The sequence below is a fragment of the Hyperoodon ampullatus genome, assembly GCF_949752795.1.
Source record: "Hyperoodon ampullatus genome assembly, chromosome: 12".
NCBI lineage: Eukaryota > Metazoa > Chordata > Mammalia > Artiodactyla > Ziphiidae > Hyperoodon > Hyperoodon ampullatus.
Genome location: NC_136925.1, coordinates 18295012 through 18583369, shown reverse-complemented (window position 1 = coordinate 18583369; position 288358 = coordinate 18295012). Strand labels below are relative to the sequence as shown.

At 41.6% G+C, this 288358-nt stretch overlaps 2 protein-coding genes across 2 annotated transcripts; one reads left to right on the top strand and one right to left on the bottom strand.

The window, feature by feature from the left end:
* Positions 1-5305: 5305 nt before the first annotated feature.
* Positions 5306-44014, bottom strand: LOC307061522 (cytochrome b5 reductase 4-like; the record flags this gene model as incomplete). The annotated part of the gene is given in 16 exon segments (XM_079716712.1): positions 5306-5360; positions 7799-7963; positions 17216-17302; positions 17608-17758; positions 21201-21270; positions 21494-21576; positions 23409-23549; positions 29938-30016; positions 30018-30061; positions 32022-32054; positions 34188-34281; positions 36072-36129; positions 37528-37588; positions 39766-39795; positions 42044-42110; positions 43961-44014. Coding segments are annotated over 16 exon segments (1272 nt in total).
* Positions 44015-116808: 72794 nt separating this feature from the next.
* On the top strand, positions 116809-267927 carry LOC307061521 (PRKC apoptosis WT1 regulator protein-like; the record flags this gene model as incomplete). The annotated part of the gene is made up of 2 exons (XM_079716711.1): positions 116809-117672; positions 267827-267927. The coding sequence occupies exons 1-2, from the start codon at positions 116961-116963 to the stop codon at positions 267925-267927; spliced, it is 813 nt and encodes a 270-aa protein (XP_079572837.1). The 5' UTR covers positions 116809-116960.
* Between the last annotated feature and the right edge of the window lie 20431 nt (positions 267928-288358).

The following is a 288358-nucleotide window of genomic DNA, read 5'->3' as shown; positions in this document are numbered from 1 at the left end:
TTAAAAATGGGCAAAAGATTAAAACCCTACAAAAGACAATATACCAGTGGCCAATAAGCACATGATAACAAGTTCAACATCAACAGACATCAGACAAATGCAAATTAAAATCACAATAAGATACCACTACACACTAACTTTTAAAAGATTAATAATTCAAGGTTGTGGAGGATGTGGAAGGATTGAAATTCTGATACAGTGCTTGCTGGGAGGAGTGTAAAATGGTACAACCAATTTGGCAATAAAAAAAACCACCTGGCATTTTCTTAAAAGTTTGAAACTGTACATTCAAAAGCATGATTATCTAACTAGTATATGTCTCAGCACTAGATCTAGAAATATACACAGAATAAAATAGGGTTTAAAAAAAAGTTAAATGTACAGTTACCACATGACTCAGCAATTTCACTTGTAGGTATCCATCCAAGAGAAATGAAAAAGTACGTCCACAGAAAGACTTGGGCGTGAATGTTCTGGGGATAATAGAAGCTTCTCTCGGGGTGACACCCTTCCTAAGAACTGAGCACTTGCTGGAGGGCTGGGGGCAGTGGCCTGAGGTCCCCTCAGCTTGCTCTCCGGGTGTGGAACCAGTGCCTCATTACCAGGGCCCTGAGCTCAGTGTGCTGCCCCCCAAGATGGAGCCTCCATTCCATGAGTGGGGACCAGGCAGCAGAAGAGAACTTTAACCAGGAAAGAAAATGTGTTTCTTTGTATTTCAGATAGGTGACTTTGGCATTCTGGCAGACAGAACAGACTTGGGATTGCCAAGGGGGAGGGAGGGTGTGGGAGGGAAGGATTGGGAGTTTGGGATTAGCAGACGCAAACTAGTATATATAGAATGGATAAGCAACAAAGTCCTACTGTAGAGCACAGGGAACTATATTCAATATCCTGGGATAAACCATAATGGAAAAGAATATGAAAAAGAATGTATATATAACTGAATCACTCTGCTGTACACCAGAAATTAACACAACACTGTAAATCAACTATACTTCAATTAAAAACACAAAAAAAAAAAACCCAAAAAAACCAAAACAGAAAGACACCAAGAGACTGGGGCTGGCTGAGGTTTCACTTTTCCTTTTTAACCAATTAGCCGCCATTCTAAATATCGTAGACGAAACAGAGACTGGGTCATCTGCTCAAAGGTGCGAGTCTGCAGCTATCAACAGACAGAGCCCCAAACTAGTTGAGGACAAGTTTATGTGGCAGAGAAGGTAGACCACAGAGGAAGCTGTAGCCAAGCCTTCGCCAGCATAATGGAGTTAAGTATTCTGGAGTGGAAAGCGTCTCTCACTCCTCCATCACATTAAGGTGAAAACTGAGGGCCCATAGCGAGCTCTAGACAAAATACAATTATCTTACCTTGGACAAGTTTCTCTGTTCTCTTCATAGACTGTGGTAGGCAGAATGGTCCCCCAGAGACGTCGACACCTAATGCCTGCAGACTTTGAATATGCTATATTAAATGGCAAAAGGGACTGCAGCTGTAACGCTACAGGTTTTAAGATCAGGAGATTATCCAGGTAGTCCTGGGCGGGCCCGTCTAACTGCATGAGCCCCTAAAAGCAGTGAACTCTCTCCAGCAGGGGGAAGAAAGACTGTAGCAGAAGGGAAATGCAGAGAGATCTAAAGCATGAGACGCGCTGGATCTACCAGTGCTGGGGGGAGCCACGTAGATAGCATGAGAAGGGACATGGGCAGCTATACAAGCAAAGACTGGCCCCCAGCTGACTGCTAGCAAGGAAATGGGGAACTCCAACCTCAAGGAACTGAATTCTACGAACAACCTGAAGCAGCCTGGAAGCTAAAAATTCTCCAGCACCTCCCGAGAAGAGTCCAGCCCAGCTGACAACCCGATTTCAGCCTTACGAGGTCTTCAGCAGAGGACCCAGCTGTGCCCCATTGGGCCCAGACCTCTGTGCCATGGAATAAATGGGTGTTGTTTTAAGCCTCGAAGTTCACAGTAATTTGTCCTTGCAGAAATAGAAAACCGATAGAAAACTGACACATAAACACATTTTTAAAAAGAAAGTAAGTGGGCTTCCTTGGTGGCACAGTAGTTGAGAGTCTGCCTGCCGATGCAGGGGACACGGGTTCGTGCCCTGGTCCGGGAGGATCCCACAGCCATGGAGCGGCTGGGACCGTGAGCCATGGCCGCTGAGCCTGCGTGTCCGGAGCCTGTGCTCCGCAACGGGAGAGGCCACAACAGTGAGAGGCCCGCGTACCGCAAAAAAAAAAAAAAAAAAAAAAAAAAAAGGAAGCAAGCAAGCAGAATTCTCAAGGAAAAGTGACTTTGAGTATAATTCCCTTTTCTTACTGCAAATACAGGACATAGGAGCCTTGGAGCTCTTTGATCAAGAATAATAGTTACAATCCATACTCCCTTCTGCGCTCCTCAGTATACGGCTGTATTAAATGGGAGACTGAGGCTCTATTTAGGGGAGTTTCTAAGGCCCTCTAGCAACACTGGAATGAAGAATGGATTTCAGTGAGGTCAAGACTGCAATAGCAATAATAAAAAAAAAAACCTGCAATAGGAAGACCAGTTGTCAGGCTATTGTACTGAGGTGATTGAGGGACCACAGGGCAGGGCTAGCTGGTATGGAGGAATCAGATTGGAGAGGGAGACACTGATCCTGAATAGTTCTAAAAGGGCTGGATAGGTGGAAAGTAGCACCAGTAAATCAGAGAATTCAAGAGGAGGAACAGACCTGGGAGAGACTGAAACCATGGGTTTGCTTAAATCCACTTCAGCTGCCTTCACTGATCAAGGTGGATTTGCATGTCCTCCAAGCGGCATGTAGCCTAAACAATAAGGTATCCATCTGCCCGAGTTATTTTCCAGGAACTTGGAATCAGCTGTGTCTAGTTGGAGCTCAGCTGGTTAACACTGGATAGGACCACTGACCCTCCAAATGGGCACACATGAGTGGCCACGCACGGACCTTCTGACGCCAGTGTCGAAAACTCCACCCTCAGCTCAGGCTAAGCGCCTCCACTCTTGAACGTGCAGAAACCTGTAGCCTCGTTACGCCTGCGCAGAACAACAATCACCCCCACCTTTCCCCGGTCACCTTTCCCCACGCTCCCCACGCCTCAGAGGGCCCTGCTTCTTCGTTCATTATCCCATAATTCCCCTGAGCCCCTTGCGGATCTGAGACTTGTTTTCCCATCTTCTCACCTGGCTGCCTTTTAAATAAACCCTCTCTTTGCTGCAATCCTTGGCGTCTCAGCGTTTCGGCTTGCTGAGCATCAGCCAAACATTAACCTGGTTTGGTTACAAGATGGTCACGGCAAAAGCTTAGTTTGGGATCTTTTGAATTTGAGGGGGTGGTGGAACATCCAGGTGGTACCTGGATATTGAAAACTAAAGCTCGGCTGATTCTCAAAGATGCCAATTTGGGAATTATTAACATACACGTTCAGAAGATGCTCATGGGTTTTCTTTTGCTTTAAAATACAGTAAGAAGCCTGAGGAAGAGATACAAACAGGGAGTAAGTTGGAGGTAATTAGAAATGGGTTTGGAGGAGAGAGGAAAAAGGAGGGTAGAAAAGATGAGAGAGCTGGCTAAGGCAGAGTTAGCTGATATATTACTAATAAACTAGAAAAAAAGGTGTGCCTGGAAAGTTCATGATCTTAGGGGAGAAAAAAAGAGGTGGTCGGAGGGCAGAGGTAGAAAATGTTCCTGTTAGCCACAGGGAGCACTGCCACCTCAGGCCTGGGTGAATGACGATGCATGGAAGAGGGAGACGCAGGGAAAGAAGACAGTGTTGATCCAGCCACTTGCACCTGGGGAGCTTCCTGGGCTGGGGATCTGTAATTTGAGGAATGTTAATATTGTGTTCCTCCTGAGCACACCATTCATTCAGTAAAGACTTAGCTATTTACAAAATCGTTTCAGGGGAGTTGGAGACTCCCCACACCCCGATTTCTGTAAAAGCAATGCTGCTGTCCTGAATACGACTGTAAAACCTAAGTTAGCTTACGCATAGCCACCTATGCACCCAACACAGTTTCCTCATAAAAAGCTCACAATGGCTTTTCTTTTTTTTTTAACATCTTTATTGGAGTATAATTGCTTTACAGTGTTGTGTTAGTTTCTGCTGTATAACAAAGTGAATCAGTTATACATATACATATGTCCCTGTATCTCTTCCCTCTTGAGTCTCCCTCCCTCCCTCCCACCCTCCCTATCCCACCCCTCTAGGTGGTCACAAATCACTGGAGCTGATCTTCCTGTGCTATGAGGCTGCTTCCCACTAGCTATCTATTTTACATTTGGTAGTATATACAATGGCTTTTCTTGATACCCTTTGCAGAATCCCAATCTGTGAAAGCTTTTGAAGGCTGCACACAGCAGCAGGGAGAGAGAATAAGATGCCCACACAGCAGAGCTTAGGAGGGCTCCCTGCTGAACCGCCAGCTGTGGAGCAAGCAGCCAGCCAGGGAATGTACCATTTAGGATGGAGTGTTCCTCATTTTCCCAGCTGGTCTAGATGGGCTCAAAAAGAATTTAAATTTAACCTATTCCAAAGCACCAAATGATTATTTTAGGCCATGAGACCAGATGCTATACTTTCATTATCTTTCCTGATGCCTCTAGTTTTGGCTAAGAATCAAAATAATTGTCAAGGTTATCTTAAACTTTCTAAACACATATAATCCAAAGCAGCCTGTGTGAAGTGTCTCCAGGACCTTTTATTGCTGTTTTTAAAATTCCCCGTAGACACTAACCCATACTGTTGCACTCAAACACATTTCTACCACAAAGATTAAAACGTACTTAAGAATATTTTTTATTCTACTCTGTATCAAGGCCATAGACACACAAAATGTTTGCATCACTTAATAAATTATTCCATGTTTTCATAGTAAGAACAAGGACATAAATGATCATTTCCTGAGTTTACAGTGCAATGTAAAATTTAATCTGTATAGTTAATCAGACATCTTACAGCATAGAAATGTGATCAAAATGATCATTTGCTTTATCATGTCATAAAACACAAGAGCTTATTGTAGAACAGTGATACAGTTTAAATGGTAAGGAACTTTGTGATTCATAACAAAGAATCCTGTGTATACTTGTTGCCACAATTGATCTTCCAGGACAAATATCAGTAGTAAAATAAGTTATGGTACAAAATAAAGTCAACAAGATATCTATAGTGAAGAAACATTTGATTTCATTTAAGAAACTAAAACCTGGATTCTAGTTAACCTATATACAAAAATGTTCTTTTGAAAAACCCTAAGTAATCACAAATTTAGCTCAAACAGTTGAATGACAGCTCTTCATTATGCTGTAAAACTATGGATCTCATCTTTGGAAAAGTTCAAATCATGCAGCAACCTGAAAAACAAATAAAAAGCACATGTTTCTTAGGGAAGATGTTTAAAAATAAAGAAGTAAGATCAAAGTTTACCATTGTAACCATAGTATTTTTTTCATTTTCCCCATTTAGCATGTGTTTTCTAAAAAACTCCACAATTATCACTTCTAAAAAATTAACAATAATTCCTTAACATCATCTAATAGCTAGTAAGTGTTCACATTTTCAATTGTCTCATAAATGCCATAATTTTTTAAAGTTCGTTTGAATCAAGATCCAGTTAAAGGGCTTCCCTGGTGGTGCAGTGGTTGAGAGTCCGCCTGCCAATGCAGAGGACACGGGTTCGTGCCCCGGTCCGGGAAGATCCCACATGCCACAGAGTGGCTAGGCCCGTGAGCCATGGCTGCTGAGCCTGAGCGTCCGGAGCCTGTGCTCCGTAATGGGAGAGGCCACAATAGTGAGAGGCCCGCGTACTGCAAAAAAAAAAAAAAAAAAAAAAAAAAATCCAGTTAAAGTCTACTCACTGTGATTGGTTTATATGTCTTTTGGGTATTTTTTGATCTATAATATTCCCTCTATCTCTCTCTCTCCCTCTCTCTCTCTCTCTGTCCTGCAATTTATTTGTTGACAAAATCAGATTTTTAAGTGTTGAGTCTCCCATGGTTCTCCTTTTGCTGCATCCCTGTGGTTTACTTTAATAATATGTTCCTTTTTTCTTTTATCTCCCAAAATTTAATAATTGGATTGAGAGGCTTAATCAGATACAGGCTCAATTCTTTTTGACAAGACTACTTCATAATGCTCTTTCATCAAGAGGCACATAATACCGGGTTGCCTCTCTTTTTGGATGCTAACCACCACTGGTGATCTACGTACAGATCTACTGGTTTCATTAGGGACCGAAGTTGGTGATATTCTACTCCTATCACTCTTTATTCATTTATCAGCCGAGGAATTCTATAAAGAATAACTTCTGCTCATCTATTATGTGGTTATTCAGTAGTATAACTATACAGAAAAGGGAGAATAAATGCTGGTTTTCTTCCTCTTCATTCACCAGTTTTTGAAGTAAGGAGTTGATCCCCTAGCATTCTATCTTAATTTTCCCCACTGAACAGGAGAAGCAGAAATACTGCTTAAGTATAATTCAACTTGGAAGATACTGTAATGGAGACTGAAATCTTAAAAGTAGCTCTGTTTAAAATACTGCTGAAGGGAACTTCCCTGGTGGTCCAGTGGTTAGGACTCCACGTTTCCACTGCAGGGAGCATGGGTTCGACCCCTGGTTGGGGAACTAAGATCCTGCAAGCCATGTGGCATGGCCAAAAAAAAAGGAAGTAAAAAATAAAAAAATAAAATACTGCTGAAAATAATAAACATTTACTTCGTACTCACTCTTTGTAGTCACTGTGCTAAGCATTTCACATGCATAAATATTATCATTTATTCCCTCGGATAGGTGAGTGCACCAAAGCTTAGAAGGTTTTGGCCCTAGGGCACTTAGCTGATGATTGTAGGACGACTCTAAGTGGTGGAGCTGGGATTCCAACCCAAAGTGGCAGCTTCCGGAGCTGACACACACACATTCAGACAAAGGGACAGGTCGGCATAGGAGTTACAAGGGCCAACGTGGTGGGGCAGACAAGCCTCTCACTATCTGAACCCAACCTACCTTTCCGGCCATACCGCCTGTCTTTTTCATAATTAAAATTAAAAATAAAATAGCAAGAGAGAAAATTACCTAGCAAATGTTAGATTCAGTCATATACCAAACAAGGAAATGCAGGGCATTTAAGGCAGTCATATTTTAAAGTCATCTAGAAACCCAACAGTGGTTATATCTAACCCAATATTTTAAAGTGTCATTTTAGAGTTAAATAAGATCAAGGTGATTTTTAAATAAGACGATCACTACCACTGGTTGTTCTTTGTGCGGAGTTCAACTCTTAGTCTTGGCTTATTTATGTTCTAGTCTCTGGTTTTTGTCTTGCTGTTTGGCTTTCTCTTACTGTGTTATCGATTAATGCTCACCCAGTTGCAGAGAATGATGGAAGATCAAAAGCTACAATGAGATGAACACTGCTTATTATGATACATTTTTAAAAATTATTATATATTTTGAAGCTTTGGTGGAAGAGGAGGTTGAATCTAGTGTCCCCAAAACTATCTGGCACCAATCTTGTGAAAGCATCCACACTACCAGCCACTACCAGAGGCCGTCAAGAGCTGGCTGTGTCTGACTTTTGTGTTCACGTCTAACTCTGTGTATAATCTGGGCCTCCAATGCTTCACCTGCATGCAGATTGAACACTTTGTTATTATTTTCTTACTCTGTAACATACTACTGAAGTGCAGGTTCATATGAATAGGAAGAAATGAGAGCCACGTCAACTGCTGTTTATAGGAGGTCATCATTTCACGGTGCTGGGATTCTCTCTCCTACCACGTTGCTACTCACTTCATTCCTTGTTCTGTAAATGGCATTGGTCCACAAATGCAGATGAGGACTTTGGACGTGTCTAAACTTCTTTTCAAAAATTCAGAAAGCAGAGCTGGTGAAATGTATCCCCGTTTGTCATTCCATTCAGAAGTAGGTGCTGAGAGAATAAATTCAAGGTCAAATCTGGAGAAAAGAAACATTTTTTTAAGTCTATTACATTAAATATATTATGAACTGTTTCCAGTTCAATAACACATCTTTTTCTCCCCTGGAGAACAAATGAATATATGAAGGTTGACACACTTGCTAGAAAAGCACTAGAACAGAATGTAAACAAACATTTTGCAAAAACATACAGGTAAACCCACATTTACTAAAGATAAACTTTTGCTACAGATAAGACAATAATTTGACATTTTCTATTGAACTCATTAGAAAGAGAGCTCTAAAGGATCTCAGAGAACTCCACATTTTTATTAATAATTCGCTTGTATAAAGCACAATAAAGAGCAGCAACCAGTGACATGTGCATTTTCATCTGCCTCAAACCCTTCCAATGAGTCCTTGACCCCGATAGCCAACGGCCTATCTGACTTCTTACTGTTACTGTCTTCATGACTTCAACCTTGACTTACAGTATCCCTGTGCCACACCCGATGTCACTGCTGTGAATGGCACCACAGTCCGTTTGGCTGCACAAACCCGAAACCCGGGACTGATCTGCCTCACCCTCCACGTCCAAATTCTCCCCAATCCTGGCTCCTAACTCTGTGCCCTGCTTCTCTCAGCCTTCACTGCCACACCCTGCCTGTTCTCTTTCTCCTTCTGTAATGTTTCTACCACACCCCACTGTTCAGTTTCTTAGCTCAAGCATCATTTCCAGGGAAGCACTGCAGCCCCACCAGTCTGGAGTCCTACCGTAATTACATCTGTTGTAGAAATGTTTCCCTTTTCCTCTTCTTTATAGCCTTTCTATCAGGCTGTAAATATGTGGCCACCAAGGTGATTAATCTAGTAATGTCTACCTTCCCCATTAGACCAGAAAAAACCATGAGAGCAGGGACCACGTTTGCTTGGGTCATCACTGCACCCCTAGTGGCCATCACACAGGAGGCACTCAAACACTATGGAGTGAAACACTTCAAAGAAAAGAAAGGGTACAGAATTACAATCAGAAAGAAGCACATCAAACCAAGCCTCACAAGGGAACCACAGACCATTTCTTCCCACAGTTCTGTAACCTGTTAAGTGAACTGCTGATGAACAGCCATAGCAAATTTAAAATTCTAAGCTCTACCTGCTTCCTTTGCTCCATTTCTGCAAACACAATTAGTTCTTATCATTTTCAGTAGCATCAGATTGAATGTGTTTCTACATTTTCCACTTGAGTAATATGTTAATCTTAATCTTAAGAAAACGCTGAAGTGAATAATTTCTCTTGTGAGGTGGCCCTGGGAGCCAAACATCAGAACAGAAGCAAGATATGGCTGGAGCTGTGGTCCTCGCCTGGCTGGGCTGCAGCTGGGTGAACGCTCCCAAGAGCGGACGGGCCAGCACAAGCATACAGACCATCTCAGGGCGCCAGCCGGGGCTACAGAACCCGTCCCAGCTCTCACCAGCCCCAGCCTCTAGGGCTTATAGGTCCATCTGTGGAGCAAGGTGGGAAAACTATATGCTCTCTTACAATTCTAATATTCTGATTTTATATTTAAAAACCCAACAGAGATGTGCTTTATTTCTTGCCTTCAAGGTTCCCATTTCACTTTAGCAGCAATAGGAATCCACCCTATACAAAACAGTACCCCAAATACTCTCTTTCACTAGCATTTTTTCCTTCCCAGCACTTATCATTAAGATAGCATTCCGTAATTCTGGAATGTGATGTTTGTTTGCTGCTCCGTGAGGCCAGAGTCCTGGCCTGTCTTGTTCATACTGTATCCAGGCCTGGCTTGAGACAAGTGTGCAAAAAATACTTGATGAATGAATAAAGGAATTTATTTAACAAGAAGTCATATTGGTTAAAAATAAACACTATACTCAGAAGAACAAAGCCATACGCTGGCATCAATGAAATTACATATAAAAATGTATGTGAATTTGTAAGGACATTTTTCTGGGAAGAAGTTCTATAACCTTTCATCAGATGATCAAAGTGGACCCAAAAGCAGCTGTGGAACCACTATCTTAAGACATTTCTAATTATGCATAGAAAATGCAATAAAATATAACAACTGCCTTGTTAAATTACAAATAAAAGATAGTCTTCTTCTCTGCCTCTATTTCCAATCAGCCTGCCACTGGAATAAAACTGCTAAGATATATAAATCAATACTGGCGTCCTTTGTCATCTGAATAAAAATCTTAATTTTCCTTTAGTGAGATGCTTTAAAAAGAAAAAAGAAAAAAAATGCGTAATCAGTGGCATGCTTTCTGCAGGCATCTACTAAGGGGTGAAAAATAACTGTGATCCTTACATAAATGGTATAAATTCCTCATGTATTTTGTATTTATTCACATATTGGTCCCCTGGGGATAACTTTGGGCCTCTCAATGGAAAAAGTGACCAGGTGGCATGGATGCAATTTTCAGGGGATTGTAAGGAGGATGCTCTCCTGTTTCTCTTCTCCTTCACAGCCCTGGAAAAGAGCTTTCACTGGAGCGGGAGCAATCCCAAGGTAAGACTCAAGAATACATGAATGAAGGACTTCTTATACCATATCAGGATACAGATGGTTACTGTGGATGGTTGCTTCTGAATTTTTCTGAAGGGCAACTTATTGTCTGAAGCATTTATAGCCTTGAGGCATGAGGGGATGCACTGGCAAATGTCCTGAAACTCCTTTCTGCCCTATGATTTCAGAAGTGCCAGAAAGGACTGGGACTCTTGAAAAGGTTACCTGAAAATAAATTTTGAGAATCCATAAAGTGCAAAGCAACATGAAAGAGAGAGAGAGAGAGAGAGACGGAGAGAGAGACAGAGAGAGAGACAGAGAGGCCTGCTTCTGATAAATGTCTATGAGGTCTAAATGTCAATGGAAGTAAACAAGCTTGTCCAAAAAAAATTACTTTAAAGTAGGCTGATAAATGACCTGAGATAAAAAAAAATCTTGAAATATAAACGTATGCATTCAGTCTAAACCATACAGAGAGCCTGAAGTCATTCAACAATGTATTCCCTCCTCCTCCAGGCAATCAGCTTCCCAGACCCACTCCCTCCTATTTCTTACACATACATATCCCTGCCTTCCCATTTTTACTGCCACAACTCCAGGTCTGGCCCTTCTATCTCTTGTCTAAGAGGCTGCTCTAATAAGCTTACCCTCATCTATCTGGCATATCCTTGTTATACTAGTTTTCCTAAAAACCCAGATCCAATCTCACAACTTCTTTGCTAAAGCTTCAGTGGCTTGTCACTGCCCACAAAGTAGTATTTCAGAGCATTTGGGGTCCCAGCTTTTCCTGGTTTCTCTAGCTAAAGAAAAATACTAGAATCTGCAGAAAAACTTGCTATTTGCTCATGGGAAAAACAGCTCACAAAATAAACAGCTAGGGGTTAAAAATATTTCTCAAAACGAATCTGATTAAACACTTGTGCTCCTCCAAATGTTAGCGGTTGTCCATGAAAGCAAAAGGCTAACCTGTCAAATAAGTTTGGGACTACTGGGTTAAAAGAAGTTAAATAGATTTGTTTAGAATTTCTGAAAGCCTTGAATATGCTAAGTTCATATTAAACTTCAAGAAAATAACAGAATATACATTATTTCTCAAACTTATTTAATCACAGAGCCCTTTAGGGGGAACACATGAATATTTCAAGGAACACATTCCAAGAAACACACCCCTGGAACTTCCCTGATGGTGCAGTGGTTAAGAATCTGCCTGCCAATGCAAGGGACATGGGTTCGATCCCTGGACCGGGAAGATCCCACATGCCACGGAGCAACTAAGCCCATGCACCACAACTACTGAGCTTGCGCTGTAGAGCCTGCGAGCCACAAGTGCTGAAGCCCCCATGCCCTAGGGCCTGTGTGCTGCAACTACTGAGCCTGCGCGCTGCAACTACCGAAGCCCACGCGCCTACAACCCATGCTCCGCAACAAGAGAAGCCACCGCAATGAGAAGCCCACGCACCACAATGAAGAGTAGCCTCCGCTCGCCACAACTAGAGAAAGGTCACACACAGCAACGAAGACCCAAGGCAGCCAAAACATAAATAAATTTTTAAAAAAACCCAAAAACATTGGGAACTGTATTCAATACCTTGTAATAACCTATAATGGAAAATAATCTAAAAAATATATATCTGAATCAATTTGCTGTTCATCTGTAACTAACACAGTATTGTAAATCAACTATACTTCAATTAAAAAACCCCCAAAAACACCACCCCTGGAGGAACATCTGGGAGGAACAGAGAGTGGTATAGGGTCCAGATTAGGGGCCTACATATCTGATTGCCTCACAGGCTGGGGCAAAAGAAAGGCGTTCAAGCATCTTGTTTAACTTACTTGTGCTTCTGGAATCACTGGATTTTGCAGTCTTAAATGGGGCTTACACATTGCTGGTCCCCAAACTGACATCAGAATATAGAAAAACTTTACCTTTCGAGAGGCTATTGTCAAAATGGATCAATAGGCCTTGGTACACTTTGACTAGTGATTCTTCTGGTGAATCTTTATCCTGCACAGTTAGAGAAGTACAGAAAAAAAAATTTTTTTTTTCTGTGTTCTAAGAAATCTTTGCCCACCCCTTAACTATAGAGATACTCTGTTTTCTTCTAGAAGTTTTATAATTTTACCTTTTTTTTTAGGTCTTAATCTATCTGGAATTAATTAGTTTTGTTTTGTTTTTGTTTTTACTGTCAACTTTATTTTTTTCATGATACAAATTTTTATTATTTTTATTTTTAAAAAAAATTTTATTGGAGTATAGTTGATCCACAATGCCCTGTTAGTTTCAGGCGTACAGCAAAAATTTGTACCCACCATGTCAAACAGTAGAGTGTTGGTTAAACAAATTATGGTATGAACTCAATGACCAAATACAGTGCAGCTATTAAAAATCATGGTGTAGTGTGAGTTTTCCCAACTAGCACTACTGGCAGTTTGGGCAGGATAATTCTTTGCTGTCCTGTGCTGTCTTGTGCACTGGAGGCTCTTAACAGCATTCTTGTAGGCTCTTAACAGTCTCTACCCACGAGGTGCCAGGGGAACCCCTTCCATCAGTTGTTACGATCAAAAACGTATCGAGACATAAATGTCCCCTAGGGTGTCAGGGTGTTGGGCGGGGAGAAACAGAATCACTCCAGGTCGAGAGCCACAGGTTGAAAGTATTCTATACATAGAATACACAAAATTCACTAAAAATGTAGTTATAAAAAGTATAGTCAGTATGGCCACATTATTTAAAAATACAAAACAAAAATGTGTGCATTTAAGTGTATAAGTGCATGTGTGCATGTATGTATGTGTGTGTCTGTGAGAGAGACAGGGAGAGAAAGAGAGAGAAAGAGAATGGAAAGATACAAACCATAATGTTGCTCCTTGGATGGTAAGATTATGGGTGATCTTTTCCCTTATATATTTTTCTATACAAATATGCATTAATTTTATAAACAGGGGGAAAATCAGCAAATCATCAAATTCTACTATTTATAGAAAAGAATATGCTACTAACTTTACTAAAATAAGTTTATTATCTTCAAACATGACTGCTTTGACAGGGAAGGAAAATACTTATTATATTTATATATTACAAAATGCCATCCAGAAGTCAATCTCACTGTCAAACTGTCCTGCACTTCAAAAAGAATTCTGCAAAAGCAGAGAACTCAGAGCGGGTGCATTCTACTGGGGGAGAGGGAAGTACCAGAGTGTAAGACTGAGTCAACCAGGCCTCATAACACTGCTCAGTAGTCGAGACAGAGATAAGTGAAATTTAATTTGGATTTCAGTTTACATAGTAATTAGCTACACCTGCTGCTGTACATATTTACCTTCTACTGGAGCTAACAGTCAAGTGTAATAAAATATTTGGATAAAATTCAGGCAAGCTAACTTTTATTTTCCATTGAAATTTTATGCTTAATGACATGAAAAGTGTATTGAAACAGAAACATCCTAAAAGAGTACAAATGGTCTACCTATTTTCGGCAATTCTGTTAAGTTTAGCAACATGGGAAAATGAAGAGATCCATTCCCTGGATTGCATGAGAAGATAAGCCAACACAATATCCTGTTCCCTGTTATACCCCCATACAGGCACCTGGGAGACACTCACAGGAAATTCATGAGTAAATGAATGTTACAAATATGCTAATTCTGGACGAGGCACCCACATCTGCTATCTCATGGCCCCCACTTCCAAACAACCCTATGATGGAGATATTGATGTCCCTGTTCTACAGATGGAAAAATTGAAGCTCCGTCAGATCAAGTGACTTGCCCCAGGTCACAGGTTAATAAGTTTCCATCATACAATGTTTCAAAGAATTTCCTTTGCTAACTGTATTATTTGGATAAACTCTGAAGACAAGCACAGCATGCTTGCTGAAAATGAAAATATTAGATAATACATCAGTCTCAGTATACATTTTTCCTATCCCCCCTTGTTTCCCAAAGGAATGAATGGAAAGCTGTGTCCTAATCCTACAGAGCGTAAGGTATTTCATTTGTTTTAACTATAGAACTTATTGTTTTTAATAGTCACAATCCAATAATAATTTAACCAAGGAGATGTGTTCAAGTTTCACATTCTGCCATCAGAAACTTTAGTACTAAAATGAGTAGTGACATAGGAGAGTCAAGATGTAGGAAAGGGTGGTTTAAAAGATAAAAAAAAGTAAGCCTTACATGTTAACTAAATGACAGATGTGACAAATTAAAACTACCTTATATTAAATTTGAACTTTCACTTTCCTTCTATGTATGGGACTCAACAATTATCCTCTGAATGAACAGTACTACACAGCCATCAGTAAACCTTTAAGGCTAGGTTTCTCCTCTATCTGCATAAAACCTGAGAATATGGAAGGTTCCTGACAAATGTTCCAAAGCCACCTACATACACAAGGCCTCTGTGTTTCCCACTTGGGGTCTGACCCCAAGGCCTTTGTGTTTTCCAGTGAGAGTCTGACCCCGAGTCTCCAGGGGGGCACAGATTATCCAAAGCTGGAAGTCAGTGCCAGTAGAGAGCCCCCAGCAAGGAGAGTGTACCTCCAGAAAGTGGAAGGAAAGGGAGGGAACAGAGAGTGCACAGTAGTGGGAGCAGGCGGGTGAGAGCCGGGAGAGAGCAAGCAGAAGAGAGAGGATAAAGGCAGGCCAGAGGCAAAACACTCACTTCTCCCAGCAAACTGGAGGTCTCACTCACTTAGAGCCAGTCATCCAGAAGTGAAAAAAAAAGGGACCTTTCCTCATCCTCAAGCCTGCAGCCTATGCAATTCCATCAACCCAAATTATGTGGACCAAGCAAGACAAAACAAAACACACAGGGGACGTTGCTAAAGGGCACTTCATGTTCAGAAGCTGTCAACACATGCCTTTTTACCAATTCTTTCTTTTTTTAAAAATTTTTTTAAAACTTTTTATTTTATATTGGAGTATAGTTGATTAACAACATTGTGTTAGTTTCAGGTGTAAAACAAAGTGATTCAGTTATACATATACACGTTACTTCTTATGTCGAGTTTAACATCAATGGATAGACTAAGAGCACAATGTCTGTTAGCTGAAATAATAGTAAATGAATTTTTCTCGTACAAGCAAACTATCTTGAAGAATACCATGTCCCCAAACTGCCAGAAATACTTTTTTTTTTAAAAACCTAGCTAAAAAAGTGTAGCTATGTTTGCTTAAAGTCTTTTAAATGCTTGTTTAGGAAACAGGCGCTCAAACAGTCAATACAAGAACACATGTATACAGAGGTCGTTCATAACAGCAGCCCAAATATCTGAGTCAGGGCTTCACAGTTTCCAAGCATTTACACTATCTTCTCTAGTCCTCACAACAGGCTTATGAAGTAAATAGGAAAGATGTCATTATTCTATTTTGAAAATAAAGGGACAGGCCCACAGAGCTACGTAATTTTTGAATACAGTTTCAAGCTAGTAAAGGGTAGACTGAAAACCAGAATTTAGGTCTTTAGGCTTTTTGATAAATGCTGCTTCCGGTTTTCCACTTTGAAAATTAGTGAAAAAGACGCTTGAAAAACCCGGGAATTTCTATTTCTTTAAATTATGCTCTAAATTGATGTGCAACTACTTAAGTATAGTACATATTCTTAGGTTTATGTTTTAAGTATGTAAGAAAACACTTGGATAATTAAATTCAGGTCGTCCTTCATTTGTGCAAATTATTTACTAAAAGAGAAGGGGGGAGGATGGGAGACAACAGAGAGGAAAAGACTAGAAGGAACCACGGCATAACCTTAGTGAGGGTGTTCAGAAAATATTCAGAAGAACCTGGAGCCCCTGGGACAGCTGGATTTCTGAGGTCTTTAACTTTTAAAATGTCTAGAACTTTATCTCCACCATATTGTCATAAACATAAATACTTATGTCAGATATTTTGTATGACTTACGAAGTTCTGCAATTCTTAGAAATAGTTTTTAATGATTACAAAAATGCTTCAGAAATATGACAGCTTGTCCAATTCATTCTTCTTCTGAAAATTTTGTCTTGAATTTCCAACTGCTTTCATATCTCTTTAGGGGAGATGGGGCATATGCGTGGTTAAATTATCTCACTTCCTTGCACTGTCCTAGGGCTCTTTTTTCAGTGAAACAAATTGCCACCTTGCTGTCCTTGTTGCCTCGTTTTACCACTGAATTCAGCCTGACTCAGACTTTTTTCTATTATCTATACCAGCATTTCCCAAACTGTGTACTGAGGACCACTAGTGATATTTAATATGTGTTAATGTAAATGAACAAAAATGAAGAGAATCTTGCTAAACAATGCAGAAGGAATCCCCTTCTTGGAAAGTCACAGTGGACATTGGCATAGTAAAGGCTCTAAGAAATCCTGCAGTAAAAAAAAATGTTTATTTTTGCTTAACCTATCTCACCAGATTTATTTGATCTGTCCCCATTATAACAAGAAAATCTTGAATTACCAAATTGGCTACACTGGATCATTTTCAATGAAACCTAACTCAGTATAAACAACATAACATAAACATAAAGCCCAGTATATATTTTATTGATACATATTTGATGTCACATTGACCTTATGAAACTATTTCTTTGGGGGAGGTATACTAACATTACTTAACATTACTTACATTTAGTTTTTTGTTTTTTTTTTTAAAGAGAATTAGTGATTATTTTTGTTTGAAGGAGTTTCCTGGTCAGTTAAAAACTCCAACCAAAGGAGGCAGGGTAGCAACTGACTAAACCTGTATGAATATTTAAAAACAGAGCTAATACCACTTTTATACCTTTTATCCTTAAATGTTAATTTCTCCAATTGGCTTCTCCAAATTATGTCATCCTCTGTTTTATTGAAGAACATCAGCTTCACTTTCCTTAAAAGAAAAAACAACAACTAAAAAAGTACTATTTCAATTATAGAATTAAAAATATGCATGAATGGAAAGTCTAAAAGTGAACTAGCATGAATGTTTTTTTAGTGCCAACTAGGTAACCAAAAATATCAAAAATAAAGGAATCAAGTAAATAAAACAGATTGGAATGGAGGAAGAAGAGTGAGAAATGACGACTGAGGGATAACATGTCTGTTGAGGTCCACTAAGTATTTAATCGATTTAGAATACCTTCTACTAATCTAGCAGTCTTACAAGGGGTAGTAATTAAAGACAAAATGACATACATGAGACTGGGTATATTAGTCAAAGCATAACTCAGTACTTTAACCATTGGTGTGAAGCCTGTTCCTGCTGCCAATAAAAAGAGATCTTCCAATTCTTGGAATTGGGATATTTTAAAATTGCCCTCGGGATTGCTTACAGAAACATGATCTCCTAAACAATGAAATATACATAAAATCAGGAAAAAGAAAACTGAGACCGTTAACCTAGCTGAATTAAGAACACTAGGAGAAACAGGTTGCATAATTATCAGACTACATCTCAGTTTTTAAGGAATGTAAGGGGTTTTGAGAATACTCATTAGGCTCCCAAGTATGTCATTATACTCAAATTATCATTATAATCAAATTAATAATGAGATTTCATTATACTCGTTTCCCAGTATTATTTTCCCAAATCAACTGGAGTCTCTAACATACAAACTACTGCCAAATATTTAACTACAAATTATCAATAAAGGCTTGATTGCTAAACTAAAACTAGGCACTTCAAAAGCAGAGTCCGAGTATACCTGTCTTGCACAGGTGGAAAATAGGGTGGAAAATACATATTCACTACTTACATACTGATTTTTTTTTTTTTATGGTACGCGGGCCTTTCACTGTTGTGGCCTCTTCCGTTGCAGAGCCCAGGCTCCAGATGCGCAAGCTCAGCAGCCATGGCTCATGGGCCCAGCCGCTCCGCGGCATGTGAGATCTTCCCGGACCGGGACATGAACCCGTGTCCCCTGCATCGGCAGGTGGACTCTCAACCACTGCGCCACCAGGGAAGCCCTACATACTGATTCTTAACCACAGTAATAAGCGTAGTAGGAGAGAAAATTGAAATAGAAATGTATTCTAATATCTTATGTTGTTAGTAAATGTGCTAACTTTGCCTCCATAAAATCTCTGAAAATACCTATCAATTAAAACAAAAGCTGTTCTGCATTTAATTCCCATAAAGACAAAGCAAGATCAGAAACCGTACTTGGGGCATGCTACTTCCAAATTTTCAGTCAAAACAGTTGAATAAACCCATTTCTGCTATGCAGTTGATATAATCGCTATGTACCACTCATATAAGAGAACTGTCCTTAGGACATTTCAAAAATTTTCAATGTAACTTTAAAAATACAGAATAAAGCTGACCATATTTAAAAAACAATTTCAAATGCTCTGGCTTATTTTTAAACGTTTGGATGCTCATATTCTTTCCCTTTTTTGTCCATGGCAGGATAGTAAGAATGTTGTAGTAATTGGTGAGTTAAACATTAGAAAGTAACAGAAGCTCCTTGTTATAGTTTGAAAGGGACCATAAGATCAGAACATCCTCAGGAAGAAGTCAGCTGGTTGTTTACTAAAGCAGCCTCACAGAATGATATTAACTTGATAACTTTTGTCCACAGTCCAGTCCTTCCAATGTCATAAAATTGATTAGACTCAGGCAAAAACTTGATTGCTAATCAAGTTCACAAGAGATTAAAGCACACATGCCAGAATGGCAATGGATTTTCAGCCTGACTACCTGCATCTAGTGACCTGAGCATTACATGCCCCATCCAAGGCATTTCATTCCCAGTATTGGAAGACCAAATATTTGGAACATTTGGAAGGGCAAAATAATCGTTTAAAAGTTACTTGATGGGGCTTCCCTGGTGGCGCAGTGGTTAAGAGTCCACCTGCCGATGCAGGGGACGTGGGTTCGTGCCCTGGTCCGGGAAGATCTCACATGCCGCGGAGCGGCTGGGCCCTTGGGCCATGGCCGCTGAGCCTGTGCGTCCAGAGCCTGTGCTCCGCAGTGGGAGAGGCCACACCAGTGAGGGGCCCGTGTATGGCAAAAAAAAAAAAAAAAAAAAAAAGTTACTTGATGAACATGGAATTGAAACAAAGAAGTGGATAATTTTATAGGGTATCACACATAGGCCATAATGAGGCTTCATGAGTTATCACTGCTCTCATGAAGGCATCTCATTCCCAGTATTGGAAGGGCATCTTCAGGGCATCTCATTCCCAGTACTGGAAGACCAAACATTTGGAAGGGCAAAATAATCATTTAAAAGTTGCTTGATGAACTTGGAATTGAAACAAAGAAGTGGATAATTTTATAAGGTAGCTCACATAGGCCATCATGAGACTTCATGTGTTACCACTGCCATGCCAGTGTACAACCCTCTAAGTGGCACCAGTATCTGTGCCATGACTAGTTCCCCTAGATGAAGATGAAAAAACACTGATCTTGCTATTCTGGCTTTCCTTTCCATGCTCTGTGCTGACTCTCCACCCTGCTCTCTGCTACACAATCTCTATGGATAGGTTATAATACCATCAGTTAAGTTTCCAGCTGCTATATTACAATCATGTTGTCAGTCCTTCACAAGGTGATATCACCTTCACTGGATCTGTAGGTATTCCAAAATTCTTTAGGTTCACATTTATGTTTAATATTTTGATTTATGTAACCAAAGATGACTCATCACATCTGTTATATGTAGACTGCTGAGCTTAACTTTCAGACAGCAGCAAATTTCCTCTATTTCCAAATTTTAGTGATCTACTTCACTCAATATTACTGCTAATACTGTCTTAAAAGAGAAAGACCTCTTTTATTGTTAGGCAAAAGGCAGTGAAAAGTTGAAGACACAGAAAAAGGAGTAGAAACAGGAAGGGGGGCGGTCTCTAAATATTAGTAGATTTCATTATAGTCCCTTTATTAATTCTTTCAAAGTACTTTTATTGAGAGCCTGTTAGATGTTAACTGCCCTGCTGGGTATGGAAAATACAAAGATAAGACATATCTATCCTTAAACTCAAAGTCCTGTAAAGAAGGAATATTATTTATTCTTATCCTACATCAATGAACAAAGTGTTAGTTACCAAGGGGTTCAGAAGAGGAGGGAGGCTTCATAAAGTAAGTGATATTTAAAAAAAATATTTTTAAAAAGGTACTTGACAGGTAGAGAGAGGCATTCTAAAAAACTCAAGCACCTAAGAATGAGGATGACAAACTTCTGGACTAGCTGATTCAGTCCTCTTCATGGCCTGCAAAGACTTGGATGCTTTTTCCAGCTTCCCCTCTCACTGTACAAAATACTTGTGCTACTCAGGTTATGGAGACACATCCAAGGCGTCAAAGCTGCAGAGCAACATGATTAAATCTATCATCAAGGCAGTATGGAAAAAGAACTGGAAAATGCAGATTAATAGAAAGATACCAGTTAGAAGCAACTGAGAGAGACCAATTACAGATTAAGAGAGAAATGATGAAAGCCTGATCTAAGAAGGTGGCAGAAGGGATAGAAAAGAAAGATTAAAAAGTCACTGAGAGGTAGACTCAATAAAACTTAGTGACTGACTGGATTGGGAGGGAGAAAGTGGGAAGATGCAGGGATGACTCGAGTCTCCAGATTGGGTCGAGGATGAACAGTGATGCTGCAAATAACAGATGAGGAATATGGAAGCAAGGATAGGTTGGTGGGACTAAGAGAACATGACTTTGGTTGCAGACATGATGAGTTTAAGATATTTGACAGACTCCCACAGGGAAATAACTAAAAGAAAGTGTAACATGTGATCCAATCCAGAACACAATCTAGGTTAAAAAAATGTATACTAACCAATTTGAAGATGATCAAGCTCTAGTGTGAAGAGTCCAGCAGGGTAGATTTTGATCAAAAAGTAGATGTATGGGCTTCCCTGGTGGCGCAGTGGCTGAGAGTCTGCTTGCCGATGCAGGGGACGTGGGTTCGTGCCCCGGTCTGGGAGGATCCCACATGTTGTGGAGAGGCTGGGCCCGTGAGCCATGGCCGCTGAGCCTGCGCATCCGGAGCCTGTGCTCAGCAACGGGAGAGGCCACAACAGTGAGAGGCCTGCGTACCACAAAAAAAAAAAAAAAAAAAGAGTAGATGTATTTATTATTGGGAAGAACTGGTTCCTTGAACTCTGAGAATAAGGAATCAGATACAGGTGTATATGGGTTCACAATTTCAGTACCTGGAAAAAGTCACAACAAAGAAATTCAAATCTAAAAATCTAAATGAAGATGAAGCATACAAATTTTATGATGCTATCAGTATATATTTAAAACTGTAGGGCTTCCCTGGTGGCGCAGTGGTTGAGAGTCCGCCTGCCGATGCAGGGGACACGGGTTCGTGCCCCGGTCCGGGAAGATCCCACATGCCGCGGAGCAGCTAGGCCCGTGAGCCATGATCGCTGAGCCTGCGCGTCCAGAGCCTGTGCTCAGCAATGGGAGAGGCCACAGCAGTGAGAGGCCCGTGTACCACAAAAAACAAAACAAAACAAACAAACAAAAACACTGTACACTTAATGTGAACTTAATTCTATGTTCTATACGTATGTAGTACATGTATATATACCCTAAACCTATGTGTGCTGAGATAATTTTACCAAATCAGTAATCTACCTGTAATATAATCTGTTTTTATTAAGCATGGCATAAGGTGATGGGGTTTTATGTTAATAAACTTAGACAACCATCTACACTATCAGCATGTAAGCTTTGTAATAGGCCACAACAAAAATGTCATTAAAAGTTTACACAGAGATGCAAGAAGGTACTTACATAATAATTTTAATTATACACCAAATTTTAAAAATATTTTATTTTATTTTATTTATTTATTTTTGGCCTCACCACATGGCATGCGGGATCTTAGTTCTCCGATCAGGGATCAAACCCATGCCCCCTGAAGTGGAAGCACGCAGCCTTAACCACTGGACCACCGGGGAAGTCCCCATACACCAAATTTTTAACAATGGATTCCGACGGCCAGTGGGATCATTTGAGTTCCAGGAAGAGAAGAATTTCACTTTTTACTTTCTATATTTTGAATTGTTTTAACAATTTAATATTTTATATATTACTTTGGTAACTGAAAAGAATGTTAATCCAACTACTTCTAAGGCTATAGTAATAAAAACAGGGTAAAAATAATAAGAAGTCATATTTTAGTTAGCCAAATTCCAAAGAAAGAGGAGTCACCACATATTTGAAAGACCAAAATTTTATACATGGTTCCATCACATATACAAAAATTAATCTATGTGTAAATTATAATACATTGACAATAACCACACTGGGGAAGATACCAGCTATTGAATGATAACTTGGTATTAGTGATGATGAAGAGAAAAACTGAACAGCGCCATCATAATAAACCATAGTCACCAAATCCTGGCTGGTAGTCTGTGAGGCTGATTGCTGGAAAGGCTAGGAGTGTTATCTTCTGCAGTTTCAAAAGACTAAGAAGATGTCAGATATCGGTAAGAAAGGTATTTAAAACAAGTAAATGAGGTAATTTCAGGACGAAAATGAGGGAAAAAGAATTTACACAGTAAGGAGTATGTTTACACAGCTTCTTATGTTAGTGGCACATGCAAGGAAATCATTTATAATCATCCACTCGTTTTCAGTTTTATAAATTCAACTTCATAAATGACAGACCTGAAAGTGGCTAAATAAGAGACGTTAGTGTGTGTTTCTGGCACTTGTCTTCACAGAAGACCATCTGTGTGCTCCCTTAACTCTTTCCTTTAAGACTTTGTTAGTAATAAATTACAATGCTGGTGGCACTATCTCTGTGACTAGTGATAATTTCTTTGTTCATACAGTGATGCAGCACAGCTATAGTTCCCACATGTAGGATCACTGCATCCACAAACCTAGAATCTGGCTATCACTAAGTCTAGCTGCCCAGAAACATTTTATTTATAACCCAAATGGGCACTTCCTCGAGAGATTAGTACTGGTTCCGAACTGCTTATAAAAGAAGAAAATGTTTCCGCAAAGCCTCTGCTTGTCTTACCTGTAATAGTTAGCTTGAAGTAAACATGTTGCCCAGTTGGCACCTGAAGATGTGTGCTTGGTGGCAGCATCAAGCAGAAAAGCTTCGTACCATGAGTCACATCTTCCTTGGAAATTAACTGGCACTTTCTGTAGTACAAACCTAGAAAGTGATTCATTTTCTCTTAGTGATGAATAAATTAAATAAGAAATACTCTCAGACCTACCACGCAAAAACACAGGCTCAGCTTTTGCTCTTCAGTGAGCTTGAGTTTCACTAACAGGCCTATGACATTTTAAAAATTCATCAGTATTTTGAAAATCTTATAGTGTTAGTTTTTTCCATTTTGTTTCCTGTGATATCCATTTTCTAAAACATGTAGGTACTTCTGTAATTTGAAAAATAAGCTCTATAAAATGAGTATTATTTTCTCATGTCTGTTGCTATAGCATGTTAAAACCATTATAGTCTAAGAAATTAAAGTCTAGTTTATTTCTTCTTAAATTTACTTGTTAAAATAATTCCATCCTTTAAGCCTACAACAGCTATATAATTAAATTGTAGATGTGAAAGATATTTGATAATCAACAAAGCTCATTCTAAATTCTTTTCTTACAGAATGGAAAAGTCCTGAAACTCAAATATTTAAGGTTTAACAATACCAGCACTATTCAATAACTTAGAAATATCTCTTTGATAAAGGCAGGAAAAATATACATCCTTGTGTCTCTGTATATGTATATTACATATAAACAAACAAAATTCATATGTATATGAATTATAGAACATTTCAATGGTCAAAAAATGATTAAAACAAAAAATAAACTTAGGTTTAAGGGCGTAAGTTCTGATTATCTGGAAAATTAATTTAAGTGAAAAACTGAAGATGCCAAGCTTGTGGTGCTAAAATACAAATAAACAAAAGGAATCAAGTATTTCTATAAATATGGGAAATATTTGAAATTAATACCCTAAGCTCGGGAAATATTATTTGTATACAGAGCAAAATAATACCACTTGGATTGGAAGATCTTGTTATAGAAGTTCTGAAAGCATGAATATTTTCACTTGTAAATTTTCTTTCAGATGTAAACAGCATGCCAGAGTAGACTTTGTTTCATAATTTCCTCCCTTTTATAAAACAGCATTTACAGAGATGTCAGGAATTAATCTTAATAAAGCATCTTATTATCCTAATTATGCTCTTTTTTTTAACCTAAAAATATTTAAGTAGGTGAAGAAAGATTTACTCCAGACCTCAGGATGTGAAGGTCCTACATCGAATAATGAATGGTTAGTGGAAAACTAAAATTCACATAGAATCCTAAGAAATCATTTTGGCCACAGTTTCATCCAGTTCTCTTCTTCCCTTGTCCCTTTTGCTCCCAAAGACCCTGGTCACTAAATCTTTCCATCTGTCACCATGGTAGCTCGGTATGCACATAAACTTAAGAGTGCATCGTTGCCAGGGCAAAGCTTAGACCAGATTACAGCTAAGGGTACCGCCCCAGAGTTATCCCAGAAGGCCTAATCCAGTACTGGACCGACGGAGGATCAAAGGACCTAGGCTCACCCCCAAGAAGAAATGAAGGTTCAAATGATCTCCTTATCCCTTCCTCTAGACCTTCCTGGGACCCAGAGTGGTAATACAATATGAGACCCCCATCTATATGTCTGAATACATGAAAGTTATAAATCAGACAAATAACAACTGCTAAATAAAATATGTTCTATGCTGTACCTTGAAATATACTTTCATAATGTCCTAGAAGGCTAGGTTTGAATTCAGGATTCTTGAACTCCTCAGAGTTCCATGCAGGAAGATGGCGGAGGGATGAGAGCCGCACTCCCTTGACTGCCTATGGCCTGACCCCCCTCTTCTCAGCCCCACTGTCTGACCCTGAGTGGAGCCTTGTGCAGGTGTGGGTGTACCAGCCCATATGTTAAGGCTCATCTACCTGCTCTCTCCATAAACAGCCTTGACCACTTCCTGGATAGAAGTGGATTTGGGGCCATTTGGGCAGGGAATTCTGGGGCTCCAGATACCTGGAGGACAGTGGTAAAGGAAAGAGCCTGAACTCCAGGGGGATAATTCTTCACCTTGCTCACTCCTCATCCCGTGGGAGCAGTGCGGCTGGAGGAGAGCCCTTGTGTTTTCCTCCAAACACAGAGTCCAGGGCAGGTGCCCCTCCTGACAATTTCACCTCTAGCCTTTACCAGAAAGGATTTGCTAGAGTAAGTATGCACCTCTTTTTTTTTTTTTTTTACATCTTTATTGGAGTATAATTGCTTCACAATGGTGTGTTAGTTTCTGCTTTATAACAAAGTAAATCACTTATACATATACATATGTTCCCATATCTCCTCCCTCTTGCATCTCCCTCCCTCCCACCCTCCCTATCCCACCCCTGTAGCTGGTCACAAAGCACCGAGCTGATCTCCCTGTGCTGTGCAGCTGCTTCCCACTAGCTATCTATTTTACGTTTGGTAGATATGTCCATGTCACTCTCTCACCTTGTCACAGCTTACCCTTCCCTCTCCCCATATCCTCAAGTCCATTCTCTAGTAGGTCTGTGTCTTTATTCCTGTCTTACCCCTAGGTTCTTCATGACATTTTTTTTTCTTAGATTCCATGCACCTCTTTGACTATACTTAAAACACAAGGAAACTTTGGGTTCCAGTGATTGACTGGCTTTCCTTGATAGAGAATTAACACAGTATTCCTGCTATTTAACACCACTGAGATAATTTCAACATCTTACCGATAAAATAATAAAACGGCCATAATTTCACAAGGACGTGCTAACAATAGGTTCTAAAATTCTTAAGAAAAATTTAAGAATGTTTTCGTCTTTCAGTTGCACTGAGGAGAGAAGTTTCACAGGCATGGACCTGAAAAATGGGGGAAAAGGAGTATAAAGCAGATGCACTGATGACTTCAGTCTGGATAATGCCTATATTGAAGTGTCAGGTTTTTGGTTTTATAAGCATAATTATACAAGAAAATGAGAAACTGAAAATAAATATGAGATGGTGAAACAAAAACATAAGACAGAAAACTCTCTGCCCAGAAACCTCACTTTTTTAAAAATCTTTATTTTTTTATTGAAGTATAGTTGATCTTCAATGTTTCAGGTATACAGCAAAGTGATTCAGTTATATATATATATATATATATATATATATATATATATATATATATATATATATATATATATATATATATACATACACACACACACACACACAAACACACATTCTTTTTCAGGTTCTTTTCCATTATAGGTTATTACAAGATATTGAATATATTTCCCTATGTTATGTAGTAGAGGTCCTTGTTGTTTACCTATTTTATATACAGTGGTGTGTATCTGTTAATCTCACATTAACTTCTTTTAATAACATACATATAACATTGAGACATTCAGCGTAACACTGAAATGCTGAGGATAATATGATAATTTGGGTATCCTTTTTTCTTCTTGTTGAAAAGAAACTATAGCTTTCCTTCTAAAGAGTAGACTTCCACAGGCTAAAATAAAGACAAAGCTCAGTGGGAGAGAGACGTGAAAGAGAGCACTGGACTGGGAGTCCATACTGCCTTCAACCTGTCCTTCAGCTCCTTCCTGCTCCTAGTACACTTTTTGTTTCTCTGGCCATGCTACGTGGCATGCGGGACCTCAGTTCCCACACCAGGGATGGAACCTGTGCCTGCTGCAGTGGAAGTGCAGAGTCCTAACAACTGGAATTCCCCCGGTACACTTTCTTTCTTTCTTTCTTTTTTTTTTTGTGGTACGCGGGCCTCTCACCGCCGCGGCCTCCCCCGCTGCGGAGCACAGGCTCCGGACGCGCAGGCCCAGCGGCCACGGCTCAAGGGCCCAGCCGCTCCGCGGCATGCGGGATCCTCCCAGACCGGGGCACGAACCCGTGTCCCCCGCATCGGCAGGCGGACCCCCCAACAACTGCGCCACCAGGGAAGCCCCCCCGGTACACTTTTAAAGCACGTATCCACTCTCATTTTCCGCTGGAAGCAGGGGCTTACAGAAGTTAAACGGCTTGCCCAAGATCACAGAGTTGCTTGAGAAGATGTGGGATGAGGCAACAAGTTATGAGAGTTTCTCACCCCAACTCATAGGCCTTGTTCAGAAAGTTTGAGAATCATCGTTCTAGAACAGTACATCGTTCTTTAGCGTCTTCCTCCTTATTTTAACCATATCAGTTCAAGCATAAATGTTTATAGATTATCCCTCCACCCTTTACAACTCCCTACTAACTATTTAATGTCCAAATTAAGGAACCAGTTCAGCAAGTCACCATCCATCCCAGGTACATTTCTTCTTCAACATCCCCAATTCCTACCATTCTGATCAACCACAGGTTTTCTTAGCGCTGTTTACTACTTTCAATTATCTAAATACAGGTGTCCCCCGCTTTTCGAAATTTCCCTTTACGCCACTTACCTTTTATGAAAAATCTACATTAGTACCTGTTTTTCCTAACTGAAAGAAATCCAAAGAGGATTTTCACTTTTATGAAAAACGGTGAAAAGGGAAAATAGCATTCAGCATTTGTTTTGCAGTGAGCTGTTACAGAGGCAGCGTGCACCCCGAGCAGAGAGAGTAGCACCCCAAGCTCCTTCCCCAGGAACTACACTCAGCATTTCAGCATCAAGCCGCCATAACTTTGAACTGTGCCTGTGAGCATCTGCGCTTTGTCTCAGTTTACCTTATGCATCCATGAGCTAGATGTGTCCTAGGGTAACTGCTTCTTCCCTTTACACTATTTCCACTTATGAAAGATTCCATAGGAAGGCTCTACTTTTGGATAGTGGGGAAACCTGTATGATTTACTTACCTCCTAATTTGCAATCTACCTTTACTCATGTCTTCCTCTAAGATCTTCCTGAACCAACATAGGGCAACCAGTTAGTGGAACTACACACTTAAAAAATGCTCCAGTGGAAAATAAATAACCCCAAACATCAATACTAACATCTACAATATTTAAAAATATATGGATATACATACCTAGATATGTCCACGCAGAAAAATCCACAACCTACAGCCATTCAATTCAATAGACGTTCCATTTAGAATCTGGGTTATGTAAGGAGGGAAATCCAATTTTCCATTAATACCTTGGAAGAGGCTCAGAGCAAGACATGATATTGTCTCTTAGCTCAATTTTATCAGATGCCTGAAAGGGTGAAGCCATATGTTGCTGAGACCACTCTGGTTTCTGGAACCTATTAAGGTTGAATAGAAAGCCTGCACACTTGAGGGGCCCTGCCCTGGGAGACATTTTTCATATGATGTGCTGATGGACTGGAGAGCTATTAATGACTGAATGAGATTCTAGTAAAGCGCCGGTTTCTTCTTAGCTGTGTATCATTTGATATAAATGGTTCACGGCCAGAGACCAGGGGCTAGGCTGTGAGATAAGAGAAAATCTACATATTGGCCTCTGCCCCCGGTTCCTGGCACAGAGGTCCTAAAACTCTTATAATATCCTATGTGATAAGAACAGAAGGAGCATCTCTTGTCCTTTACACAGTAGTTCCCCCTTATCCATGGGGGATACATTCCAAGGCCCCCAGTGGATGCCTGAAACTTCTGGGGTTTCCTATATATATGTACATATTATACAGTTGTAATTTATAACTTAGGCACAGTAAGAGATTAACAACAATAACTGATAATAAAATAGAACAATTATAACAATATACCATAATAAAAGTTATGTGCATGTGGTCTGTCTCCCTCAAAATATCTTACTGTACAAACTTAATGCCGTTTTCACCTTAACTAAGTACTTATCATGAACTGTGGCAGTAACTTTTGCAGTTTAAAGTACAACAGCAAAACTAACATGGATTCCTTTCTTCTTCTTCATAATTTCACAGAGAAGATTTGTTCTCATGGTAGATCTTAGCAACCTCATAATTTGATTTTTTTTTTCCTTTCCTTGTTAAGACAAGAACTTTCACCCTTTCACTTAAAGGAAGCAATTTATGGCTTCTCTTTGGCATACTGGAATTGCCAGCATCACTTCCCTTGTGCTTTGGGGCCATGACTAAGTAAAATAAAGGTGACCTGAACACAAGCACTGTGTGATCCCGCGAGAGTTGATCTGATAACCCGGAAGGCTACCAAGTGACTAACGGGTGGGATGCGCTGGACAAAGGGATGATTCACATCCCCAGCGGGACGCCTTGAGATTTCATCACACTACTCAGAACGGTGCACAATTTAAAACTTATGAATTGTTTATTTCTGGAATTTTTCATTTAATATCTCTGGACCACGATTGACTGCGGTAAGTGAAACCTCAGAAAGCAACACCACAAATAAAGGGGGAACCACTGTATTTGTCTTTGACCCTCACCTCTAACACAGGATTCCTAATACTCTTGTAAATTCCTAAGTAATAAGAGAACCAGGGACATTTTTGTTCTCATGAGGTGACTCTGGGTGGGCTCCTGGATGATACAACTGAGCCACTGACACAACATTTTCATTAACCCAGGACTCAAAATAATAGCACAGCCTACCTCTATCTTTCTTTGGAATAAGTGGATTATGATTCTCCAGGGGATGACCAAGGCATTTCCAAGAAGTATTCTCTTTTTTTCTTCAGGACAATCTCTATTTTTCCCACATTCTCAACAACTCGCACTGAAAAGAAGATAAATTCCATTTGTATTCATTGATACTAAATATAAGGTTTTACTTTTAAACCAATCTTTCTCAAACAACCCACACGTCCCAATCAGATATGAATGATACTGAGCATTTGTGAGATAAGTAAAATTTTGTGTACATGTTCAATTTTGTTCATAAACAAAATTGTTTATGCCTTATATGGTGTTAAATCCAGTTTATGTTAGATTCAGATTATCTTGTTTCAAATTAATTTATCAAGGGCCGAAATAATACATAACGCTAGTTTTCATACAAGCTCAAATAGAGCCATGGCAACTAATTAACACATAGCTTAAAAAAAACTTAAATATACAAATTAGCCATTGAATGAATCCACAAAAGCAAATTTAATTTATACTCTTTTGACATTTCTTGGGATCTGAGGGGTTCTAATGAGTGAATTCAGTAAACCAATATTGAGCCTAATAAACATAGAAAAAGCTTCAGGAGAATGAATCCCAGTAAATTGCATGTCAATATTTGATAATTAAAAATCTTTTAGATTCTCTTTTTATTTTTGAATGTTTAAAATAGTTTAGAATACATGAGTACAATAATAAAATACACTTTTAAAATTGATTAAATTTTATGAATTGAATGTGCTTTTAAAGATCTAAACTATATTTCTTTTCGTCTTTAGAAACAATCTATCCTTCCTCACTGTAAACACATAATTCAGTAGCAATTTAACAACTTTTAAACACAGATTAATCAAATAAATTCAATTCAATGAGCACTGATTTGAAGCTTAACAAACATAAGAAGTCCTTGACTTTAAAGAGCTTAATTTATACAATTTACAGAACTTACTATGGTATAAAGAAAAGGGAAGGTATAGAACCGGTGTAAGGTACCCTGACAGTACTTTAAAACAAGAAACCACGTCTATATATGAATATAGAATGGAATATTATTCAGCCTTAAAAAAGGAAGGAAATCCTGCCACTTGCACCAACGTATGATAAATCTAGAGGGCATTATATTAAGTGAAATAAATAAGACAGAGAAGACAAATAGTGCATGGTATCACTTATATGTGGAATTAAAAAAAAAAGTCACACTCATAGAAACAGAGAGTAGCAAAATAGTGCCAGGAGTTGGGGCAGGGGGAGGGGGGAATAGAGAGGGCTTGATAAAAGGGTACAAACTTTTAGCTACAAGATGATTAAGGTCTGAGGATCTAATGTATAACATGGTGACAACAGTTGATGACACTGTCTTGTATAACTGAAATTTGCTAAGACAACAGAACTTGTGTGCATATGCATACACACACACACACACAAAGGTAAATATGTGAGGTGATAGATGTGTTAATTAATTTGATTGTGTGAATCTTTTCACAGCATATACCTTTATCAAATCATAACATTGTACACTTTAAATCTTTAAATATATTGTAATTTTGTCAATTATATTTCAATAAAGCTAAAGAAAAACACAAAAAACAAGAAACCACCATTCTTTGATGAGTCTTCTATTGCTAAACAGCTGTGTAAAATCCACTTTGTGTATTTACATGCAGAAATAGTCATAATTTAATGTGCTCTGTCAATAGAAAATATTTGAATATATACACCTAAGAAAAATTTGTCTGGTCTGGTCAAGTATATTTCTACAAGCTGCATGTCAGGAGTAGGGCCGGAAGGAAGAATGGGGACAGGAAGTTTTTTCTAAGGAGAGGAAAAGGAAAGGGCAAAGAGATGAGATGAAAATGGGAAAGAAAAAAGGCATGGGAGGAACTGAAACCAGAGGGAAAAGAGTACATTTAAAAATTAATGTATTTGCTTGTATAGAAAACATCATGTCCTTGTCTGCAACATGAAAATATACAAATGAATAATAAGACAAATGCTGTCCACCCTCCCATGTGTGTGTGTATGTATATGTGTGTGTGTATATGTACATAGATATACTATTTTTGGTAGCTTACCAGAAAAATCTTCCTGAATCTCATGACTTAGAGCTGGAGAAAAAAAAAAATTCAGTTAAGATCCAACTTCAGTTCCTATGATCTACCAACACCATATAAGATGATTTAAATGGTTCTTTCATGCACCATTTCAAATCTCTCAAACATATCCTGAGAAATCAAAAGAATGAAACTGAACACAACCAAAATACTATATACAATATTTTGAGACAAATTACTTAAATATGTATCTTCAATTTTTCCATTTCTCTCCCTATTAATTAAGGAGTAAATACTCAATTGCCCACAGGTGGATAACCCACACTGGCGCAAGGATAGTCCCAGATGACAATGCTACAATCCAAGAAGGGAGCAAGGCAGGGAGAGATAGCACATGAAACACACATACTCCAGAGTGTGCATGTGCGTGTGTGAATACAGGCCGGGACTGGGTCTAGGTCAGCGTTTCCTTTCTTACTGTTCTCTAAGTTGAATATTCATTCAGTTATTGAAAAAGAAAATTATTGGGCATCTATGCGTGTTATGCACTTTCCAGGTGTTACAGTTATCACAGTGAGTAAAAGAGAAAAATCCCTGCTATTATGGAACCTCATTCCAGAAGGGGGAGATGCAAGAAGTGTTTTTACAAACATCTGCTCTAAAGTTCACTGTGTTAATATAGTTACGTGGAACTTAAGATTCTGCATTATTTTAGTCCTTCTGATCTAATATTAGCAACCAGGGGTTTCACATTTTTGACTGGGGAATTTTTGTTTTTTGTATGTGCGCAAGATACAGTTAGCTACAGTGTGAACAGAACTAGCCATAAAGTATTTGAAACATAGTCAATGCTGACACAGAGGTCTTCCTTAAAGAAAAATCATGACAGAGCTAATGAATAATGTATACTTTTCTAGACATCTGAGTTTTTGATTAAAACTCTCCCAAAGAGACAATATATATTAGATATTATGCTAGCAAAAAATAGGGTAGGATGTATTTCTAGAAGAAATGTTTAAGATTTGAGGTTGATTAGTGAATGGGGGAAATAAGAAAGAAAAAAACATTTATCAACTCCAATCAAATTCAGGACTAAAGGTCCTTCATTAATATGGTAAAGCCATGAGCTGAATCGCGAGTCATCTGAGGCCTGGAGAATTTCAGTCTCTGTTTTGCAAAAGTAAATGAAACGTTCTTTACATAAGAATGTGTGCTTAAAATACAGTTTTCTTCTTGCTGTTTTGGTTTGTTTCATTTCTACTTTCTAACTAGAATAACATTACCTTCTTTAAAGGAGAAAAGAATGAACTCCTAGAGTCATTACGGGTGAGAAATAGATTAAGAATCTGCTACCTTGATTCTAGAGTTTAGTGCTGATTTCTTTCTGATAGATCTGTAACCTCTCAAAACAGACAGAAGTGAACTGTATGGTAGGTCTTTGCCCATGAAGGGACAGGCAGCCGAGGGGTACAGTATAACCTTGTGGCTGGCAAGAGACAGGCCGACAGAACAGCGCCTGGTGATGTCTGCTCAGAGGGAGCACATGACAGGCAGGCCTCCGGAGATTTACTTGTAGGTATTAAGTTACAGAGTCTTACAAAGCTGGGCCAACAAGTATTTCATATGATTATTGATTTTGATCGCACCTAATTTTTTAAACTTGGGAAAAGTGAGGTTGTACTGCCATTTGCTAGTGCTTTCCTTAGTATAAAGAAATAACAGGAAAAAAATCAAAAAATGACAAACCAAAATGACAATGGCACATAAAATATTATAGCTCTGTGCTTTGTGACCGCCTGGAGGGGTAGGATGGGGAGGGTGGGAGGGAGGGAGACGCAAGAGGGAAGGGATAAGGGAACAGATGTATAAAAAAAAAAAGAGTTTACATTTTTCATTTTTATATTTTTACATTAATTGGATTAGGGTAAGAGAATATGGCTATAAAAGCTCTACTTTTCAAAAAAGTTTAAGGCTTACCTTGGGACCACATACATAATCATAACTAAGTTTATTTGAAAGCTATGAATTTATATATGGGTGTGTATCTATGTACTCAACATTTTTTATTGTATTATTAAATTCTGCTATGTCAAAAAAAATATTTTAGGTACCGAGACTCTACACCAGTAACTACTATAGCTAAAGGAAACAAAAGTTGTTTCCACTAATACAGAATAAGGTACTTACCAATATGTATAAGATATGAATAATCCTTGATAACTGTTTCTGCTCTAAAGGAATCATCCCGGTGATCAGCTACTACTGAGTCTAAATTGATATCCTTAAATGGAAATCGAAAAGAGAAGATTAAAAAGTAAATTTTCACCAAACTCCTATTACTCTACTTTTAAGCTGATCAGTGGAAGTTCACATGGTACTTATTTACAGAACCCACAAGCTAAATACACATTATTCCTGTTTTCTGCTCTCTCATACAACCCAGTTCTTCTCCTTCAAAGCATATATCACAATTTTAACTATGCATTTGTCTATGCTTAATGTCTACCTTACACGCTCGTCTTTAAGCTCTAAGTGTAAGGGGCAGGATATTGTCTTCAGAATATTGCTCAGCACCAAGTAGGTGCTCAAATATTTGTTGGATAAATAATTTGGAAAAAAAATTAGAATCAGACAAGAAGCCAAGATAGGTGGGAGGGAGGGAGACGCAAGAGGGAAGAGATATGGGAACAGATGTGTATGTATAACTGATTCACTTTGTTATAAAGCAGAAACTAACACACCATTGTAAAACAATTATACTCCAATAAAGATGTAATTAAAAAAATAATAATAACTCCTCTTCCAAAAAAAAAAAGAAGCCAAGATATTTGTGTTCATTTTTATCTTTCTACTATTATGTGACACTGCGCAAATAACACCTCAAGCTCAGCTTATCAAAATAATAATAATAATAATAAATTCACTAACAAATTTTTAGATGTCTCTAATTTCTATGTAACTTTGGTTCAAGTTATTTTGGTGTCTATCGTTTACACCATACACTGAATACATTATTCCACGTAGAAACCTTCAGCCTTCCCTTAATCATCCATCCTCTGCGCTTCACTGATATCACCAATGAGAGCACACAGAGCCCAACCTCGCCAGGCCCTGTCCTCTTGGTTCAGGACTGCTTGGTTAGGAGACAATACCGGGAGGGAGTGGAAGGCGGGACAAGCAGTGCCTCTCTGGGCCTCTTGGCTCTTTCAGGCAGAGGCTGGTCACTCCTGTGGAGCCATCAAATCCTGCTGCAGGAGTAGGAGGCACTCACCAGCTCAGATGTGGTTCTGCTACTACAGAAGTAGCATGAGTTCTCAGAAATTCCTAGCTGCCAGAGCTTGTCTTTAAATCTCCACAGTTCCTCAAGTGTGGGAACCTTGCCAGTTGCTGGAGGATGTGTCTGGAGATGTTGTAAGTTGCCTGCTTATTTATCTGATTTCCCAGCTGGACTGTAAGCCTGGTGAGAGTTCAGTCTCTATGAGTCTGGCCCATCATTAGATCCCTGAATTCTACAACGGTGTTGAAAATGAAGCAGAGATTCAATAAATACTTAGTGAATGAATTAACTCCTTAATTTTAGTTTTCAGAGGGCATTAACTGAACCCCATTAGTGGCTTAAGCATACAAGCTCCAGCAGTACAGTCTCTCCTGTCTCTTGAATTCCAATTTAAGTGCAGGAAATTAGTTCGTATGGTGAAGTTAAACTTGGACTCTCACTGCTCTTATCCATGCTTAAACACAAACAAAAAAAAAAATCACAGAAGAGCACATAAAATATGCTTCTTGCTAGTCTATTTTTTCCCTAAGATGCTATGGCATGGTTGTTAAGAGCATATACTATGGAGCCAGCCTGCCTGGGTTCAAAACGCTAGATCTGCCACTTACCGTGTGACTTCGGATAAATTACTTAATTTCTGTTTCCTCATCTGTAAAATAGTGGTAACAAAAGGATCTACCTCACAGAGTTGCTGTAAGTTAATACAAGAAGAGCTCTTAGAAAAGTACACCTGTGCATAGCTAACATTTATTATTTACTTTTTTGTTTTTTTCTGATCTTAAAAATGTGTTTACCTTCTGTTTAGTATATATGACAATGGTGGCTAAAGCGTCTGTTTGGAACCAGTCGTAGCTGTAAAATATTTTTAAAAGAATAAATAATCATGTGCAGTAACATGTTAAATCATTAAATATATAATTTTAAAATATATACAATTTAAAAATATAAAATATGACACAATAAAAAATGATTTAAAACATATAGTTCAAAATCTACAGTGAGAAATATATTTCTCTAGGTAAAATTTTTTTTTCTAAATAATCAGTGGTGTTACCATGAAATAAATAATAAAGCAGTTATTTCTCAATTTAAAATACTTATACTTCCATATATTCCAACTTGGATAAAAACAAACAACATCCTTGACAAGGCACTTTTTATAAAGGTTACACATCTGAAATTCCTTTTATCAGAGCAGTAACACAACATGTTTTCTGAAGGAGCATGACAAAATATACATGCTTATTACCTTCACTCCTCCCTGTCACAAATATATTATTACCCTCAAGAAATTAACTCACCAAAGATGCTTAATGGTCAACAGTAAAAACTTAAGGAAAAACTAAGTCTTCGGTTTTTTAATAGCTATTGATCAAATTGATTCTCTTTTTGCACTTACTACCTGTATACAGGCCCCCAATGTGAATGCTAGGAGGTATCCTGAGGCCCTTAACTTAAAATTGAATATGAAATAATTTAACAGGTATAACAAGTAGAGCCGGAAGCTGCTGTTATAGACTCACAATAGGGGGAAAGGTGGTAAGAGAAAGACTACAAATAACACACATAACCCTAAGGGCATCTGAAATATCATTAACAAAAATATACATGGATTGCTTAATTTACTAAGACAGGGTACAATACATTTTGAAGGATTTCCATTAAAAACTGATAAAACAAACTAGACACACAAAAAATAGAATAGTTGAATACATTATGGATATTCTATGATCAATTTCCATCATATGATAGAATACAAACAAAAAATGCTTTTGCAGAATCTTTCATGACATAGGAAATTGATCACAGAATATACTGCAACACGGTATTATCAAAATAGAATAGTATGGAAATAGGTATGACATGAATAAACTGTGTGGAATAAACCAAATATTAAGAGTCTATATCCAGGGTTGATGGGATTACAACTGATTTTATCACTTTCTTTTGTATTTCTCTGTATTTTCTAAGTTTTCTACCATGAATGTATATTTTATAATCAGAAAAAAATAGTTCTTTTTTAAAGTTGTGGTGTTTAAAATGGGTTAAACTTCAGTTATGTTAAAGATTCATATTTATGGAACAGTTCATTCTCCAGCAATGCCTGATAAATGAGGCACTACAGTTCTTGTGTCAAAGAAGCATAATTAATATAATAAGCAATAAATCAAACGTAGAGCCATTTTTTTAACGTGTATATTTTGGTGTAGAACTGATTACGCTTTAAAAAAGTAAAACAAGAATGCATACCTTGGAGAACTCGGCCCTTCTTTGGCAAGTGGATCTGTCGCTTGGCTCTTGGGAAGCGTGCCTTCACAAAGAAAAACAAACAAAATAGCCACAGTTCATCCAAGTAGCATTTTTCTTTTTTTCCCCCCACCTTTTCAGTAAACTTCTTATTGAAATATTATAAAAGGACCCAAGTCATAAATGTGCTACTCAATGGATTTTCATAAGTAAAACATACTCTTGTAGCCAACACATCCCTGTGCCCCCTTCCACTCAGCGCTCCTCCCCCAAGGGTAACCACTATTCTTTTAACATCATGATTAGTTTTTGCCTGCATTTGGCCTTTATAAAAAATGGAATCATAAAATATGTTCTCTTTTGGTCTGGCTTTTTTGGTCCAGCTCTACAGATGTTTCAGTTAATGTCAAATCAGCATGATTAATAGTAAACAATAAATGAGGTCTGGAGCTTTCTGAGATTTTATCCAGGATGCTGAATGCATCAGTAGTTTGTTCCTTTTTATTACTGAGTATTACTACACTGTACAAACATACCATATATCGGAATCTATTCATTCTCCTGTTGATGGACATTTGGGCAGTTTTTAGCTATTACGTATAGTGCTGTTATAAATGTTTTTGTACATGTACATATACATTCTTAAAGAACATCCATCTACATTCTGGTAGGTATATAGGACATGTATATGTTTAGCTTTAGTAAATACTGCTAAACAGTTTTCCAAAGTGGTCATACCAATTTACACTTTCTACCAGAAGTGTATGGGAGCCCTGTTGCTCCACCACCTTGCTGACACGTGGTATTCTGTCTTTTTTCATTTTAGACATTCTTGTGGATGTGTCCCAGCATCAAATTTTATTTTTTTATTTTAATTTTTTTAAAGATTTAATTTTTAATTTATTTTTGGCTGCATTGGGTCTTTGTTGCTACACGAGGGCTTTCTCTAGTTGTGGCGAGTGGGAGTTACTCTTCATTGTGGTGCACGGGGTTCTCATTGCGGTGACTTCTCTTGTTGCGGAGCACGGGCTCTAGGCACACAGGCTTCGGTAGCTGTAGTTCATGAGCTCTAGAGCACAGGCTCAGTAGCTGTGGCTCACAGGCTTAGTTGCTCCGCAGCATGTGGGATTTTCCCGGACCAGGGCTCGAACCAGTGTTCCCTGCATTGGCAGGCAGATTCTTAACCACTGCGCCACCAGGGAAGTCCTCAACATCGCATTTTCAAGGCTCTGGTTTTCTCATTGTTTTCGAAAACTCTGAGAACACGGAAGACCTCCAAAGATACTATCAGTGATACTATCAGACAAACAACTTCAGGTGTTACATCACAAATTGCATAAAGTAGTCTACAATAAGACAATCTTTTCTAGTTAAAAAAGAAAGGGTAATTCATCTGGCAATCCAGCTTATTAGCTGAATTTCTATAGCTTTCTTGTGCAAACAGGGAGAAAAAAACACCCAATTTTTAAACATACATTAGTAATATGGTTCAGTCAGAGTAGCCCCGTGCATTTCATAAGTGTCATACCAAACTTTTTTGGGGGCTTAGAGACAGTGTCAGTCATAATTCCAAGTCATACTGAACGGCTGAGGAAACCAGAGCCGCCGAGCCCAGAGGAGGGGAGATTAATAGACTGGCTGCTCAGCAACTGTGTAGACACTGGAAGAGTTTCAGTGTACAAGTGTCCTGAGGGAGGGACACTTTCAGCCTGGCCTCTGAGGGTGGAACTCCTAGTCACCATGAGTATTCAAGCTGAGGGAGATGAACACATGTTCAGGGATGTTATAGAAGGGATTATGGTAAGACTCAGGGCTGTTCGATGTTTTGTGACCCCCTAGAGGGGTGGGAAAAGGAGGGTGGGAGGGAGGCTCAAGAGGGAGGGCATATGGGGAGATATATGTATGCATATGGCTGATTCACTTTGTTGTACAGCGGAAACTAACAACATTGTAAAGCAATTATACTCCGATAAAGATCATATATAAAAAGAATGTAAACAGTAATTACACTCCTGAAAAAAATCTATCCTATAAAATAAAAACATTAATATTTAAAAATAAAAAAAAGGAGGGCTGCAATAAGGGATCTACAAAGTTCTCTGCCAAATCCTCTAAGCTTAGGCAAGTAAACACATCCTTTGTATAAAAAATATCTAAATACCCCAAATAATTCTGTGAGGCAATATTGTACTCAGTCATGTGAATATGATTCATTTTTTACTATAAATGTATATTACTTACCGTTTAAGAGTTTGTTTTCCTCATGATAGTCTGTACAGTGGTTTAGAAAAAAAGTTAGGTAAGAATATTGTAACATCAGAGAGAAGATCGGTAATATTATTGAGTTAAAGGTAACAGCCCTCTTCTTGAAGGGCTTTCTTCCGAGGCCTGAGGAGAGAAATAAGGCTGATAAACAGATGGCCTATACTTTAAGTAAGAAATTTCATCTCTGAAGACTGCAGGCCATTTCTGCAGGCATTTTTCTCCCATTTCACTGGGCTTTTTCCTCCTTCTTTGGACATTTTTGTTCTAATATCTTGGTTAATTTCTTTAGAAAGCACATAAAGACCCAAGTTTTGTCCTGGTCGTCATATTCTAAATTAGTCAAAACTATCCAAAGTTTATTAGATTACACTTTATATATGAAACATACATATTAACCCAAAGAAAAACACCTTATTATCTTTCCTATCTAGGTGAGCAGTTAAAATGATTATTATTACTCCAAATTTAAATGGCAAAAATGCTGAAAATATGTTAAGACTTTCACTTGTATATCAGTGCAATCAATCATTAGGGGTACAAGCCAGAAAAAAATTTAATGGGTGTTTTCTTTCAGGATGGCAGCCAGCTCACAAATCTATATTATATTTTGATCACCACAAGTTTTATAAACATATGTAAAAATAAAACCCTCAGCAAGTTGCCAGAGTTTAAAAAAAAAAAGAATGCCAGGCTAACACAAAATATTCAAGTAGTAAACTAAATTGATAGACATTACTTGTTAAGGTGACATCATCTTGTTTTGTAGAAAAAGAAACCAAAGTACATATATCAAAACTTTCAAATTTTTTTATGTTCTGATTTTCAATCAACGAGAGATCCCATAATTACTACCACTTCACTCACATACTATAAAATACCCATGATTAAGGAGGTCAGATAACCATTCTTTTTATTTTCCCCTTTTTACCGAAATAAGTTCATAGCTGAAAGGGATCTCAACAACATACACCAAATTATCATCCGCTCCCCTCATTTAAGGCTGAAAATCAGAGGTCAGGACTTGAATGAACCCCACAGTTCTTTAGCAGCAAAGCCAAGATTAAACTTCATCTCCCCTGAAACTAAGCGCCATTTTTCTTAACGTGCCATTGTGAGAGATAATACTTTCTGAAAAAACACAAGACCTGAAAACCATTTAAATTATGCCTCAAAATGAGCTTTGTTTTTCAACTGCCAGATGAAAATCTAGTCATTAGTTTTCAAGGGATCACTGATGTCCCTGCTTGCTGACTTACTTTCATACAATTTCATCTGTCTTTGCTACTTCAGTTGTGATCATTTGTTTTATTGATATCTTAGAACAAATAGCAAACTCACAGTAACATAAGTAAATTAAACCTAGTTTCAGTGTACAACATAGTTGGCAGTTTGATGTATCTCATTTATCATGTAAAACAACTTGTTTTTATCTAAGAGGCTCACAGATTTTGAAAACTTGTCCCCAGGGAAAAAATATGTCATCTCATATGATTACTTCCTGTCTGATGTGAATTGATTTAAACCTGTCAGAACTATATGGATCCTGCTAAGTTATTCATTTTTTCTGAGTCTTTTTTTCTTTAATACAAGAAGTATCAGTAGGAAGAGAACATCTACCTAAATGATCTAAAATATCTTTAAAACTCCACTAGTGTACTTTTGCAACTCTTTTTGAAAACTGAGTCACAGAAATAAGAGAGGCTATTTTTTTTTACTGTTAAGCACATTTACATCAGAGTTACTCTAGGCACATGAGATACTTTCCTCTCTAACAAGAAATCTAACATTCTGTCTTGATAACTAATTCCATCATTTGGTTGGCTCCATGGCCAAGAAGATTTGCATCTTCTTATAATATTGGTTAGACTGCATTACTCTGATCAGAGCCTCTGCTTTCTGGAAAGGTCAGAGTCCTTTAGAAGGCTGGAGCTGTGATCTATCAGCACTCAACTCTTCTTTGGTAAGAGGGCTGGCGACAATTTTTAATTGTGACCCCAATCTAGTTTACCTCTTCTAAGTGGAGCCACAGAAGGATCCCCTGGGATGGGGAAAGTTAAAAAACAAGCAAACAAACAAACCCTGTCTTACTAGTATACTCATTCATTTAACCAGTACCTGTTGACCATCATCTTAATAGGGATAGTGACACAATATGAAATCCTTTGGATAAAAAGTTAGGAAAATACAACTATATGTTCAGTTTGCTTATACATGCATAAAGATGATTTGAAAGGATACACAATAACACGGTTACCTGCATCTGTGCACAGGAGGGAAAAGGGTAGGTGGGAGACAAAGGTATGACCATGGCACTTCTCATTCTGGAATCATGTGAATGTATTACTGAAAAAATTAAATAAACTAAATTGAAAACTTCAATATGGTCTTTTCAATATGATATGATAAATGTTTTAAAAGAGATATATAGAAGGTGGTATGGAAGCACAGGGATGAGGGAGGGAATTGTTACTCGGAATATGAAAGGACTTCATTGAGGAAATAGTATTTTAGCTACATTTTGAAAATATGTATGCGTTTGTCAGGAGGCCCTGAACAAAAACATTCTAGGAAGACAAACGCTGCAGTTTTATATCTGAATGTCATATTTATCCATAGCTACATACCCCAACTTCCTTTCTCACTCCAAAAGGCCAATGTCACGTAACCATCAGATAGGAGCTCCGTCTTATTACCAGGGATCTTAGTCACAAAATCCAAAGTGTACCATTCCATGTTCCCTTTACTGCTTTGCCTGGCCAGAAGACGCCCTGGTTCTCTACAATGTGTTTAATAACCATTTTTTCTCTAGAAATTCTTCCTCATCTCTAAAGAGAACTAACTCTTCATTACACAACTGAGGCCTAATTCTTGGTTTTGTTTCCGAAGTCATAAACTCATTTCTCAAATTCTATAAAATTTAATAATTTATGTATTTCTAAACTATCCTTCTCTTTTACTCTCCTTAATTTATCTTTGTAAGTATCTTCTGAATCATCTTCAAATTTTGTACATCTCTCAAACGTCAAGGCCCAGAAGTTTACTCCTTATCCTAGAAGTAGTCTACTAGCAGAATTAAAATAAAGGTTTAATAGTTCAAACACATACTCTGAAAAATTCCAGGATTAAAAAGTTCTAAAAGTACCAGAGTATATAGTTACTTATTCCTGGTCAGTTTTTCTCTCCACAATTCATTTAACTAATCACAGCAAATACTGCATTTTTAGAAGTTTGCATTTTCTGTTTTCAAGGCTATACTTGTCATTTTTTATTCAATTCTCCAATTTATTAGTTATTTTCTACTCTTGTCCTATCCTCAGAGGGATTAACCACTCCTTCCTTATTTGGTATTACCTATACACAAATATACACATGTTCAAAAATCATTTTTCAGGACTTCCCTGGTGGTCCAGTGGCTAAGATTCCACGCTCCCAGTGCAGGAGGCCCGGGTTCGATCCCACATGCCGCAACTAAAGATCCCGCGTGCTGCAACTAAGACCCGACACGGCCAAATAAATAAATAATTTAAAAAAACACTTTAAAAACAATCATTTCTCTCTGAAAACAAAGTAAATACTAACTTAAACCAAACACTGGCCAGTCACAATCATACAGCAAGACCCAATTCCTTCTCAGGCCTGCATCTGCCCCCTGACCAGGGACTTCTCACCCCCCATTTTTAATTACCTGTCCCTTATATCTTTCTGGCAGGAATCACTCAGACAGTGGGACCTATAGCACAAAAGCAAATGAAGGCAGCCTGGCTGAGAAAGCAAATCTGCTCAGCCAGTAAAGTCCACTTCATCATGACACCTGCCCCTTTCTCTCCACTAGTAACTGTCTTGCTTCTCCCATACTGAGCCTCTGAGCTTGTGTTCTGTCCTCCCACTTGAGCCCTGAACTGTCCCCATTTTATCAATGAGGAAACGGTAGCTCTTAGAAGAGGGAACTTTGACTGACTATACAGAAGCTGACCTCCCAGCTGGCAGCCAGGCCACCCAATTAGTGATGCCACTAATACCATCATTTTTAAGAATAAAAAACTAATTCATATATGAGGGTTTCTCCATGTCAGCACTAGGAACATTTGGGGCTGGATGATTCTTCATCGTGGGAGTGTATCCTGTGCCTTATAGGGTATTTAGCAGCACCCTTGACCTCTCCTCTACCCACGGCAATGCCAGTAGCATCTAGTTCAGCTGTGACAACCAAATCATCTCCAGACATTGCCAAATGTCCACTGGGGAGCAAAGTCAACCCAGGTTAAAAACCACTGGCATATACCAAAGAGAAATAAATTATTTGAAAGAGGATAACTTTAATGAGGTGATTTTCTGCCTTACAAAAGGAAGCACCCAGGATTTCTCTCAATGGTGGGCTTGTCCTATGAAATAACTGTAGCCTTTAAGGAAGGTACATATACCTACAAGCCTCAGGATCTTCCCTTTTAAACTGAGGGTGTTAAAACAGCTCTAAATCCCTCTTCCACCTCAAAAGTATTCTACTGATCTATGGTTCTAAGTGCTTTAGAGTCAGCAAGTGCTTGTGAAAACTAAAAACATAAAGTATTAGAAACCATGATAAAACAATGAGAAATTAAGAAGAAACATTCCTGACACTGGGCTATGCCATTAGAAAATGTGACTATTTTACAGAATGGCCATCATTAAAAACTGCAAATAACGAATGCTGGAGAGGAGAGGATGTGGAGAAAAGGGAACCCTCCTACACTGTGGGCAGGAATGTAAACTGGTGCAGCCACTATGGAAAACAGTATGGAGGTTCCTCAGAAAACTAACAGTACAGCTACCATATGATCCAGCAATCCCACTCCTGGGCATATATCTGGATATCATCTCACACCGGTCAGAATGGCCATCATCAAAAAATCTAGAAACAATAAATGCTGGAGAGGGTGTGGAGAAAAGGGAACACTCTTGCACTGCTGGTGGGAATGTAAATTGATACAGCCACTATGAAAAACAGTATGGAGGTTCTTTAAAAAACTACAAATAGAACTACCATACGACCCAGCAATCCCACTACTGGGCATATACCCTGAGAAAACCATAATTCAAAAAGAGTCATGTACCAAAATGTTCATTGCAGCTCTATTTACAATAGCCAGGAGATGGAAGCAACCTAAGTGTCCATCATCGGATGAATGGATAAAGATGTGGCACATATATACAATGGAATATTACTCAGTCATAAAAAGAAATGAAATTGAGTTATTTGTAGTGAGGTGGATGGAGCTAGAGTCTGTCATACAGAGTGAAGTAAGTCAGAAAGAGAAAAACAAATACCGTATGCTAACACATATATATGGAATCTAAGGGAAAAAAATGTCATGAAGAACCTAGGGGTAAGACGGGAATAAAGACACAGACCCACTAGAGAATGGACTTGAAGATATGGGGAGGGGGAAGGGTAAGCTGTGACAAAGTGAGAGAGTGGCATGGACATATATACACTACCAAATGTAAAATAGTTATCTAGTGGGAAGCAGCTGCATGGCACAGGGAGATCAGCTCGGTGCTTTGTGACCACCTAGAGAGGTGGGATAAGGAGGGTAGGAGGGAGGGAGGATGCAAGAGGGAAGAAATATGGGAACATATGTATATGTATAACTGATTCACTTTGTTATAAAGCAGAAACTAACACACCATTGTAAAGCAATTATACTCCAATAAAGATGTTAAAAAAAAGATATATGCACCCCTATGTTCACAGCAGCACTATTCACAGTAGCCAAGACATGGAAACAACCTAAATATCCATCGAGAGATGAGTGGATAAAGAAGATGTGGTACATATATACAATGGAATATTACTCAGCCATAAAAAAGAATGAAATAATGCCATTTGCAGCAACATGGATGGACCTAGAGATTATCATACTAAGTGAAGTAAGCCAGAACAAGAAAGACAAATACCATATGATATCACTTACATGTGGAATCTAAAATATGACACAAATGAACCTATCTATGAAACACAAAAAGACTCATAGAGAACAGACTGTTGGTTGCCAAGGGGTAGGGGGTGGGAGAGGGATTGAGTGGGAAGTTGGGTTTAGCAGATGGAAGCTTTTATATATAGAACTGGATAAACCACAAGGTCCTACTGTATAGCACAGAGAACTATATTCAATATCCTATGATAAATCATAATGGAAAAGAATATGTGTGTGTGTGTGTGTGTGTGTGTATATAACTAAATCACTTTTCTGTACAGCAGAAATTAACACAATATTGTAAATCAACTATATTTCAATAAAAAATATATATAAAGAAAATGTGACTATTTAAAAAATATAATATATTAAAATTTTAAGAGTACATTTATGATCTGGAACAGTGCTGTCCAGAAGAAATATAATGTAAGCCACAAATATAATTAAAATTTTCTAATAACCACATTAACAATGTACAAAGAAACAGGTCAAATTAATTTTAATAATATATTTTTATTTAATGCAAAATATCCAGAATCTTGTCATTTCAACATATAATCAATGTAAAGTTACGAGATATTTTACATTATTTTTTCCATCCTAAGTCTTGAAATGCAGTATTTTACACTTGTAGCACATCTCAATTTGGAGAGTATTTCCATACTCAATAGCAGCCACATGTGACCAGTGGCTATAATAATGAAAGCAAAGGACTCAAAAAAGGACAAAAGGAACATTTATCATCTTTGCCAGAGAATGAAGTGTTCCACATAAATAATCAATATCTGAAGCTCACCTTTTCAAGCAAAGTTTCTCCCTTTATTCATTATTGATATCTTTCTAAAGCACAATACAAACCACAATACTTTTTAAACAAAGGATTATAAAAAACCCACTGATTCTTCTCTTGATAAGGACCCACTAGCATTATGTATTTTATATTCTGACACTGTTAGCTCTCTGTCTTCTTCCCAGATACCACTCCTACCCTAGAAGCCAGTAGATAAATGGAAAACTGTCCTCCCAGGACTGCTCAGCTGTGGGGAAGCCTACAAAATACTACTTCTGGCTCCTCCCTGCACTGGGGTCTGGCAGGTCACCCCACCTAAAAGATGGTGTCAAGGATCTCGTATTGAAAGAAGCCCATATATAACATTTCTCTTCAGTATATCCATCACCCCCCCAACCCCCTATAAATCCTCATGTCAGCAAGTCTCCACCTACTGTTTCCACTTCGTTTCTGTTTTCATCCTCTATTCCTGCTTAATCTGTTTTCATCCTCTATTCCCACTTCATCTCTGTTTACACCTCTGTTCCCATTTCATCTAGAAGCTCTAGTTGTGTAGTGAACATAGTCTCTAGTTTGCTACAGTTAACAGTTTACTGCCTGCCCCCTGTTATCTCAGTGTAACTACTAATAGAGGCTCCATTCATTCTCCAATCTGCCCCAGTTTGGACAATTACATGGTCACCCCATCTAATAGTCTCTGTCCTTAAGTCTCAAGCCAGCAGACTTCAAGGATCAATCTCTGCCTGTAGACGAAAGGCATAGGAGGTACTGTTAAAACAACATTCACTCTAATTATCATGAACATTCTTGACACATTAAACCTTTCTCTTTAGTTACTTTGTCCCTTCTATATGATCTACTAGTTCTGGTTAGCTTGGAGTTCAGACTGTATCTTGCTGGATCTTAAGTCTCTACTGTTCCAAAAACCCGATCCATTTACTTGCAGTCAACAACTTTCCTGATTTGTAAAATTCTTGTCTTTGCTTCCTAATGCCTTGCAAGTTCTCTCACATCACTACCTGCTACTGGCCTCATCCTAGCAAAACACTTATAATCCAAAAAGGCTTTATAGTGAAACAGAGATTCATAAACATGTTCCCACATGCCCTGTCAATAATAATGATAATACTTAATTTTTCCCAGGAGCAGAGCCATGGTAAGACACATGCTGATGATTATAGGGATGCAAAGGAATAGAAAACGTAAGCAGCCTCAATATTGTAGGGGCAGAAGAGCAAAAGTAGCCACCACAGCAATAACCACTTCTACTGTCCCCACCTCCTGTTGCTTCTAATGCATCAGGTGATTAGCAAACATCATTTAATCCTCACAATGACTTTGGGAAGTTTCATTCTTAGACCCCATTTCACTGCTGAGCAAAACCACTCAGATCTGTTAACTGATGCTGAAGATCAAGAGCTCATGAGTGTAATTTGAGGCGGAGAAGAGATCTGAAGCCATGTTAGTTTCTATGAAACTTGTGCTCTTTCTACGGATTATGCAGCCTCAGGAACCAATCCCATGGCCAGAGACAGTGTGAAAAAGGAAACTTTTAATTTATGAATACACAGTATCTAAGAGTCCATTTCTCATCTGGATAAGACATATGTTTGCACTTCCCTGAACCAGGTGGTGAGAAGGAGGAGGAATATTCATTATGGTTTAGTTCTTCACCATTAGAATTTAGTCAGAAGCCCCAGTTTCCTCAACCCTTCTGATTTTGGTTTCATAAATCTGTTTGGTTTTGTTAGTCTTAACTACTTTTATTTCATCCTTGTTACTGAATGACTTTAGGCTGTCAGTTGTTTTCCCTCAGAACTTCCAAGATACTGCTCTCTTTGTCTCCTATTGATGTTCTAGTAAATCAGCAGTAACAGCTAGTAAATTACACTAGTAAATTAGCTGTCAATTTACTAATCACTGGTTTGTTAGTAAACCTATCTTTCTCTGGCTGTTGTCTTTGGTGTTCTGCAGTTTTACCATGAATAGTCTATGTGTGGATTTCTTTTTATTTATCTTGATTGGGGATTTGCTGAACTTGCTAAATCTGAAATTTGTGATTTACCAATTTTGGAAAAGTCTCAGCCATTCAGATGTTACCTCTTCCTCATTCTCACTACGACTTCCTTCTGGAAATCTGATGACAAGTGTTAGATCTTATTGCTCTATCCTCCGCGTCTCTTGCATATTTTTCTATCATTTTGTTTCTATGCACCACGTTCTGTTCAACATCTGCTGCTCAGTCTGGCAGTTCACTCAACTCTTCTACTATGTCTAAACTCTAACTATTCATGCTATGCACTTTTTAATCTCACCAGCTCCATTTTTCATTTCTAGGAGTTCTATTTTTTTTTCAATTTTACATGATTATTTTAGCAGTCTCTTGCTTTACTCATGTTACCAATTCATTCTTATTTTCCTAATCACTTTAAACATAATTATTTTTATTCATAATTATTTTTATAATTACTTGTTTACAAATAATAAAGTCCAAGGGGTGAAATTCTGCTTTTGTTTCTGCTGACTTGCTTCCTCAAGTGTTGTTTAATTTTTCTATTGTACACTAATAACTGGTGATGTGTCCCTGTGGGAATTTTAAGGGTTTTAGGTTGAAAGTTTGTTCCACCATTAAAAATGTGTACATAAATCTGCCAAGCAGGCGGGGAAACCAGTAATGGGAGACCATTTTATTTCTCGGTTTGAGGTTTCTAAGACCACGTAGGTGGTATATATATATTTGAATTCCCAACTCTTATGTGGGCAAGACTGTGGTTACAAATTCTCAGAGGAGATTTCTCCTTCCTCTCCTCCATCACCTCATAAACAAGGTCAAGACAGACTATCCTGACATCTCCCTTTGTTGTTGCACAGATTTCTTTTCAAGCCTTCCCATTTCACTGATCATATAGACTTCACGAGTCAAGCCATAGGCAGGGATCTCAGCTCCAACTCCCGGCCTTTACAGACCCAAGATCCGGTCTCCCATTTCCTATGTGACCATTAAAATTCCCATGAGGCTCTACATTCCAAGTATCTGATAAGTGCTGTGGGGAAATGGAGGCATCAGAACTAGCTTATCATCCTGGACCGCCGCTTCTAGCACCCCCCCCTTTTTTTAAATTAAATATCTGGGGACTTCTTTGTGGAATCTGCTCATTTTAAAAGGTGTTTGCCGTATTTGATGAAACATTTTGAAGATTATCTGTCTTTCATTTCCAGGGAGGAAGGAAGGAAGGAAACCGGAAAAGTTCTTTTATTAATTTCATGTCTCCTATGACACAGAAGCCTAAGGAGCTGGCACACTTTCTGACCACACTGAACGATATTACAGAGAAGCACATGACCTTTAGTACCGGACTGATGAACAAGATATGTAATGTTCAGGATGATGTAAAATTAGTGAGTTAGAAGTTTTCGTTAAGAACATGGCCCCTGCTGGCAGTGAATAGGTGAACTCAGGAACAATTAAAAGAAGAAAGGAATTTGTTTACAAAAGTAAACTGGTTTGGAAGAACTGCCAGACACTAAAGTTCAAACTAGTTTGCTTTTGGTATACACGCAGACCTCATTTTATTTTGTTTTGCTTTACTGCACTTCACGGATACTGTGTTTTTAAAAATTGAAGGTTTGGGGCAACCCTGCATTGAGCAAGTCTATTGGTGCCCTTTTTCCAACCACATTTGCTCGCTTCATGATTCTAGGGCACGTTTTGGTAATTCTGGTAATATTTCAAAGTTTTTCATCATTATTGTATTTGTTATGGTGATCTGTGAGCAGTGATCTGATGTTACTTACCATTGTAATTATTTTGAGACACCACAAACTGCACCCACATAAGACTGCAAATTTAATCTATAAATACGTGCGATCTGACTCCTCCATCGACTGGCCATTTCTCCATCTCTCTTCCTCTCCTTGGGTCTCCCTATTCCCTGAGACACAACAATCTGAAATTAGGCCCATTAATATAACCCTACAATGGCCTCTAAGTGTTCAATGAATGGAAGAGTCCCACGACTCTCTCTTTAAATAAAAAACTAGAAATGATTAGGCTTAGTGAGGAAGGCATATCAAAAGCCAAGACAGTCTGAAAGCTAAGCCTCTTATACTAAACAGTCGGCCAAAGTGTGAATGCAAAGGGAAAGATCTTGAAGGAAATCAAAAGTGCTACTCTAGGAAAGCAAAACAGTCTTATTGCTGACATGGGGAAAGTTTTAGTGATCTGGATAGAAGATTAAACCAGCCATGACATTTCCTTCAGCCAAAGCCTAATGCAGAGCAAGACCCTAATGTCTTCAATTCTATGAAGGTCGAGAGAGGAGAGGAAGGTACAGAAGAAAAGTATGAAGCTAGCAGAGGTTGGTTTATGAAGTTTAAGGAGAGAAGCCATCTCTATAACATAAAAGTTCAGAGTGAAGCAGCAAGAGCTGATGTAGAAGCTGTAGCATGTTATCCAGAAGATCTAGGAAGATAATTAATGAAGGTGGCTACACTAAACAACAGATTTTCAATGTAGATGAAACAGCCTTCTACTGGAAGAAGATGCAATCTAGGACCTTCATAGCTAGAGAGGAGAAGTCAATGCCTGGCTTCAATGCTTCAAAGGACAGGTTGACTCTCTTGTTAGGGGTTGATGCAGCTGGTGACTTGAAGTTGAAGCCAGGGCTCACTTAACCATTCTGAAATCTTAGGGCCCTTAAGAACTATGCTAAATCTACTCTGCCTGTGCTCTATAAATGGAATAATAAAGCACATCTGTTTGTAATATGGCTTACTGAATATTTGAACCCCACTGTTGAAAACTACTGCTCATAAAAGAAAGATTCCTTTCAAAATATTACTCCTCACTGACAATGCACTTGGTCACCCAGGCTGTCTGATGGAGAAGTTCAATGAAATTCATGTCGTTTTCACACCTGCTGACACAACATCCATTCTGCGGCCTGTGGATCAAGGAGTCATTTGATTTTCAAGTCTTATTATTTAAAAAATACATTTTGTAAGGCTATAGCTGCCACACACAGTGACTTCTCTGATGGATCTGAGCAAAGTCAATTGAAAACCTTCTGGAAAAGAGTGACTATTCTAGATGCCATCAAGAACATTCCTGATTCATGGGAACACGTCAAAATATCAACATTAACAGGAGATTGGAAGAAGTTGATTCTAACCCACCTGGATGACTTTGAGGGGTTCAAGACATCAGTGGAGGAAGTAATTGCAGTCATGGTAGAAACAGCACGAGAACTGGAATTAGAGGTGGAGCCTGAAGATGTGACTGACTTGCTACAATTTCATGATAAAATTTGAACAGATGAGGAGTTGCTTCTTATGGATGAGCAAAGAAAGTGGTTCCTGAGATGGAATCTACTCCTGGTGCAGATGCTGTTAAGATTGTTGAAAGGACAACAAAGAATTTAGAATAGTACAGAAACTTAGCTGATAAAGCAGCAGCAGCGTTTGAGAGGACTGACTGACTTTGAAAGAAGTTCTACTGTGGGCAAAATGCTACCAAACAGGTCTGCATTCTACAGAAAAAATCGTCATGAAAGGAAGAATCAATCAACGTGGCATACTTCACTGCTGTCTCATCTTAAGAAGTTGCCACGGCTACCCCAATTTCAGCAGCCACCACCCTGCTCAGTCAGCAGCCATCAGCATCAAGACAAGACCCTCCACCAGCAAAAAGATTATGACTGAAGGCTCAGATGATGGTTACCTTTTCTCAGTAACAAAGTGTCTTTAAATTAAGGTATGTACATTGTTTTTTCAGACATACTGCTATTGCACATTTAATAGACTGGAGTAGAGTGTAAACATAACTTTTATGTGCACTGGGAAACCAAAAAATTCATGTGACTTGCTTTATTGCAATATTTGCTTTATAGCACTGGTCTGGAACTGAACCTGCAATACTTCCGAAGTATGCCTGTATGCATGTACTGCTTATTTGTTTTATAGCAATAGAAAGAAAAAATCCTTTTTGAGCCTCTGTTACATTCATGCTAATTTACTCACATTAATTCTTAGCCCTATGAATCTGTGTACAGACGAAAAAACTTGAGGCTCAGAGACAGAAACTGCCATCGTTATGGCACAGCCAATAGGTCACAGAGCTAGGGTTCAAATCTAGGTACGCCTGTGCTATTTCTATACAGCTGACACAGGCCTCTAACGATAAGGCCTTGAAATACAAAACTCACTGAACTAAATAAATAGTAGTAGAGTCAGGTCAAGCAAGCCAATGTATTCCTAATTTGGATGTCAAAATCAGGAGTTGTTCAAAAGAAACGACTCCGTTCCATCCACAGTAAAGGATTTAAGCAAAGTACTCCTGCTACTCCAATTGCCTGTCTAAATTTTTCAAAGGGTGCTCTTCCAAAAGAAGTTTAGGAGGAAAGAGATGATCTCCAACACCATGCCAATTGTAGAGTGGCAGTTTGGAAGGTAAGGGAAATAAATTGGTTTTTTTGTATTGTTTTGTTTTTTAACATTTATTTATTTATTTGGCTGCACCAGGTCTTAGTTGCAGCATGTGGGATCTTCGTTCCGGTGTATGGGACCTTTAGTTGCGTCATGCAGGATCTCAGTTGTGGCACGCATGCAGGATCTAGTTCCATGACCAGGGATCGAACCCAGGGCCCCTGCATTGCGGGGGCACAGAGTCTTAACTGCTGGAGCTAGTGTATCATTGGTTCTCCCTCTTCCCGTTCATCCTCCGGGCAAATTGCAAATGTACGAAACAGGAGGTTAAAGGCGCTGATTCTCCAAGTGAGGAGATTGTTAGTAAAGTGGCTTGAATGGCTAACCCGAGCACCAGGAGATGAAAAATGAGGTGGGTTTTAGGAACCTTTCCCGGTCACACGGTGCACCATCTTCTGAGTTTCCCATGCATGTTTTAGCTCTAGGAAGATTCCCTTGAACCTGGAGATTTGGGAACCATGGAATGGGTACCACGCAGTACTATTTTAAAGGGTCTGCATTTGCTCACCCAACCTCACCAATCCTCTCAGCCCCAAGAGTGTCCAGCCTTATGTCTCATCCAGCTGTGGGTCTAGATGTGGTCAATCCAGGTTGCATCACAGCCTCTGAATGAATTTTGTAAGAATTTCTCTCTCTTTCACTGTCTTTTTTTTTTGTAATTTATTTTTATAATGGGGTTTAGCTGATTTTCACGGCTGTGTTTATGCCACTTTACACCCACTTGATTCACTTACAGAAAGATATCAATAAATAGTTTTTAAGATTCTTTCTAGTCAGATATATTCTTCTGCATTGAATAGGGTGTGTTGAGTCCAGTTCATTGAGCCAGGAACTGGGCTCAATTACATATTGAGTTTATGGAACGGTATCTGTGCTAATTTCAAACTCCTGTTTTATGCCTCACCCCACCTCACCTTTCCCCTTAAGCAGGCATAAGTGTGTTTTCTAAATGTGAGACTGTGCTCTTTGGTAATTCAGTTCATGTGTAGCCATGTTTACATTCCCTTTATAAGTGATATCTTATGATAAGTTTCTTTTTCTGTGTGACTTGTTTCACTTAGAATCATCGTACCTGAATCCACTCATTATGCTGCTACTGGCCTTATGACATTGATTTCATGGCTGAGTGATTTTCCATTGTACATAAGTACCACAACTTCTTTATCCATTTCTCTATTTCCTCGGATATTTAAGGTGTACCCAAGTCGAGGTTCTTGTAAACAGAGCAGCACTAAACTTTGGGCTGCATGTGTACTGTCGATTTTTGGTTTTCCCAAGATATACTCCCATGAGCAGAAGTGCTGTTTGCTCTGTAGCTCTGTTTTTTAGATGTTTTAGGAAACACCATACACTTCTTCAGAGTGGCCTTTGGCAGTTTACATCCCCCCCCATCAACGTAACAAGGCTCCATTTTCTCCATGGCCTGTCCTGCATTTCTGGCTTTTACACTTCTCCAGGATGGCCCTTTTGATGGATGTGAAGTGAGATTCCTTTGTAGTGCTGATTTGCATTGCCCACTTGTTTGGTTGGCCAAAAAGGGCGTATGCGTTTTTCCTGAACATGTTCAGGAAAAACGCATACGCCCTTTTTGGCCAGCTGCATCACTGGAGAAGTTCTGTCATTTTTCATGTGCTTTAAACGCGAGTCCAATCTACCTCTTGAAAACTGTTTCCTTCAATTCTACCTTGTTTTCAAAGACTTTTCATTGCCTTACCTCAATATATTTTTGGAAGATAGTTATCATTTATAACCGTGAAGGTTTGTGAATTGCAGTGACCCTGAGCTCCATTTTTCAACTTGCTTTTTTGGGAACTGCCCGCAAAACCTCAGGATTGCTTCAGGCCCTATTCTGGTTCCTGGGGCAGGCTGAAACTTTGTTTAATTCTTCTTCCTGATTGGAAATTAGAGTGACATGTGCCCGTCCAAACACTTAGAGCTAGTCTCTCATTGGTTCCCCATCTTCCCGTTCATCCTCCAGACAAATTGCGAACTGTACGAAACAGGATGTTAAAGGTGCTGATTCTCCAAGTGGGGAGATTGTTAGTAAAGCAGTTGGAGTAGCAAACCTGAGCACCAGGAGATGAATAGATGAGGTGCCTTTTAGAAACCTTTCCCGATCAGATGGTGTACCATCTTCTGGGCTTCCCGTGCATGTTTTAGCTGTAGGAAGATTCCCCTGAACCTGGAGTTTTGGGACCCATGGAATGGGTACCACACAGTATTACTTTAAAGGGTCTGCATTTGCTCACTCAACATCACCAATCCTCTCAGCCTGAACAGTGTCCAGCCTTAAGTCTCATCCAGCTGTGGGTCTAGGTTTGTTCAATCCTGTTGCATCATAGACCCTGAGCAAAAGTTGTAAGAATTTCTCTCTCACTGTCTTTTTTTTTTAGTTTATTATTATATTGGTTACAGCTGATTTTCAATGCTCTGTTTCTTGCTGTTGTACATCCACTTGATTCACTTACAGAGAGACATCAATAAATTCTTTTTCAAATTCTTACCAGTCGTATATATTCTTTTCCGGTGACTAGAGTGTGCTGAGTGCAGTTCTTTGAGGTATAGTGTAGGCCTTGTTGATTATCTATTTGGTATCTGGAATGGTATCTTTGCTAATTTTAACCTCCTGGATAATGCCTCACCCCTCCCCACCTTTCCCCTTTAGCAACCTTAAGTGTGTTTTCTACATACTTGACTATGTTTCTGTTTTGTGATTTAGTTCATGTGTAGCCATTTTTGATTCCACCTGTAAGTGATATCTTATGATATGTGTCTTTTTCTTTCTGACTTATGTCACTTAGAATGATCGTATGTAACTCCTCCAGAGTTGTTGCAACTGGCCTTATTTCATTGATTTCCTGGCTGAGTAATATTCCACTCTACATAAGTACCACATCTCTTTTATCCATTTTATCCTTCCAGGGACATTTAGGTTGTATCCATGTCGAGGCTCTTTTAAACAGAGAGGTGGTAAACGTTGGGGTGCCTGTGTCCTGTCGATTTTTGTTTTTCCCAAGATATACGCCCATGAGTGCAAGTGCCCTATGCTCTGTAGCTCATTTTTAAAGATATTTTAGTAAACACAATACACTTTTCCAGAGTGGCCGTTGGCAATTTACATTTCCACTATCAGCCTCACAGGGCTCCCTTTTCTCCTGGCACTATCCTGCATTTCTCATTTTTACACATTATGAGGATGGCCCTTCCGACTGATGCGAAGTGATACCTCTTTGTAGTGTAGATTTGCAATGCCCACCTGTTTTGTTGGCTAAAAAGGGCGTGTGCCCTTTTCTTGAATATATTCAGCAAAAATGCATACGCCCTCTTTGGCCAGCTGCATCGTTGGCGATATTCAGCCCCTTTTCATGTGCTTTAATGGCAAGTCCTTTCTACCTCTTCAAATCCCTTTCCTGCCATTCTCCCTTGCTTACAAGTCCTTTTTGGTGACTTACCCCAAGACATTTTTCGATGATAGATATCATTTTCAACTCTGCAGTTTAGTGAATTTTAGTGCCCCTGTGTTCCATTTTTCAGCTTGTGTTTTAGGGAACTGGCCACAAATCAGCGGGATTTCCTCAAGCCCGTGTTTCCGTGGGCCATTCTTAGCCTTTGGTTAATTCTTCTTCCTGATTGGAAATTACTGTTATGTGCCTCTCTGAACACCTAGGGCTTGTCTCTCATTGTTTCTCCTCCTTCCGCTTCATCCTCTGGATAAATTCCAAACTGTGCGCAACAGGATGTTGAAGGTGCTGACATCCCCAAGTGGGGAGATTGTTAGGAAAGACGCTGGAGGGGTGAACCCGAGCACCAGGAGATGAGATGCCTTTTCCAAACTCTTCCGAACCAAATGGTGTACCATCCTCTGGCTGTCACAGGCATGTTTTAGCTGTAGGAAGGGTCCCCTGCATGTAAGGGAAACACCAGGAATTTTTCCAAATCAGTGTCTCCCCGAACCCCAAACTGGGAAATTTTTAAGCTACGGGTACATGTATGCTCATTAAGGGCCTTGGGCAGTAGGCAGAGTCCGAACTTTAGATGACTGAAGTCTTCAAGGTCAGAAGCGGTCACCATCGGCCTCCCTTAGGTTACATTTTATCTGTCGTTGATAGATGATGTAGATATAGATATGTATTCTTTTTCAGATTATTTCCCCTTATAGGTTATTACAAAATATTGAGTGTAGTTCCCTGTGCTATACAGTAGTTCCTTGTTGAGGATCTATTTTTTTTTTTTTTTTTGTGGTATGTGGGCCTCTCACTGTTGTGGCCTTTCCCGTTGCGGAGCACAGGCTCCGGACGCGCAGGCTCAGCGGCCATAGCTCACGGGCCCAGCCGCTCCGCGGCACGTGGGATCCTCCCAGACCGGGGCACGAACCCGCGTCCCCTACATCGGCAGGCGGACTCTCAACCTCTGCGCCACCAGGGAAGCCCGAGGATCTATTTTATACATAGCAGTGTGTATGTATTAATCCCAAACTGTTAATTTATCCCTCCTCCCACCTTTCCCCTTTGGTAATAGTAAATTATAAGATTTTATACTTCTCAGAAATGGGGGAGCTGAAAGAGAGGTATCATTTTCAATGGAAAAGCATTCAAAACAAGATTGAAGCTTCAGCCAAGAGTATTAGATGTACATCCTTGGAAAGAAATCACTTCATTTCTCTAATGTTGAACTGACAAATAAGACAAACGTCTTCACTGAACTTGCTTATAATCAAGTGACGGAAATATCAAATGGCAGTGTTAGAAACATCTTATTTTACCCGAACCTTATACACTGCTCTATGTTAATTACAGTTTTGGCTCACACATCTGTTCACTGAAGTTACAATGTTCTCAATTTCTGCTACTGATCCTCCAGAATGGACCCCAACAAGTGTCCCCCTGCCCAGTGTCATTGGGGCCAACAGAACGAGACTGAGTTTGGTTCAGAAGCAAAGGAAAACTTTATATTTTGATCAGAGAATGGACAGGTGAGAGCGTGCACTCTCCTGTGGGCTGTGGGCGGGGCTGCTGTGTAGGGATCCCGTCAGCGTCAGTGGGAGGGAGGGGGCGGAGCTCTCGAGGGCCGGGTTGGCTACAGCTGAGGCTCTATGTCGAGGAGTCTGCAGGGCGCCCGCGAGCTGAGGTGTCGGCCCAGCCATTCTGCACTAGGAAATCGGATCTGAAGTGCCGAGTGTGAGGCCCCTGCATGCGGAACCCTAGGAGCAAGTGAAATTAGACAAAGCACAAAGGAAAAAAAGGTTAGACTTTATTTTATTGCCCAGATTCTATTCTATTTTATAGCCCAGATTTTTTATCTCCCAGGAATTTTTAATGGACTTTGCCGGTGACAAAGCCCTCCTCTGCCTTTTGTCTCATTCCTCATTCTTGGGGGCCTGAGGGTGCAGACCCCTCTTCTGTAACTGCTTCGTGCTGAGTTGGGAGTCCTCATACCCGGGGGGAGGGGCATAACTTCTCCCCAGCAGCCTCCAGGTGAGGTTGGTTGTCCCCAGGCCTCCTGACTCACTGCTCGTCCGCCTGAGCACCAGCATTGGAAGTGTTATAGATTCTAATGACCTTTAAGGGTCCAGGAAAGAGATGCGCAGAGATGCTGGGGTGGCAGGTTTTACCCCACCCCACATTTGTTCGGCAACCTTAGGCTGACGGTTTCTGCCAGCCTAGATGCTCTGACCAGTAGTCTGCACTTTCTTCAGTTAGGCCCCTGAATTAACGTACAAATAGCACCAGGTGTCAGAGCCCTGCATGCTCAACTCCCAGACAGTCCAGGGCCGGTGGTGATCCAGGACCATGACGGCCACTGAGTCAATGGCCTTTTGAAGTAGCCAGGAGTCCAGCCGGTCTCATTGTCCGCCGTCACAGCGGTGTCTGTAGGCTTTTCTATGGTGACAGCATGATATATGGGTCCCCTGTCAAGCTTATTAGCTCCCCTCTGGGTGCAGTAAGTCCTGCAAGCAGTAGTCTGTTCTTTTGGGGGTACACTCTTGTTGTTTTCTGAGAGAAACTCCAGGTCAAGCGATGCTCACACGAGTCGTCATGGGAGCCCATTGCCCCCAGTTGTCTCTCTGGAGGTTGGAGTTGCAGGGCCTTCTCACTCGAGGTCTGTGTGCCCACGGAGTGATCCCTGCAACTTCAGGGCATGGTGGGTGGTTAGAATCACCACGTGGGGTCCTTTTCCCTTAGGAGGAGCTGCCCTTGTGGGCTGCTGATTTCCAGGTTTTTAGATACCCCCAGTACCCTGGCCGGATGGGGTGGCGGGCCAAGCCCTTGGTGACCGTAGTTTCTCCTACCTGGAGGGCATTCTTGCGTTGTTCCATTTCAAGTGGTCCCAGTTTTTGCACTAATACTCCAAGGGTGATTCACCTTCCACTGGGAATGTAAAGGTCGAAGAGTTTAGCTAAATAGGGGAGGTCCAGGGCAAGGGACTGAATTAACTGCTCTTTCCATTCTTGGAAGGCCGCTTCTGGATTCTATTCAAAAGGATCATCATCTTTTCCTTTCAGTGTTTCATATAGAGGCCCAGCTATTAGACTGTAGTTAGGGATCCAGATGCAGCAAACCCTAGCCTCCCCAGGAACCCTTAAACTGTCTTCTTATTTTAGGAAGGTATGGCTGCAAGTGGCTTCTTGCCTTTCCTGGAATGGGCTTCTCCGACATTCTGTGAGAATGAAGCCCAGGCAAGTCACCTTAGTCTGTGATATTTGAGCCTTTTTCTTGGACACCTTCATCATTTATTGGCTGGGTATTTCAGAGACCTCCTTAGTAGAGCTGCCGATCAGAATGTCATCTGCTTATTGAAGGAGGGTTCCCTTCTCCAGAGGTAGGTATTTTAGGTCCTTGGCTAAAGTTTCCCCAAAGATGGTGGGGGAATTTTTGAACCCTTGTGGTAGGACGGACCAGCAGTATTCTTTTTGTTGTATGTTGAGTCCTGCCAGCCAAAGGCTAAAGTTTCTTGTGACTCTGGGACTAATGGAATACAGAAGAAGGCATCTTTTTAAGTCTAATACAGAATAGCATGTCCTGGTGGATGGTAGAATGACCAGCAGGGTGTAGGAATTAGGAACTATTGGATGTATATCCTCGGTGGCTTCACTGACTGTCCTGACGTCCTTTACAAGGTCCCCAGCAGCCCATGCAGCTCTCGTGGTCAGGGCCCTCCCAGGATATGGAGCTCACCTGGGCAGGTACCCGGCAGGGCTGGGCACAGAGGAACTGTGCACATAGCCCTCATTGCAGAGCACCCCCAGCTCACCTGTCACTCAGAGCTGACACAGAGCACCTCAGAGCAGGACCTGAACTAACAAACAGCAGCTCCGACAGTTCTGTGACCCTGGGCTTCACTGTGCAGCCTCCCTCCGCCTGGTCTTCCAGAGGCTTCCACTGCAGCCAGGGCACCAGGCCTCTGTCTCCAGCCACCACTCCTCCTCTCCCTGACCCCTGGGTTCCTCTTATTAAGAGAGGGTCTTCTTGAAGTTGTCTCCCACTCATGGGCCAGATAAAATGATTAGAAAACAAGCCAGAGCTGCAGCCCCTCATGTATCCTGACTCTCAGGGCCCTACACTTGTTCCTTGGACCTGGCTGGGGCAGCAAGGCCCATTTTCTGCAACTATGAGCCCCTGAGGGGCGAGGATTGGCTGACTTGGGCAGCCTGACCTGGCGGGCCAGCCCTCCCCAGGTGTGCCTGGGCTGAGGTCAATATAAACACCCCTCCAGGCAGCAATAGCCCCTGCAGCTGTGCCTGACGCCATATTCTCTGCCCCGTCAGCAGTCTCGGGGCTGTGCTGGTGGGAGGGAGTGAGGGGCCACAGCTCTGTGGGTGGCCCGGTGTGAGTGGGGCTCTGCTGGACTTTCTGCAGGAGTTGCCAGGCTGCCACCTGCTAAAGAAGAGGATGTGTCACCAGTACCTGCCATTGGAATTTCTCCCCGGGCAGAGGTGAGGAAGGAAAAAAGCAGTGGGGGCCGGGACAGGAGGGGTATCTCAGGCAGGGAAGTGGAAAGCTTCCAGAAGAGCGCCCGGGGCCAGGACCATCCTGGCTGGCGTGCAGGCACAAAGTCAGCCTGCGTGCTGTTGCTGGTGGGGCTCCATGGCCCTTCCTCTAGACTTTAAGTCCTTGCACACATTCAGGTGTTTTACCTGGGAAGGATGGGAAAAGTTCAGCAGCAGCTGGCCTGGGGCTCAGCTCACATTTACTCACAGACGCCTCGGCACAGTCCCCCAGCTTTGCAATGAGGACGCTCTTGCGTGGGGTCGGGGGGGCTGCTGGCTGCATGGGAGATGATTCCCCACCTCTGACCAACTTCAGAATTGTTTACCACTGGAGCAAGTGCCCTGATAGCGTTTTCCTCTGTATGACTGGTGGGTTCTTTTTTTTTTTTCTTCTTTGGTTCAAGGTAGGTTTTATTCCTCTTTTTGTATTTATAGATATAAGCATGGAAATAATTCATTCATATGAATACATCTATGGGAAGGGAAGAACTTTTTTTCTGTTTTATTTTTTTTAATATTTATTTTTTTAATTTTTTAGTTTTATTTATTTTTTATACAGCAGGTTCTTATTGGTTATTTATTTTATACATATAAGTGTATATATGTCAATTCCAATCTCTCAATTCATCCCAGCACCACCAACCCCCGCCACTTTCCCCCCTTGGTGTCCATACATTTGTTCTCTACATTTGTGTCTCTATTTCTTCCCTGCAAACCGGTTCATCTGTACCATTTTTCTAGGTTCCACATATATGCATTAGTATACGATATTTGTTTTTCTCTTTCTGACTTCACTCTGTATGACAGTCTCTAGATCCAACCACGTCTCTACAAATGACCCAATTTCATTCCCTTTTATGGCTGAGTTATATTCCATTTTATATATGTACCACATCTTTATCCATTTGTCTGTGTATGGGCATTTAGGTTGCTTTCATGACCTGACTATTGTAAATAGTATTGCAGTGAACATTGTGGTGAATGTATCTTTTTCAATTATGGTTTTCTCTGGGTATATGCCCAGTAGTGGGATTCCTGGGTCATATGGTAATTCTATTTTTAGTTTTCTAAGGAACCTCCATACTGTTCTCCATAGTGGCGGTATCAATTTACATTCCCCCAAATAGTGCAAGAGGGTTCCATTTTCTCCACACCCTCTCCAGCATTTGTTGTTTGTAGATTTTCTGATGATGCCCATCCTAACAGGTGTGAGGTGATACCTCATTGTAGTTTTGATTTGCATTTCTCTAATAATTGGTGATGCTGAGCAGCTTTTCATATGCTTCTTGGCCATCTGTATGTCTTCTTGGGACAAATGTCTATTTAGGTCATCTGCCCATTTTTGGATTGGGTTTTTTGTTTTTTTTACTATTGAGCTGCATGAGCTGTTTATATATTTTGGAGATTAATCCTTGTCCATTGATTCGTTTGCAAATATTTTCTCCCATTCTGAGAGTTGTCCTTTCATCTTGTTTGTAGTTTCCTTTGCTTTGCAAAATCTTTTAAGTTTCATTAGGTCCCATTTGTTTATTTTTGTTTTTTATTCCATTACTCTAGGAGGTGGATCAGAAAAGATCTTGCTGTGATTTATGTCAAAGAGTCTTCTTCCTATGTTTTCCTCTAAGAGTTTTATAGTGTCCGGTCTTACATTAAGGTCTCTAATCCATTTTGAGTTTATTTCTGTTTATGGTGTTAGGGAGTGTTCTAATTTCATTCTTTTACATGTAGCTGTCCATTTTCCCCAGCACCACTGATTGAAGAGACTCTCTTTTCTCCATTGTATATCCTTGCCTCCTTTGTCATAGATTAGTAAACCATAGGTGTGTAGGTTTATCTCTGGGCTTTCTTTTTTTCTTTTTTTTCTTTTACATCTTTATTGGAGTATAATTGCTTTACAATTGTGTGTTAGTTGCTGCTGTATAAAAAAGTGAATCAGCTGTACATATACATATATCCCCATATCCCCTCTCGCTTGCATCTCTCTCTCATCCTCCCTATCCCACCCTTTTAGGTGGTCACAAAGGACCGACCTGATCTCCCTGTGCTATGTGGCTGCTTCCCAGTAGCTATCAATTTTACATTTGGTAGTGTATATATGTCCATGCCACTCTCTCACTTTGTCCCATCTTACCCTTTCTCCTCCCCATGTCCTCAAGTCCTTTCTCCACGTCTGTGCCCTTAATCTTTTCCTGCCCCTAGGTTCTTCATAAACATTGTTTTTAGATTCCATATATATGTGTTAGCATATGGTATTTGTTTTTCTCTTTCTGACTTACTTCACTCTGTAGGACAGACTCTAGATCCATGCACCTCACTGCAAAAACTCAATTTCCTTTCTTTTTATGGCTGAGTAATATTCCATTGTATATATGTTCCACATCTTCTTTATCCATTCATCTGTCGACGGACACTTAGGTTGCTTCCATGTCCTGCCTATTGTAAATAGTGCTGCAATGAACATTGTGGTGCATGACTCTTTTTGAATTATGGTTTTCTCTGGGTAAATGCCCAGGAGTGGGATTGCTGGGTCATATGGTAGTTCTATTTTTAGTTTTTAAGGAAGCTCCATACTGTTCTCCATAGTGGCTATATCAATTTACATTCCCACCAACAGTGTAAGAGGGTTCCCTTTTCTCCAATAAATGCCTCTCTAGCATTTATTGTTTGTAGATTTTTTTTTTTTTTTTTTTTTTGCCATATGCGGGCCTCTCACTCTTGTGGCCTCTCCCGTTGCAGAGCACAGACTCTGGACGTGCAGGCTCAGCAGCCATGGCTCACGGGCCTCGCCGCTCCGCGGCATGTGGGATCTTCCCGGACCAGGGCACAAACCCGTGTCCCCTGCATTGGCAGCCAGACTCGCAACCACTGCGCCACCAGTGAAGCCTGTTTGTAGATTTTTTGATGATGGCCTTTCTGACTGGTGTGAGGTGATACCTCACTGTAGTTTTGATTTGCATTTCTCTAATGATTAGTGATGTTCAGCATCCTTTCATGTGTTTGTTGGCAACCTGTATATCTTCTTTGGAGAAATGTCTATTTAGGTCTGCCCATTTTTGGATTGGGTTGTTCGTTTTTGTGATATTGAGCTATGGGAGCTGCTTGTAAATTTTGGAGATTAATCCTTTGTCATTTGCTTCATTTGAAAATATTTTCTCCCATTCTGAGCATTGTCTTTTTGTCTTGTTTATGTTTTCCTTTGCTGTGCAAAAGATTTTAAGTTTAATTAAGTCCCATTTTTTAATTTTTGTTTTTATTTCCATTTCTCTAGGAGGTGGGTCAAAAAGGATCTTTCTGTGATTGATGTCATAGAGTGTTCTGCCTATGTTTTCCTCTAAGAGTTTTATATTGTCTGGTCTTACATTTAGGTCTCTAATCCATTTTGAGTTTATTTTTGTGTATGGTGTTAGGGAGTGTTCTAATTTCATTCTTTTACATGTAGCTGTCCAGTTTTCCCAGCACCACTTACTGAAGACATTGTCTTTTCTCCATTGTATATCCTTGCCTCCTTTGTCATAGATTAGTTAACCATAGGTACGTGGGTTTATCTCTAGGCTTTCTATCCTGTTCTATTGATCTATATATCTGTTTTTGTGCCAGTACCATATTTTCTTGATTACTGTAGCTTTGTAGTATAGTCTGAAGTCAGGAAGTCTGATTCCTCCACCTCTTTTTTTTTCCCCCTCAAGACTGCTTTGTCTATCCAGGGTCTTTTGTGTCTCCCTACAAATTTTAAGATTTTTTGTTCTAGTTCTGTAGAAAATGCCACTGGTAATTTGATAGGGATTGAACTGAATCTGTAGATTGCTTTGGGTAGTATAGTCATTTTCACAATATTGATTCCTCTAATCCAAGAACAGAGTATATCCCCCCATCTGTTTATATCATCTTTGATTTCTTTCATCAGTGTCTTATAGTTTTCTGAGTACAGGTCTTTTACTTCCTTAGGTAGGTTTATTCCTAGGTATTTTATTCTTTTTGTTGCAATGGTAATGTTATTGTTTCCTTAGTTTCTCTTCTGATCTTTCATTGTTAGTGTATAGGAATGCAAGAGATTTCTGTGCATTAATTTTATATCCTGAAACTTTACCAAATTCATTGATAAGCTCTAGTAGTTTTCTGGTGGCATCTTTAGGATTCACTATGTATACTGTCAAATCATTTGCAAACAGTGACAATTTTACTTCTTCTTTTCCAATTTGTATTCCTTTTATTTCTTTTTCTTCTCTGATAGCTGCAGCTAGGACTTCCAAAACTATGTTGAATAATAGTGGTGAGAGTGGACATCCTCGTCTTGTTCCTGATCTTAGAGGAAATGCTTTCAGATTTTCACCATTGAGAATGATGTTTGCTGTGGGTTTGTCATATATGACCTTTATTATGTTGAGGTAGTTTCCCTCTATGCCCACTTTCTGGAGTGTTTTCATCATAAACCGGTGTTGAATTTTCTCAAAAGCTTTTCCTGCATATATTGAGATGATCATATGGTTTTTATTCTACAATTTGTTAATATGGTGTATCATATTGATTGACTTGTGTATATTGAAGAATCCTTGCATCCCTGGGATAAACCCCACTTGATCATGGTGTATGATCCTTTTAATGTGTTGTTGAATTCTGTTTGCTAGTATTTTGTTGAGGATTTTTACATCTATATTCATCAGTGGTATTGGTCTATAATTTTCTTTCCTTGTATTATCTTTGTCTGGTTTTGGTATCAGGGTGATGGTGGCCTCATAGAATGAGTTTGGGAGTGTTCCTTCCCTTGCAATTTTTTGAAGAGTTTGAGAAGGTTGGGTGTTAGCTCTTCTCTAAATGTTTGATAGAATTCACCTGCAATGCCATCTGGTTCTGGGCTTTTGTTTGTTGGAAGATTTTTAATCACAGTTTCAATTTCATTACTTGTGATTGGTCTGTTCATATTTTGTATTTCTTCCTGGTTCAGTCTTGGAAGGTTATCCCTTTCTAAGACTGTCCATTTCTTTCAGGTTGTCCATTTTATTGGCATAGAGTTGCTTGCAGTAGTCTCTTAGGATGCTTTCTTTTCTGTGGTGTCTGTTGTAACTTCTCTGTTTTCATTTCTAATTTTATTGATTTCAGTACTCTCCCACTTTTTCTTGAATCTGGCTAAAGGTTTATCATTTTTGTTTATCTTCTCAAAGAACCAGCTTTTAGTTTCATTGATCTTTGCTATTGCTTTCTTTGTTTCTATTTCATTTATTTCTGCTCTGATCTTTATGATCTCTTTCCTTCTACTAACTTTGGGTTTTGTTTGTTCTTCTTTCTCTAGTTCCTCTAGGTGTAAGGTTAGATTGTTTATTTGAGATTTTTCTTGTTTCTTGAGGTAGGCTTGTATTGCTATAAACTTCCCTCTTAGAACTGCTTTTGCTGTATCCCATAGGTTTTGGATCATCATGTTTTTGTTGTCATATGTCTCTAGGTAGTTTTTGATTTCCTCTTTTATTTCTTCAGTGATCTCTTGGATATTTAGTAATGTATTGTTTATCCTCCATGTGTTTTTGTTTTTTACATTTTTCCCCCTGTAATTGATTTCTAATCTCATAGCATTGTGGTCAGAACAGTTGCTTGATATGATTTCAGTTTTCTTAAATTTACTGAGTCTTTATTTGTGACCCAAGATGTGATCTATCCCAGAGAATGTTCCATGTGCAGTTGAGAAGAACATGTAATCTGCTGTTTTGTGATGGAATGTCCTATAAATGTCAATTAAATCTATCTGATCTATTGTGTCCTTTAAAGCTTGTGTTTCCTTATTAATTTTCTGTCTGGATGATCTCCATTGGTGTAAGTGAGGTGTTAAAGTCCTCCGCTATTATTGTGTTACTGTCGATTTTCTCTTTTATAGCTGTTAGCAGTTGCCTTATATATTGAGGTTCCTATGTTGGGTACATATATATTTATAATTGTTATATCTTCTTCTTGGATTGATCCCTTGATCATTCTGTAGTGTCCTTTCTTGTCTCTTGTAACATTCTTTATTTTAAAGTCCATTTTATCTGATATGAGTATTGCTACTCCCTCTTTCTTTTGATTTTCATTTGCATTGAATATGTTTTTCTATCCTCTCACTCTCAGTCTGTATGTGTCCCTAGGTCTGAAATGGGTCTCCTGTAGACAGCATATATATGGATCTTGTTTTTGTATCCATTCAGTGAGCCTGTGTCTTTTGGTTGGAGCATTTAATCTATTCACATTTAAGGTAATTATCGATATGTATGTTCCTACTACTATTTTCTTAATTGTTATGGGTTTGTTTTGGTGGGTCCTTTTCTTCTCTTGTGTTTCCCATTAAGAGAAGTTCCTTTAGCATTTGTTGTAGAGATGGTTTCGTGGTGCTGAATTCTCTTAGCTTTTGCTTGTCTGTAAAGCTTTTGATTTCTCCATCGAATCTGAATGAGATCCTTGCTGGGTGGAGTACTCTTGGTTGTAGGTTCTTCCCTTTCATCGCTTTAAATTTATCATGCCACTCCTTTCTGGCTTGTAGAGTTTCTGCTGAGAAATCAGCTGTTAACCTTATGGGAGTTCCGTTGTATGTTATTTGCCATTTTTCCCTTGTTGCTTTCAATAATTTTTCTTTGTCTCTAATTTTTGTCAGTTTGATTACTATGTGTCTCGGCATTTTTCTCCTTTGGTTTATCCTGCCTGGGACTCTGTGCTTCCTGGACTTGGGTGGCTATTTCCTTTCCCATGCTAGGGAAGTTTTCCACTATAATCTCTTCAAATATTTCCTTGGGCCCTTTCTCTCTCTCTTCTCCTTCTGGGAAACCTATAATGAGAATGTTTTTGCATTTAATGTTGTCCCAGAGGTCTCTTAGGCTGTCTTCATTTATTTTCATTCTTTTTTCTTTATTCTGCTCCATGGCTATGATTTCCACCATTCTGTCTTCCAGGTCACTTATCCATTCTTCTGCCTTAGTTATTCTGCTATTGATTCCTTCTAGTGTATTTTTCATTTCAGTTATTGTATTGCTCATCTCTGTTTGTTTGTTCTTTAATTCTTCTAGCTGTTTGTTCTTTAATTCTTCTAGGTGTTTGTTAAGCATTTCTTGCATCTTCTCGATCTTTGCCTCCATTCTTTTTCCAAGGTCTTGGATCATCTTCACTATCATTATTCCAAATACTTTTTCTAGAAGGTTGCCTATCTCCACCTCATTTCATTGCTTTTCTGGGGTTTTATATTGTTCCTTGATCTGGTACAAAGTCCTCTGCCTTTTCATTTTGTCTGTCTTTTCTGTGAATGTGGTTTTCCTTGCACAGGCTGCAGAATTGTAGTTCTTCTTGCTTCTGCTCTCTGCCCTCCAGTGGATGAGTCTATCTTAGAGGTTTGTGCAAGCTTCCTGATGGGAGGGACTGGTGGTGGGTAGAGCTGGGTGTTGCTCTGGTGGGCAGCACTCAATAAAACTTTAATCCAATTGTCTGCTGAGGCATGGGGCTGGGTTCCCTCCCTGTTGGTTGTTTAGCCTGATGTGACCTAGCACTGGAGCCTACCTTGCTCTTGGTGAGGCTAATGGCGTACTCTGGGAGGGCTCACGCCAAGGAATATTTCCCAGAACTTCTGCTGCCAGTGTCATTGTCCCCACGGTGAGCCACAGCCACCCCCACCTCTGCAGGAGACCCTCTAAAACTAACAGGTAGGTCTGGTCAGTCTCTTACGGGGTCACTGCTCCTTCCCCTGGGTCCTGATGTGCACACTACTTTGTGTGTGCCCTCCAAGAGTGGAGGCTCTGTTGAGACTCCGAGTCTCTGAGTCGAGTTGCACAGACTCTGGGTCCTGTGAAGCTTCAATGTTTCGTGGATCTGCAACTCCTATAGGAGACGGTCCACAACAGGTGAAGCTAATGCTGTCAGTAGAGGTGGTGAAGCCAATGATCTGCAGTTCCGACTAGAGGTGCCGATGTACATAGAGGACAAAACCATCTCGTGTGAATGTAGTTCAGGCACGTTTAACATGAATGCAGTCATGTTAATGCCTAACATCTTCTATCTTTTGTGTCCCATCAGGGACACCCTCCTCAGTTCCTGAGGCTCCTGTAACTCATGTACAGGGGAATGGAGAGTGAGCTCTGTCCAGTCTGAGCCCTGAGTTACCCTGTGTGTATCTTAGGATACTTTGTATTTTTGTGGTGTCTGTTGTAACATCACGTCTTTCATTTCTGATTTATTTGGGCCCTCTCTTTTTAAAAAACCATACTAGTGTTGTCTTTTATTCTTAAAGAAGCTTAATAAGTATTTGATCTGCTACCCTTACTCTATGTATACTTCTTGCAGTGAGATTTTTACTTTTGTTTGTTTTCTTGTTACTATCAATAATTAGTGAGACTTCTATTAAGCTACCTTCAACATTGCTTATAAGGCTGCTTTATTACTGATGACAGAGCCTTAATGGAAGTCGTGTTCTGGTGGTAAATTAGAATGCAATGTGCCAGGAAAAAGCCCCTTAAGTTTATGTCTCATTACTTCTTGATCTTTTTTTAATTTAATTTTTATTTTTTATCAGAGCAAATTTGATTACAATGTTTTGTTTCTTCTAAGTGTGCAAGATGTGGTTCTTTTACACATATACATATATCTATACTTCTTCAGATCCTTTTCCCATGTAGGTTATGACACAATGTTGAGTAGGCTTCTCTTGGTATTCCATAGGTCTTTGGTGATTATATATTTAACATGTGTTTCTATATCTATGTTAACCCCAATATCCTAATGTATCCAATCCTCACACATTTCCATTTGGTGAACCATAAGTTTGTTTAATGAATCTGTGATTGCCTTTCTCTGTGGAAATATCTTCATTGGTATCAATTTTTTGCTAACACCTATAAGTGATACTATAGGATATGTGTCTTTTGCTTTCTGACTTAGTACAATTTGCGTGATTACCTTTAGACGCATCTATGGTGCTGCAAATGGCATTGTTTTATTTTTGTCTCTAGCTAATATCCCATCTGCACATGTAGCAGTTCTTCTTTGTCCACTCACCTCTTGATGGACTTTTTGGTTGCTTCCATGTCTTGGTTATTGTAATGCTGCTGCAATGCACATTTGCCTGCCTGTGTCTTTCCAATTCTGTCTTATGTTATAGCCCAGGAGTGGGCCTGCTGCATCATATGGTACCTCAGTGTTTACCTTTTAAGGCGCCACCATGCTGTTCTCATTAGTGGTTTTTACCAGGTTATGTCCCACTTCAAATTGAGGGTATGCATTTCACCACAAAACCTTCAGCATTTATTGTTTGTACTATTTTTGCTGATGGTTATTCTGACTGTTGTGAGCTGATACCTCTTTGTGGTTGTATTTGCATGCTTCTCATAATTCCTTGAAATTGAGCTTTAAGCCATGTCCTTTTCTTTCCAAACTGTGAGTAGAGCTTACCTCTTCAAATTGTTTTCTTGAAGTATTTGCCACATTTTGAAATTTCTTGGCCATTACGTCACTCAAGACTTTTTGAGGGCAGGTTTCATATTCAGCCCTGCAGTGCTTGTGCATATGAAGTGACCATTAGCACATATTTTAAAGCTGCTGTTGAAGGTAACGGCCAGAGAGCAGCAGCATTTCTACGTTCCCCACTCTGGTAACTAGGGAAACAGACCTTCCTGCCAGTGGTTTTCCTCAGTTATAAATTGGAGTGGAATGTGCCCGGATAAACCCCCAAAAGCTGATGTTTCCTTACTTATGTTTGTTTTTTAAATTTAATTTATATTTTTTAGTAGAGTAATATTCCACTGTGTACATGGACCACTTCTTCTTTGTGCATTCCTCTGTTGATGGACATTTTCATTGCTTCCAAGTATTGGCTATGGTAAATATTGCTGGAGGGCAGGATTGCCAGCCTATGTCTTTTTGATTCTCATCTTCTCAGGTGAGAAGCCCAGCAGTGTGTATCCTTGAATGAATGATAGCCCAATGTTTACCTTTCCAAGGCACCTCCATTCTGTTTTCATTAGTGGCTCTTACCACGTCCCACTTAGAGCCAAGCATACGCCTTTCTCCACAACACCTTCAGCATTTATTGTTTGCAGAACTTTTGCTGATGGCCATTCTGACTGCTGTGAGCTAATAAATTTTTGTAATTTGGATTTGCTGGTCTTTAATAATTCCTAATATTCAGCATTTTCCACACCTTTTTCTTTTCTTTAAAAAGAAAAAAATGTGTGAGTACAATATACCTCTTGAAATTGTCTTCTTGGAATGTTGTCCTCTTTTGAATTTCCTCGTCAATTTTCGACCCAAGAATTTTTTTTTCGGAGCAGGTGTCATTTACAGGCTTGCAATGATTGTGAATATTTAATGCCCATTAGCACTTGGTTGAAAGCTGCTATTGTGGGAATCGGCCACAAGGCAGCAGCATTTCTCCATTCCGAAATCTGGTTAGTAGGGCAGCAGACGCTTTCTGGAAGTCGTGTTCCTAGGTTGTAAATTAGAATGGAATGTGCCAGGAAAAAGCCCCTGAAGTTTATGTCTCATTATTTCTTCTTTGTTGTTTTAATTGTTTCAATCAGAGTAATGATTAGAATATAGTTTGTCCTAGGTGTACAGAGTCTGGTTCATTTGTACATTATATATATCTATTCATGTACAGATGCTTTTCCCATGTAAAAGATTACAGAGTGTTCCATACCTCCCTTGCTATATGCTTGGTCTTTTTGACATATGTACTTAATCTGTATTTGTATACGTATGATAAACCTAATCTTAATTTATCCATTGCCACCACGTTCCTTTTAGATACAAATAGTTTGTTTTTTAAGTCTGTGAGTGTCTTTCCCTGTGGAAATATGTCCATTTTTGTCAGTTGTTAGGTAACACCTATAAGTGATATCATAGGATATACGTCTTTTGCTTTCCAACTTACCTCATGTTCTGTGATTGTCTCTAGGCTCATCTCTGGAGCATCAAAGAACAGTGTTTCATTGTTTTCCATGGCTAATACTCCATTGTGTGGACCATTTCTTCTTTATCCGTTCATCTGTTGATGGACATTTTGGTTGCTTCCATGTCTTGTCTAGTGTGAATAAGGCTGCAGTGAAGCTTTTGCAGCCTGTGTCTTCTCGATTTTGCTCTTCTCAGGTGAGAGGCCCAGCGGTGGGCCTCCTGCATCAAATGGTAGCTCAATTTTTACTTTTAAATGCAGCTCCCTTCTGTTCTCATTATTGGCTATTACCACTTTACATGTCACCAGTGGCTAGAGGGTACACAGTTCTCTAAAACCCCTTCAGAATTTATAGTTTGTAGACTTTTTGCTGATGGTCAGTGACTGGTGTGAGTTGCAGCCATTTTGTAGATTAGATTTGCATGAGTCTAATAATTTCCGATGTTGAGCTTTTATCCATTTTCCTTTTTTAAAAAAAAGAGTGAGTAAAACTTACTTCTTCATATTATCTCCTTGAAAAATTTGCCAGTTTTGAATTTTTTTGGCCATTCCCTACCTCAGCACAATTTTTGAGGGCAGGTGTCCTTTACAGACCTGAGTCCTTGTGAATATTAAGTGACCATTTGCTGTGGGCTAAAAGCCCCTCTTGCTTGAAACGACCACCAGGAGGCAGCATTTCTACATTTCCAACTCTGGGTTTTTGGGCAAAAGAGCCTTCCTGGAAATGGTGTTAGTAGGCTGCAAATGAGAGTGGAATGTGCCAGGGCAAATCCCCAAGAGCTTATGTCTCCTTACTTCATATTTGTTTTTTTAATTTAATTTTTATTTATTATCAGAAGAAATTTGATAGAAATGTGCTTGTTCCAGGTGTACTGAATCCGGTTTACTATATCTATGTATCTATCTATTCATCTTTGGATCCTTTCCTGTGTAGGTTATTACAGAGTGTTGAGTAGACTTCCCTTGGTATTCCATAGGTATTTTGTGATTATATATTTCATATATATTATTACAAGTCTGTTAACCCCTGTATCCTAATTTATCCATTCCTTAAACATTTCCATTTGGTTAAACATAATTTTGTTTTCTTAATCCATGCGTGTCCTTCTCTTGGAAATAAGTTCATGTGTATCAATTTTTAGGTAACACCTAGAAGTGATATCATTGGATATCTGTCTTTTGGTTTCTTTCTTACTTCAGGATGGGTGATGATCTTTAGGTCCTACTATGGTGGTGCAAACGGCACTGATTCATTCTTTTCCATGGTTAATATTCCATTGTGTACATGGACCACTTGTTCTTTGTGCGTTGTTGTGTTGATGGAAATTTTGGTTTCTTCCAAGTCTTGGCTATGGTAAATTTTGCTGCTGTGCAGTATTGCCATCTGTGTCTTTTTGATTCTGCTCTGCTCACCTGATAGGCCCATCCAAGGGCCTACCAGATCACATGGTACATAAATTTTTACGTGTAAATGCACCTCCATTCTATTCTCACTACTGGCTGTTACCAGTTTACATCCCCCCAGCAGTTAGAGGGTACGTGGTTCTCTAAGACTCCTTCAGCATTTATTCTTTGTAAACTTTCTCCTGATGATCATTCTGATGGCTGTGAGGTGAAAGTTTCTGTAGATTGGATTTTCATGGGTTTATTAATTCCTGATGTTGAGCATTTCTCCATGCCTTTTTTTAAACTACAAAAAAGAGAAAGAAAAGACAAAGTGTGCATAAAATATGCCTGTTGAAATTGTCTTCTTGAAATGCTGCCGTCTTTTGAATTTTCTTGTCGAGTTACGACTCCAGGATTTTTTTTGAGGGCAGGTGTCATGTACAGACCTGCAATTATTTTGAATATTGACAATTAGTGCTGGGTTTAAAGCTGCTGTTGTGTGAATCAGCCACATGGCGGCAGCATTTCTCCTTTACCAAATCTGGTTACTAGGGCAACAGAGCCTTAGTGGAAGTCGAGTTCTAGGTTGTAAAATAGAATGGAATGACAGAGGAAAAAGCCCCTTAAGTTTATGTCTCATTATTTCTTCCTCATTTTTTAAATTTAATTTTTAGTTTTTATCACAGGAAAATTGATTACAATGCTTTGTTTGTTCCTAGTGTGCAACATGTGGTTCTTTTATACAAATACATATATATATTCTTCTACAGATCCTTTTCCCATGTAGGTTATGACACAATGTTGAGTTGTGATCTCTTCATATTCCGTAGATCTTTGGTGACTCTATATTTCACATGTGTTTGTATATCTCTGTTAAGTGCAATATCCTAATGTATCCAATCCTCACACCTTTCCATTTGGTGAACCAGAAGTTTGTTTAATGAATCTGTGATTGCCTTCTCTGTGGAAATATCTTCATTGGTATCAATTTTTAGGTAACACCTATAACTGATATAGGATACGTGTCTTTCACTATCTGACTTATTACCAGTTGCGTGATTACCTGTAGACTCATCTATGGTGCTGCGAATGGCACTGTTTCATTTTCTGCCTTGGCTAATATTCCATCTCTGCATGTACTAGTTCTTCTTTGTCAACTCCTCTGTTCATGGACTTTTTGGTTACTTCCATGTCTTGGCTATTGTAATAGTGCTGCAGTGCAGATTTACTTGCCTGTGTCTTTCCAATTCTGTCCTCCTAGGTTATAGGGCAGCAGTGAGCTGGCTGGATAATATGGTAGCTCAATGTTTACCTTTTAAAGGCACCTCCATTCTGTTCCCATTAGTGGCTCTTACCAGGTTACCTCCCACTTGAAATTGAGGTTATGCATTTCTCTACAACGCCTTCAGCATTGATTGTTTGCAGTTTTTTTTGCTGATGGATATTCTGAGTGGTGTGAGCTGACACCTATTTGTGGTTGGATTTGCATATGTCTCATAATCCCTTGAAACTGGGCTTTCAGGCATGTCCTTTTATTTTTCTAACTCTGAATACAGCTTGCTTCTTCACATTGTTTTATTGAAGAATGTGCCACATTTTAAAAATTTTTGGCCTTTACCTGCGTCAAGATATTTTGAGGGCAGCTTTCATTTACAGCCCTGCAGTACTTGTGCATATGAAGTGACCAATAGCACAGATTTTAAAGCTGCTTTTGCAGGTAACGGTCAGAGGGCAGCAGCATTTCTACGTTCCCCACTCTGGTACCTAGGGAAACAGACCTTCCTGCCAGTGGTGTTCCTCAGTTATAAATTAGAGTGAAAGTTGCCCGAATAAACCCCCAAAAGCTTATGTCTCCTTACCTATGTTTGTTTTTTAAATGTAATTGATATTTTTTAGTGGAGTAATATTCCATTGTGTACATGGACCACTTCTTCTTTCTGCATTCCTTGTTGTTGGACAATTTCGTTGCTTCCAAGTGTTGCTATGGTAAATATTGCTGGAGGGCAGGATTGCCAACCTGTGACATTTGATTCTCATTTTCTCAGGTGATAGGCCCAGCAGTGGGTATGCTTGATTGACTGGTAGCTCGGTGTTTAACTTTTCAAATCACCTCCATTGTGTTTTCATTAGTGGCTCTTACCACGACCCACTTAGCACCGAGGGTTCGCAGTTCTCCACAACCCCTTCAGCATTTATGGTTTGCAGAATTTTTGCTGATGGCCATTCTGACTGGTATTAGCTGACAGGTTTATGTAATTTGGATTTGCATGTCTTTAATTATTCCTAATATTCAGCATTTTTTCATGCCTTTTTCTTTTTTGTTAAAAAAATTTTTTTGTGAGTACAATATACCTTCTGAAATTGTCTTCCTGGAAGGTTGCCCTCTTTTGAATTTTTTCGTCGATTTTCAACCCCAGGATATTTTTGAGGGCCAGTGACACTTATAGGCCTGCAATGATTGTGAATATTTAGTGACCATTAGCACTGGGTTTAAAGCTGCTGTTTGGGAAACGGCCACAAGGCAGCAGCATTTCTCCATTCCCAAATCTGGTTGCTAGGGCAGCATAGCCTTTCTGGAAGGCATGTTCCTATGTTGAAAATTAGAATGGAATGTGCCAGGAAAAAGCCCCTTAAGTTTACATCTCATTACTTCTTGTTCATTACTTTAATTTAATTTTTAATTTGTATCACAGCAAATTTGATTACAATGTTTTGTTTGTTCTAGCTGTGAAAGATGTGGGTTTTTTTTATGCATATACATATGTCTATTCTTCGCATCCTTTTCCCATGTAGGTTATGACACTTTGTCGAGTAGTCTTCTCTTGGTATGCCTTAGTTCTTTGGTGATTCTATATTTTACATGTGTTTGTATATCTCTGTTAACCCCAATATCATAATATAATTAATCCTCACACCTTTCCATTTGGTGAACCATAAGTTTGTTTAATGAATCTGCAATTGCCTTTCTCTGTGGAAATATCTTCATTGGTATCAATTTTTAGGTAACACCTATAAGTGATATCATAGGATATGTGTCTTTCCTTCCTAACTTACTACCAGATGCAGATTACCTCTAGGCTCAAATATGGTGCTGCAAATGGCATTGTTTCATTTTTTTTCCTTTGCTAATATTCCTACTGTAAATGTACCAGTTCTTCTTTGTCCAGTCATCTGTTGATGGACTTTTTGGTTGCTTCCATGTCTTGGCTATTGTAATACTGCTGAAGTGCAGATTTACCTGTCTATGTCTTTCCAATTCTGTCTTCTTAGGTTATAGGCCCAGGCTTGGCCCTGATGGATCATATAGTAGCTCAATGTTTACCTTTTAAAGGCACCACCATTCTGTTCCCATTAGTGACACTTACCAGGTTATGGCCCACTTCAAATTGAGGGTATGCATTTCTCCACAACACCTTCATCATAGATTGTTTATAGTTTTTTTGTTGATGGTTATTCTGAGTGGTGTGAGCTGACACCTTTTAGTGGTTGGATTTGCATCTGTCTCATTATTGCCTGTATTTGAGATTTCAGGCATGTCCTTTTGTTTTCAAACTCTGTATTCAGCTTACTTCTTCAATTTGTTTTCTTAAAGTATGTGCCACATGTTGAACATTTTTGGCCTTTACCTGCGTGAAGACATTTTGACGGCAGTTTTCATTTACAGCCCTGCAGTACTTGTGCATATGAAGTGACCAATAGCACAGATTTTAAACCTGCTGTTGCATGTAGCGGCCAGAGGGTGGAAGCATTTCTCCGTTCCCTGCTCTGGTACCTAGGGAAACAGACATTCCTGCCAGTGGTGTTCCTCAGTTATAAATTAAAATGGAATGTGCCCGGATATACCCCGAAAAGCTTATGTCTCCTTACCTATGTTTGTTTTTTAAATGTAATTGATATTTTTTAGTGGAGTAATTTTGCATTGTGTACATGGGACATTTCTGCTTTGTGCATTCCTTGTTGATGGACACTTTCGTTGCTTCCAAGTGTTAGCTGAGGTATATATTGGTGGAGTGCAGGATTGCCAGCCTGTAACTTTTGATTCTCATTTTCTCAGGTGATAGGCCCAGTAGTGGGTATGCTTGATTGACTGGTAGCTCAATGTTTACCTTTCCAAAGCACCTCCATTGTGTTTTGTTTAGTGGCTCTTACCACGTCCCAATTAGCACCGAGTGTTCCCATATCTCCACAACCACTTCAGCGTTTAGTGTTTGCAGAAATTTTGCTGATGGCCATTCTGACTGGTATGAGTTGACAGGTTTATGTAATTTGGATTTGCATGTCTTTAATTATTCCTAAAGTTCAGTGGTTTGTCACGCCTTTTTCTTTAGGTTAAAAAAAAAGAAATAATGTGTGAGTACAATATACCTCCTGAAATTGTCTTCTTGGAAGGTTGCCCTCTTTAGAGTTTTTTCTTCGATTTTCGACCCCAGGATTTTTTTGAGGGCAGGAGCCATTTACAGGCCTGCAATGATTGTGAATATTTAGTGACCATTAGCACTGGGTTTAAAGCTGCTGTTGTGGGAAACGGCCCCAAGGGGGCAGCATTTCTCCATTCCCAAATCTGGTTGCTATTGCAGCACAGACTTTCAGGCAGTCATGTTCCTAGGTTGAAATTTAGGATGGAATGAGCCAGGAAAAATCCCCTTCAGTTTATATCTCACTACTTCTTTTTCATTTTCTTAATTTAATTTTTATTTTTTATCACAGCAAATTTGATTACAATGTTTTGTTTGTTCTAGATGTGCAAGATGTGGTGCTTTTATGCATATACATATATCTATTCTTCTTCGGATCCTTTTCCCATGTAGCTTATGACACAATGTCGAGTAGTCTTCACTTGGTATGCCGTAGTTCTTTGGCGATTCTATATTTCACATGTGTTTGTATATCTCTGTTAACCCCAATATGATAATATATCCAATACTCACACCTTTCCATTTGGTGAACCATAAATTTGTTTAATGAATCTGTGATTGCCTTTCTCTGTGGAAATATCTTCATTGGTATCAATTTTTAGGTAACACCTATAAGTGATATCACAGGATATGTGTCTTTCACTTCCTAACTTATTAACAGTTGCGTGATTACCTCTAAGCTCATTTATGGTGCTTCAAATGGCATTGTTTCATTTTCTTCCTTGACTAGTATTCCATCTGTACATGTACCAGTTCTTGTATGTCCACTCATATGTTGATGGACTTTCTGGTTGCTTCCATGTCTTGGCTATTGTCATACTGCTTCAGTGTAGATTTTGCTGCCTGTGTCTTTCCAATTCTGTCTTCTTATGTTATAGGCCCATGCGTGACCCTGCTGGATCACATAGTACGTCAATGGTTATCTTTTAAAGGCACCTCCATTCTGTTCCCATTAGTGGCACTTACCAGGTTATGGCCCACTTCAAATTGAGGGTATGCATTTTTCCACAACACCTTCAACATTGATTGTTTGTAGTTTTTTTGCTGTTGGTTATTCTGAGTGGTGTGAGCTGATACCTCTTTGTGGTTGGATTTGCATGCGTCTCATAGTCCCTTCAAGTTGAGCTTTCAGGCATGTCCTTTTATTTTTCAAACTCTGAGTACAGCTTACTTCTTCAAGATGTTTTCTTGAAGTATGTGCCACATTTTGAAAATTTTTGTCCTTTACTGTGTCAAGACATTTTGAGGGCAGTTTACATGTACAGCCGTGCATTACTTGTGCATATGAGGTGACCAGTAGCACAGATTTTAAAGCTGCTGTTGCAGGTAATGGCCAAAGGGCAGCAGCATTTCTACGTTCCCCACTCTGGTACCTAGGGAAACAGACTTTCCTGCCAGTGGTGTTCCTCAGTTAAAAATTAGAGTGGAATGTGGCAAATAAACCCCCAAAAGCTTGTCTCCTTACTTATGCTTGTTTTTTAAATTTAAATTATAATTTTTAGTGGAGTAATATCCCATTGTGTACATGGACCACTTCTTTTTGCATTCCTCTGTTGATGGACATTTTCGTTGCTTCTAAAGGTTGGCTAAGGTAAATATTGCTGTAGTGCAGGATTGCCAGCCTGTGACTTTTGATTCTCATTTCCTCAGGTGATAGGACCAGCAGTGGGTGTGCTTGATTGGCTGGTAGCTCAATACTTACCTTTTCCAAGCACCTCCATTCTGTTTTCATTAGTGGCTCTTACCACGTCCCACTGAACACAATGAGTACCCATTTCTCCACAACCCCTTCAGCATTTATGGTTTGCAGAATTTTTGCTGATGGCCATTCTGACTGGTATGAGCTGATAGGCTTATGTAATTTGGATTTGCCTGTTTTTAATTATTCCTAATGTTCATCATTTTTCCACACCTTTTAATTTTATGTTAAAAAAATGAAAAGAAAAAATGTGTGAGTACAATATATCTCCTGAAATTGTCTTCTTGGAAGGTTGCCCTCTTTTGAAGTTTTTCGTGGATTTTCAATCCCAGGATTTTTTTTGAGGGCAGGCGACATTTACAGGCCTGCAATGATTGTGAATATTTAGTGACCATTAGCACTGGGTTTAAAGCTGCTGTTGTGGGAAACGGCCACAAGGAGGAAGCATTTCTCCATTCCAAAATCTGGTTGCTAAGGCACCAGAGGCTTTCTGGAAGTCATGTTCCTAGGTTTAAAATTAGAATGGAATGTGCCAGGAAAAAGCCCTTAAGTTTAGATCTCATTACCTCTTGTTCATTTTTTAAACTTAATTTTTAATTTTTCTCATAGCAAATTTGATGACAATGTTTTGTTTGTCCTAGGTGTGCAAGATGTGGTTCTTTTATGCATATACATATATCTATTCTTCTTCAGATCCTTTTCCCATGTAGGTTAGGACACAATGTCGAGTGGTCTTCTCTTGGTATGCCGTAGTTCTTTTGTGATTCTATATTTCACATGTGTTTGTATATGTCTGTTTACCGCTATATCGTAATGTATCCAATCCTCACACCTTTCCATTTGGTGAACCATAAGTTTGTTTAATGAATCTGTGATTGCCTTTCTCTGTGGAAATATCTTCATTGGTATCAATTTTTAGGTAACACCTATAAGTGATATCATAGGATATGTGTCTTTGGCTCTCTCACTTACTACCAGTTGCACGATTACATCTAAGCTCATCTATGGTGCTGCAAATGGCAGTGCTTCATTTTCTTCCTTGGCTAATGTTCCATCTGTACATGTCCCACTTCTACTTTGTGCACTCATCTGTTGATGGACATTTTGGTTGCTTCCATGTCTTGGATCTTGTAATACGGCTGCGTGCAGATTTACCTGCCTTTGTCTTTCCTATTGTGTCTTCTTAGGTTATAAGGCCTGGCGAGGGCCTGCTGGATCATGTAGTAGCTCAATGTTTACCTTTTAATGGCACCTCCATTCTGTTCCCATTAGTGGCTCTTACCAGGTTACGTCTCACTTCCAATTAAGGGTATGCATTTCTCCACAACACTTTCAGCATTGATTGTTTGTAGTTTTTTTGCTGATGGTAGTTCTGAGTGGTGTGTGCTTAACTTCTTTTTGGTTAGATTTGCATGTGTCTCATAATCCCTTGAAACTGAGCTTTCAGGCATGTCCTTTTATTTTGCAAACGCTGTATACAGCTTACCTCTTCAAATTGTTTTCTTGAAGTATGTGCCACATTTTGAAAAATTTTGGCCTTCCATGCGTCAAGACAGTTGGAGGGCAGTTTTTATTTAGAGCCCTGCAGTACGTGTGCATATGAGGTGATCAGTAGCACCGATTTTAAAGCTGCTTTTGAAGCTAACGGCCACAGGGCGGCAGCATTTCTCCATTCCCCACTCTAGGGAAAGAGACCTTCCTGCCAGCGGTGTTCCTCAGTTATAAATTAGAGTGGAATGTGCCTGGATAAATGCCCAGTTTATGTCTCCTTACTTATGTTTGTTTTTAAAATGTAATTGATATTTTTTAGTGGAGTAATACTGCATTGTGTACATGGACCACTTCCTCTTTATGCATTCATTGTTAATGGACATTTTCGTTGCTTCCAAGTGTTGGCTATCATAAATATTGCTGGCGTGAGGGAGTGCCAGCCTGTGACCTTTGATTCTCATTTTCTCTGCTGAGAGGCCCAGCAGTAGCCATGCTTGACTGACTGGTACCTCGATGCTTACATTTTCAAAGCACCTGCATTGTGTTTTCATTAGTGGCTCTTACCATGTTACATTTAGCACTGAGGGTACTCATTTCTCCACAACACCTTCAACATTTATTGTTTGGATTTCCATGTCTTTAATAATTGCTAATATTCAGCATTTTTTCACACTTTTTTCTTTTCTATTAAAAAAAGAAAAAATGTGTGAATACACTATTCCTCCTGAAACTGTTTTCGTGGAAGGTTGCCCTCTGTTGAATTTTTTTCATCGATTTTCCATCCCAGGATATTTTTTCAGAGCTGGTGACATTTACAGCCCTGCAATGATTGTGAATATTTAGTGACCATTAGCACTGGGTTTAAAGCTGCTGTTGTGGGAAACGGCTACTAGGTGGCAGCGTGTCTCCATTCCCAAATCTGGTTGCTAGGGCAGAAGGGCCTTTCTGGCAGTCATGTTCCTAGGTTGAAAATTAGAATGGAATGTGCCAGGAAAAAGCCCCTTAAGTTTATGTCTCATTACTTCTTGGTTATTTTTCTAATTTAATTTTTATTTTTTGTCACAGCAAATTTGATTGCAATGTTTTGTTTTTCCTAGGTGTGCAAGATGTGGTTCTTTCATGCATATACATATATCTATTCTTCTTCAGATCCTTTTCCCATGTAGGTTAGGACACAATGTCGAGTGGTCTTCTCTTGGTATGCCGTAGTTCTTTTGTGATTCTATATTTCACATGTGTTTGTATATGTCTGTTTACCGCTATATCGTAATGTATCCAATCCTCACACCTTTCCATTTGGTGAACCATAAGTTTGTTTAATGAATCTGTGATTGCCTTTCTCTGTGGAAATATCTTCATTGGTATCAATTTTTAGGTAACACCTATAAGTGATATCATAGGATATGTGTCTTTGGCTCTCTCACTTACTACCAGTTGCACGATTACATCTAAGCTCATCTATGGTGCTGCAAATGGCAGTGCTTCATTTTCTTCCTTGGCTAATGTTCCATCTGTACATGTCCCACTTCTACTTTGTGCACTCATCTGTTGATGGACATTTTGGTTGCTTCCATATCTTGGATCTTGTAATACGGCTGCATGCAGATTTACCTGCCTTTGTCTTTCCTATTGTGTCTTCTTAGGTTATAAGGCCTGGCGAGGGCCTGCTGGATCATGTAGTAGCGCAATGTTTACCTTTTAAAGGCACATCCATTCTGTTCCCATTAGTGGCTCTTACCAGGTTACATCTCTCTTCCAATTAAAGGTATGCATTTCTCCACAACACTTTCAGCATTGATTGTTTGTAGTTTTTTTGCTGATGGTAGTTCTGAGTGGTGTGTGCTTAACCTCTTTTTGGTTGGATTTGCATGTGTCTCATAATCCCTTGAAACTGAGCTTTCAGGCACGTCCTTTTATTTCTCAATATCTACGTACAGCTTACTTCTTCAATTTGTGTTCTTGAAATATGTGCCAAATTTTGAAAACTTTTGGCCTTTACCTGCGTCAAGATATTTTGAGGGCAGTTTTCACTTACAGCTCTGCAGTACTTGTTCATCTGAAGTGACTAGTATTACAGATTTTAAATCTGCTGTTTCAGGTAATGGCCAGAGGGTGGCAGCATTTCTCCATTCCCCACTCTGGTACTTAAGGAAACGGACCTTCCTGCCAGCGGTGTTCCTCAGTTATAAATTAGAGGGGAAGGTGCCTGGATAAACGCCCAAAAGCTTATGTCTCCTTACCTATGATTGTTTTTTAAAATTTAACTTATATATTTTAGTGGAGTATTATTCCACTATGTATCAGGACTACTTCTTCTTTTGGCATTCATATGTTAATGGACATTTTCATTGCTTTCAAGTGCTGGCTATGCTAAATATTGCTGGAGTGCAAGATTGCCTGCCTGTCACTTTTGATTCTCATTTTCTCAGGTGATAGGCCCAGCAGTGTGTATGCTTGATTGTCTGGTAGCTCGATATTTACCTGATTAAAGCACCTGCATTGTGTTTTCATTAATGGCTCTTACACGTCCAAATTAGCACTGAGCATTCGCATTTTTCCATAACTCCTTCAGCATTTATTGTTTGCAGAATTTTTGCTGATGGCCATTCTGACTGGTATGAGCTGACAGGTTTATGTCATTTGGATTTGCATGTCTTTAATAATTCCTAATGTTCAGCAGTTTTTAATGCCTTTTTCTTTTCTGTTAAAAAAAAGAAAAAATGTGTGAGTACAATACACCTCCTGAAATTGTCTTCGTGGAAGATTGCTCACTTTTTATTTTTTTCATCAATTATTGACCCAGGATTTTTTTGGAGGGCAGGTGATATTTACAGGCCTGCAATGATTGTGCATAATTAGTGACCTTTAACACTGGCTTTAAAGCTGCTGTTGTGGTAAAGGGCCACAAGGCGGCAGCATTTCTCCATTCCCAAATATTGTTGGTAGTGCACCAGAGCCTTTCTGGCAGTCATGTTCCTAGGTTGAAAATTAGAATGGAATGTGCCAGGAAAAAGCACCTTAAGTTTATGTCTCATTACTTCTTGTTCATTTGTTTAATTTAATTTTTATTCTTGATCACAGCAAATTTGATGACAATGTTTTGTTTGTTCTAGTTGTGCAAGATGTGTTTCTTTTATGCATATGGTTATATCTATCCTTCTTCGGTTCCTTTTCCCATGTAGGTTATGACACAATGTCGAGTAGTCTTCTTTGGTGTGCCATAGTTCTTTGGTGATTCTATATTTCACATGTGTTTGTATATCTTTGTTAACCCCAATATCGTAATGTATACAGTCTCACACCTTTCCATTTGGTGACTCATAAGTTTGTTTAATGAATCTGTGACTGCCTTTCTCTGTGGAAATATCATTGGTATCAATTTTAAGGTAACACCTATAAGTGATATCATAGGATAGGTGTCTTTCGCTTCCTGACTTACTAGCAATTGTGGATTACTTCTAGGCTCACATATGTTGCTGCAAATTGCTTTGTTTCATTTTATTCCTTGGCTAGTATTCCATCTGTACATGTACCAGTCTTCTTTGTCCACTCATCTGTTGATGGACTGTTTGGTTGTTTCCATGTCTTGGCTATTGTGACTGCTGAAGTGCAGATTTACCTGCCTGTGTCTTTCCAATTCTGCCTTCTTAGGTTATAGGCCCAGGCGGGGGCATGCTGGATCATATAGTAGCTCGATGTTTACCTCTTAAAGGCACCTCCAATCTGTTCCCTTTAGTGGCTCTTACATCGTTATGTCCCACTTCAAATTGAGGGTATGTATTTCTCCACAACCCCTTTAGCAATGATTGTTCGTAGTTCTTTTGCTGATGGTTATTCTGAGTGATGTGAGCTGATACAACTTTTTGGTTGGATTTGCATGTGTCTCATAATCGCTTGAAATTGTGCTTTCAGGAATGTCCTTTTATTTTTCAAATTCTGTGTACAGCTTACTTCTTCAGTTTTTTTCCTTGAAATATGTGCCACATTTTGAAAAATTTTGGCCTCTACATTCGTCAAGACATTTGGAGGGCAGTTTTCATTTACAACCCTGCAGTACTTGTGCATATGAAGTGACCCTTAGCACAGGTTTTAAAGCTGCTGTTGCAGGTAACGGCCAGAAGGCAGCAGCATTTCTCCATTCCCAACTCTGGTACCTAGAGAAACACTCCTTTCTGCCAGTGGTGTTCCTCAGTTATAAATTAGAGAGAAAGGTGCTCGGATAAACCCCGAAAGCTTATGTCTCCTTACCTATGATTGTTTTTTAAATTTAACTTAAATTTTTTAGTGTAGTAATATTCCATTGTGTACATGGACCAGTTCTTCTTTTTGCATTCTTCTGTTGATGGACATTTTCGTTGCTTTCAAGTGTTGGCTACGGTAAATATTGCTGGAGTGCAAGATTGCCAGCCTGTGACTTTTGATTCTCATTTTCTCAGGTGATAGGCCCAGCAGTGTGTATGCTTGATTGACTGGTAGCTCAATGTTTATCTGTTCAAAGCACCTGCATTGTGTTTTCATTAGTGGCTCTTACCAGGTCCCACTTATCACCGAGGGTTCGCACTTCTCCACAACCCCTTCAGCATTTATTGTTTGCAGAATGTTTGCTGATGGCCTTTCTGACTGGTATGAGCTGACACGTTTATGTAATTTGGATTTGCATGTCTTTAATAATTCCTACAGTTCAGCAGTTTCACGCCTTCTTCTTTTCTGTTAAAAAAATAAAAGAAAAAATATGTGAGTACAATATACCTTCTGAAATTTTCTTTGTGTGAGGTTGCCCTCTTCTGAATTTTTTCGTCGATTTTTGACCCTAGGATTTTTTTTTTGAGGGCTGGTGACATTTACAGGCCTGCAATTATTGTGAATATTTAGTGACCATTAGCACTGGGTTTAAAGCTGCTGTTGTGGGAAACGGCCACAAGGCGGCAGCATTTCTGTATTCCGAAATCTGGTTTCTAGGGGAGCAGAGCCTTTCTGGCAGTCATGTTCCTCGGTTGAAAATTAGAATGGAATGTGCCAGGCAAAAGCCCCTTCAGTTTATGTCTCATGACTTCTTGTTCATTTTTTAATTTAATTTTTATTTTTTATGACAGCAAATTTGATTACAAAGATTTGTTTGTTTTAGGTGTGCAAAATGTGGTTCTTTTACGCACATACATATATCTATTCTTCTTCGGATCCTTTTCCCATGTAGGTTATGACACAATGTCGAGTAATCTTCTCTTGGTATGCCATAGTTCTTTGGTGATTCTATATTTCACATGTGTGTGTATATCTCTCTTAACCCCAACATCGTAAGGTATCCAATCTCACACCTTTCCATTTGGTGAACCATAAATTTGTTTTATGTATCTGAAATTGCCTTTTTCTGTGGAAATGTTATTTGTATCAATTTTTAGGTAACACTTATAAGTGATATCATACTATATGTGACTTTTGCTCTCTCACTTACTACCAGTTGGGTGATTACATCTAGACTCATCTATGGTGCTGCGAATGGCATTGTTTCATTTTTTTCCTTGGCTAATATTCCATCTGTACATGTACCAGTTATTCTTTGTCCACTCATCTCTTGATGGACTTTTGGGTATGCTTCCATGTCTTGGCTATTGTAATACTGCTGCAATGCAGATTTACCTGCCTGTGTCTTTCCAATTCTGTCTTCTTAGTTTATAGGGCAAGACGTGTGCATGCTTGATCATATAGTAGCTCAATGTTTACCTATTAAAGGCACCTCCTTTCTGTTCCCATTAGTGGCTCTTACCAGGTTACGTCCCACTTCAAATTGAGGGTATGCATTTCTCCACAACACCTTCATCATAGATTGTTTGTAGTTTTTTTGCTGATGGTTATTCTGAGTGGTGTGAGCTGATATCTCTTTTTGGTTGGATTTGCAGGTGTCTCATAATCACTTGAAATTGAGCTTTCAGGTGTGTCCTTTTATTTCTCAAATTCTCTGTACAGCTTACTACTTCAATGTGTGTTCTTGAAGTATGTGCCACATTTTGAAAAATTTTGGCCTCTACATTCGTCAAGACATTTTGAGTGCAGTTTTCATTTACAGCCCTGCAATACTTCTTAATATAAAGTGAGCAGTAGCACATATTTTAAAGCTGCTGTTGCAGGTAACGACCAGAGGGCTGCAGCATTTCTCCGTTTCCCACTCTGGGGGAAACAGACATTCCTGCCAGTGGTGTTCCTCAGTTATAAATTAGAGTGGAAAGTTCCCGGATAAACAACCAAAAGCTTATGTCTCCTTAACTATGTTTTTTTAAAATTTAACTTATATTTTTTAGTGTAGTAATGTTCCATTGTATACATGGACCAGTTTTTCTTTTTGCATTCCTCTGTTGATGTGCATTTTCGTTGCTTCCAACTGTTGGCTCTGGTAAATATTGCTGGAATGCAGAATTGTTAGCCTGTGACTTTTGATTCTCAGGTGAAAGGCCCAGCAGTGAGTATGCTTGAATGACTGGTACCTCAATGTTTACGTTTTCAAAGCACGTGCATTGTGTTTTCTTTAGTGGCTCTTACCACGTCACACCTAGCACTGAGGATTCACATTTCTCCACAACCTCTTCAGCATTTATTGTTTGCAGAATTTTTGCTGATGGCCATTCTGACTGGTATGAGCTGACAGGTTTATGTAATCGGAATTTGCATGTCTTTCATAATTCCTAATGTTCAGCAGTTATACACACCATTTTCTTTTCTGTTAAAAAAAAAAAGAAAAAAATGTGGGAGTACAATATATCTCCTGACATTGTCTTTGTGGATGGTTGCACTCTTTTGAATTTTTTCATCGATTTTTGACCCCAGGATATTTTTAGAGGGCAGGTGACATTTACAGGCCTGCACTATTGCAATTGTTTAGTGATCATTAGCACTGGGTTTAAACCTGCTGTTGTTGGAAACGGTCACAACGTGGCAGCATTTATCCATTTGCAAATCTGGTTGCTAGGGCAGCAGAGCCTTTCTGGCAGTCATGTTCCTAGGTTGAATTAGAATGGAATGTGCCAGGAAAGAGCTGCTAAGTTTACATCTCATTGCTTCTTGTTCATTTTTTAAATTTCATTTTTATTTTTTATCAGAGCCAATTTGATTACCATGATTTGTTTGTGCTAGATGTGCAAGATGTAGGTTCTTTTATGCATATATATATATATATATTCTTCGGATGCTTTTCCCATGTAGGTTATGACACAATGTCGAGTAGTATTTTCTTGGTATGCCATAGTTTTTGGTGATTCTATATTTCACACGTGTGTGTATATCTCTGTTAACCACAATATCGTAAGGTATCCAATATCACACTTTTCCATTTGGTGAAACATAAGTTTATTTAATGAATCTGTGATTACCTTTCTCTGGGGAAATGTCATTGGTATCAATTTTTAGGTAACACCTATAAGTGATATCATAGGATATGTGTCTTTCGCTCTCTCACTTACTACCAGTTGCGTGATTATATCTAGGCTCATTTATGGTGCTGCGAATGGTATTGTTTCATGTTTTTCCTTGGCTAATATTCCATCTGTACATGTACCAGTTCTTCCTTGTCCACTCATCTGTTGATGGACTTTTTGGTTGCTTCCATGTCTTGGCTACTGTAATACTGCTGCAGTATAGATTTACCTGCCTGTATCTTTCCAATTCTGTCTTCTTAGGTTATAGGCCCAGTTGTGGGCATGCTGGATCATAAAGTAGCTCAATGTTTACCTTTTAAAGGCACCTCCATTCTGTTCCCATTAGTGGCTCTTACCAAGTTATGTCCCACTTCAAATTGAGGGTATGCATTTCTCCACAACCCCTGCAGCATTGATTGTTTGTAGTTTTATTACTGATGGTTATTCTGATTGGTATGAGCTGATACTTCTTTTTGGATGAATTTACATGTGTCTCATAATCGCTTGAAATTGTGCTTTCAGTAATGTCCTTTTATTTCTCAAATTCTGTGTACAGCTTACTTCTTCAATTTGTGTCCTTGAAGTATGTGCCACATTCTGAAAATGTTTGGCCTCTACCTTCGTCAAGAAATTTTGGGGGCAGTTTTCATTTACAACCCTGCAGTATTTGTGCATATGAAGTTACCGGTAGCACAGATTTGAAAGCAGCTGTTACAGGTAATGGCCAGAGGGCCACAGCATTTCTCCATTTCCTATTCTGGGGGAAACAGACGTTCCTGCCAGTGGTGTTCCTCAGTTATAAATTAGAGTGGAAAGTGCCCTGATAAACACTGAAAACCTTATGTCTCCTTACCTATGATTGTTTTTTAAATTTAACTTATATTTTTTACTTGAATAATATTCCATTGTGTACATGGACCTCTTCTTCTTTTTGCATTCATCTGTTGATGGACATTTTCCTTGCTTTCAAGTGTTGGCTATGGTAAATATTCCTGGAGTGCAAGATTGTCAGCCTCTTAGTTTTGATTCACATTTTCTCAGGTGATAGGCCCAGCAGTGTGTATGCTTGATTGACTGGTAGCTCAATGTTTACTTGTTCAAAGCCTCTGCATTGTGTTTTCATTAGTGGCTCTTACCACGTCCCACTTAGCACCGAGTGTTTGCATTTTTCCACAAATCCTTCAGCCTTTATTGTTTGCAGAATTTTGCTGATGGCCTTTGTGACTGGTATGAGCTGACAGGTTTATGTAATTTGGATTTTCATATCTTTAATAATTCCTAATATTCAGCAGTTTTTCATGCCTTTTTCTTTTCTGTTAAAAAAATGAATAAAATGTGTGAGTACAATATACGTCCTGAAATTGTCTTCGTGGAAGTTTGCCCTCTTTTGAATATTTTCGGTGATTTTTAATCCCAGAATTTTTTTTGAGGGCAGGTGACATTTACCGGCCTGCAATGATTGTGCATATTTAGTGACCATTAGCACTGGGGTGGGAAAAAAAAAAGCTGCTGTTGTGGAAAACGGCCACAAGGGGGCAGAATTTCTCCTTTCCCAAAGCTTATGGCTATTGCACCAGAGCCTTTCTGGCAGTCATGTTCCTAGATTGAAAATTAGAATGGAATGTGCCAGGAAAAAGCCCCTTAAGTTTATGTCTCATGACTTCTTGTTCATTTGTTTAATTTCATTTTTATTATTTATCACAGCAAATTTGATTACCATGTTTTATTTGTTCTAGTTGTGCAATATGTGTTTCTTTTACGCATATACATGTATCTATCCTTCTTCGGATCCTTTTCCCATATAGGTTATGATAAAATGTCGAGTAGTCTTCTCTTGGTATGCCATAGTTCTTTGGTGATTGTATATTTCACATGTGTTTGTATATCTCTGTTAACCCCAACATTGTAATGTATCCAATTGCACATCTTTCCATTTGGTGAATCTTAAGTTTGTTTAATGAATCTGTGATTGCCTTTCTCTGTGGAAATATCATTGGTATAAATTTTTAGGTAACACCTATAAGTGATATCACAGGATATGTGTCTTTCGCTCTTTCACTTACTACGAGTTGCATGATTACATCTAGACTCATCTATGTTGCTGTGAATGGCATTGTTTCATTTTCTTCCTTTGCTAACATTCCACCTATACATTTACCAGTTCTTCTTTGTCCACTCATCTGTTGATGGACTTTTTGGTTGCTTCCATGTCGTGGCTATTGTAATACTGCTGCAGTGCGGATTCCCTGCGTGTGTCTTTCCTATTGTGTCTTCTTACGTTATAATTCCAGACGAGGGACTGCTGGATCATATAGTAGCTCAATGTACCTTATGAAGGTACCTGCATTGTGTTCCAATTAGTGGCTCTTAGCAGGTTACGTCTCACTTCAAATTAAGTGTATGCATTTCTCCACAACCCCTTCAGCATTGATTGTTTGTACTTATTTTCCCGGTGGTTAATCTGAGAGGTGTGAGCTTAACCTCTTTGTGGTTGGATTTGCATGTGTCTCATAATCGCTTGAAATTGAACTTTCAGGCATGTCCTTTTATTTTGCAAATTTTGTATACAGATTACCTCTTCAAATTGTTTTCTTGAAGTATGTACCACATTTTGAGAATTTTTGGCCTTACATGCGTCAAGACACTTTGAGGGCAGTTTTCATTTAGAGCCCTGCAGTACGTGCCCATATGAAGTGAACAATAGCACAGATTTTAAAGTTGCTTTTGCAGTTAACGGCCAGAGGGTGGCAGCATTTCTCCGATCCCCACTCTGGTCCCTACAGAAACAACCCTTCCTGCCAGTGGTGTTCCTCAGTTATAAATTAGAGTGGAAGGCTCCTGGGTAAACACGCAAAAGCTTATGTCTCCTTACCTAGGTTTGTTTTTTAAATTTAACATATTTTTTAGTAGAGAAGTATCCTATTGTGTACATGGACCGGTTTTTCTTTTTGCATTCCTCTGTTCATGGACATTTTTGTTGCTTCCAAGTGTTGGCTATGGTAATTATTCCTGGAGTGCAGGGTTGCCAGCCTGTGACATTTGATTCACACTTTCTCAGGTGATAGGCCCAGCAGTGGGTATGCATGAATGACTGGTAGCTCAATATTTACAATTTCAAAGCACCTCCATTGTGTTTTCTTTAGTGGCTCTTACCATGTCCCACTTGGTAGCGAGGGTTCCCATTTCTCCACAACCCCTTCAGCATTTATTGTTTGCAGAATTTTTGCTGTTGACCATTCTGACCGGTATGAGCTGACAGGTTTATGTAATTTGGAATTGCATGTCTTTAATAATTCCTAATATTCAGCAGTTTATCACGCCTTTTTCTTTTTTGTTAAAAAATGTGTGAGTACAATTTACCTCCTGAAATTGTCTTCATGGAAGATTGCCCTCTTTTGATATTTTTTGTTGATTTTTGACTCCAGGATTTTTTTAGAGGGCAGGTGACATTTACAGGCCTGCAATGATTGTGAATATTTAGTGACCATTAGCACTGGGTTTAAAGCCGCTGTTGTGGGTACCGGCCACAAGGCGGCAGCATTTCTCCATTACCAAATCTGGTTTCTACGGCACCAGAGCCTTTCTCGCAGTAATGTTCCTAGTTTGAAAATTAGAATGGAATGTGCCAGGAAAAAGCCCCTTAAGTTTATGTCTCATGACTTGTTTATTTGTTTAATTTAATTTTTATTCTTTATCACAGCAAATTTGATTACAATGTTTGTTTGTTCTAGTTGTACAATATGTGTTTCTATACGTATATACATGTATCTATCCTTCTTCGTATCCTTTTCCCATGTAAGTTATTATAAAATGTCGAGTAGTCATCTCTTGGTATGCCATAGTTCTTTGGTGATTGTATACTTCACATGTGTTTGTATATCTCTGTTAACCCCAATATTGTAATGTATCCAATCTCACACCTTTCCTTTTGGTGAATCTTAAGTTTGTTTAATGAATCTGTGATTGCCTTTCTCTGTGGAAATATCATTGGTATCAATTTTTAGGTAACACCTATAAGTGATATCACAGGATATGTGTCTTTCGCTCTGTCACTTACTACGAGTTGTGTGATTACATCTAGACGCATCTGTGGTGCTGCAAAAGGCATTGTTTCATTTTTTTCCTTGGCTACTATTCCATCTGTTAAAGTACCAGTCCTTCTTTGTTCACTCGTCTGTTGATGGGCTTTTTGGCTGCTTCCATGTCGTGGCTATTGTAATACAGCTGCAATGCAGATTTCCCTGCGTGTGTCTTTCCTATTGTGTCTTCTTACGTTATAATTCCAGGCGAGGGACTGCTGGATCATACAGTAGCTCAATGTTTAACTTTTAAAGGCACCTCCATTGTGTTCCCATTAGTGGCTCTTACCAGGTTAAGTCTCAATTCAAATTAATTGTATGCATTTCTCCACAACCACTTCAGCATTGATTGTTTGTAGTTTTTTTCCTGATGGGTAATCTGAGTGGTGTGAAGTTAATCTCTTTGTGGCTGGATTTCCATGTGTCTCATAATCGCTTGAAATTTAGCTTTCAGGCATGTCCTTTTATTTTGCAAATTCTGTATACAGCTTACCTCTTCAAATTGTTTTTTTGAAGTATGTGCCACATTTTGAAAAATTTTGACCTTTACCTGCGTTAAGATCTTTTGAGGGCAGTTTTCATTTACGGCCCTGAAGTACTTGTGCATATGAAGTGACCAGTAGCATCGATTTTAAAGCTGCTGTTGCAGGTAACGGCCAGAGAGTGGCAGCATTTCTCCGTACCCGACCTTGGTACCTAGCAAAACAGACCTTCCTGCCAGTGGTGTTCCTCAGTTATAAATTAGAGTGGAAGGTGCCCAGATAAACACCCAAAAGATTATGTCTCCTTACCTATGTTTGTTTTTTAAATGTAACTTATATTTTTTAGTGGAGTAATATTCCATTGTGTACATGAACCAGTTCTTCTTTTTGCATTCCCCGGTTGATGGATATTTTCGTTTTGTTCAAGTGTTGGCTATGGTAAATATTGCTGCAGTGCAGGATTGCCAGAATGTGACTTTTGATTTGCATTTTCTCAGGTGATAGGCCCAGCAGTGCGTATGCTGGAATGACTGGTAGCTCTAACTTTACCTTTTCAAAACATCTCCATCGTATATTCTTTAGTGGCTCTTACCATGTCCCACCTAGCACCGAGAGTTAGCATTTCTCCACAACCTCTTCAGAATTCATTGTTTGCAGAATTTTTGCTGATGACCATTCTGACTGGTATGAGCTGACAGGTTAATGTCATTTGGATTTGCATGTCTTTAATAATTCCTAATGTTCAGCAGTTTTTTATGCCTTTTTCTTTTCTGTTAAAAAAATGAAAAATATGTGTGAGTAAAATATACATCCTGAAATTGTCTTCGTGGAAGGTTGCCCTCTTTTGAATTTTTTCGTCGATTTTTAACCCCAGAATTTTTTTGAGGGCAGGTGCCATTTACAGGCCTGCAATGATGATTGTGAATATTTAGTGACCATTAGCACTGGGTTTAACGTTGCTGTTGTGGGAAACGGCCACCAGGGGCGGCATTTCTCCAATCCCAAATCCTGTGGCGACTGCAGCAGAGCCTTTCTGGCAGTCATGTTCCTAGTTTGAAAATTAGAATGGAATGTGCCAGGAAAAAGCCCCTTAAGTTTATGTCTCATGACTTCTTGTTCATTTGTTTAATTTAATTTTTATTATTTATCACAGCAAATTTGATTACAATGTTCTGTTTGTTCTAGTTGTGCTATATGTGTTTCTTTCACACATATACATATATCTATCCTTCTTCGGATCCTTTTCCCATGCAGGTTATGATAAAATGTCGAGTAGTCTTCTCTTGGTATGCCATAGTTCTTTGGTGATTTTATATTTCACATGTGTTTGTATATCTCTGTTAGCCCAAATATCATAATGTATCCAATCTCACACCTTTCCATTTGGTGAATCTTAAGTTTGTTTAATGAATCTGTGATTGCCTTTCTCTGTGGAAATATCATTGGTATAAATTTTTAGGTAACACCTATAAGTGATATCACAGGATATGTGTCTTTCGCTCTCTCACTACGAATTGCATGATTACATCTAGGCTCATCTATTGTGCTGCAAATGGCATTGTTTCATTTTTTCCCTTGGCTAATATTCCATCTGTACATGTACTACTTCCTCTTGCCCACTCATCTGTTGATGGAATTTTTGGTTGCTTCTATGTCTTGGCTATTGTAATACCGCTGCAGTGCAGATTTGCCTGTGTGTTTCTTTCCAATTCTGTCTTCTTAGTTTACAGGCTCAGGCATGGGCATGCTGCATCATATAGTAGTGCAATGTTTACCTTTTAAAGGCACCTCCATTCTGTTCCCATTAGTGGCTGTTACCAGGTTACGTTCCACTTCAAATTGAGGTTATGCGTTTCTCCACAACCCCTGCAACATTGATTGTTTGTAGTTTTATTGCTGATGATTATTCTGATTGTTGTGTGCTGATACTTCTTTTTGGATGGATTTGCATGTGTCTCATAATTGCTTGAAATTGTGCTTTCAGGAATGTCCTTTTATTTCTCAAATTCTGTGTACAGCTTACTTCTTCAATTTGTGTTCTTGAAGTATGTGCCACATTCTGAAAATTTTGGCCTCTACCTTCATCAAGACATTTTGAGGGAAGTTTCCATTTACAACCCTGCAGTACATGTGCGTATGACGTGACCAGTAGCACAGATTTTAAAGCTGCTGTTGCAGGTAATGGCCAGAGTGCCGCAGCATTTCTCCATTTCCTACTCTGGGGGAAACAGAGATTCCTGCCAGTGGTGTTCCTCAGTTATAAATTAGCGTGGAAAGTGCCCTGAATAACAACCAAAAGCTTATGTCTCCTTACCTATGGTTCTTTTTTAAATTTAACTTAGATTTTTTACTGGAATAATATACCATTTTGTACATGGATCACTTTTTCTTTTTCCATTTGTCTGTTGATGGACATTTTCATTGCTTTCAAGTGTTGGCTCTGGTAAATATTGCTGGAGTGCAGGAATTCCAGTCTGTGACTTTTGATTCTCAGGTGATAGGCCCATCAGTGTGTATGCTTGATTGACTGGTAGCTCAATGTTTACTTGTTCAAATCACCTGCATTTTGTTTTCATTAGTGGCTCTTACCACGTCCCACTTAGCACCGAGTGTTCACATTTTCTGACAAATCCTTCAGCATTTATTGTTTGCAGAATTTTTGCTGATGGCCTTTCTGACCAGTATGAGTTGACAGGCTTATGTAATTTGGATTTGCATGTCTTTAATAATTCCTAATGTTCAGCAGTTTTTCATGCATTTTTCTTTTCTGTTAAAAAAAAAGAATAAAATGTGTTAGTACAATATACCTCCTGGAATTGTCTTCGTGGATGGTTGCCCTCTTTTGAATTTTGTCGTCGATTTTTAACCCCAGAAATTTTTTTGAGGGCAGGTGACATTTACAGGCCTGCAATGATTGTGCATATTTAGTGACCATTAGCACTGGGTTTAAAGCTGCTGTTGTGGGAAACAGCCAGAAGGAGGTAGCATTTCTCCATACCCAAATCTTATGGCTATTGCACCAGAGCCTTTCTGGCAGTCATGTTCCTAGGTTGAAAATTAGAATGGAATGTTCCAGGAAAAAGCTCCTGAAGTTTATGTGTCATGACTACTTGTTCATTTGTTTAATTTAATTTTTATTATTTATCACAGCAAATTTGATTACAATGTTTTATTTGTTCTAGTTGGGCAAGATGTGTTTCTTTTACACATATACATGTATCTATCCTTCTTCGGATCCTTTTCCATGTAGGTTATGACACAATGCCGAGTAGTCTTCTCTTGGTATGCCATAGCTCTTTGGTGATTTTATATTTCATATGTGTTTGTATATCTCTGTTAACCAAAATGTCATAATGTATCCAATCTCACACCTTTCCATTTGGTGAATCTTAAGTTTGTTTAATGAATCTGTGATTGCCTTTTTCTGTGGAAATATCATTGGTATAAATTTTTAGGTAACACCTATAAGCGATTTCATAGGATATGTGTCTTTCACTCTCTCACTTACTAAGAGTTGCGTGATTACATCTAGACTGATCTATCGTGCTGCGTATGGCATTGTTTCATTTTATTCCTTGGCTAATATTCCATCTGTAAATGTACCAGTTCTTCTTTGTACACTCATCTGTTGATGGACTTTTTGGTTGTTTCCATGTCTTGGCTATTGTATTACAGCTGCATTGCAGATTTCCCTGCGTGTGTCTTTCCTATTGTGTGTTCTTTGGTTATAATTCCAGGCGAGGGACTGCTGGATCATATAGTAGCTCAATGTTTACGTTTTTTAAAATTAATTAATTAATTTATTTATTTATATTTATTTTACAACTTTATTGGAGTATAAATGCTTTACAATGGTGCATTACTTTCTGCTTTATAACAAAGTGAATCAGTTATACATATACATGTGTTCCCATATCCCTTCCTTCCTGCATCTCCCTCCCTCCCACCCTCCCTATCCCACCCCTCCAGGTGGTCACAAAGCACCAAGCTCATCTCCCTGTGCTATGTGGCTGCTTCCCACTAGTTATATACCTTACGTTTGGTAGTGTCTATATGTCCAGGCGTCTCGCTTTGTCACAGCTTACCCTTCCCCGTCCCCATGTCCTCAAGTCCATTCTCAAGTAGGTCTGTGTCTTTATTCCTGTTTTACCCCTAGGTACTTCATGACATTTTTTTCTTAAATTCCATATATATGTGTTAGCATATGGCATTTATATTTCTCTTTCTGACTTACTTCACTCTGTATGACAGACTCTAGGTCTATCTACCTCATTACACATAGCTCAATTTCGTTTCTTTTTATGGCTGAGTAATATTCCTTTATATATATGTGCCACATCTTCTTTATCCATTCATCCGATGATGGACACTTAGGTTGTTTCCATCTCTGGGCTATTGTAAATAGAGCTGCAATGAACATTTTGGTATATGACTCTTTTTGAATTATGGTTTTCTCAGGGTATATGCCCAGCAGTGGGATTGCTGGGTCATATGGTAGTTCTATTTGTAGATTTTTAAGGAACCTCCATACTGTACTACATAGTGGCTGTACCAATTCACATTCCCACCAGCACTGCAAGAGTGTTCCCTTTTCTCCACACTCTCTCCAGCATTTATTGTTTCTAGATATTTTCATTATGGCCATTCTGACTGGTGTGAGATGATATCTCATCGTGGTTTTGATTTGCATTTCTCTAATGATTAATGATGTTGAGCTTTCTTTCTTGTGTTTGTAGACAGTCTATATATCTTCTGTGGAGAAATGTCTATTTAGGTCTTCTGTCCATTGTTGGATTGGGTTGTTTGTTTTTTTGCTACTGAGCTGCATGAGCTGCTTATAAATTCAATGTTAACCTTTAAAAGGCACCTCCATTGTGTTCCCATTAGTGGCTCTTACCAGGTTACGTCTCACTTCAAATTAAGTGTATGCATTTCTCCACAAACCCTTCAGCATTGATTGTTTGTAGTTTTTTTCTGATAGGTAATCTGAGTGGTGTGAGCTTAACCTCTAGGTGGCTGGATTTGCATGTGTCTCATAATCGCTTGGAATTGAGCTTTCAGGCATGTCCTTTTATTTCTCAACTTCTGTGTACAGCTTACTTCTTCAATTTGTGTTCTTGAAGTATGTGACACATTTTGAAAATTATTGGCAGTCAAGATATTTTGTGGGAAGATTTCATTTACAGCCTTGCAGTACTTGTGCATATGAAGTGACCAGTGCACGGATTTTGAAGCTGCTATTGCAGGTATTGGCCAGAGGGTGGCAGCATTTCTCTGTTTCCCACTCTGGTACCTAGAGAAACAGACCTTCCTGCCAGTGGTGTTCCTCAGTTATAAATTAGAGTGGAAGGTGCCCGGATAAACACCCAAATGTTTATGTCTTTTTAACTATGTTTTTTTAAATTTAACTTATATTTTTTAGTGGAGTAATAATCAATTGTGTACATGGACCACTTCTTGTTTTTGCATTCCTCTGTTGATGGACATTTTCGTTGCTTCCAAATGTTGGCTATGGTAAATATTGCTGGAGTGCAGGATTGCCAGCCTGTGACTTTTGATTCACATTTTCTTAGGTGATAGGCCCAGCAGTGGGTACGCTTGAATGACTGGTATGTCAATGTTTACGTTTTCAAAGCACCTCCATTGTGTTTTCTTTAGTGGCTCTTACCACGTCCCACTTAGCACTGAGGATTAGCATTTCTCCACAACCCCTTCAGCATTCATTGTTTGCAGAATTTTTGCTGATGGCCATTCTGACTGGTATGAGCTGACATGTTTATGTAATTTGGATTTGCATGTCTTTAATAATTCCTAAAGTTCAGCAGTTTTTCACGGCTTTTTATTTTCTGTTAAAGGGAAAAAAAAAGAAAAAATATGTGAGTACAATATACCTCCTGAAATTTTCTTTGTGTAAGGTTGCACTCTTCTGAATTTTTTCGTCGAGTTTTGACCTAGGTTTTTTTTTTGTTTTTGAGGGCAGGTGACATTTACATGCCTGCAATAATTGTGAATATTGAGTGACCATTAGCACTGGAGTTAAAGCTGCTGTTGTGGGAAACGGCCACAAGGCGGCAGCATTTCTCTATTCCGAAATCTGGTTCCTAGTGCTGCAGAGCCTTTCTGGCAGTCATGTTCCTCGGTTGAAAATTAGAATGGAATGTGCCAGGCAAAAGCCCCTTAAGTTTTTTTTTTTTTTTGCGGTACGTGGGCCTCTCACTGTTGTGGCCTCTCCCGTTGCGGAGCACAGGCTCCGGACGTGCAGGCTTAGTGGCCATGGCTCACGGGCCCAGCCTCACGGGCCTAGCCGCTCCGCGGCACGTGGGATCCTCCCACACCGGGGCACGAACCCGTGTCCCCTGCATCGGCAGGTGGACTCTCAACCACTGCACCACCAGGGAAGCCCAAAAGCCCCTTAAGTTTATGTCTCATTACTTCTTGTTCATTTTTTAAATTTCATTTTTATTTTTTATCACAGCAAATTTGATTACAAAGTTTTGTTTGTTCTAGGTGTGCAAGATTTGGTTCTTTTACCCATATACATATATCTATTCTTCTTCAGATACTTTTCCCATGTAGGTTATGACACAATGTCGAGTAATCTTCTGTTGGTATGCCGTAGATCTTTGGAGATTCTATATTTCACATGTGTGTGTATGTCTCTGTTAACCCCAATATCATAAGGTATCCAATCTCACACATTTCCGTTTGGTGAACCATAAGTTTGTTTAATGAATCTGTGATTGCCTTTCTCTGGGGAAATGTCATTGGTATCAATTTTTAGGTAACACCTATAAGTGATATCATAGGTTACATGTCTTTCACTCTCTCACTTACTACCAGTTGGGTGATTACATCTACAATCATCTATGGTTATGGGAATGGCACTGTTTCATTTATTCCCTTGGCTAATATTCCATCTGTACATGTACCAGTATTTCTTTGTCCACTCAACTGTTGATGGTCTTTTTGGTTGCTTCCATGTCTTGGCTATTGTAATACTGCTGAAGTCCAGATTTACCTGTCTGTGTCTATCCAATTCTGTCTTCTTAGTTTATAGCACCAGGCGTGGGAATACTGGATCATATAGTAGCTCAATGTTTACCATTTAAAGGCACCTCCATTCTGTTCCCATTAGTGGTTCTTACCAGGTTACTTCCCACTTCTAATTGAGGGTATGCATTTCTCCACAACCCCTTCAGCATTGATTGTTTGTATTTCTTTTACTGATCGTTATTTTGAGTGGTGTGAGCTGAAACCTCTTTTTGGTAGGATTTGCATGTGTGTCATAATCACTAGAAATTGAGCTTTCATGCTTGTCCTTTTATTTCTCAAATTCTGTGTACAGCTTACTTCTTCAATCTGTGTTCTTGAAGTATTTGCCACATTTTGGAAATTTTTGGCAGTTACCTGCATCAAGACATTTTGAGGGCAGTTTTCATTTACAGCCCTGCAGTACTTGTACATATGAAGTGACCAGTAGCACAGATTTTAAAGCTGTTGTTGCAGGTAACGGCCAGATGGCCGCAGCATTTCTCCGTTCCCCCCTCTGGTACCTAGAGAAACAGACATTCCAGCCAGTGGTGTTCCTCAGATATATATTAGAGTGGAAAGTGCCCGGATAAACAACCAAAAGCTTATGTCTCCTTACCTATGTTTGTTTTTTAAATTTAACTTATATTTTTTAGTGGAGTAATATTCCATTGTGTACATGGACAAGTTCTTCTTTTTGCATTCCTCTGTTGATGGACACTTTCATTTCTTCCAAGTGTTGGCAATGGTAAATACTGCTGGAGTGCAGGGTTGCCAGCCTGTGACTTTTGATTCACATTTTCTCAGGTGATAGGCCCAGCAGTGTTATGCTTGAATGACTGGTAGCTCAATGTTTAAATTTTCAAAACACCTCCATTGTGTTTTCTTCAGTGGCTCTTACCATGTTCCACTTAGCACCGACGGTTAGCATTTCTCCACAACCCCTTCAGCATTCATTGTTTGCAGAATTTTTGCTGATGGCCATTCTGACTGGTATGAGCTGACAGGTTTATGTAATTTGGATTTGCATGTCTTTAATAATTCCTAAACTGCAGAGCCTTTCTGGCACTCATGTTCCTCGGTTGAAAATTAGAATGGAATGTGCCAGGAAAAAGCCCCTTACGTTTATGTCTCATTACTTCTTGTTCATTTTTTTAATTTAATATTTATTTTTTATCACAGCAAATTTGATTACAATGTTTTGTTTTTTCTAGGTGTGTCAGATGTGCTTCTTTTATGCATATATATATATATATCTTCTTCAGGTCATTTTTCTATGTAGTTATGACACAATGTTGATAGTCTTCTCTGGGTATGCCATAGTTCTTTGGTGATTTTATATTTCACATTTCTTTGTATATCTCTGTTAACCCGATTATCGTAATGTATCCAATCATCACACGTTTCCATTTGGTGAACCATAAGTTTGTTTTATGAATCTGTGATTGCCTTTCTCTGTGGAAATATCTTCATTGGTATCAATTGTTAGGTAACAGCTATAAGTGACATCACAGGATATGTGTCTTTCTCTTCCTAACTTACTACCAGTTGTGGATTACCTCTAGGCTCAAATATGGTGCTGCAATTTGCATTGATTCATTTTTTTCCTTTGCTAAAGTTCCATCTGTACATGTACTAGTTCTTCTTTGTCCACTCATGTGTTGATGGACTTTTTGGTTGCTTCCATGTCTTGGCTACTGTAAAACTGCTGCAGTGAAGATTTACCTGCCTGTGTCTTTCCAATTCTGTCTTCTTAGGTAATAGGCCCAAGCGTTGCCCTGCTGGATCATATAGTAGCTCAATGTTTACCTTTTAAGTACACCTCCATTCTGTTCCCATTAGTGGCTCTTACCAGGTTATGTCCCACTTCAAATTGAGGGTATGCATTTCTCCACAACCCCTTCAGCATTGATTGTTTGCAGTTTTTTTGCTTATGGTTATTCTGAGTGGTGTGAGCTGATACCTCTTTTTGGTTGGATTTGCATGTGTCTCATATTTGCCTGAAATTGAGTTTTCATGCATGTCTTTTATTTTTCAAACTCTGTATTCAGCTTACTTCTTCAATTTGCTTTCTTGAAGTATGGGCCACATTTTGAAAATTTTGGCCTTTACCTGCATCAAGACATTTTGAGGGCAGTTTTCATTTACAGCCCTGCAGTACTTTTGCATATGAAGTGACCACTCGCACAGATTTTAAAGCTGCTGTTGCAGGTAACGGCCTGAGGGCGGCAGCATTTCTCCAATCCCAACTCTGTTACCTAGGGAAACAGACCTTCCTGCCAGTGGTGTTCCTCAGTTATAAATTAGAGTGGAATGTGCCTGCATAAACCTCCAAAAGCTTATGTCCCCCCACCTATGTTTGTTTTTTAAATTTAACTTATCTTTTTTATTGGAGTAATATTCCACTGTGTACATGGACCACTTCTTCTTTTTGCCTTCCTCTGTTGATGGACATTTTTGTTGCTTCCAAGTGTTGGCTATGGTAAATATTGCTGGAGTGCAGGATTGCCTGCCTGTGACTTTTCGTTCTCATTTTCTCAGGGGATAGGACCAGGAGTGGGTATGCTTGATTGACTGGTAGCTCAATTTTTACATTTTCAAAGCCCCTCCATTGTGTTTTCATTAGTGGTTCTTACCACGTCCCTCTTAGCAGCAAGGGTACGCATTTCTCCACAACCCCTTCAGCATTTATTGTTTGCATAATTTCTGCTGATCGCCAGTCTGACTGGTATGAGCTGAAATGTTTATGTAACTTGGATTTTCATGTCTTTAATAATTCCCAATGTGCAGAATTTTTCCACGCCTTTTTAATTAAGAAAAAGAAAAATATGTGAGTACAGTATACCTCCAGAAATTGTCTTCTTGGAAGGTTGCCCTCTTTGGAATTTTTTCATTGGTTTTTGACCGCAGCATTTTTTTTGAGGACCGGTGACATTTACAGGCCTGCAATTATTGTGAATATTTAGTGACCATTAGCACAGGGTTTAAAACTGCTGTTGTGAGATACGGCCACATGGCGGCAGCATTTCTCCAGTCCAAAATCTGGTTGCTAGGGTCGCAGAGCCTTTCTGGCAGTCATGTTCCTAGCTTGAAAATTAGAATGGAATGTGCCAGGAAAAAGCCCCTTAAGTTTACATCTCATTACTTCTTATTCATTTTTTAAATTTAATTTTTATTTTTTATCACAGCAAATTTGATTACAATATTTTGTTTGTTCTTGGCGTGCAAGATGTTGTCCTTTTACACATATACACACATCTATTCTTCTTTGGATCCTTTTCCCATGTAGGTTATGACACAATGTCAAGTAGCATTCTCTTGGTATGCCGTAGTTCTTTGGTGATTCTATATTTCCCATGTGTTTGTATATCTCTGTTAACCCCAATATTGTAAGGTATCCAATCTCACTCTTTTCAATTTGGTGAAACATAAGTTTGTTTAATGAATCTTCAATTGCCTTTCTCTGTGGAAATATCATTGGTTTCAGATTTTAGGTAACACCTATAAGTGATATCACAGGAAATGTGTCTTTCACTCTCTCTCTCACTAACAGTTGTATGATTACATCTAGACTCATCTATGGTGCTGCAAATGGCATTGTTTCATTTTTTTTTCCTTGGCTAATATTCCATCTGTACATGTACCAGTTATTCTTTGTCCACTCATCCTTTGATGGACTTTTTGGTTGCTTCCATGTCTTGGCTATCGTAATACAGCTGTAGTGCCGATTTCCCTGCGTGTGTCTTTCCTATTGTGTCTTTCTACATTATAATTCCAGGCGAGGGACTGCTGGATCATATAGTAGCTCAATGTTTACCATTTATTTTTTTATTTTTTTGTTATGTGGGCCTCTTACTGTTGTGGCCTCTCCCATTGAGGAGCACAGGCTATGGACATGCAGGCTCAGCGGCCATGGCTCACGGGTCCAGCGGCTCCACAGCATGTGGGATCCTCCCGGCCCAGGGCACGAACCCATGTCCCCTTCATCGGCAGGAGGACTCTCACACATTGTGCCACCAGTGAAACCCAATGTTTACCCGTTAAAGGCACCTTCATTCTGTTCCAATTAGTGGCCCTTACCAGATTACATCCCACTTCAAATTAAGGGTATGCATTTCTCTACAACCCCTTCAGCATTGATTGTACATTTTTTGCTGATGGTTCTTCTGAGTGGTGTGAGCTGATACCTCTTTTTGGTTGGATTTGCATGTGTCCCATAATCGCTTGAAATTGAGCTTTCAGGCGTGTCCTTTCATTTTTCAAACTCTGAGTACACCTTACTTCTTCAAATTGTTTTATTGAAGTATGTGCCACATTTTGAAAACTTTTGGCCTTCACGTGCGTCAAGATATTTTGAGGGCAGTTTTTTTTTTTTCCGGTACGTGGGCCTCTCACTGTTGTGGCCTCACCCGTTGCGGAGCACAGGCTCCGGACGCGCAGGCTCAGCGGCCATGGCTCATGGGCCCAACCACTCCACGGCATGTGGGATCTTCCTGGACTGGGGCACGAACCCATATCCCCTGCATTGGCAGGCCGACTCTCAACCACTGCACCACCAGGGAAGCCCAAGGGGGCAGTTTTCATTTACGGCCCTGCAGTACGTGTGCATATGAAGTGACCAGTAGCACAGATTTTAAAGCTGCTGTTGCAGGTAATGGCCAGAGGGCAGCAGCATTTCTCCGTTTCCCACTCTGGTACCTAGCGAAACAAACCTTCCTGGCAGTGGTGTTCCTCAGTTATAAATTAGAGTGGAATGTGCTCGGGTAAGTGCCCAAATCCTATGTCTCCATACTTAAGTTTATTTTTTAAATGTAATTGATATTTTTTAGTGGAGTAATATTGCATTGTGTACATGGACCACTTCTTCTTTGTTCATTCCTCGTTGATGGACATTTTCGTTGCTTCCAAGTGTTGGCTATGGTAAATATTGCTGGAGTGCAGGATTGCCATGTTGTGACTTTTGATTCTCATTTTCTCAGGTGATAGGACCAGCAGTGGGTATGCTTGATTGACTGTTAGCTCAAGGTTTACATTTTCAAAGCACCTCCATAGTGTTTTCATGAGTGGCTCTTACTACGTCCCACTTAGCACTGAGGGTACGCATGTCTCCACAGTACCTCTGGCATTTTTTCTTTGCAGAACTTTTGCTCATGGCCATTATCACTTGTGTGAGCTGACTGGTGTTTGTAATTTCCATTTCTTTAATAATTCCTAATGTTCAGCATTTTCCACACCTTTTTCTTTGTTAAAAACAGAAAAGAAAAAATGTGTGGGTAAAATATATCTCTTCAAATTCTCTTCTTGAAATGTTGCCCTCATTTGAATTTTCTGCTGGATTTTTGAGCCCAAGATTTTTTTTTAAGGACAGGTATCATTTACACCTGCACTGATTGTGAATATTTAGTGACCATTAGCGCTGAGTTTAAGCTGCTGTTGTGGGAAACGGCCACTAGGCATCAGCATTTCTCCATTACACAATCTGCTTACTAGTGCAGCAGAGCCTTTCTTGAAGTCGTTTTCTTAGGTTGTAAATTGGAGTGGAATGTTCCAGGAAAAACTCTCATAAGTTTCTGTCTCTTTACTTCTTGTACGTTGTTTTAATTATTTTAATTGGGATAATGATTAGAATGTTGTTTGTCCAAGGTGTACACACTCTGGTTCATTTGCAAATTATATCTATTCATGTACAGATTCTATTGCCATGTAAATTATTACAGAGTGTTCCGTAGGCCACACTTGCTATATCATCAGTCTATTTGTTATATGTATAAAGTATGTATTTGTATATGTATGGTAAACCTCATCTTAATTTATCCATTCCCACCACCTTTCCTTTTGGATAAACATAGTTTGTTTTCTAAGTCTGTGAGTGTCTTTCTCTGTGGAAATATGTTAATTTTTGTCAGTTGTTATATATCACCTATAAGTGATATCATAAGATATATGTGTTTTACTTTCTGACTTATCTCATGTTCCATGAGTATCTCTAGGCTCATCAATGGTGCCGCAAAGAGCAGTGTTTCACTGGTATCCATGGCTAATAATCCATTGTGTACATGGGCCACATCTTTATCCATTTACCTGTTGATGGACATTTTGGTTGCTTCCATGTTTTCTCTATTGTGAATATGGCTGTAGTGCAGCTGTTTCAGCCTGTGTCTTCTTGCTTCTGGTTTTCTGTGGTGAGAGGCACAGCAGTGGGCCTTCTGGATCGATGGTAGCTCAATTTTTACTTTTATATGCAGCTCCTTTCTGTTTTAATTATTGGCTGTTACCACTTTATATCTCAACAATGGCTAGAGGGTACCCAGTTCTCTAAAACCCCTTCAGCATTAATTGCTTATAGACTTTTTGCCGATGGTCAGTCAACTGGTGTGAGTTGAAAGTTTTGTAGATTGGATTTGAATCAGTCTAATAATTCCTGATGTAGAGCTTTTATTCATTTTCATCTTCTTAAAAAAGAGTGAGTAAAACTTACCTCTTCATACTGTCTTCTTGAAAAATTTGCCTGTTTTGAATTTTTTTGGCCATTCCATACCTCAGCACATTTTTAGAGGGCAGGTGTCCTTTACAGCCCTGAGTCCTTGTGAATTTTAACTGACCATTAGCTGTGGGTTTCAAGCCGCTCTTGCGGGAAAAGACCACAAGGTGGCAGAATTTCTACATTTCCAACTCTGGGTTTTTGGGCAACAGAGCCTTCCTGAAAATTGTGTTAGTAGGCTGCAAATTAGAGTGAAATGTGCCAGGGCAAATCCCCAAGAGCTTATATCTCCTTACTTCTTGTTTGTTTTTTAAATTTAATTTTTATTTATTATCAAAGCAAATTTGATCATAATGTTGTGTTTGTTCTAGGTGTACAGAATCTGGTTTATGATATCCATGTATCTATCTATTCATCTTTGGATCCTTTCCAATGTACGTTATTACAGAGTGTTGAGTAGACCTCTCTTGGCATTCCTTAGGTATTTTGTGATTATATATTTCATGTGTATTAGTACGTGTCTGTTAACCACTTTATCCTAATTCTTCCATTCCTTAAACCCTTCCATTTCCTTAAACATGATTTTGTTTTCTTAATCCATGCGTGTCCTTCTCTTTGGAATGAATTCATAGGTATCAATTTTTAGGTAACACCTAGAAGTGATGTCATAGGATATCTGTCTTTTGGATTCTTTCTTCAAGTTGGGTGATGATTTTAGGTCCTTCTATGGTGGTTCAAACCACAGTTTCATTCTTATCCATGGCTAATTTTCCATTGCGTACATGGAACACTTCTTTGTGCATTATTCTGTTGATGGACATTTTCGTTTCCTCCAGGTCTTGGATATGGTAAATTTTGCTGCAGGAAGTATTGCCAGCCTGTGTCTTTGTGATTCTTCTCTGCTCTGGTGATAGGCCCATGAAAGGGTCTACCAGATCACTTGGTACCTCAGTTTTTATGTTTAAACGCACCTCCATTATGTTCTCAAAACTGGCTGTTACCAGTTTACATCCCCCCAGCAGCTAGAGAGTACACAGTTCTCTAAAACCCCTTCATCATTTATTCTTTGTAAACTTTTTCCTGATAAACATTCTGCTGGCTGTAAGGTGAACGTCTCTGCAGCTTGGATTTTCATGGCTTTATTAATTCATGATATTAAGCATTTTTCCATGCCTTTTTTTTAAACCAAAGGAAAAAAAAAGACAAAGTGTGTGTAAAATATGCCTGTTGAAACTGTCTTCTTGAAATGTTGAATTTCCTGGTTGCTTTACGACCCCAGGATTTCTTTTGAAAGCAGGTGTCATTTACAGGCCTGCAATTATTTTGAATATTAAGTGACAAGTAGCCCAGGGTTTAAAACTGCTGTTGTGTGAAATGGTCACAAGGCAGCAGCATTGCTCCTTTATCAAATCTGTTTACAAGGGCATCAGAGCCTTAGTGGAAGTCTTGTACTAGGTTGTAAATTAGAATGGAATGTGTCAGGAAAAGGCCCCTTATGGTTATGTCTTATTATCTACTGTTTGTTTTTTTAATTAATTTTTATTTTTTATCACAGCAATTGGATTACAATGTTTTGTTCTTTCCTGGTGTGCAACATGTGGTTCTCTTACACATATGCATAAATGTATTCTTCTTCAGATCCTTTTCCCATGTCAGTTATGACACAATATTGAATAGTGTTCTCTTGCTTTTCCATAGATGTTTGGTGATTATGTATTTCACATGATTGTATATCTCTGTTAAATGCAATATCCTAATGCATCCAAGGCTCATACCTTTCCATTTTGTGAACCAGAAGTTTGTTTTTCAATATGTGATTGCCTTTCTCTATGGTAATATCTTCATTGGTACCAATTTTTAGGTAACACCTATAAATGATTTTATAGGATATGTGTCTTTTGCTTTCTGACTTCTTACAAGGTGCGTGGTTACCTATAGACTCACTATGGTGCTACAAATGTCATTCTTTTATTTTTTTCCTAGGCTAATATTCCATCTGTACATGTACCAGTTCTCCTTTGTCCACTCATCTGTTGATGGACATTTGGTTGCTTCCATGTCTTGGCAATTGTAATACTGCTGCAGTGAACATATTTCCACAGAGCAAGGGACAAGTACTGAAGGGCTGTAAAACAAAGCTCCCATCAAAATGTCTTGAGGGAGGAAATGGCCAAAATATTGCAAAATGTGACACATACTTTAAGAAAACAATTTGAAGAATTAAGCTGTAATCACAGTTTGAAAAAAAGAAGAGCATGCTTTAAAACTCAATTTCAACGGATTATGAGACAAATGCAAATTTAACCACAAAGTGCTATCAGCACACAACAGTCACAATAACCACCAGCAAGAAAACTACAAATAATAAATACTGAAGGTGTTGTGGAGAAATGCATACCTGCAACTTTAAGTGGGATGATACCTGGAGAGAGCCACTAATGAGAACACAATGGAGGTGTCTTTAAAAGGTAAACATTGAGCTACCATATGATCCAGGAGGCCCATTCTCAGATATATAACCTAAGAAGAGAGAATTGGGAAGTCACAGGCAGGCAAATCTGCATTGCACAGTATTACAATAGCCATGATATGGAAGTAACCAAAAATCCACCAACAGATGGGTAGACAAAGAAGTGCTGCTACAGGTAGAGATGGAATATTAGCTTGGGAAAAAATGAAACAGTGCCATTTGCAGGACCATAGATAAGGCTAGAAGTAATCATGCAACATGTAGTAAATGAGAAAGCGAAGATAAATATCCTAAAATATCACTTATAGGTGTTACCTAAAAATTAATAACAACGAAGTTATTTCCACAGAGATAGGCAATCACAGATTCATTAAGAAAAAACATATGGTTAACCAAATGGAAAGGTGTGAGGAATGGGTACATTATGATATTGGGGGTAACAGATATACAAACACATGTGAAATAGATAATCACTAAAGACCTATGGAATACCAAGAAAAGACTACTCAATATGGTGTCATAACCTACATGGGAAAAGGATCCGAGGAAGAATAGATATATGTATATGTGTGAAAGAACCACATCTTGCACACCTGGAACAAACAAAACATTGTAATTAAATTTGCTGTGATAAAAAATAAACATTAAATTAAAAATATGAACAAGAAGTAATGAGATATAAACACAAAGGGCTTTTTCCTGTCACATTCCATTACAATTTATAACCTAGAGCATGACTTCCATTAAGGCTCTGCTGCCCTAGTAACCAGATTGGGTAAAGGAGAAATGCTGCCGCCTTGTGGCCGTTTCAAACAACAGCAGGTTTAAACGCAGCGCTAATGGTCACTTAATATTCAAAATGTTTGCAGGGCTGTAAAGGACACTGGGCCTCTCAAAATACGCTCAGGTCGTTAATCGACCAGAAAATTCAAGAGATGTCAACATTTCAAAAAGACAATATCAAGAGGCATATTTTAGTCACATTTTGCCTTTTCTTTCTTTTTATTTTTGATTTAAAAATGCATGGAAAAATGCTCAACATCAGGAACTAATAAAACCACGCAAATCCAATCTAAAAAATCGTTCATATCACAGCCATCAGAATGATGATCAGGAAAATAGTCTACAAAGAATGAATGCTGAGAGGGCTTTAGAGAACTGTGGACCCTCTAGTTGCTTGTGGGACGTAAACTGGGAACAGCCAGTAATGAGAAGAGAAAGGCGGTGCGTTTAAAGTGAAAAATTGAGCTACCATATGATCTGGCAGCCCCACTGCTGGGCCTATCACCTGAGAACACCAGAGTGAAAAAGACACAGGCTGGCAATCCTGCACTACAGCAATATTGACTGTAGCCAAGACTTGGAAGCAACCACAATGTCCATCAACAGCTGAATGCACAAAGAAGAAGTGGTTCATGTACACAATGGAATATTAGCCATGGAAAGGATGAAACACTGCCATTTGTACCACCATCAAAGGACCTAGATATAAGCACCCAACTTGAAGTAAGAAAGAAACTGAAAGACAGATATCCTATGACATCACTTATAGGTGTTACCTAAAAATTGATACCCACGAACTTAATTCCAAGAGAAGGACACAAAATTATTTTCAAGAAATTAAGAAAACAAAATTATTTTTAACCAAGTGGAAAGGTGTAAGGAATGGATGAATTAGGATAAGGGGGTTAACAGACATGTACGAACACATATGAAATATATAATCACAAAATACCTACGGAATACCAAGAGAGATCTACTCATCACTCTGTAATAACCTACACCGGAAAGGAAACAGAGATGAATAGATAGATACATAGATATAAAGAACCAGATTCTGTACACTTCGCACAAACAAAACCTTTTTATCAAGTTTGCTCTGATAATAAATAAAAATTAAATTTAAAAACAAACAAGAGGTAAGGAGATATAAACTCTTGGGGTGTGCCCTGGAACATTCCACTCTCATTTGCAGCCTAGAAACACGATTTCCGGAAGGCTGTGTTGCCCAAAAACCCAGAGCTGGAAATGTAGAAATGCTGCCGCCCGGTGGGCGTTTCCCATAAGAGCGCCTTTAAACCCACAGCGAATGGTCACTTAACATTCACAAGGACTCAGGGTTGTAAAAGACACCTGCCCTCAAAAAATGTCCTGAGCTAGGGAATGGCCCAGAAATTTCACAACAGGCAAAAATTTCAAGAAGATAGTATGAAGAGGTAAGCTTTACTCACTCTCTTTAAAAGAAAAAAATGAAAATGGATAAAAGCTCAACCTCAGGATTTATTAGACTCATGCAAATCTAATCTACAAAAAGGTTTCAACTAACACCAATTGACCGACCATTAGCAAAAAGTCTACAAACAATAAATGCTGAAGGGGTTTTAGAGAACTGTGTACCCTCTAGCTGCTGGTGAGATGTAAAGTGGTAACAGCCAATAATGAGAACAGAAAGGAGCTGTGTTTAAAAGGAAAAATTGAGCCACCATTCGATGGAGCAGGCTCACCGCTTGGTCTCTCTCCTGAGAAGACCAGAATCGAGAAGACACAGGCTGCAAAAACTGCACTGCAGCCGTATTCGCAATAGCCAAGACATGGAAGCAACCAAAATGTCCATCCACACGTGAATGGATAAAGAAGAAGTGGTCCATGGACACAGTGGAATATTAGCCATGGAAAACAATGAAATCCTGCTCTTTGAGGCACCATAGATGTGCCTAGATATACTCACAGAAGAACATGAGGTAAGTTGGAAAGCAAAAGACATATATCCTGTGATATCACTTATAGGTGTTACCTAACAACTGAACAAAATAGACATTATTCCCCAGAGAAAGACACTCACAGACTTAAAAAACAAACTATGTGTATCTAAAAGGAAAGGCGGTGGCCATGGACACATTAAAATTAGGTTTAACATACGTATACAAATACAGATTAAGTACATATAATAAAAACACCAAGGATATAGAAAGGGAGGTCTAGAGAACACTCTGTAATCGTTTACATGGGAAATGAATCTGTACATGAATTGATATACATAAGGTACAAATGAAACGGATTGTGTATACCTAGAATAAACTATATTCTACTCATTACCCCGATTAAAACAACAAATAAGACATAATGAAACATGAACTTTAGGGGCTATGTCCTGGCACATTGCATTCTAATTTATAACCTAGGAACAGGACTTCCAGAAAGGCTGTGCTGCCCTTGTAACCAATTTGGGAACGGAGAAATGATGTCCCCTTGTGGCTGATTCACACAACAGCAGCTTTAAACCCAATGTTATTGTCACTAAATATTCACCATCATTGCAGCCCTATAAATGACACCTGCTCTCAAAATAAATCCTGGGGTCTAAAATCGACCAAAATATTCAAAAGAGGGCACCCTTCCAAGAAGACTATGTCAAGATGCATATTTTACTCACAATTTTTTCCTTGTTTTTTTTAAAGAAAAGAAAAAGGCGTGGAAAATGCTGAACATTATTAATTATTAACCACCAGCAAATCCAAATTACAAAAAAAATCAGCTCACAACAGTCAGAATGGCCATCAGCAAAAGTTCTACATACAATAAATGTTGAAGGGTTCGTGGTGAAAGGCGTACCCTCGGTTCTAAGTGGGACATGGGAAGAGCCACTAATGAAAACAGAATGAAGGTGCCTTGAAAAGGTAAACATTGAGCTACCACTCAATCAAGCATACACACTGCTGGGCTTATCACCTGAGAATATGAGAATCAAAAAGACACAGGCTGGCAATCCTGCCATCTTGTGATATTTCCCATAACCAACACTTGGAAGCAATGAAAATGTCCATCAACAGAGGAATGCATAAAGAAGAAGTGATCCATATACACAATGGAATATTACTCCAAGAAAAAATATACATTAAGTTTGAAAAACCAACATAAGTAAGGAGCCATCAGCTTTTGTGGGTTTATCCGGGCACATTCTACTCAATTTTTAACCGAGGAATACCACTGGCAGGCATGTCTCTTTCCCTGGTCCCAGCGTTCTGAACATAGAAGCCTGCCGCCCTCTGGCTGTTACCTGCAAAAGCAGGTTTAAAACCTGTGCAAATGGTCACTTCACATGAACAGGTACGGCAGGGCTATAAAGGAAACCTGTCCACAAAATATCTTGAGGGATGTAATGGCCAAAATATTTCAAAATGTGACACATACTTTAAGAAAACAATTCGAAGAACTAAGCTGTAATCCCAGTTTGAAATAAGAAGAGCATGCCTTAAAGCTCAATTTCAGCGGATTATGAGACACATGCAAATTCAACCGCAAAGTGATATCAGCAATCAGCAGTCACAATAACCATCAGCAAGAAAACTATGAAATATAAAGGCTGAAGGTGTTGTGGAGAAATGCATACACTCAACTTTAATTGGGACGTAACCTGGAAAGAGCCACTAATGAGAACAGAATGGAGGTTTCTTAAAAAGGTAAACATTGAGCTACCATATGATCCACAGGCCCATCTCTGGACTTATAACATACGAAGACAGAATTGGAAAGACACAGGCAGGCAAATCTGCATTGCACAGTATTACAATAGCCAAGATATGGAAGTAACCAAAAATCCACCATCAGATGGTTGGACAAAGAAGAACTGCTACATGTAGAGATGGAATACTAGCTTGGGAGAAATGAAACAGTGTCATTTGCAGCACCATAGATGAGTCTAGAAGTAATCACACAACTTGTAGTAAGTGAGAAAGCAAAAGACACATATCCTAAAATATCACTTACAGGTGTTACCTAAAAATTGATACCAAGGGAGATAATTCCACAGAGAAAGGCAATCACAGATTCTTTAAGAAAAAAGCTTATGGTTCACAAAATGGAAAGGTGTGAGGATTGGGTACATTACGATATTGGGGGTAACAGAGATATACAAACACATGTGAAATAGATAATCACCAAAGACCTATGGAATACCAACAGAAGGCTACTCAACATGGTGTCATAACCTACATGGGAAAAGGAGCCGAGGAAGAATAGATATATGCATATGTGTGAAAGAACCACATCTTGCACACCTGGAACAAACAAAACATTGTAATCAATTTTGCTGTGATACAAAATAAACATTAAATTAAAAATACTAACAAGAAGTAATGAGACATAAACATCAAGGGCTTTTTCCTGGCACATTCCATTCTAATTTACAACCTAGAACATGACTTCAATTAAGGCTCTGCTGCCCTAGTAACCAGATTGGGTAAAGGAGAAATGCTGCCGCCTTGTGGCCGTTTCACGCAACAGCAACTTTAAACCCAGCGCTAATGGTCACTTAATATTCAAAATGTTTGCAGGACTGTAAAGGACACTGGGCCTCTCAAAATACGCTCGGGTCGTTAATCGACCAGAAAATTCAAGAGACGTCAACATTTCAAAAAGACAATATCAAGAGCCATATTTTACTCACATTTTGCCTTTTCTTTCTTTTTATTTTTGATTAAAAAATGCATGGAAAAATGCTCAACATCAGGAACTAATAAAGCCACGCAAATCCAATCTAAAAAATCGTTCATATCACAGCCATCAGAATGATGATCAGGAAAATAGTCTACAAAGAATGAATGCTGAGAGGGCTTTAGAGAACTGTGGACCCTCTAGTTGCTTGTGGGATGTAAACTGGGAACAGCCAGTAGTGAGAAGAGAATGGCAGTGCGTTTAAAGTGAAAATTTGAGCTACCATATGATCTGGTAGACCTACTGCTGGGCCTATCACCTGAGAACACCAGAGTGAAAAAGACACAGGCTGGCAATCCTGCACTACAGCAATATTGACCTTAGCCAAGACTTGGAAGCAGCCACAGTGTCCATCAACAGCTGAATGCACAAAGAAGAAGTGGTTCATGTACACAATGGAATATTAGCCATGGAAAGAATGAAACAGTGCCATTTGTACCACCATCAAAGGACCTAGATATAAGCACCCAACTTGAAGTAAGAAAGAAACTGAAAGACAGATATCCTATGACATCACTTATAGGTGTTACCTAAAAATTGATACCCACGAACTTAATTCCAAGAGAAGGACACAAAATTATTTTCAAGAAATTAAGAAAACAAAATTATTTTTAACCAAGTGGAAAGGTGTAAGGAATGGATGAATTAGGATAAGGGGGTTAACAGACATGTACGAACACATATGAAATATATAATCACAAAATACCTACGGAATACCAAGAGAGATCTACTCATCACTCTGTAATAACCTACACGGGAAAGGAAACAGAGATGAATAGATTGACACATAGATATAAAGAACCAGATTCTGTACACTTGGCACAAACAAAACCTTTTTATCAAGTTTGCTCTGATAATAAATAAAAATTAAATTTAAAAACAAACAAGAGGTAAGGAGATATAAACTCTTGGGGTGTGCCCTGGAACATTCCACTCTCATTTGCAGCCTACAAAGGCGATTTCCAGGAAGGCTGTGTTGCCCAAAAACCCAGAGCTGGAAATGTAGAAATGCTGCCGCCCGGTGGGCGTTTCCCATAAGAGCGCCTTTAAACCCACAGCGAATGGTCACTTAACATTCACAAGGACTCAGGGTTGTAAAAGACACCTGCCCTCAAAAAATGTCCTGAGCTAGGGAATGGCCCAGAAATTTCACAACAGGCAAAAATTTCAAGAAGATAGTATGAAGAGGTAAGCTTTACTCACTCTCTTTAAAAGAAAAAAATGAAAATGGATAAAAGCTCAACCTCAGGATTTATTAGACTCATGCAAATCTAATCTACAAAAAGGTTTCAACTAACACCAATTGACCGACCATTAGCAAAAAGTCTACAAACAATAAATGCTGAAGGGGTTTTAGAGAACTGTGTACCCTCTAGCTGCTGGTGAGATGTAAAGTGGTAACAGCCAATAATGAGAACAGAAAGGAGCTGTGTTTAAAAGGAAAAATTGAGCCACCATTCGATGGAGCAGGCTCACCGCTTGGTCTCTCTCCTGAGAAGACCAGAATCGAGAAGACACAGGCTGCAAAAACTGCACTGCAGCCGTATTCGCAATAGCCAAGACATGGAAGCAACCAAAATGTCCATCCACACGTGAATGGATAAAGAAGAAGTGGTCCATGGACACAGTGGAATATTAGCCATGGAAAACAATGAAATCCTGCTCTTTGAGGCACCATAGATGTGCCTAGATATACTCACAGAAGAACATGAGGTAAGTTGGAAAGCAAAAGACATATATCCTGTGATATCACTTATAGGTGTTACCTAACAACTGAACAAAATAGACATTATTCCCCAGAGAAAGACACTCACAGACTTAAAAAACAAACTATGTGTATCTAAAAGGAAAGGCGGTGGCCATGGACACATTAAAATTAGGTTTAACATACGTATACAAATACAGATTAAGTACATATAATAAAAACACCAAGGATATAGAAAGGGAGGTCTAGGGAACACTCTGTAATCGTTTACATGGGAAAAGGATCTGTACATGAATTGATATATATAAGGTACAAATGAAACAGATTGTGTACCCATAGAACAAACTATATTCTACTCATTAACTCGATGAAAACAATGAACAAGATGTAATGAAACATGAACTCCAGGGGCTATGTTCTAGCATAATCCATTCCAATTTACAACCTAGGAACAGAACTTCCAGAAAGGCTATGCTGCCCATGTAACCAGATTTGGGAATGGAGAACTGATGTAGCCTTGTGGCTGATTCCCACAATAGCAGCTTTAAACCCCGTGCTTATGGTCACTAAATATTCACAATCATTGCAGGCCTTAAATGACACCTGCGCTCAAAAAAAAAAATCCTGGGGTCGAAAATCGACCAAAAAATTCAAAAGAGGCTCCCAGCCCGGGAGCGCCGCGGGCTCAGGACGGAGAGTTGGCCGCGGGTCCTTCCGCGCGGCTGCTTCGGCTCACCTGGGCGCCAGCTCCCAGTCCCGCTCCTCGTCCCCCCAACTCCTCCCAGACCAGCCGGTCCCTCGGGGAGCCGCGGCCGCCCCCGCGCCCGGGGGTCGTTCCCTTGCCTCCTCCGGGTGGCGGGAAGGAAGAGGGGGCGGTGGCCGGAGTCGGGGCGGGCGGCCTGAGGTGAGAGCCCGGCCGGCCCCGCTGGGAATATGGCGACCGGTGGCTACCGGACCGGCGGCGGCAGCGGCGGCAGCGGCAGCACCACAGACTTCCTGGAGGAGTGGAAGGCGAAGCGCGAGAAGATGCGCGCCAAGCAGAATCCCCCGGGCCCGGCCGCCCCCGGTGGGGGCACGGGCGACGCGGCCGGGAAGCTCCCGCCGGGGCCCCTGGGTACTTCGGCCACCGCTGCGGCCAACGAGCTGAACAACAACCTCCCAGGCGGCGCCGCCGCACCTGCCGCCCCCGGCCCCGGGGGCGTGAACTGCGCCGTGGGCCCTGCGCAGCTGAGTCGCGCCGCCCCCGGCCCGCGGCGGCCGGAGGATGAGTCCCCCGCTGGCGCCGCCGCCGCCGCTTCGGGGGCAGCGCCCGCACGGGAAGGCGAGGAGGAGCGGGACGGCGCCCCGGAGAAGGGCAAGAGCTCGGGCCCCAGCGCCAGGAAAGGCAAGGGGCAGATCGAGAAGAGGAAGCTGCGGGAGAAGCGGCGCTCCACCGGCGTGGTCAACATCCCTGCCGCAGAGTGCTTAGATGAGTATGAAGATGATGAAGCTGGGCAGAAAGAGCGGAAACGAGAAGATGCAATTACACAACAGAACACGATGCAAAATGAGGCTGTAAGCTTGTTAGATCCAGGAAGTTCCTATCTGTTACAAGAGCCATCTAGAACAGTTTCAGGCAGATACAAAAGTACGCGGGCCTCTCACTGTTGTGGCTTCTCCCGTTGCGGAGCGCAGGCTCCGGACGCGCGGGCTCAGCGGCCATGGCTCGTGGGCCTGGCCGCTCCGCGACATGTGGGATCTTCTCGGACCGGGGCACGAACCCGTGTCCCCTGCATTGGCAGGTGGACTCAACCACTGCGCCACCAGGGAAGCCCTAAAATTTATATTCTTTATTTTCAGTCTTAATTTACTTATGATAAAGGAAGCTTTCCTAGATTTTTTTTTAATAAAAGATACATCTTTTCTGAATGTGACAGTAATACTAAACCAAATGATGATGATGGAAGTAATTTCAAAGAGGTACAGACCAAAAGAGTTTGTACTAGTTTTGTTGGGAAGTATCCTCCCGCCTATATTGAGTTCAATTTTTAGCCATTATTGATGGGAAGTGCTAAAACCGCAGTGGGTTATTTGCAGTGATGTACTGGCTGCTAAAACAATAAAACCATCAAAATTTAAGTGGCATTTACATGCATGACATAATTATATTCATAACCACAAATGCCTTATTTGAAAGAACTATTACAGTTAAGAAGCTGACAGAAGCAGATCTTCAGGATTTCATATGTATTCAGGATTTCATTAGTATTTTGTGAGTTTCTTTTACAGTCTGACCTCAGGTTGCTAACATTAAAAAACTACACACAAATGACAAGACAAAGATGTTTGCTGGAAGGTGTTGGTTGAATCTGTAGCAAAGAAGGTAGTTCATGTAATACTTCCCAGCAACACCCATAGCTTGGTATATTTAGGGACAGTTTAGTCATACAGAAGACCAACTCTTAGACAAATCAGGATAGCAAAGGAATTTTTGTTACAATATGATCAACACATTGATTTTGCTCACATGACAGTAATGTGAAGGAAGAATTTATTTTTCAGCTTCCTTGCTGACAAACACAGCTTGTGTGAAGTATTTAAAACTTGGAAGAGTTAACAAGTCAACAAATGTAGTTTGGTGTTTTGCTTTGCTTTGCAGGAGTATGTTCTGATTATTATATAAACAGTGACAGGGAAAAAATGTTGAAACTTGTGCCAGAATGTAAATCAATGTCCTGCTTGTTTCATTGAGAAAGTTTTGTTATGTCGGCTGAACTAAATAGTGTAATTGGTATATCAACTAAATTAACAGTTCACTAAAAGTGTGAATTACTTAAACACTAGTACATTAAATTTGAGGTTTTAAAAAAACTAAATGATAGTTTGGAAGCTGAGCCAATCAGCTGTTACCATATGCTGAGGTATACAATAATTTTTAAAGGGAAATTTTCAGGCGAAGTATTTGACCTTTGGCATGAACACTTCATGTTTTTACAAGATAAAAAATCAGGTTTTGTAAATCAACTATACTTCAATTTTTTAAAAAAAGAAACTAGTTTGGTCCCCAGCTTTTAAAATATGTGAATTAAGTTTATTTGTCTGATAGCATCATTCTTTTTTAAAAAATGATCTTAATTAGCCTTTCGTGCAAGAAAGAAATATCAAATGTTTTCAATGTTACATAAGGTCAAAGGACAATAATGAAAGTTAGAAATTTGGAGGAAAAGATTCTTCAAATTGTTATGATGGGTTCCACAATTTATCAGTAAGTAGGTGATGATTTTAGTATTGCACTGTTGCAAAATGTTATAATCATATACCTTACAAATTTGATAAGACACTTTGAATTTTATTTTCCATCAAAAGAAAACCCATGCATAGGAAATTAATAGATCAAGAATCTATTATTTTTCATCAAAAGTTATTTTAGATTTAACTATACTTTTGATGGATAAATTATTGGAACTGGCTACCAATAAAGAATTGAGGACAAATTTTGAAAAGTGTCATTTTCTGCATATTGGGTAAAAGTTAAAACCGAATATCCTGAGCTTGCTAAAATCTCTTCCCCTGTTCTGGTCAATATACAACTGTGAAACTAATTTCTCTGTTGTGAGTGCTACTAAAACAAATCATAGAGGTAGTTTAGATATACCTTACCCCTTGTGATCAGCATTGTCATCAGTCCAACCTAGATTAGGTAGATTAGCAAGAATGATGCCAGCCTCCAAAAGAGCCCCCAGGAAGCTCTACCTCCTGGTATTTTCACCTTGTGTAATCCCCTTCCACATTCAACATGGGGTTGATGTGATAGTATGTCACTTCTGAGTTTAGGTCATAAAAGAGACTGCAGTGTCTGTCTTGGTTGTTGTGTCGCTTTCTCTCTGGAAGCCAACTGCTTTGTCGTGAACAGCCCGGTAGAGAGGCCCTCATACTGAGGAATTGAGGCTTTTGACCAACAGCCAGTGAGAAACTGATGAGGCCTTTTACCATCAGCTCTGTGAGTGAGGCAAATTCTCTAGTCCAGACAAGCCTTCAGATGACTGTAGCCCTAACCAACATCTTGACTAAAACCTCATAAGAGACCCTGAATCATGAACACCCAGCTAATCTGCTTCCAGATTCCTGACCAACAGAGATTGTCAGATAATAACTGTGTTGTTTTAAGCCACTAAGTTTTGGCATATTTTTTTATGCAGTAATAGATAACTAATGCAAAAGCAAGAAGTAAGCTTATTTGTTGTATTAAAAACTTTAAATATTGACATATGCTATTAGTTCAGAATATGTGAATTGGTATTTAATATGAAGAATGGCTATTTCAGTGATAACTTTTGGTTAAATAAGAATTATGAAATGACAAAAGTTGCTAGTGTGATAGCTGTTTTCTATAATTGCCTATATGCATACTTCCAATGAAAATTATGCAGTTTTATGTAATTCTTTTCTTTTTTGTTTATCCTATTTTTGAAATATAATTTTATGGGTCTGAATCTAATAAAACATTTAGGCTTGTAAAAAAAAAATTCAAAAGAGGGCACCCTTCCAAGAAGACTGTGTCAAGATGCATATTTTACTCATAATTATTTCCTTTTTTTAAAGAAAAGAAAAAGGCGTGAAAAATGCTGAACATTTTTAATTATTAACCACCAGCAAATCCAAATTACAAAAAATTATCAGCTCACAACAGTCAGAATGGCCATCAGCAAAAGTTCTGCATACAATAAATGTTGAAGGCTTTGTGGTGAAAGGTGTACCCTCGGTTCTAAGTGGGACGTGGTAAGATCCACTAATGAAAACAGAATGAAGGTGCCTTGAAAAGGTAAACATTGAGCTACCATTCAATCAAGCATACACACTGATGGGCTTATCACCCATCAGTGAGAATATGAGAATCAAAAAGACACAGGTTGGCAATCCTGCCCTCTTGCAATATTTCCCATAGCCAAAAATTAGAAGAAATGAAAATGTCTGTCAACAGAGGAATGCACAAAGAAGAAGCGATCCATGTACACAATGGAATATTACTCCATTAAAAAATATACATTAAATTTAAGAAACAAACATAAGTAAGGAGACATCAGCATTTGTGGGTTTATCCGGGCACATTCCACTCAATTTTTAACCAAGGAACACCACTGGCAGGCAGGTCTGTTTGCCTGGTCCCAGCGTGAGGAACGTAGAAAGGCTGCCGCCCTCTGGCTGTTACCTGCAAAAGCAGGTTTAACACCTGTGCTAATGGTCATTTCATTTGAACAAGTACCAGAGAGCTGTAAGGGAAATCTGCCCACAAAATGTCTTGAGGGCAGTAATGGCCAAAATATTTCAAAATGTGACACATACTTTTGTTTTTTTGTTTTTTTTGTTTTTTTGCAGTATACGGGCCTCTCACTTTTGTGGCCTCTGCCGTTGCGGAGCACAGGCTTCAGAGTCGCAGGCTTAGCGGCCTTGGCTCATGAGCTTAGCCGCTCTGCGGCATGTGGGATCTTCCCAGACCGAGGCACAAACTCGTGTTCCCTGCATCATCAGGTGGACTCTCAACCACTGTGCCACCAGGGAAGCCTGACACATACTTTCAGAAAACAATTTGAAGAATTAAGCTGTAATCACAGTTTGAAAAAAAGAAGGACATGCCTTAAAGCTCAATTTGAATGGATTATGAGACACATGCAAATTCAACCACAAAGTGATATCAGCACACACTAGTCACAATAACCATCAGCAAGAAAACTACAAACAATAAATGCTGAAAGTGTTGTGGAGAAATGCATACACTCAATTTTAATTGGGACGTAACCTAGAAAGAGCCACTAATGAGAACAGAATGGAGGTGTCTTTAAAAGTAAACATTGAGCCACCATATGCTGAAGCAGGCCCTTTCCTGCACGTATAACCTACGAAGACAGAATTGAAAAGACACAGGCAGGCAAATCTGCATTGCACAGTATTACAATAGCCAAGATATGGAAGTAACCAAAAACCCACCAACAGATGGGTGGACAAAGAAGAACTGCTACATGTAGAGATGGAATATTAGCTTGGGAAAAAATGAAACAGTGCCATCTGCAGCACCATAGATGAGTCTAGAAGTAATCACGCAACTTGTAGTAAGTGAGAAAGTGAAAGACACATAATCTAAAATATCACTTATAGGTGTTACCTAAAAATTGATACCAACGAAGATATTTCCACAGAGATAGGCAATCACAGATTCATTAAGAAAAAGTTATGGTTCACCAAATGGAAGGGTGTGAGGATTGGGTACTTTACGATATTGGGGGTAACAGAGATATACAAACACATGTGAAATAGATAATCACCAAAGACCTACGGAATACCAACAGAAGACTACTCAACATGGTGTCATAATCTACATGGGAAAAGGATCCGAAGAAGAATAGATATATGTATATGTGTGAAAGAACCACATCTTGCACACCTGGAACAAACAAAACATTGTAATCAAATTTGCTGTGATAAAAAATAAACATTAAATTAAAAATACTAACAAGAAGTAATGAGACATAAACATCAAGGCTTTTTCCTGGCACATTCCATTCTAATTTACAACCTAGAACATGACTTCAATTAAGGCTCTGCTGCCCTAGTAACCAGATTGGGTAAAGGAGAAATGCTGCCGCCTTGTGGCCGTTTCAAACAACAGCAGGTTTAAACGCAGCGCTAATGGTCACTTAATATTCAAAATGTTTGCAGGGCTGTAAAGGACACTGGGCCTCTCAAAATACGCTCGGGTCGTTAATCGACCAGAAAATTCAAGAGATGTCAACATTTCAAAAAGACAATATCAAGAGGCATATTTTAGTCACATTTTGCCTTTTCTTTCTTTTTATTTTTGATTTAAAAATGCATGGAAAAATGCTCAACATCAGGAACTAATAAAACCACGCAAATCCAATCTAAAAAATCGTTCATATCACAGCCATCAGAATGATGATCAGGAAAATAGTCTACAAAGAATGAATGCTGAGAGGGCTTTAGAGAACTGTGGACCCTCTAGTTGCTTGTGGGACGTAAACTGGGAACAGCCAGTAATGAGAAGAGAATGGCGGTGCGTTTAAAGTGAAAAATTGAGCTACCATATGATCTGGCAGCCCCACTGCTGGGCCTATCACCTGAGAACACCAGAGTGAAAAAGACACAGGCTGGCAATCCTGCACTACAGCAATATTGACTGTAGCCAAGACTTGGAAGCAACCACAATGTCCATCAACAGCTGAATGCACAAAGAAGAAGTGGTTCATGTACACAATGGAATATTAGCCATGGAAAGGATGAAACACTGCCATTTGTACCACCATCAAAGGACCTAGATATAAGCACCCAACTTGAAGTAAGAAAGAAACTGAAAGACAGATATCCTATGACATCACTTATAGGTGTTACCTAAAAATTGATACCCACGAACTTAATTCCAAGAGAAGGACACAAAATTATTTTCAAGAAATTAAGAAAACAAAATCATTTTTAACCAAGTGGAAAGGTGTAAGGAATGGATGAATTAGGATAAGGGGGTTAACAGACATGTACGAACACATATGAAATATATAATCACAAAATACCTATGGAATACCAAGAGAGATCTACTCATCACTCTGTAATAACCTACATGGGAAAGGAAACAAAGATGAATAGATAGATACATAGATATGATGAACCAGATTCTGTACACTCGGCGCAAAGACAACGTTTTATCAAATTTGCACTGATAATAAATAAAAATTAAATTAAAAAAACAAACTAGAGGTAAAGAGTTATAAACTCTTGGGGTGTGCCCTGGCACATTCCACTCTCATTTGCAGCCTACAAACACGATTTCCAGGAAAGCTCTGTTGCCCAAAAACCCAGAGCTGGAAATGTAGAAATGCTGTCGCCCTGTGGGCATTTCCCGCAAGAGCGCCTTTAAACCCACAACGAATGGTCACTTATCATTCACAAGGACTCAGGATTGTAAAGGACACCTGCCCTCAAAAATTGTCCTGAGCTAGAGAATGGCCCAAAATTTCACAACAGGCAAAAATTTAAAGAAGATATAATGAAGAGGTAAGTTTAATTTAGTGATTTTCCAAAAAAACGTAAAATGGATAAAAGCTCAACCTCAGGAATTATTAGACTCATGCAAACCTAATCTACAAAAAGGTTTCATTTCACACAAGTCAACTACTCTCAGGAAAAAGTCTGTAAACAATAAGTGCTGAAGGAGTAGTAGAGAACTGTGTATCCTGTAGCTGCTGGTGAGATGTAAAGTGGTAAGAGAGAATAATGAGAACCGAAAGGAGCTGCGTTTATAAGTAAAAATTGAGCCATCATTCCACCCAGCAGGGCCACGGCTGAGCCTCTCACCTGAGAAGGCCAGAGTCCAGAAGATACAGCATGCAACAGCTGCACCGCAGCCATTTTGACAATAGCCAATACACAGAAGCAACCAAAATGTCCATCAAGAGATGAATGGATAAAGAAGTGGTCCATGTACACAATGGAATATTAGCCATGGAAAACAATGAAACACTGCTCTTTGAGGTACAATAGATGAGCCCAGAGATAATCACAGAACATGAGGTAAGTCGGAAAGCAAAAGATATATATCCCATGATATCAATTATAGGCGTTATCTAACAAATGATGCAAACGAACACATTTCCACAGAGAAAGACACTCACAGACTTAGAAAACAAATTATGCTTATATAAAAGGAAAGGTGGGGGGAATGGATAAATTAAGATTAGGGTTACCGTACGTGTACAAATAACTATTAAATACGTATATCAAAAATAAAGGACCATATAGCAAGGGAGGTCTATGGAACACTCTGCAATAATTTACATGGGAAGATGATCTGTACATAAATATATATATATGTATATATATATACATATATATATATATATATATATATATGTATGTAAATATAAACTTCAAATGAACCAGATTGTGTACACCTAGGACAAACTGTATTCTAAGCATTACTCCAATTAAATAAATTAAAACAATGAACAAGAAGTAATGTGACATAAACTTATGGGCGTTTTTCCTGGAACATACCATTGTAATTTACAACCATTGAACACGACTTCCAGAAAGGCTCTGCTGCCCTAGTAACCTGGTTTGTGAAGGGAAGAATGCTGCCACCTTGGGGCTGTTTCCCACAACATCAGTTTTAAACACAGTGCTAATGGTCACTAAATATTCACACTCATTGCAGGCCTGTAAATGACACCTGCCCTCAAAAGACATCCTGGGGTTGAAAATCGACGAAAAAATTCAAAAGAGGGCAACTTGCCAAGAAGACAATTTCAAGAGGTTTATTGTACTCAAAGTGTTTTTCTGGTTTTGTTCAATAGAAATTTAAAAAAGGTGTGGAAAAATGCTGAACGTTAGGAATTACTAAAGACATGCAAATCCAAATTACAAAAACCAATCAGCTCACACCAGTCGGAATGGCCATCAGCAAAAATTCTTCAGACAATAAATGCTGAAGGGAGTGTGGAGAAATGTGTAGCCTCGGTTCAAAGGGGGACATGGTAAGAGCCAGTAATGAAAACAAAAAGGAGGTGCCTTGAAAAGGTAAATATTGAGCTACCATTCAATCAAGTATACCCACTGCTGGGCCTATCAACTGTGAGGATGAGAATTAAAAAGACACAGGCGGGCAATCCTGCACTCCAGCAATATTTACCATAGCCAACACTTGGAAGCAACAAAAATGTCCATCAACAGAGGAATGCACAAAGAAGTGGTCCATGTACACAATGGAATATTACTCCAATAAATTATAAATTCAATTTAAAAAACAAACATAAGTAAGGAGACATCAGCTTTTGGGGATTTATGCGGGCACATTCCACTCTAATTTATAACCGAGGAAGACCACTGGTAGGAAGGTCTGTTTCCATAGTTACCAGAGTGGGGAAAGCACAAATGCTGCTGCCCTCTCGCCATTACCTGCAAGAGCAGTTTAAAACCTGTGCTAAGAGTCACTTCATATGTATAAGTACTGGAGGGCTGTAAATAAAACCTGTTGAGGGAGGTAATGGCCAAAACATTTCAAAATGTGGCACATACTTCAAGAAAGCAATTTCAAGAGGTAAGCTTGTACTCACAGTTTGAAGAAAAAAAGGACATGCTTGAAAGCTCAATTTCAAGGGGTTATGAGATGCATCCATATCCAACCACAAAGAGCTATCGGCTTACACCAGTCAGATGACCATCAGCAAAAATTACAAACAATAAGTGCTGAAGGGGTTGTGGAGAAGTGCATACCCTCAACTTTAAGTGGGAAGTAACCTGGTAAGAGCCACTAATGAGAACAAAATGGAGGTGCCTTTACAAGGTAATCATTTGGCTACCATATAATCCAGCAGGCCCACTCCTGGGCCTATAACCTAAGAAGACAGAATTGGATAGACACAGGCAGGCAAATGTGCATTGCAGCAGTATTACAATAGCCAAGACATCGAAGCAACCAAAAAGTCCATCAACAAATGAGTGGACAAAGAAGAAGTGGTACATGTAGAGATGGAATATTAGCCAAGGAAAAATATAGCACAATGCCATTTGCAGCACCATAACTGAATGTAGAGGCAATCACGCCACGTGTAGTAAGTCAGAAAGCGAAAGACACGTATCCTAAAATATCACTTATAGGTGTTACCTAAAAATTGATACCAATGACATTTCCACAGAGACAGACAATTGCAGATTCATTAAACAAACTTATGGTTCACCAATGGAAAAGTGTGAGGACTGTATACATTAGGATATTGGGTTTAACAGAGATATACAAACACAGGTGAAATATATAATTGCCAAAGACCTACAGAATAAGAAGAGAAGATTACTCAACATTGTGTCATAACCTACATGGGAAAAGGATCCAAAGAAGAATAGATATATGTATATGTGTATAATAACCACACCTCGCACACCTAGAACAAGCAAAAGATGGTAATCAAAGTTGTTGTGATAAAACATAAAAATTAAATTAAAAAAACGAACAATAAGTAGTGAGACATAAACTTAAGGGGCTTTTTCCTGGCACATTCCATTCTAATTTACAACCTTGAAAATTATTTCCATTGAGGCTCTGTGGCCCTAGTAACCAGATTTGGTAAAGGAGAACTCCTGCCGCCTTGTGGCCATTTCTCAAAACAGGAGCTTTAAACCCAGTGCTATTAGTAACTTGATATTCAAAATAATTGCAGGCCTGTAAATGACACCCACCCTCAAAACAAATCCTTGGGTCGTAAATGGAACAAAAAACTTAAAAGACATGCACATTTCAAAATGACAATTTCAAGAGGCATATTTTACACACACTTTGTCTTCTTTCTTTTTCTCTCTTTTTTTTTGTTAAAAAAAGGGCATGGTAAATGCTCAACATCAGGAATGAATAAAGCCATGCAAACCCAGTGTACAAAGACTTTCTCCTCACAGCCGTCAGAATGATCATCAGCAACAAAGTCTACAAAGAATAATTATAGAAGGGCTTTTACAGGACTGCATACCCTCTAGCTGCTGGTGGGATGTAACCTGGCAACACCCAGTACTGAGAACAGAATGGAGGTGCGTTTAAAGGTAAAAAGTGAGCCACCATGTGATATGGTAGGCCCACTGATGGGCATATCACCTGAGTAGACCAGAATCAGAAAGACACAGGCTGGCAATCCTGCACTGAAGCCACATGTACCATAGCCAAGACTTGGAAGAAACCAATATGTCCATCGAGAGAAAAGTGCACCAAGAATAAGTGGTCCCTGTACACAATGGAATATTAGCCATGGAAAAGAATGAAACAGTGCTTTTGGCACCACCATCGAAGGTTCTAGAGATAATCCCCCAACTTGAAGTAAGAAAGAAACCAAAAGACAGATATCCTATGACATCACTTATAGGTGATATCAAAAATTGATACCCATGAAATTATTTCCCAGAGAAGGATATGCATGCATTCAGAAAACCAAATTCCATTTAGCAAAATGGAGAGGTGTAAGGAATGTATGAATTAGGATATGGGGGTTAACAGATATGTACTAATACATATGAAATATAATCACAAAATACCTATGGAATACCAAGGGAGGTCTACTCAACACTCTGTAATAACCTACAAGGGAAACAATCCAAAGATGAATAGATCGATACATAGATATAATGAACCAGATTCTGTACAGCTAGAACACACACAACATTTTTATCAAATTTGCTCTGATAATAAATAAAAATTAAATTTAAAAAACAAACAAGGTGTAAGGAGATATAAGCTCTTGGAGGTTTGTCCTGGTACATTCCACTCTAATTTGCAGCGTACTAACACGATTTCCAGGAAGCCTCTGTTGCCCAAAAACCCAGGATTGGAAATGTAGAAATGCTGCCGCCTAGTGTCCGTTTCCCGCAAGAGTGGCTTTAAACCCACAGCTAACGGTCACTTAACATTCACAAGCACTCAGGGCTGTAAAGGACACCTGCCCTCAAAAAATGTCCTGAGCTAGGGAATGGCCAAAAAAATTCAAAACAGGCAAATGTTTCAAGGAGATAGTATAAAGAGGTAAGTTTTACTCAGTCTTTTTCCCAAAAATGTAAAATGGATAAAAGCTCAACATCAGGGATCGTTAGACTCATGCAAATCTAATCTACAAAAAGGTTTCATCTCACAGGTCAACTACCATCAGCAAAAAGTCTACAAACAATAAATGCTGAAGGGGTTTTAGAGAACTGTGTACCCTCTAGCTGCTGTTGAGATGTAAAGTGGTAACTGCCAATAATGAGAACAGAAAGGAGCTGGGTTTATAAGTAAAAATTCAGCCAGCATTCCATCCAACAGGGCCACCGCTGAGCCTCTCACCTGAGAAGACCAGAGTTGAGGAGACATAGGATACAACAGCTGCACCGCAGCCATTTCTACAATACCCAAGACAAGGAAGCAAACAAAATGTCCATCAACAGATGAATGGATAAAGAAGAAGAGGTCTATGTACACAATGGAATATTATCCATGGAAAACAATTAAACACTGCTCTTTGAGGCACCATAGATGAGCCTAGAGATATTCACAGAACATGAGGTAAGTTGGAAAGCAAAAGACATATATCCTATGATATCACTTATAGGCGTTATCTAAAAACTGACACACATGAACATATTTCCACAGAAAAAGACACTCACAGACTTAAAAAACAAACTATGCTTATCTAAAAGGAAAAGTGGGGGGAATGGATAAATTAAGATTAGGGTTACCATACGTATACAAATACATATTAAATACATATATCAAAAAGCCCGACCATATACAAGGGAGGTCTACGGAACACTCTGCAATAATTTACATGGGAAGAAGATCTGTACAAGAATATATATACATATATATATATACATATATATATGTATATATATACATATGTATATATATATATATGTAATGTACAAATGAACCAGATTGTGTAAACCTAGGACAAACAATATTCTTATCATCACCCCAATTAAAAAAAATAAAACAACGAACAAGAAATTATGTGACATAAATTTATGTGCGTTTTTCCTGGCACATTCCGTTCTAATTTACAACCTGGGAACAAGACTTTCAGAAAGCCTCCGCTGCCCTAGTAACCAGATATGGAAATGGAGAAATGCTGCCACCTTTTGGCCGTTTCCCACAACAGCAGCTTTAAACTCAGTGCTAATGGTCACTAAATATTCTCCCTCATTGCAGGCCTGTAAATGACACCTGCCCTCAAAAAACATCCTGGGGTCGAAAATCGACCAAAAAATTCAAAAGACAGCAAGCTTCCAAGAAGACAATTACAAGAAGTTTATTGTACTCACAGTTTTTTTGTTTTCGTTTAACAGAAATAAAAAAGGCGTGGAAAAATGCTGAACGTTAGGAATAATTAAAGACATGCAAATCCAAATTATTAAAACCTATCAGCTCTCACCAGTCAGAATGGCCATCAGCAAAAATTCTGCAAAGAATAAATGCTGAAGGGGCTGTGGAGAAATGTGTACCCTCGGTTCAAAGTGGGTCATCATAAGAGCCAGTAATGAAAACAAAAAGGAGGTGCCTTCAAAACGTAAATATTGATCTACCATTCAATCAAGCATACCCACTGCTGGGCCTATCAACTGTGAGGATGAGAATTAAAAAGACACAGGCGGGCAATCCTGCACTCCAGCAATATTTACCATAGCCACCACTTGGAAATAATGAAAATGTCCGTCAACAGAGGTATGCACAAAGAAGAAGTGGTCCATGTACACAATGGAATATTACTCCAATAAAGAATATAAATTCAACTTAAAAACAAACATAAGTAAGGAGACATCAGCTTTTGGGGATTTATCCGGGCACATTCCAATCTAATTTATAACCGAGGAACACCACTGGCAGGAAGCACTGTTTCCTGAGTTACCAGATTGGGAAAAGCAGAAATGTTGCTGCCCTCTGGCCGTTACCTGCAACAGCAGCTTTAAAACCTGTACTAATGGTCACCTCATGTGCACAAGTACTGGAGGGCTGTAAATGAAACCTGCCCTCAAAATGTGTTGAGGGAGGTAATGGCCAAAATATTTCAACATGTGGCACATACTTCAAGAAAACAATTTGAAGAGGTAAGCTGTAATCACAGTTTGAAGAAGAAAAGGACATGCCTGAAAGCTCAATTTCAAGGGATTATGAGATGCATCCATATCCAACCACAAAGAGCTATCAGCTCACACCAGTCAGAATGACCATCAGCAAAAAACTAAAAGCAATAAATGCTGAAGGGGTTGTGGAGAAATGCATACCCTCAACTTTAAGTGGGACGTAACCTGGTAAGAGCCACTAATGAGAACAAAATGGAGGTGCCTTTACAAGGTAAGCATTTTGCTACCATATGACCCAGCAGGCCCACTCCTGGGCCTATAACCTAAGAAGACAGAATTGGATAGACACAGGCAGGCAAATGTGCATTGCAGCAGTATTACAATAGCCAAGACATGGAAGCAACCAAAAAGTCCACCAACAGATGGGTGGACAAAGAAGAACTGGTACATATAAAGATGGAATATTAGCCAAGGAAAAAATGACACAATGCCATTTGCAGCACCATAGATGAGTCTAGAGGTAATCACGCAACTTGTAGTAAGTCAGAAAGTGAAAGACACATATTCTATATTATCACTTATAGGTGTTACCTAAAAATTGATACCAGTGAAGATATTTCCACAGAGAAAGGCAATCACAGATTCATTAAACAAACTTATGGTTCACCAATGGAAAAGTGTGAGGATTGGATACATTTGGATATTGTGGTTAACAGAGATATACAAACACAGGTGAAGTATATAAACGCCAAAGACCTACAGAATACCAAGAGAGACTAGTCAACATTGTCTCATAACCTACATGGGAAAAGGCTCCAAAGAAGCATAGATATGTGTATATGTGTAAAAGAACCACATCTCGCACACCTACAACAAGCAAAACATTGTAATCAAAGTTGCTGTGATAAAAAATGAAAATTAAATTAAAAAAAAAAAAAAACCAGAAGTAGTGAGACATAAACTTAAGGGGCTTTTTCCTGGCAAATTCCATTCTAATTTACAACCTAGAACACAACTTCCACTGAAGCTCTGTTGCCCTTGTAACCAGATTTGGTGAAATGCTGCCGCCTTGTGGCCGTTTCACACAACAGCAGTTCTAAACCCAGAGCTAATGGTTACTTGATATTCAAAGTAATTTCAGGCCTGTAATTGATACCTGACCTCAAAACAAATCCCTGGGTCGTATGTGGAGCAAAAAACTCAAAAGTCGAGCATATTTCCAAATGACAATTTCAAGGGGCATATTTTATGCACATTTTGTCTTCCCTATCTTTTTCTTTGTTTCTTTCTTTTTTCTTAAAAAAAGGGCATGGAAAAATGCTCAATATCACGAATTAATAAAGCCATGCAAATTCAGTGTACAAAAACTTTCACCTCACAACCGTCAGAATGATCATCAGCAAAATAGTCTACAAAGAATAAATGCAGAAGTGGTTTTAGAGGGCTGCATACCCTCTAGCTGCTGGTGGATGTAACCTGGCAACACCCAGTACTGAGAACAGAATGGAGGTGCATTTAAAGGTAAAAAGTGAGCCACCATGTGATCTGGTAGGCCCACTGATGGGCCTATCACCTGAGTAGACCAGAATCAAAAAGATACCGGCTGGCGATCCTGCACTGAAGCCACATGTACCATAGCCAAGACTTGGAAGAAACCAATATGTCCATCGAGAGAAAAGTGCACCAAGAATAAGTGGTCCCTGTACACAATGGAATATTAGCCATGGAAAAGAATGAAACAGTGCTTTTGGCACCACCATCGAAGGTTCTAGAGATAATCCCCCAACTTGAAGTAAGAAAGAAACCAAAAGACAGATATCCTATGACATCACTTATAGGTGATATCAAAAATTGATACCCATGAAATTATTTCCCAGAGAAGGATATGCATGCATTCAGTAAACCAAATTCCATTTAGCAAAATGGAGAGGTGTAAGGAATGTATGAACTAGGATATGGGGGTTAACAGACGTGTACTAATACATATGAAATATATAATCACAAATACCTATGGAATACCAAGAGAGGTCTACTCAACACTCTGTAATAACCTACAAGGGAAAGGATCCCAAGATGAATAGATCGATACATAGATATAATGAACCAGATTCTGTACAGCTAGAACACACACAACATTTTTATCAAATTTGCTCTGATAATAAATAAAAATTAAATTTAAAAACAAACAAGAAGTAAGGAGATATAAGCTCTTGGAGGTTTGTCCTGGTACATTCCACTCTAATTTGTAGCCTACTAACACGATTTCCAGGAAGGCTCTGTTGCCCAAAACCCAGTGTTGGAAATGTAGAAATGCTGCCGCCTAGTGTCTGTTTCCCACAAGAGTGGCTTTAAACCCACAGCTAACGGTCACTTAACATTCACAAGGACTCAGGGCTGTAAAGGACACCTGCCTTCAAAAAATGTCCTGAGCTAGGGAATGGCGAAAATAATTCAAAACTTGTAAATGCTTCAAGGAGATAGTATGAAGAGGTAAGTTTTACTCAGTCTTTTTCCAAAAAAAGTAAAATGGATAAAAGCTCAACATCAGGAATTGTTAGACTCATGCAAATCTAATCTATAAAAAGGTTTCATCTTACACAAGTCAACTACCATCAGCAAAAAGTCTACAAACAATAAATGCTGAAGGGGTATTAGAGAACTGTGTACCCTTTAGTTGCTGGTGAGATATAAAGTGGTAACAGCCAATAATGAGAACAGAAAGGAGCTGCGTTTATTAGTAAAAATTGAGCCACCATTCCATCCAGAAGGGCCACCACTGAGACTCTCACCTGAGAGGACCACAGTCGAGAAGACACAGGATGCAACAGCTGCACCACTGGTCCATGTACACATGGAATATTAGTCATGGAAAAGAATGAAACAGTGCCGTTTGCACCACCATAGAAGGACCTACATATAAACACCCAATTTGAAGTAATGAAATAACCGAAAAACAGATATCCTATGATATCACTTATAGGTGTTACCTAAAAGTTGATACCCATGAAATTATTTCCAAGAGAAGGACATGCATGGATTAAGAAAACAAAATTATGTCTAACCAAATAGAAAAGTGTACGGAATGGATGAATTAGGATATGGGGGTTAACAGACATGTACTAAGACATATGAAATATATACCACAAAATAACTATGGAATACCAAGAGAGGTGTACTCAACACTCTGTAATAGGGTGCACGGGAAAGCATCCAAAGATGATTAGTTAGATACATAGATATAATGAATCAGATTCTGTACACCTAAAACAAACAACATTTTTATCAAATTTGCTCTGATAATAAATAAAAATTAAATTTAAAAAACAAACAAGAAGTAAGGAGATATAAGCTCTTGGGGGTTTGCCCTGGCACATTCCACTCTAACTTTCAGCCTACTAACACGATTTCCAGGAAGGCTCTGTTGCCTTCAAACCCACAGTTGGATATGTAGAAATGCTGCCTCCTTGTGGCCGTTTCCCTCAAGAATGGCTTTAAACCCACAGGTAATGGTCACTTAACATTCACAAGGACTCAGGGCTGTAAAGCACACCTGCCCTCAAAAACTGTCCTGAGGTAGGGAGTGGCCAAAAATATTCACAACTGCCAAATTTTTCAAAAAGACAGTATGAAGAGGTAAATTTTACACACTCTTTTTAAAAACAGGAAAATGGATAAAACCTCAACATTAGGAATTATTAGACTCATTCAAATCTAATCTACGAAAAGATTTCAACTCACATCAGTTGAATGACCATCAGCAAAATATCTACAGAGAATAAATGCTGAAGGGGTTTTAGCGAACTGTGTACCCTCTAGCTGCTGTTGAGATGTAAATTGGTAAGATCCAGTAATGAGAACAGAACTGAGCTGTGTTTAAATTAAAAATTGAGGGGCTTCCCTAGTGGTTTAGTGGTTGAGAGCCCACCTGCCGATGCAGGGGACACGGGTTCGTGCCCCGGTCCGGGATGCTCCCACATGCCTCGGAGAGGCTGGGCCCGTGAGCCATGGCCGCTGAGCCTGCACGTCCGGAGCCTGTGCTCTGCAACAGGAGAGGCCACAACAGTGAGAGGCCCACATACTACAAAAAAAGTAAAAATTGAGATGCCATTCGATCCAGCACGACTACCACTGGGCCTATCACCTAAGAGCCGAACTGAGGAGACACAGGCTGACAAAGCTGTACTGAAGCAATATTCAAAATAGCCAAGACATGGAAGCAGCCAAAATGTCAATCAACAGATGAATGGACAAAGAAGAAGTGGTACATGTACCTAATGGAATATTAGCTTTTGAAAAAAATGAACAATGCCATCTTCATGACTGCAGGTGAGTCTAGAAATAATCATATTATGTTAAGTCAAAAGTGTACGATATATATCCTATGATATAATTTATAGAAGTTATCTTAAGATTCCTACCAATGAACATATTTCCAAAGGAAAAGACACTCAGAGACATATAAAAGAAACTAATGGTTAACCAAAATGAAAGGTTGGAGGATGGATAAATTAGGATTATGGGGTTAACATACATACACTAATGTATGTTATATGTACATAAACTTATAATATATGAAATATATAAATTATATAATCACTAATACATATAAGTTATATAATCACCAAACACCTATCAAATACCAAGGGAGGTCTACTCAACACTCTGTAATAACCTACATGGTAACAGGATCCAAAGAAGAACAAATATATGTATGAAAAATTGATCAGAATCGGTACATCCAGAGAATCACAACACTCTAATAAAATTTACTCTGATAGGGGCTTCCCTGGTAGCGGAACGGTTGAGAATCTGCCTGCCAATGCAGGGGACACGTGTTGGAGCCCTGGTCTGGGAGGATCCCACATGCTGCGGAGCAACTAGGCCCGTGAGCCACAACTACTGAGCCTGCACATCTGGAGCCTGTGCTCCGCAACAAGAGAATCCGCAATAGTGAGAGGCCCACGCACTGCGATGGAGAGTGGCCCCTGCCTGCCACAACTAGACAAAGCCCTCGCACAGAAACGAAGACCCAACACAGCCATAAATAAATAAATAAATAAATATATATATTAAAGGCAAAGAAGAAAGGGGAAACTGCAGATAGAGTAAGGATGTAGTTTAAAAAAAGTTTACTCCTATAAAAAACATAAAATAAATTAAAAAAACAAACATAAGTAGGAGACATAAGCTTTTGGGAGTTTATCCTGGAACATTCCACTACAATTTGTAACCTACAAACACAACTTCCAGGAAGGCTGTCCTGCTCTTGTAACCAAAGCTGGGAATGTAGAAATCTGCCGCCTTGTGGCCAATTCCCGCAACAGCAGCTTTAATCTCAGTGCTATTGTTCATTTAATATTCAAAAGGACTGCAGGGCTTTAAATGACACCTGCCCTCAAAAAATATCCTGTGGGTGCTTCCCTGGTGGCACAGTGGTTGAGAATACGCCTGCCGATTCAGGGGACACAGGTTCGTGCCCGGTTCCGGGAAGATCCCACGTGCCGCGAAGTGGCTGGGCCCGTGAGCCATGGCTGCTGAACCTGCACGTCCGGAGTCTGTGCTCCACAATGGGACAGACCACAACAGTGAGAGGCCTGCATACTGCAAAAAAAAAAAAAAATCCTGCAGTCAGGAATGGACATTAATATGCAAAACAGTAGAAAATCCAGAGAAGACAATGTCAAGAGGTAAATTTCCTCCCAGTGTTTTTTTTAAAGGACATAAAAAAATGTTCAACATCAAGAATTATTAGTGACATGCAAATTTACACTACAAAAAGGTATCACCTCACAATAGTCTGAATGGCCATCAGAGAAAAATGTCAGCAAACAATAAATGCTGAATGGGTTTCCAAGGATGGATACACTCCTATGCTGTTGCTGGGATGTAAACTGGTAACAGCCACTAATTAGAACAGAATGAAGGTGCCTTTAAATGGTAACAACTGAGCTACTATGTGATCCTGCCAAACCACTAATGGGCTTGTAACTTGATAACACCAGAATTCAGAAAGACACAGGTACCCAAAAGTGCTCTTCAGCGATACTTAGAATAGCCAGACATGGATGCAAGCAAAATGTCCAAGTACAGATGAATGGACAAAGAAGTGGTACATGTACACAATCGAATATTAGCCATGGAAAAGATGAAACAATGCCTTTTGCAGCACCACTGATGAACCTAGGGGTAATCATACTACATAGAGTAAGTCACAAAAAGAAAGACAAATAACCAATGATATAATTTATTAGTGTTATCTAAAAATTGATACGCATGAACATATTTCCACTGAGAAAGACCCACACAGACTTTGAGAAAGGTGAAAGGAATGGAAAAATTAGGATATTGGGGTTAACATGCATTTAATAATTCATATAAAATATATAATCAGGAAGGACATACTGGATGCCAATGGAGGTCTACTCAACTCTCTCTAATGACCAACATGGGAAAGAATCTAAACCTGATTAGATATATGTATATGTATGAATGAACCAGATTCTGTACACCTAGAACAAACACAACATTGTAATCAAATTTACTCTGATAAGAAATAAAAATTAAATTAAACAAGAAGTAATGTGACACAAGATTTTGGGTATTTGTCCTGGCATTTTACACTCCAATTTACAACCTAGGAAGAGGAATTCCACTAAGCCTCTGTTTTCCCTAGCAATCAAGTTGAGTATGGATACATTCTGCTGCCCTTTTGCCCTTTTCTGCAACTGCAACCTTAAAAACAATGCTTATGGGTACTTAATATTCACAAGGACTGTTGGGCTGTAAATGACACCCACAATCAGGAAATGTCCAGGGGTAGGTAAGCAAAATAAATTCCAAAGGAACAGACTTTCAAGATCCTATTGCAATAGGTAAATTTTACACTGTTTAAAGAAAAGCACTTGAAAAGATGCTCTAATTCCTGTATTATTAGAGTCATGGAAATCAAAACTACAATGAGGGATCACTTCACATGAGTAAGAATAGCCATCATTGAAAAGTCTACAAACAATAAATGCTTGAGAGGTTGGAGAAAAAAGGGAACCCTCCTATGCTGCTGTTGGGATCTAACGTGGTAACAGACACTATAAATAACAGTATGGAAGTGCCTTTACAATGTAAAGTTAGAGGTACCATATAATCCAGAAGTCCCACTCCCAGGCCTATAACAGGAGAAAACCAGAATTGGAAAACAGACATGCACCCATATGTGTACCGCAGCACAATTAACAATGTCAAAGACATGGAAGCAACCCAAATATACATCAGCAGATGGATGGATAAAGAAGTGGTACATGTTCACAGTGAAATATTACTCAGAAATGAAAAAGAATGAAGGAATGCCATTTGCAGCATCAAGGATAGAATTAGAGATAATCATACTAAGTGAAGTAAGTCAGAAAGAGAAAATCAAATATCATATGATACTACAGATAGCTGAAATTTAAAAACTGATACCAATGAACTAATTTACAAGAGAGAAACAGGGACTTTCCAGGTGGTCCAATGGTTAAGAATCTGAGCTTCCACTTCAGGGGGCATGGGTTCGATCCCTGGTGTTGGAAGAACTAATATCATGCATGCCTTGCAGTACAGCCAAAAAAATAAAATAAAAGACAGAGAATCAGACTCACAGACTTAGAAAACAAACTTATGGTTACTCAATGAGAAAGGTGGGCGGAAGGAATAAATCAGGAGGCTGGGAAAAATATTCACACACTAATACATATAAAATAGATTATCAACAAGGACCTACTGTATAACAAAGGGAAGTCTACTCAACACTCTCTAATAACCTATATGGGAAAAGAATGTGAAGATGAATAGACATATGAATATACATAACTGAACAAGATTCTGTAAGCCTACCTCAAACAGAATATTTTAAATCAACTTTACTCCAATAAAAAAGAAAAATTAAATTAAAACCAAAATAAGAAGTAAAAAACCAGAAGATTTTGTGTGTTTGTTCTGCCACAGCCCACACTAATTTACAATCCAGGAGCCCATCTTCCACAGTGGGTCTTGTTACCCAAGTAACCAGAGAGGGGCATGAAGGAAATCCTACCACCTGTGCCCATTTCCACAACAGCAACTTTAAAACATGTGCTTATGGGCACTTAATATTCACAAGGAATGCCAGGTTGTAAATAACACCTGCCCTTAACAAATGTCCTGTGGTAGTTATCGAACAAAAATTCAAAATAGTCAGACTTTCAAAAAGTCAATGTCAACTGTAACTTTTTCTCACAGTGTTTTAAAAAAACACATGCAAAGATGTTCAAAATCTCGAATTATTAGACACATGCAAATCAAAACTACAACAAGGTATCACCTTGCAAAGTCAGAATAGCCATCATCAAAATGTTTACAAACCATAAATGCTGGAGAGGACATGGAGAAAAGGGAACCCTCCTATGCTGTTGGTGAGATGTATGTTGGTAACAGCCACTATAAAGCACAGTATGGAGATGCCTTTAAAAAGTAAAAATAGAGCTACCATATCATCCAGCAGTCCTACTTCTGGGCATACATCTGCAGAAAGCCAGAATTCAAAATGACAAATGCACCCAAACCCAAACATGTACTGCAGCACTATTTACAATAGCCAAGACATGGAGGCAACCAAAATGTCCCTTAACAGATGAATGGATAATGAAGAAGTCATACATGGACACAATCAAGTATTACTCAGAAAGGAAAAATCATGATCATCTCTAGGTCCACTCCTGTTGCTGCAAATGACATTATTTCATTCTAAGTGAAGTAAGTCAGATAGAAAAAGACAAATATCATATGATACCACTTATAGTGGAGTCTAAAAAATGATAGAAATGAACAAATTTATAAAACAGAAACAAACCAACAGACTTCAGATATCCTTCAGGGAGAAAAATGTTTAAATCTGTTACCAATCATTAAATGTCAACCTGAAAAATGTAACCAATAAATAACATTGTAGGGCTTCCCTGGTGGTGCAGTGGTTGGGGGTCCGCCTGCCGATGCAGGGGACACAGATTCCTGCCGCGGTCTGGGAAGATACCACATGATGCGGAGTGGCTGGGACCGTGAGCCATGGCTGCTGAGCCTGCGCATCCGGAGCCTGTGCTCTGCAATGGGAGAGACCACAGCATTGAGAGACCCGCTTACCACAGAAATAAATAAATAAATAACATTGTAAAGGCATTAATTCTCCCCAAATTAACCTATACCAGGCATTAGCAAACTAAATCTGGGGATCACATCAGGCCTATCACCTTCTTTTGTAAATTAAATTTAATGAATGACCCACAAGAAAACCCATAATGAGATGTCAAGTCACACCTCTCAACATGGCTATTATTCCAAAGTCTAAAAATATGAAATGTTGTTCATGACATGGAGAAGGGAACCCTAGTACCTTGTTGGTGGAATTGTAAATTGGTACACCCACTATGAAAAGAATATGGAGGTCCTGAGAAAAGATACAAGTAGAACTATTATATGAGCCAACAATTCCACTGCTTGGTATAGGTCCAAAGAAAATGAAGACACCAATTTGACAAGATACATGCATCCCAATGTTCATAGCAGCATTATTTACAATTGCCAACATATGGAAGCAAATTAAATGTCCATCAGCAGATGAGTGGATAAAGAAGATGTGGTATGTATACACAATAAGCTATTACTCAGCCATTAAAAAGGATCAAATTCTGACATATTCAACAACGTGGATAGGCCTAGAATATTTATACCTACTTAAATAAGTTAGAGAAAGACAAATACTCTATGTTCTCACTTCTCTGTAGAATCTAAAAATGCAAGAAAGGAATGTATATAACAAAACAGAAATAGACTCACAGAGAACAAATTAGTGGCTACTGGTGGGACGAGTGAAAGGGGAGGGAAAGAGAGTAGATTGTTTATCTAAATCCAGTATCCCTATGTATGAAATAAACAAGCAAGGATATATAGTACAATACAGGGAAATATAGCCATTATTTTTTAATCACTTTAGTGGAGCATGAACTATAAAAATATTCAATCCATATGTTGTACCCCTGAGCCTAATGTAATATTGTAAATCAACTATACTTCAATTTAAATAATCCATAGGGTGGCTGAATGGAATAAAGAAAGTTCAACTATACTGTGTACAAGAGATTCATGTTAACTTCTAATCCATATATAGCATAAAATTGAATGATTGGAAAAAAATACTCCATGAAAATGATACTTGCCTGACTAGTCTATTATGAGGTAAAAAAGACTTGAAGTCAAACCTCTCAAAGGAAGGAAGGTTATCATATAATGATAAATGGATTAATTCATCAAGAAATCATGATAATTATAAATATGTATGTATCCAGCTTTGGAGCCTCTCAACATATAAAGAATATATTAACCCATGTGAAGGGGAAAATGTGCAGAAATAAAATAATGGTAAGAAACATCGATACCAAACTTTCAACACTGTATAGATCATCTGGACAGAATATCAATCAGGAAACACTGAACTTGAACACACACTTGATATCAAATGAACCCAACGTACATCTACAGTATATTCCACTCAACAGCAGCAAACTTTCCATTGTTCTTAAGTACACATAGAACATTGCCTAGGGTAGACCCTATGTTAAGCCACGAAACAAGTCTTCAAAATCCCAAGAATATTGAAATCATATCAAGCATCATTTCCAACCACAATGGTATGAAACTGAAATTCAATATTAAAAAGAATAATTGAAAATTCAAGACCACTTAGAAATTGAACAATAAGCTCCTGAATAGCCAATGCATAGAGGAATAAATCAAAAGGGAAATTTAAAAGAAATCTTAAAGCAATCAAAATTGGAAACACAAAGAACCTAAATTTATGGAATACAGGAACAAGACTGCAATTCAAAGAGTTATGTTTACAGTAATAAATGCATATATTTTCAAAGAATTCTTGAGAGGGGAATCAAGATGATAGAGTAGGAAGATACTGAGCTCCCCTCCTGCCACAGACACACCCAAATTACAACTTACACGGAAATTATCTCTGAAGACTAGCAGGGAACGTTTTCCACAACTAAAGATATAAGGAAGGAGAAACCACAAGGCAGGTAGGAGGACTGGAAATACAGTCTAATTGGAACCCACATGGGGAGCACAGTGACCCACAGCTGGAAGATATCACAATTGCATAGGTCCTCCACATGGAGGGAAGGGTCTGATCCTGGCATCAGGCTGCTCAGCCCAGGGTTCCTGCACTGGAAGAAAAGTACACAGCAGGTCTGGCTTTGAAAACCTGCAGGGCTTATTTTCAAGAAAGCTGGAGGCTAGAGAAAACTGAGAATTTGCTCTCATAGGGCACACACAAATCTCACATGTTCTCAGTCCCTGTGCAGAGCCAATAGTGTGAAAGACACGTGTGTCAGACCCACTTGCTAATCTCGGAGAGCTTCTTGGAAAGGCCAGAGGCAGCTGGGACTCTCACTAGGAACTGAGACATTGGCAAGAAACATTTTAGATTCTTCCCTGGAACTGATTAGAATCAGGGGCCTGCCCCATATACCACCATGCCCATAGCACTCCTTCACCAGAAGGCCTCACAACCAGACACACTGGGAGCCTACCCTGTCTGCCTGTGCACCTGGAGCACCACACAGCCACCCATAATGGAGGGCTGCATTGGCTATCAACACACCCACGGCAATCACATACTGCAGGGGCTCACAGCCATTTAGGCCAGGGTCCAACACCGCCTACCAGCTCATCTACAGCAGTTGGCCCTGCCGTAAGAGAAAGTTGTGTGCAGCCCACACAGGGGACACCCCTGGAGCATGTGGCTCTGCTGGCCAGAGGACAGTGTGCTGCTGGGCCCTATCAGTCATCTCCTATATAAGACCACTTCTCTGAGACCCGGGAATGTAACAACCTGAACCTAATGAACAGAAACGCACAGAGAATTAGGAAACATAAGGAAATAGTGAATATGTTACAAATGAAGTAACAAGACATGACATCAGAAAAAGAACAGAATAAAACAGCGAGAAGCATTCTACCTGACAGAAAAAAAGTGTTCACAGTAATGATTATAAAGATGCTCACCCAAGTCAGGAGAAGAATAGATGGACATAGTGAGAATTTTAACAAAGAGTAATAACATGTCAAAAAGAACCAAACAGTGAACAAAACAATAAAACAGATTAAAACACACACACACACACACACACACACACACACACGAGAGAAGCCATATTATATGATACAGAAGAACAGATCAGTGAAATGGAAAACAGAGTACTGAAAATCACCCAAACTGAATAGCACAAAGAAAAAAGAATTAGGACTATAGGTAAAGGGACCTCTGATACAACATTAAGAATATTAACATGAGCATTACAGGAGTTCCAGAACAAGGAGAAGAGAGAAACGGGCAGAGAAATTATTAGAGGATATAGTAACCGATAACTTTCCTAACCTGGGGAAGGAAACACACATCCAGGTCCAGGAAACACAGAGTCCCAAAAAAGATGAAGACAAACAGGTCCACACCAAGACATATTATAAAACACCAAAAATTTAAAAATTTAAAAAATTAAAGAGGGATCACAGAAGCAGTGAAATAAAAGGGCCTAGTTATGTTCAAGGTATTCCCATAAGACTGTCAGATGAATTCTTAGCACAATTTGCAGACTAGGAAGGAATGATAGGATATATTCAATGAGCTAAAAAGAAAAAAGTCTACAACAGGAATACTCTACCAGCAAGATTATGATTCAGATTTGAAGGAGAGTGCTTCCCTGATGGAACAGTGGTTGAGAATCTGCCTGCCAATGCAGGGGACACGGGTTTGAGCCCTGATTCAGGAAGATCCCACATGCCACAGAGCAACTAAGCCTGTGTGCCACAACTACCGAGCCTGTGTTCTAGAGCCAATGAGCCACAACTACTGAGCGTGCGAGCCACAACTACTGAAGCCTGAGCACCTCGAACCTATGTTCCGCAACAAGAAGAGCCACCACAATGAGAAGCCCGTGCACCACAACGGAGAGTAGACTCCACTTGTCACAACAAGAGAAAGCCCCATGCACTGCAATGAAGACCTAACGCAGCCAAAAATAAATAAATAAATAAATTTATGGGAAGAAAAAGAATTGAAGGAGAGATCAAGGGTTTCCCAGACTAGCAAAAGCTAAAAGAGTTCATCACTAATAAACCAGCCTTATACGCAATGTTGAAGGAATTTACTTAAGCTTAAAAAAGTCTCACTAATTATTGATAGTAAGAAGAAAACAAACGTAAAAATCTCACTGCAAAAAGTATACATAGAGTAAGGGTAGTAGATCAAACATTTATTAAGCTTCTGTAAAGAATAAAAGACAATAGTAGTATTTTTTTTTAAAAAAAGAGAGGGTCCAAATAAATCAGAAATGAAAGCAATGATGTTACAACAGACACCACGGAAATACAAAGTATCCTACGATACACACTGGGTAACTCAGGTCTCAGACTGGACAGAGCCCACTCTCCATTCCACTGCACATGAGTTACAGGAGCCTCAGGAACTGAGGAGGTGGTCCCTGAGGGGAGGCACAAGATAGAATATGTTAGGCATTAACCTGACTGTATTTATGTTAAATGTGCCCGAACGACATTCACATGAGATGGTTTTGTCCTGTATGTACATCGGCACCGTTAGTCTGAACTGCAGATCTTTGGCTTCACCACCTCCACTGACAGCATTAGCTTCACCTGCTGTGGACCGTCTCCTATAGGATTTCTAGAACCATGAAGCATCGAAGCTTCACAGGACCCAGAGTCTGTGAGACTCCACAGAGTCTCAGAGTCTTAACTCCACTCAGAGACATAGAGTCACAACAGAGACTCCACTCTTGGAGGGCACACAACAGTAGTGTGCACATCAGGACCCAAGGGAAAGAGCGGTGACCCCATAGGAGACTGACCAGACCTACCTGCTAGTTTTAGAGGGTCTCCTGAAGAGGTGGGGGGTGACTGTGACTTACCGTGGGGACAAGGACACTGGCAGCAGAAGTTCTGGGAAGTCCTCCTTGGCATGAGCCCTCCCAGAGCCCGCCATTAGCCCCACCAAAGAGCCATGTAGGCTGCAGTGCTGGGTCGCCTCAGGCCTAACAACCAACAGAGAGGGAACTCAGCCCCATGCATCAGCAGACAAGCGGATTAAAGTTTTATTGGGCTCTGCCCACTAGAGCAACACCCAGCTCTACCCACCACCAGTCCCTCACATCAGTAAGGTTGCACAAGCCTCTAAGATAGACTCATCCACCAGAGGGATGATCCACCAAAAGCAAGAAGAACTACAATTCTTCAGCCTATAGAAGGAAAACCACATTCAGAAAGATAGACAAAATGAAAAGGCAGAGGAATTTGTACCAGATGAAGGAACAAGATAAAACCCCAGAAAAACAACTAAATGAGGTGGATATAGGCAACCTTCCAGAAAAAGAATTCAGAATAATTATAGTGAAGATGATCCAAGACCTTAGAAAAAGAATGGAGGCAAAGGTCAATAAGATGCAAGAAATGCTTAACAAAGACCTAGAAGAATTAAAGAACAAACAAACAGAGATGAACAACACATTAACTGAAATGAAAAATACACTAGAAAGAATCAATAGCAGCATAACTGAGGCAGAAGAATGGATAAGTGACCTGGAACACAGAAAGGTTGAATGCACTGCTGCAGAACAGAATAAAGAAAAAAGAATGAAAAGAAATGAAGACAGCCTAAGAGACCTCTGGGATAACATTAAATGCAACAATATTCGCATTATAGGGGTCCCAGAAGGAGAAGAGAGAGAGAGAAAGGACCCGAGAAAATATTTGAAGAGATTATAGTCAAAAACTTTCTTAGCATGGGAAAGGAAATAGCCACCCAAGTCCAGGAAGCGCAGAGAGTCCCAGGCAGGATAAACCCAAGGAGAAAAATGCCAAGACACATAGTAATCAAATTGACAAAAATTAAAGACAAAGAAAAAATAATTAAAAGCAACAAGGGGAAAATGACAACATACAAGGGAACTCCTATAAGATTAACAGCTGATTTCTCAGCAGAAACTCTACAAACCAGAGGGAAGTAGCATGATATATTTAAAGTGATGAAAGGGAAGAACCTACAACCAAGAGTACTCTACCCAACAAGGATCTCATTCAGATTCGATGGAGAAATCAAAAGCTTTACAGAGAAGCAAAAGCTAAGAGAACTCGGCACCACCAAACCAGCTCTACAACAAATGCTAAAGGAACCTCTCTAAGTGGGAAACACAAGAGAAGAAAAGGATCTACAAAAACAAACCCATAACAATTAAGAAAATAGTAATAGGAACATACATATCAATATTTATCTTAAATGTGAATGGATTAAATGTTCCAACCAAAAGACACAGGCTTGCTGAATGGATACAAAAACAAGATCCATATATATGTTGTCTATAAGAGACCCATTTCAGACCTAGGGACACATAGAGACTGAAAGTGAGGGGGTGGAAAAGGATATTCAACATAGTTTTGGAAGTCCTAGACACAGCAATCAGAGGAGAAAAAGAAAAGGAATACAAATTGGAAAAGAAGAAGTAAAATTGTCACTGTTTGGAAATGACATGATACTATACATAGTGAATCCTAAAGATGACACCAGAAAACTACTAGAGCTAATCAATGAATTTGGTAAAGTTGCAGGATACAAAATTAATGCACAGAAATCTCTTACATTCCTATACACTAACAATGAAAGATCAGAAAGGGAAATTAAGGAAACAATCCCATTCACCATTGCAACAAAAAGAATAAAATACGTTGGAATGACCCTACCTAAGGAGGTAAAAGACCTGTACTAAGAAAACTATAAGACACTGATGAAAGAAATCAAAGATGATATAAACAGATGGATGTATAAACCATGTTCTTGGATTAGAAGAATAAATATTGTAAAAATGACTATAGTACACAAAGCAATCTACAGATTCAATGTAATGCCTATCAAATTACCAGTGGCATTTTCTACAGAACTAGAAGAAAAATATCTTAAAATTTGTATGGAGACAAAAAAGACCTCAAATAGCCAAAGCAGTCTTGAGGGAAATTAAAAAAGCTGGAGGAATCCGATTTCCTGACTTCAGACTACATTAAAAAGCTACAGTAACCAAGACTATATGGTACTGGCACAAAAAGAGAAATATAGATCAATGGAACAGGAAAGAAAACCCAGAGAAAAACCTATGTACCTATGGCTAACTCATCTATGTCAAAGGAGGCAAGGATATACAATGGATAAAAGACAGTCTCTTCAGTAAGTGGTGCTGGGAAAACTGGACAGCTACACATAAAAGATTGAAATTAGAACACTCTGTAGCACCATACACAAAAATCAACTCAAAATGGATAAGAGACATAAATGTAAGACCAGACACTATAAAACTCTTAGAGGAAAACATAGGCAGAACACTCTATGACATGAATCACAGCAAGATCCTTTCTGATCCACCTCCTAGAGAAATGGAAATAAAAACAAAAATAAACAAATGGGACCTAATGAAACTTCAAAGCTTTTGCACAGCAAAGGAAACCATAAACAAGACCAAAAGACAACCCACAGAATGGGAGAAAATATTTGCAAATGAAGCAACTGACAAAGGATTAATCTCCAAAATTTGTGAGCAGCTCATGCAGCTCAATAACAAAAAAACAAACAACCCAATCCAAAAATGGGCAGAAGACCTAAATAGACATTTCTCCAAAGAAGATATACAGACTGCCAACAAACACATGAAAGAATGCTCAACATCATTAATCATTAGAGAAATGCAAATCAAAACTACAATGAGATATCATCTCACACCAGTCAGAATGGCCATCATCAAAAAATCCAGAAACAATAAATGCTGGAGAGGGTGTGGAGAAAAGAGAACACTCTTGCACTGCTGGTGGGAATGTGAATTGGTACAGCCACTATGGAGAACAGTATGGAGGTTCCTTAAAAAACTACAAATAAGGGCTTCCCTGGTGGCGCAGTGTTTGAGAGTCCACCTGCCAATGCAGGGGACAAGGTTTCGTGCCCCAGTATGGGAGGATCCCACATGCCATGGAGTGGCTGGGCCCGTGAGCCATGGTCACTGAGCCTGTGCGTCCAGAGCCTGTGCTCCACAATGGGAGAGGCCACAACTGTGAGATGCCCACTTACCAAAAAAAAAAACACACTACAAATAGAACTACCATATGATCCAGCAATCCCACTACTGGGCATATACCCTGAGAAAACCATAATTCAAAAAGAGTCATGTACCAAAATATTCATTACAGCTCTATTTACAATAGCCCGGAGATGGAAACAACCTAAGTGTCCATCATTGGATGAATTGATAAAGAAGATGTGGCACATATATACAATGGAATATTACTCAGCCATAAAAGGAAATGAAATTGAGCTATGTGTAATGAGGTGGATAGACCTCGAGTCTGTCATACAGTGAAGTAAGTCAGAAAGAGAAAGACAAATACCGTATGCTAACACATATATATGGAATTTAAGGAAAAAAATGTCATGAAGTACCTAGGGGTAAGATAGGAATAAAGACACAGACCTAGTAGAGAATGGACTTGAGGATACGGGGAGCGGGAAAGGTAAGCTGTGACAAAGCGAGAGAGAGGCATGGACATATATACACTACCAAACGTAAAATAGATAGCTAGTGGGAAGCAGCTGCATAGCACAGGGAGATCAGCTCGGTGCTTTGTGACCGCCTGGAGGGGTGGGATAGGGAGGGTGGGAGGGAGGGAGACACAAGAGGGAAGAGATATGGGAACATGTGTATATGTATAAGTGATTCACTTTGTTATAAAGCAGAAACTAACACACCATTGTAAAGCAATTATACTCTAGCAAAGTTGCAAAAAAAACACACTAAAAATAGAATTACCATATGATCCAACAATCCCACTACTGGGCATATACCCAGAGAAAACAATAAATCAAAAAGACATATTCACCACAATGTTCATTGCAGCACTATTTACAATAGCCAGGTAATGGAAGCAAGCTAAATGCCCACAGACAGACAAATGGATAAAGATGTGGTACATATATAAAATGGAATATTACTCAACCATAAAATGGAAAGAAATTGGGTCATTAGTAGAGACATCGATGGATCTAGAGACTGTCATACAGAGTGAAGTAAGTCAGAAGGAGAAAAACAAATATTGTATATTAATGCATATATGTGGAACCAAGAAAAATGGTACAGATGAACCGGTTTGCAGGGCAGAAATAGAGACACAGAGGTAGAGAACAAACGTATGGACACCAAGGGGAGAAGTCGTGGGGGGGTGGGATGAACTGGGAGATTGGGATTCACATGTATACATTTATAGGTATAAAATAGATAATCAACAAGAAACTGCTATGTAAAAAAATAAATAAAATAAAATTCAAATATTAAAAAAAATAAAAGAGAAAAAAGTTCTTCCCTTCCCATAGATGTATTTATATGAATGAATTATTTCCATGCTTATATCTATAAATACAAAAAAAGAGGAATAAAACCTGCCTTGAACCAAAAAAGAAAAAAACTACAGAACCCGACAGTTATACAGAGGAAAACCCTATCAGGGCACTTACTCCAGTGGTAAACAATTATGAAGTTGGTCAGAGGTGGGGAATCTTCTCCCATGCAGCCAGCAACCCCCCTGCAAGGAGTGTCCTCATTGCAAAGCTGGGGGACCGTGCCGAGGCGTCTGTGAGTAAACGTGAGCTGAGCCCCAGGCCAGCTGCTGCTGAACTGCTACCACTCTTCCCAGGTAAAACACCTGAATGTGTGCAAGGATTTGAAAGCCTAGAGGAAGGGCCGTGGAGTCACACCAGCCACAGCACGCAGGCCCACTTGGTGCCTGCAGGCCAGCCAGGATGGTCCTGGCCCCAGATGCTCTTCTAGAAGGTTTCCATTTCCCTGCCTGAGATACCCCTCCTGTCCCGGCCCCCATTGCTTTTTCCTTCCTCACCTCTGCCCGGGGAGAAATTCCAGTGGCAGGTATGGGTGACACATCCTCTTCTTTAGCAGGTGGAAGCCCGACAACTCCTGCAGAAAGTCCAGCAGAGCCCCACTCACACTGGGCCACCCACAGAGCTGTGGCCCCTCACTCCCTCCCACCAGCCCAGCCCCGAGACTGCTGACAGGGCAGGTAATATGGCGTCAGGCACAGCTGCAGGGGCTCTTGCTGCCTGGAGCAGTGTTTATATTGACCTCAGCCCAGGCACACCTGGGGAGGGCTGGCCGGCAGGGTCAGGCTGCCCAGGTCAGCCAATCCTCGCCCCTCAGGGGCTCACAGTTGCAGAAAATGAAACTTGCTGAACCGACCAGGTCAAAGGAACAAGTGTAGGGTCCTGAGGGTCAGGATAGACAAGGGGTTGTAGCCCTGGCTTGTTTTCTAATCATTTTAACTGGCCCAAGAGTGGGAGACAACTTCAAGAAGACCCTCTCCTAATAAGAGGAACCCAGGAGTCAGGGAGAGGAGGGGTGGTGGCTGGACACAGAGGCCTGGTGCCCCGGGTGCAGTGGAAGTCTCTGGAAGACCAGGGGGAGGGAGGCCACACAGAGTGACGCCCAGGGTCACAGACCTGGCGGAGCTGCTGTTTGTTAGTTCAAGTCCTGCTCTGAGTCGCTCTGTGTCAGCTCTGACCGACAGATGGGCTGGGGTTGCTCTGCAATGAGGGTTATGTGCACGATTCCTGTGTGCCCAGGCTTGCTGGGTGCCTGCCCAGGTGAGCTCCATATCCTGGGAGGGGACTGACCACGAGAGCCCCGTGGGCTACTGGGTACCTGGTAAGGATGTCAGGACAGTCAGTGAAGCCACCAAGAATATACATCCAGTAGTTTCTAATTCCTCCACCCTTCTGGTCATTCTACCGTCCACCAGGACAAGGTATTCTGTATTAGACTTAGATGATGCCTTCTTCTGTATTCCATTAGCCCCAGAGTCACAAGAAATTTTGGCTTGTGATTGGCAGGACTCAACATACAACGAAGACAACACTGCTGGGGCTGTCCCACCCCAAGGGTTCAAGAATTCCCACACCACCTTTGGGGAAACTTAACTAAAACCTAAAAGATCTACCTCTGGAGAAGGGAAGCCGCCTTCAATATGCAGACGACATTCTGATCGCCAGCCCTACTAAGGAGGCCTCTGAACTACGTAGCCAATAAAGGATAGAAGGTGTCCAAGATAAAGGCTCAAATATCACAGACTAAGGTGACCTGCCTCGACTTCATTCTCACAGGTCAGAGAAGCACATCCCAGGAAAGACAAGAAGCCATTTGCAGCCTTACCCCTTCTAAAACTAGAAGACAGCTTAGGGGTTCCTGGGGAGGTCGGGGTTTGCTGCATCTGGATTCCTAACCACAGTCTAAAGCTGGGCCTCTATATGAAACATTTAAAGTAAAAGATGATGATCCTTTTGAATAGAATCCAGAAGCGGTCTTTCAAGAATGGAAAGAGCAGTTAATTCAGACCCTTGCCTTGGACCTCCCTAATTTAGCTGAACCCTTTGACCTTTACATTCCCCGTAGAAGGTGAATCACCCATGGAGTATTAGTGCAAAAATGGGACCACTTGAAATGGAACAATGCAAGAATGCCCTCCAGGTAGGATTAACTGAGGTCACCAAGAGCTTGGCACCCCGCCCCATCCGGCCAGGGTACTGGGGGTATCTAAAAACCTGGAAATCAGCAACCCGCAAGGCCAGCTCCCTCCTAAGGGAAAAGGACCCCACGTGGTAATCCTAATCACCCACCATGCCCTGAAGTTACAGGGGTTGCTCTGTGGGCACACAGACCTCGAATGAAGAGGCCTTCCAACTGCAACGTCCAGAGAGACAACTGGGGACAACAGGCCCCATGACGACTCATGTGAGCATCACTTGACCTGGAACTTCTCTCAGAAAACAACAAGAGTGTGCCCCCAAATAGCAGACTACTGCTTGCAGAACTTACTGCACCCAGATGGGAGATAATAAGCTTGGCGGGGGAACCGTATATCACCCTGTCACCATAGAAAAGCCTACAGACACTGTGGTGACAGTGGCCAATAAGACCGGCTGGACTCCTGGCTACTTCAAAAGGCCGTTGACTCGGTGGCCGTCATGGCCCTGGATCACCACTGACCCTGGACTTTCTGAGAGTTGAGCAGGCAGGGCTCTGACACGTGTTGCTCTTTGTACATTAATTCAGGGGCCTAATTGAAGAAAGCACAGACTACTGGTCAGAGAATCTAGGCTGGCAGAAACCGTCAGCCTAAGGTGGCCAAACAAATGTGGGGCGGGGTAAAAGATGCCCCACCCAGTGTCTCTGCACATCTCTTTCCTGGATTCTTAAAGGTCATTAGAATCTATAACACTTTCAATGCTGGTGCTCAGGCAGACGAGCAGTGAGGCAGGAGGCCTTGAGACAATCAACCTCACCTGGAGGCTGCTGGGGAGAAGTTCTGCCCCTCCCCTCTGGGTATGAAGACTCCCAACTCAGCACGAAGCATTTACAGAAGAGGGGTCTGCACCCTCAGCACCCCAAGAATGAGGAATGGGACAAAAAGCAGAGGAGGTGTTTGTCTCTGGCAAAGCCCATTAAAAATTCCTGGGAGATAAAAATAGAATCTGGGCAATAAAATAAAGTCTAACCTTTTTTTTTTCTTTGTGCTTTGTCTAATTTCACGTGCTCCTAGGGTTCCGCATGCTGTGGTCCCACACCCGGCACTTCAGAGCCGATTTCCTAGTGCAGAATGGCTGGGTCGACACCTCAGCTTGCGGGGCCCCATGCAGACTCCGCGACATAGAGCCTGAGCTGCAGCCAACCCGGCCCTCGAGAGCTCCATCCCCTCCCTCCTGCTGACGCTGCCGGGATCCCTACATAGCAGCCCCGCCCACAGCCCAAGGGGGAGCGCACACTCTCACCTGTCCATTCTCTTTTCAAAATATAAATTTTCCTTTGCTTCTGAACCAAACTCAGTCTCGTTCTGTTGGCTCCAATGACACTGGGCAGGGGGACCCTTGTTGGGGCCCACTCTGAAGGATCAGTAACAGCAATTGAGAACATTGTAATTTCAATGAGCAGATGTGTAGGCCAAACTGTAATTAACATAGAGCAGTGTATAAGGCTCGGGTAAAATAAGATGTTTCTAAGACTTCCATTTGATATTTCCATCACTTTATTATAAGCGAGTTCAGTGAAGACGTTTGTCTTATTTGTCAGTTCAACATTAGAGAAATGAAGTGATTTCTTTCCAAGGATGTACATCTAATACTCTTGGCTGAAGCTTCAATCTTGTTTTGAATGCTTTTCCATTGAAAATAATACCTCTCTTTCAGCTCCCCCATTTCTGAGAAGTATAAAATCTTATAATTTATTATTACCAAAGGGGAAAGGTGGGAGGAGGGATAAATTAACAGTTTGGGATTAACACATTAACACACTGCTATGTATAAAATAGATCCTCTACACGGAACTACTGTATAGCACAGGAAACTACACTCAATATTTTGCAATAACCTATAAGGGGAAATAATCTGAAAAAGAACAGATATTTTTTATCAACATCATCTATCAACGACAGATAAAATGTAACCTAAGGGAAGATGATGGTGAGTGCTTCTGACCCTGAAGACTTCAATCATCTAAAGTTCGGACTCTGCCTACTTCCCAAGGCCCTTAAAGAACATACGTGTAGCCGTAGCTTAAAAATTCCCCAGTTTGGGGTTCGGGGAGGCACTGATTTGGAAAAATCCCTGGTGTTCTCCTTACATGCACAGGACCCTTCCTACTGCTAAAACATGCCTGTCACACCCAGAGGATGGTACACCATTTGATCGGGAAGAGTTTGGAAAAGGTACCTCATCTCCTCATCTCCTGGTGCTCGGGTTCACCCCTCCAGCATCTTTCCTAACAATCTCCTCACTTGGGGATGTCAGTACCATCAACATCCTGTTGTCCACAGTTTGGAATTTGTCCAGAGGATGAAGCGGAAGGAGGAGAAACAATGAGAGACAAGTCCTAGATGTTCGGACAGGCACATGTCACTCTAATTTCCAATCAGGAAGACGAATTCACCAAAGGCTAGGATTGCCCACGGAAACAGAATAGAGCTTCAGGAAATCCCACTGTTTTGTGGCCAGATTCCAAAAACACTACTTGAAAAATCGAACTCAGGGGCACTAAAATTCACGAAACTGCAGAGTTGAAAATATCTATCATCGAAAAATATCTTGAGGTAAGTCACCGAAAAGGACTTGTAAGCAAGGGAGAATGGCAGGAAACGGATTTGAAGAGGTAGAAAGGACTCGCCATTAAAGCACAAGAAAAGGGGTTGAACATCGCCAACGATGTAGCTGGCCAAAGAGGGCGTATGCGTTTTTTCTGAATATATTCAAGAAAAGGGCATACCCTCTTTTTAGCCAACCAAACAAGTGGGCACTGGAAATCAATACTACAAAATGTATCACTTTGCATCAGTCAGAAGAGCCATTCTCATAAAGTGTAAACACCAGAAATGCAGGACAGGGTGAAGAGAAAAGGGAGCCCTGTGAGGCTGACAGTGGAAATGTAAATTGCCAACGGCCACTCTGGAGAAGTGTATTGTGTTTGCTAAAACATCTAAAAAACAGAACTACAGAGCCTAGGGCACTTCCACTCAGGGCCGTACATCTTGAGAAAACTAAAAATCAACAAGACACAACAACCCCAAAGTTTATGTCTGCTCTGTTTACGAGAACCTTGACTTCAGAACAACTTAAATATCCCAGGAAAGGGAAAATGGATAAAGAAATTGTGGTACTTATGTACAATGGAATATCACTCAGCCATGAAATCAATGTCATACGGTCAGTAACAGCATAATCATTGGATTTAGGTACGATGATTCTAAGTGAAATGTCACACAGAAAAAGAAACTTATCATAATATATCACTCATAGAGGGAATGCACACACGGCTACACATGAACTGAATTACAAAGCAGAACAGAGCCACACATTTAGAAAACACACTTATGCCTGCTTAAGGGGAAAGGTGAGGTAGGGTGATGCATAAAACCAGAGTTTTAAATTAGCACAGATACCGTTCCTAAACCAAATATGTAATAGACAAGACCTACTCCTGGCTCAATGAACTGGACTCAACACCCCCTATTCAGTGCAGAGGAATATAGCTCACTAGTAAGAATCTTAAAACCTATGTATTGATATGTCTCCATAAGGGAATCATGTGTGTGTAGAGCAGCATGAACACAGCAATGAAAATCAGCTAAACCCACTTATAAAAATAAATTTCAGAAACAAAACACAAAAACAGTGAAAGAGAGAGAAATTCTTACAAAATTCTTTCAGAGCCTGTGATGCAACCTGGATTGACCAAATCTACATCCACAGCTGGATGAGATATAAGACTGGACGCTTGGGGCTGACAAGATTGCTGAGGTTGGGTGAGCAAAAGCACACCATTTAAAGCAATATGGTGTGCTACCCATTCTAGTGGTCCCAACTCTCCAGGTTTAAGGGAATCTTCCTACAGTTAAAACATGCAGGGCTTCCATGGTGGCGCAGTGGTTGAGAGTCTGCCTGCCCATGCAGGGGACACGGGATCGTGCCCCGGTCTGGGAAGATCCCACATGCCGTGGAGCAGCTGGGCCTGTGAGCCATGGCCACTGAGCCTGTGCGTCCAGAGCCTGTGCTCTGCAACGGAAGAGGCCACAACAGTGAGAAGCCCGCGTGCCACAAAAAAAAAAAAAAAAAAAAAGAAAAAGAAAAGAAAACATGCATGGGAAAGCCAGAGGATGGTACACTGTGTAATCGGGAAAGTTTTCTAAAATGCACACCATGTTTCCTCTCCTGGTTCTCGGGTTCGCCATTCCAGCCACTTTACTAACAATCTCCCCGCTTGGAGAGTCAGCGCCTTTACCCTCCTGTTTTGCACAGTTTGCAAATTTTGCGGACGATGAACGAGAAGAGGGGAAACCAATTAGAGATTAGCTGTAGGTGTTTGGATGGGCACATGTCACTCTTGTTTCCCATCAGGAAGAAGAATTAACCAAAGACTCAGCCTGCCACCCCAGAACTGGAATAGGGCTTGAAGCAGTCCTGCGGTTTTGCAGCCAGCTCACAAAAAAGCGAGGTGAAAAATGGAGATCAGGGGCACAGCAATTCACAAACCTGCAGAGTTATAAAGGTCAACTATCATCCCAAAATATATTAAGGTAAGGCAATGAAGAGGATTTGAAAGCAAGGAAGAATTGCAGGAAACAGATTTCAAGAGGTAGATTGGAGTCGCATTTAAAACACATGAAAAGCAGCAGAACTTCGACAATGTTGCACTTGGCCAAAAAGGGTGCATGCGTTTTCTCCTGAATATGTTCGGGAAAAAACTCATATGCCCTTTTTGGCCAACCAAGCATTCAGGCAATACAAATCCACACTACATAGAAGTGTCACTTCCCTCCCGTCAAAAGGGCCATCAGAAAATAGTGTAAAAACCATAAATGCAGGACAGGCCATGGAGAACAGGGAGCCTTGTTACGCTGATGGTCCAGATGTAAATCACCAACAGCCACTCTGTAGACCTGTATGTTGCTTTCTAAAACAGAGCTACAGAGCATAGTGCACTTCTACTCATGGGCGTGTATTTTGGGAAAATTAAAAATCCAAAACACACAGCCACCTCAAAGTTTAGGGCCGCTCTGTTTACAAGAACCTCGACTTCGGTACACTTTAAATATCCCAGGAAAGAAAAAAATTGGATAAAGAAGTTGTGGTACTTATATACAATGGAATGTCACACAGCCATAAAATCAATGTCATAAGGCCAGTAGCAGCATAATGAGTGGCTTTAGATACGATGATTCTAAGTGAAATAAGTCACACGGAAAAAGAAACATCGTAAGATATCACTTATGGAGGGAATGTAAACATGGCTACATTTGAACTGAATTACAAAAGAGAACAGAGTTACACATTTAGAAAACACAATTATGCCTGCTTAAGGGGAAAGGGGACGTGGGGTGATGTGTAAAACCAGAGTTTTATATTAGTGCAGATACCATTCCATATACCAAATAGGTAATAAGCAAGACCTACTCCTTGCGCAATGAACTGGACACAACACCCCCTATTCACCGAAGAGGAATATATCTGAGTAGTAAGAATCTTAAAACCTATGTATTGATATGTCTCCATAAGGGAATCAATTGTATGTAGAGCAACATGAACACAGCAGTGAAAACCAGCTAAACTCAATTATAAAAATAAATTTCAAAAACAAAACACAAAGACAGCGAAAGAGTAAGAAATTTTTACAAAATTTTTTCAGGCGCTGTGATGCAACCTGGATTGACCACATCTACACCCAGAGTTGGATGAGACATAGGCTGGACACTTGGGGCTGAGAGGATTGGTGGGGTTGGGAGAGCAAAGGCAGACCCTTTAAAGCAATACTGCGTGATATCCATTCCATGGGTCCCAACTCTCCAGGTTTAAGGGAATCTTCCTACAGCTAAAACATACATGGGTAAACCAGAGGAAGGAACACCGTGTGATCGGCAAATATTTCTAAAGCGCACCTCATTTTACCAATTCTGCTGTTCGTGTTCGCCATTCCAGACACTTTACTAACAATCTTAACCCATACACTAACACTAACACATACGCTAATAAGTACCCTTACCCTAACCTATTGTCATTGCGTATCCTGTACACTAAACCGTACCTGTTCCCTAATCCTAACACTAACCCTAACCCTAACCCTAACCCTAAACCTAACCCTAACCCTAAGCCTAACCCATACCCTAATCCTAACACGTACACTAACACTAACCCGTACCCTAACATGTATCCTAAAACTAACACGTTTTCATACCCTGACCTGTACCCTAAACATTACCCGTTTGCTAACCCTAACAGTAACCCTAAACCTAACCCTAAGCCTAATCCTTACCCTAAACCATACCCTAATCCTATCCTGTACACGAACACTAAGCCATGCGCTAACACATACCCTAACAATAACACATTTTCGTACCCTCACCTGTACCCTAAAACTTACCCGTTTGCTAACCCTGACACTAACCCTAAAACTAACTCTACACCTAACCCTAAACCTTACCCTAACCCGTACTCTAATCCTAACCCATACACGAACAGTAACCTGTGCCCTAACATGTACCCTAAACCTAACACTTTTTTGTACCCTCACCTGTAACCTAAAGCTTACCCGTTCACTAACCCTAACCCTAACACTAAACCTAACCTAAGCCTAACCCGTACCCTAACCCGTACCCTAATCCTAACCTGTACACGAACACTAAGCCATGCCCTAACACGTAACCTAAACCTAAAACGTTTTCGTACCATCACCTGTACCCTAAAGCTTACCTGTTCGCTAACACTGACACTAACCCTAAACCTAAGCCTAACCCTTACCCTAACCCGCACCCTAATCCTAACCCATACTGGAACACTAACCCGTGCCCTAACACGTACCCTAAACCTAACACGTTTTCGTACACTCACCTGTACCCTAAACCTTACCCGTTCTCTAAACCTGAATCTAACCATGAACCTAACCCTAACCCAAACCCTAAGCCTTACCTTAAACCATACCCTAATCCTAACCTGTACACGAACACTAACCCGTGCCCTAACACATATCGTAACTCTAACACGATTTCATACCCTCACCATTACCCTAAACCTTACCCGTTCGCTAACCCTAAACCTATACATGAACCTAAGACTAACACTTACCCTATGACGTACCCTAATCCTAACCCGTACATGAACACTAACCCATGCCCTAACACGTACCCTAACCCTAACACCTTTTCGTACCCTCACCTGTACCCTACAACTTACCCATTCGCTAAACTTAACCCTAACCCTAAACCTAACACTAACCCTAACCTGTAACCTTACCCTAACCCGTAACTTAATCCTAACCCGTACACTAACACTACCCCATGCCCAAACACGTACCCTATCCCTAACAAGTTTTTGTACCCTCACCTGTACACTACACCTAACCCATTCACTAACACTAACTCTAAACCTAACCCTAACCCTACCCTAAGACTAAACCTAACCCTAATACTAACCTTAAACTTTCAACTAACTTGTAAACTAATCTTAACCCTTACACGAACACTAACACATGCCCTACCACGTACCCTAACCCTAACACGTTTTCATACACTCACCTGTACCCTAAACCTTATGCATTCCCTAACGCTAACTGTAACCCTAAACCTAACCTTAAGCCTAACCCTAAACCTTACCCTAACTCGTACCCTAATCCTAACCTGTACACAAACACTAATCCATGCCCTAATACGTACCCTAACCCTAACACCTTTTCGTACCCTCACCTGTACACTAAATCTTACCTGTTCACTAACTCTAAACCTAACCCTAACCCTAACCCTAACCCTTACCCAACCCATACCATAATTCAAACCCGTACACAAAAAATAAACCATGCCTAAACACATACCCTAACCGTAACAAGTTTTCATAGCATCACCAGTACCCTAAACCTTACCCATTCACTAACCCTAACCGTAATGCTAACCCTAACCCTAACCCTTACCCTAACCCGTACCATAATCCTAACCTGTACACGAACACTGACCATTGCCCTAAAACGTACCCTAACCCTAACACATTTTTGTACCCTCACCTCTACCCGAAATCTTACCCGTTCGCTAACCCTAAACCTAACCCTAAAGCTAACCCTAATCCTTACCCTAACCCGTACCCTAATCCTAACACATACACGAACCCTAACACTTGCCCTAAGATGTACCCTAAACCTAACAACTTTTTGTACACTCACCTGTACCCTACACCTTACCTGTTCGCTAACCCTAACCCTAAATGTAAACCTAACCATAAACCTAACCATAAACCTTCCCCTAGCTCGTACAGTAATCCTAACACGTACATGAACACTAACCCATGCCCTACCACATACCCTAACCCTACCACGTTTTCATACCCTCACCTGTAGCCTAAACATTACACATTCCCTAACCCTAACCCTAACCCTAATCCTAACTCTAATCCTAAACCTTACCCTAACTCGTACCCTAATCCTAACCCGTACACGAACACTAACCCATGCCCTAACACATACCCTAACCCTAACACCTTTTCATACCCTCACCTCTATGCCTAAACCTTACCTGTTTGCTAACCCTAACCCTAAGGCTAACCTTAACCCTAACCCGTACCCTAATCCTAACCCGTACATGAACACTAACACGTGCCCTATAAGGTAACCTAAATCTAACGTGTTTTCGTACCCTCACCTGTACCCTAAACCTTACCCGTTCGCTAAACATAACCCTAACCCTAACCCTAACCCTAACTCTTACCGTAACCCATACCATAATCCTAACATGTACACAAACACTAAGGCATGCCCTAACACATACCCTAACCCTAAAACATTTTTGTACCCTCACCTGTGCCCTAAAACGCACCCAATCGCTAACCCTAACCCTAAACCTAAACCTAAGCCTAACCCCAACCCTAACTGTTACCCTAACCCATACCCTAATCCTAACCCATACACGAACACTAACCCTTGCCCTAACATGTACCCTAAGCCTAACACCTTTTCGTACCCCCACCTGTACCCTAAAACTTACCCATTCACTAACCCTAACCCTAACCCTATACCTAATCTTAACACTAACCCTAACCCTTATCCTAATCCTATCCCTTAACTGAACACTAAACTGTGCCCTAACACGTATCCTAATCCTAAGAGGTTTTTGTACCCTCACCTGTACCCTAAACCTTACCTATTCGCTTACCTAAACCTAACCTTAATCCTAACCCTAACCTTTACCCTAACACCTATGCTAATCCTAACCCGTACACGAACACTAACTTGTGTCCTAACACGTACCCCAAACCTTACACGTTTTCATACCCTCATCTGTACCCTAAATCTTACCGGTTTGCAAACCCTAACCCTAACACTAAACCTAACCCTAACCCTAAACCTAACCCTTACACTAACTCTTACACTAATCCTAACCCTTACATGAACACTAACCCATGCTCTAACACATACAATAACCTAAAACGTATTTGTACACTCACCTGTACCCTAAATCTTAACCGTTTGCTAACACTAACCCTAATCCTAAACCTAACCCTAACCCTAACCCTTACCCTAATCCTAACCCATACACAAACACTATCCTGTGCCCTAACACAAATCCTAACCCTAACACGTTTTTGTACCCACCCCTGTACCCTAAACCTTACCCGTTCATGAACCCTAATCCTAAAGCTAAACCTAATCCTAACCCTAAACCTTAAACTAACTGGTACCCTAATCCTAACCCATACATGAACACTAATCCAAGCCCTACCATGTACCCTAACCCTAACACTTTTCCGTACCCTCACCTGAACTCTAAACCTTACCCGTTCACTAACCCTAAACCTAACCCTAACCCTAAACTTTACGCTAACTCGTACCCTAATCCTAACCCATACACGAACACTAACCCATGCCCTAACACATACCCTGACCCTAACATGTTTCCATACACTCACCTGTACCCTAAACCTTATCCGTTCACTAACGCTAACCCTACCACTTACCCTAACCCGTACCCTAATGATAACCTGTACAGTAACACTAACCTGTGCCTTAACACATACCCTGACCCTAACATGTTTCCGTACCCTCACCTGTACCCTAAACATTACCCGTCCACTAGCCCAAACCCTAAACCTAAACCTAAACCTATCCCTAAGCCTACCCTTACCCTAACCCTTCCATAATCCTAACCCATACACTAACACTAACCCATGCCCTAACACTTACCCTGACCCTAACAGTTTTCTGTACATGCACCTGTACCCTAAATCTTACCCGTTCACTAAACCTATCCCTAAACCAAAACTTAAACCTAACCCTAACCCTACCACTTACCATAACCCGTACCCTAATCCGAACCCATACACTAACACTAACCCATGCCCTAACACGTACCCTGGACCTAACATGTATCCATACACTCACCTGTACCCTAAAACTTAGCCATTTGCTAACCCTAACCTTAACCCTAAAATTAACCCTTACCCTAACCCTACCCCTTACCCTAACCCATACCCTAATCCTAACCCGTAAACAAACACTAACTCATGCCCTAACATGTACCCTAACCCTAAAAACATTTCGTAACCCCACCTGTACTGTAAAACTTACCCATTCACTAACCCTAACCCTAAGCCAAAATCTAACCCTAACCCTAACCCTAAAACTTTCTGTAACACATACCGTAAAGCTAACTGTACCCTGACACTAACCTGTGCCCCAAAACATACCCTGACCCTAACAAGTTTCCGTACCCTAACCTGTACCCTAAAACTTACCCGTTCGCTAACCCTAAACCTAAAACTAAACCTAAACCTAACCCTAACCCTAACACTAAACCTTACCCTAATCCTAATCTGTACACTAACACTAACCCATGCCCTAACACGTATCCTGAACCTAACACATTTCCGTACTCTAACCTGTACCCTAAACCTTACTGGTTCCCTAACCCTAACCCTAAATCTAACCTTAACTGTTCACTAACTTGTCCGTTCGCTAACCCTCACGCTAACCCTAAATCTAAACCTAAACCTAACCCTACACCTTACCCTAATCCATACCCTAATCCTAAACCTAAACCTTCTCCTAACCCGTACCCTAACCTTAACCCATACACTAACACTATTCCATGCCCTAACACGTAACCTGGCCCTAAAACATTACAGTACCCTCTCCTGTAACCTAAACCTTACCCGTTCACTAACACTAACTGTAACCCTAACCCTAGCACTAACCCTAACCCTAAACGTTACCCTAAACTGCACTTTAATCCTAACCCATACTCTAACATTAACCCGTGCCGTCACACGTACCCTAATCCTAGCACGTTTTCATACCCTCACCTGTACCCTAAACCTTACCTGTTCACTAATGCTAACCCTAACCTTAACCCTAACCCTAAAACTAAACCTAACCCTAGCCCTAACCCTAAACCTTACCCTAACCCATACCCTAATCCTAAATCGTACAGTAACATTAATCAATGCCCTAAAACGTACGCTGACACTAACACCTTTCCATACCCTAACCTGTACCCTAAACATTACTCATTCACTAACCCTAACCCTAACCCTAAACCTAACCCTAGCCCTAACACTAACACTTACCGTAACCTATTCCCTAATCCTAACCCATACACTAACACTAACCCATGCCCTAACACGTACCCTGACCCTAACATGTTACTGTACCCTCAACTGTACGCTAAAACATACCCGTTCACTAACCCAAAAGCTAACCCTAACCCTAACCCTAAGGCTTAACCGAAACCGTATGCTAATCCTAAACTGTACACTAACATTAACCCGTGCCCTAACATGTACCCTGACCCTAACACGTTTCCATACCCTCACTTGTACCCTAAACCTTAGACGTTCACTAGTCCTAACCCTAACGCTAAATCTAAACCTAACCGTAACCCTAAACCTTACCCTAAACTGTACCCTAATACTAACCCGTACATTAACACTAACCCATGCCTTAACACATACCTTGACCCTAACACTTTTCCGTACTCTCGTCTGTACCCTAAACCTTACCCGTTTGCTAACCCTAACCCTAAAGCTAAACCTAAACCTAACCCTAACCCAAACCCTTACACTAACCCATAACCTAATCCTAACCCGTACACTAAAAATAACCCATGCCCTAACATGTACCCTGAGACTAACACGTTTCCGTAACTTCACCTGTACCCTAAGCCTTACCCATTCACTAACACTAACCCTAATCCTAACCTAACCCTAAACCTAACTGTAACCTTAACCCTAACATTTACCCTAACCCATAACATAATGCTAATCATACACTAACACTAACCCGTGCCCTAACACATACCCTGACCCTAACATGTTTCCGTATAATCAGCTGTACCCTAAAGCTTACCTGTGCGCTAACCCTAACCCTAACCCAACCCTAACACTAACCCTAAAACTTACCCTAACCTGCACCCTAATCCTAACCCGTACATGAAGACTAACAAGTGCCCTAACACATACCCTAGCCCTAACATCTTTTCATACCCTCACCTGTATCAAAACCTTACCCATCCACTAGCCCTAACCCTAAAGCTAAATCTAAACTTTACCCTAAACCGTAACCTAAACCTAAGCCGTACACTAACACTAACCCGTGCCCTAATAAGTAGCCTGACCCTAAAACGTTTCTGTACCCTCACCTGTACCCTAAATCTTACACTTTCACTAACCATAACCCGAATCATAAACCTAACCCTAACCCTAACCATAACCCTACACCTTACCCTAACCCGTATCCTAACCCTAAACAATACACTAACACTATCCCATGCCCTAACATGTACCCTGACCCTATCAAGTTTCCACACCCTCACCTGTACCCTAAAACTTACCTATTTGCTAAACCAAACCCTAACCCTAAACCTAACACTAAACCTCACCCTAACACTTACTCTAACCCGTACCCTAATGCTAACGATACACTAACACTGAAACGTGCCCTAAAAGGTACCCTGACCATAACACGTTTCTGTACACTCAGCTTTACCCTAAACCATAGCCTTTCGCTAACCCTAAACCTAACCGTAAACCTAAACCTTACCCTAACCCTAAAGCTTACCCTAACACGTACCCTATTCGTAACGTGTAGACAAACACTAACACGTGCCCTAACAAATATTCTGAACATAACACTTTCCCGTACCCTCACCTGTACACAAACCTTACCCATTCGCTAACCCTAACCCTAGCCCTAAACCTAAGAGCACCGACAATGCTACACATTACCCTAACCCATAACCTAAACCTAAACCGTACACTAAAACTAACACGTGCCCTAACATGTACCCTGACCTGAACACTTTTCCATACACTCACCTGTAGCCTAAACCTTACCTGTTTGCAAACCCTAACTCTAGTCCTAAACCTAACCTCAACCCAAACCCTACCCCTTACCCTAACCCGTACCCTCATCCTAACCGTACACTGACACTAACTCGTGCCCTAGCAAATACCCTGACCCTAACACATTTCCGTACCCTCACCTGTACCCTAAACCTTACCCGTTCACTAAACCTAACACTAGCCTTAAAACTAAACCCAACCCCAACCCTACCCCTTACCCTAACCCGTACCCTCATCCTAACTGTACACTAACACTAAACCATGCCCTAACACGTACCCTGACCCTAACAATATTCTGTACCCTCACCTGCACCCTAAACCTTACCCGTTTGTTAAAATTAACCCTAGCCCTAAACCTAACCCCAACCCCAACCCTACCCCTTACCCTAACCTTTATCCTAATCCTAACCCATACACTAACACTAACCTGTGCTGTAACATGTACCATAAACCTAACACGTTTCCATACGGTCACCTGTACCCAAAAGCTTACCCATTCACTAAACCTAACCCTAGCCCTAAACCTAACCCAAACCCCAACCCTATCCCTTAACCTAACCCGTACCCTAATCCTATCCCGTACACTAACACTAACACGTGCCCTAACACGTACCCTAACGCTAACACGTTTCCGTAACCTCACTTGTACCCTAAACCTCAACCGTTCGCTAAACCTAACACTAGCCCTAAACCTAACCCCAGGGCCAACCCTACTCCTTACAGTAACTGTTACCCTAATCCTAACCTGTACACTAACACTAAAATGCCCTAAGACGTATCCTGACCCTAACACTTTTTCGTACCCTCAACTGTACCCTAAAATTTACCCATTTGCTAACTGAAACCCTAGCCCTAAACCTAATCCCAATCCCAAACCTACAATTTACCCTAACCGGTACCCTAATCCTAACCCGTACACTAACACTAACCTGTGCTCTAACACGTAACCTAACCCTAAAACTTTTCCATACACTCACCTGTATCCTAAACCTTACAAGTTCGTTAACATTAACCCTAGCCCTAAACCTAAAGCCAACCACAACCCTACCCCTAACCCTAAATGGTACGCTAATCCTAACCCATACACTAACATTAACCCGTGCCCTAACACGTACCCTGACTGTCACACATTACCATACACCAACCTGTACCCTAAACCTTACCCGTTCACTAAACCTAACCCTAGACCAAAACCAAACCCCAACCCCAACCCTACCCCTTACACTAACCCATAGCCTAATCCTAACACATACACTAACACTAACCCTTGCAGTAACATGTACCCTGACCCTAACAAGTTACCATACCCACTCCTGTACCCTAAATCATACCCTTTGGCTAATCCTAACCCTAGCCCTAAACCTAATCCCAACCCCAACCCTACCCCGTACCCTAATCCTAACCCGTACACTAACACTAACTTGTGCCCTAAGATGAACCCTGACCCTAACATGTTTCTGTACCCTCAACTGTACCCTAAAACTTACCCATGCACTAACCATAACCCTAGCCATAAACCTAATGCCAACCCCAACCCTAGCCCTTACCCTAACCCGTACCCTATCCCTAACCCATACACTAACACGAACCCATGCCCTAACACATAACCTGAACCTAACAACTTTCCGTACCCTCACTTGTATCCTAAACCTTACCCATTCGCTAACCATAAACCTAGCCCTAAACCTAACCCCAAGCCCAACCCTACCCCTTACCCTATTCCGTACCCTAATTGTAAACCGTACACTTACACTAACACATGTCCTAACACGTACACTGTCCCTAACACTTTTCCGTACCATCACATGTACTCTAAATATTACCCGTTCCCTAACCCTAACCCTAGGCCTAAACCTAACCCCAACCCCAACCCTACCCCTTACACTAACCTGTACCCTAATCTTAACCCATACATTAACACTAACCCATGCCCTAACATGTGACCTGACCTTAACACATTACCATACATCAACCTGTACCCTAAACATTACCCGTTCGCTAAACCTAATTCTAGCCCTAATCCTAACCCCAACCCCAACCCTACCCCTTACCCTATCCCGTACCATAATCCTAACATGTACACTAACACTAAACCTTGTCCTAACATGTACCCTGACCATAACACGTTAGCGTACCCTCACCTGTACACTAAAACTTACCCGTTCGCTAACCCTAACCATAACCCTAAACCTAACCCCAACCCAAACCCTATCCCTTAACCTAAGCCATACCCTAATCCTAACCCGTACACTAAAACTATCCCATGCCCTAACACATACCATGACCATAACACTTTTCCGTGCTCTCACCTGTAGCCTAAACCTTACACGTTCGTTAACCCTAATCCTGCACCTAAACCTAACCCCAACCCCAACCCTACCCCTTAACCTAACCCGTACCCTAATCCTATCACATACACTAACACTAACCCATGCCCTAACATGGACCCTGACCCTAACACGTTTCCACGCCATCACTTGTACACTAAATCTTACCCATTCTCTAACCTAACCCTTGCCCTAAACCTAATACCAATCCCAAACCTGCCCCTTACCTTAACCCGTACCCTAATACTAACCCATACACTACCACTAACACGTGCCTTAACATGTGCCCTAACACGTACCCTAACGCTAACACGTTTCCGTAGGCTCACTTGTACCCTAAACCTTACCCATTCACTAAACCTAATGCTAGCCCTAAACCTAAACCCAAGGCCAACTCTACCCATTACTGTAACCCTTACCCTAATCCTAACCAGTACACTAACAATAAATCATGCCCTAACACGTACCCTGACCCTAACACTTTTCCGTGCCCTCACCTGTACCCTAAAACTTACCCGTTTGCTAACAGAAACCCTAGCCCTAAACGTAATCCCAATCCCAAACCTACACCATACCCTAACCCATACCCTAATCCTAACCTGTACACTAACACGTGCTCTAACATATACCCTGATCCTAAAGCTTTTCCATACACTCACCAGTACCCTAAACCTTACCCGTTTGCTAACCCTAAACCTAGCCCTAAACCTAACCCCAACCCCAATCCTACTACTAACACTAACCTGTAACCTAAACTAAGCCCGTACACTCACACTAAACCATACCCTAAAATGTACCCTGACACTAACACTTTTCCGTACCCTCAACTGTACCCTAAACATTACCCGTTTGCTAAACTTAACCCTAGGCCTAAATTTTACCCCAACCGCAACCCTAACCCTTACCATAACCGTACCATAATCCTAACCCATACACTAACATTAACCCATGCCCTAACATGTACCCTGACCCTAACACGTTTCTGTACCCTCACCTGTACCCTAAATCTTACCCATTTGCTAACCCTAACCCTAGCCCGAAATCTAACCCCAACCCCAACCCTACCACTACCACTAACCTGTACCCTAACCTTAACCCGTAAACTCACACTAACACATACCCTAACATGTATCCTGACCATAACACTTTTCCATACCCTCACCTGTACCCTAAACCTTACGCGTTATATAACCCTAACCTTAGCCCTAAACCTAACCCCAACCCCAACCCTACATTTTACCCTAACCCGAACCCTAATCCTAAGCCTTACACTAACACTAACCCATGACCTAACATGTACTCTGACCCTAACACATTTCCGTTCCCTCACGTGTACCCTAAACCATACCCATTCACTAAACCTAGCACTAGCTCTAAACCTAACCCCAACCTCAAACCTACCCCTTACCCTAACCCGTACCCTAATCCTAACCTGTACACTAACACTAACACTTGCCCTAACACGTACCGACACTAACACTTTTGAGTACCCTCACCTATACCTTAAAACTTAACCATTTGCTAACCCTAATCCTAGCCATAAACCTAACGCCAACCCCAACCCTACACCTTACCCTAACCCGTACCCTAATCCTAACCCATACACTAACACAAAACCATGCCCTAACAAGTACACTGACCTAACACGTTTCCGTACCCTTACCTGTACCCAAACCTCACCCATTCGCTAACCATAACCCTAGCCCTAAACCTTACCCCAACCCCAACCCTACCCCTTACCCTAACCCGTACCCTAATCCTAACCCGTACACTAACACTAACCCATGCCCAAACATGTACCATGACCCTGACACGTTTCTGTAACCAAACCTATACCGTAAAGCATAACTGTTCTCTAAACCTAACCCTAGCCCTAAACCAAAACCCAAACCCAACCCTACACCTTACCCTAACCCATACCCTAATCCTAACCGGTGCACTCACAATAAACTGTGCCCTAACATGTACCATGACCCTAAAACTTTTTTGTACCCTCACCTGTACCCTAAGACTTATCGGCTTGCTAAACCTAACCCTAGCCCTATACATAACCCCAATCACAACCCTACCCCTTACACTAACCCGTACCCTAATCCTATCCATACACTAACACTAACCCTTGCCCTACCACGTACCCTGACCCTAACATATTTCTGTTCCCTCATTTGAACCCTAAAAGTTACCAATTCACTAAACCTAACACTAGACCTAAACATAACACCAACCCCAACAATACACCTTACCCTAACACATACACTAACACTTGCCCTAACACGTATCCAGAACCTAACACTTTTCCATACACTCACCTATACCCTAAACTTAACCGTTCACTAACCCTAATCCTAGCCATAAACCTGACGCCAACCCCAAACCTACACTTTACCCTAACGTGTACCCTAATCTTAACCCGTACACTAACACTAACCCATGCCCAAACAAGTACCATGACCCTAACACATTTGCATAACCAAACCTATACCCTAAAGCTTAACCGTTCACTAAAACTAACCCTAGACCTAAACCTAAACCCAAACCCAAACCTACACATTACCCTAACCCATACCCTAATCGTAACCCGTACACTAACACTAACCCATGCCCTGAGATATACCCTGACCCTAATACGTTTACATACCCTCACCTATACCCTAAACCTTACACGTTCGCTAACCCTAACCCAAACCCTAAACCTAAAAGTAACAACAACCCTAAACCTTACCCTAAACTTACCCGAATCCTAACCTGTACACTAACAATAAGCCATGCCCTAACACGAACCCAGACCATAACACTTTTCCGTTCCCTCACCTGTACCCTCAAACTTACCCATTCTCTAACCCTAACCCTAGCCCTAAACTTAAACCAACCCCAAACCTACCCCTAACCCAAAGCTGTACCCTAATCTTAATCCATACACTAACACTAAACCATGCCCTAACATGTACCCTGACCGCAACACATTACCGTAACCTCACCTGCACCCTAAACCTTACCCGTTCGCTAACACTAACCCTAGAACTAAACCTAACCCCAACCCCAACCCTACCACTAACACTAACCTGTACCCTAAACTTAACCCGAATACTCACACTAACCCATGCCCTAACATGTACCCTGAACCTAACACTTTTCCCTACCCTCAGCTGTAACCTAAACCTTACCCATTCGCTAACCCTAACCCTAGCCCTAAACCTAACCCAAACACCAACCCTACCCCTTTTCCTAACCCGTAACCTAATCCTAACCCGTACACTAACACTAATCTGTGCCCTAACATGTACCCTGAGCCTAAGACGTATCCGTACTCTCACCTGTACCCTAAACCTTATCCGTCCTCTAAAACTAATCCTAGCCCTAAACCTAACCACAACCACAACCCTACCCCTGAACCTAAACGTACCCTAATCCTAACCCATAAACTAGCACTAACATGTGCCCGAAGATATACCCTGATGCTAAGTCGTTTCTGTACCCTCACCTGTACCCTAAACCTTACCCGTTGACTAACCGTAAACCTAGCCATGAACCTAACCCCAACCCCATCCCTATCCCTTACCCTGATTTGTACCCTAATCCTAAACCATACACTAACACTAACAAATGCCAAAACACATACCCTGACACTCACACGGTTCCATACCCTCAGCTGTACCCTAAATCTTACCCGTTTGCTAACCCTAACGCTAGCCCGAATCCTAATCCCAACCCCAGTCCTACACCTTACTGTAATCCATTCCCTAATCCTAACCCATACACTAACACTAACCCGTGACCTAACATATATCCTGACCCTAACACATTACCGTACCCCAACCTGTACCCTAAAACTTACCCGTTCGCTAAAGCTAACCCTAGCCCAAAATGTAAACCCATCCCAAACCCTACACATAACCCTAAACCGTAACCTAATCCTAACCTGTCCACTAACAGTAACCCGTGCCCTAACACGTACCCTAACCCTAACACGTTTCTTTACCATCTCCTGTACCCTAAATCTTACCTGTTCGCTAAACCTAACCCTAAACCTAACCCCAACCCCAAGCCTACCTTCTACCCTAAACCATACCATAATCCTAACCCGTACAGTAACACTAATATGTGCCCTAACACGCACCCTGACCCAAACATTTATCTGTACCCTCACCTGTACCATAAAATTTACCCGTTCAATAACAGCAACACTAGCCCTAAACCTAATGCCAACCACAAACCTACACCTTACCCTAATGTGTACGCTAATCCAAAAGTGTGCACTAACACTAACCCATGCCCTAACACTTACCCTGACCCTAACACATTTCTGTATCCTCACCTGTACCCTAAAATTTACTGGTTCACTAACCCTAAACCTAGCGATAAAGCTAACCCCAACCCCAATCCTACACCTTACCCTAACCCGTACCCTAATCCTAATCCGTACAGTAAAAGTAACCGGTGCTTTAACACATATCCTGACCATAACACGTTTCTGTACCCTCACCTGTACCCTAAACCTTACCGTTCACTAACCCTAACCCTAGGCCTAAAGCTAAACCTAATCCCAACCCTACACTTTACCGTAACCTGAACCCTAATGCTAACCAGTACACTAACACTTACTCATACCCTAACACGTACCCTGACACTAACACTTTTCTGTACCCTCACCTGTACCTTAAACCTTACCATTCACTAACCCTAACCCTAGCTCTAAACCTAAACCTAACCCCAACCCTACACCTTACCCTAACCCGTACCCTAATCCTAAACCATACACTAACACATGCCCTAACACGTACCCTGTACCGAACAATTTTCTGTACCCTCACCTGTACCCTAACACTTACCCGACTGCTAACCCTAACCCTAGCCCTATACCTAAACAAAACCCCAAACCTACACCTTACTCTAACGCGTACCCTAATCCTAACCAATACACTAACACTAACCCATGCCCTAACACGTACCCTGACCATAACACTTTTCCGTACCCTCACCTGTAACCTAAAACTTACCCATTTGCTAACCCTAACCCTAGCCCTAAACTTAACCCAACCCCAAACCTACCCCTAACCCTAAGCTGTACCCTAATCTTAACCCATACAATAACACTAACCCATGCCCTAACATGTACCCTGACCGTAACACATTACCGTAACCTCACCTGTACGCTAATCCTTACCCGTTCGCTAACACTAACCCTAGCCCTAAACCTAATCCCAACCCCAACCCTACCACTAACACTAACCTGTACCCTAAACTTAACCTGTACACTCACACAAACCCGTGCCTTAACATGTATCCTGAACCTAACACTTTTCCCTACCCTCAGCTGTACCCTAAACCTTACCCGTTTGCTAACCCTAACCCTAGCCCTAAACCTAACCCCAACACCAACCCTACACCTTACCCTAACCCGTAACCTAATCCTAACCCATACACTAACAATAATCCGTGCCCTAACAGGTACCCTGAGCCTAACACGTTTCTGTACCCTCACCTGTACCCTAAACTTTATCCGTCCTCTAAACCTAATCCTAGCCCTAAACCTAACCACAACCGCAACCCTACCCCTTAACCTAAACGTACCCTAATCCTAACCCGTAAACTAACGCTAACCTGTGCCTGAAGACATACCCTGACACTAACACGTTTCTGTACCATCACCTGTACCATAAACCTTACCCCTTGACTAACCATAACACTAGCCATGAACCTAACCCCAAACACAACCCTGCACCTTACCCTAACACGAACCCTAATCCTATCCCGTACACTAACACTAATGTGTGCCCTAATATGTACCCTGAGGCTAACACATTTCTGTACCCTAAACCTTATCCATTCGCTAGGCCAAACCCTAGCGTTAAACCTAACACCAACCCCAACCCTAGCACTAACACTAACCTGAACCCTAACCTTAACAAGTACACTCACACTAACGCGTGCCCTAACATGTATGCTGAACCTAACACTTTTTCATACCCTCCACTATACCCTAAACCTTACCCATACACTAACAGTAAACCTAGGCCTAAACCTAACCCCAACCCCAACCCTATATCTTACACTAACCCGTACACTAATCCTAACATGTACACTAACAGTAAGCCATGACCTAACATGTACCCTGACCATAACACATCTCCATAAGCAAACCTATACCCTAAAGCTTACCCGTTCGCTAAACCTAACCCTAGCCATAAACCTAAACACAAACCCTACACTGTCCATTACCCTAACCCGTGCCCTAATCCTATCCTGTACACTAACACTAACCCGTGCCCTAACATGTACCCTGACCCTAACACGTTTCCGTACCCTCAACTGTACCCTAAACCTGACCCTTTCGCTAACCCTAACCCCTGCCCTAAACTTAACCCCAACCACAACCCTACCACTTACCCTAACAGTACCCTAATCGTAACCCATACACTAACAATAACCCGTGCCATAACATGTACCCTGACAATAACACTTTTCTGTACCCTCACTGATACCCTAAAATTTAACCGATTGCTAACCCTAATCCTAGCCATAAACCTAACGTCAACCCCACCCTACCCCTTACCCTAACCCGTACCCTAATCCTAACCCATACACTAACACTAACCCATGACCAAACACGTACCCTGACCCTAACACATTTCCATAACCAAACCTATACCCTAAAGCTTAACCATTCACTAAACCTAACCCTAGCCCTAAAGCTAAACCCAAACCCATCCCTCCACCTTACCCTAACCCGTACCCTAATCGTAACCCATACACTAACTCTAACCCATGCCCTAACATGTAGCCTGACCCTAACAAGTTTCCTTACCCTCACCTATACCCTAAACCTTATACATTCACTAACCCTAACCCTAGCCCTAAATCTAAACCCAAATGCAACCCTAACCCTTACCCTAACCATACTCTAATCCTAATCCATACACTAACATTAACCCATGCCCTAACACGTACCCTGACCCTAACACGTTTCTGTACCCTCACCTGTATCCTAAAACTTACCCATTCACTAACCCTAACTCTAGCCCAAAATCTAACCCCAACCCCAACCCTACCACTAACACAAACCTGTACCCTAACCTTAACCCCGTACACTCACACTAACACATAGCCTAACATGTATCCTGACCCTAACACTTTTCCATACCCTCACCTGTACCCTAAACCTTACACGTTTGCTAACCCTAACCCTAGCCCTAAAGCTAACCCCAACAACAACCCTACCCCTTACTCTAACCCGTACCCTAATCCTAACCCATACACTAACACTAAGCCATGCCCAAACACGTACCATGACCCTGAAAAGTTTCTGTAACCAAACCTATACCATAAAGCTTAACTGTTCTCTAAACCTAAGCCTAGCCCTAAACCTAACAACAACCCCAACAATACACCTTACCCTAACACGTACACTAACACTTGCCCTAAAACGTATCCAGACCCTAACACTTTTCCATACACTCACCTATAGCCTAAACTTAACCGTTTGCTAACCCTAATCCTAGCCATAAACCTAACGCCAACCCCAAACCTACACTTTACCCTAACGTGTACCCTAATCCTAACCCGTACACTAACACTAACCCATGCCCAAACAAGTACCATGACCCTAACACATTTGCGTAACCAAACCTACACCCTAAAGCTTAACCGTTCACTAAACCTAACCCTAGACCTAAACCTAAACCCAAACCCAACCCTACACATTACCCTAACCCATACCCTAATCGTAACTCGTACACTAACACTAACCCATGCCCTGAGATATACCCTGAACCTAACACGTTTACATACCCTCACCTATACCCTAAACCTAACACGGTCGCTAACCCTAACCCTAAAACTAAACCCAACCGCAACCCTAAACCTTACCCTAAACTTACCCTAATCCTAACCTGAACACTAACAAAAACCCATGCCCTAACACGTACCCAGACCATAACACTTTTCCGTACCCTAAACTGTACCCTAAATCTTACCCATTCGCTAAAACTAACCCTAGCCCTAAACTTAATCCAACCCCAAACCTACCACTAACCCCAAGCTGTACCCTAATCTTAACTCATACACTAACACTAACATGTGACCTAACATGTACCCTGACCGTAATACAATACCTTAACCTCACCTGTACCCTAAACCTTACTCATTCGCTAAAACTAACCCTAGCCCTAAACCTAAACTCAACCCCAAACCTACCACTATCACTAACCTGTACGCTAACCTTAACCCGTACACTCACACTAGACCATGCCCGAACATGAACCCTGAACCTAACACTTTTCCCTACCCTCAGCTGTACCCTAGCCTTACCCGTCCGCTAACCCTAACCCTAGCCCTAAACCTAAACCCAACACCAACCCTACCCCTTACCCTAACCCGTAACCTAATCCTAACCTGTACACTAACACTAATCTGTGCCCTAACATGTACCCTGAGCCTAACACGTGTCCGTACCCTCAGCTGTACCCTAAACCTTACCCGTCCTCTAAACCTAATCCTATACCTAAACCTAACCACAACTGCAACCATAACCCTTAACCTAAACGTACCCTAATCCTAACCCATAAACTAACACTAACCTGTGCCCGAAGACCTACCCTGACCCTAAGTCGTTTCTGTACCCTCACCTGTACCCTAAACCTTACCCGTTGACTAACCGTAAACCTAGCCAAGAACCTAACACCAACCCCATCCCTATCCCTTACCCTGATTTGTACCCTAATTCTAAACCATACACTTACACTAACCAATGTCCCACCATGTACCCTGACCCTCATATGGTTACAAACCCTCAGCTGTACCCTAAATCTTACCCGTTCACTAACCCTAACGCTAGCCCTAATCCTAACCCCAACCCCAACACTATACCTTACCGTAATCCATTCCCTAATCCTAACCCGTACACTAACACTAACCCATGACCTAACATGTATCCTGACCCTAACACATTACCGTACCCCAACCTGTACCCTAAACATTACCCGTTCGCTAAAGCTAACCCTAGCCCTAAACATAAACCCATCCCAAACCCTACACATAACCCTAAACCGTAACCTAATTCTAACCTGTCCAATAACAGTAACCTGTGCCCTAACATGTACCCTAACCCTAACACGTTTCTGTACCCTCTCCTGTACCCTAAACCTTACCCGTTCGCTAACCCTAACCCTAAACCTAACCCCAAACCCAACCCTACCCTGTATCCTAGACCATACCATAATCCTAACCCGTACACTAACACTAATATGTGCCCTAACACGTACCCTGACAAAAACATTTTTCCGTACTCTCACCTGTACCATAAACCTTACCCGTTCAATAACAGCAACCCTAGCCCTAAACCTAATGCCAACCACAAACCTACACCTTACCCTAACCTGTACCCTAATCCGAAAGTGTACACTAACAATAACACATGCCCAAACACTTACCCTGACACTAACACATTTCTGTATCCTCACCTGTACCCTAAAATTTACTGGTTTGCTAACCCTAATCCTAGCTCTAAAGCTAACACCAACCCCAATCCTACACCTTACCCTAACCCGTAACCTAATCCTAATCCATACAGTAAAAGTAACTGGTGCTTTAACACATATCCTGACCGTAACACGTTTCTGTACCCTCACCTGTACCCTAAACCTTACCGTTCACTAACCTTAACCCTAGCCCTGAACCTAAACCTAATCCCAACCACACACTTTATCGTAACCCATACCCTAATGCTAGCCAGTACACTAACACTTACTCATACCCTAACACGTACCCTGACACTAACACTTTTCTGTACCCTCACCTGTACCTTAAACCTTACCATTCACTAACCCTAACCCTAGCTCTAAACCTAAACCTAACCCCAAACCTACACCTTACCCGAACCCGTACACTAATCCTAAACCAAACACTAACACTAACACATGCTCCAACACGTACCCTGTACCGAACAATTTTCCGTACCCTCACCTGTACCCTAACACTTACTCGGTCGCTAACCCTAACCCTAGCCCTATACCTAAACAAAACCCCAAACCTACACCTTACCCTAATCCTAACCGATACACTAACACTAACCCATGCCCTAACACGTACCCTGACCATAACACTTTTCCATACCCTCACCTGTAACCTAAAACTTACCCATTCACTAACCCTATCCCTAGCCCTAAACCTAACCCAAACCCAAACCTACACCTAAACCTAAGCTGTACCCTATTCTTAACCCATACACTAACACTAACACATGCCCTAACACGTACCCTGACCATAACACATTACCATAACCTCACCTGTACCCTAGACCTTACCCATTTGCTAACCCTAACCCTAGCCTTAAACCTAACCCCAAACCCAACCCTACCCCGTACCCTAACCAATACCCTAATCCTAACCCGTACACTAACACTAAAACTTGCCCAAACATGTACAGTGACCCTAACACGTTTCCGTAACCAAACCTATACCTAAAGCTTAACCGTTCACTAAACCTAACCCTAGCTCTAAACCTAAACCCAAACCCAACCCTACACCTTACCCTAAACTGTACCCTAATCATAACCCATACACTAACTCTAACCCATCCCCTAAGATATACCCTGACTATAACAGGTTTCCATACCCTCAACTATACCCTAAAACTTACACATTCGCTAACCCTAACACTAAACCTAAACCTAACCACAACCCCAACACTACACCTTACCCTAACCCGTAACCTAATCCTAACCTGTACACTAACACTAATCCATGCCCTAACATGTACCCTGAGCCTAACACGTTTCCATACCCTCACCTGTACCCTAAACCTTACCCGTCCTCTAAACCTAATCCTAGCCCGAAACCTAACCACAACTGCAACCCTACCCCTTAACCTAAATGTACCCTAATCCTAACGCATAAACTAACACTAACCTGTGCCCGAAGACATACCCTGACCCTAACACGTTTCTGTACCCACACCTGTACCGTAAACCTTACCCCTTGACTAACCATAAACCTAGCCATGAACCTAACCTCAAACACAACCCTGCACCTTACCCTAACCTGTACCCTAATCCTATCCCGTACACTAACAATAACCCATTCCCTAACACGTACCCTGACCCTAACACGTTTCCGTAACCTCACTTGTACCCTAAATCTTACCCGTTTGCTAACCCTAAACCTAGCCCTAAACCTAACCGCAACACCAAACCTACACCTTACCCTAACCCATAACCTAATCCTAAACCATACACTAACACTAACACGTGCCCTAACACATACACTGAACCTAACAATTTTCCGTACCCTCACCTGTACCCTAACACTTGCCCGTTCGCTAATCCTAATCCTAGCCCTAAACCTAACCCAACCCCAAACTTACCCCTAACCCTAAGCTGTACCCAAATCCTAACCTGTACACTAACACTAACTCGTGCCCTAACACGGACCCTGACCCTGACACATTACTGTAACCTCACCTGTACCCTAAATCTTACCTGTTCACTAACCCTAAACCTAGCCCTAATCCTAACCCCAACCCCAACCCTAACACTAACACCAACCTGTACCCTAATCTTAACCAGTACACTCACACTAACACGTACCCTAACATGTAGCCTGACCCTAATTCCGTACCCTCACCTGTACCCTAAAAGTTACCCGTTCGCTAACCCTACCCCTAGCACTAAAGCTAACCCCAACCCCAACCCTACACCTTACACTAACCCATACCCTAATCCAAAGTCTTACACTAACAATAACGCATGCCCTAACACATACCATGACCCTAACACATTTCTGTTCCCTCACCTGTACCCTAAACCACACCCATTCGCTAAACCTAACACTAGCTCTAAACCTAAATCCAACCCCAAACCTACGCCTTACCCTAACACATACACTAATCCTAACCCGTACACTAACACGTGCCCTAACACGTACCCTGACCCTAACACTTTTCTGTGCCCTCACCTGTACCTTAAACCTTACCAATCACTAACCCTAACCCTAGCTCTAAACCTAAACCTAACCCCAACCCTACACCTTACCCTAACCCGTACCCTAATCCTAAACCATACACTAACACTAACATATGCCCCAACACATACCCTGTACCGAACAATATTCTGTACCCTCACCTGTACCCTAACACTTACCCGGTTGCTAACCCTAACCCTAGCCCTATACCTAAACAAAACCCCAAACCTACACCTTACCCTAACCCGTACCCTAATCCTAAACGATACACTAACACTAACCCATGCTCTAACACGTACCCTGACCATAACACTTCTCCGTACCCTAACCTGTAACCTAAAACTTACCCATTCGCTAACCCTAACCCTAGCCCTAAACTTAACCCAACCCAAACCTACCCCTAACCCTAAGCTGTACCCTAATCTTAACCCATACACTAACACTAACACATACCCTAAAATGTACCCTGACCATAACACATTACTGTAACCTCACCTGTACCCTAAACCTTACCCATTCGCTAACACTAACCCTAGCCCTAAACCTAATCCCAACTCCAACCCTACCACTATCACTAACCTGTACCCTAACCTTAACCCGTACACTCACACTAGACCATGCCCGAACATGAACCCTGAACCTAACACTTTTCCCTACCCTCAGCTGTACCCTAGCCTTACCCGTCTGCTAACCCTAACCCTAGCCCTAAACCTAACCCCAACACCAACCCTACCCCTTACCCTAACCCGTAACCTAATCCTAACCTGTACACTAACACTAATCTGTGCCCTAACATGTACCCTGAGCCTAACACGTGTCCGTACCCTCAGCTGTACCCTAAACCTTACCCATCCTCTAAACCTAATCCTATACCTAAACCTAACCACAACTGCAACCATAACCCTTAACCTAAACGTACCCTAATCCTAACCCATAAACTAACACTAACCTGTGCCCGAAGACCTACCCTGACCCTAAGTCGTTTCTGTACCCTCACCTGTACTCTAAACCTTACCCGTTGACTAACCGTAAACCTAGCCAAGAACCTAACACCAACCCCATCCTTATCCCTTACCCTGATTTGTACCCTAATTCTAAACCATACACTTACACTAACCAATGTCCCACCACGTACCCTGACCCTCATATGGTTACAAACCCTCAGCTGTACCCTAAATCTTACCCGTTCACTAACCCTAACGCTAGCCCTAATCCTAACCCCAACCCCAACACTATACCTTACCGTAATCCATTCCCTAATCCTAACCCGTACACTAACACTAACCCGTGACCTAACATGTATCCTGACCCTAACACATTACCGTACCCCAACCTGTACCCTAAACATTACCCGTTCGCTAAAGCTAACCCTAGCCCTAAACATAAACCCATCCCAAACCCTACACATAACCCTAAACCGTAACCTAATTCTAACCTGTCCAATAACAGTAACCTGTGCCCTAACATGTACCCTAACCCTAACACGTTTCTGTACCCTCTCCTGTACCCTAAACCTTACCCGTTCGCTAACCCTAACCCTAAACCTAACCCCAAACCCAACCCTACCCTGTATCCTAGACCATACCATAATCCTAACCCGTACACTAACACTAATATGTGCCCTAACACGTACCCTGACAAAAACATTTTTCCGTACTCTCACCTGTACCATAAACCTTACCCGTTCAATAACAGCAACCCTAGCCCTAAACCTAATGCCAACCACAAACCTACACCTTACCCTAACCTGTACCCTAATCCGAAAGTTTACACTAACAATAACACATGCCCAAACACTTACCCTGACACTAACACATTTCTGTATCCTCACCTGTACCCTAAAATTTACTGGTTCGCTAACCCTAATCCTAGCTCTAAAGCTAACACCAACCCCAATCCTACACCTTACCCTAACCCGTAACCTAATCCTAATCCATACAGTAAAAGTAACTGGTGCTTTAACACATATCCTGACCGTAACACGTTTCTGTACCCTCACCTGTACCCTAAACCTTACCGTTCACTAACCTTAACCCTAGCCCTGAACCTAAACCTAATCCCAACCACACACTTTATCGTAACCCATACCCTAATGCTAGCCAGTACACTAACACTTACTCATACCCTAACACGTACCCTGACACTAACACTTTTCTGTACCCTCACCTGTACCTTAAACCTTACCATTCACTAACCCTAACCCTAGCTCTAAACCTAAACCTAACCCCAAACCTACACCTTACCCGAACCCGTACCCTAATCCTAAACCAAACACTAACACTAACACATGCTCCAACACGTACCCTGTACCGAACAATTTTCCGTACCCTCACCTGTACCCTAACACTTACTCGGTCGCTAACCCTAACCCTAGCCCTATACCTAAACAAAACCCCAAACCTACACCTTACCCTAATCCTAACCGATACACTAACACTAACCCATGCCCTAACACGTACCCTGACCATAACACTTTTCCATACCCTCACCTGTAACCTAAAACTTACCCATTCACTAACCCTATCCCTAGCCCTAAACCTAACCCAAACCCAAACCTACACCTAAACCTAAGCTGTACCCTATTCTTAACCCATACACTAACACTAACACATGCCCTAACACGTACCCTGACCATAACACATTACCATAACCTCACCTGTACCCTAGACCTTACCCATTTGCTAACCCTAACCCTAGCCTTAAACCTAACCCCAAACCCAACCCTACCCCGTACCCTAACCAATACCCTAATCCTAACCCGTACACTAACACTAAAACTTGCCCAAACATGTACAGTGACCCTAACACGTTTCCGTAACCAAACCTATACCTAAAGCTTAACCGTTCACTAAACCTAACCCTAGCTCTAAACCTAAACCCAAACCCAACCCTACACCTTACCCTAAACTGTACCCTAATCATAACCCATACACTAACTCTAACCCATCCCCTAAGATATACCCTGACTATAACAGGTTTCCATACCCTCAACTATACCCTAAAACTTACACATTCGCTAACCCTAACACTAAACCTAAACCTAACCACAACCCCAACACTACACCTTACCCTAACCCGTAACCTAATCCTAACCTGTACACTAACACTAATCCATGCCCTAACATGTACCCTGAGCCTAACACGTTTCCATACCCTCACCTGTACCCTAAACCTTACCCGTCCTCTAAACCTAATCCTAGCCCGAAACCTAACCACAACTGCAACCCTACCCCTTAACCTAAATGTACCCTAATCCTAACGCATAAACTAACACTAACCTGTGCCCGAAGACATACCCTGACCCTAACACGTTTCTGTACCCACACCTGTACCGTAAACCTTACCCCTTGACTAACCATAAACCTAGCCATGAACCTAACCTCAAACACAACCCTGCACCTTACCCTAACCTGTACCCTAATCCTATCCCGTACACTAACAATAACCCATTCCCTAACACGTACCCTGACCCTAACACGTTTCCGTAACCTCACTTGTACCCTAAATCTTACCCGTTTGCTAACCCTAAACCTAGCCCTAAACCTAACCGCAACACCAAACCTACACCTTACCCTAACCCATAACCTAATCCTAAACCATACACTAACACTAACACGTGCCCTAACACATACACTGAACCTAACAATTTTCCGTACCCTCACCTGTACCCTAACACTTGCCCGTTCGCTAATCCTAATCCTAGCCCTAAACCTAACCCAACCCCAAACTTACCCCTAACCCTAAGCTGTACCCAAATCCTAACCTGTACACTAACACTAACTCGTGCCCTAACACGGACCCTGACCCTGACACATTACTGTAACCTCACCTGTACCCTAAATCTTACCTGTTCACTAACCCTAAACCTAGCCCTAATCCTAACCCCAACCCCAACCCTAACACTAACACCAACCTGTACCCTAATCTTAACCAGTACACTCACACTAACACGTACCCTAACATGTAGCCTGACCCTAACACTATTCCGTACCCTCACCTGTACCCTAAAAGTTACCCGTTCGCTAACCCTACCCCTAGCACTAAAGCTAACCCCAACCCCAACCCTACACCTTACACTAACCCATACCCTAATCCAAAGTCTTACACTAACAATAACGCGTGCCCTAACACATACCATGACCCTAACACATTTCTGTTCCCTCACCTGTACCCTAAACCACACCCATTCGCTAAACCTAACACTAGCTCTAAACCTAAATCCAACCCCAAACCTACGCCTTACCCTAACACATACACTAATCCTAACCCGTACACTAACACGTGCCCTAACACGTACCCTGACCCTAACACTTTTCTGTGCCCTCACCTGTACCTTAAACCTTACCAATCACTAACCCTAACCCTAGCTCTAAACCTAAACCTAACCCCAACCCTACACCTTACCCTAACCCGTACCCTAATCCTAAACCATACACTAACACTAACATATGCCCTAACACATACCCTGTACCGAACAATATTCTGTACCCTCACCTGTACCCTAACACTTACCCGGTTGCTAACCCTAACCCTAGCCCTATACCTAAACAAAACCCCAAACCTACACCTTACCCTAACCCGTACCCTAATCCTAAACGATACACTAACACTAACCCATGCTCTAACACGTACCCTGACCATAACACTTCTCCGTACCCTAACCTGTAACCTAAAACTTACCCATTCGCTAACCCTAACCCTAGCCCTAAACTTAACCCAACCCAAACCTACCCCTAACCCTAAGCTGTACCCTAATCTTAACCCATACACTAACACTAACACATACCCTAAAATGTACCCTGACCATAACACATTACTGTAACCTCACCTGTACCCTAAACCTTACCCATTCGCTAACACTAACCCTAGCCCTAAACCTAATCCCAACTCCAACCCTACCACTATCACTAACCTGTACCCTAACCTTAACCCGTACACTCACACTAGACCATGCCCGAACATGAACCCTGAACCTAACACTTTTCCCTACCCTCAGCTGTACCCTAGCCTTACCCGTCTGCTAACCCTAACCCTAGCCCTAAACCTAACCCCAACACCAACCCTACCCCTTACCCTAACCCGTAACCTAATCCTAACCTGTACACTAACACTAATCTGTGCCCTAACATGTACCCTGAGCCTAACACGTGTCCGTACCCTCAGCTGTACCCTAAACCTTACCCATCCTCTAAACCTAATCCTATACCTAAACCTAACCACAACTGCAACCATAACCCTTAACCTAAACGTACCCTAATCCTAACCCATAAACTAACACTAACCTGTGCCCGAAGACCTACCCTGACCCTAAGTCGTTTCTGTACCCTCACCTGTACTCTAAACCTTACCCGTTGACTAACCGTAAACCTAGCCAAGAACCTAACACCAACCCCATCCTTATCCCTTACCCTGATTTGTACCCTAATTCTAAACCATACACTTACACTAACCAATGTCCCACCACGTACCCTGACCCTCATATGGTTACAAACCCTCAGCTGTACCCTAAATCTTACCCGTTCACTAACCCTAACGCTAGCCCTAATCCTAACCCCAACCCCAACACTATACCTTACCGTAATCCATTCCCTAATCCTAACCCGTACACTAACACTAACCCGTGACCTAACATGTATCCTGACCCTAACACATTACCGTACCCCAACCTGTACCCTAAACATTACCCGTTCGCTAAAGCTAACCCTAGCCCTAAACATAAACCCATCCCAAACCCTACACATAACCCTAAACCGTAACCTAATTCTAACCTGTCCAATAACAGTAACCTGTGCCCTAACATGTACCCTAACCCTAACACGTTTCTGTACCCTCTCCTGTACCCTAAACCTTACCCGTTCGCTAACCCTAACCCTAAACCTAACCCCAAACCCAACCCTACCCTGTATCCTAGACCATACCATAATCCTAACCCGTACACTAACACTAATATGTGCCCTAACACGTACCCTGACAAAAACATTTTTCCGTACTCTCACCTGTACCATAAACCTTACCCGTTCAATAACAGCAACCCTAGCCCTAAACCTAATGCCAACCACAAACCTACACCTTACCCTAACCTGTACCCTAATCCGAAAGTTTACACTAACAATAACACATGCCCAAACACTTACCCTGACACTAACACATTTCTGTATCCTCACCTGTACCCTAAAATTTACTGGTTCGCTAACCCTAATCCTAGCTCTAAAGCTAACACCAACCCCAATCCTACACCTTACCCTAACCCGTAACCTAATCCTAATCCATACAGTAAAAGTAACTGGTGCTTTAACACATATCCTGACCGTAACACGTTTCTGTACCCTCACCTGTACCCTAAACCTTACCGTTCACTAACCTTAACCCTAGCCCTGAACCTAAACCTAATCCCAACCACACACTTTATCGTAACCCATACCCTAATGCTAGCCAGTACACTAACACTTACTCATACCCTAACACGTACCCTGACACTAACACTTTTCTGTACCCTCACCTGTACCTTAAACCTTACCATTCACTAACCCTAACCCTAGCTCTAAACCTAAACCTAACCCCAAACCTACACCTTACCCGAACCCGTACCCTAATCCTAAACCAAACACTAACACTAACACATGCTCCAACACGTACCCTGTACCGAACAATTTTCCGTACCCTCACCTGTACCCTAACACTTACTCGGTCGCTAACCCTAACCCTAGCCCTATACCTAAACAAAACCCCAAACCTACACCTTACCCTAATCCTAACCGATACACTAACACTAACCCATGCCCTAACACGTACCCTGACCATAACACTTTTCCATACCCTCACCTGTAACCTAAAACTTACCCATTCACTAACCCTATCCCTAGCCCTAAACCTAACCCAAACCCAAACCTACACCTAAACCTAAGCTGTACCCTATTCTTAACCCATACACTAACACTAACACATGCCCTAACACGTACCCTGACCATAACACATTACCATAACCTCACCTGTACCCTAGACCTTACCCATTTGCTAACCCTAACCCTAGCCTTAAACCTAACCCCAAACCCAACCCTACCCCGTACCCTAACCAATACCCTAATCCTAACCCGTACACTAACACTAAAACTTGCCCAAACATGTACAGTGACCCTAACACGTTTCCGTAACCAAACCTATACCTAAAGCTTAACCGTTCACTAAACCTAACCCTAGCTCTAAACCTAAACCCAAACCCAACCCTACACCTTACCCTAAACTGTACCCTAATCATAACCCATACACTAACTCTAACCCATCCCCTAAGATATACCCTGACTATAACAGGTTTCCATACCCTCAACTATACCCTAAAACTTACACATTCGCTAACCCTAACACTAAACCTAAACCTAACCACAACCCCAACACTACACCTTACCCTAACCCGTAACCTAATCCTAACCTGTACACTAACACTAATCCATGCCCTAACATGTACCCTGAGCCTAACACGTTTCCATACCCTCACCTGTACCCTAAACCTTACCCGTCCTCTAAACCTAATCCTAGCCCGAAACCTAACCACAACTGCAACCCTACCCCTTAACCTAAATGTACCCTAATCCTAACGCATAAACTAACACTAACCTGTGCCCGAAGACATACCCTGACCCTAACACGTTTCTGTACCCACACCTGTACCGTAAACCTTACCCCTTGACTAACCATAAACCTAGCCATGAACCTAACCTCAAACACAACCCTGCACCTTACCCTAACCTGTACCCTAATCCTATCCCGTACACTAACAATAACCCATTCCCTAACACGTACCCTGACCCTAACACGTTTCCGTAACCTCACTTGTACCCTAAATCTTACCCGTTTGCTAACCCTAAACCTAGCCCTAAACCTAACCGCAACACCAAACCTACACCTTACCCTAACCCATAACCTAATCCTAAACCATACACTAACACTAACACGTGCCCTAACACATACACTGAACCTAACAATTTTCCGTACCCTCACCTGTACCCTAACACTTGCCCGTTCGCTAATCCTAATCCTAGCCCTAAACCTAACCCAACCCCAAACTTACCCCTAACCCTAAGCTGTACCCAAATCCTAACCTGTACACTAACACTAACTCGTGCCCTAACACGGACCCTGACCCTGACACATTACTGTAACCTCACCTGTACCCTAAATCTTACCTGTTCACTAACCCTAAACCTAGCCCTAATCCTAACCCCAACCCCAACCCTAACACTAACACCAACCTGTACCCTAATCTTAACCAGTACACTCACACTAACACGTACCCTAACATGTAGCCTGACCCTAACACTATTCCGTACCCTCACCTGTACCCTAAAAGTTACCCGTTCGCTAACCCTACCCCTAGCACTAAAGCTAACCCCAACCCCAACCCTACACCTTACACTAACCCATACCCTAATCCAAAGTCTTACACTAACAATAACGCGTGCCCTAACACATACCATGACCCTAACACATTTCTGTTCCCTCACCTGTACCCTAAACCACACCCATTCGCTAAACCTAACACTAGCTCTAAACCTAAATCCAACCCCAAACCTACGCCTTACCCTAACACATACACTAATCCTAACCCGTACACTAACACGTGCCCTAACACGTACCCTGACCCTAACACTTTTCTGTGCCCTCACCTGTACCTTAAACCTTACCAATCACTAACCCTAACCCTAGCTCTAAACCTAAACCTAACCCCAACCCTACACCTTACCCTAACCCGTACCCTAATCCTAAACCATACACTAACACTAACATATGCCCTAACACATACCCTGTACCGAACAATATTCTGTACCCTCACCTGTACCCTAACACTTACCCGGTTGCTAACCCTAACCCTAGCCCTATACCTAAACAAAACCCCAAACCTACACCTTACCCTAACCCGTACCCTAATCCTAAACGATACACTAACACTAACCCATGCTCTAACACGTACCCTGACCATAACACTTCTCCGTACCCTAACCTGTAACCTAAAACTTACCCATTCGCTAACCCTAACCCTAGCCCTAAACTTAACCCAACCCAAACCTACCCCTAACCCTAAGCTGTACCCTAATCTTAACCCATACACTAACACTAACTCATACCCTAAAATGTACCCTGACCATAACACATTACTGTAACCTCACCTGTACCCTAAACCTTACCCGTTCGCTAACACTAACCCTAGCCCTAAACCTAATCCCAACCCCAACCATACCACTATCACTAACCTGTACCCTAACCTTAACCCGGACACTCACACTAACCCGTGCCTTTATATGTACCCTGAACCTAACACCTTTCCCTACCCTCAGCTGTACCCTAAACCTTACCCGTTTGCTAACCCTAACCCTAGCCCTAAACCTAACCCCAACACCAACCCTACACCTTACCTTAACCCGTAACCTAATCCTTACCCATACACTAACAATAATCCGTGCCCTAACAGGTACCCTGAGCCTAACACGTTTCCGTACCCTCACCTGTACCCTAAACCTGACCCGTCCTCTAAACCTAATCCTAGCCCTAAACCTAACCACAACCACAACCCTACCCCTTAACCTAAACGTACCCTAATATTAACCCATAAACTAACAGTAAACTGTGCCCGAAGACATACACTGACCCTAACACATTTCTGTACCCTCACCTGTACCCTAAAGCTTACCCCTTGACTAACCATAACACTAGCCATGAACCTAACCCCAAACACAACCCTGCACCTTACCCTAACCCATACCCTAAACCTATCCAGTACACTAACACTAATCCGTGCCCTAATATGTAGCCTGAGGCTAACACGTGTCGGGACCCACACCTGTACCCTAAACCTTACCCGTTTACTAAGCCTAACCATAGCCTTAAACCTAACCCGAACCCCAACCCTACCACTAACACTAACCTGAACCCAAACCTGAACCCGTACACTCACACTAATGCATGCCCTAACATGTACCCTGAACCTAACACATTACTGTAACCTCACCTGTACCCTAAATCTTACCTGTTCACTAACCCTAAACCTAGCCCTAATCCTAACCCCAACCCAAACCCTACCACTAACACCAACCTGTACCCTAATCTTAACCAGTACACTCACACTAACATGTACCCTAACATGTACCCTGACCCTAAAACTATTCCATACCCTCACCTGTACCCTAAAAGTTACCCGTTCACTAAGCCTAACCTTAGCACTAAACCTAAACCCAACCCCAACCCTACACCTTACCCTAACCCGTACCCTAATCCAAAGTCTTACACTAACAGTAACATGTGCCCTAACATGTACCCTGACCCTAACACATTTCCGTTCCCTTACCTGTACCCTAAACCATACCCATTCGCTAAACCTAACACTAGCTCTAAACCTAAACCCAACCCCAAACCTACACATTACCCTAACACATACACTAATCCTAACCCGTACACTAACACTAACACTTGCCCTAACACGTACCCTGACAATAACACTTTTCCGTACCCTCACCGATACCCTAAAATTTAACCATTCGCTAACCCTAATCCTAGCCATAAACCTAACGCCAACCCCACCCTACCCCTTCCCCTAACCCGTACCCTAATACTAGCCCATACACTAGCACTAACCCATGCCCAAACATGTACCCTGACCCTAACACGTTTCCATAACCAAACGTATACCCTAAAGCTTAACCGTTCACTAAACCTAACCCTAGCCCTAAACCTAAACCCAAACCCAACCCTACACCTTACCCTAACCCGTACCCTAATCGTAACCCATACACTAACTCTAACCCATGCCCTAACATGTAGCCTGACCCTAACACGTTTCCTTACCCTCACCTATACCCTAAACCTTACCCGTTCGCTAACCCTAACCCTAACCCTAAACCTAAACCCAAACGCAACCCTAACCCTTACCCTAACCGTACTCTAATCCTAATCCGTACACTAACAATAACCCATGACCTAACACGTACCCTGGCCTTAACACGTTTACGTACCCTCACCTGTACCCTAAAACTTACCCATTCACTAACCTTAACCCTAGCGCTAAACCTAAACGCAACCCCGTCCATAAACCTTACCCTAACACGTACCCTAATCCTAACCCGTACACTAACACTAACCTGTGCCTGAACATGTACCCTGACCATAACATGTTACCATGCCCTCACCTGTACTCTAAAACTTACCCGTTCGCTAACCCTAACCCTAGCCAGAAACATAACCGCAACCCCGACCCTACACCTTACCTTAACTCGTACCCTAATCCTAACCCATACACTAACACTAACCCATGCCCTAACACATACCCTGACCCTAACAAGTCTCTGTAAACGAACCTATACCCTAATGCTTACCATTTTGATAAACCTAACCCGAGACATAAACCTAAACCCAATCCCTACCCAGTCTGTTACCCTAACACGTGCCCTAATCCTATACCGTACACTAACACTAACCCATGACCTAACATGTAGCCTGACCCTAACAGGTTTCCGTACCCTCAACTGTACCCTAAACCTTACCCGTTTGCTAACCTTAACCCTAGGCTTAAATTTTACCCCAACCCCAACCCTAACCCTTACCTTAACCGTACCCTAATCCTAACCCATACACTAACATTAACCCATGCCCTAACACGTACCCTGACCCTAACACGTTTCTATACCCTCACCTGTACCCTAAATCTTACCCATTCGCTAACCCTAACCTTAGCCCAAAATCTAACCCCAACCCGAACCCTACCACTAACACTAACCTGTACCCTAACCTTAACCCATACACTCACACTAACACATACCCTAATATATTTTCTGACCCTAACACTTTTCTGTACCCTCACTTGTACCCTAAGCCTTACACATTCGCTAACCCTAACCCTAGCCCTAAACCTAACCCCAACCCCAACCCTACATTTTACCCTAACCCGTACCCTAATCCTAAGCCTTACCCTAACAGTAACCCATGACCTAACATGTACTCTGACCCTAACGTATTTCTGTTCCCTCATGTGTACCCCAAACAATACCCATTCCCTAAATCTAACACTAGCTCTAAACCTAACCCCAACCTCAAAACTACACCTTACCCTAACCCGTACCCTAATCCTAACCCGTACACTAACAGTAACACTTGCCCAAACACGAACCATGAACCTGACACGTTTCTGTAACCAAACCTGTACCATAAAGCTTAACTGTTCTCTAAACCTAACCCTAGACCTAAACCTAAACCCAAAACCAACCCTACACCTTACCCTGACCCGTACCCTAATCCTAACCCATACACTCACACTAACCTATGCCCTAACATGTACCATGACCCTAACACTTTTTCGTACCCTCATTTGTACCCTAAATCTTACTGGTTTGCTAAACCTAACCCTAGCCCTATACCTAACCCCAATCACAACCCTACCCCTTACCCTTACCCGTAACCTAATCCTATTCCATACACTAACACTAACCATTGCCCTAACACGTACCCTGACCCTAACACATTTCTGTTCCCTCACTTGTACCCTAAACGTTACCCATTCGCTAAACCTAACACTAGCCCTAAACCTAACACCAACAGCAACAATACACCTTACCCTAACATGTACACTAACACTTGCCCTAACACGTATCCACACCCTAACACTTCTCCATACACTCACCTACACCCTAAACTTAACCGTTCACTAACCCTAACCCTAGCCCTAAACTTAACCCCAACCGCAACCCTAACCCTTACCCTAACCTTACCCTAATCCTAACCTGTACACTAACAATAACCCATGCCCTAACACGTACCCAGACCATAACAATTTTCCGTACCCTCACCTGTACCCTAAAACTTACCCATTCCCTAACCCTAACCCTAGCCCTATACTTAACCCAACCCCAAACCTACACCTAACCCCAAGCTGTACCCTAATCTAAACCCATACACTCACACTAACCCATGCCCTAACATGTACCCTGAATTTAACACATTACCGTAACCTCACCTGTACCCTAAACCTTACCCGTTCGCTAACACTTACCCTAGCCCTAAAACTAACCAAAACCCCAACCCTACCACTAACACTAACCTGTACACTAAACTTAACGCATACACTCACACTAACACATGCCCTAAGATGTACCCTGAACCTAACATTTTTCCCTACCCTCAGCTGTACCCTAAAACTTACCCAATCGCTAACCCTAACGCTAGCTGTAATCCTAACCCCAACCCCAACCCTACATCTTACCGTAATCCATTCCCTAATCCTAACCCGTACACTAACACTAACCCGTGACCTAACATGTATCCTGACCCTAACATATTACCATACCCCAACCTGTACCCTAAACCTTACCTGTTCACTAAAGCTAACCCTAGCACTAAACCTAAACCCATCCCAAACCCTACACATAACCCTAAACTGAACCTAATCCTAACCTGTCTACTAACAGTAACCCGTGCCCTAACATGTACCCTAACCTTGACACGTTTCTATACCCTCTCTTGTACCCAAAATCTTACTCGTTTGCTAAACCTAACCCTAAACATAACCCCAACCCCAACACTACCCTGTACCCTAAACCGTACGATAATCCTAACCCGTACACTAACACTAATATGTGCCCTAACACGTACCCTGACAAAAACATTTTTCCGTACCCACACCTGTACCATAAACCTTACCCGTTCAATAACAGCAACCCTAGCCCTAAACCTAATGCCAACCCCAAACCTACAACTTACCCTAACCTGTACTCTAATCCAAAAGTGTACACTGACACTAACCCATGCCCGAACAATTACCCTGACCCTAAGACACTACTGTATCCTCACCTGTACCCTAAAACTTACCCATTCGCTAACCCTAACCCTAGCCCTAAACTTAACCCACCCCAAACCTACCCCTAACCCTAAGCTGTACCCTAATCTTAACCCATACACTAACACTAACCCATGCCCTAACATGTGCCCTGACCGTAACACATTACCGTAACCTCACCTGTACCCTAAACCTTACCCGTTCGCTAACACTAACCCCAGCCCTAAACCTAATCCCAACCCCAACCCTACCAGTAACACTAACCTGTACCCTAACCTTAACCCGTACACTCACACTAACCCGTGCCTTAACATGTACCCTGAACCTAACACTTTTCCCTACCCTCAGCTGTACCCTAAATCTTACCCATTAGCTAACCCTAACCCTAGCCCTAAACCTAACCCCAACACCAACCCTACACCTTACCCTAACGCGTAACCTAATCCTAACCCGTACACTAACACTAATGCGTGCCCTAACATGTACCCTGAGCCTAACACGTTTCTGTACCCTCACCTGTACCGTAAACCTTACCCATCCTCTAAACCTAATCCTAGCCCTAAACCTAATCACAACTGCAACCCAACCCCTTAACCTAAACGTAACCTAATCCTAACATGTAAACTAACACTAACATGTGCCCGAAGATATACCCTGACCCTAACACATTTCTGTACCCTCACCTGTACCTTAAACCTTACCCCTTGACTAACCATAACACTAGCCATGAACCTAACCCCAAACACAACCCTGCACCTTACCCTAACCCGTACCCTAATCCTATCCCATACACTAACACTAATCCGTGCCCTAATATGTACCCTGAGGATAACACGTTTCTGTACCCGCACCTGTACCCTAAACCTTACCCATTCACTAAGCCTAACCCTAGCCTTAAACCTAACCCCAACCCCAACCCTACCACTAACACTAACCTGAACCCTAACCTTAACCCGTACACTCACACTAATGCGTGCCCTAACATGCATGCTGAACCTAACACTTTTTCGTACCCTCCCCTGTACCCTAAAACTTACCCGTATGCTAACCCTAACCCTAGTCCTAAACCTATCCTCAACCCCAACCCTACCCCTTACACTAACCCGTACACTAATCCTAACCCATACACTAACACTAACCCGTGCCCTAACATGTACTCTGACCCTAACACTTCTCCGTAACCAAACCTATACACTAAAGCTTACCCGTTTACTAAACCTAACCCTAGCCATAAACCTAAACGCAACCCCTACACTGTCCGTTACCCTAACCCGTGCCCTAATCCTATCCCGTACACTAACACTAACCCATGCCCTAACATGTACGCTGACCCTAACACGTTTCCATACCCTCAACTGTACCCTAAACCTTACCCGTTCGCTAACCCTAACCCTAGCCCTAAACTTAACCCCAACCGCAACCTTAGCACTTACCCTGACCGTACCCTAATCCTAACCCGTACACTAACACTATCCCATGCCCAAACACGTACCATGACCCTAACACATTTGCATAACCAAACCTGTACCCTAAACCTTAAATGTTCACTAAATCTAACCCTAGACCTAAACCTAAACCCAAACCCAAACCTACACATTACCCTAACCCATACCCTAACCGTAACCCATACACTACCACTAACTCGTGCCCTGAGATATACTGTGACCTTAACACGTTTCCATACCCTCACCTATACCTTAAACCTTACACATTCGCTAACCCTAACCCTGAACCTAAACCTATACCCAACCGCAACCCTAACCCTTACCCTAACCTTACCCTAATCCTAACCTGTACACTAACAATAACCCATGCCCTAACACATACCCGGGCCATAACAATTTTCCGTACCCTCACCTGTACCCTAAAACTTACCCATTCGCTAACCCTAACCCTAGCCCTATACTTAACCCAATCCCAAACCTACACCTAACCCTAAGCTGTACCCTAATCTTAACCCATACACTAACACTAACCCATGCCCTAACATGTACCCTGAATGTAACACATTACCATAACCTCATCTGTACCCTAAACCTTACCCATTCGCTAACACTTACCCTAGCCCTAAACCTAACCCCAACCCCAACCCTACCACTAACACTAACCTGTACCCTAACCTTAACCCATACACTCACACTAACATGTGCCCTAACATGTACCCTGAACCTAACACTTTTCCCTATCCTCAGCTGTACCCTAAACCTTACCCGTTCGCTAACCCTAACCCTAGCCCTAAACCTAACCCCAACCCCAACCCTACCGCTTACCCTAACCCGTAACCTAATCCTAACCCATACACTAACACTAATCTGTGCCCTAACATGTACCCTGAGCCTAACACGTTTCTGTAACCTCACCTGTACCCTAAACCTTACCCGTCCTCTAAACCTAATCCTAGCTCTAAACCTAACCACAAACGCAACCCTACCCCTTAACCTAAACGTACCCTAATCCTAACCTGTAAACTAACACTAACCTGTGCCCGAAGACATACCCTGACCCTAAGTAGTTTCTGTACCCTCACCTGTACCATAAACCTTACCCATTGACTAACCGTAAACCTAGCCATGAACCTAACCTCAACCCCATCTCTATCCCTTACCCTGATTTGTACCCTAATCCTAAACCATACATTAACACTAAGCAATGCCCCAACACGTACCCTGACCCTCACACGGTTCCATACCCTCAGCTGTACCCTAAATCTTACCCGTTCGCTAACCCTAATGTTAGCCGTAATCCTAACCCCAACCCCAACCCTACACCTTACCGTAATCCATTCCCTAATCCTAACCCATACACTAACACTAACCCGTGACCTAATATGTATCCTGAGCCTAACATATTACCGTACCCCAAACTGTACCCTAAACTTTATCTGTTCGCTAAAGCTAACCCTAGCCCTAAACCTAAACCCATCCCAAAGCCTACACATAACCCTAAACCGTAACCTAATCCTAACCTGTCCACTAACAGTAACCCGTGCCCTAACATGTACACTAACCTTAACACGTTTCTATACCCTCTCCTGTACCCTAAATCTTACCCGTTTGCTAAACCTAACCCTAAACCTAACCCCAAACCAACCCTGTACCCTAAACCGTACCATAATCCTAACCCGTATACTAAGACTAATATGTGCCCTAACCCTTACCCTGACCCAAACATTTTTCCATACCCTCACCTGTACCATAAACCTTACCCGTTCAATAACAGCAACCCTAGCCCTAAACCTAATGCCAACCCCAAACCTACAACTTACCCTAACCTGAACCCTAATCCAAAAGTGTACACTAACACTAACCCATGCCCTAACACTTACCCTGACCCTAACACATTTCTGTATCCTCACCTGTACCCTAAAACTTACCCATTTGCTAACCCTAACCCTAGCCCTAAACTTAAACCACCCCAAAACTACCCCTAACCCTAAGCTGTACCCTAATCTTAACCCATACACTAACACTAACCCGTGCCCTAACATGTACCCTGACCGTAACACATTACTGTAACCTCACCTGTACCCTAAACCTTACCCGTTCACTAACACTAGCCATAGCCCTAAACCTAATCTCAACCCCAAACCTACCACTAACACTAACCTGTACCCTAACCTTAACCCGTACACTCACACTAACCCATGCCCTAACATGTATCCTGAACCTAACACTTTTCCCTACCTTCAGCTGTACCCTAAATATTACCCGCTCACTAACCCTAACCCTAGCCCTAAACCTATCACCAACCCCAACCCTACCCCTTACACTAACCCGTACACTAATCCTAACACGTACACTAACACTAACCCGTGCAGTAACATGTACCCTGAGCCTAACACGTTTCTGTGCCCTCACCTGTACCGTAAACCTTACCCGTCCTCTAAACCTAATCCTAGCCCTAAACCTAACCACAACTGCAACACTACCTCTTACCCTAAACGTACCCTAATCCTAACCCATAAACTAACACTAATGTGTGCCCGAAGACATACCCTGACCCTAACACATTTCTGTACCCTCACCTGTACCTTAAACCTTACCCCTTGACTAACCATAACACTAGCCATGAACCTAACCCCAAACACAACCCTGCACCTTACCCTAACCCGTACCCTAATCCTATCCCATACACAAACACTAATCCATGCCCTAATATGTACCGAGGCTAAAATGTTTCTGTACCCACACCTGTACCCTAAACCTTACCTGTTCACTAAGCCTAAGGCTAGCCTTAAACCTAACCCCAACCCCAACCCTACCACTAACACCAACCTGTACCCTAATCTTAACCAGTACACTCACACTAACATGTACCCTAACATGTACCCTGACCCTAAAACTATTCCATACCCTCACCTGTACCCTAAAAGTTACCCGTTCACTAAGCCTAACCTTAGCCCTAAACCTAACCCAACCCCAAACCTACCCCTAACCCTAAGCTGTACCCTAATCCTATCCCATACACTAACAATAACTCGTGCCATAACAAGTACCCTGATCCTAACACATTACCGTAACCTCAACTGTACCCTATATATTACCTGTTTGCTAACCCTAAACCTAGCCCTAATCCTAACCCCAATCCCAACCCTATCACTAACACCAACCTGTACCCTAATCTTAACCCGTACACTCACACTAACACGTGCCCTAACATGTACCCTGACCCTAACATTATTCCGTATCCTCACCTGTACCCTAAAACTTACCCGTTCGCTTACCCAAACCCTAGCCTTAACCCTAACCCCAACACCAACCCTGCACCTTACCCTAAACCGTACCCTAATCCAAAGCCTTACACTAACAGTAACACATACCCTAACATGTACCCTGACCCTACCACATTTCCATTCCCTCACCTGTTCCCGAAACCATACCTGTTCGCTAAACCTAACACTAGCTCTAAACCTAAATGCATCCCCAAACCTACGCCTTACCCTCACGCGTACACTATTCCTAAACCGTACCCTAACACTAACTCTTGCCCTAACATGTACCCTGACAATAACACTTTTCCGTACCCTCACCTATACCCTAAAATTTAACTGCTCACTAACCCTAATCCTAGCCATAAACCTAACGCCAACCCCACCCTACCGCATACCCTAATACGTACCCTAATCCTAACCCATACACTAACACTAACCCATGCCCAAACACGGACCGTGACCCTAACACATTTCTGTATCCTCACCTGTACCCTAAAATTCACTGGTTCGCTAACCCTAACCCTAGCGCTAAAGCTAACCCCAACCCCAATCCTACACCTTACAATAACCTGTAACCTAATCCTAATCCATACAGTAAAAGTAACCGGTGCTTTAACAGATGTCCTGACCATAACACGTTTCCGTACCCTCACCTGTACCCTAAACCTTACCGTTCACTAACCGTAACTCTAGCCCTAAACCTAAACCTAAACTCAACCCTACACTTTACCGTAACCTGTACCCTAATGCTAACCAGTACACTAACACTTACTCATACTCTAACACGTACCCTGACCTTAAAACTTTTCCGTACCCTCACCTGTACCCTAAACCTTACCATTCACTAACCCTAACCCTAGCTCTAAACCTAAACCTAACCCCAACCCTACACCATACCCTAACCCTTACCTTAATCCTAAACCATACACTAACACTAACACATGCCCTAACACGTACCCTGTACTGAACAATTTTCCGTACCCTCACCTGTACCCTAACACTTACACGTTCTCTAACCCTAACCCTAGCTATATACCTAAACAAAACCCCAAACCGACACCTTACCCTAACCCGTACCCTAATCCTAACCAATACACTAACACTAACACATGCCCTAACACGTACCCTGACCATAACACTTTTCTGTACCCTCACCTGTAACCTAAAACTTACCCATTTGCTAACCCTATCCCTAGCCCTAAACCTAACCCAAACCCAAACCTACACCTAACCCTAAGCTGTACCCTAATCTTAACACATACTCTAACACGTGCCCTAACACGTACCCTGACCATAACACATTACCGTAACCTCACCTGTACCCTTGACCTTACCCATTTGCTAACCCTAACCCTAGCCTTAAACCTAACCCCAACTCCAACCCTACCCCGTACCCTAACCCGTACCCTAATCCTAACCCGTACACTAACACTAACACTTGCCCAAACATGTATCCTGACCCTAACATGTTTCCGTAACCAAACCTATACCCTAAAGCTTAACCGTTCACTAAATCTAACCCTAGCCCTAAACCTAAACCCAAACCCAACCCTACACCTTACCTTAACCTATACCCTAATCGTAACCCATACACTAACACTAACTCGTGCCCTAAGATATACCCTGACCCTAACACGTATCCATACCCTCACCTATACCCTAGACCTTACACGATTGCTAACCTTAACCCTAACACTAACCCTAAACCCAACCACAACCCTAACCCTTACCCTAACCTTACCCTAATCCTAACCCGTACACTAACAATAACCCATGCCCTAACACGTACCCAGACCATAACAATTTTCCGTACCCTCACCTGTACGCTAAAGCTTACCCATTCGCTAACCCTAACCCTAGCCCTAAACTTAACCCAACCCCAAACCTACCGCTATCCCTAAGCTGTACCCTAAACTTAACCCATACATTAACACTAACCTGTGCCCTAACATGTACCCTGAACATAACACATTACTGTAACCTCACCTGTACCCTAAACCTTACCCGTTCGCTAACACTAACCCTAGCCCTAAACCTAATCCCAACCCCAACCCTACACCTTACCCTAACCTGTACCCTAATCGTAACCCCTACACATACCATTAACACATACACATACCATTAACACTAACCTGTACCCTAACCTTACCCTAACCTTAACCCGTACACTCACACTAACCCGTGCCTTAACATGTACCCTGAACCTAACACTTTTCCCTATCCTCAGCTGTACCCTAAACCTTACCCGTTCACTAACCCTAACCCTAGCCCTAAACCTAACCCCAACACCAACCCTACACCTTACCCTAATCCGTAACCTAATCCTAACCCATACACAAACACTAATCCGTGCCCTAACATGTACCCTGAGCCTAACACGTTTTCGTACCCTCACCTGTACCCTAAACCTTACCCGTCCTCTAAACCTAATCCTAGCCCTAAACCTAACAACTGCAACCCTACCCCTTAACCTAAATGTACCCTAATCCTAACCCATAAACTAACACTAACCTGTGCCCGAAGACATATACTGACCCTTACACATTTCTGTACCCTCACCTGTACCTTAAACCTTACCCCTTGACTAAACATAACCCTAGCCATGAACCTAACCCCAAACACAACCCTGCACCTTACCCTAACCTGTACCCTAATCCTATCCCATACACTAACACTAATCTGTGCCCTAATATGTACCTTGAGGCTAACACGTTTCTGTACCTGCACCTGTACCCTAAACCTTACCCGTTCACTAAGCCTAACCCTAGCCTTAAACCTAACCCCAACCCCAACCCTAGCACTAACACTAACATGAAACCTAACCTTAACCGTACACTCACACTAATGCGTGCCCTAACATGTACGCTGAACCTAACACTTTTTCGTACCCTCCCCTGTACCCTAAACCTTACCCGTATGCTAACCCTAACCCTAGCCCTAAACCTATCACCAACCCCAACCCTACCCCTTACACTAACCCGTACACTAATCCTAACACATACACTAACACTAACCCGTGCCCTAACACGTACCCTGACCCTAACATTTCTCCGTAACCAAACCTATACCCTAAAGCTTACCCGTTCACTAAACCTAACCCTAGCCATAAACCTAAACGCAAACCCTACACTGTCCATTACCCTAACCCGTGCCCTAATCCTATCCCGTACACTAACACTAACCTGTGCCCTAACATGTACCCTGACCGTAACACGTTTCTATACCCTCAACTGTACTCTAAACCTTACCCATTCACTAACTCTAACCCTAGCCCTAAACTTAACCCCAACCGCAACCCTAGCACTTACCCTAACCGTACCCTAATCCTAACCCATACACTAACAATAACACGTGCCCTAACACGTACCCTGACCCTAAAACGTGTCCGTACCCTCACCTGTACCCTAAATCTTACCCGTTTGCTAACCCTAAACCTAGCCCTAAACCTAACCCCAACACCAAACCTGCATCTTACCCTAAACCGTACCTAGTCCTAAACCATACACTAACACTAACACGTGCCCTAAAACGTACACTGACCCTAACACATTACCGTAACCTCAACTGTACCCTATATTTTACCCATTCGCTTACCCAAACCCTAGCCTTAACCCTAACCCCAACCCCAACCCTACACCTTACCCTAAGCCGTACCCTAATCCAAAGCCTTACACTAACAGTAACACATACCCTAACATGTACCCTGACCCTACCACATTTCCATTCCCTCACCTGTGCCCTAAACCATACCCGTTCGCTAAACCTAACACTGGCTCTAAACCTAAACGCATCCCCAAACCTACGCCTTACCCTCACGCGTACACTAATCCTAAACCGTACACTAACACTAACTCTTGCCCTAACATGTACCCTGACAATAACACTTTTCCGTACCCTCACCTATACCCTAAAATTTAACCGTTCGCTAACCCTAATCCTAACCCTAAACCTAATGCCAACCCCACCCTACCCCTTACCCTAATCCGTACCCTAATCCTAACCCATACACTAACACTAACCCATGCCCAAACACGGACCTTGACCCTAACACATTTCTGTATCCTCACTTGTACACTAAAATTCACTGGTTCGCTAACCCTAACCCTAGCACTAAAGCTAACCCCAACCCCAATCCTACACCTTACCCTAACCTGTAACCTAATCCTAGTCCGTACAGTAAAAGTAACCAGTGCTTTAACACATATCCTGAGCGTAACACGTTTCCGTACCCTCACCTGTACCCTAAACCTTACCGTTCACTAACCGTAACCCTAGCCCTAAACCTAAACCCAACCCTACACTTTACTGTAACCCGTACCCTAATGCTAACCATTACACTAACACTTACTCATACCCTAACACGTACCCTGACCTTAACACTTTTCTGTACCCTCACCTGTACCCTAAACCTAACCATTCACTAACCCTAACCCTAGCTCTAAACCTAAACCTAACCCCAACCCTACACCTTACCCAAACCCTTACCCTAATCCTAAATCATAAACTAACACTAACACATGCCCTAACACGTACCCTGTACTGAACAATTTTCCGTACCCTCACCTGTACCCTAACACTTACCCGTTCGCTAACCCTAACCCTAGCTCTATACCTAAACAAAACCCCAAACCGACACCTTACCCTAACCCGTACCCTTATCCTAAACGATACACTAACACTAACCCATGCCCTAACACGTACCCTGATCATAACACTTTTCCATACCCTCACCTGTAACCTAAAACCTACCCATTTGCTAACTGTATCCCTAGCCCTAAACCTAACCCACACACAAACCTACACCTAACCCTAAGCTGTACCCTAATCTTAACACATACTCTAACCTAACACGTGCCCTAACACGTACCCTGACCATAACACATTACCGTAACCTCACCTGTACCCTTGACCTTACCCATTTGCTAACCCTAACCCTAGCCTTAAACCTAACCCTAACTCCAACCCTACCCCGTACCCTAACCCGTACCCTAATCCTAACCCGTACACTAACACTTGCCCAAACACGTATCCTGACCCTAACATGTTTCTGTAACCAAACCTATATCCTAAAGCTTAACCGTTCACTAAACCTAACCCTAGCCCTAAACCTAAACCCAAACCCAACCCTACACCTTACCCTAACCTATACCCTAATCGTAACCCATACACTAACACTAACCCATGCCCTAAGATATACCCTGACCGTAACACGTTTCCATACCCTCACCTATACCCTAAACCTTACACGATCGCTAACCTTAACCCTAACCCTAAACCTAAACCCAACCACAACCCTAACCCTTAACCTAAGCTTACCCTAATCCAAACCCGTACACTAACAATAACCCATGCCCTAACACGTACCCAGACCACTAACAATAACCCATGCCCTAACACGTACCCAGACCATAACACCTTTCCGTACCCTCACCTGTACGCTAAAGCTTACCCATTCGCTAACCCTAACCCTAGCCCTAAACTTAACCCAACCCCAAACCTACCGCTATCCCTAAGCTGTACCCTAATCTTAACCCATACATTAACACTAACCCGTGCCCTAACATGTACCCTGAACATAACACATTACTGTAACCTCACCTGTACACTAAACCTTACCGGTTTGCTAACACTAACCCTAGCCCTAAACCTACTCCCAACCCCAACCCTACACCTTACCCTAACCTGTACCCTAATCATAACCCATACACATACCATTAACACATACACATACCATTAACACTAACCTGTACCCTAACCTTACCCTAACCTTAACCCGTACACTCACACTAACCCGTGCCCTAACATGTACCCTGAACCTAACACTTTTCCCTATCCTCAGCTGTACCCTAAACCTTACCCGTTCACTAACCCTAACCCTAGCCCTAAACCTAACCCCAACACCAACCCTACACCTTAACCTAATCTGTAACCTAATCCTAACCCATACACTAACACTAATCTGTGCCCTAACATGTACCCTGAGCCTAACACGTTTCTGTACCCTCACCTGTACCCTAAACCTTACCCGTCCTCTAAACCTAATCCTAGCCCTAAACCTAACCACAACTGCAACCCTACCCCTTAACCTAAATGTACCCTAATCCTAACCCATAAACTAACACTAACCTGTGCCCGAAGACATACCCTGACCCTAACACATTTCTGTACCCTCACCTGTACTTTAAACCTTACCCCTTGACTAAACATAACCCTAGCCATGAACCTAACCCCAAACACAACCCTGCACCTTACCCTAACCTGTACCCTAATCCTATCCCGTACACTAACACTAATCCGTGCCCTAATATGTACCCTGAGGCTATCACGTTTCTGTACCCGCACCTGTACCCTAAACCTTACCCGTTCACTAAGCCTAACCCTAGCCTTAAACCTAACCCCAACCCCAACCCTACCACTAACACTAACCTGAACCCTAACCTTAACCCATACACTCACACTAATGCGTGTCCTAACATGTACGCTGAACCTCTTTTTCATACCATTCCCTGTACCCGAAACCTTACCCGTACGTTAACCCTAACTCTATCCCTAAACCTATCCCCAACCCCAACCCTACCCCTTACACTAACCCGTACACTAATCCTAACACGTACACTAACACTAACCCGTGCCCTAACACGTACCCTGACCCTAACACTTCTCCGTAACCAAATCTATACCCTAAAGCTTACCCGTTCACTAAACCTAACTCTAGCCATAAACCTAAACGCAAACCCTACACTGTCCGTAACCCTAACCTGTGCCCTAATCCTATCCCGTACACTAACAGTAACCCGTGCCCTAACATGTACCCTTCTCCTAACACGTTTCTGTACCCTCAACTGTACCCTAAACCTTACCCGATTGCTAACCCTAACACTAGCCCTAAACTTAACCCCAACCGCAACCCTAGCACTTACCATAACCGTACCCTAATCCTAACCCGTACACTAACACTAACACGTGCCCTAACACATACACTGAACCTAACAATTTTCCGTACCCTCACCTGTACCCTAACACTTGCCCGTTCGCTAATCCTAATCCTAGCCCTAAACCTTACCCAACCCCAAACTTACCCCTAACCCTAAGCTGTACCCTAATCCTAACCTGTATACTAACACTTACTCGTGCCCTAACACGTACCCTGACCGTAACACATTACCGTAACCTCAACTGTACCCTATATTTTACCTGTTTGCTAACCCTAAACTTAGCCCTAATCCTAACCCCAACCCCAACCCTACCACTAACACCAACCTGTACCCTAATCTAAACCCGTACACTCACACTAACACATACCCTAACATGTACCCTGACCCTAACACTATTCCATACCCTCACCTGTACCCTACAACTTACCCGTTCGCTTACCCAAACCCTAGCCCTAAACCTAACCCCAAATCCAACCCTGCCCCTTACCCTAAACCATACCCTAATCCAAAGCCTTACACTAACAGTAACCCGTGCCCTAACACGTACCCTGACCCTAACAATTATCTGTACACTCACCTGTACCCTAAACCTTACCCATTCGCTAACCCTAACCCTAACCCTACCCTGTACCCTAATCCTAAACCGTACACTAACAGTAACCCATGCCCTAACACGTACACTGTCCCTAACACTTTTCCATATCCTCACCTGTACACTACACCTTACCCGTTCGCTAACCCTAAACCTAACCCCAAACCCAACCCTAGCCTTTACCCTAACCTGTACCCTAATCCTAGCCCATACACTAACACTAACACATGTCCTAACACGTACCCTAACCCTAACACGTTTCTGTAACCTCAATTGTACCCTAAATCTTAACCATTCACTAAAACTAACCCTAGCCCTAAACTTAACCCCAACGCCAACCCCACCCCTTACAATAACACTTACCCTAATCTTAACCGGTACACTAACCCTAAATCATGCCCTAAGACGTACCCTGACCCTAACACTTGTCCGTACCCTCACCTGTACACTAAAACTTACCCGTTCGCTAACCCTAACCAAAGCCCTAAACCTAACACCAACCCCAACCCTACCCATTACCCTAATCAGTACCCTAATCCTAACGAATACACTAACTCTAACCTGTGCCCTAACACTTACCCTGACTGTAACACTTTTCGTACACTCACCTGTACCCAAACCTTACCCATTTGCTAACCCTAACCCTAGACCTAAACCTAATCCCAAACCGAACCCTACCCCTTACTCTAACACATACCCTAATCCTAACCATTACACTAACACTAACCCATGCCCTAACATGTACCCTTACCCTAAAACGTTTCCATAGCCTCAGCTGTACCCTAAAACTTACCCGTTTGCTAACCTTAACCCTTGCCCTAAACCTATCCCTAACCCCAACCCTACACCTTAACCTAACCTGTACCCTAATCCTCACTCATACACTAAAACTAACCTGTTCCCTAACATGTACAGTGACCCTAACATGTACCCGTACCCTCACCAGTACCTTAAACCTTATGCATTCGCTAACCCTAACCCTAGCCCTAAATCTAACCCTAACCCGAAAACTACCCCTTACCCTAACCCGTACCGGAATCCTTACACCCACACTAACACTAACACATGCCCTAACACATACACTGACCTTAACACGTTTCCATACTCTCACCTGTACCCTAAACTTGACCCGTTCACTAACCCAAATCCTAGACCTAAACCTAAACCTAACTCCAACCCTAACCCTTACCCTAAGCAGTACCCTAATCCTAACCTGCACACTAACACTAACCTGTACCCTAACAAATACCCTCACCCTAACAGGTTTCTGTACCCTCACCTGTACCCTAAATGTTATCCATTCGCTAATGCTAACCCTAGCCCTAAACCTAAACATAACCTCAAACTTACCCCTTACCCTAACCCGTACACTAACACTAACCCATGCCCTAACACGTACCCTGACCCTAACACGTTTCTGTACCCTCATCTGTACCCTAAACCTTACCCGTTCGCTAAGCCTAACCCTAGCCGTAAAGCTAAACCTAAACCCAACCCTACTCCTTACCCTATCCCGTACACTAAAACTAACACTTGCCCTAACACGTACCCTGACCTAACACCTTTCTGTACACTAACCTGTACCCTAAACCTTACCTATTTGCTAACAATAACCCTAGTCCAAAACTTAACCATAACCCCAAACCTACCCCTTACCCTAAACCGTACACTAACACTAACCTGTGCGCTAACACATTTCTGTACCCTCACCAGTACCCTAAATCTTAGCTGTTCACTAATCCTAACCCTAGCCCTAAACCTAAACCAAACCCCAACCCTACCTCTTACACTGACCCATACGCTAACCTGTGCCCTAACACGTACACTGACCCTAACACATTTCTGTACCCTCACCTGTACCCTAAACCTTACCCGTTTCCTAACCCTAACCCTAGATCTAAACGTAAACCTAACCCTAACCCTACCACTTACCCTAACCCGTATCCTAATCCTAAACCATACACTAACAATAACCCGTGCCCTAACATGTACCCTGACCCTAACACATTTCCATACCCTCAGCTGTACCCTAAACCTTACCCATTAACTAACCCTAACACCAACCCTACACCATACCCAAACCTATAAACTAATCCTAACCCATACACTAACGCTAATCCATGCCCTGACACTTACCCTGACTCTAACAAGTTTCTGTACCCTCACCTGTACCTTAAACCTTACCAGTTCGCTAATCCTAACCCTAGCCCAAAAACTAACACTAATCCCAACCATACATGTTACACTAAACCGTATCCTAATCCTAACTCATATACTAACACTAACCTATGCTCTAATTTGTACCCAGTCACTAACACGTTTCTGTACCCTCACCTGTAACCTAAACATTACCCGTTCGCTAACCCTAACGCTAGCCCTAAACCAAACTTAGACCCAACCCTACACCTTACCCTAACCCGTACACTAATCTTAACCTGTACACTAACACTAACCCGTGCCTTAACATGTACCCTGACCCTAACACGTACCCATACCCTCACCTGTACCCTAAACCTTACCAGTTTGCTAACCCTAACCCTAGCCCTAAACCTAACCCTAACCCCAAAACTACCCCTTACCCTAATGTGTACTGGAATCCTAACACGTACACTAACACTAACCTGTGCCCTAAAACGTACCCTTACCCTAATATGTTCCATATCCCCATCTATACCCTAAACCTTACCCATCGGCTAACCTTAACCTAGCCCTAAACCTAACCCTAATCAAAACCCTACACCATACCCTAACCCATACCCAAATCCTAACCCATACACTAACACTAACAAGTGCCCTAACACGTACCCTGACCCTAAGAAGTTTCCGTACAATCACCTATACCCTAAACCTTACCCGTTTGCTAAGCCTAACCCTAGCCCTAAACGTAAACCTAACCCTAACCCTAACCCTACCACTTACCCTAACCCGTATCCTAATCCTAACCCGTAGACTAACAACAACCCAGCCCTAACATGTACCCTGACCCTAACACATTTCTGTACCCTCAGCTGTACCCTAAACCTTACACGTTCGCTAACCCTAACACCAACCCTACACCATACCCAAACCCATAAACTAATCCTAATCCGTACACTAACACTAACCCATGCCCTGACACTTACCTTGACTCTAACAATTTTCCATACCCTCATGTGTACCTTAAACCTTACCAGTTCGCTAAACCTAATGCTAGCACTAAAACTACCCCTAACCTCAATCATACCCCTTACACTAACCTGTACCCTAATCCTAACTCGTACACTAACACTGACCTATGCTCTAATTTGTACCCTGTCCCTAACACGTTTCCGTACCCTCAACTGTACCCTAAAACTTACCCGTTTGCTAACCCTAACCCTAGCCCTAAAGCTAAACCTAACCCCAACCCAACCCCTTACCCTAACTCATACCCTAATCCTAACCCACACTAACTCTAAACCATGCCCTAACATGTACCCTGACCCTAACACTTTTCGTACCCTCACCTGTACCCTAAATCTTACCCCTTTGCTAACCCTAACCCTAGCTGTAAAGGTAAACCTACCCCAACTCTACAGCTTACCCTTACCCGTATCCTAATCCTAACCCATACACTAACAATAACCTGTGCCCTAACACATACCCTTACCCAAACACGTTCCGTACCCACCACTGTACCCTAAAACTTACCCATTCGCTAACCATAATGATAGCCTGAAACGTAACCCTAACCTCAACCCTACCAATTACGCCAGACCATACCCTAATCCTAACCCGTACACTAACACTAACACGTGCCCTAACACACACCCTGACCCTAACACATTTCTGTACCCTCACCTGTACCCTAAACTTACCCGTTTGCTAACCCTAACCCTAGCCCTAAAACTAAACCTAACCCCAACCCTATACCATACCCAAACCCATAAACTAATCCTAACCCGTACACTAACACAAACCCACTCCCTAAAATGTACCCTGACTCTCAAAAGTTTCCATACCCTCAACTGTACCTTAAACCTTACCAGTTAGCTAATCCTAACTCTAGCCCTAAAACTAACCCTAACCCCAACCATACCCCTTACACTAAAACTTACCCTAATCCTAATTCGTACACTAACACTAACCCGTGCTCTAATTTGTACCCTGAGTCTAACACGTTTCTGTACCCTCACGTCTACCTTAAAACTTACGCATTAGCTAACCCTAACCCTAGCCCTAAACCTAACCCCAACCCCAACCCTACCCATTACCCTAACCCGTACCCTAATCCTAACCAATGCACTAATTCTAACCTGTGCCCTAACACTTACCCTGACCCTAACATATTTCGTACACTCACCTGTAACCAAAACTTACCCATTTGCTAAGCCTGACCCTAACCCTAATCCTAATCCCAAACCCAACCCTACCCCTTACTCTAACACGTACCTTATTCCTAACCCATACACTAACACTAATCCGTGCCCTAATACGTTCCCTGACTGTAACACGTTTCCGTACTCTCTCCTGTACCCTAAAACTTACAGTTCGCTAACCCTAACCCTAGCCCTAAACCTAAACCCAAGCCCAACGTTACCCCTAACACTAACCCGTACCCTAATCCTAACCCATACACTAAAACTAACCCATGCCCTAATACATATCCTGACCCTAACACATTACCGTACCCCAACATGTACCCTAAACCTTACTCGTTCGTTAAACCTAACCCTAGCCCTAAACCTAACCCCAACCCAAACCCTACCCATTACCCTAAACCATAACCTAGTCCTAACCTGTACACTAACACTAACCAGTGCCCTAACACGCAACCTGACCCTAACACGTTTCTGTACCATCTGCTGTACTCTAAATCTTAACCGTTCGCTAACCCAACCCTAGCCCTAAACCTAACCATGACCCCAAACCTACACCACACCCTAAACCGTACCCTAATCCTAACCCGTACACTAAAACTAACCTGTGCCCGAACACGTACCCTGACCCAAACGTTTTTCCATACCCTCACCTGTACTCTAAACGTTACCAGTTCACTAACAGTAATCCAAGCCTTAAACATAACACCAGCCCCAAAACTACACCTTACCCTAACCCGTACCCTAATCCTAAGCCGTACACTAACTAACCCATGTCCTAACATGTACCCTGTCCATAACAATTTTCCGATCCCATACCTGTGCCATAAAGCTTACCCGTTCACTAAACCTAACCCTAGCCCTAAACCTAATCTGAACCCCAACATACACCTAACCCTAAGCTGTACCCTAATCTTAACCCGTACACTAACACTAACCCATGACCTAACATGTACCCTGACCCTAACACATTACTGTAACCTCACATGTACCCTAAACCTTAACCCTTCCTTAACCCTAACCCTAGTCCTAAACCTAACCCCAACCCCAACCCTACCACTAACACTAAACTGTACCCTATGCTTAAACCATACATTCACACTAACCAGTGACCTAACATGTACCCTGATCCTAACACTTTTCTGTACCCTCACCTGTACCCTAAACCTTACCCATTCACTAAACCTAACCCTAGCCCTAAACCTAACCCAAACCCCAACTCTACAACTTACCCTAATCCTAACCCGTACACTAACACTAACCCGTGCTGTAACACGTACCATGAACCTAACACGTTTCCGTACTGTCACCTGTACTATAAAACTTACCCGTTCGCTAAACCTAACCCTAGCCCTAAACCTACACCCAATACCAACCCTAAACTTTAACCTAACCCGTACCCTATTCCTAAACAGTACACTAACACTAACCCGTGCCCTAACATGTACCCTGACCCTAACAATTATCTGTACCCTCACCTGTACCCTAAACCTTACCCATTCACTAACCCAAACTATACCCCTAACCTGTACCTTAATCCTAAACCGTACACTAACAGTAACCCATGCCCTAACACGTACACTGTCCCTAACACTTGTCCGTACCCTCACATGTACACTAAAACTTACCCGTTCACTAAACCTAAACCTAGCCCTAAACCTAAACCCAAATGCAACCCTGGCCTTTACCCTAACACATACGCTAATCCTAGCCCATACACTAACACTAACACGTGTCCTAACAGGTACCCTAAACCAAACACCTTTCTGTAACCTCAATTGTACGCTAAATCTTACCCGTTTGCTTAAACTAACCCTAGCCCTAAACTTAACCCCAACGCCAACACCACACTTTAGGATAACACTTACCCTAATCCTAACTGATACACTAACCCTAAATCATGCCTTAAGACGTACCCTGACCCTAACACTTGTCTGTACCCTCACCTGTACCCTAAAACTTACCAGTTCACTAACCCTAACCCTAGCCCTAAAACTAACCCCAAACCTAACCCTAACCCTAAACCCTAACCCTAACCATAACCCTAACCTTAAACCCTAACCCTAAACCCTAACCCTAACCCTAAACCCTAACCCTAACAAAAGCACCGATGCTACTCCTATCTCAGGCCCTGACACTGTCCCTATATAAAGACTTGCTGCTGTCAATATCTATATCCTGACACAATCCTGAGCTTATATCCTGACCCACCTCTTACTAAAGTCCTGAAACTCACTCTAAGTGAACCCTGACGCTGTCAATAAGTGAGGCCCCGAGGCTATCCATAAGAGACCCCAATAATGTCTTTAACCAACACCCTGATTCTTATCCTACAGAGGCACTTGTGCTACTCCTAAGCCTTTCCCAGACACTGTCCTTAGATAAGGCCCTGACGCTGCTTCTAAATAAGGCCCTGATGCTCTGAATACCTAAGGCCTTCAAACTATCCCTTGCTCATTTATTGACATTATCCCTAGCCCGTAAACTGACTCGATCCATAGCTAATGTCCTGCCTCTTATCCTTCTTGAAGCCCTAGTGCTGTCCCTAACTAACACCCTAACTAGTCTGAAGTCAGGCCCTAACACTGTCCTTAACCAAGGCCTTGACAATACTCCTAACTCAGGCCCTGACACTGTGCCTAACTAAAGCCCGGACATGATACCTAACTAAGGCCCTGAACCTACTCCTAACTCAGGCTCTGATCATGTCTTTAACTAAGACTGTAATGCTGATCCTACAGAGGCCCTGATGCTGCTCCTGAGTCATGCCCTGATAGTGTCCCCAGCTAAGGGACTGATGCTAGGCCTTACTCAGTCCCTATCGCTCTCCCTACTTCAGGCTCTGACGCTGTCCCTACCTGAAGCCCTGACACTGGTTCTAAACAAGGCCCTGGTACTCTCAGTAACTAACATCTTGACACTATCCCTAGGTCATTTCCTGACACGATCCCTAGATGTTAACCTGACCCTCTCACTAGCTAATGTCCTCCCTCTTAGGATAACTAAAGCCCTTATGCTGCGCCTAACTCAGGCCCTGTATTTAGTCCCAAGTCCTTGACACTGTCCTTAATTAAGGCCTAGATGCTTGTCCTAGGTCAGGGCTTGATACTGTTCCTAACTAAGGCCCTAACACTATTCCTAACTCAGGTTCTGACACTGTACGTAACAGAAGGCCCTGACGCTAGTCCTAACTAAGGCCCTGACATTGTCCCTAAAAAAGGCTCTCATGCTAGTCCTAACCAAGGCCCTGACACTACACCAAACACAGGCCCTGACACTGACCCTAAGGCCCTGACACTACTCCTAACTCAGGCTCTGACGCTAGTCCTAACTAAGGCCCTGCTACTGTCCCTAACTAAGGCCCTGACCCTACACCTAACTCAGGCCCTGACACTGGCCCTAACTAAAGCACTGACACTATTCATAACTCAGGCCCTGATACTATCCCTAACTAGGGCCCTGACACTACTCCTAACACAGACTCTCACACGATTCCTTTGAAGGCTCTGATGCTAGTCCTAAGGCCCTGACACTGACCCTAACTAAGGCCCTGCTGCTGTCAATATCTAAAGTCCTGACACTATCCTGAGAATATATCCTAAAGAATGGCTTAATAACGTCCCAAAACTCTCCTGATTTAAGCCTTGACACTGTCCCTAAGTGAGGCCCTAAGGCTGTCCCTAACAGAGGCCCTGAGAATGTTTTTAACAAAGACCCTGATGCTGATCCTACAGAGGCAATTGTGCTGCTCCTAAGACTTGCCCTGACACTTTCCCTAGATAAGGCCCTGACGCTGGTCCTAAATAAGGCCCTGATGCTCTGAATAACTAAGGCCTTCAAACTATCCATCGCTCATTTCCTAACATTTTCCCTAGCCCATAACCTGACTCGGTCTGTAGATAATGTCCTGCCTCTTATCCTACCTGAAGCCTTAATGCTGTCCCTAACTAAGGCCCTGACTAGTCATCACTAAGGCCCTGACACTGGACCTAACTAAAGCCTTCACACTACTCCTAACTCAGGTCTTGACACTGTCCCTAACAAATACCCTGACACTACTCATAACACAGGCCCTGACGCGATACCTAACAAAGGCTCTGATGCTAGTCTTAACTAACGCCCTGACACTCTCCCTACCTAAGGCCCTGAACCTACTCCTAACTCAGGCCCTGATCATGTCTTTAGCTAAGACCCTAATGCTCATCCTACAGAGGCCCTGATGCTGCTCCTAAGTCATGTCCTGAGAGTGTTCCTAGCTAAGGGCCTGATGCTAGGCCTCACTCAGGTCCTGTTGCTCTCCCTACGTCAGGCTCTGACGCTGTCCCTACCTGAAGCCCTGACACTGGTTCTAAACAAGGCCCTGGTACTCTCAGTAACTATGGGATTGACATTATCCCCAGGTCATTTCCTGACACTATACCTAGACGTTAACCTAACACTGTCTTTAGCTAAATTTGAGCCTCATGTCAACTAAATTCCTGATGCTGTGCCTAACTCAGGCCCTGAATTTAGCCCCAAGGCCGTGACACTGTCCGAAACTAAGGCCTAGATGGTGGTCCTAACTCAATGCATGATACTCTCCCTAAGGCCCCAACACTACTCCTAACTCAGGCCCTGACAACTGTCCCTAACTAAGGCCATGCTGCCAACAATATCTAAAATCCTGACACTATCCTGAGCTCATATCCTGACCCATCTATTACTAAGGTCCTGAAACTGTCCCTAAGTGAAACTTGACGTGGTCCCTAAGTGAGGCCCTGAGGCTATCCATAAGAGACACTGATAATGTCTTTAACAAACATCCTGATGCTGATCCTACAGAGGCCCTTAGGCTATTCCTAAGCCTTACCCTGACACTGTCCCTGGCTAAGGTCCTGACAAGGGGCCTAAATAAGTCCCTGATACTCTCAATAACTAAGACCTTCAAACTATCTCTTGCTCATTTCCATACATTATCCCTAGCCCGAAACATGACTCGGCCTATAGCTAATGTCCTGCCTCTTTTCCTAACTGAAGCCCTAATTTTGTCCCTAACTAAGGCCCTGACTAGTCCTAAGACACTGACACTGTCCCTAACTAAGGCCTTGACAGTACTCCTAACTCAGGAATGACACGATACCTAGCAAAGACTCTGACTCTAGTCCTAACTCAGGCCCTGACTCTGCCCCTAACAAAGGCTCTGCTTCCATCAATATCTAAAGTCCTGACACTATCCTGAGCGTATATCCTGTTCCATCTCTTACTAAAGTACTGGAACTGTCCCTAAGTGAGGCCCTGAGGCTGACCCTAACAGAGGCCCTGAGAATGTCTTTAACCAAGACCCTGATGCTGATCCTACAGAGGCCCTTCTGCTCCTCTTAAGCCTTGCCCTGGCACTGTCCCTACGAAGGCCGTGACACTGGTCCTAAAGAAGGCCCAGGTACTCTCAGTAACTAAGGCTTTCAAACTGTCCCTCGTTCTTTTCCTGACCTTATCCCTAGCCCGTAACCTGACTCGGTCCATAGTTAATGTCCTGCCTCTGATCCGACCTGAAGCCCTAATGCTGTCCCTACTTAAGGCCCTGGCTAGTACTCGCTAAGGCCCTGACACTGTTTGTAACTAATGCCCAGAAGCTGTCCCTGATGTAGGCCCTGCTGACGGCAATAACTAAAGGCCTGATACTATCTGAGCTAATATACTGACCAATCTCTAACCAACGTCCTGACACTATCCCTAAGATAGCCCTGATGCTGTCCCTAAATAAAGCCCTGAGGCCGTCCCTAACATAGGCCCTGAAGCTATCCCGAACTGAGGCCCTGACGCTCTGCCTAACTCAGGCCCTGATCATGTCTTTAACTAAGACCGTAATGCTGATCCTACAAAGGTCCTGATGCTGCTCCTGAGTCAGGCCCTGACAGTGTCCCCAGCTAAGGGACTGATGCTAGGCCTCACTCGGTCCCTGTCACTCTCCCTATGTCAGGCTCTGACACTGTCCCTACCTGAAGCCCTGACACTGGTTCTAAAGAAGGCCCTGATTTCTCAGTAACTAAGGAGTTGACACTATACCTGGGTATACTTGATACTTCTGTTCTATGGACTGTTATATAGTCTATAAAAAGTGTGAGAGCTAAATCTGTTTTTCTACAGTGAGAAACATGATGTTCCAGATGTAAGGAACACCTGGATAAAATGAGAAAGCTACACATTTTGCTGGTCGTTTCAGGGAGTGGGAAAGGATGGCAAATGGTAAAATATTATCTTTTCCTTTAATCTTTTTAAAGTTTCACTTGTTACAAAGAACTTGAATTATAATTGTACTTTTAAAAAGTAACAATGGAAATTTAAAAGAAAAAATATATATTGTGTTTAATTATATTTCATAGAATTATTATCCCTGAATCATAATTCTGTTAGTACACCAGTATAGAGATTATTTCTTAATATTTAGGTGACAACCATGTCCTTCTGTTTTTCAAACTAATTCTGTAAACTCATTTCCAGTAATGAGACTCCTCCCCAAATCAAAGGTTTAACAAGGGAGATGCAAGCAGAATAATCATGAAAACACAAAGCAATACAACAGCAACAAAAAATTTCTAACTTCCAATAACAGCTCAATTTAGAAGAGGGTTTATATCTTCAGAACAAAAGCACTCTTCGTGACTTTCTAACCAGTCAAAATCTGGGTATTCTACAGAAAATCTGTGCTGTTATTACCAAAAAACTACTAGTTAGGGTTAGTAAATGCTTCTGCCTCCATTAGATTTCCTAAGCACTAGTGTTTTTATGTACAGGTTAAAAACAAAACCGTAATGTGATTTATTTATAACATATGTGTTCTTGGTCTTATCCAGTGTCTAAAGTCTTCTCCATGGCTGGACCCCAAATAATATTCCTTTACGTGTTAAGTGATATCTGGAGAGTGGGAAAGGTTTAATAAATACCCAAACACTAAAGCGTACCCTGACCCATACCATAACCCTAAACCGTACCCTACCCCTAACCCTAGCCCATACCCTAAACCTAACCCATACCCTAACCGAAACACAAACCCTAACCCATACCCGAAACCTAACCCTGACCCTAACACTAAAGCTAAACCTAAACCCTAACCCTAACACTAAACCTAACCCTAAATCCTAACCCTAACCTCAAACCCAAACCCAACCTCAACCACAACACCAACCCTAAACCCAACCACAACCACAACCCTAACCCCAAACCTAACCCCAACCCTAGCCCCATACCTTACCTCTAACCCAAACCAAACCCTAACCAACCCCTTCCCTAATCCAACGTGTACACTAACACTAACCCATACCCTAACACTTACCCTAACACTAACATATATTCGTACCTTCACTTTTACAATAAACCTTACCCGTTCACTACCCCTAATGCTAACACTTACCATTGCAACCCAAAAGTTTAGGGCTGCTCTGTTTCCAAGAACCTTGACTTCTGTACACCTTAAAAACTCCAGGAAAGACAAAAGTGGATAAAGAAGTTGTGGTACTTACGTTCGATGGGATAACCCTCAGACATGGAATCAATGTCATAAAGCCAGTAGGAGCATAATGACTGGATTTAGGTATGATGATTCAAAGTGAAATAAGTAACACAGAAAAAGAAATGTATCATAAGATATCACTTATGAAGGGAATGTAAACATGGCTACAAATGAACTGAATTAGAAAACAGAACAGAGTCTCACATTTACAAAAAAACAAACACTTATGCCTGCTTAAGGGGAAAGGAGAGGTGGAGTGATGGATAAAACCAGAGTTTCATATTAGCACAAGTACCGTTACATAAACCAAATGTGTAATAGATAAGACCTACACCTTGCTCAGGGAACTGGACTCAACATCCCCTATTCCCTGGAGAGGAATATATCTGACTAGTAATAATCTTAATACCTATGTATTGATATGAATGCATCAGGGAATCAATCATGTATAGAGTGACATAAACACGGCAGTGAAAATCAGCTCAAACCAATTATAAAAATAAATTTCAAAAACAAAACAGCGAAATGCTTACACAATTCTTTCAGGGGCTCTGATGCAACCTGGATTGACCATATCTACACACACAGCTGGATGAGACATAAGCCTGGACACTTGGGACTGAGAGGATTGGTGAGGTTGGGTGAGCAAATGCAGACGATTTAAAGCAATAATGCGTGCAACCCTTTCCATGTGTCCCAACTCTCTAGGTTCAAGGGAATTTTATTTCAGCTAAAACATGCATGGGAAACCCAGAGAAAGGTACAACATGTGATCTGTACAGGTTTCGAAAACGCTCCTCCTTTTTCTTCTCCTTGTGCTCGGGTTAGCCATTCCAGCCACTTTACTATCAATCTCCCCTCTTGGAGAGTGAGTGCCTTTAACCTCCTGTTTCACAAAGTTTGCAATTTGTGCAGAGGATGAAAGAGAAGAGGGGGAACCAAAGAGAGACTTCCTGAAAGCATTTGGACGGGCACATATCACTCTAATTTCCCGTCACGCAGAAGAGTTAACCAAAGGCTCAGCCTGCCATCCCAGAACCAGAATAGGGCCTGAAGCAACCCTGCGGGTTTGTGGCCATCTCACAAAAAAAGCGAGTTGATAAGTGGAGCTCAGCGTCTCAGGAATTCACAAACCTGCCGTGTTATAATGGACAACTATCGTCCAAAAATATGTTGAGGGAAGAAAACCAGGAGGATTTGAAATCGAGGCAGGATTGGAGAAAATATATTTCAAGAGTTAGATTGGAAACACCTTTTAAGCACAGGAAATGCAGCACAATTTCGACAATGATGCACTTGGCCAAAAAGTGCTTATGCGTATTTTCCTCAACATATTCAAGAAAACAAGCATATGCCCCTTCTGGCCAACCAAGCAAGAGGGCAATGCAAATCCGCACTACAAAGAAATCACATTTCCCACCGGCCAAACAGAATATCCAAAAAACTTGTAAAAACTATAAAGGCAGCACAGCCGTGTGGAACAGGGAGCCTTGTTACGCTGATGGGTGGGATGTGAATTGTCAAGAGCCACTCTGGAGAAGTCCATGGTGTTTCCTAAAACACCTGAAAACAGAGCTACAGAGCATAGGGTACTTCCACTCATGGGCATATACCTTGGGAAAATTGAAAATTAACAAGAATCAGCCACACCAAAGCTTAGGGCTGCACTGTTTACAAGAAAATTGACTTTGCTTCACATTAAATATCCCAGGAAAGGCAAAAGTAGATAAAAAAGTTATGGTAGTTATGAACGATGGGATATCCCTCAGCCATGGAATCAATGTCATAAAGCCAGTAGCGGCATAATGAGTGGATTTAGGTACGATGACTCTAAGTGAAATAAGTAACACAGAAAAAGAAACTTATCATAAGATATCACTTATGAAGGGAATGTAAACATGGCTACACATGAACTGAATTAGAAAACACAACACAGTCTCACATTTAGAAAAAAAACCTTATGCCTGCTTCAGGGGACAGGAGAGGTGGGGTGATGCATAAAAACAGAGTTTGATATTAGCAGAGGTTCCGTTCCATAAACCAAATGTGTAATAGACAAGACCTCCGCCTTGCTAAGTGAACTGGACTAAACATCGCCTATTCCTTGCAGAGGAATATATCTGACTAGTAAGAATCTTAATAACTATGTATTGATATGTCTCCGTAAGGGAATCAAGGGTTTATAGAGTGGCATAAACAGGGCAGTGAAAATCAGCTCAACCTCACTATAAAAATAAATTTCAAAAACAAAACACAATAGCGGCGAAATTCTTACACAATTCATTCAGGGGCTCTGATGCAACCTGTATTGACCACATCTACATCCACAGCTGGATGAGACATAAGGCTGGACACTTGAGGCTGAGTTGATTGGTGGGGTTCAGTGAGCAAATGCAGGCCATTTAAAGCAATAATGCATGAAACCCATTCCATGGAGCCCAACTCTCTATGTTCAATGGAAACTTATTACAGTTAAAACATGCATGGGAAACGCAGAGGATGGGAAAATGTGTGATCTGCACAGCTATCTAAAACGCTCCTCCTTTTTCCTCTTCTTGTGCTCGGGTTCTCCATTCCAGCCACTTTACTATAAATCTCCCCTCTTGGAGAGTCAGCGCCTTTAACCTCCTGTTTCACAGAGTTTGCAATTTGTGTGAAGGATGAAAGGGAAGGGGGGGAACCAATGAGAGACATGCTGTAAGCATTGGGATGGACACATGTCACTCTAATTTCCATTCACAAAGAAGAGTTAACCAAAGGCTCAGCATGCCACCCCAGAAACAGGATAGGGCCTGAATCAATCCTGCAGGTTTGCGGCCAGCTCACAAAAAAGTGAAATGATAAGTGGAGCTCAGGTGCTCAGGAATTCACAAACCTGCAGAGTTATAATGGACAACTATCTTCTAAAAATCTGTTGAGGGAAGGCAATGAGGAGGAGTGGAAATCGAGGCAGGATGGCAGGAAGCATATTTCAACAGGTAGACTGGAATCGCCTTTTAAGCACAGGAAATGCCACAGAACATCGACAATTATGCACTTGGCCAAAAATGGTGTATGTGTTTTTTCCTCAATATATTCAGGAAAACATGCATTAGCCCTTTTTGGCAAACCAAGCAGGTGGGCAATGCAAATCAACACTACAAACAAGTCTCGTTTCCCACCGGTCAAATGGAACATCCAAAAAAATTGTAAAAACTAGACAGGCAGCACAGCGGTGTTGAACAGGAAGCCTTGTTACACTGATGGGAGGGATGTAAATTGCCAAGAGCCACTCTGGAGAAGTCCATGCTGTTTGCTAAAACATCTAAAAACAGAGCTACATAGCCTAGGGTACTTCTACTCATGGGCGTATACCTTGGGAAAACTGAAAATCAAAAAGAAACAGCCACCCAAAAGTTTAGGGCTGCTCTGTTTACAAGAAAACCGACTTCATACAACTTAAATATCCCAGGAAAGAAAAAAGTGGATAAAGATGTTGTGGTACTTATGTACGATGGGATATCCCTCAGCCATGGAATCAATGTCATAAAGCTAGTAGCAGCATAATGACTGGGTTAAGGTACGATGATTCCAAGGGAAATAAGTAACACAGAAAAAGAAACTTATCATAAGATATCACTTATGAAGGGAATGTAAATATGGCTACACATGAACTGAATTAAAAAAACAGAACAGAGTCTCACATTTACCAAAAAAAGTCTTATGCCTGCTTAAGGGGAAAGGTGAGGCAGGGTGATGTATAAAACCAGAGTATGATATTAGCACATGTACCTTTCCATAAAACAAACGTGTAATAGACAAGACCTCCTCCTTGCTCAGTGAACAAGACTCAACATCCCCTATTCCCTGCAGAGGAATATATCTGAATACTAACAATCTTAACACGTATATATTGATATGTCTCTGAAAGGGAATCAAGTGTGTCTAGAGCGACATAAACACGGCACTGAAAAGCAGCTCAACCCCATTATAAAAATAAATTTCAAAAACAAAACACAAGAACAGCAAAATTCTTACAAAATTCGTTCAGGGGCTCTGATGCATCCTGGATTGACCAAATCTACACCCACAGCTGGATGAGACATAAGCCTGGACACTTGGACCTGAGAGGATTGATGAGGATCGGTGAGCAAATGCAGACCATTTAAAGGAATAATGCGTGCAACCCGTTCCATGGGTCCAAACCCTCTAGGTTCAAGGGAATCTTATTACAGCTACAACATGCATGGGAAACCCAGAGGATGGGACAACGTGTGATCCAGACAGGTTTCTAAAATTCTCCTCATTTCTCCTCTCCTTGTGCTCGAGTTCACCATTCCAGTGACCTTACTATGAATCTCCCCTCTTGGAGAGTCAGCGCCTTTAACCTCCTGTTTCACACAGTTTGCAATTTGTAAGGAGGATGAAAGGGAAGACGTGGAACCAATGAGAGAATTGCTGTAAGCATTTGGACGGGCAAATGTCACTCTAATTTCCCGTCATGAAGAAGATTTAACCAAAAGCTCAGCCTGGCGCCCCACAACCAGGGTAGGGCCTGAAGATATCTTGTGCGTTTGTGGCCAGATCAGAAAAAAAGGGAGTTGAAAAATGGAGCTAGGGGCTCAGGAATTCAAAAACCAGCAGAGTTATAATGGACAACTATCATCCAAAAATATGTTAAGCTAAGGCAACGAGGTGGACCTGAAATCGAGGCAGGATTGCAGGAAACGTGTTTCAAGAGATAGATTAGGAATCACCTTTTAAACACAGGGAATGTGGCACAACTTCAACACTGATGCACTTGGCCAGAAAGTGCTTATGCATTTTTTTCCTCAATATATTCAAGAAAACACGCATACACCCTGCTTGGCCAACCAAGCAAGTGAGCAATGCAAATCCGCACTACAAAGAAGTCTCATTTCCCACTGGTCAAACAGAACATCCAAAAAAATTGTAAAATCTAGAAACGCAGCACATCCGTGTGGAACAGCAAGCCTTGTTACGCTGATAGGTTGGATGTAAACTTCCAAGAGCCACTCTGGAGAAGTCGATGGTGTTTCCTAAAACATTTGAAAACTGAGCTACAGAGTGTAGGGTACTTCCACTCATGGGCGTATACGTTGGGAAAATTAAAAATCAACAAGAAACAGCCACCACAAAGTTTAGGGCTGCTCTGTTTACAAAAAAATCGACTTCGGTACACCTTAAATATCCAAGGAAAGACAAAAGTGGATAAAGAAGTTGTGGTAGTTATGTATGATGGGATATCCCTCAGCCATGGAAACAATGTCATAAAGCCAGCAGCAGCATAATAACTGGATTAAGGTACGATGATTCTAAGGGAAATATGTAACACAGAAAAAGACACTTATCATAAGATATCACTTATGAAGGGAATGTAAGCATGGCTACACATGAACTGAATTAGATAACAGAACAGCGTCTCACATTTAGGAAAAAAAAACACTTATATCTGCTTAAGGGGAAAGGTGAGGTGGAGTGATGCATAAAACCAGAGCTTAATATTGACACAGGTACTGTTCCATAAACCAAATGTGTAATAGACAAGACCGACTCCATGCTCAGTGAACTGGACTCAACATCCCGTATTCCCTGCAGAGGAATATATCTGACTAGTAATAATGTTAACACCTATGTATTGATATGTCTCTGTAACGGAATCAAACGTGTATAGAGTGGCATAAACACAGCAGTGAAAATCAGCTCAACCCCATTATAAAAATAAACTTCAAAAACAAAACACAAAAACGGAGAAATTCTTACACAATTCGTTCAGGGGCTCTGATGCGACCTGGATTGACCACATCTACATCCACAGCTGGAGGAGACATAAGGCTGGACACTTGGGGATGAGAGGATTGGTGAGGTTGGGTGAGCAAATGCAGACAATTTAAAGCAATAATGAGTGCAACCCTTTCCTTGGGTCCCAACACTCTAGGTTCAAGGGAATCTTATAACAGCTAAAACATGCATGGGAAACCCAGAGGATGGGAGAACTAGTGATCTGAACAGGTTTCTAAAATGCTCCTCCTTTTTCATATCCTTGTGCTCTGGTTTGCCATTTCAGCCACTTTACTATAAATCTCCCCTCTTGGAGAGTCAGCACCTTTAACCTCCTGTTTCACACAGTTTGCAATTTGTGCAGAGGATAAAAGGGAATAGGGGGAACCAATGACAGACATGCTCTAAACATTTGGATGGGCACATGTCACTCTAATTTCCCGTCACGAAGAAGAGTTAACCAAATGCTCAGCCTGCCGCCCCAGAACCCGGAGAGTGCCTGTCACAATCGTTTCGGTATGCGGCAAGCTCACAAAAAAGCGAGTTGAAAAATGGAGCTCACGGTCTCAGGAATTCAAAAACCTGGAGAGTTATAATGGACATCTATCGTCCAAAAATCTGTTGAGGGAAGGAAATGAGGAGGACTTGAAATCGAGGCAGGATTGCAGGAAACATATTTCACGAGGTAGATTGGAATCGCATTTTAAACACAGGAAATGCGGCACAATTTCAAAAATCATGCACTTGGCCAAAAATGGTGTATGCGTTTTTCCTTCAATATATTCAAGAAAACACTCATATGCTCTTTTTGGCCAACCAAGCAAGTGGGCAATGCACATCCACACTACAAAGGAGTCTCATTTCCCACCAGTCAAACAGAACATAAAAAAAAATTGTAAAAACTAGAAAGGCAGCACAGCCGTGTGCAACTGTGAAGCTTCTTACACTGATGGGAGGGATGTAAATTGCCAAGAGCCACTATGGAAAAGTCCATGGTGTTTCCTACAACATCTGAAAACTGAGCTACAGAGCCTTGGGGTACTTCCACTCATGGGCGTATACTTTGGGAAAACTGAAAATCAACAAGAAGCAGCCACCCCAAAATTTAGGGCTGCTCTGTTTACAAGAATATCGACTTCAGTACACCTTAAATATCCCAGGAATGACAAAAGTGGATAAAGAAGTTGTGGTACTTATGTACGATGGGATATCCCTCAGCCATGGAATCAATGTCATAAAGCCAGTAGCAGCATAATGACTGGATTTAGGTATGATGTTTCTAACTGAAATAAGTAAAACAGAAAAAGAAACTTATCATAAGATATCACTTATGAAGGGAATGTAAACATGGTTACACATGAGCTGAATTAGAAAACAGAACAGAGTCTCACATTTAGGAAAAAAGCTCTTATACCTGATTAAGGGGAAAGGTGAGGTGGGGGGATGCATAAAACCAGAGTTTTATATTAGCACAGGTACCGTTCCATAAACCAAACATGTAATAGACAAGCCCTACTCCTTGCTCAGTGAACGGGACTCAACACCCCATATTCCCCACAGAGGAATATATGTGACTAGTAAGAATCTTAAAACCTATGTATTGATATGTCTCCGAAAGGGAATCAAGTGCGTGTAGAGCGGCATAAACACGGCAGTTAAAATCACCTCAACCCCATTATAAAAATTAATTTCAAAAACAAAACAAAAAAACAGCAAAATTGTTACACAATTCGTTCAGGGTCTCTGAAGCAACCTGTATTGACCCCATCTACAGCCACAGCAGGATGAGACATAAGGCTGGACACTTGGGGCTGAGAGGGTTGGTGAGGTTGTGTGAGCAAATGCAGACAATTTAAAGCAATAATGTGTGCAACCCGTTCGATGGGTCCCAACACTGTACGTTCAAGGGAATCTTATTACAGCTAAAACATGCATGGGAGACCCAGAGGATGGGAAAACGGGTGATACAGACAGGTTTCTAAAACGCTCCTCCTTTTTCCTCTCCTTGTGCTAGGGTTCGCCTTTCCAGTCACTTTACTATTAATCTCCACTCTTGGAGAGTAAGCACTTTGACCTCATATTTCACACAGTTTGCAAATTGTGTGGAGGATGAAAGGGAAGAGGTGGTACCAATGAGAGACATGCTGTAAGCATTTGGACGGGCACATGTCACTCTAATTTCCTGTCATGAAGGTGAGTTAACCAAAGCCTCAGCCTGCCACCACTGAACCAGGATAGGGCCTGAAGCAATCCTGCGGGTTTGTGGCAAGCTCACCAAAAAAGCGAGTTGAAAAATGGAGCTCAGGATCTCAGGAATTCACAAACATGCAGAGTTATAATGGAAAACTATCATCCAAAAATCTGTTGAGGGAAGGCAACGAGGAGGACCTGAAATCGAGGCAGAATTGCAGGGAACATATTTCAAGAGGTACATAGGAAACGTCTTTTAAGCACATGAAATGAGGCACAACGTTGACAATGATGCACTTGGCCACAAAGGGCGTATGCGTTTTTTCCTCAATATATTGAAGAAAACACGCATACACACTTTTTAGCCAACGAAGCAAGTGGGCAATGCAAATCCACACTACAAAGAAGTATCATTTCCCACAGGTCAAACAGAACATCCAAAAAAATTGTAAAATCTAGAAACGCAGCACAGGTGTGTGGAACAGTGAGCCTTGTTACACTGATGGGAGGGAGGTAAATTGCCAAGAGCCACTCTGGAAAAGTCCATGGTGTTTCCTAAAACATCTGAAAACTGAGCTACAGAGCCTAGGGTACTTCCACTCATGGGCGTATAACTTGGGAAGACTGAAAATCAACAAGAAACAGACACCCCAAAGTTTAGGGCTGCTCTGTTAACAAAAAAATCGACTTCAGTACACCTTAAATATCCCAGGAAAGGCGAAAGTGGATAAAGAAGTTGTGGTGCTTACGTAGGATGGGAAATCCCTCAGCCGTGGAATAAATGTCATACAGCCAGTAGCAGCATAATGACTGGATTTAGGTACAATGATTCTAAGGGAAATAAGTAACACAGAAAAAGAAACTTATCATAAGATATCACCTATGAAGGGAATGTAAACATGGCTACACATGAATTGAAATAGAAAAAAGAACAGAGTCTAACATTTCGAAAAAAAATCTCTTATGCCTGCTTAAGGGGAAAGGTGAGGTTGGATGATGCATAAAATCAGAGTTTGATATTAGCACAGGTACCATTCAATAAAACAAATGTGTAATAAACAAGACCTACCCCTTGTCAGTGAACTGGACTCAACATCCCCTATTCCCGGCAGATTAATATATCTGACTAGTAAGAATCTTAATATCTATGTATTGATATGTCTCCGTAAGGGAATCAATGGTGTATAGAGTGGCATAAACATGGCAGTGAAAATCAGCTCATCCCCATTATAAAAATAAATTTCAAAAACAAAACACAAAAACAGCAAAATTCTTCCAGAATTCGTTCAGGGCCTCTGATGCAACCTGGACTGACCACATCTACACCCACAGCTGGATAAGACATAAGGCTGGACACTTGGGGCTGAGAGGATTGGGGAGGTTGTGTGAGCAAATGCAGACCATTTGAAGCAATAATGCATGAAACTCATTCCATGAGTCCCAACTCTCTAGCGTCCAGGGCATCTTATTATAGCTAAAACATGCATGGGAAGCCCAGAGGATGGGACATCGTGTGATCCGGACAGGTTTCTAAAACGCTCCTCCTTTTTCCTCTCCTTGTGCTCGGGTTCGCCATTCCAGCCACTTGACTATAAATCTCCTCTCTTGGATAGTCAGCGCCTTTAACCTCATGTTTCACAGAGTTTGTAATTTGTGCAGAGGATAAAAGGGAATAGGAGGAACCAATGAGAGACATGCTGTAAACATATGGATGGGCACATGTCACTCTAAATTCCCATCACGAAGAAGAGTTAACCAAATGCTCAGCCTGCCTCCCCAGAACCTGGATAGGAACTGGCGCAATCCTGTGGGTTTGCGGCCAGCTCACAAAAAAAGCAAGTTGAAAAATGGAGCTCAGCATCTCAGGAATTCACAAACCTGCAGAGTTCTAATGGACAACTATCGTCCAAAAATCTGCTGAGGGAAGGAAACGAGGAGGACTTGAAACCGAGGCAGGATTGCAGGAAACATATTTCAAGAGGTAGATTGGAATTGCATTTTAAGCACAGGAAATATGGCACAATTTCGACAATGATGCACATGGCCAAAAATGGCGTATGCGTTTTTCCCTCAATATATTCAAGAAAACACGCATATGCTCTTTCTGGACAACCAAGCAAGTGGGCAATGCAAATCCACACTAAAAACAAGTCTCATTTCCCACCGGTCAAAAAGAACATCCAAAAAATTGTAAAAACTAAAAAGGCCACACAGCCGTGTTGGACAGGGAGCCTTGTGACTCTGATAGTCAGGATGTAAATTGCCAAGAGCCACTCTGGGGAAGTCCATGGTGTTTCCTAAAATATCTAAAAACAGAGCTACAGAGCCTAGGGTACTAACACTCATGGGCGTATACCTTGGGAAAACTGAAAATCAAAAAGAAACAGCAACACCAAAATTTAGGGTTGCTGTGTTTACAAGAAAATCGACTTCAGTACATGCTAAATATCCCAGGAAAGAAAAATGTGGATAAAGAAGTTGTGGTACTTATGTACGATGAGAAATCCCTCAGCCGTGGAACAAATGTCATAAAGCCAGTAGCAGCATAATGACTGGATTAAGTTATGATGCTTCTAAGGGAAATAAGTAACACAGAAAAAGAAACTTATCATAAGATATCACTTATGAAGGGAATGTAAACATGGTTACACATGAGCTGAATTAGAAAACAGAACAGAGTCTCACATTTAGAAAAAAAACAACTCTTATGCCTGCTTAAGGGGAAAGGTAATGTGGGATGATGCATAAATCCAGAGTTTGATATTAGCACAGGTACCGTTCCATAAACCAAACGTGTAATAGACAAGACCTACTCCCTGCTCAGTGAAGTGGACTCAACATCCCCTATTCCCTGCAGAGGAATATATCTGACTAGTAAGAATTTTAATACCTATGTATTGAAATGTCTCCGTAAGGGAATCAAGCGTGTATAGAGTGGCATAATCACGGCAGTGAAAATCAGCTCAACCCCATTACAAAAATTAATTTCAAAAACAAAACATAAAAATCGCAAAATTTTTACACAATTCATTCAGGGTCTGAGAAGCAACCTGGATTGACCCCATCTACACCCACAGCTGGATGAGACATAAGGCTGGACACTTGGGGCTGAGAGCATTGGTGAGGTTGTGTGAGCAAATGCAGACCATGTAAAGCAATAATGCATGCAAACCGTTCCATGGATCCCAACACTCTATGTTCAAGGGAATCTTATTACAGCTAAAACATGCATGGGAAACCCAGAGGATGGGACAATGTGTGATCTGGACAGGTTTCTAAAATGCTCCTACTTTTTCCTCTCCTTGTGCTCGGGTTCGTCACTCCAGTCCCTTTACTATTAATCTCCCCTCTTGGAGAGTCAACACGTTTAACCTCATGTTTCACACAGTTTGAAAATTGTGTGGAGGATGAATGGGAAGAGGTGGTACCAATGAGAGACATGCTGTAATCATTTGGACGGGCACATGTCACTCTAATTTCCCATCATGAAGAAGAGTTAGGCAAAGCCTCAGCCTGCCACCACTGAACCAGGATAGGGCCTGAAGCAATCCTGAGGGTTTGTGGCAAGCTCACCAAAAAAGCGAGTTGAAAAATGGAGCTCAGGATGTCAGGAATTCACAAACCTGTAGAGTTATAATGGACAACTATCATCCAAAAATCTGTTGAGGGAAGGAAACGAGGAGGACCTGAAATCGAGGCAGGCCTGCAGGGAACATATTTCAAGAGGTAGATAGGAATCGCCTTTTAAGCAGAGGAAATGCGGCACAACACTGACAATGATGCACTTGGCCAAAAAGGGCGTATGCGTTTTTTCCTCAATATATTGAAGAAAACACGCATACACACTTTTTAGCCAATGAAGCAAGTGGGCAATGCAAATCTGTACTACAAAGAAGTATCATTTCCCACAGGTCAAACAGAACATCCAAAAAAATTGTAAAATCTAGAAACGCAGCACAGGTGTGTGGAACAGTGAGCCTTGTTACATTGATGGGAGGGAGGTAAATTGCCAAGAGCCAGTCTGGAGAAGTCCATGGTGTTTCCTAAAACACCTGAAAACTGAGCTACAGGGTACTTCCACTCATGGGCGTATACCTTGGGAAAACTGAAAATTAAAAAGAAACAGCCACCTCAAAGTTTAGGGATGCTCTGTTTACAAAAAAATCGACTTCAGTACACCCTAAATATCCCACGAAAGAAAAATGTGGATAAAGAAGTTGTGGTACTTATGTATGATGGGATATCCGTCAGCCATGGAATCAATGTGATAAAGCCAGTAGCAGCATAATGACTGGATTTAGGTATGATGCTGCTAAGTGAAATAAGTAACACAGATAAAGAAACATATCATAAGATATCACTTATGAAGGGAATGTAAACATGGCTACACATGAGCTGAATTAGAAAACAGAACAGAGTCTCACATTTAGAAAAAAATCAACTCTTATGCCTGCTTAAGGGAAAGGTGAGGTGGGATGATGCATAAAACCAAAGTTTGATATTAGCACAGGTACCGTTCCATAAACCAAACGTGTAATAGACAAGATCTACTCCTTGCTCAGTGAACTGGACTCAACATCCCCTATTCCCTTCAGAGGAATATATCTGACTAGTAAGAATTTTAATACCTATGTATTGAAATATCTCCATAAGGGAATCAAGCGTATATAGAGTGGCATAAACATGGCAGTGAAAATCAGCTCAACCCAATGATAAAAATTAATTTCAAAAACAAATCACAAAAACAGCAAAATACTTACACAATTCGTTCAGGGTCTCTGAAGCAACCTGGATTGACCCCATCTACACCCACAGCTGGATGAGACATAATGCTGGACTCTTGGGGCTGAGAACATTGGTAAGGTTGTGTGAGCAAATGCAGACCATTTAAAGCAATAATGCGTGCAACCCGTTCCATGGGTCCCAACACTTTAGGTTCAAGAGAATCTTATTACAGCTAAAACATGCATGGGAAACCCAGAGGATGGGACAATGTGTGATCCAAACACATTTCTAAAACTCTCCCTCTTTTTCCTCTCCTTGTGCTCGGGTTCGCCATTCCAGTCACTTTACTATTAATCTCCCCTCTTGGAGAGTCAGCACGTTTAACCTCATGTTTCACACAGTTTGCAAATTGTGTTGAGGATGAAAGGGAAGAGGTGATACCAATGAGAGATTTGCTGTAAGCATTTGGACGGGCATATGTCACTCTAATTTCCTGTCATGAAGAAGAGTTAACCAAAGCCTCAGCCTGCCACCCCTGAACCATGATAGGTCCTGAAGCAATCCTGAGGGTTTGCTGCCAGCTCACAAAAGAAGCAAGTTGAAAAATGGATCTCAGCATCTCAGGAATTCACAACATGCCTAGTTATAATGGACAACTCTCATCCAAAAACCTGTGGAGGGAAGGCAATGAGGAGGACCTGAAATCAAGTCAGGATTGCAGGGAACATATTTCAAGAGGTAGATAGGAATCACCTTTTAAGCAAAGGAAATGCTGCACAACTTCGACGATGTTGCACTTGGCCAAAAAGGGCGTATGCGTATTTCCTCAATATATTCAAGAAAACACGCATACGAACTTTTTAGCCAACGGAGCAATTTGGCAATGCAAATCCGCACTACAACAAGTATCACTTCCCACCGGTCAAACAGAACATCCAAAAAAAAATTGTAAAATCTAGAAACGCAGCACAGCTGTGTGGAACAGTGAGCCTTTTTACACTGATGGGAGGGAGGTAAATTGCCAAGAGCCACTCTGGAGAAGTCCATGGTGTTTCCTAAAACACCTGAAAACTGAGCTACAGAGCCTAGGGTACTTCCACTCATGGGTGTATACCTTGGGAAAACTGAAAATCAACAAGAAACAGCCACACCAATATTTAGGGCTGCTCTGTTTACAAAAATATCGACTTCAGTACACCTTAAATATCCCAGGAAAGACAAAAGTGGATAAAGAATTTGTGGTACTTATGTATGATGGGAAATCCCTCAGCCGTGGAACAAATGTCATAAAGCCAGTAGCAGCATAATGAGTGGATTTAAGTACGATGATTCTAAGTGAAATAAGTCACATAGAAAAAGAATCATATCATAAGATATCACTTATGAAGGGAATGTAAACATGGCTACACATGAACTGAATTAGGAAAGAGAACAGTCTCACATTTAGAAAACACTCTATGCCTGCTTAAGGGGAAAGGAGAGGTGGGGTGATGCATAAAACCAGAGATTGATATTAGCACAGGTACCATTTCATAAAGCAAATATGTAAAAGACAAGACCTACACCTTGCTCAGTGAACTGGACTCAACACACGCTATTCCGTGCAGAAGAATATACCTGACACATAAGAATCTTAAAACCAATGTATTGATATGTCTCTGTATGCAATCAAGTGTATCTAGAGTGGCATAAACATGGCAGTGAAATCAGCTCAACCCCATTATAAAAAATGAATTTCAAAAACAAAACACAGAAACAGCAAAATTGTTAAATAATTCCTTCACAGGATCTGATGCAACCTGGATTGTCCCCATCACCGACAGCTGGATAAGACATGAGTCTGGACACTTGGGGCATAGAGGATTGGTGAGGTTGGGTGATGAAATGCAAACCCTTCAAAGCAATAATGCATGCCACCCATTCCATGGGACCCAACTCTCCATGTTGAAGGGAAGCTTACTACAGCTATAACATGTATGGGAAACCTAGAGAATGTGATACTGTGTGATCGGGAAAGTTTTCTAAAATGCTCCTCATTTTTCCTCTCCTGGTGCTCCGGTTTGCCATTCCAGCCACTTTACTATCAATCTCCCCACTTGCAGAGTCAGCACCTATAACATCCTGTTTTGCACAGTTTGCAATTTGTGCAGAGGTTGAAAGGGAAGAGGGAGAACCAATGAGAGAGTGGCTGTAGGCATTTGGATGGGCACATGTCACTCTAATTTCCCATCAGGAAGAAGAATTAACCAAAGTCTCAGCCTGCCCCCCAGGAACCAGTATAGGTCCTGAAGCAAAATTGTGGATTTTTGGTTGGCTCACAAAAAAGCGAGTTGAAAAATGGAGCTGAGGTGCACAGCAATTCACAAACCTGCAGAGTTATAAAGGACAACTATCGTCCAAAAATCTGTTGAGGGAAGGCAACGCGACGGACTTGTAAGTGAGGCAGAATTGCAGGAAACAGATTTCATGAGGTAGATTGGAATCACATTTAAAGCACAGGAAAAGCGGAACAACTTCGACAATGATGCACTTGGCCAAAAAGGGCTTATGCGTTTTCTCCTGAATATATCCAGGAGAAAACGCGCACGCCGATTTTGGACAACCAAACAAGCGGGCAATGCAAATCCACACTAAACTTAAGTATCACTTCCTAGCTGTCAGAAGGGACATCCGAAAAATGTGTAAAAACCAGAAAGGCAAGACACTCCCTGGAGAACAGGGAGCCTTGTTATGCTGATGGGCGGGATGTAAATTGCCAACAGCCACTCTGGAGGAGTACATTGTGGTCCCTAAAAGAAGTAAACAACAGAGTTATAGAGCCTAGTGCACTTCCAGTCATGGGAATATACCTTGGGAAAAATGAAAATCAATAAGACACAGACACCCCAATATTTAGGGCTGCACTGCTAACAAGAAGCTCTACTTCCGTACACATTATAATATCCCAGGAAAGACAAAAATGGGTAAAGAAATTGTGGAATTTACGTACAATGGAATATCCGTCAGCTGTGGAATCAGTGTCATAAGGCCAGCAGCAGCATAATGAGTGGACTTAGGTACGATGATTCTAAGTGAAATAAGTCACACAGAAAAAGAAATTTATCATAAGATATCACATATGAGGGGCATGTAAACATGGCTACACATGAACTGAATTAGGAAAGAGAATAGAGTCTCACATTTAGCAAACACACTTATGCCTGCTTAAGGGGAAAGGAGAGGTGGGGTGATGCATAAAAGCAGAGTATCATATTAGCACAGGTACCGTTCCATAAACCAAATATGTTATAGACAAGACTTACACCTTACTCAGTGAATGGGACTCAACACCCCCTATTCCCCTCAAAGGAATATATCTGACTAGTAAGAATCTTAAAACCTATGTATTGATATGTCTCCGTAAGGAATAAAGTGTGTCTAGAGCGGCATAAACATGGCAGTGAAAATCAGCTCAACCGAATTATAAAAATGAATTTCAATAACAAAGCAAAAAAACAGCGAAATTCTTACACAGTTCCTTCAGGGGCTCTGATGAAACCTGGAATGACCCTATCTACAATGACAGCTGGATGAGCTATAAGGCTGGACACTTGGGACTGAGACAATTGGTGAGATTGGGTGAGCAAATGCAGACCCTTTAAAGCAATAATGTGTGTCACCCATTCCATGGGTCCCAACTCTCCAGGTTGAAGGGAATATTACTACAGATATACCATGTATGGGAAACCTAGAGAATGGACACCCTGTGATGGAGAAAGGTTTCTAAAATTCTCCTAATTTTTCCTCTCCTGGTGCTCCAGTTTGACATTCCAACTGCTTTACTTTCAATCTCCCAGCTTGGATAGTCAGCCCCTTTAACCTCCTGGTTTGCACAGTTTGCAAATTGTGCAGAGGATGAAAGGGAAGGAGGTGAACCAATGAGAGAGTAGCTGTAGGCATTTGGACGGGCACAAGTCACTCTAATTTCCCGTCAGGAAGAAGAATTTACCAAAGTCTCTGACAGCCCCCAAGAAACCAGTATACGTCCTGAAGCAAACTTACGGATTTGTGGTCAGTTCACAAAAAAGCGAGTTGAAAAATGGAGCTCAGGGTCACAGCAATTCTCAAACCTGCAGAGTTATAAAGGACAACTATCGTCCAAAAATCTTTTGAGGGAAGGCAACGAGGAAGACTTGAAAGCGAAGCAGAATTGCAGGAAACAGATTTCAAGAGGTATATTGGAATCGCCTTTAAAGCACAGGAAAAGCATCACAACTTCGACAATGATGCACTTGTCCAAAAAGGGCGTATGCGTTTTCTCCTGAATATATTCAGGAGAAAACCCATACGCCCTTTTTGGCCTACCAAGCCAGCGGGCAATGCAAATCCGCACTACAAAGAAGTCTCACTTGCCACCGGTCAAAAGGGACATCCGAAAAATGTGTAAAAACCAGAAAGGCAGGACAGACCCTGGAGAACAGGGAGCCTTGTTATGCTGATGGGCGGGATGTAAATTGCCAACAGCCACTCAGGAGGAGTGCATTGTGTTCCCTAAAAGAGGTAAAAAACAGAGCTACAGAGACTAGGGCCCTTCCAGTCATGGGAATATACCTTGGGAAAACTGATTATCGATAAGACAGAGCCATCCCAAAATTTAGGGCTACACTGCTTTCAAGAACCTCGACTTCGGGACACCTTAAAAATCCCAGGAAAGACAAAAATGAGTAAAGAAATTGTGGTACTTACGTACGATGGAATATCCCTCAGCCATGAAATCAATGTCATAAGGCCAGTAGGAGAATAATGAGTGGATTCAGGTACGATGATACTAAGTGAAATAAGTTACACAGAAAAAGAATCTTATCATATGATATCACTTATAAACGGAATGCAAACATGGATACACATGAACTGAATTAGAAAAGATAACAGTGTCTCACATTTAGAAAACACACTTATGCCTGCTTAAGGGGAAAGCAGAGGTGTGGTGATGCATAAAAGCAGAGTTTAATATTAGCACAGGTACCGTTCCATAAACCATATATGGAATAGACAAGACCTACTCCTTCCCTGGTGAATGGGACTCAACATTCCTATTCCCCACAGAAGAATATATCTGACTAGTAAGTATCTTGAAACCTATGTATTGATATGTCTCCGTAAGGGAATCAAGTGTGTCTACTCCGGCATAAACACAGCAGTGAAAATATGCCCAACCCCATTATAAAAATGAATTTCAAAAACAGAACAAAAAAAACTGCAAAATTCTTACACAATTCCTTCAGGGGCTCTGATGAAACCTGGAATGACCCTATCTACAACGAAAACTGGATGAGACATAATGTTGGACGCTTGGGACTGAGAGGATTGGTGAGATTGAGTGAGCAAATGCAGACCCTTTAAAGCAATAATGAGTGCCACCCATTGCATGTGTCCCAACTCTCCAGGTTGAACGGAATATTACTACAGCTATAACATGTATGGGAAACCTAGAGAATGGACACCCTGTGATGGAGAAAGGTTTCTAAAACTCTCCTAATTTTTCCTCTCCTGGTGCTCCGGTTTGACATTCCAACTGCTTTACTCTCAATCTCCGAACATGGAGAGTGAGCCCCTTTAACCTCCTGGTTTGCACAGTTTGCAAATTGTGCAGAGGATGAAAGGGAAGGGGGAGAACCAATGAGAGAGTAGCTGTAGGCATTTGGACGGGCACAAGTGACTCTAATTTCCCATCAGGAAGAAGAATTAACCAACGTCTCAGCCAGACCCCCGGAACGAGTATAGGCCCTGAAGCAAAATGGTGGATTTGCGTTCAGCTCACAAAAAAGCCAGTTGAAAAATGGAGCTCAGGGTCACAACAATTCACAAACCTGCAGAGCTATAGAGGACAACTATCGACCTAAAATCTGTTGAAGGAAGGCAACGAGGCCGACTTGAAAGCGAGGCAGAATAACAGGAAACAGATTTCAAGAGGTACATTGGAATCGCCTACAAAGCACAGGAAAAGCGTCACAATTTCGACAATGATGCATTTGGCCAAAAAGGGAGTATGTGTTTTCCCCTGTATATATTCAGGAGAAAACACATACGCCCTTTTGGCCAACCAAGCAAGCAGCAATGCAAATCCCCACTACAAAGAAATATCACTTCCCACTGGTCAAAAGGGACATCTGAAAGTTGTGTAAAAACCAGAAAGGCAAGACAGGCCCTGGAGAACAGGAGACCTTGTTATGCTGATGGGCGGGATGTAAATTGCCAACAGCCACTCTGGAGGAGTGCATTGTGTTCCCTAAAAGAGGTAAAAAACAAAGCTACAGAGACTAGGGCCCTTCCAGTCATGGGAATATACCTTGGGAAAACTGATTATCGATAAGACACAGCCATCCCAAAATTTAGGGCTGCACTGCTTACAAGAACCTCGACTTCAGTACACGTAAAATATCCCAGGAAAGTCAAAAATTGGTAAAGAAATTGTGGTACTTACGTACGATGTTATATCCCTCAGCCATGAAATCAATGTCATAAGGCCAGTAGCAGCATATTGAGTGGATTTACGTACGATAATTCTAAGTGAAATAAGTCACACAGAAAAAGAAACTTATGATAAGATATCACTTATGAAGGGCATGTAAACATGGCTACACATGAACTGAATTAGGAAAAAGAACAGTGTCTCACATTTAGAAAAAAATCTTATGCCTGCTTAAGTGTAAAGGAGAGGTTGCATGATGCCTAAAACAAGAGTTTGATATTAGCACATGTACCGTTCCATAAACCAAATATGTAATAGACAAGACCTACTCTTTCCTCAGTGAACCAGACTCAACACCTCCTATTCCCCGCAGAGGAATATATCTGACTAGTAAGAATCTTAAAACCTATGTATTTATATGTCTCTGTAAGGGAATCAAGTGTGTCTAGACTGGCATAAACACGGCACTGAAAATCAGCTCAACCCCATTATAAAAATGAATTTTAAAAACAAAACACAAAAACAGCGAAATTCTTACACAATTCCTTCAGGGGATCTGATGAAACCTAGAATGACACTGTCTACAACGACAGCTGGATGAGACATAAGGCTGGACCCTTGGGACTGAGAGGAATGGTGAGATTGGGTGAGCAAATGCAGACCCTTTAAAGCAATAATGTGTGCCACCCAATATATGGGTCCCAACTCTCCAGGTTAAGGGGAATATCACTACAGCTAAAACAAGTATGTGAAACCTAGAGAATGGACACCCTCTGATAGTGAAAGGTTTCTTAAACTCTCCTAATTTTTCCTCTCCTGAGGCTCCAGTTTGACATTACAACTGCTTTACTATCAATCTCCCCACCTGGACAGTCAGCGCCTTTAACCTCCTGTTTCACACAGTTTGCAATTTGTGCAGAGGATGAAAGGGAAGAGGGGGAAGCAACGAGAGACTAGCTGTAGGCATTTGGATGGGCACAGGTCACTCTAATTTCCCATCAGGAAGAAGAATTAAACAAAGGATCAGCCTGCTGCCCCTGCAGCAGAATAGGGCCTGAAGCAATCCTGTGGTTTTGCGGCCAGCTCACAAAAAAGCGAGTTATAAAATGCAGCTCCGAGTCACAGCAACTCACAAACCTGCAGAGTTCTAAAGGACAGGGATCGTCCAAAAATTTGTGGAGGGAAGGCAATGAGGAAGAATTGAAAGGGAGGCAGAATTGCAAAGCCTGGGGTCCGTGCCGAGGCGTCTGTGAGTAAACATGAGCTGAGCCCCAGGCCACTGCTGCTTAAGTGTTCCCACACTTCCCAGGCAAAACACCTGAATCTGTACAAGGTTTTGAAAGCCTAGATCAAGTGTCATGGAGCCACACCAGTGACAGCACGCAGGCCAACTTGGTGCCTGCAGGCCAGCCAGGATGGTCCTGGCCCCGGGCGCTCTTCTGGAAGCTTTCCATTTCCCTACCTGAGATACCCCTCGCGTCCCAGCAACCACTGCTTTTTTCCTTCCTCACCTCTTCCCGGAGAGAAATTCGAGCGGAAATTATGGGTGTCATAACCTCTTCTATAGCAGGTGGCAGCCTGGCAACTCCTGCAGAAAGTCCAGCAGAGCCCCACTCACACCAGGCGACCAACAAAGCCGTGGCCCTTCACTCCCTCCCAGCAGCACAGCCCCGAGACTGCTTACGGGGCAGAGAATATGGCGTCAGGCATAGCAGCAGGGGCTCTTGCTGCCTCGAGCACTTTTTATATTGACCTCAACCCAGGCACACCTGGGGAGGGCCGGCCAGCAGGGTCAGGCTGCCCAGGTCAGCCAATCCTCACCACTCAGGGAATCTCATTGCAGAAAATGGACCTCACTGAACCGGCCAGGTCCAAGGAACAGGTGTGGGCTCCTGAGAGTCAGGATACACAAGAGGCAGCAGCTCCGGCTGGTTTTCTAAACATTTTCTCTGGCCAATGAGTGGGAGACAACTTCAAGAAGAAACTCTCTTAATGAGAGGAACCCAGGAGTCTGGGAGAGGACGGCTGATGGGTGGAGACAGAGGCCTGGTGCCCCGGCTTCAGTGGAAGTCTCTGGATGACCAGTCAGAGGGAGGGCGCACAGAGTGATGCCCAGAGTCACAGACCTGTCAGAGCTGCTGTTTGTTAGTTCAAGTCCTGCTCTGAGGTGCTCTGGGTCAGCTCTGAGTGACAGGCGACCTGGGGTGCTTTGCAATGAGGACTATGCGCACGGTTCCTGTGTGCCCAGCCCTGCCGGGGTACTTGCCCAAGGGAGCTCTGTATCCTGGGAGGAGCCTGTCCACGAGAGCCCATGGGCTGCTGTGTAGTTGCACAGGTGAGCTCCATATCCTCGGAGTGGCCTGACCACGAGAGCCCCGTGGGCTACTGGGTAGTTGCACAGGTGTGCCCCATAACATGGGTGTGGACTGACCATGAAAACCCCATGGGCTGCGGGGAAGTGGGGGCCTGCCCTGGTGAGCTCCATATCCTGGGATTGCCCTGACCACGAGAGCCCCATGATATTTTGGGGACCTGGAAAAGAATGTCAGGACTGTCAGTGAAGCCACCGAGGATATACATCCAGTAGTTCCTAATTCCTACACCCTGCTGGTCATTCTACCATCCACCAGGACATGGTATTCTGTGTTAGACTTCAATGGTGCCTTCTTCTGTATTCCATTCGTCCCAGAAAGGCTCTGCTGCCCTGGTAACCAGATTTGGCAATGGAGAAATGCTGCTGCTTTGTGGCCGTTTCCCACAACAGCAGCTTTAAACCCAGTGCTAATGGTCACTAAATATTCACACTCATTGCAGCCTGTAAATGACACCTGCCCTCAAAAACAATCCTGGGCTCGAAAATTGACCAAAAAATTCAAAAGACGACAACCAACCAAGAAGAAAATTTCAAGAGGTAAATTGTACTCTCCGTTTTTTTCTGTTTTTCTTTACCAGAAATTTAAAAAAGCATGGAAGAATGCTGAACGTTAGGAATAATTAAAGATATGCAAATCCAAATTACAAAAACCTATCAGCTCACACCAGTCAGAATGGCCATCAGCAAAATTTCTGCAAACAATAGATACTCATGGGGTTTTGGAGAAATGCCTACCATTGGATCAACGTGGGACATGGTAAGAGCCAGTTATGAAAATAAAACTGAGGTGCCTTGTAAAGGTAAATACTGAGCTACCATTCAATCAAGCATACCCACTGCTGGGCCTGTCGCCTGAGGGGATGAGAATCAAAAAGACACAGGCTGGGCTTCACTGGTGGTGCAGTGGTTGAGAGTCCGCCTGCCAATGAAAGGGACACGGGTTCATGCACTGGGTCGGGAAGATGCCACATGCCACGGAGAGGCTGGTCCCGTGAGCTATGGCTGCTGGGACTGCACGTCCGGAGCCTGTGTCCTGCAATGGGAGGGTCCACGGTAGTGAGAGGTCCACGTACTGCAAAAAAAAAAAACAAAAAAAAAACACCAGCTGGCAATCCTGCACTCCAGCAATATTTACCATAGCCAACACTTGGAAGCTACGAAAATCTCCATCAACAGAGGAATGCAGAAAGAAGAAGTGGTCCATGTACACAATGGAATATGATTCCAATAAAAATATATACAAATTCAATTTATAAAACAAACATAAGTAAGGAGACATCAGCTTTGGAGGGCACATTCCACTCTAATATATAACCGAGGAACACCACTGCCAGGATGGTCTGCTTCCCTAGTTACCAGATTGGGAAAAGCAGAAATGCGGCCGCCCTCTGGTCGTTACCTGAAACAGCAGCTTTAAAACCTGTGCTAAGGGTCACTTCATATGTACGAGTACTGGAGGGCTGTAATTGAAACGTGCCCTGAAAATGTCTTAAGGGAGGTAATGGCCAAAACACCTCTAAATGTCACACATACTTCACGAAAACAATTTGAAGAGGTAAGCTGTACTCACAGTTTGAAGAAAAAAAGGACATGCCAGAAAGCTCAATTATAAGGGATTATGAGACACATGCAAATCCAACCACAAAGTGGTATCAGCTCAAACTAGTCAGAATAAACTTCAGCAAATAAAACTAAAAAACAAAAAATGTTGAAGGTGTTGTGTAGAAGTGCATACCCTCAACTTTAAGTTAGATGTAAACTGGTAAGAGCCACTAAAGAGAACAGAATGGAGGTGCCTCAACAAAGTAAACATTTTGCTACCATATGATCCAGCAGGCCCACTCCTGGGCCTATAAGCTAAGAATACAGAAATGGAGAGACACAGGCAGGCAAATGTGCATTGCTTCAGCATTACAATAGCCATGACATGGAAGCAACCAGAAAGTCCATCAACAGATGAGTCGAGAAAGAAGAACTGACTGGTACATGTACAGACAGAATATTAGCCAAGGAGAAAAGGACGCAATGGCATTTGCAGCACCGTAGATGAGTCTAGAGGTAATCACGTGACTTGTAGTAAGTCAGAAAGTGAAAGACACATATCATATGATATCACTTATAGATGTTACCTAAAAATTGATACCAGTGGAGATATTTCCACAGAGAAGGGCAATCACAGATTCATTAAACAAACTTCGGGTTCACCAATGGAAAGGTGTGAGGATTCATTACGATATTGGGGTTAACAGACATATACAAACACAGTTGAAATATATAATCACCAAAGACCTACGGAATACCAAGAGAAGACTACTCAACATTCTGTCATAACGTACATGGGAAAAGGATGCCAGGAAGGACAGACATAAGTATATGTGTAAAAGAACAACATCTTGCACACCTACAACAAGCCAAACGTTGTAATCAAACTTGCTGTAATAAAAAGTAAAAAAATTAAATTAAAAAAAACGAACAAGAAATAGTGAGACAAACTTGAGGGGCTTTCTCCTGGCACATTCCATTCTAAATTACAATCTAGAACACGACTTCCATTGAGGCTCTGTTGCCCTAGTAACCAGATTTGGTAAGGGAGAACTGCTGCCACCTTGTGGACGTTTCACACAACAGCAGCTTAATCCCAGCGCTAATGGTCAGTTGATATTCAAAATCATTGCAGGCCTGTAAATGACACCTGCTCTGAAAACAAATCCTGGGGTCATATATCGACCAAAAAATTCAAAAGACGTCCATATTTCAAAACGACAGTTTCAAGAGGCATATTTTACGCACATTAGTGCTCTGCTTCTTTTTCTTTCTTTCTTTTTTTGTTAAAAAAACGGGATGGAAAAAGGCAACCCTCAGAATGGGCGAAAATGTTCGCAAACGAATCAATGGACAAAGGTTTAATCTCCAATATATATAAACAGCTCATGCAGCTTAATATTAATTAAAAAAACAACCCAATACAAAAATGGGCAGAAGATCTAAATAGACGTTTCTTCAAAGAAGACACAGAGATGGCCAAGACACACATGAAAAGCTGCTCAACATCACTAATTATTAGAGAAATGCAAATCAAAACTACAATGAGGTATCACCTCACACCTGTTAGAATCGGCATCATCAGAAAATCTACAAACAACAAATTCTGGGGAGGGTGTGGACAAAACGAACCCTCCTCCACTATTCGTGGGAATGTAAATTGATACAGTCACTATGGAGAACAGTATGGAGGTTCCTTTTTAAAACTAAAAAGAGAATTACCATATGGTCCAGCAATCCCACTTCTGGGCATATACCCAGAGAAAACTATAAATCAAAAAGACACATTCACCACAATGTTCTTTGCAACACTATTTACAATAGCCAGGTAATGGATGCAACCTAAATGCCCACAGACAGACGAATGGATAAAGATGTGGTACATATATAAAATTGAATATTACTCAGCCATAAAAAGGAATGAAACTGCGTCATTTGTAGAGAAGTCGATGGATCTAGAGAATGTCATACAGAGTGAAGTAAGTCAGAAAGAAAAAACAAATATTGGATATTAATGCATATATGTGGAACCTAGAAAAATGGTACAGATGAACTGGTTTGCAGGGCAGAAATAGACACAGACGTAGAGAAAAAACGTATGGACACCAAGTGGGGGAAACAATGGGGTGGTGGTGGTGGGATGAGTTGGGAGATTGGGATTGACCTGTATACATGTATATGCATAAAATAGATAACTAATAATAACCTGCTGTATAAAAAAATAAATAAAATTAAATTGCAAAATTTTTAAAAATAAAATTTAAAAATAAAACAGAAAACAGTTCTTCCATTCACACAGATGTATTTATATGAATGAATTATTTCCATGCTTATATCTATAAATACATAAAAGAGGAATAAATTCTCACTTGAAACAAAAAAGAAAAAAAAAACCTGAACCCAACAGTTATACAGAGGAAAACCCTATCAAGGCACTTGCTCCAGCGGTAAACAATTCTGAAATTGGTCAGAGGTGGGGAATCATCTCCCATACAGCCAGCAGCCCCCACCCCCCACGCAAGGATCGTCCTCATTGCAAAGCAGGGGGATCGTGCCGAGGCGTCTGTGAGTCAACGTGAGCTGAGCCCCAGGCCAGCTGCTGCTGAACTGTTCCCACCCTTCCCAGGTAAAACACCTGAATATGTACAAGGGCTTGAAAGCCTGGAGGAAGGGCCGTGGAGCCACCCCAGCGACAGCACGCAGGCCAACTTGGTGCCTGCAGGCCAGCCAGGATGGTCCTGGCTCCGGGCACTCTTCCGGAAGCTTTCCATTTCCCTGCCTGAGATACCCCTCCTGTCCCGGCCACCACTGCTTTTTTTCCTTCCTCACCTCAGCCCGGAGAGAAATTCCAGCGGAAGTTATGGGTGACACATCCTCTTTTTTACAGGTGGCAGCCTGGCAACTCCTGCAGAAAGTCCAGCAGAGCCCCACTCACACCGGGCCACCAACAAAGCCGTGGACCCTCACACCCTCCCACCAGCACAGCCCCGAGACTGCTGACGGGGCAGAGAATATGGAGTCAGGCACAGCTGCAGGGGCTATTGCTGCCTGGAGTGCTGTTTATATTGAACTCAACCCAGGCACACCTGGGGAGGGTTTGCCGGCAGGGTCAGGCTGCCCAGGTCAGCTAATCCTCAGCCCTCAGGGAATCACATTGCAGAAAATGGACCTCGCTAAGACAGAATATTAGCCAAGGAAAAAAAGGACACAATGCCCTTTGCAGCACCGTAGATGAGTCTAGAGGTAATCACGTGACTTGTAGTAAGTCAGAAAGTGAAAGACACATATCATATGATATCATTTATAGGTGTTACCTAAAAATCGATACCAGGGCAGATATTTCCACGGAGAAGGGCAATCACAGATTCATTAAACAAACTTATGGTTCACCAATGGAAAGGTGTGAGGATTGGATTCATTACGATATTGGGGTTAACAGACATATACAAACACAGGTGAAATATATAATCACCAAAGACCTACGGAATACCAAGAGAAGACTACTCAACATTCTGTCATAACGTACATGGGAAAAGGATGCCAGGAAGAACAGACATATGTATATGTGTAAAAGAACCACATCTTGCACACCTACAACAAGCCAAACGTTGTAATCAAACTTGCTGTAATAAAAAAGAAAAAATTAAATTAAAAAAACGAACAAGAAATAGTGAGACAAACTTGAGGGGCTTTCTCCGGGCACATTCCATTCTAAATTACAATCTAGAACACGACTTCCACTGAGGCTCTGTTGCCCCAGTAACCAGATTTGGTAAGGGAGAACTGCTGCCACCTTGTGGCCGTTTCACACAACAGCAGCTTTAATCCCAGCGCTAATGGTCAGTTGATATTCAAAAATCATTGCAGGCCTGTAAATGACACCTGCTCTGAAAACAAATCCTGGGGTCATATATCGACCAAAAAATTCAAAAGACGTCCATATTTCCAAACGACAGTTTCAAGAGGCGTATTTTACGCACATTAGTGTTCTGCTTCTTTTTCTTTCTTTCTTTTTTTGTTAAAAAAACGGGAATGGAAAAAGGCAACCCTCAGAATGGGCGAAAATGTTCGCAAACGAATCAATGGACAAAGGTTTAATCTCCAATATATATAAAAAGGTCATGCAGCTTAATATTAATTAAAAACACAACCCAATACAAAAATGGGCAGAAGATCTAAATAGACGTTTCTTCAAAGAAGACACAGAGATGGCCAAGACACACATGAAAAGCTGCTCAACATCACTAATTATTAGAGAAATGCAAATCAAAACTACAATGAGGTATCACCTCACACCTGTTAGAATCGGCATCATCAGAAAATCTACAAACAACCAATTCTGGGGAGGGTGTGGACTAAAGGAACCCTCTTCCACTATTCGTGGGAATGTAAATTGATACAGTCACTATGGAGAACAGTATGGAGGTTCCTTTAAAAAACTAAAAGGAGAATTACCATACGGTCTACCAATCCCACTTCTGGTCACATACCCAGAGAAAACCATAAATCAAAAAGACACATTTACCACAATGTTCATTGCAGCACTATTTACAATAGCCAGGTAATGGAAGCAACCTAAATGCCCACAGACAGATGAATGGATAAAGGTGTGGTACATATATAAAATGGAATATTACTCAGCCATAAAAAGGAATGAAACTGCGTCATTTGTAGAGAAGTCGATGGATCTAGAGACTGTCATACAGAGTGAAGTAAGTCAGAAAGAGGAAAACAAATATTGTATGTTAATGCATATATGTGGAACCTAGAAAAATGGTACAGATGAACTGGTTAGCAGGGCAGAAATAGAGACACAGAGGTAGAGAACAAACGTACGAACACCAAGTCGGGGAAGCCATGGGGTGGTGGTGGTGGGATGAGTTGGGAGATTGGGATTGACCTGTATACATGTATATGAATAAAATGGATAACTAATAATAGCCTGCTGTATAAAAAAATAAATAAAATTAAATTTCAAAATTTAAAAAAATAAATTGTAAAAATAAAACAAAAAAAGTTCTTCCATTAACACAGATGTATTTATATAAATGAATTATTTCCATGCTTATATCTATAAATACATAAAACAGGGATAAAATCTAACTTGAACCAAAAAAAAAAAAAACCTGAACCCAACAGTTATACAGAGGAAAACCCTATCAAGGCACTTGCTCCAGCGGTAAACAATTCTGAAATTGGTCAGAGGTGGGGAATCATCTCCCATACAGCCAGCAGCCCCCACCCCCCACGCAAGGATCGTCCTCATTGCAAAGCAGGGGGATCGTGCCGAGGCGTCTGTGAGTCAATGTGAGCTGAGCCCCAGGCCAGCTGCTGCTGAACTGTTCCCACCCTTCCCAGGTAAAATACCTGAATATGTTCAAGGGCTTGAAAGCCTAGAGGAAGGGCCGTGGAGCCACCCCAGCGACAGCACGCAGGCCAACTTGGTGCCTGCAGGCCAGCCAGGATGGTCCTGGCCCCGGGCGCTCTTCTGGAAGCTTTCCATTTCCCTGCCTGAGATACCCCTCCTGTCCCGGCCCCCACTGTTTTTTTTCCTTCCTCACCTCAGCCCGGAGAGAAATTCCAGCGGAAGTTATGGGTGACACATCCTCTTCTTTACAGGTGGCAGCCTGGCATCTCCTGCAGAAAGTCCAGCAGAGCCCCACTCACACCGGGCCACCAACAAAGCCGTGGACCCTCACACCCTCCCACCAGCACAGCCCCGAGACTGCTGACGGGGCAGAGAATATGGAGCCAGGCACAGCTGCAGGCGCTATTGCTGCCTGGAGTGCTGTTTTTATTGACCTCAAACCAGGCACACCTGGGGAGGGCTTGCCGGCAGGGTCAGGCTGCCCAGGTCAGCTAATCCTCAGCCCTCAGGGTATCACATTGCAGAAATTGGACCTCGCTAAGACAGAATATTAGCCAAGGAAAAAAAGGATACAATACCCTTTGCAGCACCGTAGATGAGTCTAGAGGTAATCACGTGACTTGTAGTAAGTCAGAAAGTGAAAGACACATATCGTATGATATCACTTATAGGTGTTACCTAAAAATTGATACCAGGGCAGATACTTCCACGGACAAGGTCAATCACAGATTCATTAAACAAACTTATGGTTCACCAATGGAAAGGTGTGAGGATTGGATTCATTACGATATTGGGGTTAACAGACATATACAAACACAGGTGACATATATAATCACGAAAGACCTACGGAATACCAAGGGAAGACTACTCAACATTTTGTCATAATGTACATGGGAAAAGGATCCCAGGAAGAACAGACATATGTATATGTGTAAAAGAACCACATCTTGCACACCTACAACAAGACAAATGTTGTAATCAAACTTGCTGTAATAATAAAGAAAAAAATTAAATTAAAAAAACGAACAAGAAATAGTGAGACAAACTTGAGGGGCTTTCTCCTGGCACATTCCATTCTAAATTACAATCTAGAACACCACTTTCACTGAGGCTCTGTTGCCCTAGTAACCAGATTTGGTAAGGGAGAACTGCTGCCACCTTGTGGCCGTTTCACACAACAGCAGCTTTAATCCCAGCGCTAATGGTCAGTTGATATTCAAAATCATTGCAGGCCTGTAAATGACACCTGCCCTGAAAACAATTTCTGGGGTCATATATCGACGAAAAAATTCAAAAGACGTCCATATTTCCAAACGACAGTTTCAAGAGGCGTATTTTACGCACTTTAGTGTTCTGCTTCTTTTTCTTTCTTTCTTTTTTTGTTAAAAAAACGGGAATGGAAAAAGGCAACCCTCAGAATGGGCGAAAATGTTCGCAAACGAATCAATGGACAAAGGTTTAATCTCCAATATATATAAACAGCTCATGCATCTTAATATTAATTAAAAACACAACCCAATACAAAAATGGGCAGAAGATCTAAATAGACGTTTCTTCAAAGAAGACACAGAGATGGCCAAGACACACATGAAAAGCTGCTCAACATCACTAATTATTAGAGAAATGCAAATCAAAACTACAATGAGGTATCACCTCACACCTGTTAGAATCGGCATCATCAGAAAATCTACAAACAACCAATTCTGGGGAGGGTGTGGACAAAAGGAACCCTCTTCCACTATTCGTGGGAATGTAAATTGATACAGTCACTATGGAGAACAGTATGGAGGTTCCTTTTTAAAACTAAAAAGAGAATTACCATACGGTCCAGCAATCCCACTTCTGGGCATATACCCAGAGAAAAACATAAATCAAAAAGACACATTCACCACAATGTTCATTGCAGCACTATTTACAATAGCCAGGTAATGGAAGCAACCTAAATGCCCACAGACAGATGAATGGATAAAGGTGTGGTACATATATAAAATGGAATATTACTCAGCCATAAAAAAGAATGAAACTGGGTCATTTGTAGAGACGTCGATGGATCTAGAGAGTGTCATACAGAGTGAAGTACGTCAGAATGAGAAAAACAAATATTGTATGTTAATGCATATATGTGGAACCTAGAAAAATCGTACAGAAGAACTGGTTTGCAGGGCAGAAATAGAAACACAGTGGTAGAGAACAAACGTATGGACACCAAGTGGGGGAAGCCAAGGGATGGTGGTGGTGGGATGATTTGGGAGATTGGGATTGACCTGTATACATGTATATGCATAAAATAGATAATAATAACCTGCTGTATAAAAAAATAAATAAAATTAAATTTCAAAATTTTTAAAAATAAATTGTAAAAATAAAACAGAAAAAAGGTCTTCCATTCACACAAATGTATTTATATGAATGAATTATTTCCAAGCTTATCTATAAATACATAAAAGAGGAATAAAATCTAACTTGAACCATAAAAGAAAAAACAAACCTAAACCCAACAGTTATACAGAGGAAAACCCTATGAAGGCACTTGCTCCAGCGGGAAACAATTCTGAAATTGGTCAGAGGTGGGGAATCATCTCCCATACAGCCAGCAGCCCACCCCCCACCACGCAAGGAGCGTCCTCATTGCAAAGCTGGGGGACTGTGCCAAGGCGTCTGTGAGTATAATTGAGCTGAGCCCCAGGCCAGCTGCTGCTGAACTGTTCCCACCCTTCCCAGGTAAAACACCTGAATATGTACAAGGACTTGAAAGACTAGAGGAAGGGCCGTGGAGCCACACCAGCGACAGCACGCAGGCCAACTTGGTGCCTGCAGGCCAGCCAGGAAGATCCTGGCCCCGGGCGCTCGTCTGGAAACTTTCCATTTCCCTGCCTGAGATACCCCTCCTGTCCTGGCCCCCACTCCTTTTTTTCCTTCCTCACCTCAGCCCTCAGAGAAATTCCAGCGGAAGTTATGGGTGACACATCATCTTCTTTACAGGTGGCAGCCTGGCATCTCCTGCAGAAAGTCCAGCAGAGCCCCACTCACACCGGGCCACCAACAAAGCCGTGGACCCTCACACCCTCCCACCAGCACAGCCCCGAGACTGCTGATGGGGCAGGGAATATGTAGTCAGGCACAGCTGCAGGGGCTATTGCTGCCTGGAGTGCTGTTTATATTGACCTCAACCCAGGCACACCTGGGGAGGGCTTGCCGGCAGGGTCAGGCTGCCCAGGTCAGCTAATCCTCAGCCCTCAGGGAATCACATTGCAGAATATGGACCTCGCTAAGACAGAATATTAGCCAAGGAAAAAAAGGACACAATGCCCTTTGCAGCACCGTAGATGAGTCTAGAGGTAATCATGTGACTTGTAGTAAGTCAGAAAGTGAAAGACACATATCGTATGATATCACTTATAGGTGTTACCTAAAAATTGATACCAGGCAGATATTTCCACGGAGAAGGGCAATCACAGATTCATTAAACAAACTTATGGTTCACCAATGGAAAGGTGTGAGGATTGGATTCATTACGATATTGGGGTTAACAGACATATACAAACACAGGTGAAATATATAATCACCAAAGACCTATGGAATACCAAGAGAAGACTATTCAACATCCTGTCATAACGTACATGGGAATAGGATCCCAGGAAGAACAGACATATGTATATGTGTAAAAGAACCACATCTTGCACACCTACAACAAGCCAAACGTTGTAATCAAACTTGCTGTAATAAAAAAGAAAAAATTAAATTAAAAAAACGAACAAGAAATAGTGAGGCAAACTTGAGGGGCTTTCTCCTGGCACATTCCATTCTAAATTACAATCTAGAACACGACTTCCACTGAGGCTCTGTTGCCCCAGTAACCAGATTTGGTAAGGGAGAACTGCTGCCACCTTGTGGCCGTTTCACACAACAGCAGCTTTAATCCCAGCGCTAATGGTCAGTTGATATTCAAAATCATTGCAGACCTGTATATGACACCTGCCCTGAAAACAAATCCTGGGGTCATATATCAACCAAAAAATTCAAAAGACGTCCATATTTTCAAACGACAGTTTCAAGAGGCATATTTTACGCACGTTAGTGTTCTGCTTCTTTTTCTTTCTCTCTTTTTTGGTTAAAAAGAAAGGAATGGAAAAAGGCATCCCTCAGAATGGGTGAAAACGTTCTCAAACGAATCAATGGACAAAGGTTTAATCTCCAATATATATAAACAGCTCATGCAGCTTAATATTAATAAAACAAACAACCCAATACAAAAATGGGCAGAAGATCTAAATAGACGTTTCTTCAAAGAAGACACAGAGATGGCCAAGACACACATGAAAAGCTGCTCAACATCACTAATTATTAGAGAAATGCAAATCAAAACTACAATGAGGTATCACCTCACACCTGTTAGAATCGGCATCATCAGAAAATCTACAAACAACAAATTCTGTGGAGGGTGTGGACAAAAGGAACCCTCTTCCACTACTGGTGGGAATGTAAATTGGTACAGTCACTATGGAGAACAGTTTGGAGGTTCCTTTAAAAAACTAAAAAGAGAATTACCATATGATCCAGCAATCCCACTTCTGGGCATATACCAAGAGAAAACCATAAATCAAAAAGACACATTCACCACAATGTTCATTGCAGCACTATTTACAATAGCCAGGTAATGGAAGCAACCTAAATGCCCACAGACAGATGAATGGATAAAGGTGTGGTACATATATAAAATGGAATATTACTCAGCCATAAAAAGGAATGAAACTGGGTCATTTGTAGAGAAGTCGATGGATCTAGAGAGTGTCAGACAGAGTGAAGTATGTCAGAAAGGGAAAAACCAATATTGGATATCAATGCATATATGTGGAACCTAGAAAAATGGTACAGATGAACTGGTTTGCGGGGCAGAAATAGAGACACAGAGGTAGAGAACAAACGTATGGACACCAAGTTGGGGAAGCCATGGGGTGGTGGTGGTGGGATGAGTTGGGAGTTTGGGATTGACCTGTATACATGTATATGCATAAAATAGATAATTAATAATAATCTGCTGTATAAAAAATAAATAAAATTAAATTTCAAAATTTTTAAAAATAAAATTTAAAAATAAAACAGAAAAAAGTTCTTCGATTCACACAGATGTATTTATATGAATGAATTATTTCCATGCTTTTATCTATAAATACATAAAACAGGAATAAAATCTAACTTGAACCAAAAAAGAAAAAACAAACCTGAACCCAACAGTTATACAGAGGAAAACCCTATCAAGGCACTTGCTCCAGCGGTAAACAATTCTGAAATTGGTCAGAAGTGGGGAATCATCTCCATACAGCCAGCAGTACCCACCCCCCACAAGGAGCGTCCTCATTGCAAAGCAGGGGGACCGTGCCGAGGCGTCTGTGAGTAAACGTGAGCTGAGCCCCAGGACAGCTGCTGCTGAACTGTTCCCACCCTTCTCAGGTAAAACACCTGAATATGTAAAAGGGATTGAAAGACTAGAAGAAGGGCTGTGGAGCCACACCAGTGACAGCACGCAGGCCAACTTGGTGCCTGCACGCCAGTCAGGATGGTCCTGGCCCCGGGAGCTCTTCTGGAAGCTTTCCATTTCCCTGCCTGAGATACCCCTCCTGTCCCGGCCCCCACTGCTTTTATCCTTCCTCACCTCTGCCCAGAGAGAAATTCCAGCGGAAGTTATGGGTGACACATCCTCTTCTTTACAGGTGGCAGCCTGACAACTCCTGCAGAAAGTCCAGCAGAGACCCACTCACACCGGGCCACCAACAAAGCCGTGGCCCCTCACTCCCTCCCACCAGCACAGCCCCGAGACTGCTGACGGGGCAGAGAATATGGAGTCAGGCACAGCTGCAGGGGCTCTTGCTGCCTGGAGCACTGTTTATATTGACCTCAACCCAGGCACACATTGGGAGGGCTGGCTGGCAGGGTCAGGCAGCCCAGGTCAGCCAATCCTCACGCCTCAGGGACGCACATTGTAGAAAATGGACCTCGCTGAATTGGACAGGTCCAAGGAACATGTGTGTGCTCCTGAGAGTCAGGATAGACAAGGGGCTGCAGCTCCGGCTTGTTTTCTAATCATTTTATCTGGCCCATGTGTGGGAGACAACTTCAAGAAGACCCTCTCCTAATGAGAGGATCCCAGGAGTCAGGGAGAGGAGGGGTGATGGGTGGAGACAGAGGCCTGGTGCCCCGTCTGCAGTGGAAGTCTTTGGAAGACCAGGCAGAGGGAGGCTGAACAGAGTGATGCCCAGGGTCACAGACCTGTCGGAGCTGCTGTTTGTTAGTTCAAGTCCTGCTCTGAGGTGCTCTGTGTCAGCTCTGAGTGACAGGCGATCTGGGGTGCTGTGCAATGAGGGCTATGTGCACGGTTCCTGTGTGCCCAGCCCTACCGGGGTACCTGCCCAGGGTAGCTCCGTATCCTTGGAGGAGCCTGTCCACAAGAGCCCAATGGGCTGCTGGGTAGTTGCACAGGTGAGCTCCATAACATGGGAGTGGCCTGACGACAAGAGCCCCATGGGCTGCGGGGAAGTGGGGGGGCTGCCCAGGTGATCTCCACATCCTGGGATTGCCCTGACCACGAGAGCCCCGTGGGCTGCTGGGGACCTGGTAAAATATGTCAGGACAGTCAGTAAGCCACCAAGGATATACATCCAGTAGTTCCTAATTCTTACAGCCTGCTGGTCATTCTACCATCCACCAGGACATGGTATTCTGTGTTAGACTTCAATGGTGCCTTCTTCTGTATTCCATTCGTGCCAGAAATGCTCTGTTGCCCTGGTAACCAGATTTGGGAATGGAGAAATGCTGCCGCCTTGTGGCCGTTTCCCACAACAGCAGCTTTAAACGCAGTGCTAATGGTCACTAAATATTCACACTCATTTCAGCCTGTAAATGACACCTGTCCTCAAAAACAATCCTGGGGTCGAAAATTGACCAAAAATTTCAAGAGTGCAACCATCCAAGAAGACAATTTCAAGAGGTTAATTGTACTCTCTGTTTTTTCCTGTTTTTCTTTACCACAAATTTAAAAAGGCATGGAAAAATGCTGAACATTAGGAATAATTAAAGATATGCAAATCCAGATTACAAAAACCTATCAGCTCACACCAGTCAGAATGGCCATCAGCAAAAATTCTGCAAACAATAATTGCTGAAGGTGTTTTGGAGAAATGCCTACCCTTGGTTCAACGTGGGACATGGTAAGAGCCAGTAATGAAAACAAAAATGAGGTGCCTTGTAAAGGTGAATACTGAGCTACCATTCAATCAAGCATACCCACTGCTGGGCGTATCGCCTGACGGGATGAGAATCAAAAAGACACAGGCTGGGCTTCACTGGTGGCGCAGTGGTTGAGAGTCCTCCTGCCAATGGAGGGGACACGGGTTCATGCCCCGGGTCGGGAAGATCCCACATGCCACAGAGTGGCTAGTCCCGTGAGCTAAGGCTACTGAGATTTCACTTCCGGAGCCTGTGCTCTGCAATGGGACGGTCCACGGCAGTGAGAGGTCCACGTATCACACACACACACACACAAAACAAGACACTTGCTGGCAAACCTGCACTCCAGCACTATTTACCGTTGCCAACACTCGCAAGCTACGAAAATCTCCATCAACAGAGGAATGCAAAAAAAGAAGTGGTCCACGTACACAATGGAATATGATTCCAATAAAAATCTATATTAATTCAATTTATAAAACAAACATAAGTAAGGAGACATCAGCTTTGGAGGGCACATTCAACTCTAATATATAACTGTGGAACACCACTGCCAGGATGGTCTGTTTCCCTAGTTACCAGATTGGGAAAAACAGAAATGCTGTCGCACTCTGGTCATTACCTGCAACAGCAGTTTTAAAACCTGGGCTAAGGGTCACTTCATATGCACCAGTACTGGACGGCTGTAAATGAAACGTGCCCTCAAAATGTCTTAACGGAGGTAATGGCCAAAATATCTCTAAATGTCACACATACTTAATGAAAACAATTTGAAGAGGTAAGCTGTACACACAGGTTGAAGAAAAAAAGGACATGCCAGAAAGCTCAATTCCAAGGGATTATGAGACGCATGCAAATCCAACCACAAAGTGGTATCAGCTCACACTAGTCAGAATAAACTTCAGCAAATAAAACTACAAACAAAAAATGCTTATGGTGTTCTGGAGAAGCGCATACCCTCAACTTTAAGTGGGACGTAACCTGGTAAGAGCCACTAATGAGAACAGAATGGAGGTGCCTCTACAAGGTAAACATTTTGATACCATATGATCCAGCAGGCCCACTCCTGGGCCTATAATCTAAGAAGACACAATTGGAAAGACACAAGCAGGCAAATGTGCATTGCCGCAGCATTACAATAGTGATGACATGGAAGCAACCAGAAAGTCCGTCAACAGATTAGTTGACAAAGAAGAACTGGAACATGTACAGACAGAATACTAGCCAAGGAAAAAAAGGACACAATGCCATTTGCAGCACCGTAGATGAGTCTAGAGGTAATCACGTGACTTGTAGTAAGTCAGAAAGAGAAAGACACATATTGTAAGATATCACTTATAGGTGTTACCTAAAAATTGATACCAGTGCAGATATTTCCACAGAGAAGGGCAATCACAGGTTCATTAAACAAACTTATGGATCACCAATGGAAATGTGTGAAGATTGGATACATTAGGATATTGGGGTTAACAGATATATACAAACACAGGTGAAATATATAATCACCAAAGACCAACGGAATACCAAGAGAAAACTACTCAACATTCTGCCATAACATACATGAGGAAAGGATACCAGGAAGAACAGACATATGTATATGTGTAAAAGAACCACATCTTGCACACCTACAACAAGCCAAACATTGAAATCAAATTTGCTGTGATAAAAAATAAAAAATTAAATTAAAAATTCGAACAAGAAGTAGTGAGACCAATTTAAGGGTCTTTCTCCTGGCACATTCCATTCTAAATTACAATCTAGAACACGACTTCCATTGAGGCTCTGTTGTCCTAGTAACCAGATTTGGTAACGGAGAACTGCTGCCACCATGTGGCCTTTTCACACAACAGCAGCTTTAATCCCAGCGCTAATGGTCAGTTGATATTCAAAATCATTGCAGGCCTGTAAATGACACCTGCCCTGAAAACAAATCCTGGGGTCATATATTGACCAAAAAATTCAAAAGACGTCCATATTTCCAAACGACAGTTTCAAGAGGCATATTTTACTCACATTAGTGTTCTGCTTCTTTTTCTTTCTTCCTTTTTTTTGTTAAAAAAACGGGAATGGAAAAAGGCAACCCTCAGAATGGGCGAAAATGTTCGCAAACGAATCAATGGACAAAGGTTTAATCTCCAATATATATAAATAGCCCATGCAGCTTAATATTAAAAAAACAAACAACCCAATACCAAAATGGGAAGAAGATCTAAATAGACGATTCTTCAAAGAAGACACAGAGATGGCCAAGATGCACATGAAAAGCTGCTCAACATCACTAATTATTAGAGAAATGCAAATCAAAACTACAATGAGGTATCACCTCACACCTGTTAGAATCGGCATCATCAGAAAATCTACAAACGACAAATTCTGTGGAGGGTGTGGACTAAAGGAACCCTCTTCCACTATTCCTGGGAATGTAAATTGATGCAGTCACTATGGAGAACAGTATGGAGGTTCCTTAAGAAACTAAAATGAGAATTACCATATAATCCAGCAATCCCACTTCTGGGCATATACCCAGAGAAAACCATAAATCAAAAAGACACATTCACCACAATGTTCATTTCATCACTATTTACAATAGCCAGGTAATGGAGGCAACCTAAATGCCCACAGACAAATGAATGGATAATGGTGTGGTACATATATAAAATGGAATATTACTCAGCCATAAAAAGGAATGAAACTGGGTCATTTGTAGAGATGCCGATGGATCTAGAGACTGTCATACAGAGTGAAGTTAGTCAGAAAGAGAAAAACAAATATTATATATGAATGCATATATGTGGAATCTAGAAAAAGGTACAGATGAACCGGTTTGCAGGGCAGAAAGAGAGACACAGAGGTAGGGAACAAACGTTTGGACACCAAGTTCGGGAAGCCATGGGGTGATGGTGGTGGGATGAGTTGGGAGATTGGGATTGACCTGTATACATGTATATGCATAAAATAGATAACTAATAATGACCTGCTGTATAAACAAATAAATAAGTTTCAATTTCAAAATTTTTAAAAATAATATTTAAAAATAAAACAGAAAAAAGTTCTTCGATTCACACAGATGTATTTATATGAATGAATTATTTCCATGCTTGTATCTATAAATACATAAAAGATGAATAAAACCTAACTTGAACCAAAAAAGAAAAAAAAAACCTGAACTCACTTGTTATACAGAGGAAATGTCTATCAGGGAACTTGCTCCAGTGGTAAACAATTCTGAAATTGGTCAGAGGTGGGGAATTATCTCCCATACAGCCAGCAGCCCCCCCCACACACAAGAAGCGTCCTCATTGTAAAGCTGGGGGACCGTGCCAAGGCATCTGTGAGTAAACGTGAGCTGAGCCCCAGGCCAGCTGCTGCTGAACTGTTCCCACCCTTCCCAGGTAAAACACCTGAATATGTACAAGGGCTCGAAAGCCTAGAAAAAGGACCGTGGAGCCACAACAGTGAGAGCACGCAGGCAAACTTGGTGCCTGCAGGCCAGCCAGGATGATCCTGGCCCCAGGTGCTATTCTGGAAGCTTTCCATTTCCCTGCCTGAGATACCCCTCCTGTCCTGGCACCCACTGCTTTTTTCCTTCCTCAGCTATGCCTGGAGAGAAATTCCAGTGGAAGGTATGGGTGACACATCCTCTTCTTTAACAGGTGGCAGCCTGGCAACTCCTGCAGAAAGTCGAGCAGAACCCCACTCACCCAGGGCCACCAAAAAAGCCGTGGCCCCTCACTCCCTCCCACCAGCACAGTCCCGAGACTGCTGACAGGGCAGAGAATATGGCATCAGGCACAGTTGCAGGGGCTCTTGCTGCCTGGAGTGCTGTTTATATTGACCTCAAAACAGGCACACATGGGGAGCGCTGGCCGGCAGGGTCAGGCTGCCCAAGTCAGCTAATCCTCAACCCTCAGGGACTCACATTGGAGAAAATGGACCTCGCTAAGACAGAATATTAGCCAAGGAAAAAAAGAACACAATGCCATTTGCAGCACCGTAGATGAGTCTAGAGGTAATCACGTGACTTGTAGTAAGTCAGAAAGAGAAAGACACATATAGTATCATAACACTTATAGGTCTTATTTAAAAATTGATAGCAGTGAAGATATTTCCACAGAGAAGGGCAATCACAGATTCTTTAAACAAAGTTATGGTTCACCAATGGAAAGGTGTGAGGATTGGATACATTAGGATATTGGGGTCAACAGACATATACAAACACAGGTGAAACATATAATCACCAAAGACCTACGGAATACCAAGAGAACACTACTCAACATTCTGTCATAACGTACAAAGGAAAAGGATCCCAGGAAGAACAGACATATGTATATGTGTAAAAGAACCACATCTTGCACACCTACAACAAGCCAAACATTGTAATCAAACTTGCTGTGATAAAACATAAAAAAATAAATTAAAAAAACGAACAAGATGTAGTGACACAAACTTAAGGAGCTTTCTTTCTCATGGCACATTCCATTGTAAATTACAATCTAGAACACGACTTCCATTGAGTCTCTGTTGCCCTAGTAACCAGATTTGGTAAGGGAGAACTGCTGCCACCTTGTGGCCCTTTCGCACAACAGCAGCTTTAATCCCAGCGCTAATGGTCAGTTGATATTCAAAATCATTGCAGGCCTGTAAATGACACCTGCCCTGAAAACAAATCCTGGGGTCATGTATCGACCAAAAAATTCAAAAGACGTCCATATTTCCAAACGACAGTTTCAAGAGGCATATTTTACTCACATTAGTGTTCTGCTTCTTTTTCTTTCTTCCTTTTTTTGTTAAAAAAAACGAGAATGGAAAAAGGCAACCCTCAGAATGGGCGAAAATGTTCGCAAACGAATCAATGGACAAAGGTTTAATCTCCAATCTATATAAACAGCCCATGCAGCTTAATATTAAAAAAACAAACAACCCAATACCAAAATGGGCAGAAGATCTAAATAGACATTTCTTCAAAGAAGACACAGAGATGGGCAAGACGCACATGAAAAGCTGCTCAACATCACTAATTATTAGAGAAATGCAAATCAAAACTACAATGAGGTATCAACTCACACCGGTTATAATCTGCATCAGCAGAAAATCTACAAACAACCAATTCTAGGGAGGGTGTGGACAAAAGGAATCCTCTTCCACTATTAGTGGGAATGTAAATTGATACAGTCTCTATGGAGAACTGTTAGGAGGTTCCTTAAAAAACTAAAAATAGAATTACCATATGATCCAGCAATCCCACTTCTGGGCATATACCCAGAGAAAACCATAAATCAAAAAGACACATTCACCACAATGTTCATTGCAGCACTATTTACAATAGCCAGGTAACGGAAGCAACCTAAATGCCCACAGACAAACGAATGGATAAAGGTGTGGTACATATATAAAATGGAATATTACTCAGCCATAAAAAAGAATGAAAGTGGGTCATTTGTAGAGAAGTCGATGGATCTAGAGACTGTCATACAGAGTGAAGTAAGTCAGAAAGAGAAAAACAAATATTGTATATTAATGCATATATGTGGAACCTAGAAAAATGGTACAGATGAACTGGTTTGCAGGGCAGAAATAGAGACACAGAGGTAGAGAACAAACGTATGGACACCAAGTGGGGGAAGCCATGGGGTGGTGGTGGTGGGATGATTTGGGAGATTGGGATTGACCTGTATACATGTATATGCATAAAATGGATAACTAATAATAACCTGCTGTATAAAAAAAATAAATAAAATTAAATTTCAAAATTTTTTAAAATAAAATTTAAAAATAAAACAGAAAAAAGTTCTTCCGTTCACACAGATGTATTTATATGAAGGATTATTTCCATGCTTATATCTATAAATACATAAAAGAGGAATAAAATCTAACTTGAACCAAAAAAGAAAAAAAAAAAAACCTGAATCCACCAGTTATACAGAGGAAAAACTATCAGGGCACATGCTCCAGCGGTAAACAATTCTGAAATTGGTCAAAAGTGGGGAATCATCTCCCATACAGCCAGCTGCCCACCCCCCGCAATGAGCGTCGTCATTGCAAAGCTGGGGGACGGTTCCGAAGTGTCTGTGAGTAAACGTGAGCTGAGCCCCAGGCCAGCTGCTGCTGAACTGTTCCCACCCTTCCCAGGTAAAACACCTGAATATGTACAAGGGCTTAAAAGCCTAGATGAAGGGTCATGGAGCCACACCAGTGACAGCACGCAGGCCAACTGGGTGCCTGCAGGCCAGCCAGGATGGTCCTTGCCCTGGGCGCTTTTCTGGAAGCTTTCCATTTCCCTGCCTGAGATACCCCTCCTGTCCAAGCCCCCAGTGCTTTTTTCCTTCCTCACCTCTGCCCGGAGAGAAATTCCAGTGGAAGTTATGGATGACACATCCTCTTCTTTAGCAGGTGGCAGCCTGGCAACTCTTGCAGAATGTCCAGCAGAGGCCCACTCACACAGGGCCACCCACAAAGGCATGGCCCCTCACTCCGTCCCACCAGCACAGCCCAGAGACGGCTGACGGGGCAGAGAATATTGCATCAGACACAGCTTCAGGGGCTATTGCTGCCTGGAGCACTCTTTATATTGACCTCAACACAGGCACACCTGGGGAGGGCTGGCCGGCAGTGTCAGGCTGCACATTTCAGCTAATCCTCACCCCTCAGGGACTCACATTGCAGAAAATGGACCTTGCTAAGACAGAATATTAGCCAAGGAAAAAAAGGACACAATGCCATTTGCAGCACCATATCTGAGTCTAGAGGTAATCACGTGATTTGTAGTAAGTCAGAAAGAGAAAGACACATATCGTATTATAACACTTATAGGTGTTACCTAAAAATTGATACCAGTGAAGATATTTCCACAGAGATGGGCAATCACAGATTCTTTAAACAAACTTACGGTTCACCAATGGAAAGGTGTGAGGATTGGATACATTAGGATATTAGGGTTGACAGACATATACAAACACAGGTGAAATATATAATAACCAAAGACCTACGGAATACCAAGAGAAGACTACTCAACATTCTGTCATAACGTACATGGGGAAAGGATCCCAGGAAGAACAGACATATGTATATGTGTAAAAGAACCACAAATTGCACGTCTACAACAAGCCAAACATTGTAATCAAACTTGCTGGGATAAAAAATAAAAAATTAAATAAAAAAACGAACAAGAAGTAGTGAGACAAACTTAAGGGGCTTTCTCCTGACACATTCCATTCTAAATTACAACCTAGAACACGACTTCCATTGAGGCTATGTTGCCCTAGTAACCAGGTTTGGTAAGGGAGAACTGCTGCCACCTTGTGGCCGTTTCACACAACAGCAGCTTTAATCCCAGCGCTAATGGTCAGTTGATATTCAAAATCATTGCAGGCCTGTAAATGACACCTGCCCTGAAAACAAATCCTGGGGTCATGTATCGACCAAAAAATTCAAAAGACGTCCATATTTCAAAACGAGAGTTTCAAGAGGCATATTTTACGCACATTAGTGTTTTGCTTCTTTTTCTTTCTTTCTTTTTTTGTTAAGAAAACAGGAATGAAAAGAGGGAACCCTCCGAATGCGCGAAAATATTTGCAAACGAATAAATGGACAAAGGTTTAATCTCCAATATATATAAACAGCTCATGCAGCTTAATAGTAAAAAACCAAACAACCCAATACAAAAATGGGCAGAAGATCTAAATAGACGTTTCTTCAAAGAAGACACAGAGATGGCCAAGACGCACATGAAAAGCTGCTCTACATCACTTATTAGTAGGGAAATGCAAATCAAAACTACAATGAGGTATGACCTCACACCTGTTAGAATCGGCATCATCAGAAAATCTACAAACATCAAATTCTGGGGAGGGTGTGGACAAAAGGAACCCTCTTCCCCTATTGGTGAGAATGTAAATTGATACAGTCACTATGGAGTGCAATATGGAAGTTCCTTAAAAAACTAAAAATAGAATTACCATATAATCCAGCAATCCCACTTCTGGGCATATACCCAGAGAAAACCATAAATCAAAAAGACACATTCACCACAATGTTCATTGCAGCACTATTTACAATAGCCAGGTAATGGAAGCAAACTAAATGCCCACAGACAGACGAATGGATAAAGGTGTGGTACATATATAAAATGGAATATTACTCAGCCATAAAAAGGAATGAAACTGGGTCATTTGTAGAGACATCGATGGATCTAGAGACTGTCATACAGAGTGAAGTAAGTCAGAAAGAGAAAAACAAATATTGTATATTAATGCATATATGTGGAACCTAGAAAAATGGTACAGATGAACTGGTTAGCAGGGCAGAAATAGAGACACAGAGGTAGAGAACAAACGTATGGACACCAAGTGGGGGAAGGCATGGGGTGGTGTTGGTAGGATGATTTGGGAGATTGGGATTGACCTGTATACATGTATATGCATAAAATAGATAACTAATAATAACCTGCTGTATAAAAAAATAAATTAAATTAAATTTTAAAATTTGTAAAAATAAAATTTAAAAATAAAATGAAAAAATTCTTCCCTTCACACAGATATATTTATATGAATGAATATTTTTCCATACATATATCTATAAATACATAAAACAGGAATACAATATAACTTGAACCAAAAAAGAAAAAAAAACCTGAACCCACCAGTTATACAGAGGAAAACCCTATCATGGCACATGCTCCAGTGGTAAACAGTTCTGAAATTGGGCAGAGGTGGGGAATCATTTCCCATACAGCCAGCAGCTCCACCCCCCTGCAAGGAGTGTCCTCATTGCAACGCTGGGGGACCGTGCCGAGGCGTCTGTGAGTAAACGTGAGCTGAGCCCCAGGACAGCTGCTGCTGAACTGTTCCCACCCTTATCAGTAAAACACCTGAATATGTACAAGGTCTTGAAATCCTAGAGGAAGGGCCATGGAGCCACACCAGTGACAGCACGCAGGCCGACATGGAGCCTGCATGCCAGCCAGGATGGTCCTGGCCCCAGGCGCTCTTCTGGAAGCTTTCCAGTTCCCTGCCTGAGATACCCCTCCTGTCCCGGCCCCCACTCCTTTTTTTCCTTCCTCACCTCAGCCCTCAGAGAAATTCCAGCGGAAGTTATGGGTGACACATCCTCTTCTTTACAGGTGGCAGCCTTGCAACTCCTGCAGAAAGTCCAGCAGAGCCCCACTCACACCGGGCCACCAACAAAGCCGTGGACCCTCACACCCTCCCACCAGCACAGCCCTGTGACTGCTGACGGGGCAGAGAATATGGAGTCAGGCACAGCTGCAGGGGCTATTGCTGCCTGGAGTGCTGTTTATATTGACCTCAACCCAGGCACACCTGGGGAGGGCTTGCCGGCAGGGTCAGGCTGCCCAGGTCAGCCAATCCTCACCCCTCAGGGACTCACGTTGCAGAAAATGGTCCTCACCGAACCTGTCAGGTCCAAGGAAAACTTGTGGGCTCCTGAGAGTCAGGATAGACAAGGGGCTGCAGCTCCAGCTTTTTTCTAAACATTTTATCTGGCCCATGAGTGGGAGATATTTCAAGAAGCCCCTCTCCTAATGAGAGGAACCCAGGATTCAGGGAGAGGAGGGGTGATGGGTGGAGACAGAGGCCTGGTGCACCGGCTGCAGTGGAAGTCTCTGGAAGACCAGGCAGAGGGAGCCCGCACAGAGTGATGCCCAGTGTCACAGACCTGTCGGATCTCCTGTTTGTTAGTTCAAGTCCTGCTCTGAGGTGATCTGTGTCAGCTCTGAGTGACAGGCGATCTGGGGTGCTCTTCAATGTGGGCTATGTGAACGGTTCCTGTGTGCCCAGCCTTTCCTGGGTAACTGCCCAGGGGAGCTCCGTTTCCTGGCAGTGGCCTGACCACGAGAGCCCCATGGTTTTTGGGGAATGGGGGGGCTGCCCAGGTGAGCTCCATATCCTCGGATTGCCCTGACCTCAAGAGCCCCGTGGGCTGCTGGGGACCTGGTAAAGGATGTCAGGACAGTCAGTGAAGCCACCGAGGATATACATCCAGTAGTTCCTAATTCCTACACCCTGCTGGTCATTCTACCATCCACCAGGACATGGTATTCTGTGTTAGACTTCAATGGTGCCTTCTTCTGTATTCCATTCATCCCAGAAAGGCTCTGCTGCCCTGGTAACCAGATTTGGCAATGGAGAAATGCTGCTGCTTTGTGGCCGTTTCCCACAACAGCAGCTTTAAACCCAGTGCTAATGGTCACTAAATATTCACACTCATTGCAGCCTGTAAATGACACCTGCCCTCAAAAACAATCCTGGGCTCGAAAATTGACCAGAAAATTCAAAAGAGGGCAAGCATCCAAGAAGACAATTTCAAGAGGTTAATTGTACTCTCCTTTTTTTCTGTTTTTCTGTACCAGAAATTTAAAAAGGCATGGAAAAATGCTGAACTTCAAGAATAGTTAAAGATATGCAAATACAAATTTAAAAACCTATCAGCTCACACCAAGCTGAATGGCCATGAGAAAAAATTCTGCAAAGAATAAATGCTGAAGGGGTTTTGGAAAAATGCCTACGCTTTGTTCAACATGGGACATGGTAAGAGCCAGTAATGAAAACTAAAATGAGGTGCCTTGTAAAGTTAAATACTGAGCTACCATTCAATCAAACATACCCACTGCTGGGCGTATCGCCTGAGGGGATGAGAATCAAAAAGACACAGGCTGGGCTTCACTGGTGGCACAGTGGTTGAGAGTGTGCCTGCAAATGCAGGGGACACTGGTTCATGCTTCGGGTTGGCAATATCCAACATGCCGCAGAGCGGCTGGTCCCCTGAGCTATGGCTGCTGGGCCTGCGCGTCCGGAGGCTGTGCTCTGCAATGGGAGGGTCCACGGCAGTGAGAGGCCCACGTCCTGCAAAAAAAAAAAAAAAAAAAAAAAAAAGAAAACAGACAAGGTTGGCAATCCTGCACTCCAGCAATATTTACCATAGCCAACACTTGGAAGCTATGAAAATCTCCATCAACAGAGAAATGCACAAAGAAGAAGTGGCCCATGTACACAATGGAATATGACTCCAATAAAAAAATATATAAATTCAAATTATAGAACAAACATAAGTAAAGAGACATCAGCATTTGGGGGCACATTCCACTCTAATATATAACCGAGGAACACCACTGCCAGGATGATCTGTTTCCCTAGTTACAAGATTGGGAAAAACAGAAATGCTGCCGCCCTCTGGCCGTTACCTGCAACAGCAGCTTTAAAACCTGTGCTAAGGGTCACTTCATATGTACCAGTACTGGAGGGCTGTAAATGAAACCTTCCCTCAAAATGTCTTGAGGGAGGCAATGGCCAAATTCTTTCTAAATGTCACACACACTGCACGAAAACAATTTGAAGAGGTAAGATGTACTCACAGGTTGAAGAAAAAAAGGATATCCCAGAAAGCTCAATTTCAAGGGATTATGAGACACATGCAAATCCAACCACAAAGTGGTATCAGATCACACTAGTCAGAATAAAGATCAGCAAAAAAACTACAAACAATAATGCTGAAGGTGTTATGGAGAAGTGCATACCCTCAACTTTAAGTGGGACGTAACCTGATAAGAGCCACTAATGAATAGAGAATGCAGGTGCCTCTACAAGGTAAACATTTTGCTACCATATGATCCAGAAGGCCCACTCTTGGGCCTATAAACTAAGAAGACAGAATTGGAAAAACACAGGCAGGCAAATGTTCATTGCCGCATCATTAAAATAGCCAAGACATGAAAGCAACCAAAGAGTCCATCAACACATGAGTGGACAAAGAAGAACTGGTACATGTACAGACAGAATATTAGTCAAGGAAACAAAGGACACAATGCCATTTGCAGCACCGTAGATGAGTCTAGAGGTGACCTGTAGTAAGTCAGAAAGAGAAAGACACATATCTTATGATATCACTTACAGGAGTTACCTAAATATTGAAAACAGTGGAGATACTTCCACAAAGAAGGGCAATCACAGATTCATTAAACAAACTTATGGTTCACCAATGGAAAGGAGTGAGGATTGGATACATTAGGATATTGGGGTTAAGAGACATATACAAACACAGGTGAAATATATAATCACCAAAGACCTTCGGAATACCAAGAGAAAACTACTCAACATTCTGTCATAACGTACATGGGAAAAGGATCCCAGGAAGAACAGACATATGTATATGTGTAAAAGAACCACATCTTGCACACCTACAACAAGCCAAACATTGTAATCAAACTTGCTGGGATAAAAAATAAAAAATTAAATTAAAAGAATGAACAAGAAGTAGTGAGACAAACTTAAGGAGCTTTCTCCTGGCACATTCCATTCTAAATGACAACCTAGAACATGACTTCCTTTAAGGCTCTGTTGTCCTAGTAACCAGATTTGGTAAGGGAGAACTGCTGCCACCTTGTGGCCGTTTCACACAACAGCAGCTTTAATCCCAGCGCTAATGGTCAGTTGATATTCAAAATCATTGCAGGCCTGTATATGACACCTGCCCTGAAAACAATTCCTGGGGTCATATATCGACCAAAAAATTCAAAAGACGTCCATATTTCAAAACGACAGTTTCAAGAGGCATATTTTACGCACATTAGTGTTCTGCTTCTTTTTCTTTCTTTCTTTTTTTGTTAAAAAAACGGGAATGGAAAAAGGCAACCCTCAGAATGGGCAAAAATGTTCGCAAACGAATCAATGGACAAAGGTTTAATCTCCAATATATATAAAAAGGTCATGCAGCTTAATATTAATTAAGAACACAACCCAATACAAAAATGGGCAGAAGATCTAAATAGACGTTTCTTCAAAGAAGACACAGAGATGGCCAAGACACACATGAAAAGCTGCTCAACATCACTAATTATTAGAGAAATGCAAATCAAAACTACAATGAGGTATCACCTCACACCTGTTAGAATCGGCATCATCAGAAAATCTACAAACAACCAATTCTGTGGAGGGTGTGGACAAAAGGAACCCTCTTCCACTATTGGTGAGAATGTAAATTGATACAGTCACTATGGAGAACAGTATGCAGCTTCCTTAAAAAACTAAAAATAGAATTACCATATAATCCAGCAATCCCACTTCCGGGCATATACCCAGAGAAAACCATAAATCAAAAAGACACATTCACCACAATGTTCATTGCAGCACTATTTACAATAGCCAGGTAATGGATGCAACCTAAATGCCCACAGACAGATGAATGGATAAAGGTGTGGTACATATATAAAATGGAATATTACTCAGCCATAAAAAGGAATGAAACTGGATCTTTTGAAGAGACGTCGATGGATATAGAGACTGTCATACAGAGTGAAGTGAGTCAGAAAGAGAAAAACAAATATTGTATATTAATGCATATATGTGGAACCTAGAAAAATGGTACAGATGAACCGGTTTGCAGGGCAGAAATAGAGACACAGAGGTAGAGAATAAACGTATGGACACCAAGTGGGGGAAGCCATGGGATGGTGGTGGTGGGATGAGCTTGGAGATTGGGATTGACCTGTATACATGTATATGCATAAAATAGATAAGTAATAATAACCTGTTGTATAGAAAATTGAATAAATCTAAATATCAAAATTTTTAAAAATACAATTTAAAAATAAAACAGAAAACAGTTCTTCCCTTCACACAGACGTATTTATATGAATGAATTATTTCCATGCTTATATCTATAAGTACATAAAAGAAGGATAATATCTAACTTGAACCAAAAAAGAAAAAAAAAACCAGAACCCACCAGTTATACAGAGGAAAACCCTATCAGGGCACTTGCTCCAGTGGTAAACAATTCTGAAGTTGGTCCGAGGTGGGGAATCATCTCCCATGCAGCCAGCAGTCCCCCCACAAGGAGCGTCCTCATTGCAAAGCTGGGGGACCGTGCCAAGTAATCTCTGTGTAAACGTGACCTGAGCCCCAGGCCAGCTGCTGCTGAACTGTTCCCACCCTTCCCAGGTAAAACACCTGAATATGTACAAGGGCTTGAAAGCCTAGAGGAAGGGCTGTGGAGCCACACCAGCGACAGTACACAGGCCGACTTGGTGCCTGCAGGCCAGCCAGGGTGGTCCTGGTCCCGGGCGCTCTTCTGGAAGCTTTCCATTTCCCTGCCTGCATTACCACTCGTGTACCGGCCCCACTGCTTTTTTCTTTCCTCATCTCTGCCCGGGCAGAAATTCCAGCGGATGGTATGGGTGACACATCCTCTTCTTTAGCAGGTGGTAGCCTGGCAACTCCTGCAGAAAGTCCAGCAGAGACCCACTCTCACCGGGCCACCCACAAAGCCATTTCCCCTCACTCCCTCCCACCAGCACAGCCCCGAGACTGCTGACTTGGCAGAGAATATGGCGTCAGGCACAGCTGAAGGGGCTCTTGCTGCCTGGAGCTGTGTTTATATTGATCTCAACCCAGGCACACCTGGGGAGGGCTGGCCGGCAGGGTCAGGCTGCCCAGGTCAGCCAATCCTCAACCCTCAGGGGCTCACATTGCAGAAAATGGACCTCGCTGAACCGGCCAGGTGAAGGAACAGGTGTGGGCTCCTGAGAGTCAGGAGAGACAAGGGGCTGCAGCTCCGGCTTGTTTTCTAATCATTTTATATGGCCCATGAGTGGGAGACAACTTCAAGAAGACCCTCTCCTAATGAGAGGATCCCAGGAGTCAGGGAGAGGAGGGGTGATGGGTGGAGACAGAGGCCTGGTGCTCCGGCTGCAGTGGAAGTCTCTGGAAGACCAGGCAGAGGGAGCCCGCACAGAGTAATGCCCTGAATCACAGACCTGTCAGAGGTGCTGTTTGTTAGATCAAGTCCTGCTCTGAGGTGCTCTGTGTCAGCTCTGAGTGACAGGCATTCTGGGGTGCTCTTCAATGTGGGCTATGTGCACGGTTCCTGTGTGCCCAGCCCTGCCGGTGTACCTGCCCTGGGGAGCTCCGTATCCTGGGAGGGGCCTGACCACGAGATCCCCATGGACTGCGCGCAGGTGAGGGCCTGCCCAGGTGAGCTCCATAACCTGGGATTTCCCTGACCACGAGAGCCCTGTGGGCTGCTGGGGACCTGGTAATGCATGTCAGGACACTCAGTGAAGCCACTGAAGATATTCATCCTGTAGTTCCTAATTCCTACACCCTGCTGGTCATTCTACCATCCACCAGGATATGGCATTCTATATTAGACTTCAATGATGCCTTCTTCTGTGTTCCATTCGTCCCAGAGTCAGAAGAATTTTTGGCTTATGAGTGCCAGGACACAACATGCAACAAAAGCAATACTGCTGGGCCGTCCTGCCCCAACGGTTAAAAAATTCCCGCACCATCATTGGGGAAACGTTATCTAAAAACCTGAAAGTTCTACCTCTGTAAACGGGAACCCTCCTTCAATATGCAGACGACATTCTGATCGCCAGCCCTACTAAGCATGACTCTGAACTCCCTAGCCAAGAAAGGATACAAGGTGTCCAAGAAAATGACTCCAATGTCCCAGGCTAAGGTGACCTGCCTGGGCTTCATTCTCACAGATATGAGAAAGGGAAGGGAAGAAGCCATTTGCAGCCTTACATCTTGTAAAACTAGAAGACTGCTTAGGGGTTCCTGGGGAGGCCAAGGTTTGCTGCATCTTGATCCCTAATTACAGTCTAATAGCTGGGCCTCTATATGAAACATTGACGCAAAAAGATGATGATCCTTTTGAATAGAATCCAGAAGCAGCCTTTCAAGAATGGAAAGAGCAGTCACTTCAGACCCTTGCCCTGGAACTCCCTCATTTAGCTAAACCCTTTGACCTTTACATTCCCAGTCAAAGTTGAATCGCCCTTGGAGCATTAGTGCAAAATCTGGGACCACTTGAAATGGAGCAACGCAAGAATGTCCTTCAGGTAGGATAAACTATGGGCACCAAGGGCTTTGACCGCCGCCCCATCAGACCAGGATACTGGGGGTATCTAAAACCTGGAGATCAGCAGTCCGCAAGGCCAGCTCCCTCCTAAGGGAAAAGGACCCCACGTGGTGATCCTAACCACCCATCATGCCCTGAAGTTGCAGGGGTTTCTCCGTGGACACACTGACCTCGAGTGAGGAGGCCCTCCAACTCCAACCTCCAGAGAGACAAACGGGGGCAACGGGCCCCCATGATGACTCGTGTGACCATCACTTGACCTGGAGTTTCTCTCAGAAAACAACAAGAGTGTACCCCCAAAAGAACAGACTACTGCTTGCAGGACTTACTGCACCCAGAAGGGAGCTAATCAGCTTGGCGGGGGAACCGTATATCATGCTTTCACCATAGAAAAGCCTACAGAAACCATGGTGACGGTGGCCAGTAAGACCGGCTGGACTCCTGGCTACTTCAAAAGGCCGTTGACTCAGTGGCCGTCATGGTCCTGGATCACCACCATCCTTGGACTGTCTGGGAGTTGAGCAGGCAGGGCTCTGAACATGGTGTTGTTTGTATGTTAATTCAGGGACCTAATTGAAGAAAGCACAGACTTCTGGTCAGAGCATCTAGGCTGGCAGAAACCATCAGCCTAAGGTCACCAAATAAATGTGGGGAGGGGTGAAAGCTGCCCCCCCAGCGTCTGTGTGCATCTATTTCCTGGACCCTTAAAGGTCATTAGAATCTATAACACTTCCAATGCTGGTGCTCAGGCGGACGAGCAGTGAGGCAGGAGGCCTGGGGACAATCAACCTCACCTGGAGGCTGCTGGGGAGAAGTTTTGCCCCTCCCCCCGGGTATGAGGACTCCATTTCAGCATGAAGCATTTACAGAAGAGGGGTCTGCACCCTCAGCAACCCAAGAATGAGGAACGGGACAAAAAGCAGAGGAGGTGTTCATCTCCGGCAAAGCCCATTAAAAATTCCTGGGAGATAAAAATAGAATCTGGGCAATAAAATAAAGTGTAACCTTTTTTTCCTTTGTGCTTTGTCTAATTTCACGTGCTCCTAGGGTTCCGCAGGCAGAGGTCCCACACCCGCCACTTCAGACCAGATTTCCTAGTGCAGAATGGCTGGGCCAACACCTCAGCTTGCAGGGCCCCATGCAGACTCCGCAAGATAGACCCTGTGCTGCAGCCAAACCAGCCCTTGAGAGCTCCGTCCCTCCCTCCCACTGATGCTGCCAGGATCCCTACACAGCAGCCCAGCCCACAGCCCATGGGGGAAAGCACACTCTCACTTCTCCATTCTCTTTTCAAAATATGAAGTTTCCTTTGCTTCTGAACCAAACTCAGTCTTGATCTGTTGGCTCCAATGACACTGGACAGGGGGACCCCGGTTGGGGTCCACTCTGGAGGATCAGTAACAGAAATTGAGAACATTGTAACTTCAATGAACAGATGTGTGAGCCAAACTGTAGATAACATAGAGCAGTGTATAAGGCTCGGGTAAAATAAGATGTTTCTAAGATTTCCATTTGATATTTCCATGTCTTTATTAAAAGCAAGTTCAGTGAACACGTTTGTCCTATTTGTCAGGTCAACATTAGAGAAATGAAGTGATTTCTTTCCAAAGTGTACATCTAATACTCTTGGCTGAAGCTTCAATCTTGTTTTGAATGCTTTTCCATTGAAAACGATACCTCTCTTTCAGCTCCCCCATTTCTGAGAAGTATAAAATCTTATAATTTATTATTACCAAAGGGGAAAGGTGGGAGGAGGGATAAATTAACAGTTTGGGATTAACACATTAACACACTGCTATGTATAAAATAGATCCTCTACAAGGAACTACTGTATAGCACAGGAAACTACACTCAATATTTTGCAATAACCTATAAGGGGAAATAATCTGAAAAAGAACACATATTTTTATCGACATCATCTATCAAAGACAGATAAAATGAAACCTAAGGGAGGCCGATGGTGAGCGCTTCTGACGCTGAAGAAGTCAATCATCTAAAGTTCAGACTCTGCCTATTTCCCATGGCCCTTAATGGACATACGTGTAACCATAGTTTAAAAATTCCCCAGTTTGGGGTTCGGGGAGGCACTGACATCGCTACACATGAACTGAACGACAAAATAGAACAGAGTCACACATTTAGAACACACACTTAGCCTCCTTAAGGGGAAAGGTGAGGTGCGGTGACGCATAAAACAAGAATTTGAAATTAGCACAGATACCGTTCTATAAACCAAAAATGTAATAGAAAAGACCTACTCCTTGCTCAGTGAACTGGACACAACACACCCTATTAACCACAGAAGAATATATCTGACTAGTAAGAATCTTAAATCCTATATATTGATATGTCGCTGTAGGTGAATCAAGTGTGTATACTGAGGCATAAACACAGCGGTGAATATCAGATCAACACCATTATAAAAATTAATTTCAAAAGCAAAACATAAAAACAGAGTAATTCTTACACAATTATTTCAGGGGTCCTGATGCAACCTCGATTGACCATATCCACACTGAAACCTGGATGAGACATAAGGCTGGACACGTGGGGCTTAGAGGATTGGTGAGGTTGGGTGAGCAAATGCAGATCATTTAAAGCAAAAATGCATGCCACACATTCCATGGGATCCAACTCTCAAAGTTAAAGGGAATCTTACTACAGCTAAAACCTGCGTGGGAAACCCAGAGGATGGGACATCGTGTGATCGGTAAAGGTTTCTAAGACACTCCTCATTTTTCCACTCCTGCTGCTCCAGTTCGCCATTCCAGCCAGTTTACTATCAATCTCCCAACCTGGAAAGTCACTGCCTTTAACCTCCTGTTTCACAGGGTTTGCAAATTGCACGGAGGATGAAAGGGAAGAGGGGAAACGAATGAGAGACCTACTGTAGGCATTTGGACGGGCACATGTCACTCTAATTTCCCGTCAGGAAGAAGTATTAACCAAAGGCTCAGCCTGCCACCCAGGGAGCAGAACAGGGACTGAAGCAATCAAGCGGATTTGCGGCCAGCTCACAAAGAAGTGAGTTGAAAAATGGTGCTCAGAGGCACAGCAATTCACAAAACTGCGGAGTATTAAAGGACAACTATAGTCCAAAAATCTGTTGAGGGAAGGTAACGAGGAGGACTTGAAAGTGAGGCAGAGTTGGAGAAAGAGATTTCAAGAGGCAGATTGGAATCGCCTTTAAAGCACAGGAGAAGCAGCACAACTTCGACAATGATGCACTTGGGCAAAAAGCGGGTATGTCTTTGTTCCTGAATATATTTATGAAAAAAACGCATACATAATTTTTGGCCAACCATGCAAGCAGGCAATGCAAATCCGCACTGCACAGACGTCTCACATCCACCTGTCAAAGGGGACATCCGAAAAATGTGTAAAAAGCAGGAAGGCAGGACAGGCCCTGGAGAACAGTGAGCCTTGTTATGCTGATGGGTGAGATGTAAATTGCCAACAGCCACTCAGGAGGAGTGCATTGTGTTCTCTAAAAGAAGTAAACAACAGAACTACAGAGCCTAGGGCACTTCCAGTCATGGGCATATACCTTGGGAAAACTGAAAATCAAAAAGACACAGCCACCCCAAAACTTAAGGCTACTGTGTTTACAAAAACCTTGACTTCGGTACACTTTCAATATCCCAAGAAAGACAAAAATGGGTAATGAATTTGCGGTACTTCTGTACGATGGAATATCCCTCAGCCATGAAGTCAAGGTCATAACGCCAGTAGCAGCATAATGAGTGGATTTAGGTACGATGATTCTAAGTGAAAATAGTCACACAGAAAAAGAAACTTATCATAAGATATCACTTAGGAAGGGAATGTAAACATGGCTACACATGAACTGAATTAGGAAACAGAACAGAGTTCACATTTAGAAAACACTCTTATGCCTGCTTCAGGGGAAAGGTGAAGTGGGGTGATGCATAAAACCTGAGCTGGATATTAGCACAGGTACTGGTCCCTAAACCAAATATGTAATAGGCAAGACCTACTCCTTGCTCAGTGAACGGGACTCAACACCCCCACTTCCCCGTAGAGGAATATATGTGACTACTAAAAATCTTAAAACCTATGTATTGATATGTCTCCGAAAGGGAATCAAGTGCGTCTAGAGTGGCATAAACACGGAAGTGAAAATCAGCTCAACCCAATAATAAAAATGAAATTCTAACACAAAACACAAAAACAGCGAAATTCTTACACAATTCCTTCAGGGGCTCTTATGCAACCGGCATTGACACCACCTACAACCACAGCTGGATGAGACCTAAGGATAGACACTTGGGGATGAGAGGATTGGTGAGATTGGGTGATCAAATGCATACCCTTTAAAGCAAAAAAGGGTGCCACCCACTCCATGGGTCCCAACTCTCCAGGTTGAAGGGAATCATACTACAGCTAAAACCTGAATGGGAAACCCAGAGGGTGGGACATCGTGTGATCGGGAGAGGTTTCAAAACGCTCCTCATTTTTCCTCTCCTGGTGCTCGGGTTCGCCATTCCAGCCGCTTTACTATCAATCTCCCCACATGGACAGTCAGCGCCTTTAACCTCCTGTTTCGCACAGTTTGTAATTTGTGCAGAGGATGAAAGGGAAGAGGGGGAAGCAATGAGAGACTAGCTGTCGGCATTTGGACGGGCACATGTCACTCTAATTTCCCGTCAGGAAGAAGAATTAAACAAAGGCTCAGCCTGCTGCCCCGGCAGCAGAATAGGGCCTGAAGCAATCCTGTGTTTTGCGGCCAGCTCACAAAAAAGCGAGTTATAAAATGGAGCTCAGAGTCACAGCAACTCACAAACCTGCAGAGTTCTAAAGGACAGCGATCGTCCAAAAATCTGTTGAGGGAAGGCAACGAGGAGGAATTGAAAGGGAGGCAGAATTTCAGGAAACGCATTTCAAGAGGTAGATTGGAATCGCCTTGAAAGCACAGGAAAAGCGGCACAACTTCCACAATGATGCACTTGGCCAAAAAGGGCGTATGCGTTTTTTTTTATTCAGGAAAAAACGCATACGCCCTTTTTGGCCAAAAAACCAAGAGGGCAATGCAAATCCGCACTACAAAGAAGTCTCACTTGCCACCGGTCAAAAGGGACATCCGAAAAATGTGTAAAAACCAGAAAGGCAGGACAGGCCCTGGAGAACAGTGAGCCTTGTTATGCTGATGGGCGGGATGTAAATTGCTAACAGCCACTCAGGAGGAGTGCACTGTGTTCCCTAAAAGAAGTAAACAACAGAGCTACAGAGGCTAGGGCAATTCCAGTCATGGGCATATACCTTGGGAAAACTGAAAATCAAAAAGACACAGCCACCCCAAAACCAAGGGCTGCTCTGTTTACAAGAACCTCGACTTCGGTACACCTTCAATATACCAGGAAAGACAAACATGGGTAATGAATTTGCGGTACTTCTGTACGATGGAATATCCCTCAGCCATGAAGTCAAGGTCATAACGCCAGTAGCAGCATAATGAGTGGATTTAGGTACGATGATTCTAAGTGAAAATAGTCACACAGACAAAGAAACTTATCATAAGATATCACTTAGGAAGGGAATGTAAACATGGCTACACATGAACTGAATTAGGAAACAAAACAGAGTTCACATTTAGAAAACACTCTTATGCCTGCTTCAGGGGAAAGGTGAGGTGGGGTGATGCATAAAACCTGAGCTGGATATTAGCACAGGTACCGTTCCCTAAACAAAATATGTAATAGACAAGACCTACTCCTTGCTCAGTGAACGGGACTCCACACCCCCAATTCCCCGCAGAGGAATATATGTGACTAGTAAGAATCTTAAAACCTATGTATTGATATGTCTCCAAAAGGGAATCAAGTGCGTCTAGAGCGGCATAAACACGGCAGTGAAAATCAGCCCAACCCAATAATAAAAATGAAATTCTAACACAAAACACAAAAACAGCGAAATTCTTACACAATTCCTTCAGGGGCTCTTATGCAACCGGCATTGACACCACCTACAACCACAGCTGGATGAGACCTAAGGATAGACACTTGGGGATGAGAGGATTGGTGAGATTGGGTGAGCAAATGCAGACCCTTTAAAGCAAAAATGAGTGCCACGCACTCCCTGGGTCCCAACTCCCCAGGTTGAAGGGAATCATACTACAGCTAATACCTGCATGGGAAACCCAGAGTATGGGACATCGTGTGATCGGGAGAGGTTTCTAAAACGCTCCTCATTTTTCCTCTCCTGGTGCTCGGGTTCGCCATTCCAGCCGCTTTACTATCAATCTCCCGACTTGGACAGTCAGCGCCTTTAACCTCCTGTTTTGCACAGTTTGCAATTTGTGCAGAGGATGAAAGGGAAGAGGGGGAAGCAATGAGAGACTAGCTGTCGGCATTTGGACGGGCACATGTCACTCTAATTTCCCGTCAGGAAGAAGAATTAAACAAAGGCTCAGCCTGCTGCCCCGGCAGCAGAATAGGGCCTGAAGCAATCCTGTGGTTTTGCGGCCAGCTCACAAAAAAGCGAGTTATAAAATGGAGCTCAGAGTCACAGCAACTCACAAACCTGCAGAGTTCTAAAGGACAGCGATCGTCCACAAATCTGTTGAGGGAAGGCAACGAGGAGGAATTGCAAGGGAGGCAGAATTTCAGGAAACGCATTTCAAGAGGTAGATTGGAGTCTCCTTGAAAGCTCAGGAAAAGCGGCACAACTTCCACAATGATGCACTTGGCCAAAAAGGGTGTATGCGTTTTTTCCTGAATATATTCAGGATGTCCATGGATATTTGTGTTTGAAGGGAGGTCATGCCTGTGTTTTTGTGAGAGTGTGTAAGAGTGAGTATTCTATTTGGAGGGTGTTGAGATGTGACGCAGGCATACTCCAGGAGTTGGTGGTTAGGTGTTTGTAATTTGGTGTTTGGGGCATATGTTTACATGTGTTTTTTTCACACATGAATTTGGGGATTTGTGTGTATCTAATGGTGGATTTGGAAGGATTATCTGCATATGCATAAGGGCAATGTCAGGAAAAGTAGTGGTGTATATTACTTTGGGTGTCCAGTCTGTTTATTTTGTATATTTGGGGAATATAGGCTGATCATTTGTGTATTCAGGGCTTGTTGTATGGTTATGGGGTGTTTGTGGGTGTGCATTTTCAGGAGCTGTCTATGTATATTTGGATGTGTAGAGGGCAAGTCTGTGACTATTTTATGGGGCTGGTGGATGTTGAATGTGTAGGTATGTTGTGTTTGTATGATCCTGTATTCTGCAGGATGGCAGAGTGCGTTCTGTGTGAGAGGTTGGGAATGTGGGGCTATGTATACGCCAGTAGTGTGGTATTGTATGTGTATTTGGAACAAAGGGCGTATAGGGTGACATTATTGCCTATTTGTAGTGTACTTGGTAATTGTGGTTCTATTTGGGACTTGTGGAGAGTTGTGTGTTAAATGAGTTTGTGTGTGTATTCAAGGGGCATGGCCACTTGGAGGAATATTTGCTGAGGCTGTGCATTTGTAATTTTCAGTAGGAGCCTCTTAGGCTTATGTATTTTGGGAAGTGAGTATATGTGTATCTGATAGAGAGGTGGGGTTCTATGTTTCTACAGGGAAGATGGACAATTGCATTTGTATGTATTAGAAATATGTGATACGGGTATTTGTTAGTACTTGCATGTGTGTGAGCTGGCTCCTGATAGCTAGGGATAATTTGATATATGGAAGTTGTTTCATAAATGGTTTGCTGGAGATATTTCCATGTATCTTACTTGTGTATTCTAATCTGTGTGCGTGTCCATCATCAGGTGCATGCATTATCAAAGTTTGTTCATAAGGTATGGAGTTGTTAGGAGTATTCAAAATGTATTTCTTTGGAGAACGCTAGGGTGTTTATACATGTGTTTGGTAGGAGTAAGAGGTGGTCTGTCTATATATTCAGGGTGAGGGTAGAAATATATATATATACACACACACATATACAGTTTGTATGTTGGAGTAGTGGTGGGGAGCTTGTATTCTGGAGAGGTAGCATAATGTATAGTGTTTGGGAGGGGATCCATATGTTCAGGGGTTAGGAATATTTGCATGTGTGTGTCCATAGGTGTGTGAGAATTGTGTATGTATATTAGTAAGACTGCAGAGGTTGTCGGTGTTTTTCTGTTTTGAATGTGTCTGAGCATTTGGGGTGTATACTCATGAGTAGTTTGTGGATGTGTGTATTTGTGATTTGTGAGTGTAGCAGGAGGCTTAGAGTCCTCTATGTGTCTATTTCAAAATGTAATGCCTGAAGAATTTAGTGGTGTTGCTTGTATGTGTGTTCTCAGTATTAGTGAGGTGGACTTATATGTACAGTTGACCCTTGAACAACATGGGTTTGAACCACACGGGTCCACTTAGAGTGGATTTCTTTTTCAGTAAATACTACAGGACTACTACAGGATCCATGGATGCAGAGCCACTGCATGGAGGGTTGGCTCCCTAACTCCCAAGTTGTTCAAGGGTCAGCTGTATTTGATAAGTATAGATTATTTGTGTCTGTGTGTGTTTTTCAGTTCCTGGGGCTTCTGGGGTATGTATTCTGTGGGGTATGTATTCTGTGGGATGTGAGAGCTTAGTTTGTGTGTTTGGAAACCAGTAGACTGTGTAGGTTATGTGTGTGTGCAGGAATCCTGCAGTATATGTATTTTAGGGCTGTGGGATTGCATATGGGTCTTTTTTGGGGTTGTACATGAGACAGTTGTGTACTTGGTGACCCTGTGTGTTTAGGTACTCAGTGTGTACATCTGGATGGCATAATGGTTGCACATTTTTGTTTTCAGGCCCATGTTGTGTGTGTATATATAGTTGTGAGAGTGGAATGTGAATATTCAGGGTGAGTAAGGTTTCATCTGTAAAAATTTAGGTAGTAAGAGGTGGTCTGTTTGTGTATTTATTCAGGGTGAGGGTGTGTGTTCAGGATATATATATATATATATGTACAAACACAAATGTATATGTGGTATCCTTTTGGTTATATATCTGTGGTGGGAGTTGAGAGTTCTACTTGGGGTGTAAGTGGATTCTGTGCACATATTCACAGGAAAAGTTATGGGATGTGCTGGAACTGGTTCATACTGTCTTGGGAGAGTCAATGGTGCATATCTCTTCCCAGCTGTGTGTTTAGTGATGTCAGGTGGGTAGCTTGAAATTGGTCATGCTGGGAATATTTATACCATGTAGATACCATAAGTGAAGTCTTTCCCACCTTTCTCGGAGAGCTTTTTATCAAGCACTTACCAGCGTACCACTGATGTGCGTGTTTGGATTGTGTATGTATGAAGCAAGAATATTTGGGCATTGGTGGGTACGAATGGGACACTCATGTGAATTGTGAGTGGGGCATCTGGGTCTATGGGCCCTTGTATATGTGCATTGACCCTGGTAATTGTGAATCATTGCATTGCTCCTATCAGGTTGGTCTGTTCTTTAGGGCAAGAGAATTCCCATAAATGTTGTTGATTCCCAGTAGGAATCATGCAGATGGATACAGGGGTGTCTGTACCTTAGGCAGGTGGACACTCCTTCAGCATTTGTGTGGTCCTAGCATCTGGGTCCCTAGAAGGGGGGACCTGGTGGACAGATGGCCATGCAGAGCAGAACCTTCACAGGTGTGTTGTTGGCGTGACAGGCAGCAATTAGAAAGTCATGGGGCTTCCTTGATAGGAGGTCAAATGACCAAGGGCTCTCCCAGGAAAACCCCCTGAGAATCAGTTGGACAGCTACAGGCATTACCGGCTCTTCTGTGACACAGCTGATGTGCAAGGACACCCTCCACATGGGGTCCAGAGCCATGTGTCCCTGAGCCCAACTGCCCCAGGGTGGTGGGAACTGTTGCATATCAGGCTGGTCAGCTGTATCACTAGGTCTCAACCAACCTGTCTCATGGAAACCTAAGTCCTCACGGATAGGCAGGACCTCTAGGGATCACTGAGCTGACAAGGACAGAGGTAGGGAGGCTTTGTCACTGAGGGAGAGTTGGGGACTGAGACCTGGAGAGCCTGGGGAGTCCCACTCTGAGGAGATACGGCTCTGATGTTCCCAAACCCTTTAGACATGTTCTCTGTTCTTTTCTGAAGGCTCAAGATGCTTCTAGCAGTGGGAAGCTTATCTCAGTTTCATGTTTCTCTGATAGGATGAACTGACCCTTTTATTCACTATTCCACATCGAGCTGCAAACCCCTCAGAGGGAACCATGTGATCGTTGTAGCCACCAGCTGACCCCACAGCCACCTTGTGCCTCCCTTGGACCCACCCAAGCATTTCTGAGCCTTCTTTATGGTGAGTCATGTGGCCTTTTCTCCCTCATTGTGACTCCTCCTGCCAATAAAACATGCTGTGAATGTTAACAAAAGGAAACCTCCACTAGAATTGGAGTCTGGAAGGCCCGTAGAGGGAGCTCTCATGCCGTGCCACTCATCATCAATTACCCCAACAGGAAGAGGTCATTTACTGACCCCAAAGAGGAAGTGCAACCACTTTACTACCCCAGCTGGAGGAGGGAAGACTTCCTTCCTGGCCAGCAACAAGAAATAGAAAATAGAAATAGCTAATAGAAAATTCCGCAGTTTAACCAATGAGACGCCGTTGTCACCTGAAGTTTTACTTTCCTCCAGTGAACTTTCATTTTTTCCCTTGATGATGACTTTCTTTCCTTGTCCCACCCTCCTTACTATACAAGTCTTCTGGGACTTCCCTGGTGGTCCAGCAGCCAAGACTCCACGCTTCCAATGCACAGGGCATGGGTTCGATCCCTGGTTGGGGAACTAAGATTTCCACATGCCATGTGGCATGGCCAAAAAAAAAAAAAAAAAAGCCTTCCATGTTGTGTAACCCGTTGGAGTATCTCCCTTTCTATCAGATGAGATGCTGCCTGATTCATGAATCGTTTAATAAGGCCAATTTATTCAAAATTCAAAGTAAATCTTCCAATTTACTCAGTTAAATTTTGTTTTTTAATACATTGGGGGCATGCAGAGGTGGCCACTAACAGTTTAATATGTATCCCTCCAGAAATGTTCTGTATAAAAATATGTATGTGCACTTTTCTAAAATCCACTCTTATGATTGCTACTGCTAACAAGATGATTTTATGATTAAATGCTTATCTTTTTAAAAAGAAAAAGGTAAATATATTCGTGGCAGTGATGGGATCTGAAGGAAATTTCTGATAACATTTGGGACAAGGAGAAACAGGTGTGGTGCCCACAACTCCTTTGAGTTCACTGTCTTTCTTGCCATTCCTGAAGGTTTTTGGTAAGCTCCTCTTGGTTTGAGCTCCATTCTCTTTGCATTTGTGTTCCCAATCTAATTGGCTTTCCTTTACAGGACAGGTCAGTTTGGCTGGTAGAGGATTCTCCTTGAGGCCAAACCCCTAGCCTTTCAGATGGAAATTCCCAGGACACAGTAACATCTCTTGGTTATTGCCAGTATATTTTTGAGTAGTAAACCATAGCCCCTAATTTTGTTCCCTGGATTCCACACTGGGCACTGCTGACAGTGTAGTCTGCACTTGCCCATCTGTTTGGAATCAGCCCCCAGTTTCCATGCTTGGAGCTTTTGGTGGTGGCTATAGTTCTCCATTTTGTTTGGAATCAGTTTGCAGTCCCCTTTCCTTGGGATTTGCAGTTTGGATCTTTTTCCTCAGTCCAAGGATCCCTGGGAATCGGTGGTGGTGCATACCAGGCCTTCTTTTGTCCAGGACATAGTAACATCTCTTTGTTACTGCTGATATATTAAGGCGCAGGTTTTTTGTGTGTTCTTTTGGGTTGACAAAGACTAGCTAAAGAAATGAGATCCTTTATCGCCAAAGAGTTGAGAATGCCAGCTTCTGGCACACCTGCTTATTTTATATTTAAGAACTATGGTCCTGGAGGTTGTAGATATTTAGAAAGATGGAAAAATTATACTAATATTGGTCTAGAATTACAGTGGTCATTGTGGGGCATGTTCCAGTTAGACAAGATTGTACATTTAAGGAAAACACTAGAGAGCAAGGGTTCACAGATTGCACAGGGAGAATGAGATGCCTGCTTTACTTGGTATGTAAAAGTTTACAGAAGGTTTCAAGATTCCAAAATAGCTTCGTTTAGAGACTTAGAACAAAAAGCTAATGAAAAATTAAAGAGACAAAAGGTACCTGAAACAAAAGACCATAGGACAGATGTGACTTCAGATTTAACTCCTACTGTCCCCTCCTTTCCTTTTTCACCTGAGTACTCTTGTTTTACTCACTTTCTGTCGGAAATACTTTTCTATTCCAAAAAGAATATTTAACAATTGCCATTTAAAGTAAAACTACCTGAGGTTGCAGGTGAGCCCCCTCAGGTGTCCTTTACCCCTTGGTCAAAGACTGAACTGAGAGCTGTAGTCAAAGAATTCTCTAAACCTTGGAGGAAACCCCAACATTTTTTAAAGAATTTAGAGTCACTGTCAGGGTATATGTCCCCAAACTGCTAGATCTTTATCCACTTGTACACATGTTGGTAGGACTGGGGGAAGCCCCAGAATGGATGTGGGAAGCAAAATGACATAATCCCTAGGATGATATTCAAGATCCTCAACCTAAAAAGGCTTGCAGAATAACAACTAACCTTTTATAAGCTCTTCCTAAAATCTTCCCTGCTCACACTTGGTCTATTATTAATTGGCCTAATAATGATTGATGTATTATTCACTCGTACAAACAAAAGAGGGGTGAATCTGTGGAAGACTTTAGAGCCAGTTTGGAAGCTCTCTTTTTACAGCAGTTGGTGTTCCAAGGAATAAAAAGGCCACTCAGCCTGCTTTAACTGCCCTCTTTGTAAGTGGATTATCTTCTGAGATTAGTGGATTGATAAAAGGGCAGAAAAGAGGGTGGGAGGCTATAGGCCTGACTGAACTCGTGACTATAGCTGAGCATTTTGAAAGGACCTTGGAGCAAGATCACAAACAGAAATCCACCAAGTTCATAGCCTTACAGTTACAACAGCTCTAAGGCAAGGGACACAAAATGACACCTGGGCCTCCCCCATTACAGCCTCCTAGGGGTCCATGATCAATTTGATGACCCAAAGTTGATGTTTCATTTGTAATCAGTGAGGACACTGGAAAAAGAGGTGTCCTCAAAGGTCCTATGCAAACTCTTCACAAATGCTCTCATATCTGTCTCAAAGGGAGGGCCCCCCATGACCCTCTCCCCTAGTTGGCAGAACTCCAGAGGTTCTCTGGTCAACTATTAGCAGCAATGACCTTAAACAGCCCAGAGGAAAATATAATGAAAAGCGGCCAATTTTAGTTGATACTGGAGCTATGCTTTCTACTTTAAACCCCACTCTCATATTTTACTTTGAAATCTACATTAAACTCTAACCCTAACTGTAAACATAATTACCTAACCCTTTAACACCCTACCCCTAGCCCTAACCAGAGCTGTGCTTTCTACTCTAAATCCCACCCTCAAAGAACAACAGGTCCCTCTGAGTAAAGAGGATGTTTCCATAGTGGGAGTACCTAATACAGTTAAGAGAGAATTTTTATCTCAACCAAGATTCCTTTCTGCTATGCAGTATAGCCCCAGTTAATCTATTCAGTAGAGATCTCTTTTCTAACTTAAAAGGGCCAGTACATTTTGCCTCCAGTGGAGATCTCATCTTAAAATTTCCTGATCAACGTGAACCTGATCAGTTATGTTCCTTACAATCTGTCCTGGACATAAAAGCGGAAGTTCAACAAAAGTTCCCTAATTGGATGGAGATGCCTGCAAATTTGGGGGCTACTTCTGACAGTGTTAACATGAGAAGAATAAAAAAAATGCAAACCTATAAAGATTCAGATAGATGTAGCTAAACCTCTCCCTAGGTTTCCTCAACAGCTATTAAAGCCTGCGGTCATACAAGGTTTCATAGCTATTGTAGAAGACTTAATTGCCCAGGAGGTAATCATTCCTGTACTCGTCCCTGCAGCATGCCAATCTTGCCTGGTTGGAAACCTGGCAGGATGACGATTTGTCCAGGACTTGGGAACTGTTAATAAAAATAGTTTTTCCCTGTTTTCCTGTTGTTCCAAACCTAGCCACCCTTGTGTCACAAGCTTCAACTGACTTGAAATGGTTTACGGTTGGAGACCTTTGTTCACCTTTCTTCAGCATCCTGGAGACCCAACAGCCAATATCTATATGCCTTTACTTGGAACAATCAACAATATACCTGCACTTTTATGCCTCAGGGTTCACTGGGACTCCTTCTTTTTTCCTCCCAAGTACTTCACAAAGATTTAAGTACCCTCTAGTTCCCTGAGAAATCAGCCTTTTTACCATATGGAGATAACCTCCTGCTGTACTCAGCTACTGTAAAGATTCCATAAGGCATTCATAAAAGATTCCATTTATTTGCTGCAACAGTTAGCTGAGAAAGAACACAAAGGAAAAATTACAATTATCCATAGATGCTGTTCATTACCTAGGACGTAATCTAAGCACTGAAGGAATTCAGCTATCTCCAGAGAGAATTAGGCTGATACAGGAACTTCCTAGACTCACAACTAAGTGCTAGCATTGTGGATTTCTAGGTTTAGCTGGTTATTGCAAGCTCTAGGTTCCAAATTTTTCTGTTACCTCTTCCACTCTATGAACTTATTAAAGATTTAGTTCCTGAATCCTTTGCTTGGGAAGATAAACATAAGCAGGTTTTTATAAGGCTAAAACAAGCACTGAAAGAGCTGCCTGCCTTAGGGTTACCCAAATGATCAGGTTCAGGTTGATCCGGAAACTTTTTTTTTTTTTTTTTTTTGCCGTACGTGGGCCTCTCACTGTTGTGGCCTCTCCCATTGCGGAGCACAGGCTCCGGACACGCAGGCTCAGCGGCCATGGCTCACGGGCCCAGCCGCTCTGTGGCATGTGGGATCTTCCCAGACCGGGGCACGAACCCGTGTCCCCTGCATCGGCAGGTGAACTGTCAACCACTGCACCACCAGGGAAGCCCGATCCAGATACTTTACGGTGAGATCTCCACTGGAGGCAAAGCATATTAGCCCTTTTAAGTTCGAAAAGAGATCTCTACTTAATAGATTAACTTTAGGTCATTCAAAACCTTTTACTTTATTTGTGCATGAAAGGCATAATCAGGCCACGCAGAACTGTGTGAGCATGGTAGTAAACATAGGCCTATTGCCTGTTATAGCATACAACTTGATTCAGTTGCTTTTGCCTGTCTCAGTTGTCTTAAGGTTATAGCCACAACTGCAAACTTAGTGGAAGCCTTGGCAGATTTGACTCTAGAAAATGAAGTTTATTTGCAAACTCCACACATTGTCCACAGTCTTCTTAACGCTGAATTGACAACATTTCTCTGCAAGTATCACTAGATTAACTTCCTGTGAAATCCTGCTTTCACCACCTAATCTTTAAACTTTACCACGTTCTCAATCCTGCTACACTACTACCTCTGTCTCACAAAGGTGAGGGCCATGACTGCAAGGTAACAGTGTCCCATGGGAATTCCCTGGTAGTCCATTGGTTAGGACTCCGAGCTTCCACTGCAGGGAGCGCGGGTTGGATCTCTGGTCGAGGAACTAAGATCCCACGACCCACATGGCGCGGCCCAAAACAAAAACGAAACAAACAAACAGAAAACAGTGTCCCATTTTGTGACACCGTGTCCTGAGTAAAGATGTTACCAAGTCCAAGCTTGCTCTGCTTGCCGCACGACAGGCCATAAATCGGAGATGAGGTGTTGAGGCAAGGAATATGACTTTATTCAGAAAGCCAGCAGACCGAGAAGATGGCAGAGTAAAGTCTCAAAATAACCATCTTATCGGGGTTTGGGTGCCAGTTTCTTTTATAATACAGAGATGGGGAGGAGATGAGGAGGTAAAGTAAGAAGGCCATAAGTTTTGCGAATAGCCCGTGGAATGGCCAGCCTCGGGGAGGAGATGTGCTAATTTCTTCTTAATTGTAGCCATCCACAGGTGGAAGGAGTCCATATGTTTCCCTGAACAAAGGCACTTTGGTTTAACATTCAGACAGAGGGACAGGGTTCCCCGAGGCAGGCCATTATGTACAGGTACAGACAGTATCCTTTTAGTGAACAAAAGCAGCAGAAGGCAAAGGTTAAAGTAAAAGGAACAGATCCAATGTGTAGTCCGATTTGGCTCTTCCCTGTTACAATTCCCTACTGTCAATGTCCATTCCACAGTCTTGTGGATAAAAGGGGGTGACGGCCCTTCTAATTGCTTCATCAGATGGATCTTTCCGGGAGTGTCCACCATTGGTGCCAGTGTTCCATACGTTGGGTTTTTGTTTTTTTTGTTCCTCTCTGGAAAGTGTCTCCTTTACACCTGTAGCCTTAAAAAAATATTCTCAGCCTAAAAGTTGAGAGTTATGATCTCTTTGATGGGAATTTTGAGGGCTTCAAGCCTGGGAGGCAGCATCTCAAGTTAAGGAATTTAGCACTTTTCTATGTATGGGAAGATGCAAGCGTCTGGGCTCACTGAAATCATTCATTTGATATGTACCTCAGCTATCCGGGGCCTGTATCCTATATTCTCATATCCTGAGTTTCGTCAGGGCTCACCGGCTCACGTTGGGGGGCTGCAGTCACTAATGACTGATGTGTCAGGAAATATTCCATTTCTCAAATCCTCTCCTCTTGGTCAGGATTTTGACCAATATTTGGGAGACATTTCAGGATCAAATTTTGTCCCACGGCGCTGGGAGGCTCATCCCAGGTCAGGGGAGAATTCTTGATATGCCACTCCAGGTGCTAGTTTTTGGATTAGGCCGTATTGATAATTAAAGATCTTCTGGATCCTCTATCTAATTATGATCCAGGAGACATTTTCCCTTGTTGCTTCCTCCTGTACCTAGAATCACACTATTACAATTATTTCATGTTATAAATGTGGTCTATTTCCTCAAGATGTTTAGCCATTGAAGTATTGTTGGAGGCCTGGTTACATACTGGGTACTGTAAGAGACACCAATCTTATAAAGTAGACAGGATATAAGTAATGCAGCTAGTAACGTTAACAAAGACACAGTACAGCAGGGAGACACAAAGAGCAAACAATCTGGAAACAAAGAACAATGATCAGTATAACTACTTGTAATCCAATTGCAATAGCGAGCGACCAGAGGTACCATAACTGATTTAGTGAGCCATCCGCTGTTTTAGTGTACCAGCAGTGCGTACTTAGACATGCATGGCTTAATCTTTGAGACAAGCATATGCTACTGGCAGGATCACCCAGGTAGAGAGAAAAAGATAAATGTTTCAATTCTGCTCACAAGGGTATAATTTAACAAATGACTGTAAATCATAATTAGTTTAAGGGGAGCGTTTTGCTTACACCTGGAAAACACAGATTTAAAACAGTCATTTTTCAGATGGAAACCATAAAAATTATAACCATAATTATAACCAAAATTATAACCATAATTATAACCCTTTTACCCAGGCATGTGCAACTAATCGTTTTTGTTAACAGCTTCATGAATCCATCAGGTTTCCCATTAGAATTCTTCAAGTTCTTACCCAGTTCACCTTTATGGTTTGAAAATCAGAAACTTGTATTTATCCAAAGGTCCTTTCTATAAATCTTCTTGAAGAGGAAGCATTTTTGCAAAGGCATCAGAGTGAAACCATGACTGTGTACAATGGTGAAAGACTTAAGAAGGCACGTTTAAATCTGATTACAGTGCAATTGAGAAAGTAACGTGGTTACTGTGGTGACATGCAACACTTTCAGATAATAAAGAGAATTCTGACTGGTAACATTTTACCAGGACATATCAAATTTTAAGAACTCCATATAATCTGTAGAATACCTGTGTCATTTGGCATACAATATAACCTAAGAAGATTTATTGCTTATTTGACAACACTTCCTGTGTAATTCAACCTAATTAGTTAATATCTCTCTTTGGGGTGTTTCAGGGGCCCTTTGAAACACCCCAAAGTTAGCTAGAGGTCAAAGGAACTTCATTATAATTTGATTTGGGAAGTTTTGTCAAAAAAAATAAGAAAAGGGTTTAAAACAGTCAGATAGGATCACGTGTCACTGTGAAACAACAGTTATTCACTTAGCCAAAGCAACAATAAAAGATTTCAAAGGCAAGTACAGAACAAATCTCTTAAAAGGTAGAAAAACTTAAAATCTGGTATCAAAGGCAGTCCAAAATCTTAAGAAACCTTGTCTTCTTAACAGAGAGAAAAGCGAAATTCAAGTTGTGCACCAGCTTACTTTTAAAATTTATTTACTCAATTAAACTTATTTTAAACTTAGTCCTGACCACGTACAGAACTCTTTTTTTCAGGGTCCACTTTCCATAAACCTTCTGTCACTTACTTTAGCACAATTCTGACTTTCAAGTGGTCAAATATCTGGAGAGATTAATTTTAGATAGACCTTCCTAAAAGCTAAGTATTTTAAAAAGTTCACCTAAAGCTCTTATCTCATTTGCATTTTCTTTCATTAAAAGTTTCTTCACATCAACTTATTTCCTTGCTGACAAATTTGCAACAGATATAACAAGATTTTATTTAGCTTATATTAAACCTAGGCACAATAAAAGTATTATACTTAATGTTGATGACTCTAACAGCATGTCTATATTAATTAGATCAACAAACGAACGTTAATACCAGGTCTTAATTAATACTGAATATTTCCCAGTTCACATGAACCTGAAGCTCATTTAGCTCAGTTTCTCTTGTATTTAGAATAGTTTGGTGTGTAAGTGCTTACTTTTCTTTAAGCCAATTAAATAGAGCTCATCCACAAATCAACCTCAGCAATGTTATCCAAAGACAAAGACACATACAAGGACACAAACATACAGAGACGTCATGGTTGTCATTTCAGAATTTCAGCACTGAGTCAGGTAGTGAAGCCCATCAGTTTACAAAAAGAGGTTGGATTCAAATTAGGTTTCTGGCAGATGGAACAAATCAAACTCACTTGTCTAGATGGCTGAATTTTTACAGAAAAGACACTTAGGTTTTTTATTTATCCTTGAAAAGTCAGTTTCTAAATTACTTTACCCTCTTTCAAAAAGGTGCATTTTAAAAAGATGGCAGAGATGAGAGTTCCTGAGAAGACCAGAAAGGACATTTGCATCTCAAAGATACAGGCAAGTTTTTCCTAGGATGACTTTGTTTCCCCTTTGTTTAATATTTACAAGCCTCTTAAGATAAACAGGGAGGGTTTGGGGAGTGGTATCTATTGGAGAGTCAATCAACTCGTTCCCCACTGTCAAAGTTCCCTGGGGCTCCTGTGGGGAAATTAGAATCGGATGCCTCAAGTCCAAGGGAGTCCCCTGGCCTCTTATAGGATGTCCGCACAAGGGAACTTGCCCTGCTGTGGATGTGGCTCCCAGTCCAAATTGGGTGGCTTGTGGAGTCTTAGATGGTGATACTAAATCAGGCTCCTGTCCTCTGGGGGTTAACACAGAAACTTCTATTTGATCCCCGTGGGTAGGGGAAACAGGAGGTGGTGAATATGATGGCGGCATGGGGGGAGGTTGAGCAGGTGGAACAACTGCTGGTGCAGCTTGCTGTTTTGCAAAACACTTCTAACTGCGAGATCCTATAAAAATTGAGTGAGCCATTTAGGGGCTACCGCCCTTCTGATCCTATATTTTGGGTCCACACCCTATTACAATAGTATACATGTCTTTCTTAGTCATAGGCTCAGGGCTATGTTACACCCATTTATCTACTATAGGCCCCAAAGGGCTCTCCTTCAGGGTTGATGGAGCATTTCCCATTTTGTACACCAAAACGCAAAAGACGCAAACAAATTCTGACATCAGTGCACACAAAACCAAGACCAAAACCAACAAACCAGTTCCCAAATTGGTTCTGAGGGGGTGTAGTGGTGTAGAGAGCAGCCGTCTGGTGCAGAAGCCCACAGGCAGCTAGGAGGAGGTGTGTTAGTCCAAAGGCTCCGGGACACATAGTCCATTCTCAGCCCAGAAGGAGCAGCCAGGGGAAACCAGTGGGAGGGCTTGACTAATTGAGCTTTGTGCCTGCTATAAAGCTTAT